The sequence below is a fragment of the Bubalus kerabau genome, chromosome X, assembly GCF_029407905.1.
Source record: "Bubalus kerabau isolate K-KA32 ecotype Philippines breed swamp buffalo chromosome X, PCC_UOA_SB_1v2, whole genome shotgun sequence".
In the NCBI taxonomy this organism is placed as follows: domain Eukaryota; kingdom Metazoa; phylum Chordata; class Mammalia; order Artiodactyla; family Bovidae; genus Bubalus; species Bubalus kerabau.
Window position 1 is genome coordinate 5,044,068 of NC_073647.1, and position 288,358 is coordinate 5,332,425.

At 43.8% G+C, this 288,358-nt stretch overlaps 4 protein-coding genes and 1 long non-coding RNA gene across 14 annotated transcripts; 3 read left to right on the forward strand and 2 right to left on the reverse strand.

Moving 5' to 3' along the window:
• Positions 1 to 32,981: 32,981 nt before the first annotated feature.
• LONRF3 (LON peptidase N-terminal domain and ring finger 3) lies at positions 32,982 to 69,142 on the forward strand. 2 transcript variants are annotated; one of them, XM_055565644.1, is made up of 12 exons: positions 32,982 to 33,985; positions 36,723 to 36,841; positions 40,376 to 40,498; positions 44,602 to 44,757; positions 46,913 to 47,177; positions 47,926 to 48,016; positions 57,176 to 57,290; positions 59,463 to 59,584; positions 61,882 to 62,040; positions 62,916 to 63,078; positions 64,076 to 64,225; positions 67,561 to 69,142. In XM_055565644.1, the coding sequence occupies exons 1-12, from the start codon at positions 33,169 to 33,171 to the stop codon at positions 67,714 to 67,716; spliced, it is 2,436 nt and encodes an 811-aa protein (XP_055421619.1). In that variant the 5' UTR covers positions 32,982 to 33,168; the 3' UTR covers positions 67,717 to 69,142. The 2 variants fall into 2 exon arrangements, with proteins under 2 accessions (XP_055421619.1, XP_055421620.1); XM_055565645.1 differs by lacking the exon at positions 44,602 to 44,757.
• Positions 69,143 to 89,697: 20,555 nt separating this feature from the next.
• LOC129639241 (uncharacterized) lies at positions 89,698 to 110,208 on the reverse strand. Of its 2 annotated transcripts, XR_008708293.1 has the most exons (4): positions 110,070 to 110,208; positions 104,021 to 104,128; positions 97,560 to 97,653; positions 89,698 to 89,833 (listed from the first exon to the last, which is right to left on the reverse strand). It is a non-coding gene; the product is annotated as an uncharacterized LOC129639241 (long non-coding RNA). The 2 variants fall into 2 exon arrangements; XR_008708294.1 differs by lacking the exons at positions 89,698 to 89,833; positions 97,560 to 97,653 and adding an exon at positions 102,697 to 102,834.
• On the forward strand, positions 109,623 to 113,132 carry CT47C1 (cancer/testis antigen family 47 member C1). Its single transcript, XM_055564285.1, has 3 exons — positions 109,623 to 110,418; positions 111,290 to 111,431; positions 112,758 to 113,132. The coding sequence occupies exons 1-3, from the start codon at positions 109,812 to 109,814 to the stop codon at positions 112,768 to 112,770; spliced, it is 762 nt and encodes a 253-aa protein (XP_055420260.1). The 5' UTR covers positions 109,623 to 109,811; the 3' UTR covers positions 112,771 to 113,132.
• A 4,553-nt stretch (positions 113,133 to 117,685) lies between these two features.
• Positions 117,686 to 194,716, reverse strand: KIAA1210 (KIAA1210 ortholog). Of its 8 annotated transcripts, XM_055564006.1 has the most exons (14): positions 193,480 to 194,714; positions 164,491 to 164,537; positions 162,547 to 162,617; positions 156,862 to 157,027; positions 153,815 to 153,941; positions 153,457 to 153,573; positions 149,798 to 149,941; positions 132,708 to 132,905; positions 129,058 to 129,166; positions 123,361 to 126,909; positions 123,151 to 123,216; positions 121,817 to 122,016; positions 120,331 to 120,436; positions 117,686 to 118,847 (listed from the first exon to the last, which is right to left on the reverse strand). In XM_055564006.1, exons 1-14 carry the CDS (start codon positions 193,543 to 193,545, stop codon positions 118,675 to 118,677), a joined length of 5,139 nt encoding a protein of 1,712 aa, XP_055419981.1. In that variant the 5' UTR covers positions 193,546 to 194,714; the 3' UTR covers positions 117,686 to 118,674. The 8 variants fall into 8 exon arrangements, with proteins under 8 accessions (XP_055419981.1, XP_055419976.1, XP_055419975.1 ...); XM_055564001.1 differs by having other exon boundaries at positions 123,151 to 126,909; positions 132,714 to 132,905; positions 193,480 to 194,715; XM_055564000.1 differs by having other exon boundaries at positions 123,151 to 126,909; positions 193,480 to 194,715.
• An 83,561-nt stretch (positions 194,717 to 278,277) lies between these two features.
• PGRMC1 (progesterone receptor membrane component 1) lies at positions 278,278 to 286,673 on the forward strand. Its single transcript, XM_055565233.1, has 3 exons — positions 278,278 to 278,703; positions 282,561 to 282,716; positions 285,374 to 286,673. The coding sequence occupies exons 1-3, from the start codon at positions 278,379 to 278,381 to the stop codon at positions 285,475 to 285,477; spliced, it is 585 nt and encodes a 194-aa protein (XP_055421208.1). The 5' UTR covers positions 278,278 to 278,378; the 3' UTR covers positions 285,478 to 286,673.
• The last annotated feature ends 1,685 nt before the right edge of the window (positions 286,674 to 288,358 follow it).

Sequence of the window (288,358 nt, forward strand, 5' to 3'; positions counted from 1 at the left end):
TCTGGAGCATGAACTCATAATTAGAGCCCTTCAGATGCAAACTAAGCATTGCTAGAATGTGTTCCTCTTTGAGGTGCTTCAGACAGTAACTGTCCCTAGAGTTTATCTATATGTTCATGCATATGTATAGGGGTGTGTGTATCTTGCATTGTCTGTGCTGAGGTTTTTGTTGTTGTTTTGTTTTTTGGCTGCATGGCATGTGGGATCTTATTTTGCCAACCAGGGATCAAACCTACAGCCCCTGCAGTGGAAGCGAAGTCTTAACCTCTGGATCACCAGGGAAGTCCCTGTGCTGAGTCAAGGTAAATTTCAGGCTATATAACAAATCTATCCTCCCCATGGACATCTGTCCATATTGTTCACCTGCATAAAACCCTTCCCTTTCATGGTTCCCTGTTGCCTATAAAATCAAGTCCAAACTCTTTCAAGTGACATGCAAGGCCTTGCCAGACAACCCCCTACCATTTTCTTTTCTGTGCTTTACACTCTAGTCTAGAATTACCAAGCCACTTGTAGTGAAGCCCCACCCATGATGCTCTCCCCACCTGCCTAGCCCACCTTCGCACTTTCCTTCACTTGGCTAATACTCACTCACCCTCTATGACTCAATTCAGGCAATTAACCCTTTTAGGAAGTCTTCCCTGGAACCTAATGGAGTTAAGCACAGAGCCGGCCACAACTGAAGCGACTTAGCATGCACGCATGCATTTAACATTTGAATAGCACTTATATATGCCAGGAACTATTCTAAGCACTTTTCAACTTCAAAACAACTCTGTGAATTAGGTTCTATTATTATCCCTCTTTTTAGATAAGGAAACTGAGGCAGATGAAGCTTTAACTTGTCCAAGTTCACATAATTGATGAGTGGCAAGTCACACTTCAAACCCAGGCTGTCTGGCTCCAGAGTCTGTGTGTATAGAAATCCGTAAGCGGTGCTCTGTGTTTTCATGGCACCATATACATACCTCTATCTCAGCATTTAGCATAGTAGTTTGAAGTTCTTTCTTTGAGTATGTGCCTGCAGCTTTGCCATCAGGACCTTAAAGCTTAATAGTCTCTGAAGTATGGTGTAGGGTTAGACCATGAAGTTTGGAATTAGCTATACCTGGGGTTGAGTCCCACCTCTGCTCTGTACTAAGCTGTCTAACCTTACTCAACCTTTCCATGCTTCCTTTTCCGTATCTGTAAAGTGAGAATGAGAATACCTCATGGGGCAATGGAAAAATTGAAATGAGATGATATGTCTAAAGCACCTAGCACAGGGTCTGACATAGCTTTAAAAAAAAAAAAAAAGAAAAACTCTTGGTAATGCTTGACTATTACAAATAGTTATTATCTCCACATCTCTAGCAACTGGCACAGTGCCTGAAAAACAAACATTTGAGAAATACTTGTTGAACTGAACTATTATGGAAATCAGTAGACTGACATAGGTATCTGAAGTATATCTTGTGTGTACGACTTCAGAATTGCTCCCCTGTAGTTAAAACAGGATGTGCCGTCTCACTTTGCTAGGGAACTTATGAGTTTTACCTCCAAAAGATAGATAGCCCTGGAACTCTCCAGGCATATAATGAACAAGCGTATCATTCTGGTCCTTGCAACCATTAGTTTTATTGTAGCTGAAGCTCAAATAGGATAGCTCATCACCTTGAAGTGAGTCTTGTTATCCTAAGTCATCTCATCATCTTTCAAACTGAAAAGAGAACTCCATTTCATTTCCTTTTCTTGGAAAAGGCTTCAGGACTTCCCTGATGGTCCAGTAGATAAGAATCTGCCTGCCAATGCAGGGGAAGTGGATTTGATCTCTGGTCCTGGAAGATCCCACATGCTGCAGGGCAACTAAGCCCAAGCACTTCAACTAGTGAAGCCTGCATGCTCTAGAGCCCGTGTTCTATAACAAGAGAAGCCACCGCAGTGAGAAGCCGGCACACCACAACTAGAGAAAGCCCACATGCAGCAATGAAAACCCAGTACAGCTAAAAAATTAAAATGAAAAAGACCAAGGGATTCAGAACTCCCCAGGGCTATCCATTCTTATCAAATCTCTGACCTTTTGGGGTTCTGAAATTCCTGTGTAAATTTCCTTCCCAGTATCCCAGAGATTTGAATTGTTGATGAAAAAATAGTCAATCTATGAACAGAATGGAAATTTTTAAGCCAAGCTGAAGATTATAACCTGGGAGACAATCTCTCTCAGAGAACTCTGAGAACCGTTCTGCCCATTAGAGGTCAAAGAACAGTTATATCCATTTTTGAGACAAAGGGTTATACATCAGATGTATTGATGGTTTACATAATTCAGATGTTGTACCTATAAAGTACTGGGTTACTGTGACCCCTTACAGTGTTAAAAAGGAATATTATCCCCTAAAGGAGTTATCAAGTAATATGTCATCATGACCCCTTACAAGATAAAGAAGGAATGTTGGTCTCCTAAAAAGTGATTTTGCCAGCATTAAGAAAGAATATTATCTCCTAAAGGAGTTATCCAGTAATATGTCATCATGACCCCTTTCAAGATTAAGAAAGAATGTTGGTCTCCTAAGCAGTGATCTTGCCCACACCAGGAGAACATTGTTCTTTACGGTTGAACGGGTATTTCTGCCACTGGGAAGATCTGGTTGGTGCATAATGCACACTAGATGTGAGGGAGGAGGTCAGAAGGCAGAGAAAAATTTTATGTTTATGCTTTTCTTTACTTGCCTTAAAATGTGAATTTTTATTTCATCAGTATTAATCCTGATCATAACCTAAAATCTTACAGTTTGATTAAATCTCTGATTGTTACACTATCATTTTTCTCTTTTTTAGAAGAACCTCACCCATTAACACAAAAAAATGTGCAACTAACTGAGGATTCTGGATGCTTAGGTGCTGAAGGAATAATGCCTGGAGTGTGGGTTTGGTCAGGGCAGGCTGCCCGAAGAAGGTCTCCAGGCAGATGGTGAAGAGTTGGTAGATTTCTGATGGCAGGGGCTTCCCAAGTTGAGGAAAAGGTGTTGGGCATGAGTCAGAGACCATAGAGCATGTAATAAACTAGAGGTGAGGCTAGCAGTTTTATGCTTAGAGCAAAACCTGGGATTCCCCTCTCTTTTTCTGTCCAGATGATCAGAAATAAATCCTAGAGGGTCCAGAAACACAGAGATCAGAAATGTTCATCTCTAGAAAAGTGCACTGGGCCAGACATGGGGAGATGCAGTCTCTCATTCTGGTTCTACCACCAGTCTGTCCCATAATGGCGGGCAGGTCATATAAACCCATTTTAGACCATTTTCTTGACAGTTAATTAGAGACAGATATGTAATCAGACTATCACACAGAGCTGGTGGGAGGATTCAGTGGAAACTTACAAATATCCATCAGATATAAGTTACTGAGATACTATTATGAAAATGTAGATACCACAGGAAGAGAGACCACTTTCAGCCTTGCCATCTTGCATGTTATTGAATAATAAATGCCAGCTGCTCAGAGACTCCAAGAAATAGGTGTCAGGTGCACTGAAGATAAAGGATTCTTTTTAACAAATGAAGAAACCAAAGTTCAGAGAGGTTAAATCACTCCTCAGTTATTGAGCAGGAACTGTGCTAAAGCCAAATGTGAACTACTTCACTGGTTTGTTTTCAGAGCCTGAAAACCTAGTTGGATTCCTTTGGCAGGCCCTTTAAAAGGGAGAATTGGTGGGAATTTCAGGAATAGTGGAGAACTAATGAGGGCAGTATTTTGGAGGTTGGCAGCTGATCTCAGATACAGGTAGCTTAATCTTTTTGTGTGCCTTAATCCACTCTGACCCCTAGAACTAGAGGTTCATAGACCTCTAGTATGTATGACGGAGAAGGCAGTGGCAACCCACTCCAGTATTCTTGCCTGGAAAACCCCATGGATGGAGGAGCCTGGTGCGCTGCAGTCCATGGGGTCGCTAAGAGTCGGGCACGACTGAAGCGACTTAGCAGCAGCAGCAGCAGCAACATGAATATCATGAGAGGTTGCTGATTGTCTTTCTAGAAACATACTTAACCAGTTTCTTCATGCTATTTCAAAATCTGAAAGTAGAAATTCTAAACTTTATAACCATCTAAAAAGGAATTTAGGGCAATCTTATGACATTGTTGTGGAGGTTCCAGGCTTCCTCTTGTAATGCATGGAAGGTTTTAAAGCAACTGTTCTCTTTGACTACCTCAAAAAAATCCTCTTTCCTCCATCTCCTGTTTTTTTAAGATTTTTTTTTTATGTGGACCATTTTTATAGTCTTCCTGAGCACCACAATGAAAAGCAGCCCCTGCTCACCACAACTAGAGAAAGCCTGAGCACAGCAATGAAAACCCAGTGCAACCAAAAATAAAAATATATAAATTATCTTTTAAAAAAAGATTGGGAAAGTCCAGAGGAACTGGCAGTGAAAATATAAGCCAGTCATGGGTATATCATGACAATGGCAATTGCAAGTACAAAGACACTAAGGTGGGCTTCACTGATGCATGTTTTCCAGATGTGGCCTCAGTGAGGACTCCACCACACTGAGAAACTGGTAGCATTAGCCCAAGGTTTCTTGGTGGCTCAGTCAGTAAAGAATCTGCCTGCAATATGGAAGACCTGGGTTCAATCCCTGGGTTGGGAAGATCCACTGGAAGAAGGCATGGCAACCCACTCCAGTATTCTTGCCTGGAGAATCCCCATGGACAGAGGAGCCTAGCAGGCTACAGTCCATCGGGTTGCAAAGAGTTGGACATGACTGAGCACAGCACACAATATTGCTTCTGTTTTATGTTCTTTGGGTTTTTTGGATGGAAGGCATGTGGGATCTTCACTCCCCATCTAGGGATTGAACCTGCACCTGCTGCACCACCAGGGAAGTCCCTCTCCATCTCCTTGAATCTAGTCTGCATATCTGAGAGAATTCTGATTATAGTTTACATGACATTGGCATCTGCTCCTATCACTTCATGGCAAATAGAAGGGGAAGAGGTGGAAGCAGTGACAGATTTTGTTTTGTTGGGCTCCAATCACTGCAGACAGTGACTGCAGCCATGAAATTAAAGGATGCTTGCTCCCTTGGAAGGAAAGCTATGAGATAGCTAGACAAGGTATTAGAAAGCAGAGACATCACTTTGCTGACAAAAGTCCGTGTAGTCAAAGCTATGGTTTTTCCAGTAGTCATGTACAGATGTGAGAGTTGGGCCATAAAGAAGGTTGAGTGCCAAAGAATTGATGCTTTCGAATTGTGTTGCTGAAGACTCTTGCGAGTCCTTTGGACAGCAAGATCAAACCAGTCAATCCTAAAGGAAATCAACCCTGAATATTCACTGGAAGGACTGATGCTGAAGCTGAAGCTCCAATACTTTGGCCACCTGATGTGAAGAACTGACTCATTGGAAAAGACCCTGATGCTGGGAAAGATTGAGGGTGGGAGGAGAATGGGATGACAGAGAATGAGATGGTTGGATGGCATCACCAACTCAATAGACATAAGTCTGAGTAAACTCCAGGAGTTGGTGATGGACAGGGAGGCCTGGCGTGCTGCAGTCCATGGGGTCTCAAAAAGTAGGACACAACTTAGGGACTGAGCCACAACAACACTGGTGCACCATAACGTGATGCCCAAGGGCCATTCCCATAGCAAAATCCCACCTTTTACACCTGTGTTAAATGAAGGGGTTGGTGGCAGTTCAAATCCATGTTAACATATGACTTTAATCAGAGACTGAAGATGACCCTTTGTTAATAATTCGGCATATGAATCATTTAAAAAACAAAACACTTTTGTTGTGGTGAAGATAGGTGCTAGAATGCACCCTCATCCCCTCATCCTGAATGTACATTTTACATAAAATTACTCAGATTTTCTAACAAGTATAATAGTATGCTGTTATAACATAATTGCAATATTATACCAGAAGTATTATCAATGCTAAGTACTCTCCAATTTAGAATACATGAATAAATTCTCTAAAACTCTTGAGAAGAGTATCCATTTTCCCAGCTAAATAATCTTTAAGTTCAAAAGGTAAAAGAAATATTTCTTCTTATATGGAAAATGGATATATATGGGAGTAGAGTTTTGATAAGCATTTGTGAATTCCCTGCTGGTAGATTTAAAAACCCCCTTGGCAAGCTCAGCTCAGTGCTCTTTGATGACCTAGAGGGGTGGGATGGGGGTGGGTAGGAGGGAGGCTGAAGAGGGAGGGGATATATGTATACTTATAGCTGATTCACAGTGTTGTATAGCAGAAACTAACACAACATTGTAAAGCAATTATCCCCTAATTAAAAATTTTTAAAAATGCCTCCTTGGTGACCTCATGGCAACTAGGGATACTATGCCCATTTCTACCTAGGGGCCAAAGTAGAGTGTCTGCAGAATTATGTATCCATTAAGGTAACATTAATTTTGTCATTTCAACATACAGCTTCCAAGGTCACCCTGGATGCTGACAACCAGCAATAGGTGGGAAAAACAGAAAGAGTAGAGAAGGGAGGTGAGCTTTTTAGATTGGCCTGAATGTCACCCACACCCCTTCCACCAGCATTCCATTGGCAAGGACTTGTCAGGAAGGCCCCACCTAAATGCAAAGGGAACTGAGAAATGGTAGTTCTTGTCTGTGGAGCCATTTCCCAGTCACATCTCAGGAATGATGGAAGGACAATACAGATATTTGGAGGCTACCTAAGTGACTTTGTCGAAGTTGTACTGTGGTAGTAACTAAGTTCTTACCTCAACTTCAAACTCTGCTTTGTAATGCCAGCAGTAAGGCACTACAGGCCACATTTCTGCTTTGCTGGCCAACTCTATGTTGTTGTTGTTCAGTTGCTCAGTTGTGTCTGACTCTTTGAGACCTCATGGATGCCAGGCTTCCTTGTCAATCACTATCTCCTGAAGCTTGTTTAAATTCACGCCCATTGAGTCCATGATGCCATCCAACCATCTCATCCTCTGTCACCCCCTTTTCCTCCTGCCCTCAATCTTTCCCAGCATCAGGGTCTTTTCAAATGAGTCAGCTCTTCGCATGAGGTGGCCAAAGTATTGGAGCTTCAGCTTGAGCATCAGTCCTTCCAATGACTATTCAGGATTGATTCCCTCTAGGATGGACTGGATTGGATCTCCTTGCAGTCCAAGGGACTCTCAAGAGTCTTCTCCAACACCACAGTTCAAAAGCATTGATTCTTCAGCGCTCAGTCTTTATGGTCCAACTCTCACATCCCTTCTTGACTACTGGAAAAACTGTAGCTTTGTTAGGTTCTGCCAATAGGGGGCAGTAGAAGGAGACTGCAAAGCTGGAGAAGGTAGAGACTTCCTGCCTATTTGCTTACCGTTGATTTTCCTGTCTGTGGTTCCTGTATCACTGCAGCCTTGTGTGTTCACCCTGCAAACAGCAGTGCCTTCCTGTAGCGTCAGCTGAATCTGGTTGCAGTTTTTCCAACACTTGGAAGAATCTGCCTCATCATGTCTGTTCAGAGACACTACCAACAATCTCTCCCCCATCTTCAGAAGTCTTGGTTCCAGCAACACAGGCACCTTCCTCCAAACTCAGACATCTTGGCACCAGTTGGCAAGTACCACCTTTTCAGAAGCCTGAGGTTTAGCTCCAGGGAGCCCCTCTCCCAAGTTCTAGTAATTACAAGCTCTTCTCTTCCCACACCCCTGAAGCTCCAGGGTGATAGCTGCTCCCTGCAGTTTTTACCTTTCTGGTACCTTAGAGGAACACCATCCAATAGAAATATAATGTGAATACTAGTTTTTAATTTTCTAGTAGCCACGTTAAAAAAGTTTTTTAAAATGGTGAAATTAATTTTAATGATGTATCGTGTATATCAATCTGATCTGCTTTCATTTCAGTATATGATCACTGTAAAATTATTAATGAGATTTTTTATATGAAGTTTTTGAAATCTGGTGTGTCTTTTATACTTACAGCACATTTCAGTGTGGAGGATAAATTTCACCAGGAATATTTGATCTATACTTAGATTTCATAAAATTTACAGTTGAAAATATAGATTCACCAAATCAAGTTGTTCCAAACATAGGTCAAAGTTTTCTAATAATTTAATTGAGTATCAATTTGTAATTTTTATTTGGAAATAACTGTGCCTCTACTTAATTGTGTTGTGCCAATTAATTGTCTTGTTTTGACAATGACTCTAATTATGGAAAATATTACTGATGAGGGATGCTAGATGGTCAGTACATGTAACCTCTCTGTAGTATTTTCTGATTTTGTTTGTTTTTTTTTTTTTTTGCAATTTATTGTGAAGGCACAGTTGAGTTTTAAGAGTTCTTGACATATTCTGTATACAAATCCTTTGTTAGAGATGTGATTTACTAATATATTTTCCCAGTCCATAGCTTGTCTTTTTATCTTCCTAACAGGGTATTTCACAGAGCAAAAGTTTTTCATTTTGAGGAAGTTCAATGTATTGATTTTTTTTCTTTAATATATTGTGCTTTTAGTGTCATGTGTAAGAACTCTTCGCCTAACACTAGGTCATGAATATTTTCTGCTATGTTTTCTTCTAAAATTATATAATTTTATATTTAAATCTGTGATCCAGTTTGAGTCAATTTATATGTAAGGTATGAGGTTTAGGTCTAGTTTTATTATTATATTTAATACCTTTGCCTATGGGTGTCCATAAAAGAAAGATTGAAATAGGAGGAAAAGGGGGTGACAGAAGATGAAATGGTTGGATGGCATCATTGACTCAATGGACACGAGTTTGAGTAAACTCTGGAAAGTCCCTGTAATACACCTTAAAATCAGGTAGTGTAAACCATCTGAATGTGTTCTTTCCTCAAAGTTGCTTTGACAGTTCTCAGTCATTTCCATTTACATATGAATTTTCAAATCAACTTGTCATTTTCTATAAAAGTTCCTATTGGGAATTTGAAAGGGATTGTATTAAATCTGTAAATCAATATGGGAAGAATTGTTTTCTGAACAATATTGAGTCTTCTGACCCATGAATAGGTATAAATCACTTTTTAGATTTTCTTTAGTTTCTCCCAGCAAAGCTTTATCGTTTTCAGCATACAAGTTTTGCACATCTTTTCTTGCCCAAATGCTTTGACCAGAACCTTTCAGTTCAGTTCAGTTCAGTCACTTAGTCATGTCCAACTCTTTGCGACCCCATGAATCGCAGCATGCCAGGCCTCCCTGTCCAACACCAGCTCCTGGAGTTCACCCAGACTCACGTCCATCGAGTCAGTGATACCATCCAGCCATCTCATCCTCTGTTGTCCCCTTCTCCTCCTGCTCCCAATCCCTCCCAGCATCAGAGATTTTTCCAATGAGTTAACTCTTCACATGAGGTGGCCAAAGTACTGGAGTTTCACCTTTAGCATCATTCCTTCCAAAGAAATCCCAGGGCTGATCTCCTTCAGAATGGACTGGTTGGATCTCCTTGCAGTCCAAGGAACTCTCAAGAGTCTTCTCCAACACCACAGTTCAAAAGCATCAATTCTTTGGCGCTCAGCTTTCTTCACAGTCCAACTCTCACATCCATACATGACCACAGGAAAAACCAAAGCCTTGACTAGACGGACCTTTGTTGGCAAAGTAATGTCTCTGCTTTTGAATATGCTATCTAGGTTGGACATAACTTTTCTTCCAAGGAGTAAGAGTCTTTTAATTTCATGGCTTCAGTCACCATCCGCAGTGATTTTGGAGCCCAAAAAACTAAAGTCTGACACTGTTTCCACTGTTTCCCCATCTATTTCCCATGAAGTGATGGGACCAGATGACATGATCTTCATTTTCTGAATGTTGAGTTTTAAGCCAACTTTTTCACTCTCCACTTTCACCTTCATCAAGAGGCTTTTTAGTTCCTCTTCACTTTCTGTCATAAGGGTGGTGTCATCTGCATATCTGAGGTTATTGATATTTCTCCCGGCAATCTTGATTCCAGCTTGTGCTTCTTCCAGCCCAGTGTTTCTCATGATGTACTCTGCATATCAGTTAAATAAGCAGGGTGACAATATATAGCCTTGACGTACTCCTTTTCCTATTTGGAACCAGAACCTTTAGTCAGTGCTAACATAAACAGTGAAAATGGACATCTTGATTTATTACTTATCTTCTTATAGGGGAAGAACTCAGTCTTTCAACATTAAGTATGATGTTAGGTATAGGTTCTTCATAGATGCTCTTTATCAGGTTGATGAAGTTCCTTTGTATTCCTAGCTTGCTGAGAGTTATTATCAGTAATGGATGAAAGAGCTGAGAAGCGGAGGCTTTAGACCTCACCCTACCTTAGTCAGAGTGGTTCTGTTTTATGTTTTAAGTGTGGATTTTCTCTGTGAAATGTGTTTACAAAATGAATTCAACTCCTAATAAGAAAAAAAAGTTTGAATAACACTACCTTATACAAATGTATTAGTCAGGCATATTCTATTAGTCCAGAAAAATAGAACCAATAAGATAGATAGATATGTGTGTGTGTATAATATAATATAATGAGGAATTTGTTCAGAATATTATGGAAGTAAGAAGTCACAAGATCTGCTGTCTGCAAACTGGAGGCTCAGGAAAGCCAGTGGTATAATTCTTAGGAAATGGATGAATTCCAGTCCACGTCTGAAGGCCTGAGAGCCAGGGAAGCCAGTGCTGTAAATCTCAGTACAAGGCAGAAGATCATGTCCCAGATCAGTCAAGCATACAAGAAGCAAAAGGGATGAATGCCTCCTTCTACCTGGCGTTCTATTCAGGCCCTTGATGGATTTGATGATGCCCACATTGGGGAGGGCAGTCTACTTTCCTGAGTCCACCAATTCAAATGTTAATCTCATCCAGAAACACCCTCATAGACACACCCAAAAATGATGTTTAATCTGAGCACCCCTTAGGTCAGTCAAGTTGACACATAAATTAAATCATCACAGTAAGTTATTGGAAAATTGAATATATATTTTTTAAATTTGAGAATGCTAGGGGCTGGTGCACTGGGATGACCCAGAGGGATGGTATGGGGAGGGAGGTGGGAGGGGGGTTCAGGATGGGGAACACGTGTACACCCATGGTGGATTCATGTTGATGTATGGCAAAACCAATACAATATTGTAAAGTAATTAGCCTCCAATTAAAATAAATAAATTTATATTTAAAAATAATAATACATTTTCCAATGAACTAGGAACACATAGGGAAATCTTTTGAAAGACTATTCCTACATCCTTTGTAAAATCGAAAGGATTCTGAGGCCATGCTTGAAAATGCAGGTTCTGGGAATTCCCTGGTGATCCAGTGGTTAGGACTGTGTACTTTCACTGCCTAAGGCATGGGTTCAGTCCTGGGTTGGGGAACTAAGATCTTGCAAGAAGTGTGGTATGGCCAAAACAAACAAACAAAAGCCAACAAAAAACCCCACTGATTCTCAGCCTCTCAAGTAGAGTTGTAAGACTGAGAGGGAACTTTCCAGAGAAGATTGCTCTCACCTTCCACCCCCAGGGATGGTAGTGCTAGAGAGAAGATGTGGCAAGTCTAGAGAAGACATCTCTCACTGTTCTATATCTTAGCAACAAGACAGAAGTTCTGCACAGCCTTGGAGTCCCTTGGGATCACAGACTGCTTGAGGGCAGGAACTGTATTACTTTCTTTTCTGTAGCTCCTCCAGCTGTCTCTCACAGTTCCTTAAACATCTCATGTGCTCAATGGATAAATAAATGGTACATGAGCAAATATTTTTTTTCCATCCTACCATCTCTTGCCCCTTCGTTTTTGAGCTCACTGGGCCCAGCTCTAGACAGACCTGTGAAACAGATCAAGTTTGCCTTTGGTGCCCTTTGCTGAGCAGGTGGTCCTGTCTCCTGAGTGCCCATTGTGTCCTCTGACTCACCATGGTTTCACTCTCAAATCCCAGAAAGGCCTGTTCTTCCTAGGCAGCATCTCATACCTCACCTGAGCTTCCTCATCATGTGTCCCTTATCTTGCATTCTTCAAAGGTTTCACAAAATTAGGGTTAGGCCACCTGGCCAATGAGCATTACAGAGAAGAGAGCCTTCAAACTCTTTCCTCGGCATGCAACTTGGGTATCCATAGCACTTTCCTCCATCTCTCATCTTCTTTAAGCACTGAGCCCACCCATGGTGAGCAGTACTTACCCATCTCCTAAGCCCCCTTTTCTCTCTCTGAGGACAGTTTTGTGTGATCCTGGGGTTGTTTGGTTTTTAAGGTCAGGTAAGCCTCAAGAATAGAGCAAGCCCTGCTTGGATCAGTGTATCTTTGTTATTTGTTGGGAAAATAAGGTATTCATCATACTGAATGACACTGTCTTTAATTAAAATGACCTGTGATCACAATGTATTGATTACTTTTCTTCTGAAATTCATACACTGGCTTTGAAAACAATTCCAAAGAAGGAATTACAAAAGGTTTTGAGCAATAGAAGCTTCCCAGGGCGGCATCTTTGAAAGACTAGTTCATTTATATGTTTAAGTTGAAAATGTGCTTAGAGAAAACTCAAATATTTCTCTTGAAAATTATTGAACATCTACTCTAGGGGGCAGAGTGTGCTATTTAGAGGTTAAGAGCATTACTCTGGAGCTGGACTGCTTGGGTTCTAATCCTGTGTCTGTACCTAAGTTACCTGTATAGTCTTGGACAAGTTACTCAACCTGTTGTTTCCTCATTTGTAAAATCAGGATAGTCCTTCCCACATAGGGTCACTGTGACAAATCAGTTGAGTTAATCACATAAAGTGCTTAGAATGCAGGACCTGGTACATAGTAAGGGCTTATTTTCTTGGGCTCCAAAATCACTGCGGATGGTGACTGCAGCCACAAAATTAAAAGACACTTGCTCCTTCGAAGAAAAGCTATGACAAACCTAGACAGCATATTAAAAAGCAGAGACATCACTTTGACGACAAAGGTCTGTCTAGTTAAAGCTATGGTTTTTCCAGTAGTCAGTCACATATGGATGTGAGAGTTGGACCATAAAGAAGGCTGAGCACTGAAGAATTGATGCTTTCGAATTGTAGTGTTGGAGAAGACTCTTGAGAGTCCCTTGGACTGCAAGGAGATCAAACCAGTGAATCCTAAAGGAAATCAACCCTGAATATTCATTGGAAGAACTGATAGTGAAGCTGAAGCTCCAATATTTTGGCCACCTGATGCGAAGAACTGACTCGTTGGAATAGATTCTGATGCTGGGAAAGATTGAGGGCAAGAGGAGCAGTGGGTGACAAAGGATAAGATGGTTGGATGGCATCATCAACTCAATGGACATGAGTTTGAGCAGACTCTGGGAGATAGTGATGGACAAAGGAGACTGGCGTGCCGCAGTCCATGGGGTCACAAAGAGTTGGAGACAACTAATCGGCTAAACAACAACACATAGTAAGGGCACAATGAGTTTTTATTATCATCATAACAATGTTTGAGGCATTGTGTTAGAAAACACTTAAGGTAATACTTAAAAGGCATATCCCTACCTTCAGGAAGTTCACAGTCTAATAGGAAATACGATGTATAATTTATCATAATAAAATTTGATGAGTGCTCTCAGAAATGCCAATGGTCATGATGAGAGGAACAGCTGACACGAAGAGGGCTCTAGTAGGGAGAACATCTCAGTACAGTTCTATAAGCACCAAACACCCTCCACTTCATTCAGAACATTGTGTCCTGAGAATAGGGGTGTCAGTACAACCAGATGCTTGATATTCATAGTAGTGATGAGAACAGAAGGACCTGAGAGTAGAGATCACACTTTTTACTAAAATGCTTCCCCCTTTAAAAAAAAAAAAAAGAATGGTTTGCAGTGTCAGTCCCTGTGAAAGTATTTAGTGCTCGTCCCTTCACTCCGAATAGAAACCTGTCTGGACAGAGAATTCATAGACTCTATCATCAATATGTCTCTCTGTTTACAGTTCCCGTTTCAAAAACTGACATACGGTATTGCTCTGATCCTGAAAGAACTGAATAATCTGGAAGAATTTGCCATTTTACCCAGAGAGTTTAGTGATTTACTCTGGATTAGAATTGCATCAAAATTTAACAATAGTAACATTAAATAATGAGATAATTTACACTTGAGGAGTGCATTGTTTCATTACTGTATCATTTTTTATGGTGCAGAAATTAGTTTTTTCAATTAAAATATTGGTTGCCTTTTTTTTTAAACCAGAGTTTCCCCCTCTCAGAAATAGTTATGAAGATGACAATTTGTGTTGCAATCAGTTATTTTGTATGATTCATGAAGAAACACTTTAAAAATAACTTTGTAATAAAGATGGAAAACTGTTTCTTCACGATTGTGATTCATCATAATTATTTTTGAACATTTGGTAAATCCTATTTCTGGGAACTTTAAGAAGTGCTTTAAAACTCTCTCAAAGCCTGTTTAAGGCTCTCATTTATGAATTCTGCAGAAGCTTCACTTTGTGAAGAAATGGGCCTGAGGTCGTAAGCATAGTATGAGACAGTGTGGTTAGATGTTTCTGCCCTCTCCTCATCTTTTCAGTTTCTCTTCTGAGAATTGGAAAGTCAAAGGATTATTTGGGGGAATTAAAGTAATTGCAAAGAAAAAGAGCACAGGCTTGCAACCTTTCCAAAATGGCATGTTCTGTGCTTCTGGGCCCAAGGGGCAAGCAGTGGGTGGGGTATGTACTGAAAGGTTTCTCTTTCACAAGAGAGAAAGGTGAGATTTCCATACCAATTCTTAAGAGAACTGTGATGGAGCCACAGATGTGTTTTCTTAAGAAAGAGAGAGAGAATATGGCAGTCGTAACTGGAGCCTCCACATGCTATACTTGGCGTTTGTTCCAGATTTGCTTGGTTGAACTGAATTTCCTGCTTAAAGTTTGTAATTACTATTTGGAGAATGGGCAACATACCATTCCAAGTTGTACAGAATGAGCATACAGCTGTCATCTTCATTTTCCTCCAAAGGCTATTTCCTCCAAACAGTTGGTCCTAAAGTGAAGGATTTTATTCTGCTCTGTGGCTCATAGAGTAGAGCAATCATAAAGTGTATTGATGTTGGCCAGAAAATCTGCATTCTGAGCATGTGTACGATTAACACCCTTATTGGATACAAACGATGCCAAGAGTTTCCAACCTTACCTGGAACTTCCTAAGGGTAGTGAAAATGAATTTTTCACCAACTATGGCTGCTGTAATTCCTGGTGCACTACTTTTTTTATTTATCTTATTTATTTTTGCCTGTGCTGGGTCTTTGTTGCTGCCTGGGCTTTCTCTAATTGCAAGGAGTGGGGGCTTCTCTAATTGCAGAGCACAGGCTCTAGGGCACTCGGGCTTCAGTAGTTGCGGCACGTGGGCTCAGTAATTGCGGCTCCTGGGCTCGAGAGCATGGGCTCAATAGTTGCAACAGTAGACTTAAATGCTCTGCTGTATGCGGGATGTTCCCAGATCAGGGATCAAACCCTTGTCTCCTGCACACTGGCAGATGGATTCTTTACCACTGAGCCACCAGGAAAGCTATATTGCTTTTATTTTTTTTTAATCTATTTATTTAACTATAGTTGATCAATAATATTGTATTAGTTTCAGGTGTATAGCTTCAGATTCTTTTTCATTATAGGTTATTACAAGATATTTAATATAGTTCTCTGTGCTATACAGCAAATGCTGTTGTTTATTTTACATACATTGATGTGTATCTATTAGTTCCATACTCCTAATTTATCCCTCCCCTACTCTTTCCCCTTTGGTAACCATAAGTTTGTTTTCTATGTCTTTGAGTCTGTTTCTGTTCTGTAAATAAGTTGATTTGTTATTTTATTTTACATTCCACATATAAATGATATTATGTATTTGTCTTTCTCTGCCTGACTTATTTCACTTAGTATGATATGCATATGGAAGTATTTCATTTTTCTTGTGGTTGAGTTATATTCCATTACACATATGTGTGTGTGTATACACACATCTGCCACATCTTCTTTATCTGTTCACCTGTCGATGAACACTAAGGTGTCCATGTCTTTACTATTGTAAATGGTGCTGCAATGAACACTGAGGTGCGTGTATCTTTTTGAATTAGAGTCCTCATCTTTTCCAGACATATGCCCAGGAGTGGGATTGCTAGATATGGTAGTTCTATTTTTAGTTTTTAAAGGGACCTCCAGACTGTTTTCCATAGTGGCTGTACCAATTTACATTCTCACAGTGTAGAAGGGTTTCCCTTTCTCTATACCCTCTCTAGCACTTATTATTTATAGGCTTTTTGATAATAGCCATTCTGACCAGTGTGAGGTGCTACCTCATAGTTTTGATATGCATTTTCTCTAATAATTAGCAATGTTGAGCATCTTTTCATGTGCCTCTTGGCCATCTGTATGTTGTCTGTAGAGAAATCTCTAATTAGGTTGGACTTCGTGACTTTATTCTGATGTAGAGAATATGGCAAAATAATGGGATGGCACTTCTGTGATTAGGTTACAGAAGATTGTGACTTCCATCCCACTGGCACCCTCTTTTGCCCTCTTACTTTAATGAAGCTTGATGCCATATTTCCACGTGCTGTATGGGGAGACCCACATGCCAGAGACTCAAGGAGGCCTGCGGCCAACAGCTTATGAGGAACTAAATCCTTTGTCCAACAGTGTATGAAAAACGGAATCCTGCGAACAACCATGTGACTGAACTTGGAAGTAGATCCTTCCCTTCAGGTGAAGCAGCATCCCTGGCCAGTGCCTTGATTGCAGGCTTGTGAGAGGCCCTGAAGCAGATGACCTAGCTAAGCCATGCCTGGATTCCTAAAAGTGTGTTTTAAGCAGCTAAGTTTTGGGAGTAATTGGTTATACTACATACTAACCAATACACCTTCTAGGAGACAGCCACTCTCCTAAGTGTGCTATCATCCTCATGTGTGTTAGTCACCCGGTTGTGTCTGACTCTTTATGACCCCATGGGGTGCAGCCTGCCAGGCTCCTCTGTCCATGGGATTTCCCAAGCAAGAATACTAGAGGGGGTTGCCATTTCCTTCGCCAGGGTATCTTCCTGACCCAGGGATTGAACTTAGGTCTCCTGCATCTGAGCCGCCAGGGAAAATTTTAACATTCCCATGCTGCTACTGCTGCTAAGTCGCTTCAGTCGTGTCCGACTCTGTGCAACCCCATAGACGGCAGCCGACCAGGCTCCCCCGTCCCTGGGATTCTCCAGGCAAGAACACTGGAGTGGGGTGCCATTTCCTTCTCCAGTGCATAAAAGTGAAAAGTGAAAGTGAAGTCCCTCAGTCGTATCCGACTCTTAGTGACCCCATGGACTGCAGCCTACCAGGCTCCTCCACCCATGGGATTTTCCAGGCAAGAGTACTGGAGTGGGGTGCCATTGCCTTCTCCGAACATTCCCATACATGTGTTTATATATATGCTACATTTGTATGTATCATTTCTATGTATACCTCTACACACACTTTATATATATATGCATATATATATACACATTACCATATATATAGTATGTATATACATTATATGTATATAGAGTATATACATGTAATACAATTACCTTTACAATTAAGAACATGTAATACAATTACCATATAGATATATGTGTATATATATATATATTGTTGTTCAGTCACTCAGTCGTGTCCGACTCTTTGCAACCCTGTGGACTGCAGCATGCCAGGCTTCACTGTTCTTCATCTCTCAGAGTTTGCCCAAACTCATGTCCATTGAATTGGTAATGCCATCCAACCATCTCATCCTCTGTTGTCCACTTCTCCTCCTGCCCTCAATCTTTCCCAGCGTCAGGGTCTTTTCCACTGAGTTGGCTCTTTGCATCAGGTGACCAAAGTATTGATGCTTCAGCTTCAGTATTAGCCCTTTCAGTGAATATTCAGGGTTACAGTATTACCCTTATACCAAAACCAAAGACATCACAAGGAAAGAAAATTATAGATTATTATCTTTTATGACTATAGGTACAAAAATCCTCAACAAAATGCTAGCAAACTGAATCTGACAACATATAAAAGACTTATGGAGAAGGAAATGGCAACCCACTCCAGTACTCTTGCCTGGAAAATCCCATGGACTGAGGAGCCTGGTAGGCTACAGTCCATGGGGTCGCAAAGAGTCGGACACAACTGAGTGACTTCACTTCACTTCACTTCACTTATGCACTATGAAAAGTGGGATTTATCCTAGGAATATACAGTTGGTTTAACATCTGAAAATAAATTAATGTAGTATATTGTAATGATTGAATAAAAAACAGAATCACATGATCATCTCAATAGATTAAAAAAAAAGAATTTTACAAAATCCAATAGCCTTTTATGATAGAAACACTCAACAAACTAGAGATAGAAAAGAACTTCCTCACCTTGACAAAGGACTTCTATGACCCACAGCTAATCTACTTAATGGTGAAAGTATAGGTACTTTATACCCTTACACTTAGAAACAAAACAATGTCTGCAGCTCAACAATGTAATGGAATTCTATCCAGAGAAAGTAGGTGGGAAAAAAGAAATAAAAGGCAGCCGCATTGGAAAGGGAAAAGTAACATTATCTCTATTTGCAGATGACATGATCTTGTATGTAGAAAATCTCAAGGAATCTGCAAAGAAAACAAAACACCTACTATAAGTAATTAAAAAGTTCAGCATGATTGCAGAATACAGGATCAATATACAATAATCAATTGTGTGTCTGTATACTTACAATGAACAATCCAAGAAGATTACAAATTTAATTTACAGTAGCATCAAAAAGAATGAAATATTTAGGAATAAAGCTAAGAGAAGGAATATACAACTTATACTCTGAAAATTACACGACATTACTGAAATAAATTATTTGGGAACACATTCTATGCTCATGGATTGGAAGACAATATTATTAAGATGGCAGTTCTTTCCAAATTGATCTATGGATTTGATGCAATCTATATAAGAATCTCAGCTGGCTTCTCTTTAGCAAATGGCAAGCTGATTTTAAAATTCACAAGGAATTGCACGTGGCCCAGAATAGTCAAAGGAATCTTGAAAATGAAGAACAGGGAGGGGACATATGAATACCTATGGCTGATTCATGTTGATGTTTGGCAGAAACCAACACAATTCTGTAAAGCGTTTATCCTTCAATTAAAAAAAAAATAAATCCAACAATTCTCTTCCAAGAATTGAAGAATATCTTCCTTCCAAGAGAAAGGAAAATATATGCCCACAAAAAACCTTGTGTATAGCAGCATTATTCATAATAACCAAAAGGTAGGTATGTGTGTGTGTGCTCAATAGTTCAGTCCTCTCCGACTCTTTGTGACCTCATGGACTGTAGCCTGCCAGGCTCCTCTGTCCATGGAATTTTCCATGCGAGAACACTGGAGTGGGTTGTCATATCCTACTCCAGGGGATCCTACTGACCCAGGGATTGAACCTGTGTCTCTTGCATCTCCTTCACTGGCAGGTGGATTCTTTACTACTGGCGCCACCTGGGAAGCCCCAAATCCAAATGTCCATTAACTGATGAAGGCATAAATATAAAGTGCTATATCCATACGATGGAATATTGTTTGGCCATAAAAGGAACAAAGTGCTTACTGATACAGGCTACAACATGGATGCATCTTGTAAGACATTATACTGAGTCGAAGAAGCCAGTTACAAAAGACCACATATTATATGATTCCATTGATTTGAAATGTCCAGAATAAGGAAGTCTATAGACAGAAAGTAGATTGGTAGTTGCTTAGGGCTGGAGGGAATAGGGAATAGAAAACTAAAGGCTATGATATTTCTTTCTGAGGTGATGAAAATGTTCTAACATTAGTGATGATCACACATGTTGGTGAATAGACTAAAAACCATTGAATTGTATAATTGAAATGGATGAATGTGAATTATAATTAATTATAATGTTTATGGATATGAATTATATCTCAATAAAGTTGTTTTAAAAATAAGCTAGTCATTCATAGGGCTCATCTCATTTGCTTTCCATCTCTCTAGGATCACTGTTCTTTGTTGTCTAATATATAGTGTATTGAAAATTGTTGCTTCATACTGTCTGGATTTTTTTCTTTCGGTTGTTTCATGCGGGAGGGTATGTACAAATTCTACCGTGCTGTCTTAGCTAGATGTAGCAATATCCCTATTTTTTTAATTGAGGAAACTGAGGCCAAAAGCAGCTAACTGGCTTACCAAAGTCCATACTAGTGGCAGAATCAGGTCTATTACCAGGATTTCCTGATCTCTCAATCTGAAGTTGAAATAGGGTTGTTTCTCACCTCTGCAGCTTCTAGAGCAACTTGAGAGCTGAAGGTTAGTTACCCAGTCCAAGTGAATGTCTGGGCCTTGTGGATCCCTAAAACGTATGATCAGATCTCTGCCTTCCCTTCAATCAGCAAGTATTTACTGCACACCTGTGTGCGTTTTCCACAGTTTATTGTGATCCACACAGTCAAAGGCTTTGGCATAGTCAATAAAGCAGAAATAGATGTTTTTCTGGAACTGTCTTGCTTTTTCGATGATCCATCAGATGTCGGCAATTTGATCTCTGGTTCCTCTGCCTTTTCTAAAACCAGCTTAAACATCTGGAAGTTCACAATTCACATACTGCTGAAGCCTGGCTTGGAGAATTTTAAGCATCACTTTACTAGCATGTGAGATGAGTGCAATTGTGCAGTAGTTTGAGCATTCTTTGGCATTGCCTTTCTTTGGGACTGAAATGAAAGCGGACCTTTTCCAGTCCTGTGGCCACTGCTGAGTTTTCCAAATTTGCTGGCATATTGAGTGCAGGACTTTCACAGCATCATCTTTCAGGATTTGAAATAGCTCAACTGGAATTCCATCACCTCCACTAGCAACAGTTAGCAACAGAAGCAACAGTTAGAATTGGACATGGAACAACAGACTGGTTCCAAATAGGAAAAGGAGTACGTCAAGGCTGTATATTGTCACCCTGCTTATTTAACATATGCAGAGTACATCATGAGAAACACTGGGCTGGAAGAAGCACAAGCTGGAATCAAGATTGCCAAGAGAAATATCAATAACCTCAGATATGCAGATGACACCACCCTTATGGCAGAAAGTGAAGAACTAAAGAGCCTCTTGATGAAAGTGAAAGAGGAGAGTGAAAAAGTTGGCTTAAAACTCAACATTCAGAAAATGAAGACCATGGCACCTGGTCCCATCACTTCATGGGAAATAGATGGGGAAACAGTGGAAACAGTGTCAGACTTTATTTTTCTGGGCTCCAAAATCACTGCAGATGGTGATTGCAGCCATGAAATTAAAAGATGCTTACTCCTTGGAAGGAAAGTTATGGCCAACCTAGATAGCATATTAAAAAGCAGAGACATTACTTTGCAACAAAGGTCCATCTAGTCAAAGCTATGGTTTTTCCAGTAGTCATGTATGGATGTGAGAGTTGGACTATAAAGAAAGCTGAGCGCCAAAGAATTTATGCTTTTGAACTGTGGTACTGGAGAAGACTCTTGAGAGTACCTTGGACTGCAAGGAGATCCAACCAGTCCATCCTAAAGTAGATCAGTCCTGGGTGTTCATTGGAAGGAGTGATGTTGAAGCTAAAACTCCAATACTTTGGCTACCTGATGCGAAGAGCTGACTTATTTGAAAATACCCTGATGCTGAGAAAGATTGAGGGCAGGAGGAGAGGGGGACAACAGAGGATGAAATGGTTGGATGGCGTCACCGACTTGATGGACATGGGTTTGAGTAGACTCCGGGAGTTGGTGATGGACAGGGAGGCCTGGTGTGCTGCGATTCATGGGGTCCCAAAAAGTCGGACATGACTGAGCGACTGAACTGAACTGACTGTGTGCATTACATTTTGGGAGACATTCCTGGGCACAGAAAAGCAGGGACTACCATCTCTGACTCACCAAGAGGTTCACCATCTCTTTGGGAGAAAAGGCCGTACATGAAACATCTCTATGCTTCAAACACATTTACCTATAGTATAACGAATGACTGACTCAACTGTGCAGCCAGGAGAGGTGGGGGGGGGGTCACTGTGTGAGGGCTTTTCTCGGGGAAGTCTTCCAAGAGGATGGAGAACTTGAGTTTCAAAAGATGGTAGCATCCCCTGACTGAGCAAGGCCAGAAAGGCAGGATGTTGTGTTAAAGTGCACATGACGTCTCAGAGTCTCCTTGGCTATAATAAAAGCCTGAATCTTGGGGTGTGGGAAGGAAGGGGATGTTATTATAGGAAAACAAGTGTCTTCTCAGGTCATGAAAAGCTGGGTTGTCCACTTGAAGTTACAGGACAAATGTTCCAGACCCTAGCTATTCAGCCATTCTCTAAGCATCTACTGAGCACTTACTGTTTACTGGGAGTTGTGCTGGGGGCTGGAGATTGACAGATGTCCAGGATTTGTGACTTGCCCTAATTCATGGTCTAGAGGGGAAGACACTTGGACATCAATGACAGATTTCCTTAAAGGAAGGTGCTAGCTTTCCCCACCCCACTCCCTGTTGTCAACAGAAGTGGCCACATCCTTTCCCTTTGCAGATCCATCATCAGGGTTGGGAGAGGAGAAACGAGGGAAGGACCCAGGGTCACAACAGCTGGAAGAGGTCTCTGCTTCCTGGCGGGCATGGCAGGGCACACTCCCTGATCAGTCCTGAGCTCTGCTTTATAGCTCGGCCCCAAACTCACCCCTCCAGGAAGCCTTCTCTTCTGTATCTGCTCCCCCTGCAACCCTCACAGGCTCTCCTGGTTGCACTGAGATGTGTGGACAGTTTGGCTCCCCTGGAAAAGCACAGGCCCTCCAGACCTTCTTCAAGTTTGCGACCCCCACACGGAGTCTGCACAGGTAGGTGTCTGTTGACTGAATCACGGGGCTTCTGAATCCGTCTCACTGTCAGTGGTGCTTCTCTTCTACCTGCCCAGGCCTGACTGTCTCCAGAGGGTCTTCCCGCCCTCTTCCCATCTCGCTTTGGCTCCTCTGCGAGGCCTCCCGGGAGGTTTCCGCGCCTGTGGCCAGGTGTGATGCTCGTGCTGCTGTGGTGGTGGGCACAACGAGGGCCTGCGCCCCCGGGTGAGGCCCCACCCCCCACGCCCACAGGGAGTGACTTGTGCTGTCGCTGGCCTCCTAGACCACGTGTCACGGCCAGACCGGGCTGTGGGTGCTCACCGAAGAGAAGCGCCCACACAGGGCTGCCATCTCCTTAGGAGAGACGAAAGCCCTGAGGTAAAGAGCACAGGGTGCTGAGCCCCAGCCCCTCCTCTACTCACGGAAGCCGCAGGAGGGCAGGGAGCCAGCAGGCCTGTGGGAGTCTCTGGACTCGACCTGGCCTGCACATCTCAAGGGGGTCACTGCCCAGGCCTGTGGCCTGGAGCCCAGCCCCTGGGAGTGGGGTGGAGTGTCAGGGCTCCATCCTTCCTGCTGAGCAGAAGTTCGGCCCTGAGGGGCCCTGGTCCTGGCCGAGTTGTCACTGCCAATGGCCCCTTTTCACTCACAGCCTCCCCTAGCTTGTGGGGTTTGAAGCAAGAATAATTGTGTCATCTCACTGTCTGGGTGGAGAGGGTCCCGTCATTCATAGACACTGCTCCTCCCCCGTCTCCTCCATGCCTCAGGATAGGCATAGTTACGGGTGGGCTTTTTCCATAAACTGTAAATTCACCTCTTCATTTTCCCTCTTCCTGCTGGTTTTATAACAAAGAATTGCACTTCCCCCAACCAAAAAAAAAAGTCTTAGCCAGTACAAGTGTCTGAGAGAGAATCAAACATTCCCATACATCTTGGTCGGTAGTTTAAGTCTGATAACACCGTGCTCAGCAACTACAGAACAGGGACATATGCCCTGCTGAGCAAACAGTTGGGTTTCAAGGCAAATCCCTAATATCTATGAGCATCTTATGGAGTCAGAAACCCACTTGACCCAACATTCATGACAGAGTGGTTTTTCACAATTTAAAGGAATATTTATTTAAAGAGATTCCAAAGTTATTGAATCTGAGTGACTATGCATTTGCTTGTTCTCTTCCCCTGGGTTTTCAGATAGGTGTTTGTAGAAAGAAAGTGACTCATTCTATCCCATAGCTAATTTGTGGCTAAGCCTAGGACTTGGGCTCACTTTTTCTGAGTCCAGGACTCTTCATCTGAGCCTCCCTGGGATTTGGTCAGGGCTTGCTTCCAGGCTGAGGTTTAAACACTAAGTGGAATGGAAGGAAAACAAAATGTCTTGAAGCTCAGAGGTGTGAAGGCTTAGGACATTGACAACCAATGAAAACTCAGATAAAGTGCCTCTAAGAGGATTATATGCTGCAAAGCAGTCAATGGGGAAACAGTACTTGAGTTCCTCAAAGGGGATTTATACATAAAGATCTAGGGACTCGTCTAACAGCATATTTGGGAGGAGAGAACAGGAGATGTCAGGGTGGAAAGTCAGAGTCCTGATAAGATTCTTTTTGGCTCTGGGACCTCGTACAAATTATTTCACCTTCTTCAGCCTCTGCTGCTCATCTCAAATGAAGGAATGATGCTAATATCAGAGTTATTCCCAGTCAATTGAGGTCATCCCATCAGTCCCTACATCTGCTCCATGTTATCCTAAATGTCTTTTGAACCCCCCACTTCTCTCTGCCCTTGTGGTTCCTTCTTTAGTTCATCTTTCTACCTGGTCTGCCCCAGGCTGCATCCTTTACATTCTGCTCTACACACTGCAGCCAAAGAGATCTATCTTTCTAAAACTCAAAGCCAGTTACATGGTGAATCTGCTTAAAACCCTTCAATAGCTTCTTATTACTCTCAGGATAAGACCCAAATCCTGGCCCTGGTCTACAAGGCCCTTCATTTTTTGGCACCTGTCTCTCCAGGCTTATCTCACACTGCTCCTCTCTCTTAAGTTCCAGGCTCAAGCCACAATAAACTAGTAGCTGTTCCCCAATGAGGCAGCCTCTCTCACCTCCAGCTTTTGCATAGCTTTTGCTTCTAGCTAGAACACTCAGCCCGCTCCAGCACCCTGTCCTCCCCCTAACCCTGTAGTCCTGTGGAATCCAGTATCCATTCCACCCACCTGGGAAGTCCTCTCCCAGTCTGACCTGCTCCTCCTCTGTGCTCCCCAGCATCCCATGCTTCTGACTCCTTGGCACTCATGGCCCTGATTGAAATGACCTTTTGCCTTGCTTTCTCCGACTCAGCTCTGCAGGATTGTGACTTATCATCATTATGTTTCCAGCAAAGACAAGTTGAATGAACAATGTATGTTGAAATGATTCATAAACTGCAACTTGCTACACCAGTGTTAATAAGTATTATGTAATATTACAGTGGTCAGGTTTGTTATTTAATATTGTTGGCCTACTCACCCATTTTATAATAACTAATATCAGATTTCAATTACATCATCCTGGTCCCTTACTATGCCCAATACTAATAAAGGTTACCATTTATTGAGCAGCTAATCTAGGCTAGATTCTGTGGTGAGATTTTAGATGTGATCACATTTATTCCTCATTATAGTAGGTTGGCCAGAAAGTTCATCCAGGTTTTTACAGAAAAACTCAAATGAACTTTCTGGCTAATCCAATAGCAAGCTAGGTGCTATTATAAACATTATTCCCATTTTTCAGATGAAAAAAGTAAGGCAAGCTCAAAGAGGTTAATTAGCTTTCCCAATATCAAATAGCCAGATTTTGAATCCAGAAACTTTGAGTTCATGATCCAAATCCTGGTTCTAATCATCGCTCAGTTCTGCCAAAGTTTCAGATAAGGACACTATCAACAGAGTGAGAAGCAGCCCATGGAATGGGAGAAAATATTTACAAATCACATATTTGAGAGGGGGTTAATATCCAGAATACACAGAAAACACTTAAAACTCAACAACAAAACAACAAACAACCCAGTTTTTTCCATTCTTTTTTTAAATTGAGATATAGTTGATATACATTATATGTTACAGATGTACAATACAGTGATTCACAATTTTTACAAATTATTCTTCATTTATAGTTATTATAAAATATTGGCTATATTCCCTATGTTGTATTATATATGTCCTTGTAGCTTATTTTATACCTAATAGTTTGTGCCCCTTAATCCCCTACTCCTATGTTGCCCTTCCTCCTTTCCCTTTCCCCACTGGTATCCACTGGTTTATATCTGTGAATCTGCTTTTTTTGGTTATATTCACTAGTTGGTATTTTTTAGATTCCACATATAAGTGAGATCATACAGTACTCATTTTTCTCTGTCTGACTTATTTCACTTATCACAATACCCTCTAATTCCATCCACATTGTTGCAAATGGCAAAATTTCATTCAGCCACATACAATCTTATTTTAAAATAGGAAAAAACTTAATAGACATGTCTTCTAAGAAGATATACAAATGGCCAATAAGCACATGGAAAGATGCTCAAATCACTAATCACTGCTGCTGCTGCGGCTGCTAAGTCACTTCAGTCATGTCTGACTCTGTGCGACCCCTTAGACAGCTGCCCACCAGGCTTCCCCATCCCTGTGATTCTCCAGGCAAGAATACTGGAGTGGGTTGCTGTTTCCTTCTCTATGAAGTCGCTCAGTCGTGTCCGACTCTTAGCGGCCCCATGGACTGCAGCCTACCAGGCTCCTCCACCATGGGATTTTCCAGGCAAGAGTACTGGAGTGGGTTGCCATTGCCTTCTCCCACTAATCACTAGGTAAACGCAAATCAAAATTGCAATGCTATGCCACCTCACACCCCCTAGGGTGGCTATTATAAAAAAGAAAACAACAGAAAATAACAAATGTTGGCAAGGTATGGAGCAATTGGAACCCTTATGCATTGCTGGTAGGAGCCACTGTGGAAAATAGTATAGTGGATCCTCAAAAACATTAAAAATAGAATTACTGTACATACAGCAATTCCACTTCTAGGTATATATCCAAAGGAAGTAAAAGCAGGGTCTGGAAGAGATATTTGATACTTGTGTTCATAGCAGTATTATTTACAACAGTCAAAATGTGGAAATAATCCAAGTGTCCACTGATGGATAAATGAATATACATACAACAGATTATTTTTTGGCCTTTAAAAGAAAGAAAATTTTGACACATGCTACAACATGAATAAACAATGAGGTCATTATACTAAGTGAAATAAGCCAGTCCCAAAAGGACAAATACCACAGGATTCCGCTTATTTGAGATACTGAGAGTTGTCAAATTCACAGAAACAGAAAGTCAAATGGTGGTTGCCAGGGCTGGAGGGAGTGGGGAATGGGATGGTTATTTAATGGGGACAGAGTTCTGGCTTTGCAAAATGAAAAAAATGTTCTGGAGATGGGTGGTGGCAATGGTTGCATAAGGATATGAATGAACTTAATACTGAACTGTATGCCTAAAAATAACTAAAATGGTCAATTTTGCATTTTGTATATTTTACCACAATGTATAAAAGAAGATCCAAGCCTTAATTTTAACCATTTCCCAGTCCTGCCCAAGGCTTCTGATATTTTCCTTCTGATGAATGCTTGCTGCTTTCCCTCCAGATAACCTCCCTTTTCTTTCTTTTTCCTCCTGACACTAGACTGCTCTCTACCAAGATCTCCAGAGCCTCACATTGGTCAGTGCCCCCAAAGAGGCAGAGTCCGGCTTCAGGCCTCTAGCCTTCTCTCTTTGGGGGAAGAAAATACCTCTACTCTGAAGGCAGCCAGCACATATTTTACTCACAACAGTCAGCAGATGGCTGTGGATCCCAGGAATCACATCAGGACAAAGCTCGCTGTGCATTTTCCATCACTGGTAGCTATCCCAACAGTGACGTGGGGCATCGTTATTAATAGGTGAAGGACAAAGAGAGAGGGGAAGTGGCTTGGGTTGAGTCACACAGCAAAGTTAGAACTCCCAACTCCCAGCAACTGGCCTCACCCTGGGCTCTATCCCGCACACCTGGCAGCTCCAGAGACTTTCTCCTTTTTGTACTCTGGGCCATGAACTCTCTGGTTAACTAAGAGGGTCCAACTTGTCTTGCAGAGAAATGAAGCAAAATCTTCCTTGGGACGGTATATTGTGGTCTTCCTGTTTCTATTGATTGTCAGGAAACTGAGTGCCCCCTACTTACTGAATGACCTTGAACACGTCATTGAAAGTCCCTGGACCCTCAGGTTTCCCTTCAGTAAAGTGTAGACAAGAGTTATTGGTGCCTACCCCAGAGAAGCTGTGGATGAGCTAGGGAGAGGATCGGTGTACCCTTATCCAATTTATTCTGCATTATCCTTTACACGGGTGAACTTCCCGGCTGAGCATAATCACATGGGTGGGCTTTAAAAATACAAATTCCTGGGCCTTGACCAACCTGGCTTACTTGGATTTCTTCTCTGTTCTCCTGGCCAAGTGGCCCCCAGTATGAAGGGAACCCCCCTGAGTTGAGCAGTGGGGTGGTCTTTAACCTTTCTGTTTAAATCCTCTCAACTCAGCTTAAATGAACCTTTGCTATGACATGGGAGACATTGCGTTCTGTTTCAAGCTCCCCCTTGGACTCCCTGTTCTCCCAATTTTGGCACTTCTCACATACTGCTTGTTATTTTTACTTAACTGTTTCAAATCTTTGCCTCTTATTTCCTCAGTTAGCTATCAGAGGATAAAAACAGTGTCCTGCCCTTCTCTTCTTGACCCCCCAAAATGCCAGCTCCGTTAGCACCTAGTACCTCTTCAATAAATATTTGTTGAATGGCAGATCTTGTAATTCGGAAATCTGAAATCATTTCTTATTTATTTGGGAGGTGTTCTGTGTCCTTTGGAAGCTTTCTGGTCACATGGAAAGAACTTTAAACAAAGAGGCAAGAGCCCTAGCTTCCAATCTTGGCACTGTCACAAACTCCCATTGTGACCTGCAACAAGTCGCCTGCCTTCTCTAGCCCTCAGTCCCTCACTTGAGAAACCAGGACTGATATATAAGTTTCTTTCAGCTCTGGATTTTTTTCACTACTGTGGTTAGCCAGGGGCAGCCTTTTTCGTGTCAATGTCTTTAATGTCCACCATGCCTTATTTTTTTTTTCCTGTAAGAACTATGTCATTGATGGATCACTCCCAGTTTATAAAATGAGAAACTCAACTAAAGAACAAGTAAATGCTTTGGCCAAGCTTCCACCCCTAGTGTGTGTGTGTGTGGGGAGGGGGTGCAGGGCGGGGGTTGCTCATTCCTCACTGCAGCTCCCTGGCTAGGACTGGATTCTTCCCTTCCAGAGCTGTTACCCGTCCTTCCCAAGTGTAGGACTGTTAACCCCAAGTGTAGGACTGCCCACCCTCTCTGTGAACAATCCAGGGCAAAGGTGTGACATAGACCAGCTGGGTTTCCTCTTGTCCCTCTGCTCACTGCTATCTAGGGCCAGAATGTCCACTGCAATGTTCAGTACAATCTGTTTCCATGTTGTTCCCTGAGGAGGAGATGAAGGACATGAGGCCAGTCCTTGCCCCCTAGCCAGCCTGGGGAAAGCTGTGCTACCATATGTAAGGGAAGACCTGGGAGCCAAGTGCCTGGTTCAGAGAAGATGCTCAACAAATTTGTTAAAAGAGGTGAAAATTGTCAACGTTTTAACTTTTTAATTTTAAGGAAGGGAAAGCCTTTCTTCAATGAAATCATCCCCGAAGCTCACTAGGTGAAACTGGTGAATGCCCAGTTGCCCCAGTTGAGGGGAGCTGGAGTCAAGCCCTGCCTGCTCTCTCCTCTAGGCCCCAGAGAGGATCCTCAGAGCTCAGGTGGGAAACTTGCTGTGAGTCAGCTGAAAAGAAGGGACAGATCAATTCGTGGGCTTTTTCCTAGTTAACCTTAGCTAGGAGGGGATCCTGGCAAAAAAAAAAAAAAAATTGGAAGTTTGAAGGACCCAGCCCTCTAAAGAGAATATTTGCCTCTGAAAAAGAGTCATCCATTTCTCCTCTCTCCTTAGCTTCATCAAGTTCTAGGAACTTCAATTATTAAGGGCAGAGGAGAAGAAGTTTTGAGTAGATTTGTTTAAGTTGGTTCACCAATGAATATCAGTGGAATTGTTTAAACAAAGAAGGAAAGAGAAGCATTGTGGTAACGTTTTCCAGTGTTTAATAGAAACCCATTTGGTGTCATCCTGCAGGCAGTCTTGATTTGAAAATACAATGTAAAACTCTCATGGAGTCTGGTGAGTGGATGGTTCTGCCTTTTGCACCATTGCTCCCTGTAGTTTGAACAATCCTAACTTTATGGTTAGCCATGGGCACCCACAGCTGCCCAGAGGGGCTACCTAATGAGAGCATCTCTATTCCAAGTCTGCAGGCCTGCCTGACTTGGCCTTCTCCTTGTCTCTCCACCCATGACAGGTAAGGGAGGGAAGCCAACTCAGGGGATGCTGACTTGTCAAGGTGGTCCAGGGAACAAAGCACATCCCAAATCTGCATCTGGAAGACAATTTTGGATAACCAATATCTAGTTTTAAAACTTGTCAAAGGGATATAATTCTTGAATTAAGAGGTTTTCATTATTATCCATCTCATGGCCCTTCCATATGAATCTCTACCTGCCCCACCTCAGACTATCCCACCTCACAGGTGCCAGAAGAGGCAGGCAGATAATTAATACTGGGAATCCTGCTACAGACTGTGTCCTCCACCTGAATTCATATGTTGAAACATAATCCCCCATGTGATGGTATTTAGAGATGCAGCCTTTGAGAGGTGATTAGGTCATGAGGGTAGAGCCCTCATGAATGTGATTCGTGCACTTAGAAAAGACCTCACAGAGATCCTTGCCCTTTCCACCATGTGAAGTTAGCAAAAAGACAACTGGCTTGAGTCAGGACGATGATTCTTACCAGACAGTGGATCTGCCAGCACTTTGATCTTGGACTTCCCAGCCTCCAGAAATGAATTTCTCTATAAGAAATATCTTCTTTTGTTTGTAAACCACCCAGTCTATGACATTGTGTAATAGCAGCCTGAACAGACTAAGATGGACCCCATTGAATAACAGGGGAAACTGAAAGATAAAAGGAGCTCCTCTTAGACAGCAAGTCAAGAGGAGCCCCAGATTCTCCCCAATTGCCTGGCACAGCCCTCTCCTCTGCCTTCTGGCCAGTCCCCTGACTTCCCTAGCTTCAAAATCTGGCTCAAGCCTGACCTTGAAAAAGAGGACAGCCATCTAATCACCTGCCCTTCCACCAGTACTGCTGACTTCACCCCCTTGTCCAAGCCACCACCTCCTATAGCATCTGGACTAGTCTTTTGTACTTAATTAGTTGAGTTGGGTATCATGACATCTAGTCTTAGGATAGAAGGCACTCAAGGTCCAAGGGGAACTTGGTCATTAGGACCAAGATCTTGTCAAGGTAAGACCTTGTGGGAGGACTGGCCCAAAGTCTCACATCAAGTTATGACAAAGCCAGGGCTGCTAGCCAAGTTTTCCTATGTGTGCCTTCTTGGCTATATCCTGAGTTCCTCAGTTTCTTTTCTTGGTCCCCTCCTGCTATGTGCCCGTGTCCCTTCTCCCCTTTGACCCTCTCCCCCTGAACTGTCTCAGAGAGAGACTCTAAGGATTGCTGCACAGTACCTGTTCTCTGGGACCTTGGGGTTGACTCAAGGGGGATTAAAGAGTGGAAACAGACATAGCCTGGATGGATCCTGTGGTTCTCAGCTCCGCAACATAACCTGTCATTCTTGACATTGGTTCAGAAGCCAAAACGTTGCCTCTCAGAGTCTTACATCACTTACCCAAGGTCATTCAGCTCAGAAACGGCCATAGCAGAAGCCCATTGTATGTCCTCAGGCCTATGGGACAGCACTCTTCCCCAGGCACCGCTCCAGGCAATATCCAGGGCACGATGACTCCCGAGGCCCATTGAGCCAGAGGTGAGCCCAGACCCCCACCTCCCTGCTCGGTGTAGCGGGACCCCAGGGGAAGTGCGTTATTGCTTTAAGTCTCTGAGCCTGTCTGCTTATTTGTGCTTTTGGCTCCCTTCCGAAGTGTGGGGGCGGGAGGGAGACACAGTGTGGGCGGTTCACTCTGGCCTTCTGCAAGTAAGCGGGGCACCCTCGACACAGTAAGCCAAGGACTTAGGCTGTGCGCAGCCCCCTGTCCCCCCACCCCCACCCCACCCCACTGTGACGTGCCAGTGTCAGAACTCTCCGTTCTGGAGCAGCGGACCTGGAGGCAGCTGAGCCGGCCGCTGGAGCGCGCCGGGACTCGCAGACTTTCTCCTGAGCCGCGCTCTGGGTTCCTGTCTTCCCCTCGCGGTTCTCCCACGCCCCCAGAATACCCACTGACCCAGCAGGCCTTGTGCTCGCTGCCGCGCCCATCCGGCCGGTGGCCCCCAGGGCCTGGGCGCCGGCCGCCGACCCAGGCTCAGGTTCCATCGCTGGAGGGGAAAGAGGTGAAGAAGCAGGGCGCGCGGGGGGCCTCCTCCCGGTCCGGGCCGGCTAGCGCATCTTCTCCGCTTGTTCTTTCCGCTCTGCGAGCGCAGCCAAAGTGCTGAGCCCGCAGGGCCCGCTGCTCGGAGTCACTCGCAGCACAGGAGACCAAGCGCCCTCGGATAACCACACTTACTACCTTTGGGGGATTCCCTGGGGAAGGTGGCCAGGGACCCCGCATGAGAGGAGCTGGGGCAGGGACCCAGGTGAAGGGCTGCCCTGAACACTCCCAAGGTGCTTCCCTTCGCAGACAGCCGCTGTCGCCCCTGGGAGCGCAAACCTCTTAAGAACCTAAAGACCTGGAGGACTGTGCTTCTCGAGGTACCGGCCTCTGGAGCGGGGAGGGGGCAGTTAGTGAGCGGCTGGCAGAGACCTGTTTGCTGACGGGTTTGGAGGTGGGATGGAGTAGGGTTTGGAGACGGAGAAGCCCAAGAGTAGACACTGGTGCTTTTTTTTGTTTGTTTCTTCTTCTTCTTCTTCACTTTTCCAAAAAGGAACCACATCGCGAGGGGAGAAATAATACAGAGTGTAAACACAAACAACCGCAAAAAGAAGCCAAGAAAAGCGAAGCCAAAAGAAGCAAGCGCAACACTGTTACAAAACTGTCTGGTTTTGTAACAATCGCCCCGCCGCCGGCCAATGAGCGGCGAGGCGGCGCATCACGTGGTGCCGTTTTATATAACACTTTGCTGAGACAAGACAGTTATTAGGCGGCGCGGGGCGGCCGGCATGGAGCTCGCGGAGGCGCGGCAGGGACCGGCGCGCGGCAGAGCGGCGGCGGTGGCAGCCCCGATTCCCTCCAGCCGCCGCTCCCAGCTCTGCGTCCCCGGCCCCTAGACGCCTCTTCTCCACGCGTGTCCCTCTCCCTATGGATTCATTTCAGACTGGACAGATGCTGAGCTTGCCCGCCGAGCTCGGCAGCAACAACTTAGAGCTGGAGGAACCGGCGGCATCAGCGGCCCGCAGAGACATGGGCCCCCACCCGGAGGCGGCTGCAGAAGGCCCCGCACCTCTACCGACTCGGCCGCCAGAGCAGGAGCAGCCTCCGAGGGCCTCGACGCCGGAGTGCAAAGTCCTGCTCACGCAGGCCGACGCCCTGGCGTCTGGGGGGCGCCTCCGGGAAGCCCTCGAGGTGTACCGACAGCTCTCCGAGCGGCAGCAGTTGGTGGCCGAGCAGCTGGAGCAGCTGGTGCGCTGCCTGGCCGAGAACGTCCCGCAAGCCGAGGAGCCGGCGCCGGAGCCCCCAGACGAGAGCCGCGCTAGGAGCTGTGCTCTGGCGGCGGAAGAAGCAGGGGCGGTGACAGCCGCCGAGGCCACCGAGGTGTGGGACGGCTTCAAGTGCCGGAAGTGCCATGGATTTCTCTCAGACCCCGTGTCCTTGTCCTGCGGCCACACCTTTTGTAAACTGTGCCTGGAACGCGGGCGGGCAGCCGATCGGCGCTGTGCGCTCTGCGGCGTCAAACTCTCCGCGTTGATGGTGACCACCGGGCGGGCGCGCGGGACCCGGCGGGCTGGGCAGCAGGCGCCGCCGCCGCTGCGGGTCAACGTGGTGCTCAGTGGCCTCCTTGGCAAGTTGTTCCCGGGCCCAGCTCGGGCGTCGCAACTCCGGCACGAGGGCAACCGGCTGTACCGCGAGCGCCAGGTGGAGGCGGCCCTGCTGAAGTACAACGAGGCAGTTAGGCTGGGTGAGCCCACCGTACCGCCGGGGCCGGGGCGGGCGGGGGCTGGATCCGGGAGGGGAGCTGAGGGTGACTCCGGCGGAGGAGGGCGCGCAGACCGTGGGATGGACCGCGACTGGAGTGGGGGCAGGGAACTCTGGAGTTCCCTCTCCGACTTTTTCTCTGTGTCTGCCCTTTTTCTGGGTCTCTGTATGTCTCCCTGCTCTTTGTCTTATGTCTCCTGTTAGCTCGTGTGTTCCTGCGTGTCTCAGTCCCTGCTTCTCTTTGTGTCACTCTATTTCCTCTGTCTTTTCCTTTCTCTCCGCATCTTTGTCACTCTGGCTCTTGGTTGGTGTCACCGTCTCTGTTTCTCGGGCTCGCCTTCTCCTTCTCCCTCTGCGTGCCCCAGCCCCTCTTACACCTGCCCACACCTTGCAAACCGGGAGGTGAACTTCGCACCCTTCCCACTGGCGCGCCGGGGCCCCTGCGCTCCAGACTGCCGGGGATGTTCTGTCGGCGCCTGTGTCTGCCGCTCCCTCCCGGTCCGGGGCCGCCCTGCCGGCCGGGAGTTGTCCCTTCCGGGGCCGCGGCTCCCGGTGGGGTGGGTCCGGCGTGGAATTAGGTCAGGAGAGCACTGGTTGCATAAGGGCCGCGAGCGGCCCGGGCCGGGCGGCCCCTCCTCCGCGCGGGCGGGCGGGATTGTGTAACGGCTGAGGTAACCGAAGTGGGCCACGCTCGCCTCGGAAACCATCCCTGGAGCGTGTGCGGGCGGCGGGGGGCGGGGGGGGGGCGGGCAGGAGCTCTCGCGCCCCGCTGCCCTGTGACTCATTGTCACCGCTTCCTATCACACGATCCTCGGCTGAAATAGATGCCCTCCCCGTCCCCCCTCCAGCGCCGCCTGCCCTCAGCCTGAGCCCTCGCTTCGAACCCTAGCCCTCCAACCCAGAGGGCGACGGGCCGGGCGACAGCTCAGGGATCCCTGAGGACACTGGACTGGCTGCCAAGGGGACCGCCTCTGCCCAGCTTTTTCGTGCCGCCTGAGGATGGGTGGGTGGGCTCTGCGGCCTCAAGGGCAAAGTGGGCAGCCCCACGCCGCTGGCCGCACTAGGGCGCCTGAGTTCCCTTAGGGAACGACTACCCCAACCCCCCACGTCTGGACCCAGGAAGTGGCCGCCCAGCGACGAGCGACGGGTATTGCCCAGCTCGGGCCGGCTGCCAGGAGCTCAGCGGTGGGGCGCGGTGTCTGGCGAGGCGTGCCAGGGAGAAGGCGACAGGGTTGGGCAGACAGGGTTCTGGGATCCGAGGGTGCCCTGAGCCCTGCTTGGACGGTGGAGGAGGGGTGGGCTGCAGTCTCCACGTGTTGAATCTTCACCCGAGCTTGCAACAGGTAATGGGGGAGGGGGAAGAATGAAGGTGGACTGGGGAACACTGACACCCCCCAACCCCCGACCCATGTGCCCAAGCAGAGCACCTTGTCAGCTGCCACCAGGCTGGCTTGTGCTGCAGGAAATGAACAGAGGAGGCTGTAAACTCTTAACTGATGTCTTAAGAGCAAGTAATGGGCACCCACGCAAACCCTCTGCACACTCCTGGGGGAAAACAACAACAAAGCCTGTTCCCATAGCAGAAGCTGGAGCCCAGTTTCTAGGGAAGAGCAGGGCAGTATGAAGGAGCCAGGTAGAGCCTGCTGAAGCCCAGATCTCAAAGGAAGGTTCCATTCCTGATCGAACCCAGGTCTCCCGCATTGCTGGCCGATTCTTTACCAGCTGAGCCACAAGGAAAGCCCCAGCTGCCCCTTAAAAGCCAGGAAAGCCCTTCCTTTCCCTCTTCCTCCTCTGTCTTGGTTACTGTCATCACTTTTCCCTGGGGGTTCATCCTTGGACCCCCAGAGAATCCGGGGTGAAAATGTGAAGACCTCTTCACCCTTCAAAGAGGAAAGGGGCCTCCCCAACAAAGAGTATCATTGTGCTAGAAAGTGGCCAGTCTCTCTTTCTATTATTCTAAGTGCTATACTGTACTTCAGGAAAAAAGGAACCTGTCTCTTACCCCAGATTCAAAGTCTGTCAAGGTAGCAATGACTCTGACCAGCTAGCTAGGCTTTGAGCAGATGCCTTCACCTCTCAAACTTGATTTTCCTTGAAGATTGGGTTGCTTGAACCAGATGATCTCTAAAGGCCTTTCCAGCCCTGGGTCTACCAATTTAGAGTATTGATGAGAGCCAACCTCACTTTATTCCCAGAAGCCTTGTTCCAGCCCATTCATATCTGCCCATCTGTAATGATATGATGGAGCCTTGCAAATGCATTTCTGTTTTCTTAAGAGAAACTTCATATGTGTTGGGGTTTGTAGACAAAGATGTTGCTGATAAGACTAACTTGGACTTGTCTTCCTGGTGGCAAGAATGGGGATCACATCCAGCCACCACCTTCTCCCTCTTCCCTGGCCTGTTTCCTTGTGGGCAATACCTCACTCAGAAGCTAGGCTGCCAGTTCCTAGCCACAGCCATGAAGCAGGGCGCCAGAACTTGCTCTGTGTCAGAACTGCTAATCACTACTGACCCCACAGGCCCTCTAAGGAACTGCTGAGAGAGGGGGGATAATGACTTCTTTACAGTTGGGAAAGCTCAGACCCAGAGTGACTGGGAGTATGGTAGGCAGGGCAATACTAGGGCTGGAGATTAAGTTTACACTTTTGGATCTTTACTAGAGAAGTCCTAGATAACTTGCCATTTTGCTCAAGGTTTTTTTTCCTCTCATTTTGGCAGCTCCAAATGACCATTTGCTTTACAGCAACCGGTCTCAAATTTATTTCACCTTGGAGTCTCATGAGGACGCATTGCATGATGCCGAAATAGCATGTAAGCTCCGCCCCATGGGGTTTAAGGTGAGTGTGGGATGAGAAGGATGGAAAGGAATTGTAGTGAGGACAGGAATTGGCAGGGAGGACTGCCACTGGGGGTGGGGGGGAAGCGGTGGGTAGGGGCACTAGAGCACACTCAGAGCAGGGGAAAGGCTCTTCATAGGAGCTGGTGGGGGGAGTCCCTTGACAAAGGTTGACTTAGGGGTCTGCAAGAGAGCTGAGTTCTGTCCCAATTTGATCTTAGACTGATGACTTGCAAAGCAGCCTGGAATTTGTGATTCTTTAGAACTAGAACTTGGGAGCCAGACTGCCCGAGTTTCTGTCCTAGCCCTGCTACTTTTACTAGCTGTGTGGCCTTGGCCAAATTAGCTTAACCTCCTTGTGCCTCATCTCCTCACCTATAAAATGAGGATATTCAAAGCATCTACTTAACATGGGGAGACTACCTGTTGTGAGGACTACATGAGCTAATGCAGGCAGATACTTAGAACAATGCCTGGCATATAGCATTGTATGTATTTGCCAACATCAGCATCATCACCATTATTTTCCCATGACAGTAGAGAGAGGAGGGGAAGAGAAACATTGCAGTTTGGTTCTGCCATCTTAAGTCCTTAATGTAGTCAGTCAGCCTGCTGCTTTCCCTAAACATGTAGGATACATGAGGGTGTGGGGTGGGAGTGCGGAGGGGAGAAAGACAGGTTCAACCTCTCTCAAGATGCCAGGATGCACAATGTCACTTCCTGCATCTCTGTCCGGCCTCCCTCAGGACTAGCCTTCAGCCACATGTCTATAGTTGGTTTAGAAGATTAGATTTGAGCCTGGACTCTATACCTGCAAGCTGAGTGACCATGGGGAAGTCACTTCACTCTCAGAACCCTAGGTGTCCTTGTTTGCAAAACATAGATCTTGCTCTCTGCCCTAATCACCTTGCAGGGGGGCAGTGCTGGTTCCAGGTCAGCTTGACCAAGAGTCTGTTCTGTGAACCGCAACATTGGGTCTTAGTGTAGTGCTCTCTCTACGCAGCCCCAGGATGATGTCCCAGGATGATGTCCTCTGAAACCCACTTCATCCAAGGCCAAGTCCATAATCCCTTATCTGAATCCCATAGGGCTGGATATGTTCAGAATCCAGAATGTTTCCAATTTCACTAAGACCAGGTATCAGCTCTGGACAGTGCCCCATAGTCAAACACAATAATATTTCTGCAGCATATTACATGAAAATTCACACTAAGTGGGAAGAAGACTGTAACACATATCGTTTTAGATCAAGATTTGCCACCTAATGACATTTGATGTCAAGCTTATGAAAATGATGGATTATCAGCCTTTTTTTTGGATTTGGGGAACTTCACATAAAACACTGGGGAGCTGCATACTGGGGTCATTAATGTCAGAGTGAATCTCATACTCTTTCATGAGAAAGTTTTCATGAGTGATGATAGATTAGTATATCCTCTTTCCCAAGGAACACATTTACGGTTTATTCAAACTCACCAATGTCTTAACCCAGAGGAACTTCACTGGGAGTATTTCAGGCCTTGTAGCAGTGCAGGCCAGTGAGCTACCTGGGGGTAAGAGGACATCTCTTGTAACTGTTTTTGCTCCCATTCTAAACCATATCGGGGCAGGGACCTCAATAGTGCAGTGGGAAACAGGGCTAAGTAAGCAGTGGACCATTTAGGATGAAATGGGAAAAGTGACTTCCCCAGTGAAGAAAGAGTTGGTGAAAATATTAAACAGAAGTTCATTTTCCCTAAGTGCTGGGTTAAGCAGAGAGGCAGTGATGATAGAACTTTATGGACTTGGGAATTGAAGGAAGACTGGAACTGATGCTTCTGATTCAAAGCCACCTCACACCCCAGTTTATGGATTTCCCACCATTTCTGTATGCAACGCTCCTGTGAGAGGTGTTCACTTCATTCATCCCTATTCCAGCCACCCAGCCAGGGCTGGAACTCTCCTGCAAGTGCGACAACTGAGCGGCTGCCCTGAGCAGGTGGAGTATATGGGTTGCTACTTGGTGTGATTGGTCAGATCCCCAAAACTGCCAGTCTCCCAGCACTTAACACCCTCTAGCCACCTTGAAATGTCAGGCAGGCCTTTCTCCAGAGGGCCCTGGCAAGCACTGCTGGGAGCATCCAGCTCCAGAAGGAGGGGGAGGGCACAATTCGGGGAGAGGCCCCCAAGAGGCTGGGAGCAGGGACCACTGCTCAAGAAGGCAGATTCTGGCTGGCTCCTGTAAGCCAGGCCCAAACCAGGAGGCACCAGGGCCCACAGAGGCATGTCCGAAGGGGAGGTCCATGTATTAGAGTGCCCAGCAGCCACAACCTGGATTGTTGCCTTCCCTAAGGTAGACTCGGGGTCAGCGTGTAGGCAAAGGCCTGGGGAGCAGGCCACTGAGGGGCAGCCTCTAAGCCAAGCTGCCAGGCATGGAGAGAAGACAACCCTCTTCTCACTTCTCTTCTTTCTCCCCCATCTTCCCCAGGATGCTCCTCTCCTACCCTTTAAGGGTTCTCCCCCAGGGCAGTTTGACTTGGACTCCGAGAAACACTAAAATTTCTTATACGATTTCAAGATGTGGTGAGGGAGCAGACATGAGCTGAGTCCACTGGAGCAAAAGCATTTGTGCAGCCCCTGGTTAGCGTTCGGAAGGGCTTGGTGGGGAAGCTCCCAGTGCTAGTTCCAGCTTTGCCACGAGCTGCCTTCAAAGTCTTAGAGAGGTCACATGCCTTGGCTCACTTGGGCCTCTTCTAATAAGTGATCACTGAGTGTGGGTGGTCACTCAGCCAGTAACATGGACTAGGTCTCTGCTTGACAGACTGGTTAACAGGAAGGCCCATCCAGGCAGGTCCTGAAAGCTGGTTAGTGTGACCTCAGATAGGAGTTCTTGCTACATCTGATGCCTCCTCCAATACAATGGTGGGGCAAGGGGTCAGGGGTGGTGGTAGTATGGCACAGTGGTTGTGAATCTGGTCTTCTATATCAGTCATTCCCAAGCTGTCAATCTGATTCCACAATTTTCCAGCCAGGTTACTTCAGGCAAGTCACTTTTCTGGGTCTTAGTTTTATTTTCTTGAAAATGGGCTTCAGAACAATTGCCTACACCAGCAGTCCCCAACCTATTTGGCACCAGGGACTGGTTTCATGGAAGACAAATTTTCCACAGATGTTGGGGGGTGTGGGGGGAGATGGTTTGGGAATGGTTCAAGTGCACTACATTTATTATGCTGTCACTGATCTGACAGGAGAAGGAGCTCAGGCAGAAATGCAAGTGATGGGGAGCGTCTGTAAATATGGATGAAGCTTTGCTTGCTCGCCTGCCACTTACCTCCTAATGTGTGGCCCAGTTCCTAACAGGCCACAGACTGGTACCAGTACAGTGGCCTAGGGGTTGGAGAGCCCTGGCTTACACAATAAGGCTGTGGATAACATAGTCCTTTTAAAGCCCTCACATGACAGTGAACACCCAGGAAGTAATTTAGCTGATGTTATGAATGATAGCAATGTCAAGAGGTGGAGAAGAATGGGACTGAATGTTCATGTTTTCTTCCAGGCACACTTCAGAAAAGCACAAGCCTTAGCCACCCTTGGCAAGGTGGAGGAAGCACTAAGAGAGTTTCTATATTGTGTATCCCTCGACGGAAGGAACAAAAGAGCAAGAGCTGAAGCCCAAAGGGTGAGTTGAGATGATGTCAGGTCCAGCTGCCCAATGGGCTTCCAGCCCTCTGTCCTCTCCAGGGCAGGGAGTGAGGGAACTGTCCTCCCTAGGGTTGGGGGTCCAGAGTGGATGGTTTCCTGGGTTAAGGGGACAGGAGCAAGACACAGGTGCCAGTTGATGACCCAGAAACACCATCCTTTTGGCATGTACAATCAGATTGAGCAGTTCCTACATTTCTGTAGGAGCCTGTGAGGAATGTGCTTGCTTCTTTGACTCAGGGTCTGGGTGGTCAGTAAGAATACAAACAAAAAAAATAAAACCAAATAAGTTAACATGGAGATGGAGGCCCATGGAGGAGACTCCGGCTGTTGGCCAGAGATCCCGGGTGTGAGGCAGTTTTAGAACTTTCCTTGGGCTGAGTCACAGCTTCACCAGCCACACAGGGTGGCCAGCTCCTCACAAGGGGTGTTGGGTCCCATCTGCCTTGCCATATGCAGAACTCCAACCTTCAGCTTCTTTGCTAGAAATGAAACACATATGTGATATAAGTTGGGGACCATTACACTATAATCCAGTCATCCCAACTCTTGAGTCACTGGAGGATGTGGTTGTTATTTTTTTTTTAACTGCATGAGATACTAGGCACATTAGTGAATGCTCAAGCATCCTCAATTCGTAGACTTTGTTGCTTATTGTTCTGCAGTGTGCTTTCTCAGTGTCTGGCTCGTTGGCCTGGCAATGGGATGTTGATAGTGGGGACTTCTGCTATGCTTGTGCCCCACCCCCTGTTCACCACTGTGCCCTAGGTGCCTCTGTCCCAGGGTGCTTTGGCAGAGCAGTGGATGAAGAAAGGGAGCAAGAGACAGGACTGGTTTTTGAAGGCTCCAGAAAGGAATCTTCAGCAAAATCATTGAACTAGGGGCAGCTGAGCACTGGAGGTTCTGGGAAGTTACTTTGGGCTGGTTAGTGGGAGCTAAGCAGCTGTTGGCTGGTGGCAGAGAATTGCTCCAAGCTGTGGACCCTTCCCCAAATCTTAACTGTAGTCCACAGTGTGAGTAATAATAGTAATAATGGCTAGCATTTATTGAGCATTTCTTGTGCACCCGGCACTGTTCTGTGGACTTTATAGGGAAGCTATAATTAAATCCCCACAACGCCCCTATGAGAGTAGGTACTATCATTTATCCCCATGTTACAGATGAAACAGATGAGGAAGCTGAGGCTTGGTGCCTTTCCTGAGGTCATGAACCTAATGATCGGTGGAAGAGCAACCAAACCCGACTCCTCCTGCTTCCAGAGTCTGCCTTGTGAGCTGCTCCACTATCCTACTGGCCCGGGAGGCTGAGTCAGGAGTCTCAGCACCCACTGCTGAGACTGGGGGAGAGGAGCAGTGGGGTTATCCAGCTCTGGGACGTATGCAGAAAGGTGGTTAGAAGAACAGAGTGTGCAAAGGCCAACAGAGGCAGGTGTGGAGCTGGGAGAGAGTGATTTCTTTACTCTCATTTGTCCATTTCCCAGTTGGCCTGAGAGGCTCTTGGTGTCATCGTTTGGGTTGATCCTCTTTCCCACCCACTTTATAGACCACCTAGTATCATTTCCCAGGTGGCTGAGTGGTAAAGAATCCGCCTGCCAATGCAGGAGATGCAGGTTCGATCCCTGGGTTGGGAAGATTCCCTGGAGGAGAAAATGGCAACCCACTCCAGTATTCTTGCCTGGGGAATCCTATGGACAGAGGAGCCTGACAGGCTACAGCCCATGGGATCAAGAAGAGTTGGACACGACTGAAACAACTTAGCATGTAAGCATGCATGCAGTGTCATTTCCACAGCTGCCTTAATGGGATGGGGCAAGAACTGTGCTAAGCTCTGGAGACCCAAAGAGGCATAAGCCACAGTCTCAGGCCTCCAGGACCTTACACTCTTGCACTGGTTCTATAATGTAATATAAATGCCAGATAATACAATCGAACATCTGCCTGTGATGAGTGTTCCAGAGTTCTGAAGCTAAGGTGAGAATTTAGAGGCGAATTTCGACGGAGTGAGGTGAGGACATGGCACTTAGTTAAGAACGCTGAGGACCTCTGTGCTTGTTTGCTGGATTGTCCCCCTTTCCAGGGATAAAGATGTGACAGAGACGGTCCAGGTTTACTTGGCATGAATTAGCTGCCCTTGTCACTTACAGGCCTGGGTTTCTTTTTAATGTTTGTCTTTACCTCAGATTCTTTTTGGACTTCTTGACCCACTTGGGCCTTTTCAAGGCTGACGCTGAAGTGAAGTTGACTTCCATTAGTATGTGGAATGCTCATTTTCACTGAGAGTTGACCCCAACTTTTGTTTTCCAAAGCCACTGGGAAGGCCTTCCATGAGGTCTTAGGTGGCGGAGGAGGAAGCTCAGTGCTGCTGTTCCTTTGCCTAGTTTCCTTCGAGCTTCCTTCTCTGCGTCTCTTCCCCTCCCACCACACTCTGCCCTTGTATCCTTGTACCTGGGGGTTTCCCTATGGCTTGCTACTGCTCTCTGGGGGAGAATTCCAGGGGGAGTGCTTCAGAGGTGGTTCCTGGTGGGTCACTCAGAGGCCCCTGAGAGCCAAGATTGGCTCCAGTAAAGGAGGAGTCTCTGAAAGCTGGCATTTACAGCCCTGGTCAGTGTGAGAACCTCCCATCTCATTCCTACACCAACTTAGAATTGGAAGGAAACAGAGATATCTGTCATCTGGGGACTTTGGGCCTGAACCCTAGGCATCTCTCTGGGCCCCAGGATGGCTAGTGTCTTAACTCAGTTCCATCTAGTGTGATGAGTATTTACTGGACATTAGTCGTGTGCCCTCCAGAAACAGAGCATCTGTAGAGAGCAAGACTTACATTTGTGATGCAATTTGAGGCTAATACCAGACTGGGGAGGGTAAGGCACTATCTTCTGGTGCAGTTGAGAACACGGAAGGATGGGAGAGATCAGGGAGACTGGAGGAAGAGAAGAAGGGAGACCTGGAGCTGAGGCTTGAAGGATGAGCAGGGCTTAGCCACGTGGAAAGTGCTGGCATCAGAAGAAACATCATGAGGAACTGCTGGGGCCCAGTAAGGAAAGAAATCAAACTGGAGAGACTTTGATCCTAGTTTCGGTCAGATTCCCTGTTACCTAGAGGAAGGGGTGGGGCACCCTTTAGTTGGTCTCAGCAGAAAACATGTGAATATATTTTAGAAGCAAGTGACCTGCCTTCCTGGGTTATGTGTTACATACAAAAATACCTATGTATACAGATAATTGGCACTTTCACAGGAGAGAACTGAAGCAAGGATGCGGGCAGTTGATGGGGCAGCCTCCACCAGATCACGCATCTTTGACTCCCACTCCCTTCTGGATCTTGTATCTTCCCCACCCCCATCCCCAGCTTATCCAGTTGCAAAGGAAGCCAACCATAGACTAGACCAGCCTGCCGCCCCCCACCTCCACCCCAGTCATTGAAGTGACTTGACATTCTCTGGAAAGTGAAGGCTAGAAAGTAGGAAGAGAGGCTGGGAGAAGAGGGAAGAAGACTTGGCTCTGCTTTTACTAACACATCACTGCTGAAGGGATTCAAGATCCAGGGCTGATGGTCGGGGAGGAGAGGCAGGACAGGCAGACAGGGAGGGAAGAAATACAGAGGAACCTTGGTGACATTTGTTGCCTTCTACCCAGGGGGGCATCTCGGACATGACGACTCCAGGTCCCCCAGCTGATGTTGGGCTCCTGCCTTCTCCCCGGCCTCTTTCCTCCTAGACAGGTTTTGAAATCCCCCTGCAGATCTTTCTGTGGAAGGGTAGCAGCGGAGTGGTGGTAACTGGCTAGGGAGACAAAGGCAGATCTGTAATGCCTTTTCAAAATTCAGATTCCTGGCCACACTTCAGACCCAGGGGAGCCAGGCATGGGGACTTCGAACCTGGAATTCTCATAAACTTCCCAGGTGATTCTGATGAGCCGAAGGAGGATCCCTGCCCCGCTGTGTTGGGGTCTTTGGTCCAAGGCTTCCTCCCTGGGGTTTGGCCCCACAAGCTGTACCCTTTGTCCCTTCCTGCCCTCCCACCCCTGCCCTTCACCCAAGCACCTGTAGAAACTTAAGTAGTGAAGTCTTCTGTTTTATGTCCCAGCTTCTCCTTAGTTTCTTTACACCATCATTCCCGGGGGCCTCTCAGCAACATTCTCCCGATATACTGAAGCTGTTGGCACCTCACCCTAGATTAAAGGAACACGTAGAGTCATTGGCTACTGAAGGCACCATCCATAATCTACCAAAGTTGTCACAGGTAAAACTCCACTCACCCAGCTCGCTCCTGACGCTTCGTTTGGCTGTTTTGTGGGCAAACATGGAGAGTGAGCCCTCACCCTCCTACTTTGTTTGGTTCCTGAGAAAGAAGAAATAGAGTTGCTAGTGGCTGTCTTCTTTGCTGAAAGGCTATTTAAAGATAAAACTGGATTTCAGGCAGGGGCCCAGGTTGATGATTTATTATGTTCAATTTTCAATTCTTTATCAGGTCCAGTTGAGAGAGGTGACAGAACTAGAAAGGCCCACTTCCCCAGGAGCCATTCAGTTGGGGTGAGCTTAGGGGCAGAGCCTGGGAAGAGGGCCTGACAGCCCCTCCTTTCCTGCTTTTTGTTTGTTCAAGCTGCTGGTCTTTGAGTACCAGCTGAGTTCCTTGTGCAAAGACATCTCCATTTGATCCCCAAGTGGAGGTCATTTCATATTCCTGCATTGTGTCTTACACATAAGTAGACTTCTAGCACATATGTGGAGCCGGGGAGAGGGAAGCAACTTAGGAAGTGTTAACTTTCTGGGATTTGAGTCTTTGAAAACCATGGTCTCCAGGCCCCAACTTTCTAAGCAGAGGGCAAGTGGGCAGAAGCTGGGGCTCAGAAGCACAGATGTGTAGACAGAGGTGGGCTCTGAAGATCTAGGCAGCTCGAAGCATCTGCCTGCCTGCTATCCATGCCCTGCGTTCCTCCCCTGTGTGAGCCCTAGGGTCTCCATGGCTTCTTGGTTCTCTGACAGGTGAAAATCTTATATTTCCCTGACCTCTTTCCCTGCTCTGGAGAATGAACAAAATGCAGGTGTGCCTGACTCAAAAATGCTGGGTGGTGGCAGGGGGCGGGTGATGGGCAGAACTTAGAGTATATCCTGAAATCAAAGCAGTACTCCATGCTAAGTCACTTCAGTCGTGTCCAACTCTTTGCGACCCCATGGACTGTAGCCAGCCAGTCTCCTCTGTCCATGGGATCCCTCCTGGGGATCTTCCCCACCCAGGGATCAAACCTGCGTCTCTTATGTCTCCTGCATTGGCAGGCAGGTTCTTTACCACTAGCACCACCTGCATTTCAATACTTCTTTGAGATCATTTTTACTGGATTGAGAACCATAATACTGAACCCAAGCGCCTGGAGTGACTTCTAATTGCAGCCCAATCAGAAATGAAGAAAAAAAGCACCCCTGGCTTTCTTGTATGAGGAAGCTGAGGAGTAGGGACTGGGTTTCTACCCAAACTTTGCCTTGCAAAGCGCTGTTCTGTGTAGACTCTGCCAAGGGCTCATGGAAATCTGAGGATGCGGCAGTGCCATAGTGCTGATAAAACCCTGAACTCCCCAGGTTAGAGACTCAGAAAAGCCTTTTCCTCCTCACCTCATCATTTTCTCCCAGCTGTGCGCTCCCCATTTTTCATCTATCTACCAGGTTTTGTTTTTTTTTTTTTTTTGGTTGGAGTTGGAGGGAACACAACAATCTGAGCATTTTGACCCATACACTTTGAATGTAGAGAGAGGGGTTCTCCAGGAAAACCTGCATAAACACTTTGTCATTGGATTTTTTTTTCTAGATCCTTCTCCTGGACAAAAATTCTTGAAAAGGCTAGAGATGTTATTGATCATTTTGCCAGATGATCTTGTCTCTTTTTCAGACTTTTTGCCCAAAATCTAGTGAGAGGATTCATTTGTTCCTAGTTCCTTTGACCAGTATAACATAGCTCTGGAGCATGAGGGCACTCGGTAGGCCTGTGAACACACCTGCACCAGAACCTTCCCGAAAGTTCTTTGGAAGCTGGATGTGGGACTGGAGGATGGCTGGGAATGGCAGTGAGGGTGAGAGGAAGGGCCGAGTGGCAGGATCTACCCTCACTGCACTGCATGCCTTGGTGTCCCTCAGGTGGTGACTGGGGACTGACTGGAGAGGAGCGGAGACCGGCACTGCACTTGGCATCTTGCCTTCACTGCTGCCCAAGGACTGTCTCCCTGCATGCCTTACTCTGCCCCATCTGGGCCTTCTGTGCCCTATGACTGCCGCCCAGTTAAGCTACCTGTCCTCTAGATGGTCAGGACTGGGCAGTGTTTTCTCCTCGTCCCTTCTGGAGACAATTATCAGAGGACAATGTTGGGCCCCAGTAGATTCTGATGTTTGGCTCTTTCTTCCTCCAGGAAACGCCCGAGCGCCCACATTGTTCCAGTCAGGAGGGGGCAGCAGCCAGGGGCCAGGGGGGCAGCCTGATGAACCTGGTCACAGTGACAGGGGATGGGCCGCAGGACCACACGGAAGACTCGGTTGGAGCAGAGGAGGAGAAGGGGGTCGCTGCCTCTTCCCAAGCTGCCTCCATTAAGACTGGCAAATGCCAGGAGAAGAAAAGGAAGCACTGCCAAATTGAACCCCAAGACCCAGAGAGGCCTAATAAAGCGTCTAAGCCAGGTGCAGACTCTACCCAGGGAGTTGGGGGCTTGGAGGGGAGCCTGGGCTCAGCAGTGTGTGGAGTCTTCTACCCTCCACATGATGGCTCCTCTGCTCTGCCACTTATAGGGTGGCTGTGGGGTTTCTGTGAGAGCAAGCAGTTCCTAGCATCCTGCCGGTGCCCCATATGAATTATAAGGGAAAGCCAGGGCTTATGGGCAAGCATAGTGTCAAGTAATGACATCTCACGCCCTTGATGGTGTCACTTCCTTCCAGGCCAGCCTCTCTGCACCCCCTTCCCCACTCTGGGGAAGTCGGACCCGGGCAGCTCCATCACACCTCGTCCTGCTCGTTCCCAGTAGTGTCCCCGTAGGTAGGCATCTGAGAAGCAGCAGCTGCAGCTTGGTATCTTTCCAAGAGTGGCTGCCAGTGCCAAGATTCAGTGTCAGCTATGAAGGCCTGGCTCAGCCCGTGGAGTCGTTGCAGCTGTTTGTCAAGAGTGAGGTGCCTGTTCCATTTAAATGAAGCCCCCCCAGGGCTCCCAGACAATCCCTGACCTACACATTTCTTTCTTTGGGGCTGCTGGAAGCCTCCACGTGCCTGTATCAGGGTACCCCATTCTCAGTGGCTCACTTGGCCACTAAATCAATTCTCGGGGAGGTGATGAGAGTGGCTGACTGAAAAAAATATTTGGGTTCTTTGGCCTTAGAAGTGCTGTCTTGTGACACCAAGGTTGGTTCCCCTCTGACTTCTGCTCTCTACATCACAGATCCCTCCACTGACCCCAGGGCCAGGCCTGCGCTCAGTGTCCCGCTGGCATCTTTTGACGCCTCTGACCTTGAATGCTCCCTCTGTATGAGGTATGTGAGGTGCCCTGTCGCTTACTGCCCGAGAGGTCTTCCCCTCTGGTGTCTGCACCTCTCTGCTAGTGACCTATGGCTTGGTTGGTTAGCACAGAAAAGCATGCTTCTAACAAAATGGAAGTCACGTTGACTGTCACACGGGCGAGCTTGTGTCCCTTGTTTACGGATCACATGCCCCGCACTCCTGCCTTGGAAATACCTAGAGAGCAGGAAGGAAACTGTCTACTCAGAGGTCAAACTGACAGTCCACAGGCTGGATGGCTTTTGTTCAGCCCTCATGGGATTTGGGAGGTTGTTGTTAAGGTGAATGTTTAGAGACAGGACACTCACTCCAGTTGGTCACGGCCCCCCTCCCTCGACCACTGCCTTCCTCTCACATTTGCATCACTTTCCTGGCCTCTATTTAAGTTTGGGACCCTGGAACTAATTTCTACTGGCTACTAGATCAAGATCTCAAAGCATGAGTGCCAGTGTCAGCCTCACAGGCCTATTCTCTGGAAGCCAAGGAGAGGGCTGGACTCATTTTTGGTCTATACCTGCCTGCTCAGTGGTCAGTAGTGGGCATGTACGACTTGGCTAAGAGTCTCTCCTCCACCTACTGCCACATTGTCTCTACTTTCTCAGATCTCTAGAGATACATGCCTCCCCCCCACCCCCACCCCACAACATATACAAATAGGAAACTGCTGCAGGCGTGGTCTGCAAAAACAAATGACTTGCACTTGTTTCATTTCACAACCGTGGCTTTGTGGCTAAGAGGAGGTCTCCAAAAACAGATGGCCTGGGTTTCCACCCAGGCTGTGCCACTTACTGGCTGTTTGACCTGGAGCAAGTGACTTTCTCCACCACTGTTTTCTCATCAGTAAAATAGAGAACAGTGGTACCTGTTCTATGGTGTTGTTATGATTAATTGCGAAAATCTATTTGAGACACTTAGAAGAGTGCCTGACATATAGTCAGTACTCAGTAAATGTTAACTGTTTTTTCTAGACCAGAGGTTCTTTAGCTTTAGGTCCATTGACCCCTGAGGAGGTTCTGTGCATGGATTCTAGTAGATCTAGGAATTCCCTGATGTTATATGTAAAAGTATGTGTGTGTGTGTGAGAGAGAGAGAGAGAGAGAGAGTTTTCCAGGGCAAGGTCCACAGCTTTCAGTAGATTCTCAAATGTGCCTTCCCCTTGGCAAAAGAGCTTTAAAAGGAGGCTGAGATATTTGCACAAAAGTTGTTAAGATGACTGAACCAAGACAAGAGATGTCAAGAAAAATCTTTTGGTCCATCACACTGATGGATGCAGCCAACGGAGGCCCCTCAGATGTCTTCTTGCCCTTTACAAGTACATATGCCTTCCATGTCAATCCCAGGCATTTGTCACTGCTCAAAGTGACTTTTCTTGTCCTCTGAATAAAAATGAGTAAGGCAGCTGTTACCTGAACACGTACTTTTTCTTTTTCTCTCTCTCTCTCTCAAAAAAAAAAAGAATTGTCAGATTTTCTTGTAAGCTCAAACAGACTTGATAAGGAATGTAGCAGCACTTGAAGCAAGCCCTGCATATATTGTCAGAGCTCTAGGTGGAGTGGGTTATACTAGCTGTATAACCTGGACCCTTGGGCCCCCTCCCCATCACAGTGATGTAGCAGGTGGGTCAAGCCAGAGCCAAGGTGTGAGACAGACACACTCTGCTTTCCAAGCTGAGGTGTGGGCCCCCACAGGTAATGCCATTATGGTGCTCAGCTAGCGATGAGAGCCAGGGTCTTTCAGATGTCAGACTTTGATAGACTTGATTCAGCTTATCCTCCTGGACACGCCTCCCGACATCCCGGGGATGCAAAATCAAACATGCAGACTCATCCTGTTTGTGTTTTCCCTGAGGGCTAAGAATTCTGAGGTTGAAGTTCTTTTGTTCCCTTTCGTCTGCTTTCTCCCTTTCATCTTGTTTGTCCCTGATCTCAACAGGGGGCTTTAGAGAAGGGTTAGAAATTTGGTCCAAGAAATAAACACCAAGAGGATAAGACCCCCTTCGAGTTTGCTCGCTCTGAGTTGAAAAGCCATTATTTCCCTTATCCTGCCCCTCTGTTCTAAATGAGACTTCAAAGCAAAAACCCATCTTTGCCTGGAGCAGCTATTGTATGGGCTGCTGAGTTACACGAGGGACACTCGGGAGCTGCTTGATGGTGAAAAGAAACCTGCCAAGTCTAGAGAGCATTTCTGATCTCAAGGCTCTTAAAACTGGAGCCCTAGTTCAGAAACATGTGGTTCCCCTTCCAGCAGGGCTTGTCTCCAAGTCAGAAATCACATGTTGACAGAGGCCATTTCAGATACATGCTTTCCTTTGAATTATTGCAGTCTTGAAAAAGTTCCTGTTTCCTGTAGTGTTTTTATTTTTCTAATCATGATTAGAATTATTCTTAGGTTCTGTCATGACTGTCCTGTGTCTTTGGTGGAGAGAGTTTATGGTGAGAGATATTTTCAAGCAATCTGCCGGGTCATGAAACTACACATGTGTACCTCCTGTGCAGGTTTCAAGAATAAAATCCAGTGCCGTGGTGCTGTCTTGGTTGAAGACGAGTTAGAGTAGGAATTGATCTGTTCTGAGTCTAGAGAGAAAATCAGGAGTTGCTTATATATTCCTCAGGGGAAAATGGTGGAAAGAGTGAATGGAACAACCATTGGAGGGTGAGCTAAAGAGAAACTTCCCAGTCTCCGAGTCCCCCTTGCTGGACGGAACAAGATCTGCTGGGGGAAGTTGCTCTCTGATTCCATCACCTCAGAACTCTCCTCCTCCGTCTTTAATGGCTGCCAATCCTCTCTTGAGATTTACCTGCTCCGGATACCCTTGCCCTGGGGTCACCTCTGGGCCCGCTGTGGAGCAGGAATGTTGGATATTTGAACCAGTTACCCAATGGCCCAGTGGCCCCTTTGTCCATTGAAATGAAAAGCTTTATATCTAACCTAGTTTGAGCTGCTCAAGTAGCTGGTGTTACGGAGTCAGTTCACTGCTCTCTCTCTCTCCCTCCACCCCCTCCCTCCTCCTTGTTCCCCCTTTGCTCTCATTTGATAGCCACACAAGAGCACAATACAAGGATGTAACTGGTGGGAAAAGATAGCTATTTCCAGACAAGCCAAACATTTTATCCAGGCTGACATCTAACTGAAAGCATTTATTATTACTATTGTTTACTCCATCACCCTGACAATGTAAAATGCTTTCTTGTGAGAAAATCTGGCCCTACACTGATTTATAAATCCCTCCCTGAAGTGTTTTCTGAAATCATTCTAAAGTGATAAATAAAAGGGAGAGGAATTTGAGTAGATATTTCTAATTCTATCTCTCTATATATAGAGTTTCTCTCTCGCTCTCTCTGGTGGTGGGGAAGGGAAGGGAGAGAGACAGAGAGAAAAGGATAAAAGGGTGTGTTTGTGTGTGAGTGTGTGTATCTACATGTACATGGATGGTGTTTGTTCCAAGATCTAGATTCACACACAGTCGTCTCTGTGTCATCTAGTGGAGAAGGAAGATGGGCTTGAGAATCCCATGTGACTTCACATCCCAAGTGCTGCTATTTACTAGCTAGCTGTGTGGCCTTGGGCAAGTTATTTAACTTGCCTGAGCCAATTTCCTCCATAGTAAAATAGAGCTAATCCAATTAACTACTGCCTATGACTATATAAAGCTAATTTATATGAAAAACAGCAATGCACACATTCCTGATAGCAAGAGAAATACATTCTATCTGTTCCCAGTCTCTTTACTCAGTCAGCCTGAATAGAAGTGGGTTGAGTATTGAAAGATGATACATTCTAAGCATCTGAACCTTGAATTATTTCAGAACAATAATTATGCAGCATCTGTGGCAGCATTCTTGTTTGCGACCACTCAGATCAGGGGCATTTTAATCATAGCTCTTGCTAAGAGTTGCTGTATCCTTTTGTGTCTGCTACATTCATCTGCTCATTAAATGTCAGTAGTTATTGCAATTAATTGGCCAGCTATATCATTATTATTTGTATGTGGATTACATTCTTCAGTGAACAAAAGGCCCAATTTTGAAATTCTCAGGAAAAAATAGTTTTACAGATACAGGTTCATCAATCAGTCTTCATCATTAATGTCATCGAATAATGTATAAAAGGCATTCAGATTCACAGGTTTCAAATTACTGAGGAAATGAGATCATCTGTCTTGGCTGCTTCTAGTAGTTAGATCACAGCAGTGGTCCACAAAGTCAGCCTGCAAGTCACAATCTTGAGAAATACTTTAAATTGTGAAATAGATACACTGGGAAAGTACATAAAAATAGGAATGGATTCTCATAAAATACTGTAAAGAGGCTACTCATGCAATCCCTTTCAGCCCAAGAAAGAAAACATTAATTACCAGGACTCCAGAAGCTGCCCATATGTCACTTCTAAATCACCACCCCCTCCGCCACTGCCCCTAAAATCACTATCTTGAATTTTATCTCTTCTTTTTTTAAAAAAAAAAAGTCTTACCACTCTTGTGTGTATCTCTAAACAGTGCAATTTCATTTTTTCCTGTTTAAAAATACTTAATGTAAGTTGAATTATCCAGAATGGATTCTTTTGTTGTAACTTCTTTTCCTCAGGATGAATATTTATCCATGTTATTGCATGTTGGTGAAATTTGTTCATTTTCACTAGTGTATAGTGTGCCATTGTATGAATCTAACAAAATCAGTTATATTCTAGATGGATATTTGGGTTGTTTGTAGTTTAGGGCTATTATGGACAATGTTACTATGAACAATTTTTATGTCTACTAGTGTATATATGTGTGTTAGTTGCTCAGTCATGTCTGACTCTTTGTGAACCCATGGACTGCAGCCTGCTGGGCTCCTCTGTCCATGGAATTCTCCAGGCAAGAATATACTGGAGTGGGTAGGAGATTCCCTTCTCCAGGGAATCTTCCCAACCAGGGATCGAACCCGGATCTCCTGCATTGCAGCCATTGCCGCATTCTTTACTGTCTGAGCCACCAAGGAAGTGTATATATAACTCTCCCCATTTTCAGTGGGTTATCTCTCTTTTTCTTACTGACTTGTAGGAGCTCTACGTATGTTCTAAATGCAAATCCTTCATTAGTCACCTTGTTGCAAATATCTTCTCCCACTCTGTGACTTGCCTTTTTGCTCTCTTAATGGCACCTTTCTTTTTTTTTTTTTCCTGTTAATGGCCTTTAATTTTTAATTTGGTTTTTAAATTTTTATCAAAGTTGTACATGCATATAGTTTAAGGAAGAAAGCCATTCTATGAGGCTTATTAAATAAAGACATTTTTCAACATGAAAGGTCTCTTAATGGCATCTTTCAATACACTAACAAGTTCTTAAATTTCATATGGTAACAATGATCAATCTTTTCATTTATAGTTAGCATTTGTGTGTGTGTGTGTGTGTGTGTTGTTTAGGAAATCTTTTTTTCCCCTGGAGGTCATACAGATATTCTATCTTGTATTCTAAGAGCTTTACTCTTTGTCTTTCCCATTCACTTTTACAGCCCACATGGTGTTGCTTTTTGTGTATGGTATGAGAATCAGTCCAACTTCTTTGCCCCCTATTGATAGCCAACTATCCCAAATAGCACTTATTGAGGATTCTATTTATGTGTGGAAAATCTTCTCTCTGTTTTGAAGTGCCACATTTTTAAAAATCAAGAATCTGGGTCTGAATCTATTTCTGGGTTTTGTATTCTATTCTACAGATCTGTTTGTTCCTGTGCTAGTCTTACTGCTTTTCAATCAGTACTGTTTTATAATAAATTCTCATGTCTGGTAGAGCAAGTTCTCCCACGTTGCTGCTCTTCAAAAGTGTCTTGGCTCTTCTTGGCACTTTGCCTTGCCTTATGAAGTTTAGAAATCAACTTGCCAAGTTCCACAAAAACAAACAAGTGAAATAACCCATTGGGGTCTTTCATTGGGACTTAGTTAGGTCTTCTTTTACTTTCAATGAAATGTTTGCAGTTTCTTACAATAGAGATCTCATAAACTTTTGTTAGATTTATTCCTGGACACTTGATTTTCTTTTTCATTTTTTTGTTGTCTTTTTAAAAAGATTTTTATTGGAGCATAGTTAATTTACAACATTATGTTAATTTCAACAGCAAAGTGGATCAGTTATACATATACATATATCCACTCTTTTAAAAATTCTTTTCCCATATAGGCCATTCTAGAGTATTAAGTAGAGTTCCCTCTGCTATACAGTAGGTCCTTGAACGCTGTGTACTGAGTCACTTCAGTCGTGGTCCGACTCTTTGTGACCCTGTGGACTGTAGCCTGCCAGGCTCCTCTGTCCGTGGGATTCTCCAGGCAAAAATACTGGAGTGGGTTGCCACTCCTCCAGGGAATCTTGTGACCCAGGGATAGAACTCATGTCTCCTGCATCTTCTGCATTGGCAAGTGGGTTCTTTACCACTAGTGCCACCTGGGAAGCCCCCAGTAGGTCCTTGCTGCTGCTGCTGCTGCTAAGTCGCTTCAGTCATGTCCGACTCTGTGTGACCCCATAGACAGCAGCCCACCAGGCTCCCCCGTCCCCGGGATTCTCCAGGCAAGAACACTGGAGTGGGTTGCCATTTCCTTCTCCAAGGCATGAAAGTGAAAAGGGAAAGTGAGGTCACTCAGTCGTGTCCGACTCTTAGCGACCCCATGGACTGCAGCCTACCAGGCTCCTCCGTCCATGGGATTTTCCAGGCAAGAGTACTGGAGTGGGCTGCCATTGCCTTCTCTGCAGTAGGTCCTTATTAGTTATCAATTTTGTATATAGTAGTATGTATATGTCAATCCGAATCTCCCTCCCCACCTTACCCCCTGGTAACCATAATTTTGTTTTCTGTGTCTGTGATTATATTTCTATTTTTTGAATAAGTTCATTTCCACTTTTTTTTTTAGATTCCACATTTAAGCGATACCATATTATATTTGTCTTTGTCTGACTTCACTCATGGGCACTTGATTTTCAAAAGCACTTGTAAGTGTCATCTTTAAAAAAATCTATTCTCTCACGCTTCGTGTTGGTATGTAGAACTACAGTTGTGTGTGTGTGTATTTGTCTAGCATTCTTGCTAATTATCTCAATTCCTATTAATTCTAATAATCATTCTAAGATTCTTTTAGATTTTCTAAGTTCATCATCATACCATTTATGAATAACAACAGCTTTTTTTCCTTTTCAGTCTTCAGACTTTTTTTATCCCTTGCCTTAGTACACTGGTTAGGACCTCCATTAAAGATCTTTTTTTGAAAATTTATTTTACTTTTTGGCCAATTTAGTAACTAAAATTTATTAGCTCAGTTAGATACATTAACTACTTTTTAAACACATTGATACTATTTAAAAAGTAGAAAACAGTAAATATATGAAAAACTTCTTCCCAGGTCCAGACCTTTCTTGGCTTGTTAAAAATAATAAATCTCTTGAATTGCAAACTTTATCAAGTGAGACTTTGCCATGTCTGTGTTTTTAAAGTTCCACAGGGGACTCTGATAATTAGGTTTAGAGACCAATGGAGATTTGTCCATGCAGAGGTTAGTAGGATTGTGTAATTCAGTGACTCCCAACTCTGGCTGCACATTAAAACCACCCAGGGAGCTTTAAAAATCCTGATGCCTGGCTCTTAACCTGGACCAACTGATCTGAATCTCTGTAGGTGAGGTCCAGCCTCTATAGTTTTTAAAAGTTCCCCAGGTGATGGGGGAGGGTGGTCTAGGGAGGAGCAAGAGGGAGGGTTTGCCCAGGGACACAAGGAGACATTTGGGAGTGACAAGCATGTTGATTATCTTGATCTTGGAGATGGTTTCATAGGTGTGTACATGTGTCAACACTTATCAAATTGTACACTTTAAGTATGTGCAACTTATTGCATGTCAATAATATATCTAAAAAGCTACTTAAAGAAAAAACAATCCACATGATTCTCGAACACAGCAACGGTTGAGAATTATTGTTCTAATAGAAAGGGCATACGCCTGGAAAGGGAAGTTGGAAAGACTTTCATCTGCCAACAGCTGGCTGTGTACTCTTAGATAAGTGACTTCATTCACTCTGGATCTGTTTCATTCTGGCTGGTGGGCTCGATGTTTTCTCAAGTACTTTCAGCTCTGATGTTTTGATTCTTTTGCTCGCCTGGCTGTGTGGCCAGGCTGCTGGTGCACCTCCTGGCCACACGAGGGGGCTGTGCAGCTTGCAGCCTCTTCCTCTCAACTGAACACTCTAGTGAGGTCAAAATAAGCTGTTCTGGCGTCTTTCCCTTCTTTCTGTCCTCTTGGAGAGTGCGAGCTCCACTTCTGAAGCATCATCTTCAGCTGCCTCCATCCAGTGGTCCTGCTGCAGGTGAGATTTTCATTAAGCAAAATAAATCCATGAATCTCTGAATGTACAGAACAGCTTTTTAAAAGAGGCTCAGATTGCTTTGAAAAAAATAGCCAGTTCCTGCAAAGCAATTAAAATAGGATCTAATTAGAGAATGTGTATGTATACACATGTATCTATGTATGTGTCTGTCTGTCTATTAATAAGCACAGTAATAATCTTACTCTACTGCCCCTGGGTAAACGATCCATCCATGTAAAAGGCAGTATGTTTGTTACAGGTGCAATTTAGAGATCCTTCAGACTGTAAACATTGTTTAGATGAAAAATGGAATCAAGGTTAGCAAATAAACCTAGTCTTTTCCCATTTAATATTATATAAAGTGCTTAAATATGAGAGTGTGTGTATTTATCTCTGTGTCTCTTTATCTATGTGTTTATGTATATCCAGGTGAACAGGTTGGCTAAGTATTTTAGAATGGAATCTAATCAGATACTCTGGGCATTCATCTTCATTTTTCTGGGACCTGACAGGGAAAAAATCTGGATGCTCTGCAAGAGACTTACTAGAACTAATGCTATAAAATGATCTAGCTGTGTCCTAAATTTTAATAAATGCATTATTTGATGCATTTAAATCCAGCTCAGAAATAAAAAGCAAATGGTTTTCTAAAGTGTAAGGGATTGTTTTTTAAAAAGGAAAAAGAACCCCCCTCTTACTCCCACGCATAGACTTTCTCAAATAATACTGTAAAAACCTTAACATTCAATAGCTCTGTCTTTTATGTTTGGTTTGATTGCAATTTTCTTCCATTTTGATTCCTAAATTTCAGATTATTCTACGAACCAGTCACAACACCCTGTGGGCACACCTTTTGCTTAAAATGCCTTGAAAGATGTCTAGATCACAATGCGAAGTGTCCACTGTGCAAAGACGGTCTTTCCCAGGTAAAACGTTGTTTCTTTCTTGATCGGGTTAGTTTATTTGGAATTGGGAATGAAGACAGTATCCTATTGGATCCCAAGCCACTGCACTGTGCTAGAGCAAAACACCCCTTCAGACCATCAATTTCTCCTGTCTTAGAGCCACCCCTCCTCTCTCCACAAAGTCCTCCAGAGAAATGAGGCAACAGCTAGCTTTTTATGAACTGCTAGCAGTGAGATCAATCTGTGTTGGAAACAAAAATATCAAAATGATAATAAACATGAATCAAAGTGGTGATAAACACGGATCAAATTGATGATAAACATGGATCTTGGTTCTAATCCCATCATGGCCCCTGATTCACTGGCCTTGGCTCATTCATCTATGAGCTCCAGTGTTCCTTTATCATCAGTGTTTATTCCATAGTTTGAAGAGATCACCCCCAGGTCCCCAGGAAAACCTCAAAGCCCTTCGTTGTGGTCCTTGTCCCTCTCCTCAGCTGTCTCCTTTATTATTAGCAGGTATTTGTCTGCTTGAAAATCTCTGGGGCTTCCAGGTCCTCTAAAATGAATCACACAAACAGCCACCTTTGCTTTTCAAGTGGATTTGCTGTAATTTTCTATAGCACAAGAAGATCTGGGAATCCATCTTGTCATCCCTCTCCCCCTGCCAGGGACTTGTTTGCCACATTTTACAATTAGTATTCATGTTCCTTGACCCCTGTCGTCCCTGAGGAGAGGCTGGAGATGATGCAAGACTCTCTCTTGGTGAATGTAGATCCAGAGAAGTCACATGTTGAGCTTTCCCAGCACCCGACCATTTAAACTAAGGGAAGGAAGTGAGATAATCACCCAGGATAGCCCTGAGGGCGTGTGTTGGGCTGGGGGGAGGGTCAGTGTCATGTCTGGCCTGGGTAAAGAGGGGGGATTGCTGTCCTGATTGTAGGTGAGAAGCCCATGGCTGTTATACTTAAATAATGCATTCGTATTGTGGGAACATTACCAACATTCAGAACAGCAGAAAGAAGGAAAATATACTGTTGACATTTTAATATGTGCCTTTCCTGGGTTTTTGTTTTAGCATCAGCAGAGGCTACCTTCTGAGCCATTGCTTTCTCCCAAAGACTGGGCAAGCCTTTGATTTTCCTTCAGCCAGGCAATGCCAGTGGCTAAGAAGGCATCCTGGAAGCAGAGGCTGTGGGATCCTGGACTTAGGGGCTAGAAGTTGTTTCCACCTGTCTCTGGGTATTCACCTGGGGTCATACTTGCACCATTTTCCAGAGAGAGAAATATCTTATTCTGATCATGTTCACTGCGGAATAGACAGACGTTGGCAAAGGGAAAAATGTCTGAAGCCTGCAGTGTTATACTCAGGAGCTCCCCCTGCTGGGTCTGTGTGGGTAGTTTCCATAACCAGCAATTCTCTGCAGATGTTGTCATCCCCATTGTCTGGTTCATGCTGTTAACACCCACTCCTTACAGCTCCTTGGATATGCATAGACTAGGGGTGTTTGGGATAAGAGTAATAGTGACAGTTGAGCCTGAGTTAGGTTCTGAAACCAGGGTTTATAATGTGAATTTAATGATACCTAGATGTTATAATAAAAAAATAAATGGGCAAATGAAATCACCAGTATTTAGTTTATTTTAAAAATACTTAAGTTAGAGGAGAAAAATAGTTATAATATATAGACTCAAAATATCCAGAAGCCAAGCACTGAGAGTGTGGCAGGGCAGGAAAGGATGAATGATTTTAAAATTGCTTTTTAGTTCCCTGAACCATTTGACCACGGACTTGCAGCATGTCTCAGGTGGAGAACATTCTGGGAGCTTATAAACACAATAATCAGAAAAAGGAAAGGAAAGGATTGTCTCCCTTAATTGACAAGAAACATGATCATAATCAATTTCAGTGTTTTAGGAAGGCTATGGCATTTTTAAAACTTCAAGGCAGGTGTTTTTCCTTGTTAAAATATTTTTTCTAATTATAAAAGTAATTCATTGCATGTGTGTTCTTTTTTTAAGGTAAACTCTAACCTCCAGAGATTATATACATTATGATCATATGAGCTGCCAATGTGTCTATCCACGTTACTCCAGTATGTTGGTCACTGAAATGTTCTACTGATTACATCAGCAGTGCTTTGTATTTCTCTGATGACTGCACAATATCTAACTGCCTTGTTCCCCATGTAGTGCTTGGCATCAAGAAAGTACAGCAAAAACGTCATAATGGAAGAGCTAATAGCTAAATTCCTTCCAGAAGAACTCAAGGAACGAAGGAGGCTTTATGAAGAGGAAATGGAAGAACTTTCTAAGTATGCACACTGCTGTTTTCAGTTTCATTCACGCCAGCTCATAGAACTGAAAGTGCACATATCTTCCCCATTTAGTGATACCATGCTGATAGCTTGAAATTGGCCACAGTGAGAGTGTTGACACCGTGAAAATTGGCAAATGCAGTAACAAGGACTTCCCCTCCCCACCCCTAGAAAGCTGATTGTTGATTTACTAGCTCACCACTGAAGAAACTTAAGTCAAACCACTGACCAGGTTATTGGCACTAGTAGCTGGGTGTCATGGGCAGGATTAGATTGGAATAAGTTATCAGGGGAACTGAATGAAGTATAGTTGACCCTTAAACAACGTGGATTCGAATCATGCAGTTCTACTTATGTGTGGATTTTTTTCAGTAGTAAATACTGCAGTACTGCATGATCCAATGTGTGGTTGGTCAGATCCATGGATGCTGAACCGTGGATAAAGGTCAATGAAAGTGAAAGCCACTCAGTTGTGTCCAACTCTTTCTGACCCCATGGACTATACAGTCCGTGGAATTCTCCAGGCCCGAATACTGGAGTGGGTAGATGTTCCCTTCTCCAGGGGATCTTCCCAACCCAAGGATTGAACCCAGGTCTCCTGCATTGTGGGCAGATTCTTTACCAGCTGAGCCACCAGGGAAGCATGGATAAAGAGGACTGGCTCTAAGTTACATGCTGATTTTCAACTGTGCAGAGGGTCAGTCCCTGTAACCCCCGAGTTGTTCAAGGGTCAGCTATATTCTGAAGACAGTCTTCAGATACATAAGGAGGTTCTATGAGGTTAAGAACTTTGATGTCAGTCAGACCTGGGCTTGTGACACAGTTTTGCCACAAAGTGAGTAGACTTCATGACCTTAGACAAGTCACTTAATGTCTTTGGGCCTCAGTTTCCTCATCTGTAACTTGGGGATAATAGTAGTTCCTACCTCAAGGGCTCATTATGAAGATCAAATGAGCTGGTGCAGAATAAGCACTTAATAAAAGTAATGGTAAGAATGCTTCTGGTTATTATGATTCCTCTTCCATCACAGGTGTTGTGAGAGGTAGCGAGTAGGGTGAGATGGAAGTAGGGCTCCAAACTCTCTGCCTCAGATAGCAGAAAAAGCAGTGGGAAGTCACTAATTTCTGCCTCTCGTACTGCTGCCCACTCATCTCCCCATTCCCAGCGGAATTCTTACAGTGTTCTGAGGATGAAGTTCCCGAGGAGGCTGTTCTGGCTTTATGCCCACCCCATAGAAAACATGTTAAACTGAAACCAGTTTGTTTGCACCTCTCCCTTTGACTAACATGTTTTCCTGGGAAGCCAGAAGTGCAGTCCTTCTTTTCTCATTGACATATTAGATCTACTGCAGGAGTCTTTATCTTTCTTTCTGATATTAAGTTCACCTTGAATCTTTCTGAACCCTCTTCTCACGTATCATTTAATGTCTTATTAATAAAAACTGCAATTTACTGGGGATATTCCTTTAGGGGAATCAAATTTAATCCTTTTGAGATTTGGGCAGACAATCTTATATTTGTTGGCAGGTTTAGGTTCAGATGTCCCTGTGTTGGATTTACTGGACAAACAGAACTGTGATCGGGAGGAGCTGGCCTGGTTGGTGGTTCTCCATCAGGCTGTGTGTCTGAATCTTCATGGGCACAGATTGAGAGGCAGACTCGTAGGTCTTGATTTCAGAGCCACTGCACCAGTGTCTCTGGGAGGGCGAGGTGCAGTGGCCAGGTTGTCTGTGTTTAAGGGCCTCCAGTGACTCCAATGCACAGGAGCATTTGAGCATCACTGGGCTATATTACTCTTGCCTCTCTACTGCTCCCTCCTCCCAGCTGGACCTGCCATGCACATCCTCTGGGAGCTTTGCAAATGGGAGATGCTCACAGGGATCTTGCAGAGATTTTCCCACCATCCCTCTGGAGAGCTGGGTTCACTTTTACCACCAGTGCCCTTCCCCATACTGCCAGCAAGACACCTGGAGAGATTGTTTGGAGTGGAGAGTATGAAAGAAAGAAAAATATGAGGTATAACTATCATCGACAATGTTAAGGTACTAGACAACTTCATTACCCAAATTAGAATGTATAGAATATCCATTTTAATCATAGCCCTTAGGCTAACCTGTGCATCAGCTAATGGGACTCAGCCTACAGCATCAGATGCATTTTACTATTTTTTATCAGCTGTCCACACTTTATGCCTCCTTGTCTTCCTGTGGGGGATCCACATGGTGAAATTCGACCAGCCTTTCTCTGTTCTGTTCCCATGCTGTGAGATCCATGTCATTTGCTCTTCCTGACAGCTTAAATAAGAACGTGCCTATTTTCGTGTGCACCATGGCCTACCCCACGGTTCCTTGTCCCCTGCACATCTTTGAGCCTTGCTACCGTCTGATGATCCGTAGATGCATTGAGACAGGCACACGACAGTTTGGCATGTGCCTTGGAGATCCTGTCAAAGGGTAAGCGAGGAGTTAGGTGCATCAAGGGAGGTTGGGTGGAAAGGATTTGTGGTCTTACTTCGGGGCCCTTCCAGGTGCGTTTGTAAGGATCAGGGTCCCTCTGGCCCCTAGTTTTATCATGTGAGAGGCTGCCTGTTTAAAGGCACCCCAGGATCAACCTTTTGTTAAATGGCTGATACATATTCTAAAACTTGTTTTATAAGAGTATGGGCCCTGGAATTAAACTGCCTGGGTTCATATTCTGGCTCCAGCCTTGGAGGAAGTTTGACTTCAAGCAAATAACTCAACCTTTCTGTGACTCAGTTTCCTTATCTGTAGGATGGGTACAATAATAGTGCCTACTTCTCTGGTTTGTTGGAAGGATTGGGGGGTTAATAATGCACATAAAGTACTGCTGCTGCTGCTAAGTCGCTTCAGTTGTGTCCAACTCTGTGCGACCCCGTAGACGGCAGCCCACCAGGCTCCCCCGTCCCTGGAATTCTCCAGGCAAGAACACTGGAGTGGGTTGCCATTTCCTTCTCCAGTGCATGAAAGTGAAAGTGAAGTCGTGTCCAACTCTTAGTGACCCCATAGACTGTAGCCTACCAGGCTCCTCCGTCCATGGGATGTCCCAGGCAGCAGTACTGAAGTGGGTTGCCAGTGCCTTCTCTGATAAAGTACTGAGTACAGTACAATAAACGGTGACAGTTACACATTAAGATCAGTTTTCACACAAGCATTTCCTGTGGTGTTATTGCAGCCATAGACCCTGGGACAGACAAGAAGGCAGAAGTCCCTCAAGACACAACATGGGGTATAGAGATGGAGTGGGGATAGCGGGCAAGGGAAACAGCTTATCAAGAATTTACTTTCTTAACTCCATTCCCTCTAAACAGGTTTGCAGAATATGGCTGCATCCTAGAGATCAGAAATGTTCAGTTCTTTGCTGATGGCCGCTCAGTGGTCGACAGCATAGGCAAGAGGCGCTTCAAGGTCCTCCATCAGGGCCAGCGGGATGGTTACAACACAGCTGACATCGAATACATTGAAGACCAAAAGGTGAGGGTGGCCGGTGCCAAGAATTCTGAAGCCAGGCTCGCCATGTAGCTTGGCAGATCAAGATGATTGCAGGAGGATTTCTCGGCACTGATGGGAGCCTGGGGATTTCTTCCCCATGTGCTGCAGCCACACTGAATGCTGCCGGGCTGCAGGTGGATTGTGGAACAGCAGTGCGCAGCTGTGTCCAGCCTTCCCCTGTTTAGTTGCTGAGTCGTATCTGTGCATGAAAGCTTCCAAGCCAGATCAACCCTGCAGCCCACTCGCACTGGAACTGGGTCTCTGCCAGGGATACCAAGATCTGGAGCTGGATCTACATATATCTATCTATTTATTTATTTATTTATCTTTTACAACTTTTTCTTTTGAGACAATTGTAGATTCACGTGCACATTTCTATTTTTAAACGTGCAACGTGGCCAAGAGCCCTTCCCGATAATCCATCATTCCATAAGGGAGAAAGAGGACATGTCCAGTTAATCCTGGGTTTTCTGAATTAATGGGTAAATTATCCCATAATCATTGATATTTACATTCACTACATAGTACAAGAGTAATAAACATTTGCTCAATGAATAAATGTATTTGCCTTGGAAGATAGAGTTACATGCTGAGACACAGACACAGTCATGTCCCTCTTCCTAGGGAACAATGGGAAAGCAGATGTCAAAAATGAAAAGGAGAGAGGTGTGAACCAGCACAACCTAGTTGAACAGCACGCATCCACTCAGGCCAGTTTGCATCGCTAGTTTTCTATATGCCTGGCTGTTTCAGCTCATTTACGCAGCTGAACCTTTCTCCAATCCACCACCCTCAGCAGTATTTCCACACAGTCCATCATCCAGTTGAAGAGCCTTTCACACATCACACAGCAGACAACCAGAAGGGTGAGCCTTCCCAGACGGTGGCAGGAGGGATGCTCAAAGAGCCACGTGTCAAAACGGGTTCTAGGTGTGATGGAGAAGGTACAGAACACTTCATTCTACTTTGGTACTTTCAGGTTCAAGGAGAGGATTGTGCTGAGCTCATGGGATTACATAGCTGTGTTTATGAGCAAGCGTCATCATGGTTCCATTCCCTCAAATCATCTCTGAAGAACCGGATACTCAATCATTTTGGTCCAATGCCAGAGAAAGATGCTGATCCCCAGGTATATGAAAATGTCTTTTTGTAATCAGTCATTCCCACCAGATAAGAGAGCCTGGGTTTTGTGATTAGATGGGTGTGTGGTTTCCATCCAGCAAATTTAGTGTAGAGGGGAAGATGGATCCAAATTGGTCTCATTTGGCTAGGCAATGGGCATCATGGTTAAGAACAAAAGGACCCCAAGTCAGACTTGGGATAACTAAAGTAAAGCAGTAGGAATTTGGATCCAAGACAGGTTTTGAGAGATTAGTTAGGTGAGAGGATGGGAACACAGGCACCATCAACAGAAGAGTCTTTCATGGGAGTCCAGATGCCCACTGTGGTGATGTGTTAGGATGACAGGATTCACAGAAGGCCAGGCCTAAGAGAAGGGGATCTAGGGGAACTGAGACCAAAGGCTGCCATGTCTCAGGGGCTTCAGAACTCTCTTCCTGGTTGCTCTCTTCCCCATTGCTCAGGGCCAGCCACCTTACAGGGCTCCAGCTGCAGGACCACAGAAACTTTTCATACCCAGCTCCCTCGAAGCTTAGCCCTGGAGGTCTAGACCCTTATCATTGTCCTCGTTATGGATGAGCAAGTTTCCTAATAAAACTGACCCAATCCTTAAATCTACCCTTTTCTCTACTAGAAAAGAGCTCACTAGATTCTAACAGATCAGTCTATTTCCTGGAGGGATAGGTCCGTGTGAGAGATCCAGCTACAGATCAGAAAAAGCTCCCCAGGAAAGTGACGGTAGCTAATTTTCCTTAAGCTTTCTGTGCCTAGTATAAATCAGGGAATACTGTCTCTCTAGGACAAGATTGGAGGTGTTGTAGTCAAATATTAATATTTTCACACCATCACCTTTCCACATTCTGAGCTAGCTTCTGCAATATCATCCCCATAACTTCCTTGACTCTTGACTTATACTCATTGTTGACTCTGTCACAATAGTAAAATAGAGTATGTAGGTTCTGACATCCATGCTAAAAGATTGATCCTCCTTACCTCTAGCTATGTGACCTTGGGCAAGTCCTTTCCCTTTTGTCAACTTTCCCCCCATTTCTGAAATGAGGGAGGTAGACGACGAGGTCTCTAAAGTTCCTTCTTCCTCTTGCCTTCTGAGGCTGTAAAACACCAATCTCTTCCCTAATGGGCTGAAGTGTCTTGTTTTCTCCAGACCACGAATGTGGCTCCTTCCCCGTATTCAAAGGCATCATGAATGTTGGAGGGAGAAGGGCAGTTAATGCTTCCCAGTGATCAGGCTTCTGGCTCTGGGCCAGTGTGACTCATGATTATGACAGAGCTCTGAGAAAGCTCACGATCAAGTTGAATATTCCCCTTCATCTTCTGGAAAGCATTCTCCCCCAGTCAGGCAGAAGATAGAGATCAGTAATGGTGACAGCATCTTCCATAAAAGAAAACACAGATGCCACAGAGTGATTCATAAGGGCTCAGTGACACAGAAAGCTGAAATCTTGGGTTCTGTTTCATTTCTTATGAGGACTGTTATCATGTTGCTTTGGCAGCAGCAGCAGCAAAAAAAAAAATAAAATCACATCTAGTTTGAGCAATTCCATTCTATAAGCCCCAGTAGTGCCATTAATAAGAATGTTCTAAGGCTCCAGAGGGGGTTTCTTAGAAACTGCCACATGTATTAACATCAGCTTAAATATCTTTCTTAATGATCTTGGGAAATACAGTTCAGGATATGTTGATCTAACATTCAGAACTTATCAGAGGAGGGAGGAGATGTTACAGACTGCAGCGAGGGACAAAAAGAATCCAAATGAATCTAGAGGCATAGAGAAGCAAAGAGGAAGCAAGGGTTGGGAGAAAATTAGGTGACCAATTTGGAGGCAAATAATCCCATGTGTAGATGGTTTGACCAGAATGTGGTTCTCTGCAATCCTAAAGCCAACCTTCCAAAGGATGTGGGCAGGAAGCTCATTTGGGGCTTAGTAGGAAATAAGTTGGGTTTCCCTGGTGGCTCGGTGGTAAAGAATCCACCTGCAATGCAGGAGACATGAGTTTGATCCCTGTGTGGGGAAGAATCACTGGTGAAGGAAATGGCAACCCACTCCAGTATTCTTGCCTGGAAAATTCTATGGACACTGGAGCCTGGAGGGCTCAGTCCATGGGGTTGCAAAACAGTCGGACATGACTGAGCAACTAAACAACAACAAACGAGAAAATAAGTCATCAATGCCTACAATGTGTGCCTGGGCCACTGCTGACAGAATTTTGGTGCAGGATTTCTGTGGGGTGGGAAAGCTCTTTATTCGAGGAAACCTGGGGTGGAATATATTTCCATGTGACTGTGTTTTGCAATTGGAATTTTTGCAAAGTTTTCCTTTGGGACTGTGAACCATTGGCTGTGGTTTTTGGGGAGAAGCTAAGTGTGGCCCATATAGTGATCTGGCATATGTAGACTCTTGCCTTCAGCCAAAAACAGGGAAAGGAAGGGAGGTAAGAGACACACAAAGCCTAAGAGGCCGTAAGAACTGAAGGCTCACATGCTTTGCACACCAGGCCAAAGGGTCTAAACAGAATCTAAGAGGTGGAAGAGGCTGAATAGTCATCTCGCGGTCTCCACAGGGGATTGGTTCCAGGAGGCCCCTTCTATAACGTGATGCAGAGCAATGAGTACAACCAGCCCTCTGCATCTACAGGTTTCACGTCTGCAGATCCAGCCAACCAATTTCAATCCATAGTTGGTTGAGTCTGTGGATATGGAGGGCTGACTGCAGTAGCTAGTTCAGCTCATGAAATCACACTGGCTAGAAGGTATGGGGTATTTGTTAAGATATCAATGTGTCTGCTTTAACCACTACCAAAAATAACTGTAGTGTAAACTAGATAGAGAGCAAAAGTCATAGAGATGGGGAGCTAGGGCAGCCGTATTCCGTGAGATCTTCAAACACCCAGGCTCATTCCTGACAAAGCTCTACCCTCCTGTAACTACTGCCCTCATCCTCCTGAGTGAAGAAAGTGATCATCACTATGTCCACATTCTGGCCAGGGGAAAGGGAGAAAAAGATGAAGGCGAGGGCACATGCCCCTTTCCCAGAGAATGACCCAGAAGTTATATGCATCAATGCCTCTTACATCTCATTAGCCAGGACTTTGTCTTATGGCTGCAAGGGAGACTGAGCAGTGTAGCTTCCCCCCCTCAGCCCCAGTGGCTGTATGCCCAGCTAAGATAAAGGGAAATAGATATTGGGGATGGGATGTAATTAGCAGTCTCTGCCACACACAGAAGCAGTTCCACCTGGATTGTTTCCTGGCAGCTTTGGAAGCCTGCAGACTGGGATTGCTTCTGTGGGAATAGGATGAACCCATACCATTTCTCTGTTGCAGATCAACCCGAATGGCCCGGCCTGGTGCTGGTGGACGTTAGCGGTTCTTCCACTGGAAAGCCGAGCTCAGCTCCCGTTCCTAGCAATGAGGTCCCTGAAGGATCGGCTGAATGGTATTCGGCGAGTCCTGGCCTTTATATCCCGAAACCAGAACTAGTGAGTGGATTGCTGAAAAGGAGCCCCCACGCTCCCCCACCACTGCGGGGGAGTCATCTTGTAAATATATCTAATTGCAATAACATCTTAGAAGGAAGTATCAAACAGAATCACTCTCCTGCTATTGATCAGAGAGAAATTAAGTGAAAAGACCAGAAAAATGTGATCTGTTTGCAACTTTCTTTCTGAAGATGCTTCTTGACATGCTGCACAACTACATGCACAGCAGAGGTTGTTTAAGAGCCCAGAAGAAAAAAAAATTTTTTGATTTTGACATAAAATTTTCTCAAAGTTTAAAGTGGTTTTGCTTTAATTTTCTGTCTTTCATAGAGGAATGACTGTGTGGTTGAAATGTGATACCCAGTTCCTAATCATGTTGTTACATTATCTTACTGACTTTTGAGATCTCATTCCAAATGTTTTAAGATTTTATATAGCATTGTGTAAAATAATGTTCATAGTTATTTCTGTTTTAATAATTTATTTTTTGCACTACAATATCTTTTTTTCCCCTACATGTGTGTTTGCAACTATTTAAGTGTGCATTACTGAAAAATACTACTTTATTTATTGCTGTGGTTTACCATGTACCTAGGGGGAAGTAACAATACTAGAAATGTGTGATTTTTGCTTTAACGGTTTGTGCTACATGTGACCCCAGTTCTTGAACCATTTCAGTATCTATCCAATTGGATGCTTAAAGGAAGTTCAGCATCATGCTAAGATCATCTATCTTTACAGATTCTATTTTGCTTTCAATTTGAATGCAACAGTAGAAAACACTTATGGGATTCGGCATAGGTTATGGAATAAGCCAGGGTGCAATAAAAATAATCCATTTGCTATGGAGGTAGGATGAAGGAATTATTTTTCTGGACTCAAGAGATGAATTAGAGGAGTATATTTTATTACAATCTCCCATAGGCATTTATTTCAGCAATCTAATTATATCTTAATTTCTCTCCAATTCAGTTAGAATGGGAAGGCAGGAGAATATGTAACTCTTCAGAGGTGATGGTTTTCAGTCTGGCATGTCACAGCCATGCCCAGTTAGCCTCCATACCCTGCCTCTTGTCAGTCAGGGTTGTGAGGATCATGGCCTGGCTAGCATGTGTGGAAACACTTGATGAGGATGGTTAATTATTAAAAGTGTAAAGAAACCAGGAAAAAAAAGATGTAGAACCCTTTTAAAAAAACACTCTCAAACTACCTTTTTGGTTTTTAAGTCTTTTCAAAGGAAGCAGGCAGTTAATCCATTATTTTATATAAACATGATCTTCCCTCCTTGTTGTGATGGGCTAAAGATTTCAACACAGGGGAGGAACAGTGATAAGAGGGTAAGAGTGAGGTCTTGTTTAGCTTGCTTAGTGCAGTTTGGTTTCTTTAGTGCCAGGACAACCTGAAAACAGGAGTGTTATAACAACCAAGTGAAAAGATTAGGGCAGGGAAGAAATGAATTGTGTTATTCCTACCTTCACGTAAATAATCCCCCGTGTGACTCTGGACAGCTGTGATGCGTGACTCATGTGAAGCCCATCCACTCTGTTCCTGTGAGAGGTTATTGCCTCAAGTAATCAGCCTGACTGCTTCCATCACCACCTGTGGCCAGAAACAGAAAAGGGAGAATGAGTTGATCCAGGCAACAGAAAAGAGATTCATGTAAGCAGAAACCAAATAACCTCTTCTGCACTTTCTTAACGAACACCGTGTTGTCAGAACATTGTGGTCCCAGGTTGGGTGTTTGGAGCCCAACTGGGCCAGTAAAAAATGGAAGTATAGGAGTGATTACTGCCCAAGCAAACTCTCCCAGGCTCAGGGAGGAGGAAATGAAAGGCTCCCGTTCCCACCTGGTGCCCAACCAGATGGTCAGAATACAGTCCTAGGACAATAGTTTCCTATTATCTAGCATAAATGCAGCAAAGAGGGTCATAAGTGTCTCTGATGCTAGATGTGTTACTTTTGTGATTTCAGTTTTTCTGAGAACCAGTTTGTCATCTAGCAAATGGTGATGATAAATACTGCATGTAGGGTTGTTATTAATACAACATTAAGTGAGATAATATACATACATCACTTAGCATAGTGCCTAGCACATAGGAGTCATTCAACAAGTGACTGCTATGATTAGATTATTCATAGTTGCAGAATATCATCAGGGGCTACATTTCCATAAAACCCTGCCTTTACATACAATACCCATTTCCAACCCCTTTACAATTGGTTGAGGGAATTCACACCTCTGATTTTCAGACCATAACTTGATGATTTACATGTAATTCTTTTGGGGGTCAAGTCTGTTTGGGAAAGTGAAAAGACTGGAAAACAAGTGAGAGTTAGAAATAAGGGGGAAATCCCATGCCAGCAAATTTTCCCTCTTTCAAGAGGACTAAAAAGTAGTGTTGTTTGGAGGTCTAGAATTTCTGGTATAATGGAATCCTTAAATTCTAACTCCATAGAATAACCAACTCATCACTTCTTGCCCTCCAAAATGTATAAAATTCCACATCATAGGATATTTCACATTGATGAGTGAGGACCTAACTGTAGCAATAGATCTTGGCTAGGCAGACATGCAACTTGCTTCCCAGTACCCTTGATACACATTTGGATTGTTTTATAGCAAGCTTTTATTTCAGTAGTGGTGGGAGGCAAGGTGCAAAGCTAAGCCTTGACTTTCTTTGATATGTATTTGAATGGGGTAATCAATTGGACATGACTATTTTGCTGCTTGTGAATTGATTTTGCTGCAAAGCTTAAGAATAAAGAGTATACACAGTAAAAACATAAAATTAAATCTAGGCCAGAAGGACAAGACTTCCCCCTTGGTAGTCAGTGCCATTTATTCAGCTAGTTTATTGTGATTGACCTAGTCTTTTCCTAGTAGGTTATTTTCCCTGTGTGTGTGTGTGTGTGTGTGTGTGTGTATAAAGATGTATATAGGTGTATATAGATGTGCATATATATATATATGTGTGTGTGTATTTGTGTGTGTGTGTACTTGTGTATATATATATTAGGTACCAAGCAGACATTATGCCTTTCTGCTTTGTACTGTACTATTATTGCTGCTAGCTAATAACCAGCAAAATGTAGAAAATGAAAATGATAAAAACTAATTTTCTGTAGATAACTTGGAGAAAAGAGTGCTTGCCCCTTATGTAGTGGGGTAGAGAACTGACTATGTCAACAATTTGCCTTTTCTGAAGGACGACTGCACCTAGTCCACTGCTGCCATAGCACTCTGGGGCCAGCCAAATCACTGCGCATGTGGCGCTTCCAGTTCTGCTTGTGGAGCTGGACTGGGTTCACATAGTCCCCTGTGACTGGGTGTTGGAGCGGTGGAGCTCTGAGGCTGGTTCACAGCACCCAGAGGTCTCTCACTGCCAATAGATCACATGCTGTTGATGGACTGGAACCCGTTGGGGACTATGTTTCCCTTCACCAACTCCTTTTCCAAGATGGGAGTGTTATTCAGGGACTCATTCCTTGAGTTCCCAACATGTTGACTTTGCATCCATTTCTGTTTCCCAAGGCAGAATCATAGCAGAGATGTGCAATCGAGATGCAAATAGAAGGCATCCCAAATAAGAGAAAAGGACAGATTTTCAGCCCATTCTTGGGCATGAGGAATGAGGTTTTGATTTGATCGAAGACAGTTCTGAGAAGCAGCCAGCTGCATGGCCTGCGATTTGTGGCCTTTTCTGAGTGCAAGAAAGAAGGAAAAGGAGCCAAGTCAAATGTATGCATTTGGTTCCTCTTAGAATGATAGCTCCCACTGTTCAACTATTTAATAATCTGGATTATGCACAACCAGAGGTGAAATGAAGACATTTCCCCTTACAAATGGGTGTTTTCAAATGCGCTAAGTTAACCTTGAGAGAGAAGTGCCTGTAATCTGTGTTCCTGGTGTCATTTTAAAGCTTTTGCTTCGTGATTGTGTAGCCGTTTAAAACCTTGTCGCAGCAAACGTGATTAACAAGTTTACAAAGCAACACTGTAGCTTATGCTTCATTTTAAAAGTTGCTTGACATTTATCTATAGTCAAAGCAATGATAATAAACAACAACAAAATCAAAGGAGAGCAAATAGTTCAGTGTGGCTTCATAGGCTTTACCTTAGATAAACTAGTTCCATCATTTTATGCAGTTCTTGGTAATGCCAGGATTAAAATATCAAGCAAGCCATTTAAACAGTGGCAAATGTGTCTTTGTGTTTGTAATTCCCATTGTTTGTTAAGCAGCCATTTTACTCTTGCATTGTAATGACCCAAACGGGGAATAGATATAATGCTTCTTTTTTTTCTTCCCCTATTGCTATTCAACTACCTCTATATGCTTGTTGTCTCTTTAGGGTCTTCTTTCCTCTAAATCTATACAAATGAAGTTTCAGCTCATCTATGTTGTAATAACAATGTGATAGAGACAGTCTCTGTGAAAGCTTGTTGTTCATTTAAAAATGTTTCCTATTGTCTCACTTTGTACCTAACACAACTCTACCCATACTGTAGGGCAAGAATTGCCCCAATGACTTCAGTATTTTTTTGTCAGAAGCTGAATTGAAAGCGATAAGAACATCGATTTTGTTCTTGTTCCTATTGGTTGTAATACATTTGACTGGAAGATGTTTCAAGGAAATAGACCTTATGTATGTGACAGTGAGGCAGGTGTGAACTGATTAAACTAATTGTTTTAAAATGCACCAGAAAAGCTTGTTGTTACTAATTATGTTGAAACTTTTTGCTAATAACCTGCCACTACTTTGTCAATCCGTTCATATATTGGGTTTGTTTAAAGCAGAGCACAATACCTAGTATATTTTCTTTGGCATGATAAAATGTTCATGAAAGCAAATTACATGTTTTTATTTCGATTCAATGGTGTCTCAACAATAGGCTGAAGCTAAGGCCCACAGCATGAGCCGTTTGACAGGAAAACTGGTAAAATTGGCTAGGACAGTGAGTGATGTTGACTGAGCTGACACTCACAAGAGCTTCGGTAACATCTCACCTCCTTTAGCATACAGGTGTTAGTCTCATGCCATTGAGGACTTTACACAGGTTCCATTTTACTGCTGAAGAAAGAAAAAACATAGGAGTAGAACAATTTAAAAAATGATAGAAAACTCCACTTGGGCCTGACCTTGTTCTTTGTAACAGAATCTCTCTGGTAATTGAGAAAAATCTGAACTCCTACCAGCCAGGTCCCAGAGGGAATGCTTGGTTCTGTTGGACATGGCCCTTCTATGCCTCATTTGCTGCTGTCTGGTTCTCATGAGATAGAGCACACACAGGCCAAAGGCACAGTCTTCCCTTCAGGGCAGGGCTTCTGCCCAGAATGCCACCTAATTCTCTCTGGAGAACTGGATTGAATCATCTAAAAAGAAGGTCTTGTTCGATCAAAGCCAAAGCCAACACTTTCTGCTTTCTGTCTTCTGGGATCCACCCTTTGAGTTCTCCACGGCCAAAGATGCCTCCCTAGAAGGAACTCCTGGTCTCAAAACAAAACAGGAGCCAGAGAAGGGATGGACAAATGCCCTCAACCCACAGGCTCCCAGATGTTTAAACTTTCCTGTCCCCTCTTATGTTCTGTGATTTCTTCACTCCTAGGAGGGACTGGGGTGGGATGGGAAGGAGCTGATGTCAATACTCTCCATATTGCCTTCCAGGCAATGCAGAAACTTCCCAGCAAGACTTGTCCATGGTTAGCCCACTGCAGAGCCATGCCCTGGTCAAGGCAGAGGAGGGGGAGGCCCCAAGGAGCCCTGCTCTAGATCTCAGAGTTCACCTCTCCCACCCTTTCCAGTTTTCTGCAACTGATCTCCCCGTTTCAATTGATCCTCACATTGACTGGTCAGCCATGTTTACTGTCCAGACATGTATGACCCAATGTCATCGTTGCATTACAAAGTCCTAAAAAACCCTTTCCTCCACTTAGTGAAGTGCTTCCCACTAGCCCCCCTGCAGACCACCTGCCTCTCAATAAGTTGATATCAACAATTTATGGATACCACAAGTGCAACAAAATTAAGTACCCAAATAGCTTACCTAACAGAAGTCAAGTTTTGCTATAAAATCTTGCTTCTCTTGGCTTTTAGAGGTGCTTTATGGGACCATCCAACACAGTCACAGGAAAAGGGGAGATCACTGACCCTTTGGACCATGTGCTTCTCCTACAAGCCCCAGTGAGCACTTTCATAAGAGGACCAGGGCTGAGGGTTGGGAGAGCAGGAAGTCTACAAATGGAGTTAAGCACTTTGGTTTCAGCAGTCTACAAGGATGAGTTCCAACTGGAGGGAGGGAAAGAGGAAGTGGTTAATCATGACAACTCACGTAACTTCCTTTTACTGCCTTCTGAGAAGAACTTCATGCATTCTCTTCTCATGGTGACTGGATTTGATCTTCCATCCTGGTTGGGGATGCCACTTATGCCCAAACCAAGACTGAAGTCATGTCTTCAGGAAGCACAAGTCATGTTCTTACACCCTTAGATGTTCAAAGGCCCAACTAACATACACTGAGTGTTCCCAGCATGCCAGGCTCTTTTCTAGGTTTTCAAATATTTAGCTTCTCGTGAGATCTTCACTCTAATCTGTGAAGTAGATCTCTAGCCCCATGTTATAGGTAGTAAACTGTAGCACAGCCTGGTTACAGTACTTGCCTAGGGTCATACAGATGAAAACCTGGGCAATCTGATTCCAGAGCCTTCGACCTTCACCGCTTTTGTGAGCTCCTCCCACAGGGTGCCACAGACTCACCTGGTGGACACTTGGTTGGGGAAGCTGCAGAAAGGGTGATAGCAACATTTTCTGTGCGAGCAGCGCCCCTTGACCGATAATGAACGACATGCGGGGTGTTGTGCTCCACATTATCATGTTTAGTCCTGAGGTGGGTCCTGTTATCATCCCTGTTCTACAGAGGAGGATGCTGCGCTTCAGAAAAAGAATGCAACTTGTTGAAGGCCATGCAGCTGACCTTGGGATCCAGGCTGTCTGACTCCACAGTCCTTAAACTGCTTTTCATGAACTCCACCACTCTCATTTCTCAGGCCTCACATTTCCTATATTCTGACAGCTGCCCCCCACCCCCCACCAAAAGACATCTATCTAATAGGAAGACGAGAAGCAAGAGATTTCAGGTTGGTTCTTAGGTCCAATAATCCCATCAAGTGCCTGGTCTGTTTCCATCTTTCCCGAATGTTTTTGTTTTGTTTTGTTTGTCTTTTGTGTTGGTTTTTGGCTGCACTGGGTGTTCATTGCTGTGCATGGGCTACTCTCGTTGCAATGCCTGGGCTACTCATTGCATTTGCTTCTTGTTGCAGAGCACTGGCTCCAGAGCACGGGCTCAGTAGTTATGGCTGGCGAATAGGCTTAGTTGCTCCATGGCATGTGGAATCTTTCTGGACAAGGGATCGAACCCATGTCCCCTGCATTGGCAAGTGGATTCTTAACCACTGGACCACCAGGGAAGTCCATCCTGAATGTTTTTAAAGCCTCATCATTAATGAAACAACTTCACAAAGAAGGCTGTCTACCTCATCCTTCCCACTGGGAGCCAGGTGCCAAAAGGGGTGGGGTTTTGTCGGCCATCCATAATACAGGACTATAAATCCACAGATGAAAGGATTTTTTTAAGTTGAAAAAGGTGTTTTGCATTCTCCTTAGAATAGCCTGTGACATCTTACCAGTTCCCTCATTAATTGTAAGTTAAACACAATCTTTGTGTTTGAAAAATAGATAAGTGAAAAGGGAATGGATCTTCTGATGCTCACATCTCCTTCAAAGTTCAGATGGAAGGGTATTCACCAGAGGCCTTTCCACCTATAGGAACTGGCAGCAAAACAGAGGCTCAGCTACAGTGGTAATTCTTAGTCCAGGTCCTGCAAGGGCAGGACAAGTATTTACAGGACACATTATATGCCAGGCACTGGGCTACAGAGAAGAACACAGCATATCTGTGCCCTTGAGAGGCTCAAAGCCTAGAGAAGAAAATGCAGGGTATTACATAGATACACAGAGCATTACTTTCTTCAAAGGAAAAGCACCTAATTTTGCTTGGGGAGGTATTCAGGGAAAGCTTCTTGGAGGAGGTGATATAGAAGCTGAATCCTAAAGAATGAGAAGTTTTCCAGATGAAAGTATGGAAAGGGATTGAAGAACATTCCAGGCAGAAGAAACACATGAAAAAAATCTATTAAGTTCATAAAGAGAGCATCAGCCAATGGTGTGTAATATTGTGAGCAGTTCAGTCCAACAGAGCACAGGATCCAAGGCCTGGCAATTCCTGATAGGGAAGCAGGCCCCAGTGTCTCACACTTTTGTTTTATCCTGATTGAAAGCACCAGCCACTGTCTGGGGAGACCTGTGCAGTGAACTTCTGGGATAAGGAGGTGGGCTAGCATGGGAGAGCCCAGCCTACCGGCCAAGTCAGGGTTCATGGGGTAACTGCCAACTGCCATGGGAGCCGCTTCAGCACAGCCTGACTCCCGCTGTTGAGCCCAGGAGCCCTGTTATGATCCAGACGAGAGAAAGAGAAGCTGGGATGGTTGTGGGAGGGACATGCTTTGGGGAGTGATTGAAACCTTCAGAAGTGGGGAGGCCATGGTAGAGTAGGGAAAGAAAAGAGTTGGCTGGGCTGGAGTGAAGGGTTGTGCTTTATAAGATCCGGAGGCTTTAGCACAATGGACCCAGATGAATCTTCTCACCTTGATCAACCAGACATAAACGGGGCCCCTATAGTGGGGCACTAGAGCTGGCTTATTGACCTCATGAAAGACAACTGTTAAGATTTCAGAAATTTTACAAGCTGGTTGTTAAACATGGCCATTATTTTTAAATGAGTTGTATAAACTTACAATTAAATAAATTATGTTAAAAACAAAGTAATGGATACTCCAAGTTTATCACTTCCTAATTGTTGTACTACTTTTCACTCTCATTCATGCTGTTGAAGTTATTGAGCCCTCCCGCACCTGTAGGTGGAAATGCTATATCACAGTACGCCACTCACTGAGCACCTCTTGTTCAGTGACATCAGGTTGGTCACTGAAATCAGCCATGGTGGGAGATGTACAGCACACTAGAAATTAGGGCTTCTCTTCCACAGAACAGGTTGCTACACTTTTACCAGCACAGCACCAACTCTGGGTCATTTTCCTTTGTCCATCTCTCAACTTACCCCCAATGCCAATAGCTATTTTCCGGAAACAGTAATCCTGAAAATTAGTGTGTGTGGACATGCAAAGTGTTAGGAGTCCAGATTTCTGGTGGACTCAGATAATTTATTCGTGTTTTAAGAGCGGTCTTGGGGGGACGCCAAGATGGTGTGATTGACAAGACATTTTCAGACCAACCTTTTCAACCACTGTTGAGATGGACATAATAGACAACAATCCCTTCTATGCTTTTCTTTAAGATCATCCCTCAACATCCACCCCCTTCAAACCACAAGCCTGAAACTATTCTCCTGGCCTAGGATTTCAGTGGAATTAAACAGTTGATTCTTCATCATTCATCTCACTAAGATGGATTGACAAGTCCTTAGCCCAGGTGTTCCCAGCTGGAGAGGTTCATAATAATAACAATACCAGTAGCAGGTAATATATATTGAGTGCTTACTATGTACCAGGCAGTGCTCTTTAGTGCTCACAACAATCCTGGAAGGCAAATACCATTACCATACTCATGTTATAGAAGAGGAAACTGAGGCTCAGAGAGGTTAAGGAACCTGTTTAGAGGCACAGAGCACTCAAGCCATGGAGGGAGCTAGGGATCCAAGCAGTCGGCTTCCAGATTGCTCCTCTCTCATCATGGAGGGGAGCTTGGTCCCATCAGAGCTGTCTTCATGGTTCTTCCCTTGGCTTGGCCGGGACTCATCCACTCCTCTCTCTGACCAGACTGTACTCTCTCCCTGTTCATTGAGGGATGGCACACCTAGGGGCTTATATGTGTGGCTGAATTTGACCATTAAGTGAGAAAATCACAGAAGCTGAGAAAGTCCCAGACTGTTTGCATTTTATGATTCTTCCAGTGTATTACAACAAACAAAAATATGAGGAAATACCAAAGATAAGGTTACAAAATTTGTAGTAACACATTCACGTATTTAATACAGAGAAACGTAATGCAATATAATTTTGTGAGTCATAAGAGAAGTGGGGCATTTGTCCAATGAGGATAGTTTAAAGATTAAAAAGTTCTAAGAATCTGTTGCACAGCAATATGAACATAGTTAACACAACTGAACTTTACACTTAAAGTTGATTAAGATGGTATGTTTTATGTTAAGTGCTTTTTACTGCAATTAAAAAAATTATAGCAAGTATATGAAAAAAAATGAGTAAAAGTCAAAGATAAGGTTATAAAATTTGTGGTAACACATTCATATATTTAATTACAGAGCAGTTTAATACAGTATGACTTTGCTATTCACAGGCTAAATCCAGTATTTATATAGAAATTTATTTGTATTGCACTGTATGTAGTGTCGAGTGAATTCACTTTCCCTTTTCACTTTCATGCATTGGAGAAGGAAATAGCAACCCACTCCAGTGTTCTTGCCTGGAGAATCCCAGGGACGGGGGAGCCTGATGGGTTGCGGTCTACGGGGTCGCACAGAGTCGGACATGAGTGAAGTGACTTAGCAGTATGTAGTGTCATCTGAAAATGGGACACAAGCTTTAAGCTATATGGCGAATATTGTGCTTATCCAGACCTATCAATGAAACTCTGTGAATGTATGAAAAATAGCGTAGTTGTGAGATAACCCCAAACACTGAGGTTGGTCGTGAATGTAAGACCTTGATCAAATGGCTTTCCTAGTTGCCCCAGCCATGTTTTGCCCTGATCTGACATAAGGCTTCTGGCAGCAGAGGACCTCTCACAAGTGCTGTCAATTTCACACTCAGTTTCATAGCTCTGACCTATACTGTAGCTTCCAGAGGGACCCCACAAGCTTGAAAGTCCTTCCAGGCCAAGACAACCTCTTCTTAACTTTTTTGATCTTCAAACACAAAATTTAACCTTATTTCATCATTCTTTTTTTAAAACAAAGTTTAAAAATTGAAGTATAGTTGATTTATTGACACAATTTTGTGTTAGCTTCTGGCATACAGTAAAGTTATCCAGCTTGAATAACTGGATATATATTCATTTTCAGATACTTTCCCATTATACTTTATTATAAAATGTTGAATATAATTTCCTGTGCTATACAGAAGGACCTTGTTGTTTCATCATTCTTTATATTTCTGTATGTCACAGGTCATCACCTTTATTGTGTTGCAAGTGCAGAACATTATGTGTCTGCTCTCTAGAAAAAGGCACACACACTATTTTGAATACACTTTGCATATATGCAGTCTACAGACCTCCTCCAGATCAGTGAAGCCCATTCATGTGCTCTCTGTGGAAGAACTTTCTACACACTAAAGTCCACACTAATAGTATTTGTTTGGGGTCACCAAAAAGTTAACATGAAAGCCCCATAATATTTCAGGGATGTGATGCTGGTTCAGCATATCAGGACAACATGCTAAATTTGAACTTGAGCTAAACTCCCAACTTTCACAGTCTGACCAGTTTAGAGACTGCCCCCAACACCCTCCTCTGACTTAGTCTCCCCAGCATGCTGATTATTTGGCTACAGCCTAGAATTGACCCAGAAAACAAGCAAGCATAAATACTCATGGGCTCTCTCTGGGGCCATTCTGTGTAAATAGAAAATGTATATAAGTCATTCTGCCTTTGAGAATCTGCTGAAAGCCATATACATAGGCACATATATTTGCAGGCTCTTAGACCCCCTTTACATGCACTTATGGACCTTCCTGCTCTATATATTCTCTGGCTCCTGATCTGGGCCCTTCTTGAAATAGTTTTTCTCCGATTCTAGAGTCTAAGCTAAAGACAACTGGACATTCAGTTCCTAGTTTCCCCTCTGTTTTATTCATCTGGTAGTTTTTGTCCTTGCCCGCTTCCCTACCTCCACACACCCAAGTGCTCCCATCTTGGATCCATAGTTATGTTTCCATTCAGTTTCCCTCCTTTACACTTTTGGCCATTATTTTCTGGGGCTCACACCATGCTGTTCTGGCCTTTTGGTCTCAGTGCCTCTTTTCCCCAATAGCCTCTGAACACTGCATGCCTGGCTCAGCTCAAGGTTCCCAGCATCTCACACAAATGGACTTAGCCTTATTCTCCTGAAGAGTTTCATTATGGCTTCTCAATATATATTTGCATTTTGATTATAATTCTCATCAATTTTGGTTTGCCAAAATAAAAACAAGACCCACACCTCAGGAAGCCATGTTGATATATTTTTTTAAGAGTCTTGTTTTGGCTCCCCTTCTTTCCTTCACTGGCTTCCACCATTCAAAAACCCACATTTGCCAGGAGTAGCTTTACACTTTCCACTTTCCACATGTCTTCCATCCCTTAGCTGTGAGGTTAAAGCCTGGACCATTCTGCCTATTTGGCTAAAGAAAAGAGGCCCTAAGATTGAGCCCAGAGATGTATATGTGGGGAGTTCACAAATAAAACGACCTCATTTTACTCTCTTGAAATATAATTTTAGCTAGATTACTTATATTAATAGCCATCCATTGGGGAAAATTAATGACTATCAATTTACAAAACAGGATTATGAAATTTTGCAAAATAAGCATTAGATAGACAAACTCTTGCCTTAACATGCCTCCTTGACCTCGAAGAACCTTGCACAAAGAAAATAGTGTATTTCTGATAATGAAAACGTGGTCTCTTTACCTAAACTTTTTTAGCTTCGAGTGGTACATACAAGGGGCTTCCCAGAATCACCTGCCAATGCAGGAGATGTGGGTTCGATCCCTGAGTCCAGAAGATCCCCTGGAGTAGGACATGGCAACCCACTCCAGGGTTCTTGCCTGGTGAATCCCATAGACAGAGGACCCTGGTGGGCTACAGTCCATGGAGTCACAGAGAGTCGGACACGACTGAGCGACTGAGCACACATGGTGCATATACACTGTGATCCCTTCAAGGGCAGCAGGACCACACTCTAAATCGTCTTCTTTAGAACTTATGTTGAGGAACATGATAGTCAAATCTTCCTAGATATCTCCACCCCTCTGGTCCTTGGGACATGCACTGATACTCACAGAAGAACTAGCTGCCATTAGAGGATGGAATTTAAAGTGCAATAGTTTATCTAAAACAATATCAGATCAGGAGATTTAAGAACTCCAGATCTTTTCATCTGAGTAAGTGCCCCACAAAGCTTGTGGGGACCTCAATAGAAGACTAGTAGAGAAAGATATGTAGCTGGCATTAGACAAGATTGTGAGAGGGGAAGACAACCTGGTTTGGCCCTAGAAGGGTCAAGGGGATGGAGTAACGAGCCATTCCAAACTAATAGTGCCCAAGGCAGGGTGGCAAATTCAGGGAAATAAGCACTTGTTTATTTGGGATTGGGGTCCACATTAATGGCCTCATTTTTACTGTGTCTGACTCTATGCGATCCCATGGACTATAGCCCACCAGGCTCCTCTGTCCTTGGAATTCTCCAAGCCAGAATACTGGAGTGGGGTAGCTGTTCCCTCCTCCAGGGGATCTTTCCAATCAGGGACCGAACCTGGGTTTTTCACATTACAAGCAGATTCTACCCATCTGAGCCACCAGGGAAGCACTTAATTATCTACTTAAAGGTAATTTCTTTAATAATAAGCATTTGTTCCAGATGATTTCCCTGGCAGTCCAATGGTGAGGACTCCATGCCTCCACTGCTGGGGTCACAGGTTCGATCTCTGGTCAGGGAACTAAGATCCCATAAGTTGCATGACCCAATCAAATTAAAAAAAAAAAGATCTAAAAACAGAACAAATATCTGTCCCTGTTGCAAGCTGAACTGTGTCCCCTGCAAAATTCATAAGCTGAAGAAGCCCTAACCCACCACCCCGTACCTCAGAATGTGACTGTATTTGGGGAGAGTGCCTTTAAAGAAGTAATGAAGTAAAAATGAAGCCACTAGGGTAGACCCCAATCCCATCTGACCAGCGTTTCTATAAGAAAAGGAAGAGACACACCAGGACACATTGAGAAGGCAGTCATCTGAAAAAGCTAAGGAGAGAAGCCTCAGGAGAGCCAGACCTGCTGACACCTTGATCTTGGACTCTGAGCCTCCAGAACAGTGAGAATAAATTTCTGTTGTTTAAGCCACCCATATATGTTATTTTGTTCTGATAGCCCTAGCAAATGAATACCCTACCCCCCCCCTCCTTTTTTTAACTTTCTAGACTCTAAAGCTCCTTCTAATATTTGGGGGAGGTCCTCATTGATGAGGGCTTCCCTGCTAGCTTGGTTCAATTCCTGGGTTGGAAAGATCCCCTAGAGAAGGGATAGGCTACCCACTCCAGTATTCTGGCCTGGAGAATTCCATGGACAGGGCGGGCTACAGTCCATGGGGTCGCAAAGAGTCGGACTCGACTGAGTGACTTTCACTTTCACTCACTGATGAGTACTGGGGAAGGCAGAGCCTCTCTAGCAGCAGCAATAGTTGGAGTTCAATGTTGAGAGCATTAAGGGGCCAGGCTGCTGTGTCTAGTACCCATGGAAGATGACTGTAGGAATGTCCTGGGCTGGCTAGCTCTCCCCCAGGGATTCTGTGAGCTACCAAGAACCTATAAATAAGTACTGAATACATTTTCTCCCTTAAATCAGAGGTGGTTTCTGTGGCTTATAATTAAGACCACTGACCACTACGATTCAGGCCTACATCTATATCCTGAGAGTAAATCAACCACAAGTGTTCCTAGGTGTCAGGGACATTCAAAGTTGGATCGGTGATGGCCTCAGTGTTCCCAGGATTGAGGAAATTTCTTTTTTTTTTTTTTGGTTGCATTGCTCCACATGCAGGACCCTAGTTCCTTGACCAGAAATCAAACCCGTGTACCCTAGAGTGGAAGCTCAGAGTCTGAACCACTGGACTGCCAGGGAAGTCCCCCAGGATTGAGGCAATTTTGAGCAGTGCTCCAACCATCAGAGACGCTTGCAAGAGGAACACTTTTCTCTTTTCTCTTTCCTACTTCCTTTGGTCCTTGTTTGTATTACTACTCATCCTTAGCCCAATGCTTTGGCTAGGTCACTAGACTCCACAGACATTGTTCAGCCCTAGGGCCCTTGGGAGTAAGGAAGCTGTGAGCCCTGCTCAATCTGGGCTGTCTTGGGAGTGAAAGTTGCTTTAGAATGCATCCCCTTCCGCCCCATCTCAGCCCTGCTTGGACTCAGACATGAAGACTAGTAAATAAAGGTAATACAACATTATTTCTGTGTAAACTTTGATTCTCTATTACTTTGGAACCAAACATTAGCCTGAGACAGCATGGCAGCTCTAGAATCTGTATAAAGGAAGAATATCTGGCTTCCCTGGTGGCTCAGACAGTAGAGTCTGCCTGCAATGCAGGAGATGCAGGTTTGATCCCTGGGTTGGGAAGATTCCCCTAGAGAAGGGATGGTAGCCCACTCCAGTATTTTTGCCTGGGAAATCCCAGGAACAGAGGAACCTGGTGGGCTACAGTCCCTGGGGTCGCTTAGAGTTGGACACAACTGAATGATCAACACACATTAAGGCCACAAATAGTGGGAGATGGTGAGGTGGGCCAAGACAGAGGGGCACTCTGTGTGGCCCTAAGTTTGCTAAGTTTATATAGCAAACGCACAGTTTCTATTAAGGTGGTATATGGTAGTGGAGCAAAAATACCAAAAGTCTCCAAATATGGTCTTATTCATACTTTGTGTGTACGTGCTAAGTTTCTACAGTTGTGTCTGACTCTGTTCGACCCCATAAACTGTAGCCTGCCAGGCTCCTCTGTCCATCAAATTCTCCAGTCAAGAATACTGGAGTGGGTTGCCACGCCCTCCTCCAGGGGACCCTCTCGACCCAGGGATCGAACTCCTATCTCTTATGTCTCCTGCATTTGGCATGCGGGTTCTTTACCACTGAGCCACCAGGGAAGCCCTTTTAATACTTTACCAAATATTTAAAAATATAGGTTGTCCTTATGAAAGAAGGCTTTTCATATTTTTATTTGAGAGTAACTTTGAGAGACAGATGGATTTAAGGGGGTCTATATAGCTCTCCCAAGCTACTCATTGGTGGCCCCACTGCTGGACAGGAGGCACCTATGGCCCCCAACCTTATGTCAGAGGGCAGTTATTCAGTCCCAAGTTCAATTTTTGCTCTAAGGACTTATGCTATTCCTCAGCCACCTGCCTGGGGCATGACTTCTGGTCTGGCCCCTTACCTCTGCTCATTGGTCTCCCAGGCACAGGATTCAGGGGTTTCATGGCCTAATGCCTTGGGCCTAGAACATACTCTCAGCTGATCATTTTTCAGTGTGACCTCAGGCTTGCCAGACTTCCATACCTCCAACTCTCTTTTCCATATCTTATCAATTCCCTGGCTTTTCCTCTTCCACTCCAGCCTGTGGAGTCTGGACATGACAATGAAGTCAGTCTTTTGGCAAGAGCATGCACAATTAGGGGTAATTTTCAGCTTGTTATTTCTCCCTTGGGGGAACTCAATAGGATTATTTGATTGAAAATGTAAAAATACAAAACAAAACCCAAACCCAAGAGACAAATTGAATTTGTCTGAGGTAGAAGGCTTTCGAGCATTCACCAGTGTGAAAGAACACATTATGCTTAAAATATACCCAATCCCTCATTGGATAGTTGATTTAACTTTGTTTTAACATTTTATTAGGGGGAGAAAAGGTCAGTGGAGCAAAAGTTTCTATAGCAACCTGGCAGCCGCACCTCTTGTAACCTATGAAATCATTAAATTATGAGGTGCAACTAGGTCAGAGAAGGGCCTTATGGGAATTGGCTGACCAATGGTTACATAACTGGAATAAGTGAAGGTTACAGCCCACTCAACAAGGAGGAGACAAGTAGGTATTTACAAATGTCTGAGGCTGTGTCATATGGCCCTATTGTCAGGAAGGCCTTCAATTCTGAGTGGGGAGTGGAGGTTGGGAGTATATATATTGTGTACATGTCTTCAGGATGAGGTGGGGTTGGGGAGAGTGCCTTAAAGAGTGGGAGGACAAAGAACAAAAAGCAGAAAGCCTAAAGCTTAATTCTGAAAAGCCTGGTGCTACTCAGACTAGGTAATCCCTGCTAGTCTGGTTCCTTGGCAAGAACGGGCAGGCCTCCTTTTTTTTTTTTTTTTTTTTTTTTTTGCAGGGGTGAGGTGGGGGTAGAGATGACTACAAGCCAGATGTATTGGGTTGGCCAAAAAGTTCATTGTGGTTTGTCCAGACATACCCGAACAAACTTTTTGGCCAGCCCAATACTTGCCTGTAAAGTGATGTGTGGGCAAGAAAACACAGGAAGATCAGGATGGTAGGTACCAAAAAAACCAAGAAACAACAACAACAACAAAAGACCTAGCCTTGGGAACTTGAGAGTTTTCCAAGTTTAAAAGGGCTAAGCTGCCCAGTAGACACGTTCCCTGCAGCCCTCATTCTCCCCATTCCACGATCTATGACAACAACTGGAAATTTCCATTTATACTTGCTCGTGTCAGGTAGAAAATTGATGATTAATACAGAGACTGCTGGAAGTGAATACCCACCATTAGTGGCTTTGATCTCAGTGACACCTCTGCAAACCAGATCAACCCACTGTCATTTAATGTGGGGGAACTGCAGAGCCTTATATAAGGCAGCTATTTTATTTTTGCACCTGAGGATGAGAACGGGGTTTAGCTTAGAGAAATTTGTGTCCAGTCTGGTCAGATGATGAAGGAGAGAGAGAGATACATTCTATTTCCTCAGCATCCCGTGGGAGGAATGTCTGTCACCTGATCAACCAGAGGGGCCGGGGTCTCACCTACCACGTAAATGCTGAGAGATGAATCTGGGTGGGTGGGGGGCGCTGCTCAGTTCCTAGAACCTGGAAATTTATTCTTTGTCAACTTCTCTTGTGTCTCAGAACCCACCTTTACCCGCCCCATCCCCCAAACAGCACACCCAGGCATCTTATTTGTGTCTTTGATCACATTTGTCTGAGAGAAGGTGGGTGTGGGAAGCAGAAGAATGTTTAAGTCCGTGGGAGTGGCGGAAAGGCAGGTCAGTTTAGGATAACAGCCAGCATCACAGCACTCATGTGTTGGCTCCAATACTAAAGTCCAGGGCCATTTCCAAGTTGCTGAGTGACCTTCAGTCTTCTATGAGTCACAGCTGCAGCTGAGTCATAGGCAGGAGAGAGACTGTGCTTTCTGATGATAAGCCTTGTCCTTATCCCCTCCCTATATTCTTCCTTGTTACCCGAGGAAGGGGCTGTGTCTTCTATTATCATTATGACAAATGTCATGATGGCTTTGGAGTCACAGAGACCTGTCATTTACCACATATAGAAGACTTCCTCTGTCTGAGGCTTAATTTCCCGAGGATGATTGTGATGTTTAAATGAGATCAATCATCCAAAGAAATGTTCAGAGTCCTTGTCACACATAAGTACCGAATGAGTGTGAGTCATTATTAAGTCATTCCGCCAAATTATTTTGGAAATATTTTTGGAAATTCCTCTATTATGAACTTGCTTACTGAGAATCCTTTCCTCAGAGCCTCATCACCCTGGAGGAAGAGGTAGGGATACAATCTAACTTCTCACTCCTGAAAGTGAAGGACCAACCCTAAACATGTGTTGACCACACCAAAGGGCATATACCCCACAAAACTGTGCATGAAACAACATATAGGCTTGTCTTTGTGCCTTCCTTGTACATGATAAGGAGTCGATTATGCATTAACTACCTTCCACTACTTAGATTTCTGTGAGGGGAGTGGTGCCCCAGATTTCCCCACATTTATGCTGATGGAATGGTTTGTCCAGTTCATATGGAAACATGATGCTGTTTCTCACTGTCAGTAAAACTTGTCCTTTGGCCACCTGGGTGCCCCCTGGGTTCTGTGGATACTTGACATCCCTTGTAGGTGTCCCTTGGATGCCCTGACAACACACTCAACCAATGGAACTGACCAGCACTCAGATTGAAAGTATCAATATTTTGCTAGTTTCTTTCTCTGGAAACAGCACATTCATCGAGATATTTCCTTCTAAACTTCTTTATCTTTTTATTGTTTTTTCTTTATGTTTTGCCCCCAGAGAAAAGGAAGTCTACAAGTGAGCTTCTATAAAATGTTGCTTAGTCTTTTCTACAACAGGTGCAGAAACACAATTTCAGGACTGGATGTGCTTTTAATATCCCCCCAGTAAAAAAAAATCAGTACGGACCAATTTCCCACATAGCCTTTCAATCCCAGATGATAACCATGAGAAATCTACATGCTTCCAGACTCTGGAGAGAGCTTTTTTTTTTTTTTCAGGAACAAATTTGCAGTAATGATTCATCCACACAAAGCCAAAGGCATGTTCAGTGCGATGTTTTCATTGTTCCAGACAGTCATCAAAGAACTACTGTATGGGTGCGTCTGAAGCACTCCCATTTGTTCCAAATGTAAAAGGTAGAGGCACATAAATGTCAATGACCAGGCGTGGGCTCCACAACCTCGTTTGGCAGGCTCATGACACATTCCTGGCCTGTGCCACCTTCTCCTGTAGGTTTCTGCACGGCTTGCACTGTCATCCCCTCATCATGACAGACTACAGCCATGGGCAGAAAAGTGCTGCAGTACAGCTGAGAAGCCTGTACGGATTTTCCTCTAATCATCTCGTGAATACTTCTTTTGAATCTAGTAATTTACACCTGTTAGTTCTCCTTATTTTGGGGCTAGTAGGAGACAGAGAGAGTGGACTTTTTGTCATAGGGGAGTTATAGAATTATCGTGAAATGATATTTACAATTGGACAGGCCCTTAGAAATCATCTAGCCTAATGTCTTTATTTTTCACAAGTGAACCAACTAAGGTCCAGAAAGATTTCTGTCATTTTCCCAAGGCCATTACAGCAATTTAATGGCAGAATCAGAACTAGAATCCAGGACTCTTGCCATCCAGTTCAGTGCTCCTTCTGGAACAGCATGTACTTTCCACTGTAATGGCATTTGTTTTACCTTAGACAATAACAGCTAATACTTTTTGACCATTTCCTACGTGCCAGGAATTATGCTAAGTACTTGAGTACATTATTGTATTCAATCCACAAAATAACACTAAGAGGTCGGAATTTATATTTTCCTAACTTTATAAGACAAAGAGATGGAAGCTTTGAAATGTGAAGTAATTGAGCTAAGGTTACACATCATACCATAAAACTCTTAATATTTAGTTTACTAAACTAACTAATCTAATCCAAGAAGAAAAGTACTTAGACTACAGGGGATATTTACATTGACCATACTCTACAAGGCAGAATGTCAGAAGTTATTTGTACATTTGTTTGATTGTATCCTGAGTCTGTAATTTTCTCCATTAATACTTACAAAACTATTTCTAGGAGGTTCTTCTCCCTTCTGAATGCTCTCACTGATATTCACCATTATGATGAGCCTTTGCAAATGTGCACACATTGGAATGAAAAGGGGAAGGTAAAATGGAAGAATTAAAATATTGATTGAATTGGTATGCTGAAATGTTTGCAAAGAATACATCCATTTATTCCATTTGTTTTTTCCAATTATTCATAAATCTCACATTGAATTTTGTTAGAATAAAGCCAAGTGAATAAAAGTCACTTGAGGTAATGGATCTATCCTCTCTGTACCTATCAGGCTTTTCCCCAACAAAATATCTTCATACACACATCCTACCCTCCTCCTCTGCAACTGAGCACTAGGTACCCTCTGTATCACCCAGATAAACCATAAAGAACACTTTGAAGCAACTCATTTAATCTCTTATATGAGCAAAAGTCCGCAAGGGAAACCATGCTGGAATGTACAGTCTATGAGGCCCTGTTTTACTATTTATTGAATACCTCCTTCAGTTTCCATTCAAATCACCATGACACTGTCCAGACATTCTACTGTTTCTTGGAAGTAGAGTTTGAGCTAGTGGATGGAGTTGGTAATCTGTAGAGTTGGACTTTAGTCTCAGTTATCCTTTCAGAGGCCTTCCCAGGTGGTGCTAGTGGTAAAGAATCTGCCTGCCTATGCAGGAAGTGTAAGTGACCTGAATTCGATTCCTGGGTTGGGAAGATCCCCTGGAGGAGGGCATGGCAACCCACTCCAGTATTCTTGCCTGAAAAGTCCCATGGACAGAGGAGCCTGGTGGGCTATAGTCTATGGAGTCGCAAAGAGTCAGACACAATTGAGCGACTGAACTGAAGCGAACTTAATATTATGTTAGTTTCAGGTGTACAACATGAGGAGTCAATATTTTTTATATTTTTTAAAGTTATTATCAAATAGTGGCTATATTTACCTGTGCTGTGCAATCTATCCTTATCTTTTATTTATTTTATACATAGTAGTTAATCCCCTACCTTTATCTTGCTGCTCCTCCCTTCCTTCTCCCCACTGGTAACCACTAGTTTTTTCTCTGTACATCTAAGTCTATTTCTGTTATGAGGAAATAAAATTATTTTTAAAACAAGAAAAATTTTAAACATAAAATTATCTCTCTGTCCTTTTGGGCCACACTACTCCTTCCTCTTTGGCTTCCCAGGTGGCTCAGTGGTAAAGAATCTACCTGCAATGCAGGTGATGTGGGTTAGATTCCTGGGTCGGGAAGATCTCCTAGAGAAGGAAATGGCAACCCACTCCAGTATTCTTGCCTGGGAAATCCCATGGACAGAGGAGCCTGGCAGTCTACAATCTATGGGGTCACAAAAGAGTTGGACAAGACTTAGTGACTAAACAACAGCAAATCTGTATTATACATTAATTAGAATGGCACCCCACTCCAGTACTCTTGCCTGGGAAATCCTATGGACGGAGGAGCCTGGTAGGCTACAGTCCATGGGGTCTCGAGGAGTCGGACACAACTGAACGACTTCACTTTCACTTTTCACTTTCATGCATTGGAGAAGGAAATGGCAACCCACTCCAGTGTTCTTGCCTGGAGAATCCCAGGGACGGGGGAGCCTGGTGGGCTGCCATCTATGGGGTCACATACAGTCAGACACGACTGACACGACTTAGCAGCAGCAGCAGCAGCAGATCCTCACTGAGGACACTGGAAGACCTGATCACCAGGAAAGAAAAAAGCAAAGTAATTCTTTGGGAGATAACATTTCCTGTAAGGGGTCACGATGACCCACTACCCACTCACTGGACAGTTTACACCATCAAGATGCTACTTTGAGGTAAAACCTTTTGATGCATTATCCTTTGTCCCCCAAAGTTACATAACTGTGCTTTGACCTCAGAGCTTTCTGAAAGACTGTCTCCTGGGTTATAATCCTCGGATTGGCTTGGATAAAATTTTCCATTTCTTTATTAGATTGACTATTGATTAATTTTTTCCAATGAGAGTTATATTCATCTGTTTTTTATTTTTTAGATTCCACATATAAGTGCTAACATAGAGTATTGTCTTTCTCTGTCCAACTTATGTCACTTAACATAATGAGATTATTATCTGTAAAAAGATTAAGTAAAAATTTAGCTATTTTTCCAGAGATTTTTTTAATAGTTAGATTAAAGAAAAAAATTTGACAATGTGTTATATAAGCATGTTTTTTCAATGTAGAGTAGGCACATAAAATAAAACTAAGATATTTCTATGCAGGAACACCTTGCCAATAAACAATTATTCTGGATGCACTTTTGATTTTCTGGTCTAGATATTATTTTGATACTGGTGACACTGTTGAAAAGTGACTATGCTAAACACAAGGGAAAAACAAATGGGACAATATTAAAAACTGAAAATCAACCCAAAACTTTACTAGTTTACACTGAAATAAATCACACAAAATTAATTTAAATTACTTAAAGTTAAAAAGCCATAGAGTCATTATCCATAAAAGATAAATTAACACTTATTTTATAACAAACAAAATTAAAATCTATATAATATGCAAAATATTTTCTATTTTAGACTCAATAAACTTTAGTTTTTACTGTGTGATATTCTTTTTCTATGGGTTTACCTTAATATTTTTATGATTTTAAAATATTTATGATTTTGAAGGTAGCATATACTCATCATTGATCACACTGATTACTGAGGAAGGCTTCCTTATCTCTCCTTGATGCTGACTCTGAAACTCCAGTACTTTGGCCACCTCATGCGAAGAGGTGACTCATTGGAAAAGACCCTGATGCTGGGAGGGATTGGGGGCAGGAGGAGAAGGGGACGACAGAGGATGAGATGGCTGGATGGCATCACCGACTCAATGGACGTGAGTTTGGGTAAACTCTGGGAATTGGTGATGGACAGGGAGGCCTGGCGTGCTGTGATTCATGGGGTCACAAACAGTTGGACATGACTGAGCAACTGAAGTGAACTGATACTCATCATAGAAAATACACTACTATATATAAAATAGATAACTAATGAGAACCTACAGGGAACTCTGCTTGGTGCTCTGTGGTGACTTAAATGGGAAGAAAATCCAAAAAAGAGGGAATATATGTATACTTATGGCTGATTCACTTTGCTCTACATCAGAAACTGACACAGTGTAAAGCCACTATACTCCAATAAAAATAAAAAGTAAAAAAAAAAAACCACACAAAATAAAAAGAATAAACAAGGAAAGTTATAAAAAAATAAAGGAGTTTCTGCAATATATGATAACACTGATGAACCTTGAAGATGTTGTTGTTCAGTCACTGAGTCGTGTCCCACTCTTTGCGACCCCATGGACTGCCGCACACGAGGCTCCTGTGTCCTTCACTATCTCCTTGAGTTTGTTTAAACTCATGTCCATTGAGTCGGTGATGCCATTCAACCATCTTGTCCTCTGTTGTCCCCTTCTCCTCCTGACTTCAATCTTTCCCAGCATCAGGGTCTTTTCCAATGAGTCAGCTGTTTGCATCAGGTAGCCAAAGTATTGGAGCTTAAGCTTTGGCATCAGTCTTTCCAATGAATAGTCAGGATTGATTTCCTTTAGAATTGACTGGTTTCATCTCTTTGCAGTCCAAGTGACTCTCAAGAGTCTTCTCCAACATCACAGTTCAAAAGTAGCAATTCTTCAGTGCTCAGCCTTCTTTAAGGTTCAACTGTCACATCCATACATGACGACTAGAAAAACCATAGCTTTGACTATACAGACCTTCAAAGGTCTGTGCTTTTTAATATGCTATCTAGGTAGGTCATAGCTTTTCTTCCAAGGAGTAAGCATCTTTTAATTGCATGGCTGCAGTCACCATCTGCAGTGATTTTGAAGCCCAAGAAAATAAAGTCTTTGTTGCTGTTTTCATTGTTTCCCCATCTATTTGCCATGAAATGATGGGACCAGACGCCATGATTTTCGTTTTTTGAATGTTGAGTTTTAAGCCAGCTTTTTCACTCTCCTCTTTCACTTTCATCAAGAGGCTCTTTAGTTCCTCTTTGCTTTCTGTCATAACTGTAGTGTCATCTACGTATCTGAGGTTATTGATATTTCTCCCGGCAATCTTGATCCCAGCTTGTGCTTCATCTAGCCCAGTGTTTCTCACAATGTACTCTGCATAGAAGTTAAATAAAAAGGGTGACAATATACAGCTTTGATGTACTCCTTTCCTAATTTTGAACTAGTCCGTGTTCCATGTCTGGTTCTAACTGTTGCTTCTCAACCTGCATACAGGTTTCTTAGGAGGCAGGTAAGGTGGTCTGGTATTCCCATAATGAAGACATTTTGCTAAATGAAATAAGCTAGTCACAGAAAGACAAATACTGCATGATTCCACTTATATGAAGTATCTAAAAAAGTCAAGTTCATACAATCAAACCGTGGAATGATGGCTCCCATGGGTTTAGAGGAGGGGAACATGAGAAATTACTAATCAATTGGCATAAAGTTTCAGTTAAACAAGGCAAATAAGTTCTAGAGATCTGTTGTATAAGATTTCACCTGTAGTCAACGGTAACATATTACACATTTAAACATTTTCTAAGAAGGTAAATCTCATGTTTAGTGTTCTCACAACAATAAAATAAAATTGCTTTAATTTTTTTTGAAAAAAATTATGTTAACAACCATGCCAGAAAGAAGTTTTCACTTTTAATTCATTATGGACATCTTACTATTGTACTAAAGAAAATTATACTGTGATCAGAAACTGGGCATATAAAATGACTACACTATATGGAATCCTGTGTGTAATATATTTAAAAAATTGAAACCACAGAGACATGCATGGGAACAAAGTATACAAATTGTTCTCTATAAAAATAAGTATATGACCAAAATACATGACACCTACCAGAATAACTAAAAAATATATAGTGACAATGAAGAATGAAGGTTAAAGTGAATTCCATCACTTGTGACAGGTGTGGGTTTGCAGATGCTATTGATGTAGGAATTCTCCTTGGCAACTCTTCCAATCAGAAGTTGCAGGCCTTTGCACACTTGTGATTTTGTGTTTTTTTCTAATCTAAGAAAATTCATATTTGATGAAATGTGCAGATAGGTGCTTGGTGACATTTCTCAGGAGAACTAGGATTATAGTAAACAGTGAACATTTTTAGCATTGTATTTGTGAGATCCTTGGTTGGCTACAGTGGTCTTAAAGGAGCACTGCATAATGCCCTCAAAATTAATTAATTATCCCAATTCATTTTATACTAAAGTCAATCAAAGCATGAAATGCTCCCCTCTCCAAAAAACAAGCCCTTTGCTCTAAAGCATATTTTACCCTCTCTTCTTTCTCTACAAAGGCATCCTAGACTCACTTGACACATGGTGAGCTTCCTGTGAGAATTCCTCATGCATTTATGGGGCAAGTTCAGGTAGCTTTCAAAGAACCGTGTAATTAGCACACTCTTCCGTATTCTTATTTTATTTGTCAATGATTTGCTGTCTCTTAAGTCAGATGGTACACTCCTTGAGAATAAGGTTAGCATGAAATACTTACACCACCTTGTCCACCCCCTCAGTGGGTTAGGAAAGTTTGGAACCAAACAAATCTTCAAGAACAACACTTGAGAATATACTTTGGAATATCATCAACATAAAGTTGATGTTCCTCTAAAGCATTAAAAATAGCTACAAGATGGTTCCTGCATGAGCATTAGTTAACAAATTATGTTGGGTTTTGTATTTAACCACCCTGAAGTACGGAGAAGGCAATGGCAACCCACTCCAGTACTCTTGCCTGGAAAATCCCATGGATGGAGGAGCCTGGAAGGCTGCAGTCCATGGGGTCGCTGAGGGTCAGACATGACTGAGCGACTTCCCTTTCACTTTTCACTTTCATGCATTGGAGAAGGAAAGGGCAACCCACTCCAGTGTTCTTGCCTGGAGAATCCCAGGGATGGGGGAGCCTGCTGGGCTGCCGTCTATGGGGTTGCACAGAGTTGGACATGACTGAAGTGACTTAGCAGTAGCAGAGCCCTGAAGTGTGGACCTGTATCCCCGTAGCCAGATATTACAGAGAAAAACCAGCTGTGGCTGAAAGTCTTGTTGGGAAGTGAAAAGACACTGCCCAGGTGTTGGTGTAGGAACAACAGCAGATAGAAGCTGAGTCACCTCTGTAACTGGAGTGTGATCAGGACAAAAGGAAGTATGATGCACATTGGATTGTGGGGTTGTGATTTGTTACTAAAAGTAGTCTTTCTCTGTCTCCACAGAGCCTGCAATTGCTTCTGTCATTTCATTTATCATGCTGTGTTGTATTGTGAATGTTTCAGACGTTTCTTGGATGTGTCTGGGGAATTCCTGAAATGAAACTGAGTGGCAGACCTTCATCCATAGACTTCAATAATTTTAGTGATGATATCAATGTCCTCTAGCAAAAGACTCCCAGGAACATACATATATTGATGAAGCTCTACAGGAGACCCAGGTTTAATTCCTGGGTCAGGAAGATCCCCTGGAGAAGGAAATGGCAACTCACTTCAGTATTCTTGCCTGGCGAATTCCATGGACAGAGGGACCTTGCAGGCTACAGTCCATGGGGTCACAAGAGTCGGACATGATTTAGGGACTTAACCACCACTAGCCAAAGACTCCCAGGAACACACATACAGTGATCAAAGTGGGTTTGTCACTTAGTGAGAATCTACACCATGGAGAACTGTGAGGCATCTCAACAAAAAAAGGGTGCCGAACAAACTTATTCTAGGCTTTGAGCTTTGGTTGAGTGACTTGGGGGAGGGTCAAAGGAATCTGTGGTTCAGTCTGGGTTGGGTGCCATCAGAAAACAGAGCCGTCCTGTGATTGAGTATCTCAGTCAATTTTATCAGGGGTGGGGGACAGACTAGAATGAGACTAATTGATAAAGAAGCAGTGGTCACTCATATTAGTCAGGAAGGAGAAATATTCGGTCATTTCTGTGGTTTGGACAATGTTTGTATTTTGTCTGGGTTCAGACATTATGGAGTAGTCTTGATTTGTCTTGATCCATCATAGTTGCAGAGTTGCCTGATCTGATACTGATAATCTGTGAAATTTTGGGGGATCGACAGAACACCAAGCTTTAGTTTGGTGTTGCTACTAGTACCAGGCCAGCACCTACCAACACCAAGGCCAACTGATAGTACTAGGCTAGCTCTTGGATGTTAGGAAATGTTTCTCTTTTTAGTTTGGTGTTTTACCAATAGGCCATGTGAAAGGGGGCTTCCTTAAATGCATTTCAAAGAGGTCTGACCTCCCCCTCCACCCTACAGGCATTTCTGTCTCTAAGCCCATGTTCTTTTGCCCCCACTGCATTGCTCTAGCTCCATCTACTCACCCCCTGGCATATTTCTGGGGCCTATCCCAAGTCCTACATTTTCCATAAAGTCATCTCTGATCACTCCACTCCAAAGGACTTTCTTCTGCTCTGATCTTGGTGCTTTTATTGTTTAGTCTACCTGATTGGCACTTTTAGGGTCTAACACTACATGCAATCCATGTATGTAATGATAAGAGGTAACATGTACTGTTAAAAGATCTTCTACTGCAAGAGACTTACCTCTCCAACTGAAACCTAAACTGTTTGAGGGTAGGGATCATAGGCTGAAAACTCATGTTTTTTATGTTTCAGGTTCTGTTTCAAGTTTTTGCATATGTTAATTCGTTTAGTACAAGTCTACAAAGTAAGCACTATTATGATCTCCATTTTTCAGGTGAAAACAAAATACCTCTTATTAACCCTCTGTTACCCACCCCCCACCCCTTCCCCATCCAGTTAACTAAGAGGCTGGTTAATTATGGATAGCAAAAGGCAGGGGAGTGGTGTGTGGAGATTTTCTCCCCAAATACTTTTCAACTATAACTCACTTTACATAATACATGCTCTTAAAAACAACATTAATAAAACCATGTTTGCTTAAACAGAAGAGCTACCACTACTATGCAGATTATCAAAGCATTGTGAGGGCTTATGAAGATAGATCAATGCAATTTGGCATGTGGTATCTCCTTAGACTCTCACAATACTACTCTTATCCTCATTTTACAGGTAAATAAACCATGCTGCAGAGTGGTTCCCAGAAAGAAAAAGAGGAAGAGAAAACAAAAAAGGTTAAAAAAAAAAAGAAGAGAAAGAAAAGTGGAGGTACAGATTCAATGCAAGTTCTGTTAAAATTCCAATGACATTTTTCATGGAAATAAGACAAATAGTCCAATCATATGGAATCACAAATAGCCAAAGCAATCCTGAGAAAGAACAAAGTAGGAGGCATCACACTTCCTGATCTCCAACTATATTACAAAGCTATAGTAATCAAAATAACATGGCACTTGCATAAAACAGACAAATAGGTCAATGGAATAGAAATAGAGGCCAGAAATAAACCAACCTGTATACAGTCAACTAATACTTGACAAGGGAGCCAACAATATTCAATGGGGAAAGGATGGTCTCTTCAATAAAAGGTAATGGGAAAACTAGATATCCACATGAAGAAGAATAAAAGTAGACTCCTATCTTACACAGCTCACAAACATTAACTCAAAATGGATTAAAGGCTTAAATATAAAATCTGAAACTGCAAAACTCCAAGAATAAAACATAAGGTAAAATCGCCTTCACATTAGTCTTGGCAGTGATTTTTTTTTGTATAAAACACCAAAAGCACAAACAACAAAACCAAAAATTAATAAGTAGGACAATATCAACAAGTAAGGCTTCCCAGGCGATGCTGTGGTAAAGAACCCACCTGCCAACGCAGGAGCCAAAAAAGACATGGGTTCAATCCCCAGATGGGGAATATGCCCTGGAGAAGGAATGGCGATCCACTCTAGTATTCTTGCCTGGAAAATGCTATGGACAGAGGAACCTGGCAAGCTACAGTCCAAGGGATCAAAAAGAGTTGGACACGACTGAGCACACACACACACAAGATGACATCAAACTTTTAGTGCTTGTGCACAGCAAAAGAAATAATAAAAAATGAAAAGGCAACCTACAGAGTGGGAGAAAATATTTGAAAGCCATATATGTGGAAGGAGTTACTATCCAAATATATAAGGAACTCAATAGCAAAAATCAAATAATCCAATTTAAAAAAAGGCAAAGGACCTGAATAGACATTTTTTTTTCTAGGAAACACATCTAAATTGCTAATGGGTATATGAAAAGATGCTCAACGTCACTAATAATCAGGAAAACACAAATCAAAAACACAATTAAATATCATCTCACACATGATAGAGTGGCTAACATCAAAAAGATAACAAATATCAAGTGTTATTTAAGGATGTGGAGTGCAGTATGCCTTTGTGCACTGTTGGTAGGATTGTAAATTGATACAGCCACTATACAATACAGTATGGAGGGTCTTCAAAAAATAAAAAATATAATAAAACTATCATATGATTCAGCAATCTTACCTCTGGTTGGGTACATTTGAAGAAAGTGAAGTCACTATCTGGAAGAGATTTCTGTACACCACACCTATGTTCACTGCAGCATTATTCACAATAACTAAAACATGAAAACAACCAAATTGTCCATTGATGGATGAATGGACAAAGAAAATGTGATACACACACACACACACACACACACAGTGGAATATTATTTAGCCATAAAAAAGGAAATTCTGTCATTTATGACAATACAGATGGATGGACACTGAAGGCATTATGCTAAGTGAAATAAGTCAGATAGTGAAAGACAAATACCATATTATCTCACTTATATGTAGTATCTAAAAAAAGTCAAACTTATAGAAACAGAGTGGAGAAGGCAATGGCAACCCACTCCAGTAATCTTGCCTGGAAAATCCCAGGGATGGCAGAGCCTGGTAGGCTGCCGTCCATGGGGTCACACAGAGTCGGACACGACTGAAGCCACTTAGCAACAGCATAGAGACAGAGTAGAATGGTGGTTGTCAGGGACTGGGGACTGGGGAAAATATTGGTGAAAGCATACACAGTTTCCATTATAAGATGAGTAAATTCTGGCTACCTAGGGTACAAGGTGGTGGCTATTGTTAACAATGTTGTATTAAATACTTGAAGGTTGCTTAGAGGATAGGTCTTAAATGTTCTCAGAAACAGTGGTAGCTATGTGATGTGAAAAAGGTATTAACTAACTTTATTGTAGTAGTCATTTCACAACATATACATGTATCAAATCATGTTGCACACCTTAAATTTATGCAATGTTATCTGTCAATTGTATCTCAATAAAGGTAGGCAGGCGGAAGGAAAATGGAGGGCAGAAGCGAGAGAATGGTGTTACAGCTTTGTAAGGGCAGGTTAGGAGAGGTGAGGAAAGGTTAGGTAGGGTTTGTTTTTTCTTTTATTGTGAACCTGAAAGGACAAGGAAAAGAAACCAGGACTAGAACTTTCCTGGAGGCACTGTCAAGCCAACACTCCTGGAATAAGATCCGAGGTAAGAGTTGCCAACAAACACCCAAAACAAATCTGCCTATAGTAGAGCCCCGTCTCTACTCCAAAACACAGTCCCACTGCTCCACCCAGTGGCAATCTTGAGATAGTGCCCAAAGGATATCTACCAGAGCCACTCAGATTACATCAGAACCTTGACATTGCAGGGAGGAGAGGCCATGTTACTATTCTTTTTTTTAATCCCCAGGGACTCTGATGTGCTGCTGCATTTGAGAATGGCTGGCCAAATTTGCACTTTCCCTATGACATAGAGACTTCCTGGTGCCAGCTGCAATGGCAGGTGGCACCTGGGCAAGGCGCTAACGTAGGCTATCACTTTGTTTTTTCCATTCTCTCATCAGGAGTTTAATTCTTTCTCATCAACTGCCATTTCTCAGTGAACGCTGTGTATTGGGTGCTGGGAATACAACACTGCACAAGACAAATAAGGCTTCTGTCTTACAGTGAGTTTACAGTGAGGAAGACAAGCAAATCTGTACAGATGGCAATAAGTTCTATGAAGGAAAAGGACATGGTGTTGAGACAGGAAACAACTGAGGTAAGAGAAGACCTCTTTGATGAGGTGACACTGAACTGAGACATGGAGGATAAGAAGTCAATTATACCCCAAATAGCCAAAGCAATCTTGAGAAAAAAAGAACAAAGCTGGAGGAATTAGGCTTCCTGACTTCAGACCATACCACAAAGTTATAGTAATCAAACCACCATAGTACTGGCACAAAAACAGACACATAGGTCAATAGAACAGGACAGAAAGCCCAGAAATAAAGCCACATACCTATAGTCAATTAATCTATGACAAAGGAGGCAAGAATATACAATGGAGAAAAAACAGTCTCTTCAATAAGTGGTGCTGGGAAAACTGGACAGCTACATGTGAAAGAACAAAATTAAAACATTTCTTCATACCACATGCAAATACAAACTCAAAATAGGTTAAAGGCTTAAATGGAAGACCTAAAACCATAAAACTCCTAAAATAGAACTTAGGCAAAATACACTTTGACATAAATCACACCAAGATGTTTTTTGACCCACCTCCTAGAGTAATGAAAATAAAAGCAAAAATAAATAAGTGGGATCTATTTAAACTTAAAAGCTTTTGCATAGCAAAGGAAACCATAAACAAGATGAAATGACAACCCTCAGAATAGGAGAATACATTTGCAAATTATATGACTGATTAAAGACTTCCCTGATGGCTCAGACAGTAAACGCCTCTGCTTACAATGAGGGAGACCCAGGTTCGATCCCTGGGTCGGGAAGATCCCCTGGAGAAGGAACTGGCAACCCACTCCAGTACTCTTGCCTGGAAAATCCCATGGATGGAGGAGCCTGGTAGGGCTCCTACCAGTCCATGGGGTCGCAAAGAGTCAGACACAACTGAACGACTTCACTTCACTTCACTTCATGACTGATAAGGGGTTAACATCCAGTATACATAAACAGCTCATATAACTTAATATCAAAAAAACAGCCTGATTAAAATATGGGCACAACTTTTGCAGCAACATGGATGGACCTAGATAATATCATACTAAGTGAAGTAAGTCATATAGAGACAAATATTATATGATATCACTAATGCATGGAATCTAAGATATAATACAAGTGAATCTATAAACAAAACAGAAATAGATTCACAGACATAAAAAATAAACTTACAGTTACCAAAGGAGAAAGGAATAGAGGGACAAATTAGGAATATGGGAATAACAAACTACTATACATAAAATACATAGGCAACAAGGATTTACTGTATGGCACAGGGCACTATAGTCAGTATCTTGTAATAACTTCTAATGGAAAATAATCTGAAAAATGTATACACATAACTGGTTCACTTTGTTATATACCTGAAACTAGCACAATACCGTAAATCAGCTATATTTTGATTTAAAGAAAAACAACAAAATATGGACAGAAGACCTGAATAGACATTTTTTCCATAGAAGACAAACAGATGGCTAGCAGGCACATGAGAAGATGTTCAACAGTACTAATCATGCTGCTGCTGCTGCTGCTGCTAAGTCGCTTCAGTCGTGTCTGACTCTGTGCGACCCCAAAGACGGCAGCCCACCAGGCTCCCCCGTCCCTGGGATTCTCCAGGCAAGAACACTGGAGTGGGTTGCCATTTCCTTCTCCAATGCATGAAAGTGAAAAGCGAAAGTGAAGTTGCTCAGTCGTGCCCGACTCTTAGCGACCCCACGGACTGCAGCCTACCAGGCTTCTCCGTCCATGGGGTTTTCCAGGCAAGAGTACTGGAGTGGGGTGCCATCACCTTCTCTGTTACTAATCATGAGAGAAATGCAAATCCAAACCACAATGAGCTATCACTTTACACCTGTCAGAATGATTATCCCCATAAGAACACAAATAACAAGTGTCGGCAAGGATGTGAAGAAAAGCAAACCCATGTATGCTTTTGGTGGGAATGTAAATTGTATGGACAGCTGTGACTGAAGGATCAAAAAGGATAAGAATTAGAAAAGTGATCCATGACTTTGACCAGATGGTGATCATTGAGGATCATAAGAAGAAGAAGAGGACCAGACTGGAAAAATAAGAGTGCAGAATTTTTGAAGTTGAGATTTTTGGAACTAATATTGATTTTCACTAAGAAGGTCTGGGACCCTAGGCATGGCACCAAGAATGAGCAACAAAGGTAGAGTAGATGACAAATCATGTGAAATGAGGAAGCTAAGACACAGAGGGGGCTGGCTGTTGCATGGTGTAGTTGTCAAAGATTTGAGGTGGAGAGGAAGTGTAGTGAGGTTGCCAGGCAGTTGTGTTTTTTAAAGATTTACTTATGTATTTTATTTTTTGGCTGTGCTCAGTCTTTGTTGCTGCATGTGGCTTTCTCTAGTTGTGGTCAGTGAGGGCTACTCTTTGTTGCCATGTGTGGGCTTCTCATTGCAGTAGTTCTCTTGCTGTGGAGCACAGACTCTAGGTGCCCAGGTTTCAATAGTTGCAGCACATGATCTCAGCAGTTGTGGCACGTGGGATCAGTAGTTGTGGCACACGGGCTTAGTAGCTCCATGGCATGTGTAATCTTCCCAGACCAGGGATCGAACCAGTGTCCCTTGCATTGCAAGGTGGATTCTTAACCACTGGACCACCAGGGAAGCCCTAGGCAGTCTTGAGTGTGCTCGTGATCATAAATTTGTGGTCAGCCCAGCCATACAATTTTTAGTATTTTCAGCTGCTTCAATATAGACAGAGAAGCATGTGGTTCAAGTAGTACTGTGGATTGCCTAGTGAATATGAAAGGGAGCTAAGAGGAGAAAGGAAATGGACTGACTAACAAGGGAGAGTGTATTGGTTTCCTATTGCTGATGTAACAAATTACCACAAACCTAGTGACTTTAAAGTACAAGTTTTTTTTATCTTACAGTTCTGGAAGTCAGAAGTCCAAAATGTATTTTACAAGGCTAAAATCAAGGTGTCAGCAGGTTTGCATTCGTTCAGGAGACTCTGGGAGCAAATCTGTATCATTGCCTTTTCTCTTAATAGCTTCTAGAAGCTCCCTGTGTTCCTTTGCTTACAGCCCCTCCTGCATCTTAAAAGCCAGCAACATTGGGCTGAGTCTTTCTCATGCTGCCATCTCTCCAGTTCTCTCTTCCAATCCTCTCTTCCACTTTGAGGGAAACTTGTGATTGCACTGGGCTCATCTGCCTAAACCAGGATAATCTCCTTTTATTCTAAGGTCAGCTGATTAGCAACCCTAATTCCATTTTAACCTCAATTTCTCTTTGCCATATAATCTAAAATATTCACAGGATTTCAGGGATTAGGATGTGGACATCTTTGTGGGAGGCATCATTCTCCCTACAAAGTGATTATGATGATATCAATGCACGGACTCTGTACTGGGTAAGGAGGCAAATGGAGAAAACAGTGGGCAGATGAAAAGTGAAACAGTGGTGCAGTCAATGAATTGGAGAAGTAATATGATGAGCTTGAAGAACTGTAGTGCTAGAGTGGAAATTTTCAAAATGATGTAGCTTCTGATGATGACAAAGGCTAGGGTAGGATCACATCATAGAGGTGAGAATCTGATGTAAAGTTGTAGAAAAGACCAGATAAAGCAGTCATGAGATCTTGGCATGGATGAGCTAGAGGGTGAACTCCAGGATGGCTCTTGCTGGTCCAGGTGTCCAAATGGTGGAGGGAGCTCCCAGGAATGGCTGTCACCAGTGTCTATGTTCCCAGGTGAGCTACGGTTGTTTTTTGCCCTCCGGGACACTCTCTAAGATCAGTAGAAATGTAGAATTACAAATCAAAAGCACACCTCAGAGAAACAAGAAGCAGCTGATGCATTTCAGAGGTGTTTTGCAGAAACCAGACCCCACCCAAATGGAGAGTGGTGAGTGGTAAGCACACAGCCCACATTTGGACTGGAGCCTGGACATTGGTAATGTTAACCCCTGTGGCCTCACCTGGTTACCTCACCACCCACCGATCAGAGAACTGTGCATAAGGTGATCGCATTCCCCGTGATCCTCTCCCTCACCTTGCCTTTAAACCCCTTCCCTGAGAGCCATCAGGGAATTCAGGTCTTTCTAGCATTAGCTGCCCCTTACTCTTTTCTTGGTACCTTGAAGTAACTGCTGTGCTTGCCTTCACCACACACACATAAAAAGGATGTAATGGAAGTGAAAGTCTAGGGTGTGCAATGGGTCATCCAAGTGGATGTTAAAGTCACCAAGAATGATGAACGAGCTTCAGCCTAGGGAGGACAACTGAGCCTTGAGGAGAAAATGTAAACCCCACAAGCTAGGGGAGGCTGTGAGTGAAAAGGGGCCATTGGCAGTGACAACTCGGCCAGGACCAGGGCCCCTCAGGGCCGAACTTCTGCTCAGCAGGAAGGATGGAGCCCTGACACTCCACCCCACTCCCAGAAGCTGGGCTCCAGGCCACAGGCCTGGGCAGTGACCCCCTTGAGATGTGCAGGCCAGGTCGAGTCCAGAGACTCCCACAGGCCTGCTGGCTCCCTGCCCTCCCGCAGCTTCCGTGAGCAGAGGAGGGGCTGGGGCTCAGCACCCTGTGCTCTTTACCTCAGGGCTTTCGTCTCTCCTAAGGAGATGGCAGCCCTGTGTGGGCGCTTCTCTTCGGTGAGCACCCACAGCCCGGTCTGGCCGTGACACGTGGTCTAGGAGGCCAGCGACAGCACAAGTCACTCCCTGTGGGCGTGGGGGGTGGGGCCTCACCCGGGGGCGCAGGCCCTCGTTGTGCCCACCACCACAGCAGCACGAGCATCACACCTGGCCACAGGCGCGGAAACCTCCCGGGAGGCCTCGCAGAGGAGCCAAAGCGAGATGGGAAGAGGGCGGGAAGACCCTCTGGAGACAGTCAGGCCTGGGCAGGTAGAAGAGAAGCACCACTGACAGTGAGACGGATTCAGAAGCCCCGTGATTCAGTCAACAGACACCTACCTGTGCAGACTCCGTGTGGGGGTCGCAAACTTGAAGAAGGTCTGGAGGGCCTGTGCTTTTCCAGGGGAGCCAAACAGTGTCCACACATGTCAGTGCAACCAGGAGAGCCTGTGGGGGTTGCAGGGGGAGCAGATACAGAAGAGAAGGCTTCCTGGAGGGGTGAGTTTGGGGCCGGGCTGTAAAGCAGAGCTCAGGACTGATCAGGGAGTGTGCCCTGCCATGCCCGCCAGGAAGCAGAGACCTCTTCCAGCTCTTGTGGTCCTGGGTCCTTCCCCTGTTTCTCCTCTCCCAACCCTGATGATGGATCTGCAAAGGGAAAGGATGTGGCCACTTCTGTTGACCAACAGGGAGTGGGGCAGGGAAAGCGAGCACCTTCCCTTAAAAAAATCGGAAACCCCAGATTGTGCCAACTTCCTGACTTGGAGAAGATTAGAAGTCATGGCTGAGACGGAGAGTAGGCAGCAACCAAACACCAGTGATAGGGGGTTGGATGTCCTGGTTGGGTTTGCAGCCACAGGAAGGCTCAGGCAGAGGAATTAGGCCCTGGAGACTGACCCGTGGACTTCTGGGACACACACTTGCCATGAAGACAGTCCCATGTCAGAGGTGGGAGGAGATATCTGTCAATTTTGCTTTACGTATTTCCTAAAGGGACACCTTGGAGAAGGCAATGGCACCCCACTCCAATACTCTTGCCTGGAAAATCCTATGGATGGAGGAGCCTGGTAGGCTGCAGTCCATGGGGTCGCTAAGAGTCGGACCTGACTGAGCGACTTCACTTTCACTTTTCACTTTCATGCATTGGGGAAGGAAATGGCAACCCACTCCAGTGCTCTTGCCTGGAGAATCTCAGGGTCGGGGGAGCCTAGTGGGCTGCCGTCTATGGGGTCCCACAGAGTCGGACGTGACTGAAGTGACTTAGCAGCAGCAGCAAAGGGACACCTGCTCAGCATCTTCCTTTCTTCTTTGTTTGCTGGTGCCAATTAGTTCTCCTCCCAGGAAGCTGGACCCAATGCCAACCTCATAGGGAGATAGCTTGTTGCAGCTGCCAAAGCACCACCTCCTCCAGGGTTCTCTTTACTCCCATCATTTCATAGTCACAGGTTTTCATTGGAAACAGCTTGCTCCATGACAATAGCTTTCTCCATGGCAAGCCTGGTGCCCCATCCCACCTCCCTACACAGAGAAGAGGCTCTAGGTACACAATCTGTTACCAGAGACTTCCTCATTGACAGCAGACATCCTGTTGTGTTTCTGCCCTACTGATAAGTGGAGGAATCAACAGGAGAGGATGTGATTGAGTATAAATAGAATCTTGACAAATATATCAGAACAGCAACACTGTGCACAGCTGGAAGGGCCCAGCTTCCAGAGGTCTCAGCCAACCCCTCTAGCAAGGGCCCAGGAATGATGATGGGGGATACAGTAGGATGGGGACTGTGGACAGTTCTGCTTTGTTTGAGTTTTATGTGTCGAACATAAACTGATACAAATGACAGTTCTAATGGCACATGGCATTGGTACATTGGAAGTTACCCAATAAATTTGGTAGATGTGTAAATGTATGATTTGATGAATAAAACTGATGAGTTTGAGTAGGAGGCAAAAAAGATAGGAGGGCACTGCACTAAGTGAGAGGGGAAGGGATTAATGGCACAAAGAGAAATATGCCCTTATGTAGAAGACATTCTTAGTAATAATTTTAGTATGAATAATTAATTATTAGTAGCAGTCATTATTGGAAAAGGAAATGGCAACCCACTCCAGTGTTCTTGCCTGGAGAATCCCAGGGACGGGGGAGCCTGGTGGGCTGCCGTCTATGGGGTCGCACAGAGTCGGACACGACTGAAGTGACTTAGCAGCAGCAGCAGCAGCAGCTGTCATTATGACCTCAATCTGTTTTCCAGGCCTATCTGCCACTCTGCCCATCCTGGAGCCATTTCATTCCCTGGACAGGTACACATGCACACACACACACATCTCTTCTACTATGCAGGCTATTTCCTTTCCATGCAGAGACCTCCTTCCCTCATTCTTCCTCTTTCCCTGCCATCCTACATTGCTAGGTAAACTCCTAGAGATCCTTCAGGATCCAGGTGAAATGTCTCCCCTTGAGTACCTTCCCAGTTAATTATTCTACTTCTTTCCATTTCCCTTTTGTCCTCCCCTTTTTCCTTCCCCTCTTTCCTTTCCCCTCCCAATTAATCATTCTCTCTCCCATACTCCCATAGCACTTTGGGTTCATCCCTGTTTTAGCACTTGTCACTTGGGTCATTGTTGTCCAAGTGTCTGTCTTCCCCTCTAGACCATGAACTAGAGCAAGTCATTAGTCTTAGGCATCTGTGAGAGAGGCCTCCCTAGCACAACCCCGAGTATATAGATGGGTACTCAATACTTGTCTGGTGAGTGAATGGCTAGAATCAGTAGTGTATGTTCTATAACCTCATGGGTCAACAGATATTAATATTGTTGGGTTGTTGTTTATTTAAGGAGTCAAGCTAAATTGTTGTTTTTACATCGTGTTTCTGGGACTCTCTTCATGTATGAGTTTTATGAAGGGCAGAGTGCATTGGACTGGATTTTTCTTAACAAGTCCATATAACTATTGCCAGGCTTCTTGTCTCTGATTGTAAGAAGCAGAGAAACTTTCTGATGAACTGGAAGTGGTGAAGCAGTGTGCTCATTCATGAATAAAATACTTATCTTTGCCAGCTAATTTATTGACAGCAAAATATCGCAAAGAGAAATTGCAGAAACCACTATCACTATACAAAGGCCCACATACCCCTCAAGCTTTTCTACCAGTGGATACTCACTACCAAAAATTTTGCCAGTGATTTATCTGAATTCCTTGAATGTCTTTTATTTAGTTGCTCTGTGTCCACTTCATATTGAGTATCACAGAGATTTGACTCTGATGTTAAGCTATGTAGCTGTTTATTGTTAAATCAGAGTGAGCAGTAAGGGACTTGAAGGTAGCTTAGACCCCAAATGAAAGATCACCTTTCACTGTATGGACAGGGGCACTGTTTTTGCATCATATCCTATATTGGTACTACTGTTCCTTATGTGTGAGTTAGTCACTCTTGACTCAGCTCTGAAATGTTAGTCACAGTAACCTTTGTCATTTCACAGCCATAGTTTTTTTATTGGCAGCTTCCTAATGAACTCATCTTCGGGGTGACAAGTGGCAGAGCTATGACTTTTCTTTAAGAAATTTGAGAGATATAGTCAGTCAACATTTTTATTTACTTTGAGAGAGACTTGAGTTTCGAGGCCTGCCTGAGGTTTTCCTGGTAGTATCAATACTTGCATTGTCTAACAAAATATGTCAAAAATTTCATACTTGTCATCCAATGAATTTGGCAATAACAGAATTGGGCAGACTAGGACTGAGAGGTTGGTGACTGCAGTTTATAATGACTGAAGAATTAGTATCTGTGAACAATCTGCATGTAACTACTCTGGATTGAATGTTTTTGAAGAAGTTGAAAAAGCACTTAGTATAACCTGAAGTGGAATCTGCTAAGATGTTACAACCGATGGTGTTAAAAATATGAGTGGAGAAGAAAAGAGTTAGTAACAAATATACAACATTTGTGAAAATATAAGGTCTTTAACTCTTTAGGTTATTCATTATATTATTTATCAGCAGTCACATTGCAGACAATATTTGAATCTCTCATGTGTTATTAAACTGACAGTGTTAATGAGGAACACCATTCACTCTCATGAACTTAACCATCATGGTTCTGTGAACTTTTGTGAGAAATAGAAGTTGGATATCCTGAATTTCTCTACCACTCTGTGTGTGTATGTCCATGTGTATGTGATTTTTTAAGCTCATGGTGGAGATTGAATTATTTTTGATTGAGAACATCTCCCTCAATTACCATTTAACACTGAATGGATTTGGAAATTAGCTTTTGTTCCAGGTTTGATAATATTTCTTAATGAACTAAACCTAAAATTACAAAGCAAACAGTGCTTATATTAAAAAACATATTGTGGTAAAGTTATTTCAATGACAATTAACATTATTTGAATCAAAGTAATGTCAGACTGCTTTATACTCTTCAGATGCTTTCAAAAGTTAAATTAAGGGAGCTCTCTGCTGCTGCTGCTGCTAAGTCGCTTCAGTCGTGTCTGACTCTGTGCGACCCCATAGACGGCAGCCCACCAGGCTTCCCTGACCCTGGGATTCTCCAGGCAAGAACACTGGAGTGGGTTGCCATTTCCTTCTCCAATGCATGAAAGTGAAAAGTGAAAGTGAAGTCGCTCAGTCGTGTCCGACTCTGGTGACCCCATGGACTGCAGCCTACCAGGCTCCTCTGTCCATGGGATTTTCCAGGCAAGAGTACTGGAGTGGGGTGCCATTGCCTTCTCCGAAGGGAGCTCTCTATTCACATACAAATTTGCAGTAGATATATGTTCAAGCTCATACTATAATTCCAGCAGCTTTTTTTCAGTCCTCTATGCAAGTACAAGGGCTTCCCTTATAGCTCTGTTGGGAAAGAATATGCCTGCAATGCAGGAGACCCAGGTTTGATTCCTGGGTTGGAAAGATCCCCGGGGAAGGAAATGGCAACCCACTCCAGTATTCTTACCGGGAGAATCTCATGGACAGAGGAGCCTGGCATGCTACAGTCCATGGGGTCGCAAGAGTCAGACACGACTTAGCGACTAACCCACCACCACCACCACCATGCAAGTACAAAGAAAATTTCCATATTTCAGATCCACTAAACTGTGCAGTTGAGGAGCTTCCACATAAACTTCAAATGAAAGTGATACTTTGCAATGTAATGACATGCTAAAAGGCAAATATCAAAAGAACCTAATAGAATTCTATAATTTTCTTCCAAATAATGAATATGCTAAATTAAAATCATATGCTTGTGGATTGATACCAGTATTTAGAAGTACCTATCTCATGGCCTGATATCAGTACTTGCCAATATCTGTGTGAAAAGACATTTGCAAAGGCAGTATGTAAAACTTCATTACAGAACAGATGAACATATGCAGTTTTGATGACAGAGAACACTTTGATCTTCAGTTAAGCAAAATTATATTCTGCCAAAAGAATTTCATTCTTCTAATAGACCTGTATTATTTAAACATTGTAAGCAATTATTAATATTTTTTAGTTTCAGCAACATTTGTGGACATTTGTTGTGGACTTCTGTTATGTAAGTACCTACATAATAACCATCTTGATTTTACCTTTGAACACCTCCAAGCCCCAAATGTTAACTCTCTGCCTTTTACAGAAGTTTCCTCAGCCCATGTTATCAATATATTGTACCATTGAGGGCTTTTTGGACAATCGTAAAACTAAAAGGACAGGGACTTAAATGTAAGCTAGAACCAAACCCAGGGCGTCAAAAGAACCAGGAGACGATTGTGAACAATTCTACAATCTAAGCGCCTTGATTGTTCATTGGACACAGGGCACGTCAATCCTCACTTGTCAGCAAATGAGCTCAGAGCTCGTGACGAGGGGGCACGTCCTATTGGCTACTCTTCTGGCCCCGCCCCTCCTCTGTGACCTAGGGGAATCTTTTGTGTCAGGCCTGGCTCCACTGCCATCTGAGGCCCAGCTTTCGGTGGGACGCTCCCGCCGTTGGCTGCCTACCCTCCCTGTCGTGGGGCCTCCTCTGTCGTCCTCTCAGTGGCCGCCTCGTCCCATCCTGCCACCCTCAGCCTCCCCTCAGGGCAGCCACTTCAGGCTCCACCACCTGCGCTGTTGCCGTCATCACCCGTCCAATTGAGGTAACTGCCCAGTGCCATGTCCACCACGAGAGGTGGAGATCCAGGCCCTGATGGGCAGGAAGACCCAGCAGGCATGGCTGGGGTGCAGGCCGGACCGTCCAGAGCCCTCGAAGGTGTGGACCGCAACTCCGGGCCTCGCAGGGGTGATGCCTTGGCTGGGGCGGGCGGAATCGCCGAGGCCTCAGGAAGCCCAAGGGAGGCGGCCCTGGAGGGCGGGAGCGCTGAGGAGGGGGAAGAGGAGGCAGGGAGCCTGGACCTCACGGTGGAAGCTCACCACTTTCCCATGGCTGGCTTCCGCTTAACGTTACTGGACCTGGTGCACTCCGTGCTGAACCGCATCTGCTACAACGACTACATCCTCATCTGGCCCCACAACTGCCACGTGTCGGCCCAGCACCGGGCCCGGCAGCACTCGTCCAATCAAGGCTCGGCCGCGGTGGCCGAGTTCTCTGAGCCCCAGGTGCCGTCGGATGGACCGGGGGAGGGGCCGGCGGGGAAGGCCCCAGCCCAGGAGGTGGAGGAGGCGGAGGAAGCCGAGGAAGCCTCTTTATGGGAGACAGCCGCCGAGGAGTCCGAGGAGTCCAGCTTGTGGGAAATGGCGCAGGACCCGGCCGCCCCTGAGGGTGAGCCTTCAGGAGGGCGGGGAGGGGTGGTTGGGGGGGACGGGGACACTGGCATCTGCAGGCCGGGTCTGGGGACCAGGGATCCGGAGGAGGGGGGCAGGCTCAGAGGAGGGCCTTGGGAAGGGAGGCTGGGAGTCAGGGCCTCCTTGAATCGAAGGCCAGAGGGGCCCAGTAGAAGCCCAACTCCAAACGACCTCTCTGGTTTGCGGGCGTGGGGGCGGGGGGAGGAAATAAGCTTCCCTCTGCCAGCCCTGGTAAGAGGTCTGAGATGATTGGTAGGTGCTAGTTATAAGCCCACAGGTGAAGATCAGTGAAAGCAGGTGTTTGGGAGGGAGCTTGAGAGGACATGGAAGAGAACAAGCAAATGGCATACCTCATATTTGGTTCATAGCTTTTAAAAATGGCAACATTCTTGGAAAGTTGATCCCAAAATACTATGAACTGATACAGGAGCACTTGATCAAAATGAAGTTTCAGGGGGTTGAGGAACTAATGAGCTTCACTACAGAATTTGTCATTGAGGCGAAACATATTTTGGTGAGAAAGTTCTGACCAAAACATACAGAATGCATCAGACCCAGAGGATTCTGATCTTTGGCCAGAAGTAATCAGTAGCACAGGGTGACAGATTTACTAGAAAAGAAGAAATAATGTGATTGTGAAAATGATCAAGCAGCAGCAAAGTGAGGGCCATGGAAGTGCTGCATCTGCCAGAAGGAAGGCCCCCAGTTACTCTTTTCTTAGTTGCTTCTGTCCTCCTGCTTCTCCTGAGGGTAGAGTTCTGGATGTCTGTTGCTATTCCTTATGAGTTGGGATTTTTTTTTTTCCTGTGAACCTCTGATCCCAAAGTCTGTATTATTCTTCACTAAAGAAATAGCTAAGCACCAGGATGAGAACTCCAAAAAAGAGGTCCAAGACACTGCAAGTGAGGGGAAAGAAGAGAAGTATAACAAAACACAAGAAGAACCAGAAAAGAATCTGGACCCAGCAAAGGACAAGCCCAGAAAATCCAGGTATCTGTGTATAGCTTTGAAAATAACCCAGCTATTCCCAGGCATTTACAAATTTTCTTTTGCTTTTTAATTCTCCCAGTAAATTAAGAAAAAGTTTGTTTAAAATTAGTTCAGCAATTCAGATTTACCTACTTAATGTTTATAGAGCACTCATGTACCTAGTCACCCCACTCCAGTACTCTTGCCTGGAAAATCCCATGGATGGAGGAGCGTGGTAGGCTGCAGTCCATGGGGTTGCTAAGAGTTGGACACGATTGAGCAACTTCACTTTCACTTTTCACTTTCATGCATTGGAGAAGGAAATGGCAACCCACTCCAGTATTCTTGCCTGGAGAATCCCAGGGACGGGGAAGCCTGGTGGGCTGCCGTCTATGGGGTCGCACAGAGTCGGACATGACTGAAGCGACTTAGCAGCAGCAGCAGCAGCAGCATGCACCTAGTAATATAAAGTGCATTATGTACTGAGATATACTTCATGGCTCCTCATTTATTTTTATGAGGTCTTTTGTCCTCTACCTGTAAGACTACTAACAAGTTGTAAATGTATCAGTACCTAAGACCAGCATTTGTTTAGTAAACAGTTACTAGAAGCAGCAGTTGAAGTAACTGGGCTTTGCACTAGTAGAGTGTTTATTTCTTGACCACAGAAGTGGAGTCTCCTGCACTAAGAGATGACATCTTTTAGAATGTGACTACTTACAAATAGCAAAAAGTTCAGAATTTCAAGTAGGGACCACATTTAGTGATTAATAGCTAAACATTTGTTCAGTTGTAGATTTTTAAATTTTATGCGACAGTTAAAAGAAGAGCAACTTTGTCATAGTATGACTGTTGCTTATCACTGAGCTGGTAATGAAGGTATAAGATATATCTTGTCTTTAATGATTAACATTTTTTCCCTCATTTTCATAATGGTGTATTTCAAAACAGCTTCTTTCTCATATGGTAGATATGGAAACTGAGGGTCTGGGAGAGTAAGGGAGTATCATCTGTGGACTGAGCACAGACTTTTAAGGTGATAAGAGTGATTTAAGTCCCAGAAGAGCCTCTCAAAGGGAAAAAAAAAAACATTTATGGTGTTGGGCAAGAGGGAGACAATGTTGGTAGGATCACATAATTGAAGCCATCAGGTTGTACATGTACCAATATCTATGATGCAGGTTACAAGAGGAAAATATGTTTTTCTTCCCTACTTGTTGAGATAACAGCCCTCAGATATAGATAGCAGCAAATATAGATAGGGCCAACTGTTTTCTTAGATTAAGAAAGTCTCTGGTGCTGGTTAATGCTGAATAATTGTTCATTTTCTCTCATTTCATCCTGCAGTTTGGAGGACTAGAAAGATGGAGAAAGGAGGATCCTGATTTTCAGGGTTTTCATTCTGCAGAAGCCCATGGGAATGTTAATGCTGATTCCATCCCAAAATTCATTTCCCTAACAGTGATATCCAATAACATGGCTTTTATCATCTACAGATATGTTTGAGAGTGTTTGTTCTAGTTAAAAATAAGTTTGTTTTACATTAATAAACTGAAATGCAGGCAGATTTTGTTTAGATAAATAATCCTGATTCAAATCTCTTTCACTTTTGTTTGACCCACTTTACTTTCATTGGAAGGCATCACTTTCCACCATTTGGTAAGCCTGTTTTAAATTCTTTATTGCAGCCCCAAATAAATTGAAATATCAAGTTTAAAACAATTTTTGTAAAGACAGAAATGGAAATCAAGCCTTTAGAACTAAGCTTGTTTACTGCATTAGTCACTAGCCACGTGTGGTTGTGGAACATTCAAAAGGTGGCTAACCTGAGTTGAAATATGCTGCAAGTGTAAAAAAATAATGTAAAGTCTCATTAATAACTAATTACACATTGAAATGATAATTTAGTATTAAACAAATATAGCATTAAAATGACTTTCTCCAGTTTCTTTTTACTTTTTAACTGTGGCTACTAGAACATTTAAAATTATACATGACTTGTGTTATATGTGTATTTCACAGTACTGGGTGCTTTTGAAGGAAACCTGAGGGATGGCCCAGCTAGCCTAGAGGCCAAATAGTGCTGCTGAGCCTGAGCCCAGAGGCTGATCTGGAGCACTGGTTCTCAGAGTTTGGTCCTTAAAATGGCATTATCAGCATCACCCAGGAATTCTTAATCTCCACCCAAGACCTGTGAATCAGAAACTCTGGGAGTGGGGCCCAGTGTTTTAACAAGCCCTCCAGGGGATTCTGATGCAGCTAAGGTTTGAAAAGTGCTGGTTGAGAGCCACAGGGGGAGAAGTTGAGATCCATCTATGGTGGGACCAGCCTTCGTTCACTGGCTTGGGGATGCTGGAGAAAAATTGAACAGGATGGTAGTGGCTGAACTGGGGAGGAGATTAGGATTCACAGGGGCTGAGACACAGAGAGGCTGTGTATAGGGGATGGCTTCTCTGGTGGCTCAGATGGTAAAGAATCTGCCTGCAATGCAGAAGACCCAGGTTCTAGCCCTGGGTTGGAAAGATCCCTGGAGAAGGGCATGGCACTCCAGTATTCTTGCCTGGAGAATTCCATGGATAGAGGAGCCTGGAAGGCTACAGTGCATGGGGTCGCAAAGAGTTGGACACGACTGAATGACTAACACTTCCAGAAAAATATCTAAGGGACAGAGCTGGTTTCAGAAGGTCACAGACATGATACCAGGTATATGAAGTCTAAGAGAACATTCACTCACCAGGTATGGATGGTGGATATACACACAGAGTAAAAGGCAATGCCTGTGAGGATGTGTGTGTACTCAAGCATACAGAATGGCATGCAGTGGAAAGATAAACACTACATTTAGGATGGTGGCTACCCCTTGGGGAAAGAAAAGGATGGTGATCCTATTGGGGAGGGATCCACAGTGGGCTTCAACTGTATTTGTAATATTACATTTCTTAAGCTGGGTGGTGTCAACATAGATGTCAACAGTATTATTCTCTATACCTTTGTGTAGGTCTAAAATATTTCATAATTAAAAATGAGTAAAATAGAGGAAAGGGAGAGAATAAGCTTGATATCTAGACTCTGTTTAAGAGGGAAAAAAGGATAAGTCACATTTGATCAGAGGATCAGAGAAGGGGCTGGGCCTGGGGACCTGAGACTAGACAGGCTCATTTCTGCATTTAGTTAAAGCTTCCTAAGTGCTCTCTTGGTAACATTGATACCTTCTCTCATATTCTGTGGTAGCACATCTTATATTCCAACTTATATTAGCATTTTTAATTGAGGTGAAGTTCACTTAAAATCAACCATTTAAAAGTGAACAGTTCATTGACATTGACAATTTTGTGCAACCACATCTTTAGTTCTGAGCATTTTCATCACCCCAAAACTCTGTACCTATTAAGCAGTCAATTCACCATTTCCTCACCCTCCAATTCCCTGGCAGCCACCAATCTGCTTTCTATATCAATGAACACCTATTCTGGACATTTCCTATAAACAAAACCATACAATATGTGAATTTGTGTGTCTGGCTTCTTTCACTTAGCATAAGGTTTTTAAGGCTCATCTACATAGTAGCGTGTATCAGCATTTAACTTTAGGGCTGAATAATATTTCTGTTGTATGTATATACCACAGTTTGTTTATCCATTCCTTTTGTTGGTAGACATTTGCATTGTTTCCACCTTTTGATTATTGTGAATAGTATGTCCAAGTATTTGTGCATGATTTACATATGTGTGTATCTCCTGCCCCCACCTCACCTGCCCCATGACTGTGAACTTCTGAATGGTTGGGGCCTTAAAACGTTTTATCTTTCCCAAAGTCCTAGGCACTGAGTTGTCCACTTAGTAGGTGCTCCACTAATATCTGTCAAAGTGAAATGAACACTTACACTGTCATTTTTTTGTCACCGATGCTGATGTTTTAAAATGTGTTATATTATTCCTTATGGCTAGAACCACATGGTGAGACAGAAGGCAAAGCACTCCCTGTCACCATTATTTCAACTGAAAGGGCAGGTCAACTAGTACAATTTGAGGCCCTTCAACCTAGTTGTGATTTGTTAGTATTTCTGTGGTACTAGTTGTTAAAACAGTATTGCTTCCAGGCCCAGGCAGAGGTATCTCTGTCTTGAGCTCTATGCTTTAGAGGGCCACTTTGGTCCTCTTCCAGCTACACCCCTCCCGCCAGGGCCAGGAGCCCAGCCCATGGGAACAAGGGGTGTGTCCCTGCTAGCCCATGCTCCAGGTACCTGGCAGCCCTGAACAGTCCCTAGCCTGCTTCCAGGCCCCATGTGCTCCTCTTAGACCTGTCCTGGGGAGGGCTGACTGCACTCACTGCTGGGGTGGGTGCTCCCAGGCCCAAGGAGGGGTTGTAGGCCCAGAAGGGGATGCGGCCTGGCCTAGGAACCAGGGCATGGGCGGGGGAAGGGAAGGAGGGCAGCTCTTCCCACGCCATCAGGGCTGAACTTAGAGGAGTCTGAGAATTCTAAATCCCAACCTGGCCTTTCAGCTCATTAGGAAGGTACATTTGTCGTGGAAGGAGATACAACTTATTTAATGGTTTATCATTTGATTTAAACATTTCAAATATTTTTAGACATGTTATGTGGATCCCTAACTAAACTCTTTTTTTTTTTTAACCTTGCAAATAGGACAGATGTTATGGACAGGCCAGATTAAATATCTGCTCTGTTACTCTTTCCCCTTGCTCACTCTGTGTTACACTTTACTTGAGCACAGCGGGGCCCCTTCCTTTTGATAATGGCTTGTTCTAGAAGCTCATCTTGCAGGAAGACTCAGACCTAGTCCCTGAGCCAGGCTGCAGTACAACCTCCATCTTGTCCCCTCTACTCACCTGTCTGCATTTTCTCTCCCACCCATCTCTTTGCTCCTCATGTGTTTACACATATGAAAACCCTCTCTTTAGTAGTACCACTCCCTCATATAGATGCCCACCTGGAGGCCATCAGCTTGGTCAGGCACACCTGCATAGGGGTCCTTTCTGCTCCACACAACTTCTCAAGATCATTTGCTCTTCTGACAACCCTTGGGTCTAAATTGTCAATAACCTATTTAATTTCCCTCCCTATGTGACAGACAGAGACAGACTATAGAACAAGCTTTATTGAATTTATTTGCTTTGCATACAGCAGAAATCAAGAATGCTAAAAGAAGCTGAAAACTTATCAAAATGTACCTTTATGCATTAAAAAAGACTTAACCTGTACTTAAAACATATTTTTTTGTTGTTAACTGTGAAAAAGAAATTGTTAATGGAGAGTTCTTACAGTGAAAATAACCTAATTATGGTCCAGCCTGAGAAAAGGGAGGTGTAACAGTTAACCTACCAGGATTACCTGGGTAAAGGCATCTACCTTAATGAACTGTTCACTATGGAAATACAACAGAAATCAAACCCAATCAATCAATCAAAAACCTAGCATTATCAAAAAGGCAAAAATATAGTATAAGGAAAAGTACTTGTTTTATAGAGAAAATGCAAAATCCAGCAAATGATTGTACAGTATCACATTATACCATCATCAGGAAAACCAAGCACCAAGGGTTGAAATTATCTCTGCCACCCTATAGCCTCTGAACTTTTCTTGCATAAGGCAGCATCCTACTCAGAAATTAAAGGCACAGTTATGTCTAGGGCTGCATTTCTGTTTAAACAAAGTAGCTCCATGATGACAGAGGCAGATACCATGAAAGGTGTAATACTAAGACACTTCTGGGTTCCCTGAGAAAATGAGCCAGGTACTGTCCAGGCATCCAGAAGGAGCTCTCCCATAGTGTTTTGTGTGTGTGTGTGTGTGTGTGTGTGTGTGTGTGTGTGTGTGTGTGTGTGTGTGTGGTAGGTTGAGGGGGTGGAATGGAGGGCAAGGACTTGGAGTGAGTGGTTCACTGGGGAGGTGGGAGCTGTCCAGCCTAGTGACTGTTGGGTGTGTGTGCCTCTAGGAATGAGGGCAGGGAAAGGCTAATTCAATCACTCCAGGCTTCCAGTTAGCAGAAAGACCTGTTCTGTGGCTTTGAGAATTCAATCTTGCTTTGAGCCCAAATCTTGTGAAACAGAGGCTGCTGAGGGAAAGCAACAAGAAACTGGGCTACTGGGAGCCTGGACATAAGACAGCTGTCCAGGAGCCTCAGACTTCCTTCGTGGAACGATTCCCATCTGCTTGACTAAAAGCACAGCTTTTGGCCTCTGCTGTGCTGTGCTTAGTTGTTCAATTGTGTTTGACTCTTTGTGACCCCATGGACTGTAGCCCACCAGGCTCCTCTGTCCATGGGATTTCCCAGACAAGAATACTGGAGTGTGCTGCCATGCCCTCCTCCAGGGGATCTTCCTGATCCAGGGATCAAACCCAGGTCTCCTGCACTGCAGGCAGATTCTTTATTGTCTGAGTCACCAGGGAAGCCCCCATCTGCAGAATTTTGAATTTTAAGAGGGCCTTAAGTGCTTTAAAAATAGGATGTGTATGACATGCACTATGCTTCTGAGCAACTACAGAGGACCACAATAGCACTGGTGTAAGAGGTCAAACACTGGAGGGCTAACCCCTCAGAGGAGTATGATAGTCCCTAAGGAATGTTATGCCTCATAGGAAGGTGCTCACAGTCCAGACTTGCGACAGGTTGACATGCGGCATGTGCAAAGAGAGCTCTGTGTAAGTTGCAGGGGTTGGGGGCCCTCAGGGATACAAAGAAGGTGTTTCAAAGGGCAATGGACAGACTGGGGAGCTGGCTGTGCAAATTTTTTCTTGGAAACCCAGAATTTTCACTTCTATCAATACCACCTCTTCTTAGGAGGCTTTACAAAGTCAGAGCAACAACGAAAGAACTAAAGCATTTAATTAGGCTCATAAAACATATAAGCCAGTCCTTGGACCAGATCATCTGGATATTTCCATTAGAATGAATTTATTTGATCAAGGGAAATGCCCACCTCTTAGTTGCTCCAACAAAATGTTTTAGCTTTTTCCCTTCTACAGTCCATGGTCCAAAGTTAAAGATTTCTCAATTCAACAGAAGTGCAAACATTTTACATAGTTTTTATAAAGGAAATGCTGGGTTTTCAGATGCTGGCAGTGACTGTACTGAAGTTTAGACATTCATGGCATCTATTTAATTCAAATAATTATTAGTTTTAATGCCCATTTTAAGGCTCTTATGCTTAATAAAAATGGCTACCGTAAATAATTCACTACATGGCATTAATATAGCTATTGGCAATTATAATTTGAAATGCTGATACTCCACCCAGGAGCGGCTTATTGCATCGTTTCTGCTATACGGCTCCATGCCTCAGCTTTCTTCTTGGCCAGGGAGAACCAGACCGGTTCAGCCGGCTCAACCGGCTGTGGTAGCATGGCTGGAAGTGTAGCAGACCTGGTTTCTTTTTCCATCGAAGGTACCTGAACTATCTTCTCATCTTCAAATCCAACTGGAACCAAACCATAGCAAATAACACATAAGCAGTAAGAAGCCCCAGAGATACTGAAGTATGTTTATGGGATGCATAAAAATTTTCCTCCTTTTAGGTTTCCTCTGGTTTCTAAAAGTCAGTGCATGGGCAATGCTATAGGGTGGTATGTGAAAGGAGTAATGTCAATATGGCTAGAACCACAGAGGCCTGGACATTGGAAGGCCTGAGAGTAAATACCTGCAGCTGTAACTGCTAATCTTCGGGTCGTCATTATTGGACTGTCTTACAGTTTTGAACTGAGACCAGAGCGGAAACATGTTATATGGTATCCGTTCAGTTTTTAAAATTTCAAATAAGGTAATATTGTTTTTGTTTTGCCAATCCCTTATGTTGTATGAAATCACTGTTGATGACTCAATAGGTCCACCCAAGAAAAGTCTATGCTAAATAACATTATATCAACTGCTCCTACTGAGCAGACTACCTCGCTATGCCTCAGTTCTACAAGTACCTCCTTCCTCATCCTGCTTTACGGTTGATTGACTTAGTGGCTTAGAGTCAGCCAGTGGTTCTCAACTCTGGTCACATATTAGAACCACCTAGGGTCTCTTTAAAAATACAAATGCACATGCTATTTCATGAACTAACTGAATTAGAATCTCCAGCAGTGGATCCAAGACCATCTATAATTTTTTAAAAATCACATCAGGTGATTCTAATACATAGTGAGAGTTGAAAACCACTTGATAGGAGTACCATGCCCATGAGAGGCTCTTCATTTGACCTGCTGTGCTGCTATATCATGGCCAGACAGTGGATTCCTAAATTCCTAGTCTAATTTCTTCACGAGATAGACTAAGGAAGAGAACAAAGATGATGCAATATAAACCTATCCTCCCTTCTCCCTGCTCCTTCTAGAAAAAAAAAATCCCTCTGACACATAACTCTACTGGTGAGACCCCATTCGATTTTATCACAGCACAGTGTTTTTCTCAGCTTTCAACATGCCCCACCTCTCATACCCCTGCTCAGAATATGGAGGGGTTGAAACAAGCGTTTTAAATAGTTTTTAAAATTCCAGTACTATTGGGCATTTATACCAGATTATTTTTCACAGTTTCACTGGGAATGTAGAGGGTGAGAAAATACCACTTTGCTGTGAACTAGAAAGTGGCTTGGTATTCTCTCCTTTTGAATACCAGCCACAGGAACGTTCTAGTGCATGATCACAATTTTGTTCCTATACAGATTCCTTGATGGGGTAAAAGACTGAAAGGCCCTCCGAAAGTTACACACTGGACTGACTTATATTAGTCATAATAGTTGGATTTTCCTAAAACAAGCTAATATCTGTATCTAATGGAAGTACCATGAGAGAATCACAAGCTGATTTGGGGGAAGAGACACGTATTGCCTGAGTTTGAAATGGGAAGTTTCACATTCTATGAGAGCTCTTTTGGGAGTTGAGGGATAGGGTGTTTTTTTGTTTTTGTTTTTTTACCTGTTTTGGTAGACTTTGGAGGCTTTGTTGGTGCCGTCTTCTCTTGTCTCTTGACATCAGAAGTGGGAACCATTCTTGGTTGGCTTTCACTTACAAGGCCAGTTCTCTTTAATACAAAAATGAAAAGAGAAAGATCTTATAAGTCCTGATATGAAAATAGCAAATTACTTAGTCAGATCATAGGTGCATGTCCAATCCTGGGTATTATAAGTTCAACATTAACCAAAAAGAAAGAGAGAGAGGTAAGGAAGGAAAGAGCACAGAAAGCACCTAGGTTCAGAATTTAGGATCACAAAATCTAAGCTGGTTCAACTTTATCACCTTTCTGAGCTGTGAGAAAAGGTTATCTAATCATATAAACAGTGTAAACAGGTTAACATGAGAATTACTTAGCCCGACTACAACCTTTTCTCTAGCAGTTTTCCAGCACTTAACAGAAAGCTAAGCGAAATGTGGTGGTTGCAAACAAATCTTATCAATTAATTGGGTTACATAGATTTCTACACAACAAAACTTGTTTACTTTGTGTTCATGCCTTGCATTAGAAAATGATATAACTATAGGTCTTTTCAAAATGGTACAGTTTAAGCTTTTCAAATTAACCTCACCACAACTGATCTAAATTAATTAGTTTACATATCTTAGTGTATTTCCCTCTGACAAAACTTTAACCAAGGTAGACTTTTCTACTTGTATGATCCTGCTCCCATAAAAATAATAATGATGAAATGAAAAGATCTTTAAAGCAAAAAGTGAAAACAGATTTTCACATGATTCTTCAACAAATTCTTTAAGCACTTAAAAGTATAAGAACCTAGACATCTCTTGTTATGTGAACTTCATTGAGTTTTCTTGAGGCTGACAAGAGGGGTCCTCAATCTAAAACTTCTAAAGACATTGCAAATGGGACATTAAAAGCAAGACGTCATCCTATCATGTTCTGATCCATTAGCCTAGTTTATCACATAATTTCACTTTTAATCTATAGGGAGGTGCCAGACCAAACCAAATCAATATGTGGAAGCCTGAACATCAAACATTACCTTTATTTACATAAAGGTAAATCATTATGTACTGATAATGGAAAGGTGCCCAGAAATAAAATGTTAAGTGAAAAAAATTTGGTTTAATTCCACTCATATTTTCTTAAATACATATACATATTTAGAGGCTAAAATATTTGTAAGAATAGTTATTCAACTCACCCCAGTGGTGACCTTTGGGATTTTCTTATATCTACTTATGCCTCAACCAATTTGGAGGAATCCTATTCTAGAATATTTAGAACAGGATTTGATTTATAGAATCTTCTCTATGCACCACTTTTCACAAATCCTTTAGGAACATAAAGTGGGGGCACCTTTCTGTGAGTACAAACCAAGTCTTTCCCCTCAAAAGTCCCTTTGCCTTGATTAATGCACCCAAGGAAGTGAGGAACTATTAGGCAAAATTCCTAATACAAGCTTAATCAATTGGCTCCAATGACCTTTTGGAGTGTTTTGGAGGCTGCTCGAGGTCCTACTCCATATCTGGGTTCTTTCATCTCAGCCTTGGCTGCAGCTCTACTCTTGGGTCTTGGCTTTTTGGGAGGAATGTTGGCCTGGAAGCTCCCCTGCTCCTGCTTTATCGCGGTTATCCAAGCTGCCTCTGAGGCGGCATACTCTGACCGTCGACCAGGAGCTTTTCCTGAGAAAGGAATGAAAGAAAGTAGAACTAAATTGAGGCAGGCTGGGTCTTGAGACTGACTGGGACCTACCCGCAATAATGTCTCAAATGGGATCCTTGTTAACTGCCAAATGAAAATAAACAACATATAGAGAGGGGCCCCATTCTTTAGTGCCTTCCCCACAACTTTGCAAGGCAGGAACACCTTGAGCAGTTAAGCTGCACTTCAAAGTTTGTCAACTGTCCTCTTACTGGTCCCTTTCCCTCCCTTGTCCATTTCTCTTTCTATCCCCAATTCAGGTAGGACAATGGTTGCCAAGTGGGCTCGAGAAGTTCCTAGGAGGCCAGATGATTAGGCCACTGATGTCATTTCTCTAACTCCAAGGAAAATCTTATTGCATCTGTTACTAATGAATCTGTCTCTAATGAAAGTGTGTGGTTATGGATATGGTTATAGGCATGTACAAGACTATGTGATGATAATTCTGAAGGTACAAAGGCTTTTAGAGGAATAAATGCTCAAAAAGTCATCTAGCTCTTGATTCTTAGACATTTCAGGTGAGTTAAGAAGCTGTGGAAGTACAAACATTTACAATAAATTAAGACTTCAAGCTGAGAGTCTGAATATAGTGCTCTATTAATGAGTTGGCTTCAAAAATATACATGGGGTACTTCCCTGGAGGTCCAGTGCTTAAGACTCCATATTTCTACTACAGCAGGTTTGATCTCTGGTCAGGGAACTAAAATCCCACATGCTGAGTAGCAAAAAAAAAAAAAAAAAAAATTAAAAAATAAAAAGGTACGTGGTGTTGAAGGGAGCATAATACATGTAAAGGTATTTTGAGAAAGGCATAAAATCCCATCTGCATGTATATCGGGTAAGAGGGGTGGGGAGATGGTTACATGTCCATTACAGAATGTGGACAAATGTCCAAAGGAGACCCCATTGGGAAAGAGAAGACTTCAAGTTAACCATCTCCAAATCTATTCATCTAGAATAGAGCATTATTCTGCCCCTAAATCCCCAAACCAGCCCTATCAAAGCCACAGGGCAATGGGCAAGGCTAGAACAGACTTCCTCCCACTCAAGACTTTGCTTTCTGGTTCTTCTCTCCTCTTGGTACCTGCTGCCCATCTGGGAAGATAAAGACTCACCTGAAATCCTGTAACCAGGTTGCTTCTTGGCCATGCTTTCAGATTTGGGCCTCCTCTGTTGCTTCTCTGCCAAGTGAGATACTGTGGTGAGGTTTTGCATGGTGCCCAGGGCCCCCTTGGAAGCCCTTCTGATTGGCTGGGCTGTACCTACAGAGGATGAAATTGAGCCCAAGGAGGGTGAAAAAAGCTTGGTAAAACCTTGTTTCTTACCCTTATACTTCTGTGAGGAAGAGGTTCTTCTCAGTTGGACTCCAAAAAGCTTTTCAACATCAGCCCCATTGTTGGATGAATCTGAATAGCTGCTATTTTGATCATCACTCTCAGGAACTTCCTCCTGAGAGGAACTGCTTCCAGAAGTGGGCGCTTGCAAGAAAGGAGCAGTGGCCAGCATGGGCTTGGTAGGGGCAGTTGTGACGTTCTTAGCGAGGTCTTCAGAGCTTTGGCTGGGTTTCTTGATTTTGCTTGGAGAAGCCAGATCTCTGGGTAGAAACCAGCAGCTAGGATCACTCTCCAAAATGGTTCCCTCAGTGGCAGCACTCACGGGACTTGGATAAACCTGTTGCTGATATTCAGGGTCTGCAGGAGCCTGAAAAATTTGTTTGGGAGGCAGATGCCGCTCAGAACGGCTCCGCTTCACAGGTGCACTCACTGGGCCTGTTGAGAGCATCAGTAGCTGAAACTCAGCTCCATCTTTGACTTGGCTGGGGCGTTTGCCAGGCAGCCACTCTTCAGAACTCTTCCATTCTTCAGGAGAGCTCTCAGAAGCTGAGGAGGTTTCTTGCTGGTACTCAGGCTTCCCCAGTGTCTGGGCAAGATGTCTGGGAGGCAGCTGCTCTTTAAAACTGCTCAGCTTCACAGGAGCACTCTCTGAATGGGAGAGGACTTCTTGTAGGCCTTTGGGCTTCCCTGAGCTTGGTAAAAAAGAAATGGCTCCCTCAACATTGGTACTCTCCCAGCCTGAGGAAACTTGCTGCTCGACTTTCGGTTTCAATGATTTGGAAGGTGGATTTGAAGATGAAGGATCCATGTGAGTTCCCTCCTCTGTAGCAGGCCTCTCTGAAAAGACATGCTGTACCATATACTTCACAAATGACTGAGAAGGATGCTTGACAATCACCGATTTCTTAGGTATGACTTCTTTATCAGCCATGCTCTCTAGACGTAAGGACATCTCCAGAACTTTAGACTTTTTAAGCACTCGGCTGGGATATACGGAAGGCAGCGGCCTTCCAGAAATACCCACTTTGGCAGCAGCGCTCTCAAAACTCGATGATATTTGCTGGACTTTCTGTTTCACGATGGAATAGGGATGTTTGTCAGGCAGCAGCAGCTCGGTAGATGCATCCCCTTCAGTGTCGACACTCTCTGGACCTTCAGAGATTGCTTGTTTGACTCCTGCTCTCATCGAGGCCTGAGAAGTCCCTCTGGGAGGCAGCGGTTCTATGGTAATGCTCCACTCGAAGGCAGCACTCTCTGGACCTTCAGAGGCTGGTTGCTCAAACATGGGGATCTCCCAGGACTGCTGGATGGTGGGTCTGGGAGGCACAGGCACCTCCAGACCGCTCCACTCTGTGGGAGCACTCATGGACTCCAGTGGAATGGTCTGTGGCTGGAATTTAGACTTCACCGAGGGCTGGGGAGGTGGCGCCTCCACAAAGCTGCCCTCCTTAACAGCAGTGCTCTCCAAGGTTTTCTGGGCTCGAGGATTTGTCAAGGACTGGGGAGAATATTTGGGGAGCAATTTCTCCGCCAGACTTATCTTCTGAGCAACAGAACCCTCCAAACCTGCAAATACACTCTGTTCAGCTTCAGAATAAGTCACAGAGACTTGTCGCTGGGCTAGAGCTCTCTTCGGGGGCTGAGAATGATGCTTGGCAAGCAGTGGCTTCGTAGAAATGCTCTTCTCAACCACAGCACTTTCCGCACCCATGGAATCTTGGTACTCAACTGCTGGCCTCCCCGCAGGCTGGGAAGGATGTGGGAAAGTCAGCAAGTGTGCAGGCGTGGTCTTCTCAACATCGGGGCTCTCTGGATGTGCAGAGCCTTCTTGCTGAGCTGCTGGTTTCACTGAAGGCTGAGAAGGATGTCTTGGAGGCAGCACGCCTGCAGAAGTCATCGTTTTAAGTGTTATCACTCCTGGATCCAAGGAGACTGGTGGCTTAACTTTTGGCCTCCTCAGGCGCTTAGAAGTCACTCTGGGAGGCAGTGGCTCCATGGAAATGCCCCACTCCATGGCCACGCTCTGTGGGCTTGTGGAGGCGTGTTGCTCGAATTTAGGGCTCACCCAGGACTGGAAAGTGTCCCTGGGAGGCACCTGCCACTCAGAAGCACCCTGCACTTCAGGTATGGTCTTTGAAGCCAGGGAGACTTCTTTGGGGTCTTTAGGCTTTGCCACAGCCTGGGCAGAGGATCCCATGGCCTGGGCAGGGGGTCTGGGGGACCCCTCTTCCTTTGTGTCACTGGCACTGTTGTACTTCTCCACATAGCGATTTGATCCCGTGGAGACGTTGTCTTCAGGCTCCCCCACAGCCTGAGAAGCACATGTGGGAGTCGGTGGCTCATTAGAACCACTCATCTGTCCCAAGGAACCCAATTTTGTGAAGACTTCTTGGCCATCTTTGGACTTGCTCAGGGGCTGGAGAGAGGGTGTGGGAGCCTGGTGCTGCTCAAAATCATGGCCCTCTTTGGAAGTGCTCTTGGAATCAGAGAAGCTAGCTGTGGCTTTGGACTTCCCCGAGGACTGTGAAGAATACCTAGGGGCCTGCTGCTGCTGGAGACTGCTCAGCTCCACAGCTGAACCTTTTGATTCTGGGAAGACTTCTTCATTCCTGTGCATCTTGGGTGGTGGGGAAGAATGTCCAGGAGCCAGCTGTTGCTCAGAATCACCGCCCTCCTCTGAAGTGCTCTTGGAATCTACGATGATGACTGCAGCTTTTGACTTCCCGAAGGACCATGAAAGGCTTCTGGGAGGTGGTCTCCCGGCACAAATGGCTCCCTCCACCAAGGCACTCACGCTCCTGGAGATCCTCGCTGTTATGGCCTGCAGAACACTTCTGGGAGGCTTTTCTTTGAGGGTCTCTTGAGCGGACTTCATTTTAAATTGGACACTTTTCACATCAAAGTCAGAAGCTTCTTCCTTTTCTGGCTGGCTCTGAGAAGGCTCCATAAACATCTGATTGTACACTGCCACCGAGAGAGCATCTTGGGGTGTAGATGGCCTTCTTGCCACATGTGATAGAGCAGCCCTGGCTTCTGGCTTCTTGGCTCCAGAAGTCCCATCTTCATGGGATGGTGACAGACCACCCACCACGGGCTCTTCCATGTCTTCAGGCTTGAGTTGTGATACCGATGCTTTTCTGGTTTCAAAATCTGCATCAGCAATTCCCCTTCCTGGGTCATCTTTACCTGACGGCAGCTCCTGAGGAGTAGTGCTCTCTGTCTGTGGTGTTGTGGGCTGCTCCATGACTTGCTTCTCCAAGGACAGTTGCCAGAAATGGCAATCCCTGGCGTTCTTATCAGCAGGTGGGGACCCAGCTCCATCACTTAGGCCAAGCACTCCAGTGGATTGTTTAAAGCTTCTTCCTTTGGATCCACGCTCACTCATTCCTGAAGTACTTGAGCTTTTCTTTCCATGGCGTTTCATGTATGCTGCTGGAAATGGGTAACTCTGACTCTCAGTAGCATCTGTGTTTGTAGCCGGATCCATTGTCTTCTGTTTAGCAATCTCAGTCTTATTGCTCTGTTCCTGGCCTGAGGCACCTGTACCAAACCGAAGGAAAGGAAAAATGTCTTCTTTTGATTTTCTAAAATAAGAATATTCTGCCTTGTCCCAATTGGTACCTATTTGCTATTGAATTCCCTAGTGTGGAGAAGTAGCTACGCAGAAGATAGAGAACGACTAGGTCACTGTTAGCCTTCTGCAGTTGGAAATTTTTAAATATAAGTGAAATTCAGTTTTATGAACTGATTCCAAGGTTGGCACATCACCATCATATCAACAGTCTGTTCCACCATTAGAAGTGAGACACATCAAAAAGCAATTTTTGAACTTGTAACAACAATTCCCTTTTAGGAAACTGGCTGGGACAGGGTGAAAGGAAATTTTACTTCCTCCTTAGTATTTATATTTTCTACTTAATTCTACTTAATTTTAACATGATATACAGGTATTTTTATTTTTTTAAGAAAGGTGTCAACAGGGGTTATCTGCAAGGTAGGATTATGCCCTCCCCACTTCTGCTTTCAACTCTCTTTATTAAAATAATCTAACATAATATACATGCAAAGAAATTCTTGAAAAGGCTTAACATTTGCACTGATCCACAGGCTTCAGGTCAAACACAAGGCAGCAGTTCTACAGGTTGGTCTTCTCTTCCCTAGTAATATTACTATGTGTGTTCAGTCGTGTCCTACTCTTTGCAACTCCATGGACTGTAGCCCTCCAGGCTCCTCTGTCCATGGGATTTCCCAGGCAAGAATACTGGAGTGGGTTACTATACCCTCCTCCAGAGAATCTACGTCTCCTGCACTGGCAGGCGGGTTTTTTCAGTTCAGTTCAGTTCAGTCACTTAGTCGTGTCCGGCTCTTTGTGACCCCATGGACTGCAGCATGCCAGGCCTCCCTGTCCATCACCAACTCCCGGAGTTTACTCAAACTCAAGTCCATTGAGTTGGTGATGCCATCCCACCATCTCATCCTCTGTCGTCCCCTTCTCCTCCCGCCTTCAATCTTTCCCAGCATCAGGGTCTTTTCAAAAGAGTCAGCTCTTTGCATCAGGTGGCCAAAGTATTGTTTTTTTACCACTCACTTTAATCCCTGGGTGAGAGGGCCTTGGCCACCTCCCCTCCCTCATCATCCACTGGTCTCTAGCTCCATCTAGTGGTTGCACATTTAGAATCTAGAACTTGGCACGGTTGGGGTTGAGGGGTTGGGGGTGCAGGAAGCTGCACTTCAAACCACTCCCATGACATGGAAAATCAATGTATCTGCCCTCCTGGACACCGAGTAAGTTTTATCCTCTGTGTAAAAGGGAGAGCTATTAAAAATAAATATGAAAAGAGGATAAAAAGAAAGTTAAAAGTCACTCATTTAATTTCTTTGTTGTTATATACAAGAGTGTTGTGGTTTTGTTACTCTTCATGGGAAAATGTTTTTAGAGATATCCTGACTTTGAACCCACATGTGAAACCCTTTATGGCAAAAATATGAAATAACCATTTGACTTAATTTGTGGAACAGGAATTTTGGTTTTCCAAGTGTTGCTGGAAATTAGATTGCCATCAGCTGGAGCCAATACACTCACACAAACACACAGAGTGATTTTTCACTCCAGTGATATTTTTTGTTTGGGGGTTTGATAGGTGTTGGCTGCCAAGGGCATCTGCAGCTGTCCAAGCCCTCATTGCCCATGGAAAAGGGAACTGGTCTCACTGTTAACACAAGACCTTTTCTCTCTATTAGAAGAGAAAAGCAACTTTTAAAAACAGACTTTTTTTTCACCAATTCTGTTATTGTTGTCTGGTTCTGTTGCTGTGGGGAAAAGCTGAAGGGGAACTCACTGGCTGCCCTCAGATATCTGGGCTCACTGAAGAACTTGGCATGGACATTAGATGTGGAGAGGATTAAACAAACTGACAAATACGCACAAAATGCCTCTCTGGTTGGAAATTCATTTAGGTAAAATAGGAATCCAGGTATGGCCTTTTACCTAACACAGGTGGCAACTATATTAAATGGGCAGTTCAAACGGAGAAACTTGGACCACATTAATATGCATCTTAAATTTTAAGCCCTCAGAAGACCAAGGATGGAGGCCTGGGCAATTCTCCATTATATAGTTCTTGCCACATAGCACTGTGCCATTAAGCTTGAGTATGTGTTTATGGGTGACGGCGAAGATATGCCAACCTGCGCTGTCTTTTTTCGGCTTCTTTTGGTCAGCTTCTTTCGGTTTGGTTGCGCTTTTCTCTTCTTCAGATGCCACTGGGAGGCTTGGCTCCTCCTGTTTTGGTTTCACCTAGAAGAGGGAAAGACTTTGAATCAGGCTGAAATGCTCTCCACCCAACCCTGCATGGTTGCCAAAGGAAAAAAAGCATCAGGAAAAAAAAATCCTTGCTATCCAAATGGCTGTGTTGGGAGCATAACAATACCATTCACAATGGAAATTATTTCAGTAGTATCCATAACCTGGTGATCATTTTACCTACTGGCAGTACTTCATTTAGATTTGAAGTTTCTGGTTTCTGAGTGATATGCTGCAGGGAACTCTTGAAAACACCCCAGAAACCACTGACCCGCACTGCAAGGCCATCAACCTGATGGTGGGGCTGTGGGGCCTGATAACAACCATGATATACATCTAAAGGCAAACATACAGCTCTATGTTACCACTCGAAGTGCCTTGGTAAACAGACTCAGCTCAAAATCATTTACTTTTGAATGGATCAGGTCAGATAGACCTGGGTTCAGATCTCTGCTCCATCATGTGTTCTGTGTATGCTCTTGGGCAAGTTACCCTCTATATCTCTGTCCACATCTATAAATTAAGAATAAAGGGAACCCTCCTGTGGGACTTGCAGATCTAAGAAATTCCAAAGCAGGGAGCCAGTAGCAGCAGCCTCTCTGTCATAAAGGATCCTTCACACTTTTATTTTCATTCATCCATGTGTCAGGGAGAGAGGCAAAAGGAAGAGCTAGATGCCCTGACCTTGTTAGAGAGTGCTACCCAGGCCTTACCTCAATTAGGCTATGCAGAAAGAAGTCAGAAAGAAGGGTCTTGCTAAGTCTTCCTTCATCAACATTCCCTACGTGTCCAGGTTTGTGGTGAAGTGTCCAGGTGATCATGCATATACAGGACTGGATGTATATGGCCTAGTGATTGATCACCCTCTGCTTGACATTGAACCAAGGAGATTCTCTCAGTGCTACTAGAAGGCCTTCCTCCTAGGCCCACAGTTCTGCCAGCTATTCTTTGATCTTATACTTTATTTTCTTACTAAAGCAAAACTGCAATGTTTAAGCTAGGGGCAACATGATGGGGGTGAAAATAGAACTGAACTGGAAGTCAGAAGATGGGGTTCTGGTCCTACTTCTGCCATTACCAGGGTGTATGACCTTGGACATCTATTTGTGCTTTAATGTCCTTCCCGGTAAAATGCCTGTAACTATTAAATCTTTTCATCTCCTCTATCTCTGATTTATAGCCCTTTACTTATAGCCCAGAGTTAGAGGCTAAAGACTCAGCCAAGTGAATCTTCCAGCTAACTGACACATTCTTTAAAATACCAACTTTTAAAAATTCTTTGTTGTCATTCAGTAACTAAGTCGTGTCCGACTCTTTGTGACCCCATGGACTGTAGCATGCCAGGCTCCTCTGTCATTCACTATATCCTAGAGTTTGCTCAAACTCATGTTTATTGAGTTGGTGATGCCATCCAACGATCTCATCCTCTGTCACCCCCTTCTCCTGCCCTCAATCTTTCCCAGCATCAGGGTCTTCTCCAATGAGTCGGCTCCTTGCATCAGGTGGCCAAAGTATTGGAGCTTCAGCTTCAGCATCAGTCTTTCCAATGAATAGTCAGAGTTGATTTCCTTTAGGATTGACTGGTTTGATCTACTTGCTGTCCAAGGGACTCTCTAGAGTCTTCTCCAGCACCACATTTCAAAAGCATCAATTCTTTGGTGTTCAGCATTTTTTATGGTTCAACTCTCACATCTGTACCTAACTACTGGAAAAAACCTTAGCTTTGACTATATGGACTTTTGTCAGCAAAGTGATGTCTCTGCTTTTTAATACGCTGTCTAGGTTTGTCATAGCTTTTCTTCCAAGGAGCTTTCAATTTTAATTTCATGGCTGGAGTCACTCTCCACAGTGATTTTGGAGCCCAGGAAAATAAAATCTGCCACTGTTTCCATTTTTTCCCCATTATTTGCCATGAAGGGAAATGCCGATGGGACTGAATGACATGATCTTAGTTTTTTGAATGTTGAATTTTAAGCCAGCTTTTTCACTCCCCTCTTTCACCTTTGTCAAAGAGGCTGTTTAGTTCCTCTTTGCTTTCTGCCCTTAGCAGGTATCATCTACATATCTGAGGTTGTTGGTATTTCTCCCAGCAACCTTTTTTTAAAATTTTATTTATTTTTTAATTGAAGGATAATTGCTTTACAGAATTGTGTTGGTTTCTGCCAAACATCAACATGAATCAGCCATAGATATGTATATCTCCCAGCAATCTTGATTCCAGCTTGTGACTCATCTAGCCCAGCATTTCGCATGATGTACTCTGCATATAAGTTAAATAAGCAGGGTGACAATATACAGCCTTGACGTACTTCTTTCCCAATTTTGAACCAGTCCATTGTTCTATGTCTGGTTCTAACTGTTGCTTCTTGACCTGCATACAGATTTCTCACGAAGCAGGTAAGGTGGTCTGGTATTCCCATCTCTTTAAGAATTTTCCACAGTTTGTTGTGATTTGCTCAGTCAAAGGCTTTTGCAGTCAACGAAGCAGAAGTAGATGTTTTTCTGGAATTCCCTTGCTTTTTCAGTGATCCAATGGATGTTAGCGATTTGATCTCTAGTTACTCTGCATTTTCTAAATCTAGCTTGTACATCTGGAAGTTCTTGATTTAATTCTTAGTTTTTAGTAAAAAAATCTTTTTCAAAGGAATTACTTCCCTATCTTCCTAAACACAGATCAGGGAATATAGTCCAACTTTTCCTGATGATTTGGATGAGTAGTGAACATGACCTATTATACTGGATGCTGATACAGTGTGGCCCTGATACAGGTGGGCAAGGTTCTTGATCCCTATACTAAAGGACCCCAGATAGTTTGTGTCATTTCTTTCTGCTATCAACTGTCACTTCTCTTTGGTATCAGATCTGATTTTGGTCTGTGGCCATGTTTTAAACATAATTGGCTTGCCTAAGTGTGCTAGAAAGCATAAGAACTTGGCGACCTGTATGTGACATGGAGAGGTCTTTGGAGGGGTTAATAGCTGAGTTCTGGATGCTTGGCATTGCTGGAAGCCTGACCTCCAAAGAAGTGGAACAGTGCTGCCAATTGTAACTCATGGGTCTTATCTGATTCATAATTAGAAAGAATCCTGATCTGGGCTATGATTGAATATCTTCTACAAAGAGCACTGAGTGAATTCCCAGATACTAAGCCAGTAAGCAATTGCTTAGGAGTTAGGTCACTCTTTCTGCTTTCTTCCATCCCTTTTATGTAAGTTCCATCTACATAGAACATCCCAGGCATACGCTCACCTCTTTCCAGGGCTGTCAAACCTGGGACAGTGTCCTTGACTTTACCATCCCTACTTAGGGTATGGATCCCCCAAACCATACCACTTCCCTAGGAGCAGTTTGCAAAGGTTGGAACTCATCTTTTTGGGGGGTGGGGCATGAGTGCAGCTTGCAGATTCTGCTTCCCTGACTTTATATTGAACCCAGGCCACAGCAGTGAAAATCTAGAATCCTAACCACCAGGGAACTCCTAGAACTCATATTTTCTTATATGGGAGTGTATTCCCAGGCCTCCTGAAGGACTTACAGTCACCTGGATGCTCTTCTTTTGTTTCCAGGGATTTAAAGCCATCTTGTATTGAGCAGCTGTGGAATCCAAACAGCTCTGGGTGGTGGCTGGGGTGTTGAAGCCAACAGGCACCTGGGTGCTGCTGGACAAGGAGGGCATGGCAAACGCGATCAAGGACTGTGAGCGAACCAGTCTAGATGAGGGCTCAAAGGCACTCTGGAGAGAGTAGGAAAAGAGAAATGAGTCAGCTCTGTATGCTGGCCTTGGTCTCAAAGTTAGAAATTCCTCTGGCTGAAGAAACATTCCTAGAGAACTCCTTCATGATCTGCTGTCCCTTTTTCCTACAGCTAGAGTCAAGCTTCTGGTCAATGGACCCATTGGAGGCAAGGTGCACAATTTCAACTGGTTCCCTTGCAGGTGAAAACAAGAAACAAGATGTTCAGGTTGCTCCCCTGCTTAGAATGCATTCAGGAGCTCCCCTTTGCCCTCAGGATAGGAACCCCACCATTATACGGAGTTCACAAGGTCAAAGGTTTTGCATGTTCTCTTGTCTTGTACCCCTCTTATATCAACAGAAGGGGCTGACTGGGGTGAGAGGCACAATCTATGTCAGTAAAACCCATCAGAGCTCAGCGATTTCTCCATAGGAGTGCTCGGAGGAAGGAAGAAATCTGGTTGGAAGAGGGTTTGTCTGAAAGCTGCGTTTGCACAGATAGTACACTACCTTACATTTACAGTTTCTGGATGCAAGGCTGATGGCAGTGCCCAGAGGGATGGAGTGTGCCACCACCAACAGGGTGGGCATGGAGCCTGTCGCCTTGTCCTTGCTATGGCTGGCCTCTATGCCTCCAAACTATCTGGCCAGGGGGCTCCTAGTTGGCTTCCTCTGTAGGACTTTCAAAGTAGTCTCCTCTGGGCTTCTTTTTTTTTAATTAATTTTTTTATTGAAGGATAATTGCTTTACAGCTCCAGGCCTCTTGACATGGCTTTTTCTACACCTTGAAGAGACACCCCAGAGCACCTCTTCTTTCTAAGAAGTTCTAGGTATTTGTGCTAGCAGAAGCCCCTTTGAAGTCAAGGGGATGATCCCTCTCTCTCCTGGATGTCAGTGGCAAATGATGCAGTTTAGCAGGTAGACAGAACTTCCATGTATGTTTACTCACTAGTTCTTCCCAAACTAGCTTTATGCAGTGCTAGGGTATTTGCAGCTTTCACATCCCTTCACATTTTCCCCTGACCGTTATATGTTGATCCAGTGATAACCTTAGTTACTATCTTAGCTCCCAATATGGTTCTTTTATGGCCTGTGATTCCAACACCTGGGGACTTAACATAGCTAGCGGGTCAGACTGGTGATACATTCAGCTCACCATCCTCTTGTTGATTCTAGGAAAGGGAGCGGAATGATAGTTATCTTTGTGGGGCCCATCACACAAAATATAGAGTGGTCCCAAGCCTTTTCTAACTTCTTTAGGTAACTGCCATCCATGAATTTATATAACAACACCTCATCCTGACACTATTAATTTATCTTTAGCTTGTGTTATCTCTTGGAATTATGAACTTAATACTCAGTATACAGACTAGTGGCTCTTGTTTTATTGTTCTGAATACTTTTTTTCATGCTTCAGAGTAGTCTTAGGGTTCTGGTTTTTGGGACTGGATGGCAACATCTATGCCCCCACTAACTTCACGTGATCTGTCTCTCCACTGCCTCTCTGATCATGGTTTTTTACCATTTTATGTTCCAGATCCAATGTTGGTTTGCTGTTCTTCAAACATTCCTTGCATACTCTTCCCTCAAGGCATTTTCACTTGCTGTTTCTGCGCTTCCCCCATGTCAGTGTTAGCTCACTCACTCCCTTCAGGTCTGGATACAAAAGCCACCTTCTCAGTGACACTTTCCCCAGCCAACTTATTTGAAATGTCAGCCTTCTACACTGACACTTCACAATCCCCCTCCCTGGGTTATTTTTTCCTTCTTGGCACTTTTTATCACTGTCTAACATACTGTATGTCTTGCCTATTTTCTTGTTTATTGTCAATATCATGCCCCCCCCCACTGCAATATAAACTCCATAAAGAGTTTTCATCTGTTTTATTTACTACTGTATTCCTAACACCTACAACTGTGCTTAGTACACAGTAGTTGCTCAATAAATGTTTGTTGATCGGGTGAATTAATTATGTTAAAAGCTCCAAAGAGACATTGACCTTCTGAGAGGTCGTCAGAAAAAAGCTGCTCTGTTCTCTGTATCATTTTAGTTATTCTTTCTGAGACTCACTAACTCCAGCCAAAGATAGATGGAAAAAGTCTCAGCAGTCTGTGGATCTAGAAATAGAGTTGCTAGAGGATATCATGGTATTCTAGAGGATACCATGTAACCTACTTTGCATGAAAACTAACATATTATGCCTATTCAACAAGTAAATGTACACTTAATAAAGAAACATATTCAATTCAGTTTTCATCCCAAATTTTGTAGCATAACACTATAGGTAAAAGCACTGTTTCATGAAACGCATTCTATAGCATAACAAACAAATCGGGCTCAGCAAAATTCTAGCAATTACTAGATTGAATGTATGCAGGAGATAGCTTATCTGTTCCGAATCACAGCCTAAGCCAAGAGTCCGTCAAACTTAATAATGGCCACTAGTCTCCTTATGCCTGATGGAGTGTCATTAAGGAATATTTGAGCATTCAGTCTATACACAGGCCCACAGCTACCCTCAAACCTGGACAAAAAATGAGAGTGTGAAGCCATCAAGCATCATCTCCACCTGATTATGGCACTCAAGCTCAGGCATGTGATTCAAAACAGCCCTAAGAGCATCTCTGTGGTTGGGTTTAGAATATGTAAGTTGTATATATTTTACAACTTCCCTTAAACTCACCAGTGAATTAAATAAACTATTCAAATAAGCTCTTGGGAATGCTGGGCAATATTTCTCAAAATATGGTCTGGGAATCCCCCCCAGTATGAGAATCACCTGGAGTGAGTGCTAGAAAAGCACTTTTACAGACACATTAAGATCTGATGAATAATACTATCAGGGGAGGGGGGCCTTAGAATAGGCTTAACAGGTTCTCCAAGTGAGTCTTCTGGGGGCTAGAGTTGTGAACCACTGTCTAGTCCTCTGCCATGAAGAGAAAGGCTCCTATTTTTCAAACAGAAGCACAGCAAGCTCCTAAATAATCACATCAGGTGCCTTAGAACAGGAGGCAGCCATATCTGCTCCCTCTGGGAAGCGGGGTTCCTTCTTAGGCCCTGCTTTTTCCTCCAGCCACATTAGTCAGGAGAAACCTAGAAAAGTTACCACAGGAATCAACCACAGGATTTTCCAGGCTACCCAGGAAAAACAAACTGAATCCTTTCCTGAAAGAAAACAAGTGCAGGAAATGGGACTCCCTCCTCTATTTTTCCTTTGCCACCCCTCCTGCAACCCCACTCCTCCTTCTCTGCGCTCGGAGACCCAACACACCCAAGGTGCATATTATTCAGGAAGGCCAAGACGTTTTCATTCCTTCTCCTGTGATTTAGAGGGGAGTTAGCACAGACAGCTTCTAATTAACAGCTGGATTGAAATGAGCTCCTTTCACCTCAACATCTGGGAGATGTGCCAGGCCTGGCAGCTACTAACCCAGAACCTTCCTGGGGAAGGAACCTGGGTCAGGACTTAGAGCAGGGGAGGGGATCCTTCAGCACTGATTGGGAGGGGTGCTGGACAGTCATATGCTGTTAGTGGGGGTAAGGAGTGCTCTTTGAACAATTAAAACACATTTTAGCTCCTTTCCCCTTTCTGTCAAATTTCTGGACCCTGTATAAAATTGTTCAATCAAACATGCACCCTTTTGATCATCCTTTTGATGGTTTCTTTGTCTGTTGTATGGTTCCAGGGTTTTCCCATTTTCTTTTAACTATTGATAAGAAACACTTGAGTGGGGATAGAGAGACGTTTGGCTGCTGCTTGGAATATCAAACAAATCAAGCTCAGCAAAATTCTAGCAATTTCTAGATTCAGTGTGTGCAGGAGATAGCTTATCTGTTCCCAATTGTTATATCTTAATAATGCCATTACCTGGTGGCTATTTAGGCCAGATTTTATCAAGCCTTTGGGCTGAAAAGCTGTCACTTTAGGAAAAAAACTCACTCTGAAACTATCTGGGAGGTTTTGACACTGGGAGGCTAGGGAGCTAGGTTCTGTATGAGCCATTCAGCTGAAAGTAGTAAGTAGTATTTGGCAAGTAGTCTTTGGAACATCTCCAGAAGAAGCAGCAGCTCTTGGTGGGAAAAGTGGTTCTCAGTAGGAGACTTCTCTGCCATGGTATGCTCGCACAGGATATGACTGGCTGTTAGGACTTTAATTTCCCAAGTGTGTCAAAGTGCATTATGTGCTCATTCCTGGGAATTCCTGTGCAGCTGCAGCCTCACTCAGAATTTCTGTTTCATAAAAGGTGTTGTGCCATTTTGCCATCCTGAACGTTGTAGGAGGTAGAATTTCACATATTCCCTGGAGCTCCCTGCTATCTAAAGCTCCCCAGTTTCTTAAGTAGTATAGAGAATAAGAACATGAACTTTGGAGTCAAAAAGACCTGAATTTGAGGGCCTAGCCAAACCATTTTTAAAACTGTTTGAGCTCGGACAAGTTACTTAACCTCTTTGAGCCTCAGTTTCTATGTCTTTAATATATGGATAATAATAATATACACTTTAGTGTGCTGTTTTTAAAATTAGATGAAATGATACATGTGAAGTGCCTTTCACACAGGAAAATCTGAGCAAGTATTAGCTGCTATTGTTATTGGTGGGCATTGATTGTCCAAATTTAGAGAACTGCTAGAGTCCACGTGGCTGAGTGAAAACTGGTATGAATTTGGGGAGGAATCCTCAGTTTGAGTCCCAGCTGTATCTCTGATTGGCGCTGTGGCCTTGGTCAAGTCATTTCACCTCTCTGAACCTCAGTTTTTTCCACCCAAAATGGGAATAATAGTATCTTCCCTATCTACGTTTCAGAGTTTTTGAGAGAATGAAATGCACCTATATCTATGCAAAATAACTTTGTAAGCTACAAATTTATATGCAGCAATGGGGAAGTGGGCATTAAGCTCTCTTCTGATATATCAGAGGATTTTTAAGAATATTGTTCTGGGCTTTGGAGACCTATTTGTAAGTAATAATGGTGAATTATGAAGTAAGCTATCATGGGCAAAGCAATTTGGAGGCCTATTTGTAAATAATAATGGTGAATTATGAAGTAAGCCATCATGGGCAAAGCAAGAGACATGATAAGGGGAGAACCTTGCAGCAATCTAAATGAACTCTTCATTAGCCAATACAGTGGAATAACTGGAAGCTACTTAACCACCACCATGTTAAATGTTAGCAACACTTATCCTGCAATGGGACTAAAGTCTAGGCATTTAATCAGCTCAAGCTTTAAGCACCAAAATAACTGATACAGCTCTTTCTCAAGAGTGAAAATGCATGACTTCTTTTCCATACAATTGTTTTTCTCCATAAAAAGCCATATTGAGGAAAAATATTCTACGGACTCATTGGGGAATATGAAGTTGACTCACTGAAGAAGATGAACCGGGTTGGGAAGGTAGCAGGGGTCAGGGAAGCTCTAAGTAGGAGGCTCCTCTGGTCCGAAGATGGGGAAGAAAGAGGGGGCTTTGCTAAACTGGAACTGAAAGGGACAAGGCACACAACTCTTTACCCAAGGAAGTGTGGAAGAAGTAGTCTTAGACAACAAGGCCTTAAGGCAGTCCTTCCCATTCTGCCCCAGGGGTTTTGGAGGAAAAAGTAAGCTTTGGGTCCTTGAGAGATAACATGTATTTCCCTGTGTCACCAGTAGGAGGCAGCAGCTCAGAAAAGAAAGAAGAAAACAGCAAACTTGGAAAGACTGAGAGGGTAGTGTGTGTTAGTCACTCAGTCATGTCCGACTCTTTGTGACCCCATGGACTGTAGCACACCAGGTTCCTCTGTCCATGGAATTATCCAGGCAAGAATACTGGAATGGGTTGCCATTTCCTTCTCCAGGGGATCTTCCCAACCCAGGGATTGAACCCAGCTCTCCTGCATTGCAGGCAGACTCTTTGAGAGGATAGAGATTTGGTCATCTTTACTCTGACTTCTCTATTTGATTTGGTTTTCTGCCTAGCTCCCTACTTGATGCTTAGTGAGAAGGCAGTTGGAGCTGGGTTTGTGGGGAGGCCTTTGGGGATATAAGAGACAGGGGTGTCATAATTTATGAGAAGCTCAGAGAAGCATCCAGGCCAGCACATCTGCTTGGGATGGTGATTAAAGCTCCTTCATGGGATGCTACTGCTGCTGCTATTGCTACTGTTGCTGCCACATGTCCCCTCCTTGTATTCACCCTCCTTAACTAATAAACCAGAGCAATAACTTAGCAGAAATAGCTAAGAAACTCTCATGCTTGGGAGAGCATCAAAGATTAGAATTTCTTCCTGTAAGCCCAACATTTAACCTATAACAACTTGACTCAATTCTTGAATTTACTAATAGAGAGTTTACTACGTTAAGCAAGACAAATGTTTAGACTGATGTTAGGAAATGTTGACTATAAATATTTTAACTCTATTCATTAATCTATAAAATATATAGTTAGCCTACTCAAAAGAAAGAGAAAACTACCTGTTTTAAAATATTAATTTTCTTAAGTGTAATCCCCAAGGTAACCACTAAGAAAATAAAAATATATAAAGAAGGAAATGAGAAGGGAATAAAAATAGTACACTGAAAATTCTAATTAAATCCAAAATAAGGGAGGGCAGTCCTAAGATGGCAGAGGAATAGGACAGGGAGACCACTTTCTCCCCCACAAATTCATTGAAAGAACATTTGAACGCTGAGCAAATTCCACAAAACAACTTCTGAACACTGGCAGAGGACATCAGGCACCCAGAAAGGCAGCCCATTGTCTTTGAAAGGAGGTAGGACAAAATATAAAAGATAAAAAGAGAGACAAAAGAGTTAGGGATGGAGACCCATCCCAGGAAGGGAGTCTTAAAAGAGGAGAATTTTCCAAACACCAGGAAACCCTCTCACCAGCAGGTCTGTGGGGAGTTTTGGGATCTCAGAGGGCAACATAACTGGGAAGAAAAATAAATAAATAAATAAATAAAACCCACAGATTACGTGCCTAACAGCAACTCCCAGCAGAGAAGTAACCCAGATGCTTGCATCCACCACCAGCAAGCAGGGAGCTGAACAGGGAGGCGTGGCTGCATTGCTTAGGGTAAGGACTGGGCCTAAATGCTCTGAGGGCAATCTGAGGGAGCTAACATGAAATAGTAACCCAAACTGTGGGATAGCCAGAGAGAGACAGAGAACTATCCTGTGAAAAGCCCTAACCTAAGGCACTGCTGGGCCCATTCACAGAACAAAGGACTGAGCAAATCCCAGAGGAGAGCTAGCTGGCTGCGGACCATCCTATCCCCCGCTGGAGGCAGGGAGGCAAGCAGGGGGCAGCCAGAGCCAGAAGGTGAGAGGCAAACTCGGCCCCAGAGGCGGCATCCTCTACCAAACTGCGAGCAGGCTCCCAGTTGCTAACCAAGACTTCCTGGGATTCTGGACAATTGACATCCGCCTGGAGGGTCGCAGCCACAGATCAGCTCCCCAGAAGAGACACACAGCACACCTGAGACAGTGCACCTGGGAAACCAAGTGGCTGGGATGGGGGAGGCAATAAGACTCATCTCCCCACTTGGGGAGAGTGAGCTCACTAAGCACCTAGTCGCCTGAGCTGCTTGGACCTGGGAAGGGCACAAAACGCAGGCCCAACCGAGCCTGCGCCTTTGTGGAGTACCCAAGAACCTGAACCTGAGCGGCTTAGACCTGGGCAGTGCACACAACCCAGGGCCCGCTTTAGACAGTTCCCCTGCAGAGCAACCTGGATCCTGAGCAATGTAGACTGGGAAAGCACACACGCCGTGAGCGGGGGCAAATCCAGTGTGGCCCAGACATTGCAAGCACTCCCCACACATGCCAGTGATATTTGTTTGCAGTGTTCCTCCCTACCCACTGAACAAGTGAGACTAAATAAGTGACCACCTTCGCCCCTTTGTGTCAGAGCAGAAATTACACACTGAAGAGACCTGCAAACAGAAGAAGCCAAAATAAACAGAGGGAACCGCTTTGGAAGTGACAGGTGCAACAGATTAACACCCGGTAGTTAGCACCGATTACATTGGAAGGGGCCTAGAGATCTTGAGAAGTATAAGCTGGAACAAGGAACTATCTGAAACTGAACTGACCACACACTGCCACAACAGGTGCAGAGAAATTCCTAGATATATTTTTATGATTATCATTTTTTAATTAAAATTTTTTTTATTTTTAAGTCCTCTATTACTCCTTTAATTTTCATTTTTATAACCTACTATTACCTTGCAAAAAAGACCCTATTTTTAAAACAAACTTCATATATATTTTTTATAATTTTTATGATTTTGTTCTGTTTTTGTTTTTTAATATTGTATTTTTGAGAGTCTAACCTCTACTCTAGATTTTTAATCTTTGCTTTTTGGTATTTGTTATCAATTTTGTACCTTTAAGAATCCAATCTTCCATACCCATTTTTACTTAGGAGTGTGATTACTGGCCCGATTACTCTCTCCCTCTTTTGACTCTCCTTTTTCTTCTCCAGGTCACCTCTATCTCCCCTCTCCCCCTTCTCTTCTCTACCCAACTCTGTGAATCTCTGTGTGTGTTCCGGGCAGTGGAGAACACTTAGGGAACTGATTACTGCCTAGATCTGTCTTTCTCTTTTTGATTTCCTCTTTTGTCCTCCTGGTCACCTCTATCTCCTTCCTCCCTCTTCTCTTCTCTATGTAACTCCATGAACCTCTCTGAGGGTTCCAGACTGTGGAGAGCACATAGGGAATTGATAACTGGCTAGACTGCTCCCTCCTCTTTTGATTCCCCCTCTTCTCCTCCTGGTCACCTCTATCTCCCGCCTCCCTCTTCTCTTCTCTTCTCCATGTAACTCTGTGAACCTCTCTGTGTGTCCCTCACTGTGGAGAATTTTTTCACCATTAACCTAGACGTTTTATCATCAGTGCTGTATGGATGGAGAAGTCTTGAGGTTACTGTAAGAATAAGACTGAAAACCAGAGGCAGGAGGCTTAAGCCCTAAACCTTTGAACACCAGAGAACTCCTGACTCCAGGGAACATTAATTGATAAGAGATCATCCAAAAGCCTCCATACCTACACTGAAACCAAGCATCACCCAAGAGCCAACAAGTTCCAGAGCAAGACATACCACACAAATTCTTCAGCAACACAGGAACATAGCCCTGAGCTTCAATATACAGTCTGCCCAAAGTCACACCAAACCCACAGGCATCTCAAAACTCACTACTGGACACTTCATAGCACTCCAGAGAGAAGAAATCCAGCTCCACCCACCAGAACACCAATGCAAGCTTCTCTAACCAGGAAACCTTGACAAGCCACTCGTCCAACCCCACCCACAGGAGGGAACCTCTACAATAAAGAGGAACCACAAACTGCCAGAATACAGAAAGGCCACCCCACACACAGCAATATAAACAAGATGAAAAGGCAGAGAAATATCCAGCAGGTAAAGGAACAGGATAAATGCCCACCAAACCAAACAAAAGAGGAAGAGATAGGGAGTCTACCTGAAAAAGAATTCATAATAATGATAGTAAAAATGATCCAAAATCTTGAAAACAAAATGAAGTTACAGATAAATCTGGAGACAAGGATTGAGAAGATGCAAGAAATGTTTAACAAGGACCTAGAAGAAACAAAAAAGAGTCAATCAATAATGAATAATGCAATAAATGAGATCAAAAACACTCTGGAGGGAACCAACAGTAGAGTAACAGAGACAGAAGATAGGATAAGTGAGGTAGAAGATTGAATGGTAGAAATACATTAAGCAGAGAGGAAAAAAGAATTAAATGAGGACAACCTCAGGGACCTCTGGGACAATGTTAAATGCCCCAACATTCGAATCATAGACATCCCAGAAGAAGATTAAAAGAAAGGCCATGAGAAAATACTTGAGGAGATAATAGTTGAAAACTTCCCTAAAATGGGGAAGGAAATAGTCACCCAAGTCCAAGAAACCCAGAGAGTCCCAAACAGGATAAACCCAAGGCAAAACACCCCAAGACACATATTAATCAAATTAACAAAGATCAAACACAAAGAACAAATATTAAAAGCAGCAAGGGAAAAACAACAAATAACATACAAGGGGATTCCCATAAGGATAATAGCTGAACTTTCAATAGAAATTCTTCAGGCCAGAAGAGAATGGCAGGACATACTTAAAATGATGAAAGAAAATAACCTACAGCTCAGATTACTGCACCCAGCAAGGATCTCATTCAAATATGAAGGAGAAATCAAAAGCTTTACAGATAAGCAAAAGCTGAGAGAATTTAGCACCACCAAACCAGCTCTCCAACAAATGCTAAAGGATCTTCTCTAGACAGGAAACACAGAAAAAGTGTATAAATTCGAACCCAAAACAACAAAGTAAATGGCAACGGGATCATACTTATCAATAATTACCTTAAATGTAAATGGGTTGAATGCCCCAACCAAAAGACAAAGACTGGCTGAATGGATACAAAAACAAGACCCCTGTATATGCTGTCTACAAGAGACCCACCTCGAAACAAGGGACACATACAGACTGAAAGTGAAGGGCTGGAAAAAGATATTTCATGCAAATGGAGACCAAAAGAAAGCAGGAGTAGCAATACTCATATCATAAAAAATAGACTTTGAAATAAAGGCTGTGAAAAGAGACAAAGAAGGACACTACATAATGATCAAAGGATCAATCCAAGAAGAAGATATAACAATTATAAATATATATGCACCCAATATAGGAGCACCGCAATATGTAAGGCAAATGCTAACAAGTATGAAAGGGGAAATTAACAATAACACAATAATAGTGGGAGACTTTAATACCCCACTCACACCTATGGATAGATCAACTAAAGAGAAAATTAACAAGGAAACACAAACTTTAAATGATACAATGGACCAGTTAGACCTAATTGATGTCTATAGGACATTTCACCCCAAAACAATGAATTTCACCTTTTTCTCAAGTGCGCGTGGAACCTTCTCCAGGATAGATCACATCCTGGACCATAAATCCAGGCTTGGTAAATTTAAAAAAATTGAAATCATTCCAAGCATCTTTTCTGACCACAATGCAATAAGATTAGATGTCAATTACAGGAAAAAAACTATTAAAAATTACAACATATGGAGGCTGAACAACACACTTCTGAATAACCAACAAATCACAGAAGGAATAAAAAAAGAAATCAAAATATGCATAGAAATGAATGAAAATGAAAACACAACCCAAAACCTATGAGACACTGTAAAAGCAGTGCAAAGGGGAAGGTTCATAGCAATACAGGCTTACCTCAAGAAACAAGAAAAAAGTCAAATAAATAACCTAACTCTACACCTAAAGCAATTAGAAAAGGAAGAAATGAAGAACCCCAGGATTAGTAGAAGGAAAGAAATCTTAAAGATTAGGGAAGAAATTAATGCAAAAGAAACGAAAGACCATAGCAAAAATCAACAAAGCTAAAAGCTGGTTCTTTGCGAAGATAAATAAAATTGACAAACCATTAGCCAGACTCATCAAGAAACAAAGGGAGAAGAAGCAAATCAACAAAATTAGAAATGAAAATGGAGCGATCACAACAGACAACACAGAAAGACAAAGGATCATGAGACTACTATCAGCAACTATATGCCAATAAAATGGACAACTTGGAAGAAATGGACAAATTCTTAGAAAAGTATAACTTTCCAAAACTGAATCAGGAAGAAATAGAAAATTTTAACAGAGTCATCACAAGCACAGAAATCAAAACTGTAATCAGAAATCTCCCAGCAAACAAAAGCCCAGGACCAGATGGCTTCACAGCTGAATTCTACCAAAAATTCAGAGAAGAGCTAACACCTATCTTACTCAAACTCTTCCAGAAAGTTGCAGAGGAAGGTAAACTTCCAAACTCATTCTATGAGGCCACCATCATCCTAATACCAAAACCAGACAAAGATGCCACAAAAAAGAAAACTACAGGCCAATATCACTGATGAACATAGATGCAAAAATCCTTAACAAAATTCTAGCAAACAGAATCCAACAACATATTAAAAAGATCATACATCATGTCCGAGTGGTCTTTATCCCAGGGATGCAAGGATTCTTTAATATTCACAAATCAGTCAATGTAACACCACATTAACAAATTGAAAGATAAAAGCCATATTATTATCTCAATAGATGCAGAGAAAGCCTTTGACAAAATTCAACATCCATTTATGATAAAAAAAAAAAAACCCTTCAGAAATCAGGAATAGAAGGAACATACCTCAACATAATAAAAGCTATATATGACAAACCCACAGCAAACATTATCCTCAATGGTGAAAACTTGAAAGCATTTCCCCCAAAGTCAGGAACAAGACAAGGGTGCCCACTCTCACCATCACTATTTCAAAGCATAGTTTTAGAAGTTTTGGCCACAGCAATCAGAGCAGAAAAAGAAATAAAAGGAATACAGATTGGGAAAAAAAAAGTAAATCTCTCACTGTTTGAAGATGACATGATTCTCTACATAGAAAACCCTAAAGACTCCACCAGAAAATTACTAGAGCTAATCAATGAATATAATAAAGTTTCAGGATATAAAATTAACACACAGAAATCCTTTGCATTCCTATACACTAGTAATGAGAAAACAGAAAGAGAAATTAATGAAACAATTCCATTCACCATTGCAATGAAAAGAATAAAATACTTAGGAATATATCTACCTAAAGAAACAAAAGACCTATATATAGAAAACTATAAAACACTGATGAAAGAAATCAAAGAGGACACTAATAGATGGAGAAATATATCACGTTCATGGATTGGAAGAATCAATATAATGAAAATGAGTATACTACCCAAAGCAATCTATAGATTCGATGCAATCCCTATCAACCTCCCAACGGTATTTTTCACAGAACTAGAACAAATAATTTCACAATTTGTATGGAAATACAAAAAACCTCGAATAGCCAAAGCAATCTTGAGAAAGAAGAGGAATCAACCTGCCTGACTTCAGGCTATACTACAAAGCCACAGTCATCAAGATACACACTGGTACTGGCACAAAGACAAAAATATAGATCAATGGAACAAAATAGAAAGCCCAGAGATAAATCCACGCACATATGGACACCTTATCTTCGACAAAGGAGGCAAGAATATACAATGGAGAAAAGACAATCTCTTTAACAAGTGGTGCTGGGTTAACTGGTCAACCACTTGTAAAAGAATGAAACTAGAACACTTTCTAACACCATACACAAAAATAAACTCCAAATGGATTAAAGATCTAAATGTAAGACCAGAAACTATAAAACTCCTAGAGGAGAACATAGGCAAAACACTCTCTGGCATAAATCACAGCAGGATCCTCTATGACCCACCTCCCAGAATATTGGAAATAAATGCAAAAATAAACAAATGGCACCTAATTAAAATTAAAAGCTTCTGCACAACAAAGGAAACTATAAGCAAGGTGAAAAGACAGCCTTCAGAATGGGAGAAAATAATAGCAAATGAAGCAATGGACAAAGAATTAATCTCAAAAATATACAGGCCACTCCTGTAGCTCAATTCCAGAAAAATAAATGACCCAATCAAAAAATGGGCCAAAGAACTAAACAGACATTTCCCCAAAGAAGACATACAGATGGCTAACAAACACATGAAAAGATGCTCAACATCACTCATTATCAGAGAAATGCAAATCAAAACCACAATGAGGTACCATCTCACACTGGTCAGAATGGCTGCTATCCAAAAATCTACAAGCAATAAATGCTAGAGAGGGTGTGGAGAAAAGGGAACCCTCTTACACTGTTGGTGGGAATGCAAGCTGGTACAGCCACTATGGAGAACAGTGTGGAGATTCCTTAAAACACTGGAAATAGAACTGCCATACGACCCAGCAATCCCACTGCTGGGCATACACACCGAGGAAACCAGAATTGAAAGAGACATGTGTACCCCAATGTTCATAGCAGCACTGTTTACAATAGCTAGGACGTGGAAGCAACCTAGATGTCCATCAGCAGATGAATGGATAAGAAAGCTGTGGCACATATACACAATGGAATATTACTCAGCCATTAAAAAGAATACATTTGAATCAGTTCTAATGAGGTGGATGAAACTGGAGCTTATTATACAGAGTGAAGTAAGCCAGAAAGAAGAACACCAATACAGTATGCTGCTGCTGCTGCTAAGTCACTTCAGTCGTATATGGAATTTAGAAAGATGGTAATGATAACCCTATATGAAAGACAGCAAAAGAGACACAGAAGTATAAAACAGTCTTTTGGACTCTGTGGGAGAAGGTGAGGGTTGGATGATCTGAGAGAAAAGCATTGAAACATGTATATTATCATATGTGGAACAGATCGCCAGTCCAGGTTCGATGCATGAGACAGGGTTCTCAGGGCTGGTACACTGGGATGACCCAGAGGGATGGGATGGGGAGCGAGGTGGGAAAGGGGTTCAGGATGGGGAACACATGTAAACCCATGGCTGATTCATGTCAATGTATGGCAAAAACCACTACCATATTGTAAAGTAATTAGCCTCCAATTAAAATAAATACATTTTTTTTAAATCCAAAATAAGATAGTAATGGAAGAACCGAGGTACAAAAAGGAGCTAAACAGCAGAAGTCCTTCATTATTAGTAATTACTATGAATGTAAATTAATTAAACTCTCCAATCAAAAGGCAGAAATTGGCAAGATGAATTTTAAAAACATGATCTATTTGTATGCTGTCTACAAGAAACTCACTTTAGATCCAAAAATAAACAAGTTGAAAGTGAAAGGATGATTAAAGAGATTCCAAGAAAATGATAATCAAAAGAGAGCTGGGGTAGCTATACTAAAATCAAACAAAACAGATTTCAAGTCAAAATTGTTATAGGAGACAAAAATGGACATTATACATTGATAAATGGGTCAATCCATCAGGAAGACAGAATAGTCGTAAACAAAACAACAGACCCCCCCCCCCCAAAAAAAAACAACAGACCCACTGCTGAATACATGAAGTAAAAATTGACAGAACTGAAGGAGGAAATGGACAGTTATACAATAATAGAGATGTCAGTATCCCACTTTCAATAATGAATAAACAGCTAGACAGAAGATCAATAAGGAAATAGAGAACTTGAAACAATAATACAAACCTAACATACATATATATATATATGTATGTATAATATTCCATTCAACAAGAGCATATGTATTCTTCTGAAATACACATGAACATTCTCCTGTATAAACCATATGCTAGGCTACAAAATAAGTCTTAATAAATTTTAAAAGATTAAAACCATGCAAAGTATCTTCTCTGATCACAACAGAACAAAACTACACAATCAATAACAGAAGGAAGACTGGAAAATTCACAAATAGGTAGAAATTAAACAACATACTCTTAATCAATGAATGGGTCAAAGAAGAAATCAAAAGGAAAGTTAGAAAATACTTTGACATGAATTAATACTAAAACACAACATAAACTTATGTGGTACAGCAAAAACAGTCTTTGGAAATGCATAGCTGTATATGCTTTTTAAAAAAAGAAGCTCTCAAATCACTACCCTAATGTTCCACCTTAAGGAACCCAGAAAGATGAAACTAAACCCAAAGCTAGCAAGAGGAAGGAAATAATAGAGATTAAAACAGAGATAATGAGCTAGGGAATAGAAAAACAATATGGAAAATCAATGAAACCAAAAGTCTATCCTTTAAAAAGTAAAACAAAATGGACAAATCTTTAACTAGATTGATTAAGAAAAAATAAGACACAAATTATTAAAATCAGAATTGAAAGGGAACAATTACTACCGACCTTACAGAAATAAAAAGGATTATAAAACAGTACTATGAATACTTGTGTAGATAGCCTAAATGAAATGGATAAATTCCCAGACACATCCAAATTACTAAAATTGAATTAAAAAATAATGGAAAATCTGAATACACCTATAGCAACAGATTGAATCAGTAATCAAAACCTCAAAACAATGAAAAAACCAGGACCAGATGGCTTCACTGGTGAATTCTACCAAACTTTTAAATAATAATGCCAATCCTTCACAAATATTTCAAAACACATATAAGAGGGAACACTTTCTGATTCTACGAGGCAAGCATTACCAGGACTCCAAAGCCAGATCAAGGTATCACAAGAAATGAATGGTATAACCTAAATCCCTCATGAATACACATGCAAAATACTAGCAAACCAAATCCAACAGCATTTTAAGGGCAATTATACATGATGAGTAACTGGGATTTACCCCAGAACTAGGAGGTTTAACATATGAAAATCACTATATATGAAAATCAAATATAATATACCATATTAAAAGAATGAAGGAAAAATAATTGATTGATGTGGAAAAAGCCAATCCAATTGATTGATGTGGAAAAAGCCAATCCAATTAACCACAGTTCCATTCACAGTTTGTGAATGGAAGTGTTAATGAGGACAGTCTACTGATTTTCCTATTGTTGATGGGTATTGTTGGCTGGCCAAAACTAGATGCATGAAATACAAATACATGCCCTCTCATGTCAAATGATTTTTCATATGGATATGTGTTTATCAAACCATACTATATGCCCTAACCTTTGGTATTTGTAGCATTTGAAATTGTAGAGGCTTTACTTCCATAAAAATCTCTATTAGTTTTCTTCATGAAAGAACTGAAAACATCTGCAAACTTTTTTTTTTTTCCAAAAATACTGTCTCCCGTACCTTATAAATTACAGTGCTGATTATTTGGTTTTTAGAATTGGACAGAAAATGTAAACCAACAGGCAAATCAAAAGCCAAAAATGGCAGCTCCTTCCCCAAACATCCCCTTTGTATTGAGCTACAGCAGGAAAAAAGAAAGGTAAGAAGAAATGATGCCTCTGACTTGTGCACCCGCCGCCCCTAACCTGCAACTTTGGCCGGAACTAACACTCACCTCCTTGCTTGTCAAGATGTTGTATGATGAACTCTTCTTAGGTGACTCATAATCAACAGACATTTCTTCAAGATCCTTAGAGATGGAGTCAGATCGAATGAGATGTGAGCTGATGCTGGGTTGGCATGGACGCAGTAGTAGGATCTGTCAAGGAAGAGTATAGAAAGAAAAAGTTAAAAACTGTGTGCCTTCCCCCAAATTACCTGTCGCTCAAAGGTTGAAGGGTTAAGAACCCTAAGGGGGGGGGGGAACAGCCAAGGAAAGAATCTCCTACTTCCTTGTCTTCACTTCTAGTACCTACACAAACCAAAGACTAATAAATAGCCTGGGTTCACACTCTGGGTTGCTGCACACTTTTGCCAATCCCCAAGACAGAAACTTCAAATTGCTTTCTTGCTCAAAACCAGAATCCTGGTGTTATCTCCTACTGATGCCAACTAGAAATCTTATTTGAGTCCGATCTTTGGTTTGATTTTGGTCTTATCTTTGAAAGTCCAGATCTTGGGGAGATGAGTCTTTGGGTTATGTTCTGGGCTTGGCATCCAGGCTACAATCTTTATTTCTATCATTCTCTCTGTCCAGAAATCGTCTGGATGGAATCTTAACTGTGTTGGTTGCTTATCTTAAGCCTGTTGAGACTGATTTTCTGGCAATTTTAGAAAATCTACACAACTATTCCTGGTTAGAACTGGATGACTAGTTTTCTGAAGGGGATAAAAATTGTTCATTTGGCTTTACCTTGAGCTTCAGCAGACTGATTTAGTTGATTCCAGTTAGGAGTTCATGTTATACTTGAATTTGAGGCACTGGCCCCTGCCATGATCCTCTTGATGTATATCAGAATCCCTGATTTTATCTTTTTAACAAATACTGGCTAAGCATGTACAATGTGCCACACCCATTCTAGGCACTGGGTCTATAGCAATAAACAAAACAAAATCCTTGTTGACATGGAGCTGACATGCTTGATTCTGTCATAGGTTCTGCTCCTGCCGAGGACAGATGGATGTCAAACTCTCAAAGCCAAAGAAAAGGAGCCACATTGAGTTTCTGTCTGTGGAGTACTCCTGGCCAAAGTCCACGTTGCCCTCTTATGACTACTAGGCCCCATTGGGGGTTCTTAACAACAGACCTTGGGGATTAACAATCCCAAAGCACAATTGTAATAATAATCACTGTAATAATGCAGTGATTATTATTTATCCTATTAATATAATTAATATAATACAGAATATTATATTATTCCATAAAAGTTAACTTTTACGGAAGGCTTTACTTGGCTTTTGTTGTTCACTCACTAAGTTGTGTCTGACTCTTTGCAACCCCATGGAATGCAGCACACCAACCTTCCCTGTCCTTCACTATCACCTGAAGTTTGCTAAAACTCATGTCCATTTAGTCCATGATACCATCCAACCATCTCATTCTCTGTCGCCCTCTTCTCCTCCTGCCCTCAATCTTTCCCAGCATCAGGGTCTCCTCTAACGAGTCAGCTCTTTGCATCAGGTGGCCAAAGTATTGGAGCTTCAGCTTCAGCATCAGTCCTTCCAATGAATATTCAGGGTTGATTTCCTTTAGGATTCACTGGTTTGATCTCCTTGCAGTCCAAGGGACTTTCAAGAGTCTTCTGTAACATGACAGTTCAAAAGTATCAATTCTTCAGCTCTCAGCCTTCTTTATGGTCCAACTTTCACAATCCATACATGACTACTGGAAAAACCATAGCTTTGACTAGACAGACTTTTGTTGGCAAAGTGATGTCTCTGCTTTTTAATATGCTGTCTAGGTTTGTCATAGCTTTCCTTCCAAGGAGCAAGTGTCTTTTAATTTCATGGCTGTAGTTACTCTCCACAGTGATTTTGGGGCCCAAGGAAATAAAGACTGTCACTGTTTCCATTTTTTCCTTCAGCAGTATGTGAACTGAGAACTTCCAGATGTTCAAGCTGGATTTAGCAAAGACAGAGGAACCAGAGATCAAATTGCCAACATCTGTTGGATTATAGAAAAAAGCAAGAGAATTCCAGAAAGACATCTACTTCTGCTTCACTGAACACTCAAAAGCCTTTGACTGTGTGGATCACAACAAACTGTGGAAAATTCTTAAAGAAATGGAAATACCAGACCACCTTACCTGTCTTCTGAGAAACCTGTATGCAGGTCAAGAAGCAACAGGTAGATCTGGACATGGAACAACAGGCTGGTTCCAAATTGGGAACAATACGTCAAGGCTGCATATTGTCACCCTGCTTATTTAACTTATATGCAGAGTACATCGGAGAAGGCAATGGCACCCCACTCCAGTACTCTTGCCTGGAATATCCCATGGACAGAGGAGCCTGGTAGGCTTCCAGTCCATGGGGTCGCAAAGAGTCAGACATGACTGAGCTACTTCACTTTCACTTTTTCACTTTCATGCATTGGAGAAGGAAATGGCAACCCACTCCAGTGTTCTTGCCTGGAGAATCCCAGGGACAGCGGAGCCTGGTGGGCTGCTGTCTATGGGGTCGCACAGAGTCGGACACGACTGAAGCGACTTAGCAGCAGCAGCAGAGTACATAGTGTGAAATTCTGGATTTAACTTATATGCAGAGTACATAGTGTGAAATTCCGGGCTGTTGAAGACTAGCTTGACGGATTTTGAGCATGGCCTTGCTAGCATGTGAAATGAGTAAAATTGTGTGGTAGTTTGAACCTTCTTTGGCATTGCTCTTCTTTGGAATTGGAATGAAAACTGACCTTTTCCAGTCCTATAGCCACTGCTGAGTTTTCCAAATTTGCTGGCATAATGAGTGCAACATTTTCACAGTATCATCTTTTAGGATCTGAAATAGCTCAATTGGAATTCTGTCACCTCCACTAGCTTTGTTCATAGTAATGCTTCCTAAGGCCCCCTTGACTTCACACTCCAGGATATCTATCTATCTTTAGGCGATAGATGGTAACGCCAATGTGGTTACCATCGTGGTTACCTAAGACCTTGTTTGTACAGTTCTTCTGTGTATTCTTGCCACCTCTTCTTAATATTTTCTGCTTCCGTTAGGTCCATATCATTTCTGTCCTTTATTGTGCCCATCTTTGCATGAAATATTCCCTTGGTATCTCTAATTTTCTTGAAGAGATCTCTAGTCTTTCCCATTCTATTGTTTTCCTCTATTTCTTTGCATTGATCATGAGGAAGGCTTTCTTATCTCTCCTTGCTATTCTCTGGAACTCTGCCTTCAGATGAATATATCTTTCCCTTTCTCCCTTACCTTTCCCTTCTCTTCTTTCATCAGCTATTTGTGAGGTTTCCTCAGACAATGGAGACTAAAGATGTGCCCTCCTTCCTGTTGAGGCAGGGCCAGAGAATTTCAACACCTTAGAGACTGGGCTAATGGAAAGGCTAATAGGTTGGAGGTCGACACATTTGAGTCAGAGTTCCAGGGCTACCACTAACTATACGGTCAGCTGGAACAATTTCTTTCATCTCTCTGAGTCTTTATTCAATCCTCACAGACAACCCCTTGAACTAGATATTTATATTATACCCATTATAGATGAAGAAAGGAAGGCTCAGAGGGATTAAGTAATCAGCCCAACGTCACAGGGCCAATAAATAGTAGAGCAGGGATTCAAGCATAGGTCTGCCTGTTTGACTTTGAACAATTCTACTTTATTACCTCGGATCCTGCAACATGGAATTCACTTCTGGCTGCACCTCTTGGCACAGTTCTGAACACAACTTCATGCATGCTACCAGTCCCAGCTCTAGGCAGAGTAGTAGAAACATAAGATCTCTGTGGAGGAAAGAAAAAACATGGGGGTTGGAATGCCTGCACATTAATGTCACCATTATAATACTCAGAGCATTTGGGGGGTGCATAAAGAGAAGTGAATATGGTGATCCTGGCCAATACTGTGTGTCAGGCATAGGGAAGCACATCATATTCTTAGATATTCTCTTATTCAGTGTTTACAACAGTGGGGGTGGAATCAGGAGTAGTCCAAGTATGAGCTGATGCTCAAGTTCACCATTACCTGCAAAGGTCTGCCTCTTGGGATCTCTGGAGAGGGGTATAGCTTCCTTTCTGATCTTTCAAGGTCAGGCTCCAACATAAAGATGCTGTCATGAGACAGGGCTCTGATCACCATTCTGCTCTTGGCCCTGGCCAGGAAGGAAAAAGTCTTATGAAAGCAGCCAAGGGAACCAAAGATACATGTGTGTCTATACTATGGCCTACCACAGACACCTCAGAAGCATATGTGCTGACACACACAGTCTTCCATGAGATATTGAGTGAAGAAAATAAAGAATAGTATGGTCCCATTTAATACATATACATATATGACATGGGCTTCCCAGGTGGCGCTAGTGGTAAAGAGCTCGCCTGCCAGTCCAGGAGACATAAGAGACTCCGGTTCGATCCTTGGGTTGGCAAGATCCCCTGAAGGAGGGCATGGCAACCCACTCCAGTATTCTTGCCTGGAGAATCTTATATACAGATGAGCCTGGCAGGCTATAGTCCATGGGGTCACAAAGAGTCAGACATGAATGAAGTGACTGAGCACACATATATTACATACATATATAGTTTGTGATCATAGAGAAAAGTCTGGAAGGATATCCACCAAATTGTTAGCAGTGTTTCCCTCTGAGGAATGGCACTAGGAACAGCAGGAGTACTTTTATTTTATACTCTACGTACTTCTGCATAATTTTAATGTTTTCAAATGATCCACACATTTTTTTTATATATAATAGCTTTACTGAGATATAGCTTATGTACCATATAATTCACCACTGAAAGTATACAGTTCAGCAGTGAGAACACTGTGGAAGGGGAAGGAAGACCTCGAGTCTTGCTATTATTAAGATGAAAGTTATAAAAGATCTTCCCTCTTCCACCCCACCCTCTGGATTTTAGTAGAGCTAATCTTAGTCTTCCTTATACCTATATGACTGAGTGACTGAACTGACTGAGACCTATAAGGCAATGGTCTATAATGTATGGTTTGTGAGGTATGAAGCAAGCCCCTCAGTGCAAAACCATCTCCCTCCCTAGTAAAGCTATCTGAAATTCCTCACATTCAATGCACTCATTAAGGTCCATTTTAATGAGACCTCTGTGCTGTTAGTAGGCAGTATAACACATTTGCTAACTGTCTTATTAGTTCAGTTCAGTTCAGTCGCTGAGTTGTGTCCTACTCTGCAACCCCATGGACTGCGGCATTCCAGCCTTCCTTGTCCATCACCAACTCCTGGAGCTTGCTCAAATTCACATCCATTGAGTCTGTAATATCACCCAAACATCTCATCCTCTGTCTTCCCCTTCTCCTCCTGCCCTCAATCTTTCCCAGCATCAGGGTCTTTTCCAATGAGTCGGCTCTTTTGAAAAGACCCTGATGCTGGGAAAGATTGAAGGTGGGAGAAGAAGGGAATGACAGAGGATGAGATGCTTGGATGGCATCACCAACTCAATGGACATGAGTTTGAGTAAACTCTGAGAGTTGGTGATGGATAGGGAGGCCTGGCATGCTGCAGTCCATGGGGTCACAAAGAGTTGGACACGACTGAGTGACTGAAATGAACTGAACTGACTCTGCATATAAGTTAAATAAGCAGAGTGACAATATACAGCCTTGACATACTCCTTTCCCAATTTGGAGTCCATTGTTCCATGTCTGGTTCTAACTGTTGCTTTTTGACATGAGTATAGATTTCTCAGGAGGCAGGTAAGGTGATCTGGTACTCCCATCTCTAAGAATCTTCCACATTCTGTTGTTAGCTACACAATCAAAGACTTTGGTGTAGTCAATAAAGCAGAAGTAGATGTTTTCCTGGTACTCTTGCTTTTTCTATGATCCAATGTATGTTGGCAATTTGATCTCTGGTTCCTCTGCCTTTGCTAAATCCAGTTTGAACATCTGGAAGTTCTCAGTTCACATACTGCTGAAGCCTAGGTTGGAGAATTTTGAGCATTACTTTGCTAGCGTATGAGATGAGTGCAATTGTGTGGTAGTTTGAACATTCTTTGGCATTGCCTTTCTTTGGGATTGGAATGAAAACTGACCTTTTCCAGTCTTGTGGCCACTGCTAAGCTTTCCAAATTTGCTGGCATATTGAGTGCAGCACTTTTGCAGCATCATCTTTTAGGATTTGAAATAGCTCAACTGGAATTCCATCACCTCTACTAGCTTTCATTACCTCCAAGCAAAGCCTTGAGGCAATGGATAGCAGGACACTTGAGTTCTGTTGGGATTTCAGATAAGTCTGGGGTTTAAGGCCAGGGGAACAGGCCCAAGTGGAACTCCATAGAGGGCAATTCAATTGATCCAGAAAGAGCCTGGGGGGTACTGGGCGTCCAGATTTTCCACATTTCTAAGATGTGGAATTTGGGGCTTCAAAGATGAAAATCTGAATAGGAATGGCAGTGGTGGCTGAGAAACAGTCTTCCCCATACTTTATATGATCAGTTACAGCATTTCCCCCAGTCTCTTGGGATGGAGGGAGAAATAGACTTGGGTTCCTTGCTTGCTTGTTGTTGTTGTTTTTTTAATTAACACAGTGATTTCATCCTTATGTCTCAACCCAGCTAGATGGCTTCACCATCTAAGATTTTAATCACACATTATGAGATCTGGAGTCTGAGGGCTGGGCAAGCAAATCAGATCAAGTTTCCAAAATGATGGAGACTATCCTTCCCTTATGAAACAGAGGCCACCAGCTCCTCTCTAGTGGTAGGCTCCACATCGCAAGTGCTTGTAGCTGTGACACAGCAGGATTGCCCTGATCCACCCACACCCTCTCACCCAGTGCTCTTAGGGGAGTGGCATATGCATTTGGTATGCCCCATCCAACCCACTGAGCTGTGAAGCCCAGACAGCAAGCATATATCTATGAGCACAGGGGAAGCCCCCCAGGATGTGGCTGCATTGGCGATGGCTGCAGACCCACCTCCCACAGACAGGGTGAGCAAGAGCCCCTGGGGGCCAAAGGCCAGTGATGATTCAGCTGCCAAAGGAGGACCTGGATGTAGCTCCCTGCCCTTTGCCTTGTCCTCAGCCCCCACCCCTCCTGAGCTTACCCTGGCATGGTTTGTTGACCTTCAACTGACTTCAGAAAAGAGATGTCAATACTGCTGCTGGACAAGCTTGTTTTGAGCCATCTCCCTCTATGGACATCTTTGGGCTCTTTCTTCTTCTTCTTGCCAAAGAAGCTCTTGAAGGCTTTAAATCTGGATTTCTTTTTTCCTGGAAGTTATAAATGCAAGTGAGGCAGAGTGTGATGGTAGAAGGGAAGACAGGAGAGGAAATGGCTTTCATGATGGGGATGAGGAGTAGGATCCCAAAAGGCCCTAGCTTTCGCACCAGTGCCCCTGGCATTGTTCATCTGCTTTGTTCTCTTCTTAGGAACTCACCAACAAAGTATCTGAGTTTCTGGTGAAAGCAGAAGCTCAGGCCCCAGCCTGTGGCCTCTGGGAAGCCTGTATTCAGGCTCAACTCACCCTGAATTCACTTGCCTCTCAATTTCAACTATTAACACACACCTCTTCCCTGGTCCTAAGAAGTTCATTCATACACAGCAACTTTTGAGCCAACATAAGCATTTGGTACCCTGATCACTGGAGTCTTTGTGATCCAGCTGGAAAGCCAAGCTTCCACATGTGACAGATACTTCAGGACCTTTGGAAATCCATGTGGGAGCTGGTATTGCCCAACCTGTGTGCTGCAAGGATGCAGACCCAAGGAACGAGTGCAGGGGGTTGGTGTGGTCATGGAAGATGTCTTCTAAGAAGGGCTTTATGAGGAAGGGAGAGGGCCAGGAATTGGGCAGAAACGGGTGCTGGGCAAAGAACCACCCTGTGCAAAAGGCGTGACAACATGACCAAAGAATTTTGCAAGGGAGGGTGTGTGTGTGTGTGCATGTATGTGTGGGTATATTATGTGCACTGTTCCTCAATTATTGCTTATTGGTTCAGATTACCTACAGGGCTGCTGCCCTCTGCAAATGCAGATAATTGAAAGTTTGTTCTACTATCATTAAAAAAATAAAAAATAAAAAACAGGGCAGCAGTGAGGAATGTGAGCTTTCAATTCTCTTCAGGCTCTCTCTGGGTTTTATTGAGTTTCCTAATAAGCACATGTATCTTTCTCCCAGCTTAGAAGAGGGGGAAGGGAGGGGAGTTTGTGCTGCATTCATCCGTGAGAAGGAACCTGCTCTTACTGCTTCATATGCAGTAATTTACCAACTCAGGTGTCTCATTCCAATTCCCAGCAGCCTGGTCTCTGGAAGCCAACAAAGCTGTTATAAGATAGGCTTAGTGGTGTGATGGAAAACACCACCAGAGAGTAAGAAAACTCTGGAATACTGAGCTTGGTTTGGCTCTGCTATCGATTAGCTCTGTAACCTCAGGCAAGTCACTCAACCTCTCTGGGGCTCAGCTGGAAAATAAAGGGATCATGCTAATCAGTGTCTCCCAAAGTGTGTTCAGAGGGATGCTCATAGGTCTATTGCATGAAAAGGGGGGTCTGCAGTCTAGTCAATCTGGAAAATGTTGATTAAACACAGTTTAGGGGTCTGTGTTCCAACAAAACTTTTCTGAAACTTCAACATGCCTATGTGGATGGTGAAGTGCCAAGAAACTGGGTAGCAATGTTGTCTCCCCGATGCACGTATGCAGAACACCTAGCAAAACACACTGAGGCAAATGCTGAGGTGGGGCTCCTTCCAGTGCTGAAACACTGTGGCCTATCTGTGCACTGATTACTCCTGGGCCTGCCTAGTCTAGAACCTTTACAAAGGTTTCTAAACCTCAAGGCCTGCCTTAAGTCCAATTTTCCACCATCACTACAATTCATGCTCCTTTTTGCACACCTAAAACTTGACTGCTGGCACCACACATTTTGCATCTGAATGTTCTCTAGTCCGTGCCTTCATTCATTCATTCAGCTATTCAGTGAACATTTATTAAGGTCAAGCACTTACTATGTTTTGTGTATCAATGAGAAAGGAATAAGATACGGTTCTATGTTTTAGCTACTGTCCCCCAACTCAGGGCTGTAAGCAGGCCCTCTTTAGCATCCTTTTTAGCAACCAGCACAGTGCAAACACACAGTGACACTCCAGAGACAGCTGAACCCACTGAGGGGTGCAGAAAACCAACATAGCTTGTCACATCCCTTCCTTAAATTGAGATCACTGGGCAGAGCCATTCTTAAGCATCCTATCATTTAAATGCTAGCCCTTATCAGGATTGATATAAACTGTAAATAATGTAGGAAAGAGTTTGGCATAGGATCTGGCATGTAGTAAATGCTAATAAATGAGCTAGAATTAAGGAATCAATTATTGTCTATTAAGACCAGATTCAATTATATCTATAAAACTGACCTATCAATTCTAACCATCTATAGATAAAGAGAAGCACCATTGGGGCAATGAAGGAAGATGGTAGTATTTATGCTTGATAATCCTTGCTTAAGTAACTTCAGTTCTGAAAGATCTGAGAAATCTCTCATTTACTAGGATATACCTACATAGGGTCATGGTTAGGATAAATTTGGCAAGTGTACCTTGAGACAGACAGAATAAAGCATGAAGACGCATTAGGAAATATATATTTTCCCAAGTTCCCGTTTTTAATTTTTAAGGAAAAAAATTAAATGAATTTCTAGGATAATGAATTATTTAAAATGATGTTTGACCTCATAGCACTACTGTGAGGATTCAACATGAAAGTGCTGAAAAGTATACAGGACAGAGTAGGCTGGCTCTAAAATAATCTGCATTTTGCTCCCCAGCTTTCTTAATCTTCCCACCCCCTAAGGATTTCTAAAATCCATGAAATAGGGATATTTTAATGTAAAATCCTGATTACAATACTCTGTTAATGACTATACTCAGTTTTTTACTGGGATATATTTACCAATTAGATCTCAGGGTAAATGCCCTTATCTGTAGTATATGCCTGCTTCTGTGGTGTAAATACTCCCACGGTGGTCAATTTCAAGCTAGTAATATGACATTTAGGAAGAGACATGCACAGCCTCTCAAGTCAGCCTGAGCCAGCTCCAACAGACCACTAAATAATTCCTGCCCAGTGATTAAGAATTGGGCAGTGCCACCTCACAAACAGGAAGGAGCCTTTGTAGGCACTGCCATTTTTCAAACAGAAGGAATGGGATTTATTGATTCTTGACAGGCAGATCTCCTTCTGGCCTTCTGAAATGAGAACAACTTTCTGCTCAGTGTTGGGAACCATAATGGTTATTGTCCTTCTTGCTTAGAAATCCCAGAAGGGAAGGGAGGTGGGCAAAGCTAGAGGATTTCAAGTTGCAAACCTGCTTCTTATATACCAGCAAAGAGAGACAGGAGAGAATCAGCAGGTGGTAGCTAGATCCGTGACACAATCTATAAACACTTAATAACTGAATAAAAACACTTCCAATAAACTTTTCAGGCTGTAAAACTGAGTGTACCAAACATAATTGTACAAAACTTCATAATTTGTACAAACCAAATTATGCTTTGACACATTTTTATGTTCCTAAATTAACCAAACGACTAATGACAAGAACTATGCTGCTGCTGCTGCTGCTGCTGCTAAGTGGCTTCAGTCGTGTCCGACTGTGTGCGACCCCATAGACAGCAGCCCACCAGGCTCCCCCATCCCTGGGATTCTCCAGGCAAGAACACTGGAGTGGGTTGCCATTTTCTTCTTCAATGCATGAAAGTGAAAAGTGAAAATGAAGTCGCTCAGTCGTGTCTGACTCGTAGCGACCCCATGGACTGTAGCCTACCAGGCTCCTCCGTCCATGGGAGTTTCCAGGCAAGAGTTCTGGAGGGGGGTGCCATTGCCTTCTCTGTAAGAACTATAACAGGTGTTAAAAATTAAGTATACACACATTCCAATTTCCCTCCAATCTTCCATTTCAGCAGAAACAGCTTATTTTCCCATGAGGATGTAAAATATTGGTTAGCCAAAAAGCTCATTTGCGTTTATGAGCTTTCCCAATTCCCTGGGTGGGGAAGATCCCCTGTAGAAAGAAATGGCAACCCACTCCAGTATTCTTGCCTGGGAAATCCCATAGACAGAGGAGAGTCGTGTGCTACAGTCCATGGGGTCGCAAAGAGTTGGACATGACTTAGTGACTAAACAACAACAACACTTATGTAGGTCACCTATACACTGGGTAACTTATTCCCCTACAAGGCACAGCAGTGATGGTCAGTGAGCTGACAGCTGTCTGGATTTCTCCTATAACAAAGCCATTGACCTCCCTGTCCAAGTCCAAGGACTACATATTCCCAAACAGGCAGTAGCTTTCAACATCCCCATCCACTGAGGGCCGGCAGTATGTCACATGCCAGGAAACAGCCCATGGAAGCCATCCCCCGACCTTCCCCCAGAGAAAAAACACAACTCCAATGAAGAAATTATCGCCTCGGATTATGTATTTGCTTATCTACCATGCACACAGGCTCTTCTGGGTTGAACTTAATGAGCTTTCAAAATGCAAGGCACATAATGGTGACCTTGCTCTCTTGCATTGCTTCTTGGAAAGAAAACTCTTCTAATTAGCCTTTCTTCCCTTCAACTTCCCAACAGCCACTGTATTCTCTGTCTGGCAATGACTCATACTACAAATGTACCCAAATGTTTGGTGTCTTAAAAAGGATTGTGAATAGAGAAAGGGTATTTCCTTACCTCCACTCTTCATCAAGATGCACTGCATTGCCATCTTTTTTGGTAGACATCTGTCTAGCTCATATCCAAAAAGATAGGTCAGTTCATTTGGTTGTTGGGGCTGCCTTGGTGAGGAGGCCTATCATTCATTTATTTATTCATTCATTTCTTAAAAACTTTTGAGTGTCTAATCACGCTCTCTGAGGCCCAATACTGAACAGTGGTGACACAGAGATGAAGACCCAAGCCCTGCCCTCAGGGGTCCGTGCACCATGTTCAGCATCCCCCTACTCACTTCATTAGTGAAGTCAGGCCTCTGGGAAGCCACAAGAAGGTTCCCTGCTCTCTGTCTTTCCAGACCAAGTCTTCTGCCCCACACACTACTAAGAAAACTCAGCAATCATTGAAGAACAACCCAGTGAACTCTTCAATTCAGTTCTGTCTTTAAATTCAATGTCTCACCTTATATCTTTGGGTTCTTCCCCTTCCCCCCACATTTTTTTTCAGTGTCAGTAAAACTTTTCATTGTTTAGTGACCTTTGCCTATTACCCCATCCATGGTCTCCTATCACTCACAGGTGATTCATAGTTTATAATTATAATTTAAATGAATACACATCTATGTAGATTTTGCAAAAGAAATTTTTGTAAATTGTTCCCATTTAATAGAAGCCTATGGTGACGTCTTTTGTTACTATACCCCCTTTACACCTCAAAATTACAAATTTATCTATTAGTTAAATCTGGATTACTATCTATGGCAAAACCTCAATTGAATTTCTCAGATCATGGCCTGTTCTGATTTCTTTTTCTGATTAAGCAGAAATACTTCTTTTGCCTTAGTAAACAGAACCTGGTAACCATCTTCAAGGAAGACTGCAAGGTCTAGACAAAACTTTTTAGACTAGCGGAGATTGAGATGAAAGAGAAGAGCTTAGAAGATGGAAAAGTAAATGTTGACTGAGTATTGCCCCTAGAAATTTGATATGAACTTGTCTTCTTGTGACTTGATTCTTTCTTCTAAGGGTTAAACACACTAAACAAGTATAGTTCTAGTTATCAAGATTCTATTGGGTTACTTACCCTCATCACTGGTCTCCAGAACTTCCACACTGCCAGAAATTTCACTTGGTGATTCATACATAATTGGTTCACTAAAATAAAATATACAGCAAGAAACCAAAAAAAAATCATTCAATATCCAGTATATTACACAATCATTTTACCCGACTCCTTATCCTCCAGTTAGATTCTTAAACTATGCAAGAAAAGATATATAAAGGGAATTGCCATTAGAGAGAACTATTCTTCCTTTAAAAAAGACAATGGTTCCATTTACATGAAATGTACAAGATAGGTAAACACAGAAAGTGTTTTGCTTAGGGCTAGAGGTGTTTTTTGAGTGACAGAGTATAGAATTTCTTTTTGAAGTGATAACAATATTCTAAAATTAATTGTGATGGTCACACAAATCTTTGGTTTTTTAAAAATTTTATTTATTTGGCTCCATAGGGTCTTAGTTGTGGCACCCAGGATCCTTGTTGTGGTGAGAGGGTTGTGGCTCGCAGGTTAGTTGCTCTGTGGCATGTGGAATCTTAGTTCCCCCACCAAGGATCAAGCCTGAATCCCCTGTATTGGAAGGCAGATTCTTAACCACCAGGGAAGTCTCCAAATCTTTGAATATACTAAAAAGCACTGAACTGTATACTTTAAAAGAGTGAATTGTATCATATATGAATTATAGCTCAATAAGGCTATTACTGGGACTTCCCTGGCAGTTCAGTGGTTAAGACTCCATGCTTCCAGTGCAGGACATGCAAGTTTGATCCCTGGTGAGGAAACTAAGATCCCACATGTCATGCAGCTCAGCCAAGAATAAATAAATAAATAAAGCTGTTACCAAAAAATAAAAGACAAATACACAAAACCTGATCTATTGCTTTGTGTGGGGACCCATTAGATTTGGAGGCCTTTTACTATTCATGGGTGTACCCAGGCAGACAGAATTGTATTGATAAGCTATAAAGAAAAAATTAAGATACCTGACTACATAAAAATTTTAAACTTTTGGCCAAAAAAAGTAGAGTCAGCAAATGAATAACAAACTAGGAAGTAATACTTACAGCAAATATAGATTTCGGGGTCGATTTTCTTAACTGGCAAGAGTGCATATAAATCAATAAAAGACAAACAACTGGATATAAAATGGGGCAAATGATACAACAGGAAGTTTATCAAAAAAGAAATACATAAAGAAATGCTCAGTCCTACTCAGAATTAAAGAAATGTAAATCAAAATATCAAGTCAACATTTTCACCTATCAGATTGTCAAGAAGTTTTAATTTTGATGTTCCATGCTGACAAAGATGGGAAAAATAGACATGTTCATACATTATGGAGTGTAAATTGCTCTCTGAATAAGCACTTTCACAGTATCAAAATAAAAAAAATATATACATACCTTTTGATACAGTAACATCACAACTGGAACTTTACCCTGTAGCTATACTCACACTTGCACACAAAAATATACATGCAAGAATGTTTCTTACAACATTGTTTTAAGTAGCCCAAAATGAGAAACAGCCAAAGTGACCATCAAAAGGATAATTCTCCCTTGACTCTGATTCTATGTCATAGGAGAATTATCTGTCCTTGGCCTCCTTTCCATTAGTGCAGATAATCAACTGAGAGTCTACTGTACATTTTCGTTTTTTTAGGCAAGTCTCAAATTTTTTATTTAAAGAAATGATACATAATACATAGCAATAATTTCAACAAGCCTTTTGCTTAAATTTTAGCCTCTGTAGACTCAAAAGCACAAGGAATTACTTACATATCTAAAAATAATACTCTGAAATTTCATATTATTTTTCATCTTCTGTACTGCTTTTGCTATCAAGATATAGGTATTCCTATATAATGTTTTGGCCTTCCCGAGTGACTCAGTGGTAAAGAACCTGTAGGGGACCCAGTTTTGAACCCTGGTTAGGCACAATCCCCTGGTGAAGGAAATGGCAACTTACCCAGTATTCTTGCCTGGAGAATTCCACAGACAGAGCACCCTGGAGGGCTATAGTCCATGGGGTCAAAAAGAGTTAGACATGATTTAGCAACTAAAACAACAATAATATAATGCTTTAGATTTTTTTCCTTTATATTAACCTTAATCATAATACATTTTCCATTCATTCTAGCCAAAGCTAGAGATGATACGTCTAGGGAAGCATATCAATTGATAATCGCACTTTTTAAATTATGCTGACATTTTTAATCGGAGTTGGTGTATGGAGGGGAAGGGTTCTGATCGGTACCATAACCCAGAGAAAGGATGTTATATTCACATACAGCAGGAGCACTGTGGAGAGGCAGGCAGGGACTTATCATAGCTCCTTATCATAGCTCCCCTTGGGGTCTTGATTCAAGTACCATCAAGTTGAATTAAGTAGGTTCTGGATTCCCTCTCCCTACCCTGGATCTCTTCTGCTTCCAGAAATAGTCAACATGCCACTGCTGTTTCATGGATGGGCTCCAGGCCCAGCCTGCACTGCCCTCTAGCTGTAAGCTCTGATGTGGTGACCACAGGCTCTGAGGTGAAGACGAACTTGAGCAGTCACCCACCGAGAGTGACTGAGGCCTTGGCAAGCAAAAGTTTCCAAACCACATGGAAAGCTGACAGGGTCCTGGTATCAAAATGACTTGAGACTCTCTCACTGAAAAGTCCCATGGTTCCCCACGGGTTTGTGTTCTTTCTCACTGCAATGAATAATAAAACCAGCTTGTTCAATGGCAGATGTGTTCCAGGTGGGCTTTGACTGAAAGGTATTGGCACTTTATTCAAATCACTCAAACTCTATAATCCAATATCACAATTCTGCCTGAAGATGACAACCCCAGATCCACACAGTACTCACTAATTATGACACAAACAATATATATATACATATACACACACACAAGTTCCATCTGGAGATCTGGAAGAAGCAAAGGGATAGAGAAATTCAGAAGCCCCTCAGAAATTCAACAGGAGAACAGGAGAATTCCTTAGGCCAGGAACAATTCATATCACTGGTGAGTCCCTGTGACATCTTAATAAACATGGCGGTGTCCCTTTCCCCTGCCACTAAGAAAGGCTTCTTAGACACTTGGGAAATAAACTATCTCTGAGCTTTAAAGAAGCCCATGGAAAAGGAGCCCATTTTCCAAAATACCAGGCCACAGCAGGCTAACGTTGCTTTTGACCCACCACTGTCAGGGGTAGAAGAAAGACGGGGAAGGACAACCAAAAAGAAAAAAGATGAAAGACAAAGGGAAAACAAAGAAAGAAGGCGTCCTGCCAGCATCTGTGTTCCTAGAGCTCTAAGAAAATCATTCGATCTAAATAACCTTTGAGTTTCAACTGTCTCAAATTCTTTCTGGCATACTTGCCTTATTTCCCCAGCTGAGGGCCCTGAGGACAGTACCACCATCAGCAGAGCTGTCTCCCCTTCCAAACCAACAAACCAGCAACCACAACCAAACACATGAACCTTCTCCAGATTTGAAATCCTCTTCCTGTTACCACCCATTTCTCTGCATTTCTTTAAAGCCAAACTTTAAAGAGCTCTCTTAACTTACCACTCTTATGTCTTCACTTCTGTGCTCTCTCCAACCAGCTTTCCAAACCCAACTACTTCCAAACCACTGCAGTAAAACTGCTCATGTTCAATCCAACCCTCTGCTACTTGAACTGCCTTCCCAGCAGCATCTGACACTCCCTCCTTGTTGAATAAGTTTATCACTTGCCTTTCTGAACATCACATCATACTCCCTTCATTTTCCTCCTACATCATTGGCTATTCCTTCTCACCCCCCTTGGCTGTATCTTCCTCCTTTCCCTGGATGTGAAATGTTGTAGCATTTGAGGGCTCTACCCTTGGCCCTTTTCTGTATCTACAGTGATTTCCTAGACCAGCACCATCACATGGAAATGTTAACAGGAGCCACAATTTCAAGCCACAGAGGTAATTTAAAATTTTCTAGTAGCCACATTTTAAAAAGCAAGAAGAAACAGGTGAAGTTAATCTTAATAATGTATTTTACTTAACTTAGTAGAACCAAAGTTTTATCATTTCAACATACAATAATTATAAAAATAATATCAATGAGGTATTTTATGTTCTTTTTTTTATATACTGTCTTTGAAATCTGGTTTGTATTTTATGTGTCTAGCACTTCTCAATTTGGGCTGGCCACATTTCAAATGTTCTGGGGCTACTGACTACCATATTCTGTGTGCTAAGCCACTTCAGTTGTGTCTGACTCTTTGTGACTCCATGGGCTGTAGCCCGCCAGGCTCCTCTGTGCATGGGGTTCCCCAGGCAAGAATCCTGGAGTGGGCTGCCATTTCCTTCATTATCCATATTCTAGATGATCTCATTCAAACTTTATCAATACTATCTAGACACTAGAATCCAAAACGTCTGTCTCTAGACTGAGCCTCATCCGTGAACACCACATTCCTATAGCATCTGTGTAGCCAACATTTCTGGGGGCTTTCCCAGTGGTGCAAGTGGTAAATAACCTGCTGGCCAATGCAGGAGACATAAGAGACATGGGCTCGATCCCTGGATGGGGAAGATGCCCTGGAGGAGGGCATGGCAACCCACTCCAGTGTTCTTGCCTGGAGAATCCTATGGACAAAAGAGCATGGTGGGCTACAGTCCAGGGTGTCGGACAGAGTTGGAGATGATCGAAGTGACTAAGTGCGCATGCATGCAGCCAACATTTCCACCTAACAGTGTGTATCAGATGATTGGGTCCCCTCACACTCACTCCTCCTGGGTTTTATGTGCTCTGGTCCCACAACTATGCCCACCTTGACCACCAAGCCTGCTACCCTCCCATCTTCTTCCTCCGCTCTAGCCTCACTGGCCTTCATGCTAATCCCTAGCACGCCCAACCTCTTTCAATCACAGGGTCTTTGATTTGCTGCTCCCTCTGCCCGGAGGGCTCTTTCCCCAGATGGTTGCATGAATGCCTCCTTTATAGAAGTCAACTCAGCTCCGAGGTTACCTCTCAGACAGAACCTCTGTGATCATTCTAGTTAAAGCCTCTAGTCTCTGTCACTTTATCCTTTGCTGGTCATCACTATCTGAAATTATATTCTATATTAATTTAGTTACAACGTCTTATCTGTCTCCTCTACTAGAATGTAAATTCCATTAGGGCAGGGGCCTTGTCTGTTTTGATCATGACTGGATCTCCCAGCACCTGGAATGTACCTGGTACATATATAAAGTGAAAGTGTTAGTTGCTAAGTTGTATCTGACTCTTTGCAGCCCCATGGACTGTAGCCCACCAGGCTCCTCTGTCTGTGGAATTCTCCAGGCAAGAATACTGGAGTGGGTTGCCATGCCCTCCTCCAGGGGATCTTCCCAACCCAGGTATTGAACCTGGGTCTCCTGCATCACAGGCAGATATATAAGGCACTTGATTAATGTTTGTGGAGTAAATGCCTAGATTCAATAAAAGGAGAAGTAACGAAAGAACCATCTTTGTGGTCAGAAGTTTCTTAGAAGTCGAAGCATGCTACAGGAGGCAAAGGAAGACTTGTCCTGGGAGAAGAACCTTCTTATTCACTAGCCTAGTAGCTCCCAGAAAGGCAGGCCCCGCCACCAGGTTATCCACCTGCACGGAACCAAGCTCTCTTGTCCTTGTCACAGAGACTCCGCTCCCAGGTGTCCCAGGCACGAGATGCCTGTGTGTGGAGCCCCACTCTGCCAGGCGAGGCCCAGGTCCTCCTAGATGAGATTTCAGGGAAACACAGTCTGCCTCATCCTCCTTTCCAGCCACCACCATAGGCAAAACTTCTTTCCATTTCCCCCAGGCTGACCTTATTAACCAGAGCTTTGTTTCCCCAGTATCTCTTCAGAGAGGAGGAAAGGCTGTATTTATTTTTTTAATTTATTTCTTCTGACTGCACTGCACAGCATGCAGGAGCTTAGTTCCCTGACCTGGGATCAAACCTATGTCCCCCACAGTGGAAGCGTAGAGTCTTAACCACTGGACCACCAGGGGAGTCCCAGACTGCATTACTTTCATGTTTCTCATTATGGCTTATAGAAGTTTAAAGTGAATTGGTTCCTTAATTAAACCAGTGCTCTTTAACGGTGGCCTTGGCACTGCTTCTGGGCTGGTCTATAGTTTTATTTATGATGTTTAGCAAAAATTGCTGTCACCTCGGTGCTATCTCAATCTAACCATGAGCTTAGACGAGTTCACCCCCTTCCTGTTGCCTGCAGGATCACAGCCAAGATCTTAACAAAGCTCTCAGTTAGCAGGTGCTCCCCGCCCCCTCTTGTTCTCCAGCAGTCCACCCCCACTCGCACCCTCATGATCTGGTCTCCCTGAATCACTTGTCATTGCCTGAACACAGCGTGTTCTTTTGCTTTGTCTGTGCTCCACACAAGCTGTCCACTTGGCCCAGAACACCGCCTCCCTTGGCCCCGCATCCTTGAAATCTTACACATTCTTCAAAATCCAGCTCAAAGATACTGCCCTCACCCCACGCCCTTGCCCCACTGCCCCTGCCCCTTGCCCCTTGGACGTGTCTGTCGTAGTTGATATCCCCTTGAAGACAGGGACCCCATTTCACTTATCTGGAGATCCCCAGCACCTAGCACCCTAGTGGCTCAGATGGTAAAGAGTCTGCCTGCAATGCAGGAGACCCAGGTTCCATCCCTGGGTTGGGAAGATCCCCTGGAGAAGGAAACGGCTATCCACTCCTGTATTCTTGCCTGGAAAATCCCATGGATGGAGGAGCCTGGCGGGCTACAATCCATGGGGTTGCAAAGAGTTGGACATGATGGACCAACTAACACAGCACCTAGCATGATACCAGGCTCATGAAGGTGCCCACTGTTTATGGATGGATGAGTGCAGGAGTTAGGGGAGGGGGGATGTAGTGACAAATAGGAATCAGGGAGAATTACTTGCTTGCTTAAACATATGGGAACAACTTGAGATACACTCATAGCAAAAAAAACCCCTCTACATGAAGTCCCATGAAAAAGCTGGCAAATTGAGTAAGGAAAAAGGAGATAACGTATGTTGTTATCCAGCAAAGGATGAGAGGCCTTCAGAACCACTTCCAGAGAGCATAAAGTCCGGTAATAATGGTCATCGGGAAGCCTGACCCAGCAGAAATAGAAAGTTTCATTGTGAGTCATTATTTAAACACGGCCTTGCTCTCTCTAGGCCAGCCCCAGATGCTGAAGCCCCAGAACAGCCTTTTCCTTTTCAAACCATCTGACTTAAGAGCTGAACAAGGGCTCTGGGGAGGCGAGGGGAGGAGAGAAAAAACAAATAAAAAGGCCTGTCTTCCAAGGTTGTTGAAATGTTTTAACCACAGCCTGGTCATGTTTAAGGATTCAGTAGAATTTGCTAGACAGCTTTGCTGCCTTCCCAGAGTGGGGAATGCTAATGAGAAGCAGCTGGCCTCATTTAAAAAAATTGATAGATTAAAATGTTTTTCATAGAGTCTGTGGTAGGCAGAATTCTACAATGACCCCCAAGGTTGTTGCCTCCCTGGTTTGCATGCCTTATAAATCCCCACCCCTTGAGTGTGGGTGGACCTGGCCTAATCAGGTGGTCTCTTTTAAAAAGTGCATCTATGCATAGAGAATGGACTTGTGGACACAGCAGAGGATGGAGAGGGTAGGCGAATTGAGAAAGTAGCACTGACATATATACCCTATCATGTGTGCTGGAGAAGACTCTTAAGAGTCCCCTAGACAGCAAGGAGATCAAACCAGTCCATCCTAAAGGAAATCAACCCTGAATATTCATTGGAAGGACTGATGCTGAAGCTGAAGCTCCAATACTTTGGCCACCTAATGCGAACAGCTGACTCATTGGAAAAGCCCCTGATGCTGGGAAAGATTGAGGGAAGGAGAAAGGGGTGACAGAGGATGAGAAGGTTGGATGGAATCACCAACTCAATGGACATGAGTTTAAGCAAACTCCAGGAGAAAGTGAAGGGCAAGGAAGCTAGCATGCTGCAGTCCACAGGGTCACAAAGAGCTGGACACAACTTAGTTACTGAACAACAACGTGTAAAATAGATAGCTAGAGGGAAGTTACTATGTAGCACAGGGAGCCCAGCCTCATGCTCTATGATGACCTTGAGGTGGGGGATGGGATAGGAGGGGGAAGGAAGGCTCAAGAAGGAGAAGATATATGTATAATTGTGACTGATTTGCATTGTTATATGGCAGAAACCAGCATAACATTGTAAAGTAATTTTCCTCCAATTAAAAAACAGTGTGTCTATGGATGTGATCATAAAATTTGACTAGTGTTTCCGTATTTCATTTTCTAGATCTCAGTCCTTCACCCCAAAGATACAACTAAAAAGGTTTTCATATTTCATACAAAACTCTTATATTGTTAATAAGACATTGGCTTGCCCAATATTTTGATGCTGATCTTTATTTTTAAGTAGTTTGGAAGAAACAGTACCAAAGTCATTGGTCATCAATGGACCCTCTAAACAGGGATTTAGCCAGAAACAAGCCTTACAAACAATGTTTGGATGGCTACTTTATCAATTCCCCTGAGGATCATAAGAAGTTAATTATTTTTTAAATTAATTTATTTATTTTAATTGGAGGCTAATTACTTTACAATATTGTGGTGGTTTTTGCCCTACATTCACATGAATCAGCCATGGGATTCTTTATATATAACGTGCCTTAGGACATTAGGGCATAATTTTCTAGCAGAACTTTTGTTAAAAAGGTTGCACAATAATACTTTCAAAATGACATAGCTAATACAGTAGGGGCTTCCCAGGTGGCCCTAGTGGTAAAGAACCTGCCTGCCAATGCAGGAGGTGCCTGAGGCTTGGGTTCAATCCCTGGGTCAGGAAGATCCCCTGGAGGAGGGCATGGCAACCCAGTCCAGTATTCTTGCCTGGAGAATCCCACGGACAGAGAAGCCTGGTAGGCTATGGTCCATGGGGTTGCAAAGAGTCGGACCCGACTGAGAGACTTAGCATTCACACATGCAATACAGTGGTAAGATTTACCTGTACACTGTAATATCAGATCAGATCAGATCAGTTGCTCAGTCGTGTCCGACTCTTTGTGACCCCATGAATCGCAGCAGGCCAGGCCTCCCTGTCCATCACCAACTCCTGGAGTTCACTCAGACTCACATCCATCGAGTCAGTGATGCCATCCAGCCATCTCATCCTCTGTCATCCCCTTCTCCTCTTGCCCCCAATCCCTCCCAGCATCAGAGTCTTTTCCAATGAGTCAACTCTTTGCATGAGGTGGCCAAAGCACTGGAGTTTCAGCTTTAGCATCATTCCTTCCAAAGAAATCCCAGTGTGACAGTTATTTATTGTTAAACAGACATTTAACAATTATTAAATGTCTCAGATATATGACTGGAAATAATTTCATAAAAATCTGAAAGCATCTTTACCAATATAGTTATCTTGGTGAATAAATGCTCTTTGCTGTCTGAAGTAAAAAAAAAAAAGTGGGTGTAGAGATCACATATAGAAGTCAGAGAGATTCAAAGCTGCAGTGGACACTCTCCTGTGGGCCTGGAAGGAACAAACTGCCATATTGTGGAGAGGACCAAGTGGCAGAGAACGGCAGTGGCCGAGGGCAACCCTTGATTGACGGCTATCAAGGAAGTAGGGACCTCAGCCCCACAGCCTCAGAGAAACTGCATTCTGCCAACAAGCAGTCAGTTTGGAAGATAACTTCAGATGGGCCCTCAGCCCTGTCTGATCCACTGACTGCAGTCTTGTGAGGCCCTGAGCAGAGGGCCTGATAAACCACGCCTAGTCTCTTGATTCATAGAAACTGAGAGATAATAAATTTGTGTGGTAAGACACTCAAATTTTTGGCATTTGTTACACAGCAATGAACATGAATATGAATAGAATACAAATACAAGTCCTATGGGCCCCAGCTCTAATTGAGAATGAAGTAAAAAGTGGGGCAGGTTTGGAGCCATGTAAGCCACAAGGCAGAATTTGGTAAGAGGTCCATGAGGGGACTGTTTATCCCCTTCCCCAACCCATTCCACCACAAGCTCAAGAACATAGGTTACCACTCTCTCAAGTGGCCTGTCGGCTGAGCATGTTAGATAGACCTTGCCAAATATTAGAACAGGTGAAAACCCTGAAGGCTCACTTTGTTAAGAGAATGTCACCAACTTCTTTCAAATATGTCTATACTCTGTCCCCTCAGCCAGGTGTGTGTGCTGTGTAACCACCAACCAGTGGATGTAGATTCTTGGGCCGATCATTCTGAGGCATGACCTGGGAAGGGGGAGGGGAAGCACCCAGCTACGTCTAGAGGAAGTGTCTTTTGCCAGGATGCCAACTCAGTGAGGAACCAGGGCTCCCCCTGAAATGAAAGTATGAGAAAGGGCCCCTTTTCCCCTTACTAGTTGTAAAATAAGCTAACCTCTAATGGAACGTGATCATTCCCTCTTCCTCTTTTCCTTGCATGAGATTGGCGGGAGGAAACCAAAGATTTGGCCAATTCTTGAAATGTGGCCCTTGGACTCCATGATGGAGACAGCTGCCCCTCGAATCACATAACGAGCTCTAGAAGTCCCACCTAACAAGCCCACCAGTTATCAGTTGTCTGACATGGCCAGTCACCCCACTGACTGGCAGCATTCACTCAGAGTGCTACAGCTGTGATGCTGAGTCCCACCCAGGCTCTGACTATTCCATGCACAAATCAGGGCTTTCTGAGGTCGGCAGCATGACTGGCATTTTCACAGCTGGGGCCAGGGTGGCAGCATGTCTCAGCAGGCTTGAAGCCAACCTGTTAGCTCTGGAACCTCTGTTTGCTCACGCTCCTGGGTGCAGAGGATCCCATCCCATCCCTCATGGGATGCTGGACTTGGGAGAAATCGTTTCTTTTTTTAATTTTTATTGGAGTATAATTGCTTTACAATGTTGTGTTAGTTTCTACTGTACAGCCAAGTGAGTCAGCTGTATGTATACATATATCTCCTCTTTTTTGAATTTTCTTACCATTTAGGTCACCACAGAGCAATGAGTAGAGTTCCATGCTATACAGTAGATTCTCATTAGTTATCTAGTTTATACATAGTACAGTGTATATATGTCCATTCCAATCTCCCAATTCATCCCACCTGCCCTCTTTCCCTCCTTGGTGCCCATACACTTGAGGAGAACAATCTTGACAGTCGTCCATCCTGGCTCTGAGGACCCTGGGTGGGTCTCTGCCCAAAGCAGAAACTGATACATGGCTTTGAAAACAAAAGTGTCAGTAGCTCAGTCATGTCCGACTCTTTGCAACCCCATGGACTGCAGCCCTCCAGGCTCCTCTGTCCATGGGATTCTCCAGGGAAGAATACTGGAGTGGGTTGCCATTCTCTTCTCCAGGGGATCTTCCTGACCCAGGAATCAAACCTGGGTATTCCACATTGCAGGCAGATTCTTTACCATCTGAGCCACCAGGAAAGCTTTGGTGGCTCATTATTTGAAAAGACCTCTTCAGCAGCCTCTGCAAAGCCAACCTGCAAATGCCCATGGATATCAACAGGAAGTTGTCCAAGGGCTAGAGGGCTGCTCCTCCACACCCCCACGCCCTCACCTGTGGGCACGTGGCCACCAGAACCATCAAACAGACACCCAGACACACCCTCTAGGGGACTCCTGCCTTGGACACCTGCTCGAGAGTAACTGTCCCCCAGGCCTTTCTTCCACACCCAGAGGCCAGAGGAAAATGACAGCCCACCACTCTCCACTGCCCCATCACATGGAAGCCCGTTTCAGGAATACCTGTCAACACCCTGATTGTTGTCATCCAGAGCACATGTCTTTATCCTGACAACCTCAAAAGAAGAGGTTGTCTTGGTTGGAAACCTGCTCAAAATGTCTGCAGAGCATCATCTCTCCAGTGGGAGAAGGGAGGAACTGGAAAGATCCACTCCTTATCTCCAAGAAACAGCTGCCACAGCCACGCTGGCTGCAGGGTTCCCCCACCCTCCTCTTCTTTGTTTTGTTTCCTTCTCTGTGCCTTTTCCTCCTCCAGCACTTCCATTTGAAAAGGCCCTGGTTCTGCCTTCTTTCCCCATCATTGCACCTCACCCCTCTAGTAAACCAGGAGAAGCACAGAAAGACCCAACTCATGTGGCTCCTAACATCTTAGATCTGCTGGGGATGTGGGAGCTCACCTGCCAATGCCAGGAGATGTCAGAGACGCAGGTTCAATCCCTGGGTCAGGAAGATACCCTGAGGAGAGCGTGGCAACCCACTCCAGTATTCTTGCCTGGAGAATCCCATGGACAGAGGAGCCTGGCCAGCTATGGGCCATGGGGTCACAAAGTCAGACACGACTGAAGTGACTTAGCACACTGGGGGTGCAGGTTAAAAATGCAGAGATAGAGCTTACCTGGTGAGCCAGTGGTGAAGAATCCACCTACCAACACAGAGAACACTGGTTCGATCCCTGATCAGGAAAGATATCACATGCTGTTGGAGTAACTAAGCCTGTGTGTCACAACTATTGAGCCTGTGCTCTAGAGCCTGTGAGCTGCAACTGCTGAGCCCACGTGCTGCAGCTATTGAAGCCCATGTGCTCTAGAGCCCATGCTCCACAACAAGAGAAGCCACCACAATGAGAAGCCTATGCTCTGAAACTAGAGAAGAGCCCCCACGGAGCAACGAAGACCCAGTGCAGTAAAAAATAAATACATAAAAATGCAGAGAACTTGGCTTCAAAGGTTCATTCTGTCATCTCCCCGGTGGCCTCAGAGCCTAGCTGATGGGGAGTTGTATTCTGTCTACATAGACTATGATTAAAAGCTCTGCTCTTGCACAGTCAGGGGGCAATTCATATGACACAATTAATACAATCAAACTGCTGAGTCCTTACTCTGTGCCAGGTTGGCTCTGTGAAAATGGTTTTACATGCATTATTTCATTGAACCTCATCAGAGCCCATGAAGTAGGCTGTGTTATTTTGTTTTCTTACATTCAGCCCCATTTCCCAGATGAGAAAACCGAGTCTCGCTGAAATCAGATAGTCTGGGCAAGGCCATACAAGCAGTAAGTAATAGAGCTAGGACTCAAACCGAGTTCTGGTGGATTTCAGAGCCCATGATTTGACCACTACATGCTGCTCCCTCCTTAATTAGCAAAATCTGGTATTAAATGCCCACTTGCTCCTGCCCCAAAGAATCTCACATTTTAGCTCATTATAGGACTTGAAAACAGGATAACTTGCTAAGTCATTATCAGTCCGTAATATCTTTGCAAAGATTTGCTGGTCATTTTAACAATAGAGTCCTGCCAAAAATGGCTCACTGAACACATATTGTGATGCGAGATCACATGATATTAAAGGGGATAGGTCTGTAGCATGGATGGCCAGGCTGAAGTGGGTTACCAGCAAGGGGAGCAGGAAACATGGGGACACTGGGAGACTCAAGGAAGAGCCAGAATGGAGTCAAGGGGCCCTGAGGATAGATTTCACAGCTTTAAATGTGTGTTGGGTGCCAAGAGATCTAGACCCCAACTCCCCTCCAGCTCTCAAGTGCATCCCAAGCAGAGTGTGTCAGAGGCTTTTTATTTTATCCTGTATTTGTTGAATTTGCTATTGCTCCTAGTAGTCAATAATCCATCAGGCGGGTGGGAGGGGGTGGATCAAAAAATCTTCAAGGAGGGATAAAAGGCAAAAGAAGAAGAAAAGAGGTTAGTGATGCTGGGGCAGGCTGTGAATTCTCTGTGGCTGGCTGGCTCCTGCATTGGCAGTGGTTCCCTGGTCCGGGAGGCAGGGGAGATAAAAGGAAAAGAACCCAGCCACAAAAATAGGCCCTCAGCCCAAGCTGAACTATCTGTGACTTTCGTGAAGCCCACTTGTAACTTCTGGGTTTTATCTTAAGGTCCCTTAGCCCACAGGATGGGGCTGGAGAGGCAATCACTTCATGGCTATGATGAATAGCCTTTGGCCTCCCAATTCCGGGTGAAATAAAGCAAGGTCCCACGTCTCCACGGGGAGGAAGTGGAAAGAAGGAAGGGTGATGCTGCCATCACCGAGGGGTCCAGGACCATTGAAATAAATATGCCTCCAAGAATCTGAGAGCCCTGGCCAGTCTCAGTCAAGGTCATATTTGGGGGTATCTTTAAAACCCCAGATTTCCTTACCCCTTAATCCCATGGACAGCCCTGCAACAGAGCAAAGAAGCAGCTGCCTACCTAGAGCTGCAGGGAGAGTTATCCAAGTGCTCTCTGGTCCCCAGATCTTTCCGTTCTCCTTGGCCTAAAACACCCACCATTAGAATTAGCACCATTAGCATTAGACCCACCATTACGATCAGACAACAAAGTCAGACTATTATTTCTCGAGGCCTCTCTGTAACACATGCAGTCCTACTATGTACTCAGTCCTATTTGGGGGCTATGGAGACAATAATAAAATAAAACAGCAAACATTTACTGGACATTCAGTATGTGCAGACACCGTCTGAAGTGTTTTGCAGACACCGTCCCTTTTAATCCTCAGAGCAAATCTGTGAGGTAGGTGCTGTTTATTCTCATGCCGCTCCCATTTGTTAGATGAGGAAACTGACAGGCTAAGTAACTTCCCCTGGGGTCACATGGGTACATGGTGAGGGCAGGATTTGAATGAGGCCATTTGACTCCAGAGCCCATAAGCGCTACGCTAAAACGACCCATTCCCTGATGACAAAGAAAAAGATACACATGAAAAATGGAGAGCAGGGCTTGATTGGGAATCAGAAGGCCTGGGTCCTGATTCTGCCCTTCTACAGCTCATCTTTGTGGCCTTGCCTCAGTCATAGCTGGGACTCTGTTCCTGCATTTGTAAAATGAGGAGGTGAGACAAACTGGTCTTGTGTTCTTTCATGATATTTTAGGACAGGAATTCATAAGAAGATGAGGACTCAAAAGCTAAATAAACTCTTAGGTATTGACTCCATATAGGAGGCTTCTGCAGGGCCCAGTAGTCATGGCACAGGAAGCCAGAGTGTGTGTCGCCTCCACATGTGTGTGGTACAGGGGACTGGGGGGCAGAGGGAGGCAGAGAGCCAAGGTTAAGCTGGAGAAGTGTGTCCAGAACACATTACAAAGCCAAGTTGGACAGGGAGCAGGAAGGCAGTAGTAAAAAGCTGAGATCTAGCTGTAAATGAGGTCAAGGAAGAGGAAGGGTGAGAGCGGTGAAGGAGAACCTCAGAGGGGAGGATTCACAGGTGGGAGGCAGTGCAGCATAGGCGGTTCCAGAGGGCACTTCTATGGGTGGTGCCATGTTAAAGTAGTGAAAGAGAGTGCAAGGGACCTCTCGGTGTAGGCTGGAGTCGTCATGAAAAGCCTGGGAGGGGAAGCCCACACTCAGAAAGCCCATTTGCTAGGCAGAAAAGTTTGAGAGCTTGAGGCCTGAGACACTGAGTGTCAGCATAGGTGAGCTGGGGGTGGGAGCAGAGAGGGCAGGGGACAGTCACCAGCCCCAGGTGACCAGGAAGAGCCTGAAGACTCTGGCTTGAAGTGATGTGCTTGGGGCACTGAGGCTTGGGTGGTACCTGGCTCACCTGCATCCATTTTGCTTAAGGTCAGGTCTGCTCTCACACCTGACTCTCAAACCTTTTTGGTCCAGTGCCTGCAAAAGAACCCAGAAGTTTCCAGAGAAATGCTGACAGGGCCACAGGAGGGAGATACCAGGACAAGGGACATCAGATAGCAATGAATTGGAAAATGGAGTGTCCCAGAGCCTGAGGCTAAACAGAACACCAAGAGGGCGGAGAAAGTGGGACCCCCTGAAAGACACAGCCTGGAACTGGGCCAGGCTAGATGGCGGCTAGTAGAGGAGGCGAGAAAGGCCAAGATGGCCAAGGGCAGAAGGGAGATTTCTGGTTCACTGTGTTCACTGCAGGCCTCAGACGCAGAGAGGATCCCCGGGCACAGTGCTCAGGGCATTCTCACGCTCATTCCCTCATTTGGCTGCCATCACCCCCACGCAGGGAAGATAAAATTATTGTTACTTTGAAGAAGTACAATACGTAAAATAGATAGCTAGTGGGAACCTGCTGTATAGCACACAGAGCTCATCTCAGGGCTCTGTGATGACCTAGAGGGGTGGGGGGTGGCGGGAGGTCCAAGAGGGAGGGGTTATATGTACATGTACAGCTGATTCACTTCATTGTACAGCAGAAAATAACGACATTATAAAGCAATTATATGCCAATAAAATATTTTTAAAAATAGGCTATTTAGAATAGAAGAGGTAAATGATGTGTGCAACAAAGCTCTTCCCAGCAGGGTAACCACTTCATGGGAAAAGAAAAGTAGCAGTGAGACCCAGGAGAACAGAAATCTACCAGGCTTTCTTCAACTTTAAGGTACAAGAATCTGTGGTCAGAATGGCCTGGTGGGGGAAAAGCCACCGTGGGAGCAGTGCCCAGCACGGGCGCTCACATGGCCCCTCCCAGGTGGTCTACTTGAGGATGAGATGGGAGCACACAGCCAGCATCTGAGGAATGAGTGAAAAATAGCACAGTGCCTGGTACAAAGAGAGCACTCAAGAAATAGTAGGGGGTAGAGGAGGAATAAATTGGGGGCTTGGGATTAAATAAAATAAACAACAATAGTTGTTAAATAGTTCCCTATAAAGGAGATCCAACCAGTCCATTCTGAAGGAGATCAGCCCTGGGATTTCTTTGGGAGGACTGATGCTAAAGCTGAAACTCCAGTACTTTGGCCACCTCATGCGAAGAGTTGACTCATTGGAAAAGACTGATGCTGGGAGGGATTGGGGGCAGGAGGAGAAGGGGACGACAGGGGATGAGATGGCTGGATGGCATCACTGACTCGATGGACGTGAGTCTGGGTGAACTCCAGGAGTTGGTGATGGACGGGGAGGCCTGGCGTGCTGCGATTCATGGGGTCGCAAAGAGTCGGACACGACTGAGGGACTGATCTGATCTGATAGCACAGGGAACTATTGCCAATATCTTGTAAAAACCAATAATTGAAAAGAATCTGATAAATTATATATATATATATATATATATATATAAAATCTGAGTCACTTTGTTGGACACCTGAAACTAACACAACTTCATAAAGCAATTGGATTTCAAAAAAGAAAAAAGAAATAGTACACTTTTTAAAACTACTAGTACAGACATGGACCATGGTGCAAAAAATGGATTCAAGGAGGGAGCTGTAAGTTACTAACCTACATGAAAAATCACTGATTCTGGGGTCTTCGCCTCCAGGGATTCTGATTCTTCCATGGGGGTGGGGCCCAAAGATCTGCAGTTTCCATAAGTTCCTGGATACAGAGGTACAGAGTCCAAACACCCCACTTTAAGGAAACCCCAATGTAAATCAGGGGTGACCACCAGGCCTGGCTGGAACAGAAAAGCTGAAGTGGGGAGCCATAAGAAATGTACGTGGTGGTGAAGAAAAAGCAACTTGAATGATACTAGAGAGAACTGAGGCCACAAGGGAAGACATTTTGTTTTTCTAATGAATGTCTTTAAGAATTGAACCTCCAAGGAATCCTAGAGTAACTTAGGGAAAGTTGACACCCCAGTCCTGCTATTAATTAACTGTGAGGCCTTGAGCACTCCCAGTCCTCTCTCTGGGCTGCAGTTTCCTCACCTAAGAAGTAAGAGGTTAGGCTGGACTTGGATCAAGGGGTCTTTTCAGCCCAGGCATTCCAGGATTCTATGATTCACTGAGACGATCATTCAGGGTTCACAGTTCATACCTAGAGAGGCTAGATTTTGCAGAGGTCCCCTATAAGCCTTGCTTGAGTTTGCCAACCGGGGACCAGCCTTCAGAAGTTTCCTCAAAAAATGAAAATAAAACTACCATATGATCCAGGCTTTCCTGGTAGCTCAAATGGTAAAGAATCTGCCTGCAATGCAGCTTATTGGGTTTTCTTTTTGTTTTTTTGTTTTTCAGAAAACTCTCCTACTTTTAACTTGTAGAGAAACCTAAGCTACTTCCCTATTTTTAAAAATACACAAGGTTGCAGGAGACTTGATTTAAAATTCCCCACTCATTTTTTCTTTCTCTTCAAGTGAAACATTACAAATTTTTTTTCAAATCAGGAGTTAATCCCTATCAGAGAATTAACTATCCCATCTCAGAGAGTTTCCTCCAACTCTGAATAAACAAACATAGGCCATTTCTACATGAAATAAGGCCTTTAGATCATTGACATTTGGCTACGGAAGCCACAGGCACAGAAGAAACAAACATTCTTCACAAGTGAAAGCAATATTATGTCTTTCAAAAATAGAAGATGGAGGTTTAGTGGGAATTTTTTTTTCATCTAATTCTCTTAAAGGGGCTTCTAGAAACCCCCTCCAAATACCACAAATGAACACTGAACTAATACAGAAACCAGTTCATATGTTTTATGCAAACCCAGAAGAGTAGGCTTTTCCTGCCTTATCTACTAGGCTCTGCTCAAAATGTCAACAGGCCGGTCTGCCTTGATTCCAAGGACCCTTGCTATTCCTCAACCCCCACAGGGCTCAGAAGAGTTTCCCCTTGACATACTTTCCATTTTTCCAGAATATTCAGGCTAATGGAAAGGGGAGAGCTGGATGCAATAAGGAAGGGGAAGTAACCATGACCCACAGCTTATAGGATGGGGATAATGACCTCATTGATGTAAAAATGTAACATAACTTTATCAATCTTTAGTAGAATCTTTTCTGAAATACAGTGCCTACTATTTGTTCCTTTTTTCCTATCCATATCTAGACTTTCCCATGTCTTATCTCTTCTCTTTCCCTTCTCCTGTTTCCATTCCTCATTTTGAACATCTACTGTATATACTATAGTAGATATCTGAATTATATTGTTACAATATGTTGTGTTTGTAACAAGAAAAATAGTTCCAAATGTTCAAATGAGAGGTGTACAGTTTTATGTTTCTACTTTTCAAAAAAAAATTCAAGCAAGTTGCTCTGACAATATAGGGCCCTTTGTTTATTTTTTTCCCCATTTAGCCTTGGCCGCAACAGATGAAACTCTTCCCTTCTCCAGCAGGTTCTGAGCTTTTTTGAGGGCTAGAACATCAAACTAATAAGATCCCAACAAGCCGTGTGACTTGGACAATTCATATAATTTCTTCATGCCTCCATTTCCTTATCCATAAAAGGAACCTGTATGGAGACAGAACTGGGGTGATGGAGGAAGTAGGTGGGATGAAGGAGATATGGCTGTCACAGTATCATGTCTTTGTGCAGTGGCCTTGAGTCTCTGGTCCAGTAATTTCTTTTGTTTTTGACTTTTGAGTTCTTTTTATATTCTGAAACAAGTGATTTTTCAGAAATGTGTTTCGCAAACATTTTCTCATATTTGGGATTTGTTTTTTCATTCTCTGAACAATGTCTTTCACTGAGCAGAAGTTCTTAATTTTAATGAAGTCCAATTTATCAAATGTTTTGGCAAATCATGCTTTGGTTGTCATATTAAGAAATTTAGCAGATGTTCCTTTGTTGCAGAGAGAGAAATCTGGCACCTTGACCTTCTGAGAAGGAAGCATGACATAGTGGCAAAAGGATTAGGCCACAAAGTAGGACAAATCTAGGTGTGAATCCTGGCTCTTATCAGTGACTAGCCTGTGATCTTGGGCCAGTCACTGAACTGTTCAGAAATGAAATTGCCTTATATGTTCAGTGGGGCTAAGAGCACCTTCAGCATAGGTTAACTGAGGACTCCTTCACTCAATAACTTTTTGATGAGCACCTACTATGTGCTAAGAAGAAATCAGAATAGTGCTCAAAAAAGAGAAGGGCTTGCTCTTACAGACAGTTTGATGAACTAATTCATATAAAGCTCTTGGCATGAGGGGTAGCACATACTAAGCTCTCAATACATGGTAGCTAAGGTAGAATCAAGATTGCCGGGAGAAATATCAACAACCTCAGATATGCAGATGATACCACTCTGATGGCAGAAAGTAAAGAGGAACTAAAGAGCCTCTTGATGAAAGTGAAAGAGGAGAGTCAAAAACCTGGCTTAAAACTCAACATTCAAAAAACTAAGATCATGGCATCTGGACCTATCACTTCATAGCAAATAAATGGAGAAAGAGTGGAAACAGTGAGAGACTTTATTTTGGGGGGCTCCAAAATCACTGTGGACAGTGACTGCAGCCATGAAATTAAAAGACACTTGCTCCTTGGAAGAAAAGCTATGACAAACCTAAACAGTGTATTAAGAAGCAGAGACATCACTTTGCAGACAAAGGTCCATCTAGCCAAAATGGTTTTTTCAGTAGTCACGTTCAGATTGAGAGTTGGACCATTAAGAAGGCTGAGCGCCGAAGAATTAATGCTTTCAAATTGTGGTGCTGGAGAAGACTCTTGAGAGTCCCTTGAACAGCAAGGAGATCAAACCAGTCAATCCTAAAGGAAATCAACCCTGAATATTCATTGGAAGGATTGATGCTGAAGCTAAAGTTTCAATACTTTAGCAATCTGATGCAAAGAGCCAACTCTTTGGAAAAGACCTTGATTCTGGGAAAGACTGAAGGCAAAAGCAGAAGGGGGCTGCAGAGGATGAGATGGCTAGATAGTATCACTGACTCAATGAAGATGAGTTTGAGCAATCTCCGGGAGATAGTGGTGGACAGAGGAGCCTGGCATGCTGCAGTCTATGGGGTCACAAAGAGTTGTACATGACTGAGCAACTAAACAACAACAACAACTATCATTACTACACTCCCTTCTCCATGGGAAGACTGTCCTTGCCATGGCGTTAATGACCTATGTCCCCCTATGTCTTCATTGGTTTCCCAGAAGTAGGTGATGAGGCTCCCTGTATTATCTGCATACTCTCCAGCAGCCAGCCCCTTGGTGACCAGCAGCATTGTCAAATGGCTGTGTGCCCTGGGACCTGGGGCCCGGGGCTGTGGCCACGGCCATGTGATGACAAAGCCAACTGCATCCAACCTGTGTCGTTTGCTCTTTAGCCGTCACTGCATCAAGTGGCCACAGATATGGTTTGAGTTTAAATTCCAAATGCCTGGGAAACCTACTGTCCCCAGAAAGCCTCTGTCTGGCACACAGAGTATAATGACTTCTCTCAGGGGACTCCCCAGCCCAGGAGAGGCCACTCAGGCTTCTCATATACACTGTTTCATGACTAACTCAGAGCCCTGTATTTTGGCCTTCATTCTCATCTACCCCTAAACAGTTCATACTGCTCTTCCAGACAGGGAAGTAGCACAGCAAGGAGAATCCTTTCCCTTTTCCCTCTTCTTAAGAAAGATCGAGGGACTTCCCTGGCAGTCCAGTGGTTAAGACTTCGCCTTCCAATGCAGGGGGTATGAGTTCAATCCCTGGTCAGGGAGCTAAGATCTCACATGCCCCAAGGCCAAAAAACCGAAACATAAAACAGAAACAATATTATAACAAATTCAATCAAGACTTTTAAAAATGGTCCACATGAAAAAAATGTTAAAAAACAAAAACAAAAAAAACGATCTAAACAATTCTCCCAGGTCACGAGGAGAAAACTCTCATTTTCCCTTTACATCTCAGAAGAACAAAAACAGAAGTATGACTCATTAGTTGGTTAAAGTTGTTCTTTGTTTGTCAACATTAGGTGGCAAGGGAACTCACGTTTACTGAGGGCAACCTATGTGCCTGTGAGTTACCTGAGTGGATCCGTGTGACAACCCTACAAGGTAGGGTCATTATCTCCGTTTTACAGATGAGACAACTGAGGCCCAGGAAGGCTTGGGTACTCACCCATGGCCATACAGCTAGTAAGTAGCACTGTAAGGATGCAAGCCCATGTCTGACTCCAAAACCCCATGTTCTTTCTACTATATGGCGCCGAATACTTGCAGTAATTGTACATGTGTATCTCTCAGGCCGCATACTATGTCAGGTGGCCGAGCCTTGGGGCAGCATGTCCTTGATAGCACAAGGTAAGCTGCTGGGAGGGGCCTTCTCTTCCCTTGAGCTAGATGCCTTGCTCCTTCATTAGCTGCCTGCAAGCCAGGCCAGTCTACACATTGTTCTGATGACCCAATCCCAAACGCCAAACTTCCCCGTACCATTAAAGTGGTACCTGGGCTTCCTGCCACGTTACTAGCTAGGTGTTGGACAGAGGAGGCCCTGACATTGTGTGGAGCTCCTGGCTTGTGCTGCTCCCCAGTACAAACTCCCCGATTCAGGCACTCCCATCCCAAACTGAAGACAGCTCTACCAAGGCAGAATTTTGCACCAAATCTAAGCAAAAGCACTACTACTACTACTAAGGATTGGCTCAGTCGTGTCCGACTCTGCGACCCCGTGGACTGTAGCCCACCGGGCTCCTCCGTCCATGGGATTCTCCAAGCAAGAGTACTGGAGTGGGTTGCCATTTCCTTCTCCTGGGGATCTTCCCAACCCAGGGGTCGAACCCAGGTCTCCCGCATTGCAGGCAGATGCTTTAACCTCATGCAAACTCATAAATTGTATACTTAGAGAGGACCTTGTGCTCTTCAAAGCACCTTTACAACCATTTGACTGTCCAGACAATTCTGTGACATAAACAGAGAAGCAGGACTTCCCTGGTGGTCCAGTGGTTAAAAATCCACCTGCCAATGCAGGGGACATGGGTTTGATCCCTGGTCCAGGGAGATTTCATATGCCGCAGGGCAACTAGGCCCATGCGCCACAACTACTGAAGCCAGCACTCTAAAGCCTGCATTCTGCAACTACAGAAGCCCATTCACCCTAGAACCCATGCTCTACAACAAGAGAAGTGACCACAATGAGACTCGAGCACCACAACTAGAGAAGGCCCATGCAGTAGTGAAGACCGAGCACAGCCAAAAATAAATAAGAAGATAAATATAAATAATTTTAAAAGGGAAGTAGCATTATTATTTTCACTATTCCCATTTTACAGATAAGAAAACCAAGGCCCCAAAAAGGCATGGGGACACATCTGTGGTAATGCTATGAGGGTTGAGAGTCAGGGCTCTGCCTCAGAAGTGCCCTTTAAGTTCCACGGGAGGACTCATTTGTAAGCCCCACAGAAGCCCCATTTACTTGATGCCAATTACTATATTAATCATGAATCTCTGGCAATAACTATTAACATCTCTCAAATGCTTGCTGTGCTGGGCACTTCACTACATGCTTCGTCTCTCATGCATTATTTCAGTGACTATCCTAATCCTCCGAGGACTAAGTCCCATTATTACCCCCATTTTACAGATGAGGAAACTGGGGCTCAGCAGCTTAGATGACATACATGAGGCCACAAAGCTAGAAAGTGATAGACCAGGGACTCAACCCCAGGACTGTCTGATCCCTCCATGGACTATAGTGCCTCTAAAGTTGAGTGCAGGGACTTCCCTGGTGGTCCAGTGGTTAAGAATCCAACTTCCAATGCAGGGGACTTGGGTTCAAACCCTGGTCAGGGAACTGGGATCCCAGATGCCACAGGGCCACTAAACTGACATGTCACAACTAGAGAAGGGGGCCACTAAGCCCACGGACTGCAACTAGAGAAGCCCAAAAGCTGCAATAAAAAGGCTGAGTGCTGCAACTAAGACCCAACACAGCCAAATAAATAAATAAATATTAAAAAAAAATAAAGTTGAGTCCAATATAGAAGCCACCAGCCACATGGGGCTATTTAACTTTAAATTCATTAAAGTGAAATAAAATTAAAAACCAAGTTCCTTGGTCACATTGGTTGCATTCCAAGTGCTCAGCCATGTGTGGCTACTGGCTATTGAATTGAATAGTACAGACAGGGAACATTACCATCAACACAGAAACTTCTGTTGGATAGTGCTGGTCTAAGCACTTGGGTGCTCAGACCCTCCTCAGACTTCTACTTAAAATGTTATTCATTGAAGGCAGGGTTTCTCAGCCTTGACACTACTGCCATTTGGGGCTGGAGAATTCTCGTTGTGGGGGCAGTCCTGTGCACTTCGGGATGCCAAGTAGCATCCCTGGCCTCTACCCACTAGATGTCAGTAGCACACCTTCCTCCTTGTTCTGACAACAGAGCAAGTCTTCCATATGACCAACCATCCCCTGGGCGAGCCAACCATCCCCACACCTCTGCTGAGACTGGGTTAAGGGTTAGCAAACGTATTTGAAGAATCAAATGGCAAATCTTATCACGACCTTACCTTAGCCTCCTGAAAACAAGCCATTTCACTGACACTTATTTTTTTTAGTCAATCACGGTCTACAGTAATTTACATTGAGTGGGTTTAAGAGCTACTGAAGATTTCCTGAAAGAGGAAGACCATTTAAAGCAGCAGGATGAGCGTGAAGATGCCAAGTGAGGATCACTGTGATGTACTGTATGATGAGTCCCTCCAATTTCCTCTCCATTAACCGTGACTATGAAGTTGTCAAGGCAGGATAAGGAACAAATTGGTTTAAAAAGCTAAAGGAGGGACTTCCCTGGCAGGTCCACTGGTTAAGACCGCTTTCCAGCGCAGGGTGTGCGGGTTTGATCCCTAGGATGGGGGAGGAACTAAGATCCCAAATGCCTCGAGGTCAAAAAACAAAAAAACAAAATATAAAACAGAAGAACACGTGTACACCCGTGGCGGATGCATGTTGATGTATGGCAAAACCAATACAATATTGTAAAGTAAAAAAAAAAATTTTTTAATAAATAAATGAAACAGAAGTAATATTATGACAAATTCGATAAAAACTTAAAAAAAAATGCCCCACAGCAAAAAAAAAAAAAAAAAAGCTAAAGGACTGTCAGCATAGAAAATCAATGAGGAAACAATAGGAGCAATCACATCACACACTGCATTTTGGCTAGTAACTTCCAGAAATAACAAAATGCTGTGTTATTTGAGAAACTGGCAAAAGAATCCCCAAAATTCTCAAGTTGGCCCAACAGAATATGAGCTTTCAAAGATTCAAAAGAAACTAGTGTAAACATTCCCGTACAAAATGCTGAAATTTTGATTACTGATGAAATAATATTACTCTTCCACATTTTTCATACATGCCTAAGGAAGCTAAACCTCCCTACAACAAATGCAACACTCCTTAGAAAGCTGTGCTGTGCTTAGTCACTCAGTCGTGTCTGACTCTTTGCAATCCCATGGACTGTTGCCCACCAGGCTCCAGGCACGAATACTGGAGTGGGTTGCCTTCCCTTCTCTAGGGCATCTTCCCCACCCAGGGATTGAACCTGGGTCTCCTGCATTGCAGGTGGATTATTTACCAGCTGAGCTATCAGGGAAGCCCTAGAAAGCTGCTAAAGACCAATGGGACCTGCCAACTGCATCCTCAGAGAAATCTCCGAAAGCTTTGAAAGCCATTCACTCCTAAATGAATTTTTTCAAAAAGTTAAATATTTTAACAATGTTCTAATCAAAGGAGACAAACTTTTGGTCAGCTGGTAAATGTGGCAAATAGTTTATTCAAGAACTTTCCAGAGATCTGGCTCTCCCCCACCTCCCCAGCAGAGGGTGAGGCTGGGGGTCCAGGGCGTTGCCTCCTGGGTGGTCACCTGCCACTCCAAGGCTCTCTTATGTTTATGAATGGTTAGGGCCTCAGGCAGATGCCACAGGGTGAATGCAGGTTAGCAAAATGCAACAGCCAGTCTGTACCCCTTGCCAGGGGAAATGGAGTTAATAGTTTTTCTTCTAAAACTAGAAGAAAAAAAAATGGAAGAAGTGAAGGAGAGAAGGCAGCAAAGTGCCACAGGGATCTCTAATGACCACATTGTTGTTGTTGTTGGGTCGCTCAGTTGTGTCTCACTCTTTGTGACCCCCATGGACTGGTAGTCCGCCAGGCTCCTCTGTCCATGGGATTCCTCAGGCAAGAATACTGGAGTGGGTTGCCATTCCCTTCTCCAGGGGATCTTCCCAACCCAGGGATGGAACCCAGGTCTCCTGCTTGGCAGGCAGATTCTTTACCACTGAGCCACCAAACTCTTAATAACAGTGAGGAGTGGAGGGTGGATCTGAGCTGGCAAGCTGAATGACTGCAACTCCACAAACATTTCAGGAGCTTTCTGCTTGTCCATGTTTGCCTTCCCCAACTGGAAGGTCAAAGGGAGCCAGGCTTCATGTTCATCACAGCTCCCCTGGTGCCTGTCAGCCTCGGGTTCAGGAGAACAGGCTACAGGTGAGAGGGGAGATGGCCTGGAGATCATCAGCCACTAGAGGGACCTAGGGGTGGGTTTCCTCTAGTCCTTGGGTGCTCAGGGCCAAGAAAGAATACATGGGACGTCCCTGGTGGTCCAGTGGTTAAGAATCCACCTGTCAATGCAAGGGTTCCACATGCAATGGAGCAACTAAGCCCGTGAGCCACAACTATTGAGCCTGTGCTCCACAGCCCACGAGTCACCACCACTGAAGGCCCATGTTCTAGGACCCATGCTCGGCAACAAGAGAAGCTACTGCAATGAGAAGCCCGTGGATCGAATGAAGAATAGCCCCTGTTCACCACAACTAGAGAAAGCCCAAACACAGCAATGAAGACTTAGCATAGTCAAAAATAAATTTTTAAAAAAGAGAATGCATGGGCCCCCTGAATACCAACAACTGGAACTCAGAAAGAGCTAACATGTGTGACCTCTAATCTCAAATATAGCAGCCTCCACTGCTTAGGGGGACATCAGGGAAGTTTTGCAGCGAAGGGGAGAAGACAGGCCCATCAATTACAATAGTTCTTCTCTGGTCGGGGGTCAGGGCTTGTGGCAGAAGTGCTCAGCTTCCTGCATCCTGTCTGAGAGTAGGAGAAGCTGCCCAGCACGATGTGAGGCACTCAGCAACCTGCAAAGTCCTCAGGTTGAGCCCCGAGCATCAGAGTGACACAAACACAGCCAGGTGTATCGAAACGCACATCGTCAGGAGTAATCCATCCAGACCCGCCAACCTAGCATCCACCGGCCAGTCTGGCCAGGAACTGGCCCCTGGGCCACAGGACGGCAGTGTGTTACCCTAGAGGAGTCCACAACCTGGGACACCAGAGGCTGGGGGAGGAGGGCAAGGTGCAGGCCCAGAACACCCAGAGCGGGAAGGGGCTGAAATGGGAAATGGTTGTGACAAGGGAGACTGAGGTTGCCAAAACCCAAGCTGCTCTAGCTCACTATTTTGCTTTGGGCTGAATCAACCTCTGCGAGAGGTCACAGCACCATGATGCAGGCTTTTAATCCTTTGCTCAGAAGATGGTTTTTCCTCTTTCCCCGACTGTACAGCTCTACACTGGAAGACAGGGTACCCAGGATTCTAATCTTACACCTGTTATTGACTATGTGACCCAACTTTGGTGTCTGGTTTTCTCACCCTTAAAATGAAAACCTTTTCGCCCATTGCACCATCACAGGATCTTGTCTGGTTAAGAAAGGTCTTACACTTTTCCTCCACCTCCTCATGTACTTTCACAAAACTCACATAATTCAAGATGCCTACTACTTTCTCCCTTTTACTAACAAGCACACCTACTGATCCTTGATAATTCACTTGTCACCTTCTGTCATTTTGTGTCTATGAAAAGAACAGAACTTTTAGCTAGCTAATAGCTAGCTATCTCAAACAAGAACTTAATAGCTAGCTATTTCAAGCAAGAGCTAGATCTAACAAGAACTGGTTTCTGAATTTAAACACAAAAATTGGTACCCTAGCAACTCATCTGGTTAGAGCGAGGGGTGAATGGGGCTGGTGGCATGGAGCCATGCCTACAAGGATATGGATGGCTCTGAACATTTTTCCATCACTGGCCAAACAGCTCCAACTCATATCATAAATGTACCCACCTGTATAAAAAATCTAGAATGCAACTGTGATCTGCAGAGGAGACTGTGAACTAACTCTGTGTTTCCACCCAAATTCAACTTTCAAAGCATACTGGGCTTCCTTGAAAGGGTGCCACCCTCCTAAGGTGGCCAAGTTCTGATTCTAGGAAACCCTCCTGTGGGCATATGGGAGGGAGGTGTGGAGAGTGACAGGAAACCCAAGCTCACAGGAGGAGCAGTGAATGTTCCAGCAGCCCAATCTCCCTCCTGGTTTGTCTCTCCCCCTAGCCCTCAAAAAAGCTCAGAAAAGGGACCCTAACACCACATCAAATAAATTGAAGACTGCATATTGTATAGGTTGGAACAAATTTGGAAAATTAAGACAACTCAGAAAATGTAAGGTGATTTTCTCCACTCACCCAAATTCTGTTCTCTGCTGCCATTCATCTCATCTCCTTCTTCCAGTCCCCTCCCCCTACTTCTCACCCCAGGCTCTTGTCCTCCTTTACCTTTTGTCCTAGGGAGCCTATGCCTCTCACCCCACCTCTGGCAAATTGCTGCTGACTAGGCTGACCACTTCTGCAAAAGGCAAGCTCCTCAAGAGTATCTTGGTTCAGTCAACAACATTCCTTCAATGAATATCAGTGCCAGGCACCGTGCTTGCTTGGCTCCAGGAAGGCAAAGCATAAGTTTCTTCCACGATGCTCAGCACAAAACTTGCTACAGAGCAGGTGCACAGTGGTTTTGAATGGTTCCTGAGTCTCCATAGGTCCTGTGAGGACCAAGCTTCTTATTTATAGAAGCCTTAACTCCTTTATCTCCTCAAATGCTCTCTTATCATTTCCCCTGTGCCTTCAGCCCAGATTCCATAAATCATCAGATGAGCTCGGCCCTTTAACGCTGGCCACAGGAAGAGGCCATTTGGTCCACTAATCCCCCTTTTCCACCCCAAAGACCTCAGGCTGCATGGAAAGCGGACATTAGGATGAAGGGCCCCACATGTGTTTGCGAGCAGGAGGATCAAACAGAAACCAGCACTGAGCCCCACGGAGGAAGAGCTTGCACACCCACCTGGGAGCAATAACAACATCGTTAGCATCTTCTCCTACTGTTATAGTGGTCATCTCCCTCTTCCTCCTAAAGCCTCTTCCATCTACCTGTCCGTGATCTGGTGCTACAGCGAGTACCACAGAGAAAGCCTTGTCATTTCCATGTCATCCATCTGAGGCCCTAGGCTGAGGGGACAACAGTGAGCCCAGGAGCTGGGGTGATAAAGCAGTTGCAAGGATGCTTTTCACGTTTCAAGAGGCCAGGTCCACTCTGCACTGAAAGAACAGCAGCGTGCTCTGGTACCCATCTGGAGAAGCAGCAACATGGGCAGCCAGCCTACCCACACCTCCATGCCTAAATCTCCCCTCTCAGGTGCCTAAAATGGAGGGCCACTAAAAGTCACATAGAATACAGTGTGGGCCTGCAGGCCAGAGGCCGCCAGTCGCTGTCCACACTGTGCCTTTCCATAAGGACAGAGGACTCCAGGGGCCAGGCGAAACACCCAACCCCCACCCCCTCGGCAATTCTGGACAATTGGAGACCTGCCATGAGTGAGGTGAGTTTCTGGCGTGGTTCTGGATTGTGAGAGCTGAGGGAGAAGAGTGTTAGCTTCCTGAATGAAAATGCAAAATAACTGCACACCCACTAATCAATCATATGACTAGATCCATTCTGCTTCTTCCTATTGTCACTGCATGAAAGATGCACACATGACATCCAAAAACACCTCCAGGAACACCTAGTGAGAATAAACTGCTTGGAGCTAACGCCACGTCCAGTAACTGGAAGGCTGCGCCTTGAACAGCTGGGAACAGATTTCACAAAATAAGATGGCTCAGAAAATTTGAGGTGATTTTCTCCACTCACCCAAATTCCCCCTCTCTCTTTCCATCCCTCTCTCCTCCTTTCCCCTGCTCTCTCTCCCGAAGGGAGCCTGAGCTCCCGGGGACTCAGGTAAGCCAGGTGGGGACAGCGGGTGGGAGGCGGGAAAGAGAAAGCCTGCAAGTGCAGCCCCACCCCGTCCCGCCCCCTCCGAAAGACCTGAGTCCTGGGAACGCTCGCCGCGCGCCCGGACCACCGCTTTCCCACGCGCGCGCACAGGCCCAGGTACATACACCTGCACGAGCCCTCCCAGGAGCTTCCTGCCCGATGAAAGTTTGAGCCCCGGAGCCGGCGCGTTCCAGGCCGCGCGCTCTCGGCTGCCTGGCAGTGGCCGCTCTTCCCGGCGGGCGGCGGGCTCAGGCGGGAAGAGGTGCCCGCACCAACGGCCAGCGCTGTGCCACTCCCCACTCCGTGCAGTCCAGTTGCAGCATTTACGGCGCCCACCACTTACTCTGCAGCCTTCAGGCAGTTGGAACACATAGTCAGGGCGCCTCCGAGGGAGCCGGAGGCCAGTTGCGCGCCCTATCCGCTGGGGCGCTTAGGAGCCAGCGCTGGGGGCCTGCCCTTGGGGGCAGCTCTATACGCCCGTATTCACGCACACGGAGCCCCAAACACGTCGGCCAGCGCTATCAGCGGACAGATAAAGTTTCTTCTCAGAGGCTTCTTGCTGTCTTCTGAACTGGGTCCAAAAAGGGCCGAGCTTGTTCCTTAGTGGTTAGGAACTATTAACTCCCTTTATCCTCTGCCTCCAACATCCCACAACCACAGCATCCTTAGTGAAAGATACCAGATGCTCTTTCTTAGCCTCCCTGGATCCCTGACGAGTGTAAGGAGTAAATTGGAAGGGATGGCCTGAGGAGTTAGAGAAGACTTTGATCCACGAAGGGAAGGACACTCCACAGCTTTGGGGAGGAAATGCAAAGAAGTCGCTTTCTGGCATTTTAGATCTGCAGACTGAGGGGAGGGAGGGACAGAGGAAGGGAGAGAGAGGTGAGGCCCCAAAGGGACTCTGAATAGCAAGGGTGCAAGTCTTATTATCTCAACCAAAACACTATTTTTGACCCATTTGTTCTTGTTTAATCCTAAGGAAAACCATTTACTCCCTAAGCAAGTCTGGGGTCACAAACACAAAAAGCAAAAATGACTTTAATGTGTGATCTCAAGTGATGCCCATGAGATAAAAGTCCCCACCAAAAATTGCATATACCCAGTGGATCCCAGTTATATTATGGCTCAGTGGATTCAGAAATACTTGCTGATCAGATTGTGTCTGCCCCAAACCAAAAGGTCTGGAGAGAGCCCCAAAGTGTGACCTAATGCTGGCTACCTGGAAAGTGCAGGAGGTTATCTCTCTCAATCCCAGTTCTGTGAAGGGATGTCTCCGTCCTGGCATCAGAGATGCAGAGATCCGCAAGATTTTCACCTGTGAAGTGGCTGGTGAAAGCGTGAAAAGCGAAGCAAGCACAGACGCGGGCTTTTGGCTTCTTAAAATTACTGAGCTAAATCAAGGATTTTTAAAAGGTCAAGATTTCTCCTGGCTCTGCATTCAGGGAGGTCAGTAAGCACCACAGGACTGGGGCTAATCTGACAGTCTGTCTAAATCTGGCTTCCCTGGATAGAGAGAAGAAAGCCAGGTCAGAGTCCCTCAGGGGCTTTTGGTTGATCTGTAGCACCGGGCCTGCTTTCTCCTTCAGTCTGCAATGAGCAACACCTGCTTCTGGAATTTCACTGGGTGAGCAGGGGAGCGCATGGAACCCTATCTTCTTAACGTAACTAACCAAGGACTAGATCTATTTAATATATTGTAGATCCTGAATCCTGATCTGTGGCTAACATGTCTAGCTAGAATTCCTTTTTAGCTGGAATTTGTGGTCAGTTCTCTGTTATTCATATGTGGCTTACCCACTTAGGGGATTTTCTGCTATTGTGTTATCATCAAAGAACAACTTGTGTGGTAGCTACCCCAGTTGTAATGTCAGTGGGTGGTTGAGAAAGACCAATTTTAAGATTGGCCAAAGAAGAAGCTAATTAGGAAGGCAAATCTGTGTCATTCCCCTCCCACCCAAATAGAACACACTCTGAAAACCATGGACTTTGGTTTTTTGATTATGCATGCTTTGCAGCTATTTGGCCAACTCCTTTCTTCCGTTACTATGGATAATTAGGAGGAGAAAGTCCATGGAAAATCCATCCTGTGATTCCCAGACTGCACTGATGGCTGTTTATGCTGAACTCTCACAGAACTTGCTGTTCATGCTCTGAAGTCAGAGCTGGGATCAAGTCCTGACTCTGGCTAAGTTTCTGAGGTGTAATAACTGCATTGTCATTTTGTGGGAAAATGTCTTTTGTTCTTAGGAGATTCATGCTGAAGTATTCAGAGGTGAAGTAGAATGATGTCTGCAATTTATGCTAAAATAGCTCAGAAAAAAATGTGTAGGGGTGTGTGTGTGTATGTATAAGACAGAGACAGAGAAAGAGGATGACAAAGTAAAAGATAAAGTGTTAACGGTGAATCTAGGTGAAGCAATATGAATATTATACTATTCTTTCCACTTTCCAGTAGCTTTGAGGTATCTTCAAAGTTAAAAGTTGGGAACAAAATCTTAGCTCTGCCTGCTTTTATGAAATGTGTAGCAACAAATTATTTACTCTTTGCAAATCTGAGTTCCCTCAGCTCTACAATGGAGATATTCAATAGAGCCTATCTCATAGGGTTGTTGTTGCTGCTGCTGCTGCTGCTGCTAAGTCGCTTCAGTCGTGTCCGACTCTGTGCGACCCCACAGACGGCAGCCCACTAGGCTCCTCTGTCCCTGGGATTCTCCAGGCAAGAACACTGGAGTGGGTTGCCATTTCCTTCTCCAATGCATAAAAGTGAAAAGTGAAAGTGAAGTCAATCAGTCGTGCCCCACTCTTAGCGACCCCATGGACTGCAGCCTACCAGCCTCCTCCGTCCATGGGATTTTCCAGGCAAGAGTACTGGAGTGGGTTGCCATTGCTTTCTCCCATAGGGTTGTTAAGAGGATTAAAATGAGATAACGAATGTAATGCCATAAGCATGGTGTACGTTCCTTAGGAAGGTCTCAATAACTGAGTGGAATTGGTATTATCATGCTGTGGTCATTTAACATTTGGTTATATACTGATATGGTTTTTTTTGTTGTTGTTGTTCTTCTTCTTCAGTTCAGTTCAGTTCAGTCACTCAGTCGTGTCCGACTCTTTGTGACCCCATGAATTGCAGCATGCCAGGCCTCCCTGTCCATCACCAACTCCTGGAGTTCACTCAAACTAACATCCATCGAGTCGGTGATGCCATCCAGCCATCTCATTCTCTGTTGTCCCCTTCTCCTCCTGCCCCTAATCCCTCCCAGCATCAGAGTCTTTTCCAATGAGTCAACTCTTCACATGAGGTGGCCAAAGTATATTGGAGTTTCAGCTTCAGCATCAGTCCTTCCAAAGAACACCCAGGACTGATCTCCTTCAGAATGGACTGGTTGGATCTCCTTGCAGTCCAAGGGACTCTCAAGAGTCTTCTCCAACACCACAGTTCAAAAGCATCAATTCTTTGGTGCTCAGCTTTCTTCACAGTCCAACTCTCACATCCATACATGACTACTGGAAAAACCATAGCCTTGACTAGATGGACCTTTGTTGGCAAAGTAATGTCTCTGCTTTTGAATATGCTATCTAGGTTGGTCATAACTTTCCTTCCAAGGAGTAAGCATCTTTTATTGTTCTCAAGGTGTTTCAAATGCATGTATCCTGTTTCCTTAACTTTGATTTAAGTCTTCAGAGGGTAAGATGCATTTCTTACATTTTTTCTTGTATCTACCATCGCAGCTGGCACAGCACTTTGTGAGTCATAGATAATGAACAGAGTGCTTTTTTGAATTGACTTAGAGGTTACTGTTCTGTGAGATCTATGGTCAGTCATAACATTGACTTGAAAATGATCACATGCCCAAAGGCATGTTGTTTATGACAGACCAGTAGAAGAGAATGCTAGCATTGCATGGTAGGAGCTGAGTAAGAAGATATGACTATAAAAATAACAATTTGGGAAATAGATGTTTTTTAAGTCTTAAAATTGAAGGTAGATACCTTCATGCATATCCAGACTTTGGGGGAAAGTGTCACCTTTTGTAAATACCAGGAAGACATGCATTCCATTACTTGGCTTTCAGGATGGGGATGATTTCTGCTCAGCAAGGTGGGCACATCCTTAGGATGCCAGGTCAATAAGACAGATTTCTAGGGGTAGCAGGGCACAACTGCTCCCTCCCCACCAAAGAGGGGTGCAAATGCTTCAAGTGACTCCCCCAGTTCTTAGATAAATGCCTCCATTGCTTTGGGAGGGAATCTGAGCTTCCTGGCTCTAATCGGTGATTCCAGTGAGTCTAAAACATGCTGGGTACATTCATCTGAAACCTTCAGGATTGACTTTAAAATCAGACCAAGACTTCTAAACATCTTGCTCTTGAAAAAAATTCTGTAATCACTAAGGCCTTAAATAGAGAATAGTGAGACTCACTCACTTCTGAGCAGATGCAAACCATTCAGAAGTTTCCTCTCAATCCCTGTGGCTTGTGGCTTCTGTCTCCCTCTTGCTCTTTCTCTCTTCCCTCTATTTTCTGTGTCTCACTTAATGTGTTCTCGCTAAGACTGGCAAAGAAATGGTGAGTTTAGGGGTTGGGAAAGAGAAAGACAAAGCAGTTTAGAGTCTGAGTCCACATGACCTTGCTGACCACAGCATCTCAGATGGAGTGACACCTCAGAAAGCCTGGGAGGATAAGCTAAAGAGCTGACTTACAGCTTCTATGGAGCCATCCACCCGGACATCCGAGTGCCTTCAGAAAATCTGCCCTCACAACACCCTAGGGAGTCTGAGGGCAGGTGAGATTCAGGAATTAAAGACCAACAGAGCCAGAGCTATCTTTAAAGGAGATGAATGGAGGGAAACTACACTTGGTGGAGCAGGGACCTCCCCGAGTCCCCAACATTTTTAAACAGGTTCAAGTCGGATGTAAATTCACATTCAGGGCAGAGCTGATAGGGATGGGGAGGGGCAAGCCAGAAAGATACTATGATGGGAGTTGGGGGAGGAAAGGATGCCTCCCTGGAGTTGGAGGGCTGAAAGGGAGACATGCTTACATAATGATGCTTACAAAGCTATTGGCTAATGGTAGATCACAGTCAACTTCTTCCTTCAAATCCTCATCCACTTTCCTTCCCCTTCGCCTTCTTTCTCCTCTTCCTCCCCCATCTGGCAGTCTTCAGAGTCACTGAATAACTCCTTCTGTCTCTCGACACCTCAGATTGGGGGAGGGGACAACCAAGAAAGTCACCATCACTTGCCACAGTCCAGATTTGGAGGAAGTGTGTACTGTTTAGAATGTTTAGAATGTAATTTTATTGCTTTCAGGCTCTGTACCAATAACACAAACTTGTCTCCAGGTGTGATCCTAGTGGACCCACCTGGCTGAGTGGAGATGTTTGTAAACAGACCGTTTGTGAAATGTTTCTAAATGCACACCCATCCATCTGCCTGCCTGCTTGATCTGCCTGTGTTTCAGATTTTCCCTTTCCTGAGTGGAAACTGGAGCTCAGATGGGGCCAGTGGTGTTGGGAGCAAAGCTGCCAGGAAGTGGGAGACCCTTTCCAGTTTCTTACTGGATGTCTTCATTTCCTTTCTCCTGACTGTGTGAAAACTCTAGAATGACCCCTCCCCACTCCCCCCAGCTCCCTGGCCCTCAAGCCTGAGGATGCAGCAGTGCTCAGGAAAGAGGAAGAATCCAATCTTTTTTTCCCTCACTTTCCTTTTGGCCAAAATAATGATCTCCAACCTGAAAATCACAGGGAAAGAGAAAGCACACACATTCATCACTCACACTTTCACGAGCCCAGAGCTGGGAGGTGTGAGGCACCTGGATGCCACCTCCGGGGTCAGAAGCACTGCCAAATTGCACCTCCCCTACAAGCATCATGGTCCAGAGCCTGCAGCCCCCTTCCACCCTGCCGTCAGCCCAGAGATGCCACCCCCACTGGAGGAAGGAGACTTGCTTGGCACAGAAAGTGGGATTTTCACCACCTAGTCAGCCAGGGAACTGTTTTGGCTTCCTTGCCCGGCAGCTGAGAAGAAAGCGACCCCCTGGTCTGAAATCAGTGATTCACACAGGCCAACCCAAACAGCCTCCTGCTGTCATTTTATTTCCTTCATTACTTAACATCCTAGAGAAGGGAGTTCCTAACCCTTCCCTCCTAGGCCCCTGGCATCCTGAGTTGAATGACTGGTCAGTGCGACAAGCAAAGGCATGTAGCCAGGGCAGCTGGCCTCCAAAGACTCCCAAGAAAGAAAGAAAAAGTGGTTAAAAAGTTCTAATGGTACACAAAGGTATAAAATAATGAAACTTACAAGCCCCTCTCTGCCCTTCATTCCCAGCAAGTCCATATCCTACTTCTTGGATTCCTTCTTGCATATAAGGTTTGGGTTCTTTTTATTTACAAAAACAAAAGGCAAACAAACACACAAAAATGAATCATGTTCTATCCTGCTTTTTCATCTTTTTCTCACCTGGTAAGCAATCTTGGGGGGCTTCCCAGGTGGTAATAGTGGTAAAGATCCTGCCTGCCAAAGCAGGAGACATAAGAGACATGGGTTCTATCTCTGGGTCAGAAAGATCCCCTGGGGGAGGGCATGGCAACCCACTCCAGTATTCTTGCCTGGAGAATCCCATGGACAGAGGAGCCTAGTGGGCTACAGTCCAGGGGGTTGCAAAGAGTCTGATACCACTGAAACGACTTAGCACACACACAAGCAATCTTGGCAATCTCTCCCTCCCAGGCCAAGAAGTTGTCCCTCCTTCTTTGATAACTGCTCACCAGAAGACTCTCAGATGACCCTTGGGAATGAGAATTTAAGAACTACCACAGTGACCTCTCTCTCATACTCAGACCCAAAGTCTGTCCTGTTTACTCAACACCTTACCGTGTGAAAGGTGACAAGAGCGGGTAAAAGTAATCATGCCAACAAACATATTACTTGTCTCAGCCACAGAGAGCATAGGCATGCTAAGAGATGTTCCCAAAGAGTGACATCAATGGTGGGAGGCTGAGGTATCATGGTAGGTCCAGTGCAGAAGCTATTTGAGTTGGGTGGAATGAAGGAAAGATGTTGATTTTCAGGCCACCTCTTATACATCACCTGCTTGACTGCCAGCTTCAACTGCTCTGGTGAATTACCACCAGCCTCAAGATGACTTAGCTTTTACACATCAATGCTAACCCAAATGAGGGCCCAGGAGAAAGGGATAAACAGAGGAGCAGAAAGGTCTTTTCTTTTTTTATTTTGAGCTAGGTTTACAGGCAGTTTAAGAAGTAATACAGAGAGATCCCATGTACCCTTTATTTAGTTTCTCCCAATGGTAACATCTTGCAAAACTACAGTATAATGTCACAACCAGGGAAATAACAATACAATTAAGATATAGAACATTTTCATCACTACCAGGATCCCTCATGTTGTCCTTTCACAGTTACATCTACTTCCCCTCTACCCTATCCCCTACCTCAGACCCTGGAAACCACTAATCTGTTCTCCATTTCTATAATTTTGTCATTTTGAGAATGTTATATAAGTAAAATCATACAGAATTGTACAAGCACTATGGAAAACAGTATGAAGTTTCCTCAAAAATTAAAATAGAGCTACCATATGATCTGGGCTTCGCTGGTAGCTCAAATGGTAAAGAATCTGCCAGCAATGCAAGAGGCCCAAGTTTGACCCCTCAGTTGCGAAGATCCCCTGGACAAGGGAATGACTACCCACTCCAGTATTCTTGCCTGGAGAATTCCACGGACAGAGGAGCCTGGTGGGTACAGTCCATGGGGTCACAAAGAGTCAGACACGACTGAGCTACTAACAGTTTCACTTTTTTTTTTTTTTACCATATAATCCAGTGATCCCACTCTGAGTATATACACAAAGAAAGGGAAATCACTATTTCAAAGACATTTCTGCACCTACATGTATATTATTCACAATAGCCAAGACATGGAAACAACCTAAGGGTCCATCAACAGATGAATAGATAAAGAAAATGTCACACACACACACACACACAAGAATATTATTCAGTCATGAAAAAAGAAGGAAATCCTGCCATTGATGACAACATGGGTGGATCTTGAAGGTATTATGCTTAGCAAAATAAGGCAGACACAAGTACTGTACAATCTCACATATATGGAATCTAAAAAAGTTGAATTCGTAGAAATAGAGAGTAGAATGCTGGTTGCCTGGTGCTGGGAAGTGGGAGAAATGGGGAGATGTTGGTAAAAGAGTACAAGCTTCCAGTTTCATGAATAAGTTCTGGGGATCTAATGCACTGCATTGCAATTATAGTTAACAATACTGTATTAGATATTGAGTTGGCCAAAAAGTTCATTTGGGTTTTCAGTCCCGTCATATGGAAATACTTGAAAGTTGGTGAGAGAGTAAATCATAAATGTTCTCACCAAAAAACAAACAAAAAAGTAATTATGTGAGGTGATGGAGGTATTAACTATCTTTTTTGCGGTAATCATTTCACAATATATACATGTATCAAAGTATCACATAATACATCTTAAACTTACATGATGTTATATATCAATTATATCACAATACAACTGAAAAAAGTCGTACAACAGGATTTCTGGGTTTTGGTTCTGCACATAAGAAGCTTAGGTGTCACCACTCTGTTCTAACAAGTAGAAAGCTGAACAAACTATAAAATCAATGACTCTTCCTAGATCCATAAGAGTGGGGTGGACTCAGGACAAAGTGCTGCCCCCAAGACTGGAGAGACAGACAAGCAAATGCAGGGAGTGATGGCTCCCCAAAGCCAAGATTCATAGGCATAAACTGCTCCAGAAACCAGTGCTGGGGCAGGAAAACCTGAACAAATTATTGGCGGCTTCATGTGGACAACTCTCAGAGTCACAGCTAGGGCTTACTAAGAAAAATAGAAAGGGTACAAATTACTAGTATCAGAAATGAAAGAAAGACAAGCAATAAATACTGGAGAGGGTATGGAGAAAAGGGAACTCTCCCATACTAATGGTAAGAATCTACATTGGTACACTCACTTTGAGGAGATGCCCATGTTCAAGGGCAAAGGAGAAGCCACAGCAAGACAATAGGAGGGGCGGAATCACATTTAGAATCAAACCCCATACCTACCAGAGACATTCAAAGGACTCAAACACACCTTGTGTGCACCAGGACCCAGAGACCCACAGTGACTGAGACAGAACTGTGTTTGAGTATTTCCTGAGGAGGTATGAGTCAACAGTGGACTGCTGCCAGGGCAGGGGCTCTGGGTGCAGTAGACCTGGGTATGGCATAAACCCTCTTGAAGAAGCTCACCATTAACCCCACCATAGAGCCACCAGAACTTCCACAGGACTGGGGAAACAGATTCTAGGAGGGCACAAACAGAACCTTATGTGCAGCAGGACCCAGGAGAAAGGGGCAGTGACCCCCACAAGAGACTGACCCAGACTTGCCCGTGAGTGTCCAGGAGTCTCCACTGGAGGCGTGGGTTGGTGGTGGCCTGCTGCAGGGGTGGGGGCACTATGTGAAGCAGTGCATGGGACCTTTTGAAGACGGTCGCCATTACCTTCATTACCTCCACCATAGTTTGGCCTCAGGTCAAATAACACGGAACACAGCCCTGCCCTTCAACAGAAAATTGGATTAAAGATTTACTGAGCATGGCCCCACCATCAGAACAAGACTCAGTTTCCCCTTCAGACAGTCTCTCCCATCAGGAAGCTTCCATAAGCCTCTTATCCTTCTCCATCAGAGAGCAGACAGACTGAAAACCACAATCACAGAAAACTAACCAATCTGATCACATGGACCACACCCTTGTTTAACTCAGTGAAACTATGAGCCATGCCTTGTAGGGCCACCCAAGACAGACAGGTCATAGTGGAGAGTTCTGACAAAACATGGTCCACTGGAGAAGGGAATGGCGAACCACTTCAATATTCTTGCCTTGAGAACCCCATGAACAGAATGAAAAGGACACTGAAGATGAACTCCCCAGGTCAGTAGGTGCCCCATATGCTACTGTAGAGCAGTGGAGAAATAACTCCAGAAAGAATGAAGAGACGGAGCCAAAGTGAAAAAATACCCAGTTGTGGATGGGACTGGTGATGAAAGTAAAATCCAATGCTGTAAAGAGCAATATCACATAGGAACCTGGAATGTTAGGTCCATGAATCAAGGCAAATTGGAAGTGGTCAAATAGGAGATGGCAAGAGTGAACATCGACATTTTAGGTATCAGTGAACTAAAGTGGACTGGAATGGGTGAATTTAACTCAGATGACCATTATATGTATTACTGTGAGCAAGAATCTCTTAGAAGAAATGGAGTAGCCATCATAGTTAACAAAAGAGTCCGAAATGCAGTACTTGGATGCAATCTCAAAAATGACAGAATGATCTCTGTTCGTTTCCAAGGAAACCATTCAATATCACAGTAATCCAAGTCTATGCCCCAACCAGTAACGCTGAAGAAGCTGAAGTTGAATGGTTCTATGAAGACCTACAAGACCTTCTAGAACTAACACCCAAAAAAGATGTCCTTTTCATTATAGGGGACTGGAATGCAAAAGTAAAAAGTCAAGAAACACCTGGAGTAACAGGCAAATTTGGCCTTGGAGTACAGAATGAAGCAGGGCAAAGGCTAATAGAGTTCTGCCAAGAGAATGCACTGGTCATAGCAAACACCCTCTTCCCACAACACAAGAGAAGACTCTAAACATGGACATCACCAGATGGTCAACACCGAAATCAGATTGATTATATTCTTTGCAGCCAAAGATGGAGAAGCTCTATACAGTCAGCAAAAACAAGACTGGGAGCTGACTGTGGCTCAGATCATGAACTCCTTATTGCCAAATTCAGACTTAAATTGAAGAAAGTAGGGAAAACCACTAGACCATTCAGGTATGACCTAAATCAAATCCCTTATGACTATACAGTGGAAGTGAGAAATAGATTTAAGGGACTAGATCTGATAGAGTGCCTGATGAACTATGGGTGTAAGTTCGTGACATTATACAGGATATAGGAATCAAGACCATCCCCAAGAAAAAGAAATGCAATAAAGCAAAATGACTGTCTGAGGAGGCCTTACAAATAGCTGTAAAAAGAAGAGAAGTGAAAAGCAAAGGAGAAAAAGGAAAGATTTCATGCAAAGATGGGCACAATAAAGGACAAAAATGGTATGGACCTAACAGAAGCAGAAGATATTAAGAAGAGGTGGCAAGAATACAGAGAGGAACTATACAAAAAACATCTTCACGACCCAGATAATCACAATGGTGTAATCACTCACCTAGAGCCAGACATCCTGGAATGCAAAGTCAAGTGGATGTATGCCGGGGACCAGCCCCGGCTGATCCAGGGTATTCGAAGGAGAGACGGCTAGGCGAGGGTCAGGGAATAACTGCTTAATTACACTTTAATTAAGGATACAAAGAGTAATAGAATAAGGATAGCTCAGTGAGGAAATTCAGTGGAGAAAAGCGGCTGAAATAAGGATAGCTCAGTAGGAAAATTCAGTGGAGAAAAGAAGCTGAGTGGCTTGGTTTACGCGGAAAATCAATATAACCCGTGACACCAGGTTAGCTCTGACCACGGAGGCCGCAGGCGCCCTCTCGAGTAGCGGAAGATGCCCCGCCTTAGACACCTTCTCGAGTGGGTCTTAGAAGCCCAGGCAAATAAATGGTCGCAGAGGACATCCGCGCTCCAGATGGACGCTCAGCTGGAAGTTAAAGGGAAGAATGACATGGGGAGACCAAGTTTCAGTGAACAAGGCCCGCACTTTATTTTCCAAAGTAGTTTTTATACCTTAAGGTATGCATAGAGGATAATGGGGGAAGGGGTAGAGTCATGCAGCAAGCCAGGCTTTCTTCCTGCAAACTTATCATATGCAAAAGTTCAGGTGATTGACATCATCTTCTGGCCCGGAGGCCTGTTAACATTTTAAGAAACTTATCTTTCTCTAAAGGTGATTATTCCAAAGTCAGGCGCCAGCCTTCCAAAAAGCATTGGACAAAGCGGCATTTTACATTTCTATACACCCATTATATCAATCAATACACTGCCAAGGACACAGTAGGTAAGGAGTATGGAGACTTAGCAGCAAACATTGGCCCAACAAGTGAAAAACCCTTCACCAATACATTTTCTAATCAATCTTTTAACTACTCAAAGGAATCTGTGTTTAGGCAGTTTAGAACATCTCCTGCCTCTCACAGTTGGGAGGCTCTGAACAATCACATGTGGCCGGAAAAACCCATTCAGGCAGGCTAGAGGATTTCCAAAGGAGTTTGTAGGTTGAAACACTGTCACATCCAGGAATTATTAACTGGAGCTGTGAGCTAACTCTTTTTCCAGAGAGAGGTAGTGGGAGACAGCCCCCCGTAAAGTCAGAGGTGTAGGTGAAAGCACAAAGCAGAAAGTAGGCAGACTCTGGTTTTGGGGGTAGATGCTCGAGAATTTCCAGGGGGACTCCTGAGGCTCGATCCCGCCTTTGCGTATGCCGAGCCTCCTTCCTCATGACCTTTGTCATGGGCGGAGTGCCTCACGCTGGCTCCCGGCAGTGATAGAATTCCAGTTGAGCTATTCCAGATCCTCACTCAATATGCAATATGCCGGCTCCCAGCAGATGTATACAAGTCAAACGTATACAAATTGGAAAAGAAGACACAAAACTGCCTTTGTTTGCAGATGACGTGATTGTCTAGGTAGAAAATCTGAAAGAATTGACAAAAAGACTATCGGAATTAACAAGCAATTAGAATTAAAGGTGGGGCTTCCCCATACCTCAGTTGGACTTAGGAACCATCACTACAAACAAAGCTAATGGAGGTGATGGAATTCCAGCTGAGCTATTTCAAATCCTAAAAGATGATGCTGTTAAAGTTCTGCACTCAATATGCCAGCAAATTTGCAAAACTCAGCAGTGGCCACAGGACTGGAAAAGGTCAGTTTTCACTCCAATCCCAAAGAAAGGCAATGCCAAAAAATGTTCAAACTACCACACAAGTGCACTCATCTCACACGCTAGCAAAGTAATGCTCAAAATTCTCCAAGCCAGGCTTCAACAGTATGTGAACCAAGAACTTCCAGATGTTCAAGCTGGATTTAGAAAAAGGCAGAGGAACCAGAGATCAAATTGCCAACATCTGCTGGATCATCAAAAAAGTGAGAGAGTTACAGAAAAACATCTACTTCTGCTTTATCAACTATGCCAAAGCCTTTGACTGTGTGGATTAAAACAACTGTGGAAAGTATACCTACAAAAACCCTAAATCCAAGATCATACCTGATGAGGAATTTAAAGCTTTCCCACTAAGATCAGATATTAGACAAGGATGTCCTCTCACACCTCCACTTTTCAACATCATATTGGAAGTAGTAGCTAAATGCACTAAGACAAAAAAGGAAGTAAAATGTATACAAATTGGAAAAGAAGACACAAAACTGCCTTTGTTTGCAGATGACTGATTGTCTAGGTAGAAAATCTGAAAGAATTGACAAAAAGACTATCGGAATTAACGAGGAATTAGAATTAAAGGTGGGGCTTCCCCGATAGCTCAGTTGGTAAAGAATCCACCTGCAATGCAGGAGACCTGGGTCCAATCCCTGGGTTGGGAAGATCTGCTGGAAAAGGGATAGGCTACCCACTCCAGTATTCTTGGGCTTCCCTGGTGGCTCAGCTGGTAAAGAATCCACCCACAATGTGGGAGACCTGGGTTCGATCCCTGGGTTCAGAAGATCCCCTGGAGATGGAAAGGCTACCCACTGCAGTATTCTGGCCTAGAGAATTCCATGGACAGTCCATGGGGTCGCAAAGAGTTGGACATGACTGAGCGACTTTTGCTTCGCTTATTGTTACAGATTGTAAGATACAACTCAAAAGAGTTGAAAACTTATGTCCACACAAAAACCTGCACGCACACACATTTATAGCAACCTAGATAGCATATTCAAAAGCAGAGACATTACTTTGCCAACAAAGGTTCGTTTAGTCAAGGCTATGGTTTTTCCTGTGGTCATGTATGGATGTGAGAGTTGGACTGTGAAGAAGGCTGAGCGCTGAAGAATTGATGCTTTTGAACTGTGGTGTTGGAGAAGACTCTTGAGAGTCCCTTGGACTGCAAGGAGATCCAACCAGTCCATTCTGAAGGAGATCAGCCCTGGGATTTCTTTGGAAGGAATGATGTTAAAGCTGAAACTCCAGTACTTTGGCCACCTCATGTGAAGAGTTGACTCATTGGAAAAGACTCTGATGCTGGGAGGGATTAGGGGCAGGAGGAGAAGGGGATGGCAGAGGATGAGATGGCTGGATGGCATCACTGACTCGATGGACGTGAGTCTGAGTGAACTCCGGAAGTTGGTGATGGACAGGGAGGCCTGGCGTGATGCAATTCATGGGGTCGCAAAGAGTCGGACACAACTGAGCGACTGAACTGAACTGATCCAAAATTGCAAAACTTGGAAGCAAGTAAGATATCCTTCAATAAGTGAATGGGGGCACTTGCTTGGTGGCCCAGTGGTTAAGAATCAGCTTTGCAAAGCAAGAGCTGTGGGTTCAATCCCTGGTTGGGGAACTCAGATCCCACATGCCGTGGAGCAACTCAGCCCACATGCCACAACTACTGAGCCCATGCACCACAACTAGAGAGTCAGTGTGCTGCAATGGAAGATCCCACATGATGCAACTAAGATCCAATGCAGCCAAATAAAAAAATATATTTTTAAAAAATGAGTGAATGGATAAATAAACTGTGGTACATCCAGACAATGGAATATTATTCAGTGCTAAAAAGAAATGAGCTACCAATACACAAAGAGAATAGAAGAAATTTAAATTCATATTGGTTAATGAAGTAAGCTGCTGTGGTCTGAATGTTTGTGTCCTCTCCAAATTCATATGTTGGAAATCTAAAGCACCAAGTGATGTATTAGGAGGTGGGGCATTTCAGAGGTGATTAGGTCATGAGGGCAGAGCCCTCATGAATGGGATTAGTGCCTTTATAAAAGAGGCCCCAGGACTAGGTCGACCCTTCTGCCATGTTCGATGACAGACCAAGAAGTCGGCAGTCTGCAACCTGGAAGAGGGTCTTCACCAGAAACCAACTGTACTAACACCCTGGTCTTGGAATTCCAGAACTATGAGAAATGTTCATCAGCCAACCAGATTTTGGAATTTTGTTATAGCTGTTCAAATGGACTAAGGCAGAAACCCATCTGAAAAGGCAGCATCCTGTATGATTCACGATTCCCACAATATGACATTTTGGAAATGGCAAACTTTCAAGATGGTAAAAGATCAGTGGTTGCCAGGATTTGAGTGAGGGAGCAATGAACAGTCAGAGCAGAGAGAATATTAAGCATGGTGAAAATATTCTGTATGATACTATAATGGTGGATACATGTCATTATACATTTGTCCATACCCATAGAATGTACAGGACAAGGAGTGAATCATAATGTAAATGATGGTCTTTGAGCGATAATGATGTGTCAGTGTAGGTTCATCAACTGTAACAAATGTACCTCTCTGCAGGAGGCTGTGCATGTGAGCAGCGGGGGATATATGGGCAATGTCTGTATCTTCCTTTTAATTTTGCTGTGAACCTAACACTGCTCTTAAAAAAGGAAGTCTATACCAAAAATAAACTAATTAAAATAAATGGGAAAAAAGTCATAGTGGAAAGTGGCATGGGTGAATTAAAACAACCGATATGCTGCAAAAGTGTTCTGAATGGAGGGCGTCAATTGAAAAAATGTCTTGGAGGCTCTTTCACACCTATTCTGTTTAATCTGGGGAGTGCTCACTCTTGAGTGCCCTCCTCCGATCTCCAGCCTGGTCTTATTTGACTGAGCATAGCCTCAGGAGTCCAGACATTGCCCGCACCCTCCTCCACCAAACTTTTAATCTGAACTCTCTTCTCCTGTACACAGCAAACTAGCTTCTGATGGGTGACAGTGACAGACACATATGGGTCAATCAAAATCAATCAAATAACAAAAACCCTGTTAGGGTTGGTGTTAAAAAGCTCCAAAATCGCTGTACCTTAAACCTATGGGAAAAGACACATTTTAGGGTCTTAAGGAAATCCTTTCTTTCCTAAAGGAAATCAACTCTGAATACTCATTGGAAGGACTGGTGCTGAAGCTGAAGCTCCAATACTTTGGCCACTTGATGTGAAGACCAACTCATTCGAAAAGACCCTGGTGCTGGGAAAGTTTGAAGGCAGGAGAAGAAGGAGACGACAGAGGATGAAATGGTTGGATGAGCTCACCGATTCAATGGACATGAATTTGGGCAAATTCTGGAGATGGTGAGGGACAGGGAGGTCTGGCATGCTGCAGTCCATGGGGTGGCAAAAAGTCGGACACGACTTGGTGACTGAACAGCAACAATGGACATTTTAGCCACTGCAATAGATTTTTCAGTTAGGGCAATTTTTCACTGCCTTATATTGAAAAGTTGGATATATAAGCAGACAATAGCGAGATCATATGGTGTATGACAATAGAACTGTGACCCATACCTCTGTAACAACCAGCTGGGACATCAAACCATGAGCTCTCAATAATCAGCCCAGATTCCCTATTTTTGCCCCTATTTCACCTCCCACACCCTCAACACTTCCAACTCAGGAATAGCTAGAGGAAGCCAAATGGGCTTCACAAACCAATTGTATAGGATATCCTGCTTCTAGTTAGCCCACCTCCAGCTTCCCCAGGGAAACAGCCTTTAGTCAGGTCGTACCTGAAGCCTTCCCCTCTTTTCACTGTAAAGCTTTCCCCCTCCCCTGCCTACCTCAGAGTCTCTGCCAGATGAGGATGGCTGACTCCCTGGTGTAGTAAGCGCTGAATCAGTAGTGTCTTTGGTTCTCATTTGGGTGCTGTTTGTTTATTTGCACAATGCCATACCACGTTGCTGGCTGCCTACTCCAAGCTTGCTACGTGCTATTGGCCAGGGCAGCCCAGAATGTGTATACTGGCGCACTTGAATCGGCACAACCACATCATAATACAGAACTTTAATGGTTAAGTCTGTAACCATTAACCACCCCAGGGGCCTTTTGGCAACTTGCTGTAGTGATTAAAAAAATATACTGATATTGAAGGCAGATCCTTCAGCGTTTATTAGCAGCATGACCTCAGGCATGTTACTTACCCTCCCAGGTGTCAGTTTCCACATCTATCCATGGAGGCAATAGTGTCCTCTGGACTTCTTTCATAGAGTTGTTGCATCACAGAATGGAGACAGTGTCGACCTAGAGGGGTATATAAATGCTTGAGTTCCTGACCCTCAGAACCAAGGTCCTAGCCAGCTGCTGATAGGGGGCTGAAAAGGAAACACTTAGTGACCTTCAGAGCTTTCATGTGGGAGACCAGGGGTCAAGCTCTGGCTCACCTCTCTCTGGGAGAGAGAGAGGTTAGCACACATAGCTTTTCCTGCCTATTGGGCTCCCAAGCTAGGGAAAGAATAGGCTCCTTTGTGTGCAAAGAGATTTATGGATGAATGAATGAAAGAAGAAGAACTAAAGAGCCTCTAGACGAAAGTGAAAGAGGAGAGTGAAAAAGTTGGCTTAAAACTCAACATTCAAAAAACTAAGATCATGGCATCTGGTCCCATCATTTCATGGCAAATAGATGGGGAAACAATCGAAACAGTGAGAGACTTTATTTTGGGGGACTCCAAAATCACTGCAAATGATGACTGAAATCATGAAATTAAAAGATATTTGCTCCTTAGAAGAAAAGCTATGACCAACCTAGACAGCATATTAAAAAGCAGAGACATTACTTTGCTAACAAAGGTCCATCTAGTCAAAGCTATGGTTTTTCCAGTAGTCATGTATGGATGTAAGAGCTGGACCATAAAGAAAGCTGAACACCAAAGAATTGATGCTTTTGAACTGTGATGTTGGAGAAGACTCCTGAGAGTCCCTTGGACAGCAAGTAGGTCAAACCAGTCCATCCTAAAGGAAATTAGTCCTGAATATTCATTGGAAGGACTGATGCTGAAGCTGAAGCTCCAATACTTTGGCCACCTGATGCGAAGAACTGACTCATTGGAAAAGACCCTAATGTTGGGAAAGATTGAAGGGAGGAGGATGACAGAGGGGATGACAGGGCAAGATGGTTTGAGCAAGCTCCGGGAGTTGGTGATGGACAGGGAAGCCTGGTGTGCTAGAGTCCATGGGGTCGCAAAGAGTCGGACACGACTTAGCGACTGAACTGACTGAATGAATGAAAAGATTCAAGGATCATTGTTTTATTTCTGATTTGGCCACTAACTTGGGCTTTTGTTTAGGCGTTAAAGCTTTGAGTCTCTATTTCCCCATTGGTAAAATAGTAATAATAACCCCCACCCTTTCCGTCTGACTGGTCATTACAAGGATCTGGTGGAATAATGTGTGTAAACCTCTGTTTTAATTTTTAAGTGTTATGTAGATACAAGGAACTATTCCTAGGGGACATAGGGCTTCCCTGATGGCTCAGAGGATAAAGAATCTGCCTGCAATGCAGGAGACACAGAAGATGCAGATTCAATTCCTGGGTTGGGAAGATCCACTGGAGAAGGAAATGGCTACCCACACCAGTATCTTTACCTAGGATATCCCATGGACAGAGGAGCCCAGCAGGCTACAGTCCATGGAGTCGCCAAGAGTCAGACATGGCTTAGCAACCCATATTCCTAGGGAACGCACATTAACAATTGGAGACCTGGCAGAGAGAGTTCAATGTGAAGGGCACATCTTTTATCTTCATGTCTTGTGGCTGGACTCCAAAGCCCATGGTCTGTCTGTACCTAGGGCCCTGTGCCTGGCACAGGCCTCTCCCTGATTCCTCATGATCTTAGTGTGCCTCTGAACTGGCCTGTCCAGGTCAATGAACCCTCACTGTTCTCTGAATATGCCTAGAAATGAAAACCATCTCTTGTCTCGACAGCACTTACCAGTTTTCTGGCCTTCCTCACACCTTGGCTCCTCACAAGAGCACAGTAAGGGAGGTGGCCTGGTGAAATGGGTGAATGTATGGGGTTTTTTGTTTGTTTGTTTTTGACTTTGTTTATTTTTTAATTGAAGGATAATTGTTTTATAGAATTTTGTTGTTTTCTGACAAACATCAACATGAATCAGCCTTATGTATAGATATGTCCCCTCCCTCCTGAGCCTCCCTCCCATCTCCCTCCCCATCCCACCCCTCTAGGTTGATACAAAGCCCCTGTTTGAGTTCTCTGAGACATTCATGTAAGGGTTTTAAGGCCAGGCTGCTTGGTAACATCTCAGTTCTGGCACCTATTGGCCTCAGGCAAGTCACATACTCTCCATAACCCAGTTTTCCCATTTATAAAATAAGGATGAAAATAAAATAGTACCTACTTGACAGTTTTGTTCGAAGATTAAATGAGTTAATATGTGTAAACAGAATAGTGTCTAACACTTATCAAGTGCTTGATAAGTGTGTGTTATTATCATTATTGGGCAGGGCAGGGTGTGTTATCCTCATTTTAGTCAATTGTAGAACTAGGGGAACAGGACTGGGATCCTTGTTCAAGGAAAAGTCATTCTATAAAAATGAATGTACCCAAAGTATGGGAGAAAGTATTTGCAAACTGTATATCTGATAAGCAATTAATATCCAGAATATAAAAAGAACCCCTACAATTCAACAACAAAAAATAAACCACCTAATTTAAAACATGGACAAGATAATTGAATGGACATTTCTATAAAGAAGATATACAAACAGCCAATAAGCCCATGAAAATTACAATGACTTCTAGAATCTTGAGCAAATAGCTGGTTGACTTTTGGAATATCCACACTTGACTGCAAGAAGTCAAGAAGTGATCTGAGATCTTTTAATTGCCCTCATGATTTAGGGGAATGTTTATATAAATAATAGGAATTTTAGAGTGGATATGTGATGTGTTATGAATGGTAGATATGTAGATATTGAGAAGGAGAAAGTATAAAACCTTATATAGCACCAAAATATGTCCTTAGAAGTGTATTAAGAGTAAAAAGATTGTTTTTTTAATATATAGGGAGGAAATAAACACAGGATCCAGCAATCCCTCCTCAGAAACATTTCTCAGCTGCGCCTCTCTCATTATCCAGCTGCCTACTGGATATCAGGGCTTCCTTGGTGGCTCAGTGATAAAGAATCCACCTGCGAATGCAGAAGATGTGGGTTCAATCCCTGGGTTAGGAAGATCCCATGGGGAAGGAAATGGCAACCCACTCAAGTCTTCTTGCCTGAGAAATCCCATGGACAGAGGAGCCTGGTGGACTACAGTCCATAGAGTCACAAAGATTCGGACACAGGTTGGTGACTAAACAACAAAAACAACTGGACATCTCCACCTGGATGTCCCATAGACACTTCAAACTCAGCTTGGCCAAAACTGAACTTGTTTTCTCTCCTTAATCCACAATCTCCTAAACCTTCCCCTCCCACCTAATGATCCCAGTCACAAACTGGGAAGTCATTCTCAGCTCCATCTTCTCCCTCAACACCCCACTGTCAACTAATCAACAAACTACAGATTTGAACTACCAAATAGATCTCCAGCCCACCTGTAGCTCAGTCTCCACAGTACTGCTCCAATTCATCAACTCTCAGTGGACCAGAGAAATTTATTCTCAATAGTTTTCTGGCTATTACTCAACTCATTCCATCCCCGCCATCTATAAAACCACCAGAGGGAAAATTCTAAAACTCAAATTCATCCAAGTCAATATCTGTTTTCAAATCACTCCTCTGACTCCCTAGGTCCTTCAAGATAGAGTGGGAAAACTTGGTGAGACACAAGCAATGGGCCCTGCTACACTGTACTCAACACCCCAACATTCCCATAGGGGCTTCAAACCATTTATATCAGCTAGAGGAGGAACAGGTGATAGGCCTACAAGCTGTCAAGCTGTGCTAATTCATCACTGGTGTGCCATACAGTTTTATACTTCTCTACCACCTCTACCCCAAAGTGCTCCCCTCTTCCTCCCTCAATCTGGTGAATCATATCTACCTCCTTTGTGAGGTCTTCCTTGTCCCCTCTCCCCCACCACAGCCTCTCTGCTCACTAATGTCCATGTAAGGTCTTGGATGCACCCATCTCATTGTAATTGACTGCTCAAACTGAGGCTCTCAAGGATGAGCACAACATTTTATTCATCTATGTAGCCACTATCCCTGGTGGCTCAGAGGATAAAGCATCTGCATGCCATGCGGGAGACCAGGGTTCGATCCCTGGGTTGGGAAGATCCCCTGGAGAAGGAAATGGCAACCCACTCCAGTATTCTTGCCTGGAGAATCCCATGGACGGAGGAGCCTGGTGGGCTACAGTCCACAGGATCGCAAAGAGTCGGACACAACTGAGCGAGTTCACTTCACTTCACTTCATGTAGCTTTAGCACTCAACACAAGACCAAGTCAGTGAGGTCAAAAAGTACAAACTTCTAGTTATAAAAGAGACAAGTCCTGGGGATGTGAGGTACAGCATGGTGACTATAGTTAATGATATTGTATTGCAGAGTTGAAAGTTGCTAAGAGAGTAGATCTTAAAAGTTCTCATCACAAGAAAAAAAAATTTGTAGTTCCATGTGGTAACAGATGTTAACTAGACTTATTATGGTGATCATTTAGCAATATATACAAATATCACATCAGTATGTTGTACAACTGAAACTAATATCATGTTGTATGTCAATTATATCTAAAAAAAAAAAAAAGACCTAGCCAAAGTAAGCATTCAGTAAAGGTTTATGGAATTAATTAATGACCTCATGAAATTCCCCCCGAGTAACAACAAGTCAGTACCTAATGACGGTTCCCTGACATTGTGTAGGAATGGGATCTGAGAAATTTCAAGGGTCTTGAGATCTGGCCTTCAGTGGTGCTCAATGTGACTTTCTTATCCCCAGCTCAACTCTTCCATTGCCAGTCCCCAGTAAGAAGCACAAAGAAAAACAGAGGAGCAGCACTGCATAGCCTTGAACCTTTGATCACATAGTTTCACCACACTCTCCAAATCCTCATTCCCCCCTCTGAGGCCTCATCTGGAACATCTCCATGAAGAAAAGCCATCAGTTCAGTTCAGTTGCTCAGTCATGTCTGACTCTTTGTGACCTCATGGACTTCAGCATACCAGGCCTCCCTGTCCATCACCAACTCCCGGAGCTTACTCAAACTCATGTCCATTGAGTCAGTGATGCCATCCAACCATCTCATCCTCTGTCATCTCCTTCTCCTCCCACCCTCAATCTTTTCCAGCATCAGGGTCTTTTCCAATGAGTCAGTTCTTCACATCAGGTGGTCAAATTATTGGATTTTCAGCTTCAGCATCAGTCCTTCCAATGAATATTCAGGATTGATTTCCTTAAGGATGGGCTGGTTGGATCTCCTTGCAGTCCAAGGGACTCTCAAGAGTCTTCTCCAACACCACAGTTCAAAAGCATCAGTTCTTCTGTGCTCAGCTTTCTTTATAGTCCAACTCTCACATCCATACATGACCACTGGAAAAACCATAGCTTTGATTAGATGGAGCTTTGCTGGCAACAAGGAAAGGCCATTCTCACCCCCAATTCAACAAGGATTCCCCCTCCTCAGAGCTCCTAGAAAGGCTATCTGTCTGGGTAAGTCTGGTACCCGTTATAGGCCTCCGTGTGGGGTTAGTGAATTGGCTTTTCAGGGAATCTCAGAGTATCAGAGCAGGACAAACTCTGGGAGGTCATCTGGTCTGACTGTCTCATTGTGCCAAGGACCCCAAGCTTTGGAGAGAAGTGGCTTGCCATAAATGCCAAGCCTCCTGGGCAGTGTGATCAAATAGATTCCTGGGCCCCCACCCATAAAATTAGAAAAAGGCTCTGAATAAGCCCCAAACTACCCTGTAACACTACTGTCATGTTTCCTCATGAGGCTATTTGATGGCAAGGGCTCTTTCTTCCTTGATCTCTGTGTCCCCCACAGCATTCAGCACAGCAGCACCCTATCAAGTTTTCTTCAGTGATTAGCTCCTAGGCTATTCTTCATGAGAAAACTCAAATGAACACAGAAACCTAAATTGAAGTTAGTCTAGCCAAGGGAGGGGTGGCTTTGGCAGCCCTCCTTAAATGCTGCTTTGTCTGATTTTCCAAATCATCCTTGGCTGAAACAATTTCCAGTCAGAAGAGTCTGTTTCCTAGGAGGACGCAGGCTCAATCAATTACTTGGGCCTCCTCAAGCATTTTCCTTAGCTGTCCTTTTTTTAGATTTTTTTTAAAGCTTTTTATTTTACATTGGAGTATAGCTGATTATAAAGAAAGCTGAGTGCAGAAAAATTGATGCTTTTGAACTGTGGTGTTGGAGAAGACTCTTGAGAGTCCCTTGGACTGCAAGGAGATCCAACCAGTCCATCCTAAAGGAAATCAGTCCTGGGTGTTCATTGGAGGGACTGATGTTGAAGTGGAAACTCCAATACTTTAGCCACCTGATGCAAAGAGCTGACTCATTTGAAAAGACCCTGATGCTGGGAAAGATTGAGGGCAGGAGGAGAAGGGGATGACAGAGCATGAGATGGTTGGATGGCATCACCAACTCAATGGACATGGGTTTGGGTGGACTCTGGGAGTTGGTGATGGACAGGGAGGCCTGGCGTGCTGTGGTTCATGGGGTCGCAAAGAGTCGGACACGACTGAGTGACTGAACTGAACTAAACTGAATAACTGATTAACAATGTTGTGAAAGTTTCAGGTGACAGCAAAGGGACTCAGCCATTCATGTACATGTATCCATTCTCCCCCAAGCTCCCTTCCCATCTAGGCTGCCACATAAAATTGAGCAGAGTTCCCTGTGCTATACAGTAGGTCTTTGTTAGTTGCTGTTGTTGCTGCTAAGTCACTTCAGTCATGTCTGACTCTGTGCTACCCCACAGACGGCAGCCCACCAGGCTCCCCCGTCCCTGGGATTCTCCAGGCAAGAACACTGGAGTGGGTTGCCATTTCCTTTTCCAATGCGTGAAAGTGAAAAGTGAAAGTGAAGTCGCTCAGTCGTGTCCGACCCTCAGCGACCCCATGGACTGCAGCCTGCCAGGCTCCTCCTTCTGTGGGATTTTCCAGGCCAGAGTACTGGAGTGGGGTGCCATTGCCATATAGCAGAGTGTACGTGTCCATCCCAAAGTCCCTAACTATTCCTTCTTCCCTATCTTCCTACAACCCTGAAATGGGAAGCCCATATTGGAGTATAGCTGATTGACAATGCTGTGATAGTTTCAGGTGGACAGCAGAGGGCCTCAGCCATACATATACATGTATCCTTTCTCCCCCAAACTCCCCTCTTATCCAAGCTGCCACATAAGATTGAACAGAGTTCCCTGTGCAAACATTTTCCTTAACTCTCCTTTAGGGGAAAAAAAAAAATCAACATTCCAAAACACAAGTGTGCACACACACACACACACACACACACACATGCATAATTATCTGGACATCTACTGGGGTCACAGTATTACACACTGCTGGTGTCTTTCCTCAGCCTAGGCAGTGATCCCAGCTAGCTGGGAAGCTTAAGCACCACATAAACGCTCATGACAGCCACCAGGCTGAGCTCAGGAAGACAGGAAGAAGGCCTCAGACAGTTTGAACTCTTTCAACGGGGAGGATGACAAAATAGGCTTTCTGCTTAAGCCTCAGTTTCCCAGAAATTTCCATGAAGTCCCTTCCCCAAGATTCTCACCAGTCCAAGTTTCCATCTGCTGCGAAGGCCAGAGATAGCTCAAGCTAGCTCCCCACTGGCTCCACGGACCCTGCAGTCAGAGGCCTCTGGACAGAAAAGTGGCCTACATGCTTGTCAGCCATCAGAGAACAGACCCGGAGTCAGCCCCAACCTGGCCCTAGAGTTCCTTCCATGACCAAAAGGCCACCGGCCTGTCCTTGGACCTGTGAGCACAGTTGACAGGCAGAAGCGCTGGCTCGAGGAAGGAAGGGTCACTCCCTCCCTCACCAGCCATCCATTCACAGCAACCTGGACAGCCAGTGCTCTCTGGAGCCCATCACTACTCATTTTCATTCACAACTTTTATGGCCACTCGTCTGGGGATGGAGGTGACCAGGCCAGCTCTCCTGAGCAGGAGGCCCAGAGGCAGGACAATTACCTGAAGTCCCTAAAAAAGTATGATCTGTGTCCCAGGAGACCAGAGGGTCTGTGGGGGTCAGGGATAAGGGGAGAATGCCATGTCTGGTTGTTCATTTCCAAGGGCTTGCACAGAGCCAGAAACAAGAGATGGGACCTGGAAAGTCAGACACCTCGTAGACACCAGAATGGAGGTAAGCTTGGAAAAACAAGGGTGACAGCAAGGTGAGAAAGTCCAATTACCTTGAAAAAGGCTGGACACGGGGGAGTTGAGGCCTCAGTGTTCATGGGCAGATTATCCTGTTTTAAAGGCCAGGGGACCTGAGTAGGTGTTACAGTTTTCTGGTGAGGCCTAGACAGGGCCCTGCCCTCATAGAGTTGGAAGCCTAGCAGGGCCTTTCCCTCGTATAAAAGAAATCCAGACCCAGCGCTGGTGCCTCCCAACCCGGGGTCCCCAGAGACCACCAGGGTTTGGAAGTTAGAAAAGGCCATTGGCATCACAATGAGCCTCCCCCATGCATATGAAAGTATGGCAAGCAGTGCTCCCCACTCCCCCTTTAGCTGGATGTGAGCTTTGAATTCCTTTTCTCCAAGTGAGAGGGACCAGCCCCAAGTCAGCCACATTCTCTCCTGGAGTCTTCAGTGTGGCCCAGGAAACATATTTGCCAAATCAGGCTGGCTTTGCTATGGAGGGTTTCCTGACCAATGCACCATGCTCCAGATGAACACCAACTCCAGGAAGGCCTAGTCTAGGGAAAAAAGAAACACTCCAGTTCCACTCTGGCCCAGGCAGTTTGATAATACCACCTTAGCCCATCAGTTTTCTCAGCTTCATTCTTGTCAGCTGAAGTCAGCAGAACCCATGACTCATATAAACTTTTGATACTTTTTTAAATCTAGATGATTCTATGAGAAGGACAGTAAATCCTTATCATCCAGGGGACAGTAAGGAGTGCCCTTCCAAAGCCTGTCACTGTGGCACATTTTTATTTTTTATAATATTTAATTATTTATGGCTGTGCTGGGTCTTCATTGCTGCGTGGGCTCTCCTCTAGTTGTGAGCAGGGGCTCCTTTCCAGTTGCAGTGTGAGGGCTTCTCACTGTGGTGGCTTCTCTTTTGCAGAGCGCTGTCACTAGGGTGCCAGGGCTTCAGTAGTCACCGCACATAGCCTCTAGGGCACAGCCTCAGCAGTTGTGGCTCACAGGTTTAGTTGCTCCAAGGCATGTGGGATCTTCCCAGATCAGGGATCAAACCCTCATCTCCTGCATTGGCAGGTAGAGTCTTTATCCCTAAGCCACCAGAGAAACTCCAGTCACTATTCGTCATTTTTAACAAAAAAAGAAGAAAAAGAACTACCATCCAGTTGAGTGCCATTCTTCATGTAAGACACCATGCACATACTTTATGTGTATTATCTAACCTACTTCTTGCAACCGTGGGGCAGAGGAGCTATAAGTAGGCCCACTTTAAGAAGAGGTCTCGGGGAGGAGCCAAGATGGCGGAGGAGTAGGACAGGGAGAACACTTTCTCCCCCACAAATTCATCAAAAGAGCATCTAAACGTCAAGTAAATTCCACAAAACAACTTCTGAATGCCGGCAGAGGACATCAGGCACCCAGAAAAGCAACCCAACTCTTCGAAAGGAGGTAGGAAAAAATATAAAAGACAAAAAAAGAGACAAAAGAGGGAGGGACGGACTTCCGTCCCGGGAAGGGAGTCTTAAAAAGAGAGAAGTTTCCAAACACCAGGAAACCCTCTCACTGCCGAATCTGTGCCGAGCTTTGGAAGCACAGAGGGCAACATAAAAGGGAGAAAAAAAATAAATAAACAATTAAAAATCGCAGATTGTAAGCCCTAGGGTAACTCCCCCAGCGGAGAAGCAGCGCAGACGCCTGCACACGGCATTAGCAAGCGGGGGCTGGGCAGGGAAGCGCGGCGCGGGCTGTGTCCCTTAGAGTAAGAATCGGCCCGAATGTCCTGAGCGCTATCTGAGCGAAATAATTTGGGCTAGCAAACCAGACTGTGGGATATCTACCACGCGAAAAGCCAGCCCTAACCTAAGACACCGCCAGGCCCGCGCACAGAACAAAGGACTGAACAGAGATAGCCGGTTGCAGACCTTCCCCCTCCGGTGACAGGCAGCCAGAGCCATAAGGGGGCAATCTCAGCCCCAGAGAGACACTATCTATAAAACTGTAAGCAGGCTTCTTTGCTAACTAAAACTTCTTGGGGGTCTGGATAGTCAACATCTGCCTGAGAAGGTGCGCCGGTTTTACACCCAGATAACCAAGTGGCGGGGAGGCGATAAGTCGCAGCATTGGCGCCCACCAAACACATCACCTGAGCTGCTCGGATCTGGGAAGAGCACAAAACGCAGGCCCAATCGAGTCTGCGCCTCTGAGGACTACCCGAGTGCCTGAACCTGAGCGGCTTGGACCTGGGAGGTACATGCAGCCCAGGGCCGGCCTCTGATTGTTCCCGGCGGAACAACCTAGAGCCCGAGCAGTGTGGGCAGAGAGGCTACACGCGCTGTGAGCGGGGGCAGACCCAGTGTGGCTGAGGCACTGCGAGCGCATGCCAGTGTTATCTGTTTGCAGCATCCCTCCCTCCCTCCCCATAGCGCGGCTGAACAAGTGAGCCTAAATAAAATAAAAAAAATAGTGTCCTCCACCGTCCCCTTTGTGTCAGAGCGGGAACCAGACACTGAAGAGACCAGCAAACAGAAGAAGCTTAACAGAGGGAAACGCCTTGGAAGCTACAGGCCATAGATTAAAACCCTGTGATTACTACAAACTACATAGGAAGGGGCCTATAGATCTTGAGAAATATAAGTCTGACCAAGGAACTAGCCAAAAATGAACTGAACCCACAATACTCACAACAAAACCAAAGAAAGACCTAGATATATTTTTACTATTTTTATGATCAATCTTTTTTTTTAATTAAAAAAAAATTTTTTTAAGTCCTCTATTGTCCTTTAATTTTCACTTTTATAACTATTACTTTGCAAAAAAAAAAAAAAGACCCTATTTTTTTTTCTTCAGCAAACTTCATATATATATTTTATAATTTTTCTTTTTCTTCTTTTCTTTAACATTGTATTTTTGAAATTCCAAACTCTACTCTAGATTTTTAATTTTAGCCTTTTGGTATATGTTATCAATTTTGTACCTATAGTTTTTTTCATAATTTCTGTGACTTTTTTTTTCCTCTGTTTCTTTCTCTTCTTCTTTTGTATAACATCATATATCTGCAATTCCAAACTCTACTCAAGATTTTTAATTTATGCTTTTTGGTATTTGATATCAATTTTGTACCTGTATTTTCTTTATAATTTTTGCGACATTGTTTTTGTTGATTTGTTTGTTTTCTCTCTTTATTTTTCTTCTTTTTTTTTTTTAACATTGTATTTTTGAAATTCCAAACTCTACTCTAGATTTTTAATTTTTGCTTTTGGTATTAGTTATCAATTTTGTACCTGTAGTTTCTTTATAATTTGCGCAACCTTGTTTGTTTTTCTTTGTTCGTTTTTTCTCTCTTTCTTTTTCTTCTTCTTTTCATTAACATCGCATTTTTGAAATTCCAAACTCTACTCTAGATTTTTAATTTTTGCTTTTATGTATTTGTTACCAATTTTGTACCTTTAAGAACCCAATCTTCAGGACCCATTTTTCACTAGGGAACGAGATTACTGGCTTGACTGCTCTCTCTCCCTTTGGACTCTCCGTTTTCTCCACCAGGTCGCCTGTATCTCCTCCCTAACCCCTCTCTACTCTACCCAACTCTGTGAATTTCTGTGTGTTCCAGATGGTGGAGAACACTTAGGGAGCTGATTACTGGCTGGATCTGTCTCCCTCCTTTTCATTTCCCCCTTTTATCCTTCTGGCCACCTCTGTCTCCTGCCTCCTTCTTCTCTTCTCTGTATAACTCCGTGAACATCTCTGAGCGGTCCAGTTGTGGAGTGCACATAAGGAAGTGACTACTGGCTAGCCCACTCTCTCCACTATTGATTCCACCTCATCTCATTTGGGTCACCTCTAACTCCCTCCTCCCTCTTCTCTTCTCCATGTAACGCTGTGAACCTCTCTGAGTGACCCTCACAGTAAAGAAACTTTTCATCTTTAACGTAGATGTTTTATCAATGGTGCTGTATAGAAGGAGAAGTTTTGAAACTACTGTAAAAATAAGACTGATAACTGGAAGTAGGAGGCTTAAGTCCAAACCCTGACTCCAGGGAACTCCTGACTCCAAGGAACATTAATTGACAGGAGCTCATCAAACGCCTCCATACCGACACTGAAACCAAGCACCACACAAGGGCCAACAAGTTCCAGGGCAAGACATACCAAGCAAATTCTCCAGCAACAAAGGAACACAGCCCTGAGCTTCAAGATACAGGCTGCCCAAAGTCACCCCAAAACCATAGACATCTCATAACACATTACTGGACATTTCATTACACTCCAGAGAGAAGGAATACAGCTCCATCCACCAGAACATCGACACAAGCTTCCCTAACCAGGAAACCGTGACAAGCCACCTGTACAAACCCACACACAGTGAGGAAACGCCACAATAAAGAGAACTCCACAAACTGCCAGAATACAGAAAGGACACCCCAAACTCAGCAATTTAAACAAGATGAAGAGACAGAGGAATAGCCAGCAGATAAAGGAACAGGATAAATGCCCACCAAACCAAAGAAAAGAGGAAGAGATAGGGAATCTACCTGATAAAGAATTCCAAATAATGATAGTGAAATTGATCCAAAATCTTGAAATTAAAATGGAATCACAGATAAATAGCCTGGAGGCAAGGATTGAGAAGATGCAAGAAAGGCTTAACAAGGACTTAGAAGACATAAAAAAGAGTCAATATATAATGAATAATGCAATAAGTGAAATTAAAAACACTCTGGAGGCAACAAATAGTAGAATAACAGAGGCAGAAGATAGGATTAGTGAATTAGAAGATAGAATGGTAGAAATAAATGAATCAGAGAGGATAAAAGAAAAACGAGTTAAAAGAAATGAGGACAATCTCAGAGACCTCCAGGACAATATTAAACGCTACAACATTCGAATCATAGGGGTCCCAGAAGAAGAAGACAAAAAGAAAGACCATGAGAAAATACTTGAGGAGATAATAGTTGAAAACTTCCCTAAAATGGGGAAGGAAATAATCACCCAAGTCCAAGAAACCCAGAGAGTCCCAAACAGGATAAACCCAAGGTGAAACACCCCAAGACACATATTAATCAAATTAACAAAGATCAAACACAAAGAACAAATATTAAAAGCAGCAAGGGAAAAACAACAAATAACACACAAGGCAATACCCATAAGGATAACAGCTGATCTTTCAATAGAAACTCTTCAAGCCAGGAGGGAATGGCAAGACATACTTAAAATGATGAAAGAAAATAACCTATAGCCCAGATTATTGTACCCAGCAAGGATCTCATTCAAGTATGAAGGAGAAATCAAAAGCTTTTCAGACAAGCAAAAGCTGAGAGAATTCTGCACCACCAAACCAGCTCTCCAACAAATACTAAAGGATATTCTCTAGACAGGAAACACAAAAACGGTGTATAAATTCGAACCCAAAACAATAAAGTAAATGGCAACGGGATCATACTTATCAGTAATTACCTTAAACGTAAATGGGTTGAATGCCCCAACCAAAAGACAAAGACTGGCTAAATGGATACAAAAACAAGACCCCTACATATGTTGTCTACAAGAGACCCACCTCAAAACAGGGGACACATACAGACTGAAAGTGAAGGGCTGGAAAAAGATTTTCCATGCAAATAGGGACCAAAATAAAGCAGGAGTAGCAATACTCATATCAGATAAAATAGACTTTAAAACAAAGACTGTGAAAAGAGACAAAGATGGTCACTATATAATGATCAAAGGATCAATCCAAGAAGAAGATATAACAATTATAAATATATATGCACCCAACACGGGAGCACCGCAGTACGTAAGACAAATGCTAACAAGTATGAAAGGAGAAATTAACAATAACACAATAATAGTGGGAGACTTTAATACCCCACTCACACCTATGGATAGATCAACTAAACAGAAAATTAACAAGGAAACACAAACTTTAAATGATACAATAGACCAGTTAGACCTAATTGATAACTATAGGACATTTCATCCCAAAACAATGAATTTCACCTTTTTCTCAAGCGCACATGGAACCTTCTCCAGGATAGATCACATCCTGGGACATAAAGCTAGCCTTGGTAAATTCAAAAAAATAGAAATCATTCCAAGCATCTTTTCCGACCACAATGCAGTAAGATTAGATCTCAATTTCAGGAGAAAAACTATTAAAAATTCCAACATATGGAGGCTGAACAACACGCTGCTGAATAACCAACAAATCACAGAAGAAATCAAAAAAGAAATCAAAATTTGCATAGAAACGAATGAAAATGAAAACACAACAACCCAAAACCTGTGGGACACGGTAAAAGCAGTCCTAAGGGGAAAGTTCATAGCAATACAGGCACACCTCAAGAAACAAGAAAAAAGTCAAATAAATAACCTAACTCTACACCTAAAGCAACTAGAAAAGGAAGAAATGAAGAACCCCAGGGTTAGTAGAAGGAAAGAAATCTTAAAACTTAGAGCAGAAATAAATGCAAAAGAAACAAAAGAGATCATAGCAAAAATCAACAAAACCAAAAGCTGGTTTTTTGAAAGGATAAATAAAATTGACAAACCATTAGCCAGACTCATCAAGAAACAAAGGGAGAAAAATCAAATCAATAAAATTAGAAATGAAAATGGAGAGATCACAACAGACAACACAGAAATACAAAGGATCATAAGAGAGTACTATCAACAATTATATGCCAATAAAATGGACAACGTGGAAGAAATGGACAAATTCTTAGAAAAGTACAACTTCCCAAAACTCGACCAGGAAGAAATAGAAAATCTTAACAGACCCATCACAAGCACGGAAATTGAAACTGTAATCAAAAATCTTCCAGCAAACAAAAGCCCAGGTCCAGATGGTTTCACAGCTGAATTCTACCAAAAATTTAGAGAAGAGCTAACACCTATCCTGCTCAAACTCTTCCAGAAAATTGCAGAGGATGGTAAACTTCCAAACTCATTCTATGAGGCCACCATCACCCTAATGCCAAAACCTGACAAAGATCCCACAAAAAAAGAAAACCACAGGCCAATATCACTGATGAACATAGATGCAAAAATCCTTAACAAAATTCTAGCAATCAGAATCCAACAACACATTAAAAAGATCATACACCATGACCAAGTGGGCTTTATCCCAGGGATGCAAGGATTCTTCAATATCCACAAATCAATCAATGTAATACACCACATTAACAAGTTGAAAAATAAATACCATATGATTATCTCAATAGATGCAGAGAAAGCCTTTGACAAAATTCAACATCCATTTATGATCAAAACTCTCCAGAAAGCAGGAATAGAAGGAACATACCTCAACATAATAAAAGCTATATATGACAAACCCACAGCAAACATTATCCTCAATGGTGAAAAATTGAAAGCATTTCCTCTAAAGTCAGGAACAAGACAAGGGTGCCCACTTTCACCATTACTATTCAACATAGTTTTGGAAGTTTTGGCCACAGCAATCAGAGCAGAAAAAGAAATAAAAGGAATCGAAATTGGAAAAGAAGAAGTAAAGCTCTCACTGTTTGCAGATGACATGATCCTCTACATAGAAAACCCTAAAGACTCCACCAGAAAATTACTAGAACTAATCAATGACTATAGTAAAGTTTCAGGATATAAAATCAACACACAGAAATCACTTGCATTCCTATACACTAATAATGAGAAAACAGAAAGAGAAATTAAGGAAACAATTCCATTCACCATTGCAACAGAAAGAATAAAATACTTAGGAATATATCTACCTAAAGAAACTAAAGACCTATATATAGAAAACTATAAAACACTGGTGAAAGAAATCAAAGAGGACACTAACAGATGGAGAAATATACCATGTTCATGGATTGGAAGAATCAATATAGTGAAAATGAGTATACTACCCAAAGCAATCTATAGATTCAATGCAATCCCTATCAAGCTACCAACAGCATTCTTCACAGAGCTAGAACAAATAATTTCACAATTTGTATGGAAAAACAAAAAACCTCGAATAGCCAAAGTGATCTTGAGAAAGAAGAATGGAACTGGAGGAATCAACCTACCTGACTTCAGGCTCTACTACAAAGCCACAGTTATCAAGACAGTATGGTACTGGCACAAAGACAGAAATATAGATCAATGGAACAAAATAGAAAGCCCAGAGATAAATCCATGCACATATGGACACCTTATCTTTGACAAAGGAGGCAAGAATATACAATGGATTAAAGGCAATCTCTTTAACAAGTGGTGCTGGGAACTCTGGTCAACCACTTGTAAAAGAATGAAACTAGAACACTTTCTAACACCATACACAAAAATAAACTCAAAATGGATTAAAGATCTCAACGTAAGACCAGAAACTATAAAACTCCTAGAGGAGAACATAGGCAAAACACTCTCTGACATACATCACAGCAGGATCCTCTATGACCCACCTCCCAGAATATTGGAAATAAAAGCAAAAATAAACAAATGGGACCTAATTAACCTTAAAAGCTTCTGCACATCAAAGGAAACTATTAGCAAGGTGAAAAGACAGCCTTCAGAATGGGAGAAGATAATAGCAAATGAAGCAACTGACAAACAACTAATCTCGAGAATATACAAGCAACTCCTACAGCTCAACTCCAGAAAAATAAATGACCCAATCAGAAAATAGGCCAAAGAACTAAATAGACATTTCTCCAAAGAAGACATACAGATGGCTAACAAACACATGAAAAGATGCTCAACATCATTCATGATCAGAGAAATGCAAATCAAAACCACTATGAGGTACCATTTCACACCAGTCAGAATGGCTGCGATCCAAAAGTCTACAAGCAATAAATGCTGGAGAGGGTGTGGAGAAAAGGGAACCCTCTTACACTGTTGGTGGGAATGCAAACTAGTACAGCCACTATGGAGAACAGTGTGGAGATTCCTTAAAAAACTGGAAATAGAATTGCCTTATGACCCAGCAATCCCACTGCTGGGCATACACACTGAGGAAACCAGAAGGGAAAGAGACACATGTACCCCAATGTTCATCGCAGCACTGTTTATAATAGCCAGGACATGGAAGCAACCTAGATGTCCATCAGCAGATGAATGGATAAGAAAGCAGTGGTACATATACACAATGGAGTATTACTCAGCCATTAAAAAGAGTACATTTGAACCAGTTCTAATGAGGTGGATGAAACTGGAGCCTATTATACAGAGTGAAGTAAGCCAGAAAGAGAAACACCAATACAGTATACTAACGCATATATATGGAATTTAGAAAGATGGTAACAATAACCCTGTGTACGAGACAGCAAAAGAGACACTGATGTATAGAACAGTCTTATGGACTCTGTGAGAGAGGGAGAGGGTGGGAAGATTTCGGAGAATGGCATTGAAACATGTAAAATATCATGTATGAAACGAGTTGCCAGTCCAGGTTCGATGCACGATACTGGATGCTTGGGGCTGGTGCACTGGGACGACCCAGAGGGATGGAATGGGGAGGGAGGAGGGAGGAGGGTTCAGGATGGGGAACACATGTATACCTGTGGCGGATTCATTTTGATATTTGGCAAAACTAATACAATTATGTAAAGTTTAAAAATAAAATAAAATTAAAAAAAAAAAAAAAGAAGAGGTCTCATGACTTGCCCAAGGCCACACAGATGATAAGAGGTACAGCCAAGGTTCAGCCCCAAGGCTATGGGACTCCAAAGCTGGTGCTCTTAGCCACGGAAGCTGTGTTTCTCAAAGCCGGAGCTTGGTGAACAGAAGATTCCCAGGCCCCATCTCAGACCCACTGACTCAGAAGGCTGGCGGGTGGGCCTGGGGAATCTACACGCTTAAAACACCACACCAAGGGGTTCTGAGGTACCGGGAAGATTTAGGGCCCCACTCAAAATGATGCTACTCCCTGAGTTTGGCATAGAGCGCAGGCCGAAAGGTTAAAGCCTCCACACCAGGCCCAACGCTGTGGCATTCTTCCCAGCAACTCTGCCGCCCACTACTGGCCACTGAAAACTAAGACTTTTATCCATGCCAGGTCTACTTAGCCCCTTTCTCTAGACCAGGGACTCTAAGCCTTTATGGGGTCATACACCACTTTGACATTTGTTGAAAGTCTGGGTTTTGCCCCTCCTTCCCTGAGACACATCCACACAGGAGCCTATACTCCTTCCGTGGCCGCCTCACAAAATATACAGTGTTTTGTATATCTTCAGGGAGGACATAGATCCTCCCAAGCCTTTCATGAACACCCCCTCCCACCACCACCACCACCACCCCCATCACATTACAGAAACTTCCTGTGTAGTAATCTGAACCCAGATTAGCTCCTGTGGTTTTATTTTATTTTCATCCTTTCTGTGTTAGAGATACACACTGGAATATTATAGGTGAATTCACATGTTTTCTGTGATTTGTTTTAAAATACTCCTGGGTATATGGGGAGGAGGGTGAGGAGTGTCAGGATGGATACAAGATTAATCGGCCAGTAGTTGTTCATTGTTGCAGCTGGGAGGTGAGTACATGGGGATTCATTCTACTGTTTTCTGTGTATATGAGTGTGTGTGTGTGTGTGTGTGTGTGTGTGTGTGTGTGTGTTAGTCACCCAGTCGTGTCCAACTCTTTGCAATCCCATGGACTGTAGCCCACCAGGCTCCTCTGTCCATGGAATTCTCTAGGCAAGAATACTGGAGTGAGTAGCCATTGCCTTCTTCAGGAGATCTTCCTGACCCAGGGATCAAACCTGAGTCTCCCATATTACAGGCAGATTCTTTACCACCTGAGCCACCAGGTACTTTTTTCTATGTTTAGAAATGGCCATAATAAGAAGTTATAAAAAATTAGATTGAGTTGCATGGTATATAAATTATATCTCAATAAAGCTGCTGGGTTTTTTTTAAACTAGCCTACATGGCACCCCACTCCAGTACTCTTGCCTGGAAAATCCCATGGATGGAGGAGCCTAGTAGGCTGCAGTCCATGGGGTCGCTGAGAGTCGGACACGACTGAGCGACTTCACTTTCACTTTTCACTTTCATGCACTGGAGAAGGACATGGCAACCCACTCCAGTGTTCTTGCCTGGAGAATCCCAGGGACAGGGGAGCCTGGTGGGCTGCCAGACGTCTATGAGGTCGCACAGAGTCGGACACGACTGAAGCGACTTAGCAGCAGCAGCAGCAACTGTCCTAGACATGCCTAAATCTGCCAACGGACACACTAAAGGCCAAGAGAGAACAATTTACTTTTCTGCCTGCTTTTCCTTCAGGTCATAGAACAGTTAGTCAAGAATTCATAGTCCTGTTAAGATTGTAGGATCTGCCCCTGCAGGTTGTAGTTGGTGGGGTGGGGATGAGGGGGGGAAGGGGTGTCTAGCTAGTTTCTGTATATAAAGGGCCAGAAGCTGGAGGCCTAATTGATTCTAGTAATAGGCATTACTCAGCTAATATGAATACAATAATGATAATTATCACTTATATTCCATGTTCAGAGCACTTTACAAAGAGAAACTCAAATATAGCAGATATCCTATGAATAGACCTGCTTCCCTGCTGTCTTAAGCTTGCAAAAAGAAAGAGATTTCCTGAATGATTTTTTAAAGGAAGATAGTTCTTAAAGCTAACAATTGGCCACGAGGTTTGTTAACAAGATAGAAGCCAGAATAATCACCAACAGACTTTCCATATGGAAGCTGGCAGGGTGGGGGAGGGGAGCTAAGGAGCAATGCACTGCCTACATGCAAACATCTGCACAGAGTGTCCTTACCTCCCTTCATGCCTATGAAGCTTGAAGCAGCCCCTCCTGTGAGCTCCCAAAATACTGTAGCCTTTGCTTGGCAAGTGACTAAACCTACAACAATCGGCAGAGCTGGCCTGGCCACACCTTCAGGTTTTACAGCATGGATCCCTCTGTCACTGTAACTTCTTTGTAAGATGACAGTGGTCCCTCCCTCAGAGGGCTGACATGAGGCTTCAATGAGACTACAGGCATAGCTCATTTTATTGCACCTCACTGTATTGCACTCTGCAGGCACTGTGATTTTAACAAATGGAAGATGTGTGGCCACCCTGTGTTGAGCATAACTATGGATGCCATTTTGCCAACATTTGGTCAGCACTTTTTAGCAATAAAGTATTTTTTAGTTAGGGCTTCACTGGTGGCTCAGACGGTAAAAAAAAAAAACTGCCTGCAATGCCAGAGACCCAAGTTCAATCCCTGGGTCGGGAAGATCCCCTGAAGAAGGGAATGACTACCCACTCCAGTATTCTTGCCTGGAGAACCCCATGGACAGAGGAGCCTGGCAGGCTACAGTCCATGTGGCAGCAAATAGTTGGACACAACTGAGTGACTAATAATATGTTTTTTAGACATAATGCTATTATTACACACTTAATAGACAACAATATAATATAAGCATAACTTTTATATGCACTGGGAAACCAAAAAAAAGATGGTGTGAGTCACTTTAGTGCAATATTTACTTTATCGAGATGATCTGGAACCAAACCGGAGCGCTCTCCGAGATGTGCCTGTTCAGTTCAGTCGCTCAGTCATGTCCGACTCTTTTCAACCCCATGGACTGCAGCATGCCAGGCCTCCCTGTCTGTCACCAACTCTTATAGTTTACTCAAACTCATGTCCATTGTTAATGCCATCCAACCATCTCATCCTCTGTCGTCCCCTTCTCCTCCTGCCCTCAATCTTTCCCAGCATCAGGGTCTTTTCCAATGAGTCAGTTCTTCACATCAAGTGGCCAAAGTATTGGAGTTTCAGCTTCAGCATCAGTCCTTCCAATGAATATTCAGGACTGATTTTCTTTAGGATAGACTGGTTGCATCTCTTGCAGTCCAGGGGACTCTCAAGAGTCTTTTCCAACACCACAGTTCAAAAGCAGCAATTATTCAGCACTCAGCTTTCTTTATAGCCCAACTCTCACATCCATACTTGACTACTGGAAAAACCATAGCTTTGACTAGATGGACCTTTGTTGGCAAAGTAATGGCTCTGTTTTTTAATATGCTGTCTAGGTTGATGATAACTTTTCTTCCAAGGAGCAATCGTCTTTTGACTTCATGGCTGCAGTCACCATCTGCAGTGATTTTGGAGCCCCCCAAAATAAAGTCTGTCACTGTTTCCACTGTTTCCCCATCTATTTGCCATTAAGTGATGGGACCAGATGCCATGATCTTTGTTTTCTGAATCTGAGCTTTAAGCCAACTTTTTCACTCTCCTCTTTCACTTTCATCAAGAGGCTCTTTAGTTCTTCTTCGCTTTCTGCCATAAAGGTGGTGTCATCTGCATATCGGAGGTTATTGATATTTCTCCTGGCAATCTTGATTCCAGCTTGTGCTTCATCCAGCCCAGCATTTCTCATGATGTACTCTGCATATAAGTTAAATAAGCATGTTAAATAAGTTAAATAAGATGTGCCTGTATCTAGGTCAAAACCCTTGGAACCAGGCCTGGGCACAGAAGGAGTACTCAGTAAATGTTTTTCTCATTCATACTGTTTTCTCTGGCTGACTAGACTAGAAACCAGTCCCCAAATTTCATGTGGATGTGCACTAGGCCTGAGGGGAAGCGACCAGAGGGTGACCCACCCCCCACCCCATCCTACCCCACTCCTACCACTGCCCCCCATCCAATCTTCACAGGGGGTGGGGTGGGCGGGCATCCAGTGGCCAACACTTCAAGTACAATGCATTAAACTCTGATGGATTTCACTGAATGATCACCTCATGGTCAAATGGCAATTCATTCCTTCCTGGAATTCTCCAAATGGAAATCTTATACCAGCTACAAATAGCGAAGAGATGACCTCCTCCTGAAACCTACTTCTTCTCTATCCTTAAGCTTTAATTAGTTTTGATTTCAATAACTTTAATTATTTCTTTAAACGACTTTTCTATCCAGAATGGTATTAAGGCATTTTTAACCAGTCTGACCCTCGAAGGATGCCCTCTGAAGTCCAACCAGTCTGCAATTCTGTGAGTGGAGCCCTGTAATCTGCTCTTAAACATATACGCTGCAACTTACTTTGATTTCCTGTGAGTGGTTCTTAATAACAATGCTAGCTAAACAAACAAGATGGAAAGAAACCTCCATAACTCCTAAGAAATAAGCAACAAGGGGCATCTGATTTTCCCTACATAGAATCTTGAGTGTCTCTTGGATAAATTTTTAAAAAGAAAAACAAACGCTTCTTTAGTGGATGTAACAAAAACACAAGGAGGGAGTAACTAGCAAGCTCAGGCTAAGTCCAGCTACACAACGAAACAGATCCCACTGCCATAGTCACTGCCATTAGTCACATCCACGGTCCTCTGGAAGCCTGAAGAGCACATCTGCAAGGAGCCACAGGCTTTGGGGGCCTGGTGAGCAGGGGTCAACAGATGACAAAGTGTATCTGGGCCCAGAGTCCAAAGAGCCTATTAATATCTCTCCAACAGTAGTCGTTCTGGGCGACACTGGCCCTGTTGTTCTCTCAATTGCATTGTTCTGCCCAGGACCCAGGGTTTCAGGAGTAGGCTCTGGCCGGCTTTGATGAACAGGCTCAGTTGTGAGAAACCACAGATGGGAAATGGGGGCATATGCACTCTGGGCTTCGCTTACAGAGGGCGCTGCAGCAGGAGTACTCGGGCACCCCAGCCGTCTGACCCCTGTGGTAAAGAGACTCTCCAAGAGCCACTCGCCACCAACTCACTGCCTGCCAGCCACAAAGTCCATTGTCTCTGGAATCCTTTTTCTATCCCTGCCTTTGGACCCTGAGCCGGATGCCAGATGCCAAAGCGGTAGCCACACTGTGGGGCACAACCAGAAATGCACGTGTTAGTGAAGCAGCAGATTCCTCAGGGCGATCTGGATCCGGCCACAAATGTGGGAGGTGTGCGGAAAGGCACAGAGCTGGGCAGGAAATGCAGCCAAGTCCATTTTTCCTTAGGCAGATGGGATTCGTATGCTTTGTAGACCACTGTGATAAATTTTACAAACAACAATTCTATCACAGGTATGAAATGTATAGTATGAGGAATCTAGTCAATAATAGGAACAATTATAATTACGTAATATCTTTGTATCATGACAGCAGAGAGCTAGACTTCTCATGGTGATCATTTTGAAATGTATGGAAATACTGAATCACTATGTTGTGTGATTCAGCAGGAGGAATTAACATACTGTTGTTCGTCAATTATCCATTGAAAACAAATAAACACGCTCATAGAAAAAGAGGTGGGGGTGAGGGAAGGGGAACTAAATGAAGGTGGTCAAAAGGTACAAACTTCTGCTTATAAGATCAATAAGTCCTAGGGATGTAAGTACAACATGGTAAATGTAATTAGCACTGCTGTATGATATCATTGAAAGCTGTTAAGGAAGTAAATCTGGAGGCTTTCCTAATGCTCCAAGGGGGTTAAGACTTTGCCTCTCAATGCAAGGGGTGCAGGTTTGATCTCTGTTCGGGGAACTAAGATCCCACATGCTTTGTGGCCAGAAAACTAAAATGTAAGACAGAAGCAATATTGCAACAAATCCAATGTGTGCTAAGTTGCTTCAGTCATGTCAGACTCTTTGCAACGCTATGGACTGTAGACTGCCAGGCTGCTGTGTCCATGGAATTCTCCAGGCAAGAATACTGGGGTGGGTTGCCATGTCCTCCTCCAGGAGATCTTCTCAACCCAAGGAATGAACCCAGGTCCCTTACCTCTCCTGCACTGGCAGGCGAGTTCTTTACCTCTAGTGCCACCTGGGAAGACTTCTAGACTTTTTTAAAAAGAGAGTAAATCCTAAGAGTTCTCATTGCAAGGAAAAATTATTTTTTTGTATTTCCTTAATTTTGTATCTGTGTGAGATGATGGATGCTCACTAAAGTTATTGTGATAATCATTTCATGATCCGCGTAAGTCAAATCATTATCTGGGCACCGTAATCTTATACAGTGCTGTATGTCAACTCTATCTCAATAAAACTGGGAGGGGGGTTAAAAATAATAAAAATAAAGCAATTCTTTAGAAAACAATTCTAGATAAGCTTCTCTCTGATCCCCAAACATCCAGTGCTATCTGCGGCACACAGTACACCAGATCAAAAGAGTAGCCCCCTGCTCGCAGCAACTAGAGAAAAGCCCACACAGCAACGAAGACCCAGCACAGCCAAAAATAAATATGTAAAATTTTTAAAGAATAATTCCACTGGAAAGTTCCTTGGGAAAAGGAATTTTGTCTGTTTTATATCCACAGTGTTGAGAACTGAGCCTGGTACACAACAGTATCTGGTGGATGAAGGAAGAGGAGCCACACCAAAAGGCTCTGGTGCTCGATGAGTTAATTTGCAATGAATCAGACATTTTCCTTTAACAAACCTTCCTAAAAACTGAAATGAGAAGCTCCCACTTTCCAAGCAGCCATGTCCCAGGTAGTCTCTGCATTAGGAGGGAGGAACTCAGTCTCACTGCAGGGCCCTGTGGCCTTAAAGGAAGGAGACCTGGTTGAATTGGCTGAGCTCACACTTGGGACCAACACTATCATGGCCACAGTCACTGGCCTCCCTGGAAGGCCCACATCTGAATTCCTTGATGCCAGGTGCCACCTACAGGCTGCTGGGAATCTGGCCAATTCACTCTGGAATCCTGGCCAAGGCTGCTCTTGGGGCCTGCCCCAGCCTTCTGAAGTCTCAGCACAGTGCAACTGGATAACTGGGATCTGGGCCATGTTTAGGGACCTCCCAGCTGCCTTTTTATACATCCCTCTCAATACCTTGTACCTCAGACAACCAGGACCATTGGGATGACCTGGACCCATTGATGTACCTAGCCCAGAGGCAGGCCCTCAATACCTAGGTGGGCCTATAAAATCCGAAATCCAGATCTCTTTCCCTCTCTCTCCGGCCTACTTTAAAACCTTCTTGTGGAGACTTCTGCTTCCAGGAGGATGGAGTAGATGAACATTATTCCTCCAGCTAAATACACATAAGAATGCTGGACACTATGAAGAAGGAGGAGGAGGGGGAGAAAGACTCAAAGGTGGAGAGAAAACGGCAGACTGGAGGCCTTAGGACATGAGGAACAACAACGGCAGGGAGTTCCTTGGACTTTCTTTTTGCCTCAGGTATCTCAGACTTTAGACTGAAGAAGACAACTGAGAAAGGACTAGAGACATAGTCCAAAAAAGCCCCTGCTCTCCCTAGCCAAAGGACCAGGAAAGGGAGAGGCCATAAGATAGAAAACAAATTTTAGATAAATACTCTACTCCAGTCAGACAGCACAGAAAAACCGTGGCCCCATCCCACTAAAGGCAGCAAAGGCTGAGTGAGGAGATCATACTTCCTCCCTCAGGAGGCTGTAGGAGGTGCCCTCACCTCCCACCAGGATGCCATCAGAGGAGACCTAATGGAAAATGAGGAATTTTCTGCTGCCCAACAGTAAGAAGGCTCTGCCACATGGGAAGGTACACAGCTATAAAACAAAGAAAAAAGAATTGTCCCTATTTGCAGATGGCATGATTGTCTAAATAGAAAATCCCAATCTAGCTACAGAAAAATCTAGAACTAATAAGTGAATTCACAAGGTCACAAGATAGAAGAGTAAAATAAAAATATTGATTATATTCCTGTTTATTAGCAATGAATGCATGGACACAAAATCCTGTATATTAGTAATGAATGCAAGGACACAAAAATTTTTAAATACAATTCCATTTACAATTGCTCAAAAATTTAAATACTTAAGTATAAATCCAACAAAATATATACAGCATTTCTGTGCTGAAAACTTCAAAACACTGATGAAAGAAACTGAAGGTCTAAATAAATGGAGAGTTATAGGGGTGTTCATGAATTAGAAGATTTAAAAGAATAAAAATGTCATATCTCCTCCAAATTATGTATATGTTTAATGCAAAACCCAGCAAGCTTATTCTAAAATTTATATGGAAAGGCAGAGAAAAATAACAAGTGGATGAAATCAGAGTATTAATAGATTCATAGATTCATGAACAAAATAGAGAACCTGGAACTAGTCACATAAACATGATCAACTAAGTGTTGATAAAGATGCAATGATGCTGGAGCAAGTAGATATTCATAGTCCCCCCCCTCCCCCGCCAAAGAAGTTAACTCAAAATGGATGATGGATTTAAGTATAAAATGTAAAATTAAAAAACTTTTAGGGAAACCAATAGAAGAAAATCTTCAGGATCTAGGGTGAGGCAAAAGTTCTTAGACTTGACACCAAAAGCATGATCCATTTAAAAAATGGTAAGATGGACTTCATCAAAGTAACAACTTTTAGTCTGTGAAAGACCCCATTGAAAGGATGGAAAGATGAGCTCACCCCACAGGTGAGGCTCTCTGCCTCACTGGGAAAAAATATTTGCAAAGCACATGTCCAACAAAGGACTAGTGTTGAGAATATATAAAGAACTCTCAAACTCAACTTCAGAAAAAAAAAAAAAAATCCAATTAGAAAATGGCCAGAATGACATGAACAGGTATTTCACCCAAAAGGATATACAGATAGCCAGCAAGTACATTAAATTTTTCTCAATATCCTTAGCCATCATTCGGGAAATGAAAACTAAAACCACAGTGTCATACCCATCAGAAAGTTTAAAATGAAAGAAAATAGTGACAACACCAAATGTTGGTGAGGATTTAGAGAAATCGAGTCATTCATATGTTGCATGTTGTTGTTTAGTCATTAAGTCGTGGCCCACTCATTTGGGACCCCATGGACTGCAGCACACCAGGCCTCCCTGTCCTTCACCATCTCCTGGAGTTTGTGCAAGCTCTTGTCCATTGCATCGGTGATGCCATCCCACCGTCTGATCCTCTGTCGCCCCCTGGTGGCTCAGATGGTAAAGGCTCTGCCTGCAATGCAGGAGACCTGGGTTGGATCCCTGGGCCGGATCCCTGGGCCAGGATAATTCCCTGGAGAAGGTAATAGCTACCTATTCCAGTATTCTTGCCTGGAGAATTCCATGGACAGAAGAGCCTGGCGGGCTACAGTCCAGTGGGGTTCCAGAGAGTTGGACATGACTGAGCGACTTTCCCATATTGCTGGTGGGGCTATAAAATGGTTTGGCTACTCTGGAAAGCAGTTTGGCAGTTTCTTAAAAAGATAAACATGCAGCTACTGTATGACCCAGTTCTTACACTGTTGGGAATCTATCCTGGAAAAATGAAAACTTACAGTCACACAAACACTTGTACATGAGTATTGATAGCAGCTTTATTTTTAATAGCCAAAAACTGGAATCCTTCAGCAGATGAATGGCAAAGCAAACTGAGAATCCATACCTTGGATTACTACCCAGACATAAAAAGAATCAAGTCTTGATATGTGCAAGAACTTGGGCAAATCTCTTGAGAATCATACTGAGTGAAAAAAAAAAGTCAATCTCTAAAGGTTACACATACTGTATAATTTTATTCAGGTAACATTCTTAAAGGACTTCCCTGGTGGCTCAGACGGTAAAGCGTCTGTCTACAATGCGGGAAACCCAGGTTCAAGCCCTGGGTTGGGAAGATCCCCTGGAGAAGGAAATGGCAATCCACTCCTGTACTCTTGCCTGGAAAATCCCATGGACAGAGGAGCCTGGTAGGCTACAGTCTATGGGGTCGCAAATGGTCAGGCACGACTGAGCAACTTCACTTTCACTTTCAACATTCTTGAAATGAGAATTATAGAAATGAAGGACAGGTAAGTGGTTGCCAGGGAATGAGGAGGGGGTTGAGGTGGGATAGAAGTGGGTGTGGCTGTAAAGGGGCAATATCAGGGATCCTTGTGACAGTGGAAATAGTCTGTATCTTTTGACAGTATTAATGCCATACCCTGGTTGTGACATTATCCTGTAGTTTTTGCAATATGTTACCATTGGGAGAAACTGGGTAAAGAGTAAATGGGATCTTGGTATTATTTCTTGGAGGGGCATGTCAACCTAGCTCAGAAAATTTTTTTAAATGCCATTTAAAAAGAAAAGTTCCTTCTGTTGCTCTATTTGTTCCCTTCTCGTGGGCCCTGCTATAGTAATCCATGCTGAGGTGTTAGTGGATAGTCAAGGCCCTGAAATGATCTGTCTCCCATTATATCTCAACAAGGGCTTCCTGGGGATGATAGAAGAGCAAGTTTTTATAGACAAGCTGCCTTGAATTTAAAATCAAGATACTTTGAAGCCCGGTCTTAGTATGCTTTGTGACCTTGGACAAATTGCTTAGCTTCTCTGAAATTCCATTTCATCACTGTAAATAAAATTTGAAGATTAAATGAAAATGTGAAACACTTGGTAAGTTGTAAAGCAGTACACAAAAAGGAAGGTCTTCCTCCCTGTTTCTCTCCTTTCCTGTCCTCATTGCTACTGACCGGAGGAGGGGCCGTGGCTCAGCCTGGGTCCCTGCTCCGGCGGGGGTTTTGTCAGTGCTCGTTCACGCTGACAGGGCTTCCCAGGTGACACTAGTGGTAAAGGACCTGCCTGCCAATGCAGGAAACATGGGTTCAATCCCTGGGTTGCGGGAGGATCCCCTGGAGAAGACAATGGCAATCCACTCCAGTACTGTTGCCTGGAGAATTCCATGGACAGAGGAGCCGGGTGGGCTACAGTCCATGGGGTTGCAAAGAGTCAGACACGGCTGAGCTATTGAGCTGTCACAGGCACGTTCATGCTGATAGTGAAAGAATGTGTAAAGCCAGGGGTTAGCTCCAGTGGGGGAGAAGGAAGGTTCAGAGCTCACCAGGACAAAGGTGAGACTTTGAAGGGCCCTCTGTAGCATCCCATGTAGAGAGCCCCCTGCCCTGGGTGAAACTCCTCTCTGAGACACCAGGGGACAGAGAGCCTGGGCCCATGGGACAGGCCAGCAGCCACTTCAGGGAACCAGCAGTGATGGGAGAGAAGAAAAGCTCCTCACTTTGACCATGGACTTTCCTTTCTGTTATCACCTTTGCTTCTGGAAGCACGCATGGCAGAGAGCATGCTCACTTTATGTTTGTAAACCCTAAAGCCAGACAGGGCTGAGACCTGTGCAAGGTTCACACAGAGAATGAGTCAGTGCCCCAGCTGGGGCCAGGCTTCTGGCCTGGATACTTCCCACAGCACAGAGGTGTCCAAATGAAAAAGGTAAGACTAAGGGGTCGCTAAGAGTCGGACACAACTGAGCGACTTCCCTTTCACTTTTCACTTTCATGCATTGGAGAAGGAAATGGCAACCCACTCCAGTGTTCTTGCCTGGAGAATCCCAGGGGCAGGAGAACCTGGTGGGCTGACGTCTATGGGGTCACACAGAGTCGGACACGACTGAAGTGACTTAGCAGCAGCAGCAGCAAGGAAATGCAGCCCTTCCCCGCCCCAACCTGGAGCCTCTCCTGAGGGAATGGCGCCAGGCCTCGCCAGGCCTTTCCACACAACTTCTGAGCTGAGCCTCAGGAGCTGCTGCCAGCCTGGCCTGTCTCTGAGGGGTGCTGCCCAGGGAGGCGGCTTCCCCCTCTCCCAGCTCTGACCTTTCAGTGACCTATTTAAAGGCAGAGAATCCAGTTCAGGATTTGGGTCTCTCCTAAGAGGGTGCCTCCCACAGGTGGCTCTCCAGGGCCTTCCCAGGTACTTTCTCCAGCTGGGATGAGGTGGGGAGGGTGTTTTCTTCTTACCCATTCCCACAGGTCCCGTGTTCTTTGCAGGGGAGGGGTGGGTAGTAGCACCCACCTCCCACTCTGCCAGGGGGAGGGACGGTCTGGAAACTTTCCCAGGTGCCCCATCTCTCCACAGTTGCCCCCATCCCCAGGTCTCCAGTGATAAAAGTGAGCTATGAAAATGCATGTGCTGCTTGGGAGGGAGGGAATCAGAAACTATTTGCTGGAATTAGTTCATCCATTTACAAGTTGCCAACTTGGAAAGCCATGAGCAACTCTGAGGCCAGGAAGGGTTGAATGGGATAGTCAGGGGAGGGGGGAACTGCAGCAAGGAGCCTTGAACCATCCCAGGCCAACCCTCCACGAGGAGGCCTGGGGGCCCCTGCTCCCACCCTCTGGATACCCTCAGCCTGGAATAAAAGAACAAGGCAGAGGTCCCAAGAAAGACAGGAGGACAAGAGCATATAATCAGGCCAGTTTTGGCTTCCAGGCAACTCGTGGTCCCTTCAGCAATTCAGCTAACCATTCATTTGTTCATTCATTCATTCCCCATTCCTTCACTTAATAAATATTTGTGATGTGCCTATCACATGCTGGGCCCTGGAGGCACAGTGGTGAACAGGGCAGGCTCTCTGCCCTTCTGGAGTTTACAGCCTCAAGGGGGAGGGGGGGAGGGGGGACTTGTTTGCATAGGGTAGTAAAAGTGGCCTCTCTTTCCCTGAAGCCACGCCCCACCTCCTAAAGATCCTAGGACGCTTTCCAGTTAGCACTGCCAAACCTGAAATCTAAGTGTCCTGAAGAAACTGCCAACATTTGCAGACATATAAGTCTCAAAAAATGGGTCCCTAGCACCTCATAAAAACCTTCTCCCTTCTTGGGGCCTCTCACCCGTAAAGGGAGGTTGGAAGAGGGAAGAAAAAGGGGGCTGAGGTTACAGTGAGGAGGCCTCTTGAACAACCAGCTGTTCACCCAGTGTGTCATTCAGACATCCCTGCCTCCCAATAGCTCCATCAAGTCCCTCCCTGTCTCTTAAAGTCACAGTAACTCAGGACCAGCAGCTTCGACTTTCCTTCATGCATGTACTCAAGAAGAATCTGCTGAACAGCCACTAAGAGCTGATACTTCTCCGGGAGCTGGAGATGCAAGGGTGAACTGGATAGCCATGGCTTCCTTGGGAGCTTAGAGTCTAATCAGTAGAAGTGACAGAGATTAAGTTCTTTCATGAATAACTAATTAATTATGATTGTGTTAAATACTTTGATAGGGAGGCCCTCATGCAGTGGAGGGGTCTGGGAAGCCTTTACAGAGGTGATATTTAAAGCTGAAACGTGAAGAATGAGAAGGATTTGGCCAGGTGAAGAGGTGGGAGAGGATACAGCACGTGGGAGCCCAGAGGCCAGATGGCATGTACTTTCAAAGAACAGAAAGCTGGCCAGAGGTTGGGGCTGAGGGAAGTGGGAAGAGAGGCTCTGTGAGTTCTGGGAGATTGGCAAAGAGGGACCAGAGAGCGGGGGCCACACAGACCACAAGATTTAGGTTGCAGACTAAGACCTTTGGGCTTCCCTGGTGGCTCAGATGATAAAGAATCTACCTGCAATGTAGGAGACCCAGGTTCAATCCCTGGGTAGGGAAGATCCCCTGGAGAAGGAAATGGCAACCCACTCCAGTACTCTTGCCTGGAGAATTCCATGGACAGAGGAGCCTGGCGGGCTTCAGTCCATGGGGCTGCAAAGAGTTGGACACGACTGAACAACTAACACTTTCACTTTTCACTTCACTAAAAGCTTTGAGAAGCTACTTAAGGACTTCTGGCAGGACACAGAATCAAGTTTGCCTTGAGTTTGGGGGGCAGCCGAGAGTAGAAATGGGGAGACAGTTGGAAAGCTGCTCCAGGCATTCAGGTGGGAGGTGATGACCGAAGTCTCCTGTGATGCGGGCAGTGAACATGCAGAGCGGTGGCCAGGGACCAGGCCCAGTTAGGAGGTGGGGTCATCTTGACATCATGATGGATCAGCTGTGGAACTTAGGGAAGGGAGGGTTTGTTTCTCCCATTCTGTAGAGTGGGGAGTCAGAACACACAGGAGAAAAGCTTCAGAACCGGGGGCTTGATAGAGTTCTTAAACATGATGCCAAAAGCACTAGCCACCAATGGAAAAAACAACAACAACAGAAACTATCGAGACACGCAATGACTTGGATGCATATCAAAGGCATTATGCTGAACGGAAAAAACCAACCTCTAAAGGGTACACACAGTCTGATTCCATGTGTGTAACTTTCTTGAAGTGACAAAAGTACAGAGCTGAAGCACGGATGAGTCGTTTCCAGGGGTTAGGAGTGAAGGCGGAGGGGAAGTGAAAGGCAGTGACTGTACAGAAGTAGCTAGAGGGGGATTTTTGTGCTGGTGGAATAGTTCTGGATCTTAACCAAGGCACTGGTTACACCTGTCTTGAAATGACATTGACCTCATACACACATTGCACAGAGTCCGTTTCCCAATTTTGTTATTCTACTAGAAGAACAAAAGATTTAACCATTGGGACTAACTGGGCAAAAAATACATAAGAACTCTCTGTAGTATCTTCACAACTTTCTGTGATTATTTTTTAATTTGGAAAAAAAAAAGAGAGAGAGAGAGAAAACACAGTGCCTGGCATGTAGAAGCATTTTATGAAATGTTAAAAAACCACATATTGGGCCCTGTCTTCAGGGAACCTCTAGCTCAGCTCTGCTACAGGGAAATAAAACAGCCTGTGTCTCAGGTGACATTCTCAGTCTGGGAGATTTTGTTGTTGTTCAGTAGCTAAGTCATGTCCGACTCTTTGTGACACCATGGACTGCAGCATGCCAGTCTTCCCTGTCCTTCACTATCATCTCTCAGAGTTTGCTCAAACTCATGCCCATTGACTTGGTAATGCCATCCTTTTCCTCTGTTGTCCCCTTCTCCTCCTGCCCTCGATCTTTCCCAGCATCAGGATATGTTCCAATGAGTTGGCATCAGGTGGCCAAAGTATTGGGGCTTAAGCTTCAGCACCAGTCCTTCCAATGAATTTTCAGGGTTGATCTCCTTTAGGATTGACTGGTTTGATCTCCTTGAAGGCCAAGGGACTCTCAAGAGTCTTCTTCAGCACCACAGTTCAAAAGCATCAATTCTTTGCCACTCAGCCTTCTTTATGGTTCAACTTTCATATCCATACATGACCACTGGAAAAACCATAGCTCTGACTATATGGACCTTTGTCATCAAAGTGACATCTTTGCTTTTTAATATGTTGTCTAGGTTTAACATAACTTTCCTTCCAAGGAGCAAGCATCTTTTAATTTCATAGCTGTAGTCAATGTCTGCAGTGATTTTGAAGCCCAAGAAAATAAAATATATCACTGTTTCTCAATTTTTTCCCCTTCTATTTGCCATGAAGTGATGGGACCAGATACCATGATCTTACTTTTGGGAATGTTGAGTTTTAAGCCAGCTTTTTCACTCTCCTCTTTCACCTCATCAAGAGGCTCTTTAGTTCTTCACTTTCTGCTATTAGAGTGGTATCATCTGCATATCTGAGGTTGTTGATATTTCTCCTGGCAATCTTGATTCTAGCTTGTGGCTCATCCAGCCTGGCATTTCACATAATGTACTCTGCATATAAGTTAAATAAACAGGATGACAATATACAGCCTTGTGATTACTCCTTTCCCAATTTGGAACCAGTCCATTGTTCCATGTCCAGTTCTAGATGTTGCTACTTGACCTGCATACAGGTTTCTCAGTAGACAGGTAACGTGGTCTGGTATTCCTATCTCTTGAAGAATTTTCCACAGTTTGTTGTGATCCACACAGTCGAAGGTTTCATGTAGTCATTGAAGAAGAAATAAATGTTTTTCTGGAATTCCCTTGCTTTCTCTGTGATCCAGTGAATGCTGGAAATTTGATCTCTGGTTCCCCTGCCTTTTCTAAACTCAGCTTGTACATCTGGAAGTTCTCAGTTCACATACTGTTGAAGCCTGGCTTGGGGAATTTTGAGCATAACCTTGCTAGCGTGTGAAATGAGTGCAATTGTACAGTAGTCTGAATATTCTTTGGCACTGCTATTCTTTGGGATTGGAATGAAAACTGACTTCTTCCAGTCCTGTAGCCACTGCTGAGTTTTCCAAATTTGGTGACATATTGAATACAGCACTTTAACAGCATCATCTTTTAGGATTTGAAATAGCTCAGCTGGAATTCCATCACCTCCACTAGCTTTGTTCGTAGTGATGCTTCCTAAGGCCCACTTGACTTCACACTCCAGGATGTCTGGCTCTAGGTGAGTGATCACACCATCATGGTTATCTGGGTCATTAAGACCTTTTTTGTATAGTTCTTCTGTGTATTCTTGCCACCTCTTCTTAATCTCTTCTGCTTCTGATGGGTCCTTACTGTTTCTGCTCTTTATCATGCCCATGTTTGCATGAAATGTTCCCTTGATATCTCCAGTTCTTTTGAAGAGATCTCTAGTCTTTACCATTCTATTGTTTTCCTCTCTTTGTATTGTTCATTGAAGAAGGCCTTCTTATTTCTCCTTGCTATTGTCTGGAACTCTGCATTCAGTTGGGTATATCTTTCCTTTTCTCCCTTGCCTTTCACTTCTCTTCTTTCCTCAGCTATTTGTAAAGTCTCCTCAGCCAATCACTTTGCCTTCTTGCCTTTCTTTTTCTTTGGAATGGTTTTGGTCCCACCTCCTGTACAGTGTTACAAACCTCTGTCCATAGTTCTTCAGGCACTCTGTCTATCAGATCTAATCCCTTGAATCTACTTGCCACCTCCACTGTATAATCATAAGGGATTTGATTTAGGTCATACCTGAATGGTCTAGTGGTTTTCCCTACTTTCTTCCATTTAAGCCTGAATTTTGCAATAAGGAGTTCATGATCTGAGCCACAGTCAGCTCCAGGTCTTGTTTTTGCTGACTGTATAGAGTTTCTCCATCTTTGGCTGCAAAGAATATAATCAATCTGATTTCAGTATTGACCATTTGGTGATATCCACATGTAAAGTCATCTCTTGTGTTGTTAGAAGAGGGTGTTTGTTATGACCAGTGTGTTCTCTTGACAAAATCCTGTTAGCCTTTGTCCTGCTTCATTTTGTACTCCAAGGTCAAACTTGCCTGTTACTCCAGGTATCTCTTGACTTCCTACTTTTGCATTTCAATCCCCTATGATGAAAAGGATGTCTTTTTTTCCGTGTTAGTTCTCGAAGTTCTTGTAAGTCTTCATAAAACTGGTCAACTTCAGTTTCTTCAGCATCAGTGGTTGGGGCATAGACTTAGATTACTGTGATGTTGAATGGTTTGCCTTGGAAACAAACCGAGATCATTCTGTTATTTTTGAGATTGCATTCAAATACTGCATTTTGGACTCTTCTGTTGACTATGAGGGCTACTCCATTTCTTCTAAGGGATTCTCGCTTAGAATAGATATAATGGTCATCTGAATTAAATTCACCCATTCCTGTCCATTTCAGTTCACTGATTCCTAAAATGTTGATGTTCACTCTTGCCATCTCCTGTTTGACCACATTCAATTTACCTTGATTCATGGACCTAACATTCCAGGTTCCTATGCAATATTGTTCTTTATAACATCGGAATTTACTTACACCACCAGACACATCAACACCTGAGTGTCATTTCCACTTTGTCCCAGCTGCTGCATTCTGTCTGGAGCAATTAGTAATTGCCCTCTGCTCTTCTGCAGTAGCATATTGGACACCTTACAACCTAGGGGGCTCGTCTTCAGGTGTCATATCTTTTTGCCTTTTCATACTGTTCATGGGGTTCTCATGGCAAGAATATTGGGGTGGTTTGCCATTCCCTCCTCCAGTGGACCACGTTTTGTCAGAACTCTCCACTATGACCCATCCATCTTGAGGGGCCCTACACGGCATGGCTCATAGCTTCATTGATTTATGAAAGCCCCTTCGCCACGGTCCCATGAAGGGATCACAGCTTTAGGCTGTGTTAGGTAGAAGGGACAGGAGGAGGGCAGAGAGGGGAAGGGAGTCCACGACAGCTTTTTTATTACTATTAGAAGTACAAATTAGGCAAATTAGAAGTTGGGATTATAGAAGAAGTATCCTTCAAGGTCACTGAAAGACCAGCCTGCAGTTATGAGTTTGTTTATGAATCATTAGCCTTAACAGAAGGTCTGAGGAGGAACAGTCAGCCCAGTCTTAGTGTTTGGAAGCCCCTGTGGTGGGATGTCAGTGGAAATGACTGTGTCCTGCTAGGACCATGTGACTTCTTTAATAACACCTCCTGACCAAAACTGCCTTTTTTCTAGTGTGTAGAGTGGGCTGGATTTCAGGGGCACTGAAGCAAATCCTCTCCATCTGGTCCTTTCCCATCCACTGCCTGATGCTTGGTGTTTCCCCCTTAGAGTTTCAGTCCTCCAGCTTAAGGCCAGACTCCCTGTTACAGCCCTAATCTTACCTAAGAGTAGATTTCGATGGGGGGAGACTATGCCAGCTCTCAGTGGAGGCAAGAAGGGAACAGAGGAAGTAAGAATGGGAAGAAGTCTTCCCTTCTCAGCCTTTGTGGACATCTCAACTTTTCAGGGCCCATTCCTCCCCCTTATTTCTCACTGCTGAGAGATCATTGCACTGAGGCTGAGTGAGCAGGCTGGGCCACCACATTTAAAGTATCTAACTATATACCAGAACTATATAGATGTTTTCTCTCATTTTCACAACAAATCTTACAAAGAGGAGACTATTTGGAACTTTCTGGAATTTTTTTTCCTGAATATTTTCTATCCACAGTTACTTGAATCTGTAGATGCAGAATCTGTTGATGTGGCAGGACTTATATAAAGCTAGTGGAGGTGATGGAATTCAAGCTGAACTATTTCAAATCCTAAAAGATGATGCTGTTAAAGTTCTGCATTCAATATGTCACCAAATTTGGAAAACTCAGCAGTGGCTACAGGACTGGAAAAGGTCAGCTTTCATTCCAATCCCAAAGAAGGGCAATGTCAAAGAATGTTCAAACTACTGTGCAATTGCACTCACTTCACAGGCTAGTAAGGTTACACTCAAAATCCTTCAAGCTAGCCTTCAGCAGTATGTGAACTGAGAACCTCCAGATGTACAAGCTGGGTTTAGAAAAGGCAGGGGAACCAGAGATCAAATTTCCAGCATTCACTGGATCACAGAGAAAGCAAGGGAATTCCAGAAAAACATCCGCTTCAGCAACTACACAAAAGCCTTCAACTGTGTGGATCACAACAAACTGTGGAAAATTCTTCAAGAGATAGGAATACCAGACCACGTTACCTGTCTACTGAGAAACCTGTATGCAGATCAAGAAGCAATAGTTAGAACTGGACATGGAACAACAGACAGGTTCCAAATTGGGAAAGGAGTAATCACAAGGCTGTATATTGTCATCCTGTTTGCAGAGTACATTATGTGAAATGCCAGGCTGGATGAGCCACAAGCTAGAATCAAGATTGCCAGGAGAAATATCAACAACCTCAGATATGCAGATGATACCACTCTAATAGCAGAAAGTGAAGAAGAACTAAAGAACCTCTTGATGAGGTGAAAGAGGAGAGTGAAAAAGCTGGCTTAAAACTCAACATTCCCAAAAGTAAGATCATGGCATCTGGTCCCATCACTTCATGGCAAACAGAAGAGGAAAAAGAGAAGAAGCAGTGACATATTTTATTTTCTTGGGCTTCAAAGTCACTGTGGATGGTGACTACAGCCATGAAATTAAAAGATGTTTGCTTCTTGGAAGGAAAGCTATGAGAAACCTAGAACAGTGTATTAAAAAACAGACATCACTTTGCCAACAAAGGTCTGTATAGAGCTATGGTTTTTCCAGTGGTCATGTATGGATGTGAAAGTTGGACCATAAAGAAAGCTGAGCGCCAAAGAGTTGATGCTTTTGAACTGTGGTGCTGAAGAAGACTCTTGAGAGTCCCTTGGCCTTCAGGGAGATCAAACTAGTCAATCCTAAAGCAGATCAACCCTGAAAATGCATTAGAAGGACTGATGCTGAAGCTTAAGCTCCAATACTTTGGCCACCTGATGCAATGAGCCAGCTCATTGAAAAAGACCATGATGCTGGGAATGATTGAGGGCAAGAGGAGAAGGGGGTGGCAGAGGATAAGATGTTTGGATTGCATTGACTCAATGGACATGAGTTTGAGCAAACTCTGGGAGATAGTGAAGGGCAGGAAAGCCTGGTATGCTGCAGTCCATGGGGTTGCAAATGGTCAGACATGACTGAACAACACTTCATTTCAGTATATATTTTATATATTATATATACACTATATAATGTATTTTATCTATTATATATACACTGTATGTAAAATATTGTTGTTGTTCAGTCACTAAGTCGTGTCTGACTCTTTACAACCCCATAGACTATAGCCAGCCAAGCTCCTCTGTCCATGGGATTCTCCAGGCCAGAATACTGGAGTGGGTTGCCATTCCCTTCTCCAGGGGATCTTCCTGACCCAGGGATCGAACCCAGGTCTCCTGCATTTCAGGTAGATTCTTTACCATCTGAGCCAGCAAGGAAGCCCATATTATATAGAAATATATATTTTAATATATATAATATTATATAAAATATATTATATATATACTGAATAGTATTACTATATGATATGGTAAGATAGGATGGGATATAATATTAATGTAACATAATACATCAAGAAAAGAAGAAGCATCCTGGGCCATCCAGCACTCCCAGCTAGGCCTTGCTATTCTCCTGTTGAATATAAATAATCTCATGAACAGTACCATCAGCAAGGCCACTCAGTGACAGTGATGGGTCAAGGCAGAAATATGACCACTCATTAATCATGTCTGAACCCAGGCAAAACATGACCATTGTCCAATCCACAGAAGTGACCAAACATCTTCCTCTTCTGGCTAATATGAGTGGCTGCTTCTTGTTTATCAGTTATAGCTTTAGCATCTCTCTGGTCTGCCCTTCTTCTGGGTAAAATTATTGAAATATCCAGTCATAGAAGTGGCCCTGCTTCCTGATAGCACCCAATCTAGAGCAAACCTTAAACTCTCCCCAAATCACAGAACACAAGCCCATAGCCTATAAATACTTTCTAACACCCTCTTCTTGAGGTGGCCATGGTTCCCCATACTGTGCACTATTCCTTGCGAGTGTGTGTGTGTGTGTGTGCGTGAGAGAGAGAGAGAGAGAGAGAAATATATAAATGTAGAAATAAATGTATCTCACACACACAGTTTTTTCCTACATGATTTGATCTTAATTTTAAACTCTTTACTTAAGATTAGTGAAACCTTGGTTGAACCTCTGAACAGCAGAGTGAAATCTCATTAATTGAAAGAGCCAGAATCCACAGTACATGAGTACAGGCAGCCCCAACGCTTAAAAAATGGTAAGCTATGAAATTAATCATCTGAATAAAAATGGTTGGAGACAGTTCAACTAATCTGGTAACTGCATCATTTGCATGCAATTATGTGCTAATTACTTTACCTTATCTAGTCATTAACAAAGGTCAAGGTTAACCTCTACTTAGTCACATCCTGTCAGACATTAGTTGAGGTTACTGTTTTACTTGAAAATAACTTATTTTTAAATAGTCTCTGAATCAGACTTCTTACTATTGTACAGGGCCTTCATCTACTAATTATTCAGAAACAATGAGACCAACCGCCTTCCGGGTTCTTCAGTTGATCAATCCCAGAGGCAAAGGCTCGTGAATCAACACAGTTATTCAGGCCATTTTAGCAGACAAGTAATTTGATAATGATGATGATATTTCTTCACCATTCAGGGCTGGTCTGAGCCCCACCTCTCAGTCCTGTCTGATCAAGGGTTTCCCAAACTTGCATTGTTGACATTTCAGGCTGGATAATTATCTGAGGGTTGGGGAAGTGTGTCCTGAGCATTACAGCGTGTTTAGCAGCATCCTTGCTTTCTACCCACTAGATGTCAGTAGTGCCTCCTCTCCCCGCCCCACCCTCATGTAACAATCAAAATAGTCTCCAGACTTTGGCAAATGTTCCTGGGGGGCAAAACCATCCATTTGAAAATCATTGTCTTAAGTCCAGAATGCTCAGTGGTTTGCACTTCTAATCGCTTTCACCTCCCCCTCCCCAATCCCTTAAACTTGATAATGGACAGTCACCTGTAGTCTTGACCCTGGGTGTATTGCTGCCTCCACATGGGTAAAAGGGCCGCACAAAACCAAGGCACAGTTGGAAGACTGAGGCTCAGAACAAACCCTCAATCAGCCTCCTGCAATGGAGGAGGGTTTTGGGGTATCTGTCTGTCACTGGGCCCTTGGCCTTTGAGGGGTTTTCAGAGGTGCCCATTGTTTCACTCCCTTTACCCTACAATTGAAGGAGGGAACCCTTGCCTCCCAGCTGTCTAAGTACAAAGTACTTGACACCTACTCCGGGTTGGCCTTGTGTTAAAAATCAGGGTAAGGCAACAAGTAATAGACAATCCCAATACAATTTGACCAGGAATCTGAAAGAGGAAAGTCCAAGAAGACTGTGGGAACCCCAAGAAGGGTGCCTGGCCCAGGGAAGGGGCCCCAGAGAAGGTGATGTTTGAGCTAAAGTTATGAAAAAAGAATGGGAATCAGCAAGGCAAAGATTGCACTAGGCTAAGGCCAGAGAGAATAGAGCAGATGGCTGGAACAGGACAATCTGTGTGTGGAAGGTAGTGGTTACCCCAGGTTGTTGAATATTTCTTCAGCTTCAGGAGGGGAGACATAAAAGATGAGGGCAGAGTGGCAGGCAGGGGCTTGCTCACAGAGGGCCTTTTATGCCAAGCTAAGAGGGGAATTCTTTATTCTAAAAGGTTGTGGGTATTGAGACACCCCAAGAAACACCTAGGGAACTTGTTAAAATGCAGATTGTCTGCTCCTGCTCATAAAAGTGCTGATTCATTTGGTCTGAACCAAGGCATCTATATTGAGGCCTCAGTTCAGTTCAGTCCCTCAGTCCTGTCCAACTCTTTGCGACCCCATGAATCGCAGCACGCCAGGCCTCCCTGTCCATCACCAACTCCCGGAGTTCACTCAGACTCACGTCCATCGAGTCAGTGATGCCATCCAGCCATCTCATCCTCTGTCATCCCCTTCTCCTCCTGCCCCCAATCCCTCCCAGCATCAGAGTCTTTTCCAATGAGTCAACTCTTCGCATGAGGTGGCCAAAGTACTGGAGTTTCAGCTTTAGCATCATTCCTTCCAAAGAACACCCAGGGCTGATCTCCTTTAGAATGGACTGGTTGGATCTCCTTGCAGTCCAAGGGACTCTCAAGAGTCTTCTCCAACACCAGTTCAAAAGCATCAATTCCTTGGCGCTCAGCCTTCTTCACAGTCCAACTCTCACATCCATACATGACCACTGGAAAAACCATAGCCTTGACTAGATGGACCTTTGTTGGCAAAGTAATGTCTCTGCTTTTGAATATGCTGTCTAGGTTGGTCATAACCTTCCTTCCAAGGAGCAAGCGTCTTTTAATTTCATGGCTGCAGTCACCATCTGCAGTGATTTTGGAGCCTAAAAAAATAAAGTCTGACACTGTTTCCACTGTTTCCCCATCTATTGCCCATGAAGTGATGGGACCAGATGCCATGATGTTCATTTTCTGAATGTTGAGCTTTTAAGCCAACTTTTTCACTCTCCACTTTCACTTTCATCAAGAAGCTTTTTAGTTCCTCTTCACTTTCTGCCATAAGGGTGGTGTCATCGGCATATCTGAGGTTATTGATATTTCTCTTGGCAATCTTGATTCCAGCTTGTGTTTCTTCCAGTCCAGCATTTCTCATGATGTACTCTGCATATAAGGCCTAGGCATCTATATTTTCTTCTTTAGACTGTTAATATGGTTGATCACATTGGTTGCTTTTCAAATTAGAATATGTCTTACATTACATTATCAGGTGACATATTCTTTTTATATGTTGCTGAATTCCATCTACAAATATGTTGTTATAAACTGTTGGGTCTACATTCATGAGGAATATTAGCCTGTAGTTTGATAGCTTGATTTTTGGACCATATGAAACCAATACATGGTGTCATTTCCAGGACTCTGAAGAGCTCCAGTACCATAGTCCTTTATGTCTCAGTGCAGAGAAGAATTCAACAAGAACAAAGTGGTAGATAAGAAGTGATTTATTAGAATCGGATGTTTGTGAGGTTTACAAGCAGGTGGGCAAGAAATGCCATGACCCAAGAACTTACTGGGCTACAGTTTTATAATCAAAGGAAAAGTGGAGAGAGGAAGAAGAACTTCTTTGTCTTTCTTGAGTAGACGTTATGCTTCCATCATCGGCTCCTCCTCCAGGTTGGGCAGAGGAGTTTTCTTGTCCCTACATGGTCAAGCTAGGCCCACAAATTATTGTCTTGATGTGTGCAGAGAGCATGTCGTAGGGCTCATTAACTTACTGAGCTCACTGGACAGGATGTGGGTCTCATGCCACCATTGTTTTATTGTTTTGGAGCCTGTCCTGTGCTTCTGCTGCACGGTTTTGTTGCTAAGCAAGCCTGCTTGTTTCTGTAGTTAAGCAAACATGCTTTCTTGAGTTAACTAACAGGGGTCTCCCATATTTTTCTACTTACAATCCCCTAGTGGGATTAACTGCTTAATCATCTATTTTATCCTTTCATTCTGTACCTATCACATCTTTGTCAGGTTTTGGTATCAGGCTGATGCTGGCCTCATAAAATGAATTGAGATGTATTCCCTTCCTCTTCTGTTTTCTGAAAGAAATTAGATAGAACTTGTGTTATATCTCCTTTAAATGTTTGGTAGAATTCACCAAGGAAGCCATCTTCGACAGGGCTATTTTTGGTGAAATGTTTTAGTAATTCAATTTCCTTAATAATTAAAGAACTATTCAGGTTAATTCTTCTTGGGTGAGTTTCGGTAGTCTGTGGTTTTCAAGGAACTGGAGCATTTCATCTGAATTGTCAAATTTATGATAGAATTGTTGGAGTTATTCCCTTATTATTCCAATGATGCCTACAGTGTCTGTATGGGTATTCTGTTTCATTCCTGATATTAGTAATTTGTCTTCTTTCTTTCCTTTGTCGGTATTACTAGAGGATTGTCATTTCCATTGATCTTTTCAAAGACTACTTTTGCTGTCATTGCCTTTTGTTTTCTATTTCATTGATTTCTGTTCTTTTTTATTCCCTTATTTCTCCTTGCTTTGGGTTTATTTTGCTCTTTGTTTTGTAGTTTCTTGAGGAAGATTAGATCACCAATTGAGACCTTTCTTCTTTTCTTATGCATGCATGTGTGCTAAGTCGCTTCAGTCCAACTCTTTGCGACCCATGGACTGTAGTCCTCCAGGCTCCTCTGTGCATGGGATTTCCCAGGCAAGAATACTGGAGTGGGTTGCCATGCCCTCTTCCAGGGGATCTTCCCAACCCAGGGATCAAACCTGCATCTTGTACATCTCTTGCATTGGCAGCCAGGTTCTTTACCACTAGCACCACCTGGAAAGACCCTTCTTTTCTTATATAAGCATGTAATGTAATGTAAGTTTCCCTGTCCGCACTGCTTTAACTGCATCCCACAATTTTTAGTATGTTGTACTTTTATTTCATTCAGCTCAAAACATTTTCTAATTTCCTTGAATCTACTTCTCTGACCCATGGAGAATCTACTTAGAAATCTGTTGTTTAGTTTCCAAGTATTTCAAAATTTTCCTCTTATCTTTCTGTTATTGATTTCTAGCTTGATTCCACTGTCATCAGAGAAATTACTCTCCATGATTTAAATTTTTTTTAATTTATTGATGTTTGTTTATAGCCCAAGGTACAGGCCATCTTGGTGCATGTTCTATGTACGCTAGAAAAAATATATATATTGTGGGAGTGGGTGGAATGTTCTATATATGTTAACTAGATCAACTTGGTTGATATGTTGAATTCTTCTGTACCCTTGCTGCTTTTGTCTCAGGCATCTGTATATTTAACTAGATTTGGGGAAATGAAATGTAGCCCTCACTTAAAATCCACTGCTGTGGGAACTGAGTAGAAGTTGTTGAAAATCTGGTTTAAGGGCACCCAGGATAAAAGATCTCCTTGACCCCAAGTCTCTCCCACACAAGTGCAGAATGTAATGGTTTCACTGACCTAAAGTTCCATGTTCCCTGGGAAAAAGCACTTGGGATTAGATGCATTTAGCTGATTAAGTCTCTTCCACCCACAGAACAGGAGGAAGAGATTGGTTGGCCTCTAAGAGAGTATTGATTGGGGGAAGGGAGTACAAGCAGGGGAAGTATTACACTGGAGGTTCTATTATAATCATTTCTAACACAGCTTTTCCTAAGGCCTTCCTTATGGTTCTGTGGACCTGGAGGAGCCTGGTGGGAAGGCCTTCAGAATGCTGGTGGCTCCCATAGGGCATGTGGGAATGAAGGAAGCCTGGATGCTCTTCAACTTGCCTGAGCCTCCACCCTGGGATGGTCCTGCCCAATCCAATGCCTATGCTCATCTGAGCACTATTCTCTGGGGTGCAGGTAGCCTGGAAGGTCAAAGCCAAAGGATCAAATATAGCATCTTCCTTCCTTTCTTCTCTGGGGCATCATGAGTAACGGCCACGATTTCCACCTAGCATATACTGTTTGTTTGCTCCAGCCCCAAGGAGCACTCTCCCTTCTCCTCCTCTCCAAGCATAGGCCCCACAAGCTCCCAGCCCCACATTCCCAGCTGCAGTTTTCCCTGGAAGCAGTGAGATGGGGGCAAAAGTGTGAGGAATTGTGAGGGGTGCATGGAGAACCCCAACTTTTAATCAGATCTTCCCACTCCTCTTCCTCCTCCCAAGTACGGCTGGAACAAAGATATGGGCTCCCAAAGAGCCAGGTACAGGAAGGGGAGGTGGAAACCCGAAGAGAAAGCAATCAAAGGCAGTGGTTCTTAACCATCATTGGTTCAGATACATTTGAAAATTTGATAAAATAGTTCTGTACTTTCTTTCCAGAAAAAAAAAAATGCCCCTGGGATGGACCCACAGTTATCCTTCAATTTGGGGGTGTTTACAACTACCCAAAGAGTTTGAAACTACCCAATTATTGGGTTTCCCTGGTGGCTCAGATGGTAAAGAATCTTCCTGCAATGCAGGAGATGTGAGTTTGATCCCTATGTTGGGAAGATTCCCTGGAGAAGGGAATGGCAACCCACTCCAGTATTCTTCCCTGCAGAATCCCGTGGATAGAGGAGCCTGGTGGGATACAGTCCATGGTGTCTCAAAGAGTCAGACACGACTGAGTGACTAACTCTCAGTATCTCAGTCTCACTCTAAGAATTTCTGGATTAGAGAAAGTGGCAATCTGTATGTTCCTCTTCCCCTTCAGGTGGCAGAACGCTTTATTTTTCTGACCACCGCCCCCCCGCCCCCCGCCATCTTCTTGAGTGGCCAAGATGTTATATCCAATGGCAAAAGACAATAGGCAGACCCTTAAGGGACTCCAAATAGCAAAGACAGTCTTGAAAAAGAAAAAACTGGAAGACATACTTCCTGATTTCAAAACTTATTTTAGAAACTACAGTAATTAAAACATTGTGGTAGTGGCATAAAGACTAATGGAATTGAATAGAGAGCTCACAAATAAACCCTTGTATATAGGGTTTTTGACAAAGGTGCCAAAACCATTCAGTGAGGGAAAGGACAATCTTTTTAATTAATGGTCCTGGGAAACTAGATATCCATATGCAAAAGAATGAAGCCAGACCCTTACCTAGCACCATATATGAAAATGAACTCACAACAGATCAAGGACATAAATGTAAGACCTAAAACAAAACAAAAAAAACTCTTAGAAGAAAGCATAAGACAAACATTTCATTACATTGGATTTGGCAATGATTCTTTGGATATGACACCAAAGGCACAGGTAATAAAAGAAAAAAATAGACAAATTAGGTTTCACGAAGATTTTAAAAAGTTCGTCAAACAACACTATCAATAGAGTAAAAAGGAAACCCACAGAATGGGAAAAAATATTGCAAATCATATATCTGATAAAAGATTGAAAATGAAGGCGAAAGTGTTAGTCGCCTAGTCATGTCTGATTCTTTGTATCGAACCCTTGTCTCGTGCATCTCCTGCATTGGCAGGTGGGTTCTTTACCCCTGAGCCACCTGGGAAGCCCCATTTTACACATGGTAGTTTTTATATGTCAATGCTTCATTCTTTATTACGTCCTCTTCAAGTTTGGATTGGGATTTTTTTTCAGCATTTCTAGTTTGTTCCTGCAAACACAGAAGGGTTTGCTTGTCATTCATCATCAGAGGTCACAGAACAAGTCTTTCCTTTGCAAAGCATAGCTCTGCATGGCTTGCTATTGCTTGGAGTGCATTTTAAGCACTTTGATTCTCCTCCACAAGAACTAATGCTTTGTACCCTGGTCCAGGCCCTGTGAAGGACCCCAAGATATGTAAAGCCTTTGTCACTACCCCTAGGGAACTTCTTTGTTAGAAGACAACCCAGCCAAAACAAATGGCTAGCAGATGGAGGTGTCCTGGGGGTTCATGCGACTGGTTTCTGGGAAGCCTTGAATGCCAGGAGGAGAAGTTTGACCACAATATTTTTGGTCCTCAGTAACCTGGTGATTAAATGTCTTTGGAGTCAGAGAAGATATAGGCTCCAGTGCCAACTCTGGTGCTTGATCAATTCTCTTAACCTCTCAGAGGCCGAGTTTCTTTCTCTATAATATAAGGATAACCATTTGCTACCATGGACTTGTTTAGAAGATTAAATGAGATGATGAAATTGCAGCACTCGGCATTGAGTCCTCAACAGGACTTGTACTTTTTTTGGTAGGAGGAACTATATGAAACTTGGACCCACAAGTACTGTGTGTGTGTCTGTGTGTGTGTGTGTCAGGAGTACTGACAGTTAAGTTCATGAGCTCTAAGGTGTATGAGCAGGGAGGAGGCAATGAAAGAGACCAAATGGGGGGCCTTACCTCCAGGTGGAAGCTGATACTGAATCCATGGGGTTGAGCTTCCCACTTGACCACTAGGGTAAGAAATAGGGCAGGAGATCTTTAACAGCTTATGAGCATGATCATGACATGGTTAAATTAATGTTTCACAGGAGTCATTTAGGAGGAGTCTGGTGTGGAAAAAGGCAAGACTAGAGGCAGAGGGTCCAGTAAAGACTGTCATCAAGGTGACATATTCTTAGACCTGGTGCTTTGGTGGGTACAGAGGAAAGGGATGAGTTAAAAGAGATCACAGGGCTTCCAGCCAGAGGACTTGGAGCTGCCTTTAAGAGAAGAAGGAAGGGAGCTCAGTTTGGAGGGCAAAAATAGGATGGTACATTCCAGCTGTGTCCGTGGGACAGGAAGACATCAAACTGAAGCAAAACCTTGTACTTAAGTAGGTAGCTTGAGACTGATTCCTGTAAATGAAAGGAATACAAGTGGAAAGGTTGCTGAGCCTTAGAGGATACTGAGATAGGGCAGATCAACACAGGGCCAGTTCCTCAGTTTTCTTATCTTCCAATGTATTCAGCAGAAGAAACCAGCCTAAAAAGAGAGTGGGAGAAGTAGAATATGTGTCATTTAATGGTGACTTGAGATTAAGGGCTGTCTGGATTGCCATCGTGATGAAGATGAGTAATGTGATACTTTTACCATCAGTTAGGTTTGTGTTCCTTTGTGCTGCCTGGTAACAAAGGTTCTGAGCAGTTCAGTTTGCCTCATTGTCTGAACTGGGGCTGCCCCCTGACACTTGGTGAAGGATTTGGAAGGGCTCTGCTCTACCACACTGCCTAGTGAGCCCAGGGGCCAGCCCCATGGTTCCATCATCCCCGGTCTCCCTGGATTGGGAAAGAGAAAGAATGCTGTTCGTGATACCAACTTTTCAAGTCCTTGTCATTCTAGGTACATTCCTAACTGCCCTGTCACGATAGCCTGAGCAGCATATTTTCTTGGGCTTGTTGGCTAGAGGATGACACAGATAAAAGTGCTCAGAGGCTAACAGAGAGAGCACATCACGAGTACGTGACATCAAGACCAGAAAGGGTACATATTGTCTGATTCCATTTGTATCAAATGTCCAGACTAGTCCAATCCATGGAGATGGAAAGTAGATTAGTGGTTGCCAGGGGCTGGGAGAGGAAGGAATGGAGAGTGACTGCTAATGGGCACAAGGTCTCCTTTCAGAGTGATGAAATGTTCTGGAATTAGATAGTGGTGATGGTGGAAGTACTCTGAATATACTTTAAAAAAAAAACCCACTGAATTATACACTTTAAAGGAATGAATGTTATGAGATGTGAATCACATCTCAATCAAGCTGTTATTTCAAAAAAATGATCAGATAGATGTCTGTATTCATGTCATATACAAAGCATAAAAAGCCCATAAATATATAAACATGGTGAGGGGGAACTGCATTTTCACTGTCCAATTGCTCCTAGGAGTTGGCATTCTTACTATTTAGCAATTGCCTTTATGTTTTTAAATGCTCCTTTGCTAAAACTAAGAAGCCCTAGGGAGGGGATAAAAGTGGGTGGGTAGAGGACTGTTTTCTCTGATGATGAGACTACTGGGTAAAACAAACTTCTTTTGTTTGGTAAGGCTTAAACTTACCAAAACAAAACCAAAGCCCAAGGAACCTTATGGAACTGATTAGTATGTACATTTCTGGTAACCTCAGGTTTCATTTGCCTGGGCAATACTGCAGAGGAATCTTGCCATAAGGATGACCTGTGTTTCACCCCATCTCCCTGGGAATCTAGGGACCTGTTTTCCCTTAATATCTGGCTGACATTTGGTTCCCCTCCCCATTCTGAATATGCTATCAAGGCTGTTTTTAATGCACAGTCAGCGTACATCCTCATCCACACTGCAGTGAATATTTGCCCTCAGAGATGTATGAAATTCAGCTCAACAAATGTTTACTGAATGCCTGCCGTGCAGGGGATGCAGGTTCTATCCCTAGTTGGGGAACTAAGATCCCAGGTGCTATAGGAGACAGTGCAGCAATTTTTTAAAAAAAAGAACAAGATGGGTCATCGGGCTATCTTCTCCTGGCTTTGCAATTGCCCTCCAGAGCAGTGTTTACTGGGTGCCCCACATACTCCTGCGAAAAGGGAGAGGCGTGGTGACAACGTGGCAGGCTAGCTCTGCTCCTGGGTCAGGCTGAGAGTCCTGAAACACCTTGTGGGACAGTTCATAGTCATGTTTCGCCACAGACTCAATGTGTGACCTGACTAAATCACACCCCTCCCCCTTCTCTGGTACATTTCCTTTGTAAAATGAAGGCGGGGAGTGTGAGTAATCGTTACCTAAGGGTCTTTCCAAGGTGGCCATCTTATGGTTTTTCAGAACCATAGCCAATGAGGTGTATCAACTTAGAAGAGCAGCCAGGAAGGGGTCAATGCTGAGACCAGACTTGGGAGTCAGTGGGATGCTTCCCAGAGGCCAAGGAAAAAGGGGCAGGAGGCAAGAAACTGAAACTGGCAGAGTCAGTTTCAAGTTTATACAGGCTGATTTCCATGCAGCAAAAAGCCCATGATCTGGATTCAGAAGTAAGGCAAACCTGTGGCGGATTCATGTTAATATATGGCAAAACCAATACAAGATTGTAAAGTTAAAAAATAAAATAAAATATAAAAAAATTTTAAAAAGAAAGAAAATTTGAACTTAAAAAAAAAAAGAAGTAAGCCAAGGGAAATGGTCTTGTTTTGGTGACTGGTTAGAAACGTTTCTTAAGTGCATAATAGTCAGAATAACCCCAGGGTGTTGACCTTAGATATTGTCTGTGTTTGGGAGTGAAGGGAACAGAAAGACTCCTAGACCACATCAAATACCTCTTTTCCCAGTTTACTGTTACAAAACCAAAGCAAAGCCAGATGAAAAGCCCACACACCATCAGCAAATCTCACTATGATATTAACATTCATGGGGGGAGGGGCTTATAGTGAGCCAGACTCTGTGCTAAGAACTTTCTTTCCGTCCAATATCTCATTTAATCCTCCCGTTGACTCTCTGAGTTAGGGGCTATTACTGTGCTCATCTTGTAAATGAGGAAACTGAGGCACATAGTGTGTGTTCAGCACTCTTCCAGGGACTCTGTGGGATACAAGGTGGTAGATTCCCAAAAACCTGGGATGGTTCTGTTAACAAAACTTGTGTCGGCTGTTTAGGATAAAGTCACCAAAGGGATCTGCAAGAACTGAAGGACAGCATAGATTGTGACTGGTAAGATTTCATTCTCTGGCTTGAGGATAAATTTTCAATTTTTATACTGTCCAAGAACCAAGAGAATCTTAACTCATCTCTCCTATTATGTAGAAGATTGAATGTGCCTTCGGCTCTTTTATCATGCTTCCTGCATCTTTTACTCTGTGGAAACTAGAGGGGTGGCATATAGCCACCTGTCTCTGCGCATCTTCAATGCCCAGCTTTGCCTCCAAAATGAAGAAAAGAACATCTTCCCTGGGAAAAGAGAATGTGTATTTCCAAACATGGAAGGAAGAAGACAAGACAGCACCCTCAGCCTCCCCCTCCCCTGCCACGACCCTGGCCCCTAAGCAGGGTCAAGAGCAGACTGCTCGGGCTTCAGACATTCCGTGTTCTTTCCATCGCTGTGGCTTTGAACAGGCTATTCTCCAGGCCTCTTCTCTTCCCCTTTTCTATGGACAAATTCCAAAGTCAGCCAAGATCCAGCTCAAATCCTGTCACTGCATGCTGTGATCCCCATCATCCATGCCCCTCACCCCCCACTTCAGCAGACTGGATTTCCCTCCCTTCCCTGCTGTGCACCAAGGATAGGACCAGGCTATGGCAAGATATGATCAGTGCCTGCGTGGCAGACTCCCGACTGGACCCATCTCTTCAACTGTGCGCCTTCCGCAAACACACACACACACACACACACACATGTCTTACAGAGTACAGTATTGTGGTTATGTGGGTGAACTCAGGATTCAGACAGTCTGAGTTGGAATCCCAACTTTGTCACTTACAAAACGAATGGCCTTAGGAAAGTAACTGACCCACTCTGTGACTCAGTCACCTCATCTGTACAATGGGAATAATAACAGTACTTCTCTCATGGAGTCATTTTAAGCATTAAATGGGAGGGTATAGCAAGTGCAGACATGCACAGTGCCTGGCATATGGTAATTGCTCAGTCAGCGGTACTTTGTATTATTATTGCCCAGGGCCTGGCACCTAAAGGGATGCCAGAGACATTTTTGAGTGAGTGGTTCACTCAGTAAGGCTTTCAGGGTTTCAATTAGGAACGGGTCAGGGTCAGCTGGGCCACTCAAGGACGCTGCTTCCCCTGACTTCATTCGTCTCTCACTGCACCCTGTTCTTTTCCTCCAGTTCACACAGTACACATGATAATTATACATATATTTGTATATTTGCTTGGTATCAGTCTTCCCCAAGAAACTAAGCTCTATGAGGTCAGAGCCCATGTGTGTTTTCATCACCAGTATATCTCCTGTGCCTGGAACACTACCAGATGGTGGCAGGTGCTCAAGACAGAGTCTTTGAATTAATGAATAAATGAAAGAAGAATTCAAGAGGGGTGTGCGATGCAGGTGGCCCCAGGTGGTGGGTAAGAGTTGAGTAGGTGGACAAGAAGGCATCCAAATGGAAGGGAAATCCTGAGAAACCTGAGCACGTGGGAGGCACCTGGGGAAATCCAGGTAGTATATCCATTTGGCTGGAAGAGCAAGAGACTGTTCCCATTGCTCAGCTCACATATGGGGTAGTAAGAAATAGAAGACTAGTGGGAGGAGGTAGGGAATGGCCTTGAATGCCAGTTCACTCAGGGATTCATTCTGTTGGTTAAGGTTTTGGCCTTTGTCGACATGCAAATATCCCTGGTGATAGTATGTATTATCCACCAAGTACAATTCAGTATCTTGCTCTTTGTCTTACAGAAGACTTTGCTAAAGGGGAAGGTGATGATAACAGGAGGCCACTGGAAAGAGAAAACAGTGCCCTTGAGATGATCCAAAAGCATATGGAGAGCAAAGTGAAGATGAACTTCTTCCATCGTCAGTATTGCCTTGGTCCAGAATCTGAACCCTAAGTATATATAATTCATTTTATTGAAAAATGATTCTTAATAAAAGTTACAGATAGGGAACAGGAGTGGCCTGTGTGATAAGAGGAGGTTTTTGATCACTGAGTCAATCTCTTTTGGAACAGGAAATACACACTCCAGTATTCTTGATCCCATGGACAGAAGGATTGTGAAGCGTATTTAATCTCTTTACTTGTTATTGGTCTGTTCAACTTTTCTGTTTTTTCTTGAGTCAATTTTTGGTAATATGTGTGTTTCTGAGAGTTTGTCCATGTCATCTAGCTTATCTAATTTATTATTGTAAATTTTTCCGTGTTATTAAAAGTCCTTTTAAAAATATCATTTTTGATAACTGCAAAGTATTCTATTGTGTGGCTGTCCCATGATCTATTTAACTATTCTCTTAATGGTTCTCCTCAGGTTATTCAGAGCTGAAATGAATGTCTTTGTATAAAATCTCTACCTGTATTACCAGTTTCTTAAGATAAAATTCTAGATAAGGAGTTTCGGGAACAAAAGTCTGAACTTTTCTTAAGGTTCTTAATGCACCTTGCCAAATTGCCATCCTCAAAGGCCAGACCAATTTATTGTTCTCATTAGTGCATGAAAGTGCTTTATAATGTTAGGGGTTGTGATTTTTAAAACATCTTTGCCAATTTGATGGGAGAGAAATGCCATCTTATTTTTAGCTGTCACCTTGAAATTTCAAGTGGGGTAAACACTTGTTAATATTTCACTACTGCTGCTGCTAAGTCGCTTCAGTCGTGTCTGACTCTGTGCGACCCTATGGACAGCAGCCCACCAGGCTCCTCTGTCCACAGGATTCTCCAGACAAGAATGCTGGAGTGGGTTGCCATTTCCTTCTCCATAATATTTCACTACACATTTGTATTTCTTCACATGCGATTCAACTCTTCAGTTCTTTGTCTGCTTGTTCACTTGTCTTTGTTCTTTTAGTGTCTTTCCTATTGATTTGCATTGTCTCTTTATCCACTGTCTTCAATATTTACCGCAAGACTTTTCAGGGGCAGGGTTGCCTTTAAATTTGTTTATGCTGCTTCTTGGTGTCCAGAAAGCTTAATTTTTAGGTAGCATACCAATCACTTTCTTACTTTAAGAGTTCTTCTATCCCATGTATGCCTAAAAGCATTTCCCCATTCAGGAATCAGATGGATAATCTTATTACCCCCCTTTTAAAAAATGTATCTTTTATACATGCAGAATTTATTTCAGTGTATGATGTGATTATTTCTTCCCAAATCGCAAAGCATACCAGCACTCTTTATTGACTGATTCCTCTATTTCCCATTGATCTGTGATCTTTCCTTTATCTTATAAATTCATACATATGTATGCATCCATATATACATACACACACCTACTTTTGTTGTGTTTTTTGGGGGCTGTCTATTCTGTTTCGTTGATTTGTCTCCTCTTGCACCATGATCAGTGAACGAAGACAAATAAACAGAAAACGAACTGAACAGTTGAATCACATGTGAAGAAATACAAATGTGTAGTGAAATATTAACAAGTTTTGACCCTACTTGAAGTTTCGAAGTGACAGCTAAAAGTAAGAGGGTGTTTCTCTCCCATCAAATCAGCAAAGATATTTTAAAAATCACTACCCCAACATTATAAAGCACTTTCATGCACTGATGAGAACAACAAATTGGTCTGGCCTTTGAGGATGGCAATTTTAAGTGCTGTGGGGTTCTTTGGGTTTTTTTTTTTTAATATAAAAGTTATTTTATTAGAGTACATTTCTTTTTTTTGGTTCAAATTTTCTGATGCTTACTTATAAAAGAATTCAACAAGCATGATGAGGCTACATTGACAAACAAAATTTTATTTTATTTAATACAGTGGTTTTATATTTTGATAGCATTATTCCTCTGACTCACACTTTTTCTTAGCTATTTATATTAGTTTTCTTTTCAGATAAGTATTACATTTTGTGAGGAGGACTGGTTCCTTCCCAGAGCACACGTAAATTTTATGAATTGGGGGCTGCCTAATTCACCTACTTGGATCATTAGACAGCATCCTCATAATGAACAAGGCAAAAGTCTAAATAAGCCAGGCTCCAATTCAGCCTTTAGCTTTCATACCTTCTTTACCTCGTAGAGGGAGAGGTCTGAAGAGGGAAGAAGATTGTGGCCACAATTGCCTGAAGAGCTGAAACGAATAGTTTACCATGCCCATGACTTTCAAAGTCTATTTTTCCTTCTCTCCAAAATGAAATTACTCTCTTGAGGGATAAATTATTTTTTATTTAATTTACTTTAATTTTATTATCCACATCATGGAATTACATGCATAAAAGCTCTTGGATTTGTCTCTATCTGGGGAACATGAACCCGTTACTTAGCCCCTCTGAACCTCAGTTCCCTCATCTGTAAAATGGCAGTAGGGACCTCATTATGCAAAATGCCTGGCCCAGAATCTGACTCGGAGTAGGCAATCAGTGAATGAAAGCTATGGCATAGTTATGAGGGTTAGGAGAGCAAATGGGTTAAGACTACAGGCTCCAGGGCCAGATTTCTTGGGTTCAAATCATTCCTTTTGAACAGTAATTACTTTTCTGATCTTGAAGAAGTTACTTAACCTGAACATGCTTTGGTTTCTTCTTCTGCCAAGTATGGATAATGAACATACCTGCTTAGTTGGTCGCAAAGACTGTTCCCACAGTGGCTGCCAGGGCCTCTGCTAGATGCAGTTTTTACGAATGAATTCAAAACTGCCACTTCTTGTATAAATCTCTGGGGATTCAAAGTCTTTTTTGAGAGCCTGAGTCCCTTGGCGGTGCCTTAGCTGCCCTGGGATGTGAAGAGGCACCATGTGCTTTCCTTGGTTTCCATGAGGGGAGGTAAGGCCTTGCCCTTCAGATTCACAATGAAAGATTACCTCAGAAAAGAATAGGGTTTGGATAGCCACCTCAGGGAGAGATGCCAGATAAAATACAGGACACCCAGTTAAATTTTCAGAAAAAAAAAAAAAAGAATGCGTTTTTAATATAAGTTTGCAAATATGGCATACTTAGAGCAAAAACTAGATAAGACAATCATGCCTAGTTTGGGTGAGGGGGGAGACAAGTACTCTTATTTACTGCCAGGAGGCGCATGCATTAATGTACTCAAGTGTAAGAGTCATGGGTCTCCAGAGAAACCGAATCAATGTGTATATAAGCAATTCATGATGGGAATTGGTTCATGTGATTATGGAGACTGAGAAGCCCACAGCCTTCCCTCCACAAGCCGCAGACCCTGGAGCCAGTAGTGTCATTTCAGTCTGAGTCCAAAGTCCTAAGAACCAATGTTTCAGCTCAGGTAGGCAGGAAGGGGTGAGGATGGGGTGAATCCTTCCTTCCTCTGCTTTTTATTCTATTCCTCAATGAACTGGATAATGCCCACCCTGATTGGGGAAGGCAATTTGCTTTGGGGAGTCCACTGATTCAATCTCATCCAGACACATCTTTACACACACAAACCAAGAAATAATGTTTAATCTGGCCACCCCTTGGCCCAGTCAAGCTGACACGCAAAATCAACCATCACATCAAGTGCATTAAAAAATATTCACAACCTCTGACTCAATAATTCTATTCTTAGAGCTCATCATAGCCTTTGACCCAGGAGTTGAACATTAAAGAGTTTATCTTAACGAAATGATCAGAAATAGGCAAAATAATTTATACACAGTTATCACTAGTTATGATAGTTATCGAGGAGTTATGGTTCATAAAGAAAAATTGGAAATAAGCCTAAACATACAAATAGGGGAATGGTGAAAATTATGGTTGATACATAAGATGCTATCTTATGCAGTCATTAAAATTATGCTTATGAAGATTTTGTTTACATGGGATACTCTGACAAAGGAATATTCAGAGATAAAAGCAGCACAGATAATTGCAGAGACAACTCACTAGCTATCTAATCTTTGGCAGCTTACTTAATCCCTGTTTACTCCTCTGTGAAATGACGGTAATATAATGATAGAACACAGAGTGGTACCTTGCACACACAAAATATTAGCTTGTGTGTGTGCTTGCATGTGCATTTGAGGAGACAGAAAGAGTAATGATGGTCAAGAGACAGTTGCAATAATGGCAACCTTCAAGTTCAGTGTTCCCATGTCTCAGCAAGGTTCTTGGATGTTAGGAAGCAGTCTATGGTGGAGGTGGCAATGGCTCAGCTTCCCTGGATTGCAGCTATGTGGTCGTATTCTTGAGGACAATAGTCCTGGTAGAGGCTTCCTGATGTCCCCTTCCCTGACTGGTGCAGAGGTCTCAGCACCCCTGGTGGGCGTATGTAGCTATTGAGTCCTACAAGCCATTTCTGCAGCCCTGTTCCTCCACCTCTTCTTGTGATTTTGCAAGTGCTTAATGGAAATGGCAACCCACTCCAGTGTTCTTGCCTGGAGAATCCCAGGGACGGCAGAGCCTGTTGGGCTGCCATCTATGGGGTCGCAGAGTCAGACACGACTGAAGTGACTTAGCAGCAGCAGCAGCAATGCCCTGTGTTAAGTTTCTTCTTCAAAATAACTGAACAGTTTCTGCTTTTTACCGCTGAACTCTGACTGATACAAGGATGAAAGAGAAAGGTTTGGGACATGGAAAGATTTTGATGCCTACTGATGTCAGGTATGGCTAAGATGCCTACTGATGTCAGGTATGGCTAAGTGTATAGAAGAGTCTGGAGACTAGGATAAGAGCTAAGTAAATAGTTTAAATATGTGAGTCATAAGTCTATGAACCACATTTTGATTCGTAGGACTGGATGATGGATGAAATCATCTAGGGAAAGAGTGAGAAAATATGCTGGCCCTGGACATACCTGGGGCGTGCTTACATTTAAAATTGGGTAAGAGACATTAACGGTGAAAGGAAATGCAACATTTCAAATAGAAGTTGATGGAAATAAAGATTTAAAGCTCTTTTTTCACTAAAAAAAATCCAGTAAAAGAGGTAAAAATGGTAAAGAAAAAAAAGGCTGAACCCCTATATGATCAGCTTCATAATCACCATTTTATAGGTGACAAAAATCACTCCTTTAGGCAGCATGTTTTCACAGATTTGGATGTATGTTTCAAAATTTTGTACTTAAAGTGCCACCCATTCACGTGATAACTTAATTGACACTGTGTCCCCATAAATTTATATTTTATTGGTTCCCTTTTACCTGTGAATTAAACAGTTATGACAGAGCCCTAAACCAGTTTCATTAAATTATTTGACATTTACTCTGATGGTGTAGAAAGGACCAGTATATCTACTATCACTGCAAAGGCATCTTGGTACATCAGTATTTTGTGATAGCAATATTGGAAAAATAAAATGCCAAGTCATCTGGAGATAACCATATGCTAAAACACAGCAGTCTTAATTTATGACTGTATAGGCAACCAAATTTTTTGATTACTAAGTCTGTTTGATCCATGATGCTGCTCTTTTCTCCTAAATAAAGAAATCTATACTACATTGGGGGAAAAATGGCTGAGAAGGAGTTGACTCATTGGAAAAGACTCTGATGCTGGGAGGGATTGGGGGCAGGAGGAGAAGGGGACGACAGAGGATGAGATGGCTGGATGGCATCACTGACTCGATGGACGTGAGTCTGAGTGAACTCTGGGAGTTGGTGATGGACAGGGAGGCCTGGCGTGCTGTGATTCATGGGGTCGCAAAGAGGTGGACATGACTGAGCGACTGAACTGAACTGAACTGAGCTAGTATTCTTACCTGGGAAATCCCATGGACAGAAGAGTGTGGTGGGCTACAGTCCATAGGGTGGCAAAGAGTCAGACACAACCTAGCAACTAAACAACAAAGGGAGAAAGGGGATGATTGAGTTTAATCACGGTTGTGCTTTCGAAAAGGTCTAGTGTGTGACTGATGGCTAGAGGGTGGCTGATGAGGGGTAGAGGAAAAGGCAGTTGGATCTGAAGAATGTCAAGGAAGGAGAAGGCGAGGTGCAGGATGGCTCATCCATGTGGATGCTGAAAGTTAAAGTCGCTCAGTCGTGTCCGACTCTGTGACCCCATGGACTATACAGTCCATGGAACTCTCCTGGCCAGAATACTGGAGTGGGTAGCCATTCTCCTCTCCAGGGGATCTTCCCAACCCAGGAATCAAACCCAGGTCTCCCACATGGCAGGCAGATTCTTTACCAGCTGAGCCACCAGGGAAGCCCAAGCCACCAAGAAAGATGAAGCTGCATCACCTTGGGGAGGACAGGTGAGCCTGCAGGAAAAGGCTTCTGAAGGGGTGAAGGGTCCAGGGCCTAGATCCTAGATACTCTAAGACTCTGCATCAGGGCCCTGTGTGTGGCCAGGCTCTGGGAACCTAGCACTCTCCGGGGCTGGTCCACACTCACGCCCCCCCACACCCCCACCTCAGAGCCCTCAGACAATCCACTCTCAGATAATCCAGCTCCAAGCTCTCAATAACCTTGACTTTCGAAAGCAAATGCCTCTTCACTCTCCTCCTGGGGCAAGTAAAGCCCAGACCTCCATATCACAAGCCTTGGCCACCCTTTGTGGGGTAAGGGAGAGAAAAATAAATTCTACCCAGTGATGAAGCTCCAGCAGAGAAAACAGACAGTGACAGATTATGCTGCCACACAGAAAATAAAAAATCAAAGAAGGAATAATTTCCACATTTTAACTCTATACATTTCTGGTGGGTGGGATAGTGGGATCACACATGCAGAGGTATGGAGTGTGTGTGTGTGTGTGTGTTGGTGGACACACACAAGCACAAGAAAATAAAGGAAATTTGGCTTTGACACCTTACTTTCTGCCACTTGATGATTCCTCCCAGCTTAGTGGAGTCTCTGGTCCCAGGGCTCCTCCTGTCCCTCTGCGTTCCCTTAGCTATAGAGGATGCCCACTGTGTTCTCTGTGAAGCAGAATTCTCTCTGTTTCTAGTCCTACTCACCGGTTCTCTTTTAGGTGATAATGGATGCGAATGGGTTAACGAGATTAAAAACAACCTGCTGTTGCTTTAGCAAACCACTGAGTTTCCTAGGCAACATAATGCCTCTACGTCTCCTGTTTCTTCCTGTTTCTAAAAGCCCCTATGGAGGGAACGGCGAAAATATTAACCTTGGCTCACATTCACATCCCTGCTCTTCACCTCCCCCCTCCCCACTTAACTCCCCATGCAGCTGACCTTGCCTCCTGCTTCATGGAAAACACCGAGCCTGTCAGGTGTGAAGTCCCTCGGCCCTGAGGTCCCCTCATCTCACTCTAAAGGATGACGCACAATCCCTTCCTCCCATCCCTGTCCCTGTCCCCTTGGATTTCTTCCTTTTCTGTCTCACTTCCTGCCACAGCATTGATTAACATCCCCTCTCCTGTATTTTTCAACCTCTAAACACCTACCACCTCCGTGACTACAGCCTGAGTCCGTCACAGCTCTCAGAAAAAAAACAAATCAAACCAAGAAATCTGACTGCCCTCTGTCCTCCACCCTCCTCCCATTAGTCAAGCTCCTCAAGCTTATGGTTGGAGAGGTGGATCTCCTCAATCCCCGAATCCCACTCACACCCTAGGTCACTGGAATGAGGCTCCAGCCCTTCCCACAACACCCACACTCACAGTACTCTGGCAGAGGTAACCTGGGACTTCCAAGTGACGTAGCCCAGTTCACTCTTTAGTCTTCCTGTCTCTCCATCCCTTTGCAGCACTGTGAACCTCTCCCCTCCCGGGGAATCCTCTCCTGTCCCCTGGCTTCTGTCACACCACACTGTCCCAATCGTCTGTCCATCACTGGGAGTTTTTAATCTCAATCTTCTTGGTGGGTCCTTCTTCCCCTACCTCTCCCTACAATGGCAGTCTTCCCCTAGATTCTATCTTGGCCTTCATTTTCTTTCTTTCGGCTGCACAGGGTCTTAGTTGCTGCACGCGGGATCTAGTTCCCTGACCAGGCTTCCAGCACTGGGAGCATGGAGTCTTAGCCACTGGACCACCAGGGAAACCCTTGGCCTTCATCTTCTTCCTACAAATGGCTAACAACCTATGGATGCCAGGCAAGTAATTTGAATGAGTCACACAAGGATGGTGGATATGTGAAAATGTAGTACGTGCTGGAATTCACAAAGAAACATGTTCTCACTCTCTCTTTTTTTTTTAGAAACAGTGACCCTCTTCTTTATCTTTCATCTTCCACTTTCAACGGAGTCATGAGAACAAAAAAACATTTGACTATCCTCTTCAGTATTAAGAAAATCAGAGCAAATAGGCTAAAAGACAGCTGATATCTTGTCTCACCGATGGGAACACAGTCCAGAGGAGTGAGCCTCCTGTAGGAGTGCCCTCTGAGGGAGATAGCTGCCAATCAACTGCCAATTGTTGTCACACATGGATCTAATGCCAGGTTGTCCAACTTTTTAAGAGAATTCAGAAATCCGGATTTCATGTAAAAAAAATCTCTTGGTTAAGTGTTTACATCTAATATTTTTTAAGGTAACATAAATGTGAGGGTCAAATATGCATGCACTGGAGCCAGTTCTAGTCACCAGGGCTGATCAATTTCAGCCTTGGTTTAGCACATTGTGCATGGAGCCCTGGCAGCACCTCTGCCCTGTTCTCCCTGGTGATCTGATTCAATACCAGTGAGTTATTGCAACTGCCACTCACAACCTGATTCCTGCTACATGTATCTCTCCAGTCAAGACCTCTAGCCTTAGCCTCATGCCCCAGTACTCCACTGGACACATTATTGGATCTCTCCACCTGAATGTTCATTCCTTCTACCAGTGGTTTTCTTCTGTACTTGAATTTTTAAAAAAATTTTATATTGGAGCATAGTTGATTAACAATGTTGTGTTAGTTTCAGATGTATAGCACAGTGATTCAGTTGTACATACACAGGTATCTATTCTTTTCCAAAGCTATGGTTTTTCCAGTAGTCATATATGGATGGGAGAGACCATAAAGAAGGCTGAGTCCTGAAGAATTGATGCTTTTGAACTGTGGTGTTGGAGAAGACTCTTGAGAGCCCCTTGGACTTCAAGGAGATCAAACCAGTCAATCCTAAAGGAAATCAATCCTGAACGTTCATTGGAAGGACTGATGTTGAAGCTGAAGCTCCAGTACTCTGGCCACCTGATGTGAAGAGCTGACTCATTAGAAAAGACCCTGATGCTGGGAAAGATCGAAGGCAGAAGAAGGGGACAACAGAGGACGAGATGGTTGGACGGCATCCCTGACTCCATGGACATGAGTTTGAGCAAGCTCCGGGAGATGGTGAAAGACAGGGAAGCCTGGTGTGCTACAGTCCATGGGGTCGCAAAGAGTCAGACACAACTGAGTGACTGAACAACAATTCTTTTTCCAAATCTTTTCCCATTTAGGTTATTATGGAATATTGAGCAGTGTTCCCTATGCTATACCATAGGCCCTTGTTGGTTATCTATTATAAATATATCTGCCTGTGCTTTTCAGACATTAATGTGCAGGTGACTCATGTGGGGCTCTTGTTAAAATGGAAATTCTGGTTCAGTGGGTCTGATATACTGCCCAAAATCATGTGTCTATGACAAGCTTCCAGCTGATGCCAACACTGCTGGTCCATGAACCACATATTAAGACACAGCCCCCATCTGAGGACAAGGCCCTTTCTTCAGATTTTCTCTCCCCTCTGCAAACCTCCTCACTGCAGATGATAGAGTGTCTGTCCACGAACCCAAGCAAAGGTTTGGAATGCGATGTAGAGAGAACGGGAGAAGTCGAGGAGGAATCCTAAGCTCGGTGCCACGCGCCCCTTTCCATTGATCCTCTCCATACTCGCATGTGTGTCCACACTGTCGCAAGCTTGGCTTACACCCCCTCGCCCTTCAGCCACTAGTCTCCTTACTGCTGTCCCTACTCCAGCATCTGCCCCTCCAGTGGATCCTCAATCATTCAACCAGTAGGATACTTCTAAAAATCGAAGTGATCTCAGGAATTGAACAAGGGCACGTTTATAGTCAGGCAGAGAGGCAGGGTCCTCTGAGGCAGTTCATTAAGTATGATTATGAATGACAAAAGCAACGAAAGCAAGTCAAAGAAACAGTTTCCAACATGGAGTCAGAATTGCCTTCCTCCCCGCAACAATACTACTCAGCCATGAAACAGAACCAAATAATGCTATTTGCAGCAACATGGATGCAACTAGAGATTATCATACTAGGTGAAAAAAAAGCAGACAAATACCATATGATAAAATATGGCACAAAGGGACCTATCTGCAAAACATAAACAGACTCATGGACACATAGAACAGATTTATGGTTGCCAAGGGGGAGGGGGAAGGGAGAGGGATGGACTGAAAATTTGGGGTTAGTTGATGCAAACTATTATATTTAGAATGAAAAAACAACAAGGTCTTACTGGAAAGCACAAGGAACTATATCCAATCTCCTGGGATAAACCATAATGGGAAAGAATATTAAAAAATAATGTATATATGTGTATAACTGAGTCACTTTGCTGTACAGCAGCAGAAATTAGCACAACACTGTAAATCAACTATACTTCAATTGAAAAACTAAAAAAACAAATCAAGCTCACAAATATGTAATGAGCTCCTACCATATTCCAGCCACTAGTCTAAGCACAGGGGTATACAGCAGTGAAGGAAATAAAGAAAATCTCTGTTCTCGTGTAACTCAGAGTCACATTGGAGGAGATAAACAAAAAAGTGAGTAAATAATACTATGATGGAGAAAAATAAATCTGAGAAGAGGGAAAGTGAGTTGAGGGAGGCTGTTTTAAGATTTGAAAGCAGTGAGGAAATGATTTCTATGTGGGGAAGAACACTCCAGCAAAAGGAGTCATAAGTATGGAGGAATTGGAATATGCCTGATTGTTCGAGGGCCAGCAAGGTGGCCACTGTGGTTGGAGTAGAGTGACCTGGGAAGGAAGTGGGCATGACGTTCTAAAGTCCTAGAATAAAGGCAGGGTGAGGTGCAACAAACCTTGGAAGGCCTTGTAGTTGGCTGTGAGGACTTTGGGCTTTTATTGTGAGTGAGGTGGAAAGCATTTAGGATACTTACATGGTTTCCAGCATCTTTTCTACCATGTATCAGGCTTTGTGATTTTTCCATACAAATCTCTACTCATGTCTCTGAGTACTTTCCTAGGAAAAATTTTTAGAAGTTAAAGTCTTTGGTCACAGGGTATAAATAACTTGAAGTTCTTATTGCATATTGCCAGGACTGCTTTCTAGAAAGTCTTGTTGCTGCTATTCTGTCACTCAGTTGTGTCCAACTCTTTGTGACCCCATGGACTGCAGCTTGCCTGTCCATCACCATCTCCTGGAGCTTGCTCAAATTCATGTCCATTGAGTTGGTGATGCCATCCAACCATCTCATCCTCTGTCGTCCCCTTCTCCTCCACGTGGCCTCGATGTTTCCCAGCATCAGGGTCTTTTCCAATGAGTCAGCTCTTTCCATCAGATGGCCAAAGTGTTGGAGCTTCAGCTTTAGTATCAGTCCTCCCAATCAATATTCAGTACTGATTTCCTTTACGATTGACTGGTTTGATTGCTGTCCAAGGGACTCTCAAGAGTCTCATCCAGCACCACAGTTCAAAAGCATCAGTTCTTTGGCACTCAACCTTTTTTATTGTCCAGCTCTCACATTCATGGGCCTTGCCTGGTTATTCAGACGGTAAAGAATCTGCCTGCAACGCAAGAGACCCGGATTTGATCCTTGGGTCGGGAAGATCCCCTGGAGAAGGCAAGGGCTACCCACTCCACTATTCTTGCCTAGAGAATTTCATGGACAGAGGAGCCTGGTAGGCTACACTTCATGGGGTAGCAAAGGGTCAGACATGACTGAGCAACTTTCACCTTCACCTTCACCACATCCATACATGACCACTGGAAAAACCATAGCTTTGACTATATGGACCTTTGCAGGCAAAGTAATATCTCTGCTTTTTAATACAGTGTCTAGGTTTGTCATAGCTTTTCTTCCAAAGAGTAAGCATCTTTCAATTTCATGGCTACAGTCACTGTAAACCACTAGAAAGTCTATGTCCACTTCTAATATACCTTAACTCATCGAATATTTATTGATCACCTACTATATGAGACATGAAATACACTGGTGAATAAGATGAATCTTTCATCCTAGCCATTTCACTCTGGCCAGCATTGTGTCTGAGTAAGCATCTCGCTACATGCTTGCCAACACAAAGTATTACCATTCTTAAAAAGCTTCAAACAGCCAAAGGCAAAAATAACACTCTGATAATTTGAGTGCTGAAAAATGATATGTTGTCACTGCATTCCTGTGTATGTATTTGATTACTAGTGAGGTTGAATTCCTTCCCACACATTTTCTAGCTAATCAGCCAATTGTCCTATTCTTCTTTAAACGTTCTTTAAAACCTATGAAAATAATTTAAAGGAGACAAGAAGCTTGGAAACATTAAAAGACTTAACGTATATCTTGGGAAATAAGTAGTCCTCAGGTCAAATACATAGGCTTTAGACATTGATTTGAAGCCATACATTATATATACTGCAATTCTCATGGGCTGGAGGGGGCTGTTTAGTCAAGAGCACCTGGCTTCTTTCCAGAGAACTTTGAGAATTGCCACTCTGGACAAGACCTTTCCACTGAGAGTTGCGACATGAACTAGAATGGTAGGAGGCTTGCCTTCAATCTCAACATCCCAGTGTTTACCCAACAGCCCATTTTATTGAACATCAACTCTGCTTTGAAAGCATTTACATTTTCAGTCTGGATCACTTCTTGAGCTTTTCAATGGCATTTTCAAAGCTCTATATGAAGCAAGACTACCTTTAATCCATTGCCCCTCCAAGGGTATACCCTGCTATAGAGGTATAGCAGGAAGGGCACTGGACTGTGACAAGTGAAAATTATAACCCCCTGTGTGTGTGTGTCTGTGTGTGTGTGTGTGTGTGTGAGTCACTCAGTCATGTCTGACTCTTTGCGGCCCCATGGACTGTAGTACACCAGGCTCCTCTGTCCATGGGATTTCCTCAGCCAGAATACTGGAGTGGGTTGCCATTCTCTTCTCCAAGGGATCTTCCCAACCCAGAGATCAAATCCTGCATCTCCTGCATTGGCAAGCAGATTCTTTACCAGTTGAGCCACCAGGGAAGCCCATAAACCCCCCTGTGAAGTGAAGTGACGTAGCTCAGTCGTGTCCGACTCTTTGCAATCCCTACCAGGCTCCTCCCTCCATCTTTGCGATCCCTACCAGGCTCCTCCCTCCATGGGATTCTCCAGGCAAGAGTACTGGAGTGGGTTGCCATTTCCTTCTCCAGGGGATCTTCCCGACCCAGGGATCCAACCCGGGTTTCCCGCATTCCAGGCAAATGCTTTAACCTCTAAGCCACCAGGGAAGCCCCATAACCCCCCTAGCCCTCCATAAAAACATTTCCCCCACTTTTTATTGAGATATAATTGATATATAACATCATGGGGCAACCCACTCCAGTACCCTTGCCTGGAAAATCCCATGGATGGAGGGGCCTGGTGGGCTGCAGTCCATGGGGTCGCTAGGAGTCAGACACAACTGAGCGACTTCACTTTCACTTTTCACTTTCATGCATTGGAGAGGGAAATGGCAACCCACTCCAGTGTTCTTGCCTGGAGAATCCCGGGGACAGGGGAGCCTGGTGGGCTGATGTCTATGGGGTCGCACAGAGTCAGACACGACTGAAGCGACTTAGCAGCAGCAGCAGGTTCTGGTGTACAACATATTGACCTCATACATTCATATTGTTGCAGATTACCACTGTCATGTTAGCTAACACCTCTGGCACCTCACATAATTTTCATTTCTTCTAGTGGTGAGAAAAATTAAGATCCAGGTTCTTAGTAAGTTTAATGCTTATAATATGATTTTGTTGTCTACAATCACTGTACTGCATATTAGATCTCCAGGACTTATTTGCAAATGTGCATCCTTGAACATCTCTCCTATTGCCCCACTCCCAGCCCCTGGTAACCATCTTTCCATAATCTGTTTTTTAAGTTCAGTTTTGTTTTCTTTTATAGATTCCACATATCAGTAATATCACACAGTATTTGTCTTTCTCTGTCTGACATTTTCCCCACTTTTAATAATGGTTACCTTTGAGGAGAGAGAACCAGAGGTGAGGAGAGAGAACCAGAGGTGAGGAGAGGGGACTGAAGTTACCTTTTGTATGCTGCTATAGTTTGAATTTTGTAACCTTAAACAAATGTGCCCTTTAAAAATTTCAAACACAGTTTATCTGAGTGGGAGCTAGTGGCTTGTTGGTATTTTTTACTTTGTACCTCTCAGAAAAAAGCCTGAAGAATTATTTATTATTAAAATTTCCCTAGTTTTGTAAAACAAAATCTGTGTATGTGTATGCGTGTGTGTGTCTCATATCTCTGCAGGAATACAGACGAACTGCTAACATGTGGGCTGAATTTCAAGATTGTTTGGGGAGCTGGGAGAGGGAGAAATGAGTTTCATTTGTTACTTATATATTGTTAAAGTGTGCTGTAGTGAACATGTATTACATTCTACATTTTTTTCAGACAAGAAATAATAAACCATTTTCCCTCCTGAGGCTAAAAGGGACATGTGTTCATTCTGGAAAATACAGAATAGTATAAAGAAGAAACAATCACAACAGTTAACATTTTAGCATGCTTCCTTTCAGGCTTCCTTTTATACATTTTTTTACATAGTTGAGTTCACATTGTATATAGTTTTGTATCCTGTTTTTCTCTCTTAAGAATAAAACACAAGCATTTTCCTGTGTCATGATAATATCTGTATGGCTGCATCACACACAATTTTATGGTTTTGTCACAATCCGAGTGGATTAATCAGCTATTCTTAAAGTTGAACATTAAGGTTGTTTTCAGTTTTTCCACATTACAGATGATTCTTTGATGAGCATCTTAGTAATGAAATCTTCATTTGCATTTCTAAATGTTTCCTAGGGATAGATCCCTACTGGTGGATTTAATGAACCAAAGAGTAGAGTTTCAGAAGTAGGATATCAATGGATAGCAAATATTTTTACAGATAACCAAAGGTTATACCAATTTCTACTCTCCCCAGCAGTGTACAAGTGTCTCTGATCAGTATTGTATATAACTCCCAGCCTCCACTTTTTTTTTTTTATCCTTTCTGTAGGAAAGTCGTAGGTGAGAGAGTTATCTTCATTTGTCATTGCTGTTGAGACTGAACATTTTTCATATGCTTATTCACCACTGGTATTCCTTCTTCTGTGAACTCTCTATTTTGATTTTTGCCCATTCACTAACTAGTCTCTTACGGTTTTCTTGTCAATCAAAACAAGCTCTTAAAAGATATGAATCTTTTGTCTGTCATATTAGTTGCAAATGTAAATATATTTCACAACTTTTTTGTTTTTGTTAACTGTCTTGGCCATACACAGATTTTTTTGTTTGTTTTTTTAAAAAGACAATCTGATTCTAAATACAGCCCAGTGCCCCCAGTTTGAGCCTGCTTTCCCTGATTAAATTGAAGAGGTTTGACAAAAGATCTGGAAAGGCCATTTCAGCTAATCCTAAATTTAGATCTGTGAATAAAAGTGTGTGGGCCCGACTTAAAGATTGTTCAGTTCATATGCACTTTTGCATGATTTATGGAGAAGGAAATGGCAACCCACTCCAGGATTCTTCCCTGGAAAATTCCATGGACAGAAGAGCCTGGTGGGCTATACAGTCCATGGGGTCAGGAAGAGTCGGACAAGACTGAGCGGCTGAGCACACACACAAATGATTTAAGAAGATGGGGTGGGGGGGGCAGGGATGGAAGCAGTTTGTGCCAGAAATTTTTAGAATTCTGAGGTAAGAAGCCAAATCTCTCCAGTCTCCTGCGTGTTGGGAGGGGGAGTAAATTTTGTGCCAGCAAACAGAACTCTTGATGGAAAAGTACTGCTCTGGGTTGCAGATGTGTACATGGCTTGGCTTTAATTATTTTTTCCCCTTCTCTCTACTCTTTCTTCCGCTCCCCTCCCCCTGCCACCGTAAAGAGGGCAGCCACATTAAGACTCTGAAGGGTACAGACAGTGCTTCCTCCGTGAGGCTGCTCCTGTGCAGCCGGTTAGCACATCAAAGGCCGGATGAAATACCAAGGAAACAACGGCCCAAATCTAGGATCCTTTCAAACTCCCACCTTCATCTGGGCTCTAGCACAGGGTTATTATGACTGCCAAGGATAGCTCGACCAACTTCAAATAGAAGAACGCTGCCAAACAAAGAAACTTTGGTGATTATTCTGAGCCAAAAAACCAAACCAAACAAACAATAACAACAACCAAAAAAAGTGCAACAGAGTATTGCCCGCTGATGCCCTGGGATTGAGCAAATCAGTGATTGCAAAAAGGATTTAGTGTTCCAAAAACGAACCCAAAGCAAATCAAACAATCTGATCTCTTTCACCAGACACTGGGGGAGTTTTCAGATGAGGCCCAGGCACTGATTTGACCTATCCCGAGGGGTGTCTGCCCCACAGAATCTGGTGGGAGGAGGACTGGAGAAAGGCTGCCAAGGGGAGCCAGGTGAAAATGGTTAGTCTGAGTCTCTAGCAGCTAGGGTGGGAAAGGAGTTTAAGGAGTCAGTTTCTTGTCTCCTAAGAGAGCCTCGTGATTCCGAGGGTTGGCCGGGGAAAGATGAGTCTTCTCATTGAATGGAAGGCTGGGAGAAGGTTAAAGCAGGAGAAATGGAGTTAGTGTTTGGTTCGCATCAGGTGGCTGAGAAGACCTTACACAGAGCCCGGCAAAGCCAAGCGGGTAGGTGTGTGATCAACAACTCGGGGTAAGGAGGAGGGCTGCGTGATGCGTCGCAGTTAGCTAGAGGCTGGCGTGGGGATGGCGTGAGGCTGCGGCCAGGCCCTGCAGGTATTGCTGAGGGGTGTGTTCCGCAATCCCCTTGGCGGAGGAGGTAGGATCCGGCTGGGGGAGGGGAGCCACCACCAAACAGAGGCCAAGTCTCGGGGCCTGAGCTGGGCGGGGCCTGACTGAGTCGCGCCGAGCCTCGGCTGCCGCGGGGAGGCGGGGCTGAAAGGCCCCGCCCGTCCGCCTCCGACTCCGCCCCGCCTGGCTCCACCTCCTCCGCTGGCTAGTCTTGGTCAGCCGGGCCCCGCGCTCCAGTAGCTCGCGAAGAGGGAGGAGAAAGCAAGTTCCGGATCCCTGCCTATCCCGGCCCAACCTTTGCTCCAGCGATCATGGCTGCCGAGGATGTGGCGGCGACCGGCGCAGACACGAGCGAGCTCGAGAGCGGCGGGCTGCTGCAAGAGATTTTCACGTCGCCGCTCAACCTGCTGCTCCTTGGCCTTTGCATCTTTCTGCTCTACAAGATCGTGCGCGGGGACCAGCCGGCGGCCAGCGACAGCGACGACGACGAGCCGCCCCCGCTGCCCCGCCTTAAGCGGCGCGACTTCACCCCTGCCGAGCTGCGGCGCTTCGACGGCGTACAGGACCCGCGTATACTCATGGCCATCAATGGCAAGGTGTTCGACGTAACCAAAGGCCGCAAGTTCTACGGGCCTGGTACGGCGGCTGGCCGGGGGGCCGCAAAGACAAAAGAAGGGGCCCCAGCACGGGGCTGGGTCCCGGAGAGGCGAGGAGGGAGCGGGGCGCCCGGGGAGGGGCTGGAATGGTGTCCAGCCTGGGAGGGCGGGGCAGGGAGGCTCCCCGGGCGGGCAGGGGGCCAGAGGCACCCTGGAAAGGCTGCGAGCCAGTGGGATCGCAGATTCCCGGTCCGCACCGCCAGCCCCGGCGTGGGGTGGAGGAAGAAGACTGAAATGCTTAAGCCGGGGGTGGATGAGGGGGTGAGATCGTCAGTCTGGAAGGCGGAGGGTGGTGGGGGTGGCACAGCAGAGCGCAGTGTTGGAGGAGTTTGGAAGGTATCGGGTTCGAGGGTTCCTGGAAGGAGGGGATCATGTCGGTCTGGGGAAAGGAAATGAGAGTGTCTCGAGGGAAACATGATGGGAGGGAGGGCGAGAGAGGGTCGGGAGGTCTAGCCTTGGAGGGGCCGGGAAGGCTGATGACCCCAGGGGTAGCCATGAGGAATGGGGAGGTGTGGGAGAAGGAAATGAGAAATGAGATTAGCAGCAGGTTGGAGCACTGTGCGTGGCAGTGAGTGATGTGTGTGTGCTCTATGTGATGCGTATGTGGCATGTCAGGCTTGTGTGTGTGCGTGCGCACGCGTGTGCTAGCAATGTGGCATGTGTCAGGTATGTGAGTGGCATGTGTTTGGTATGTGTGTGGCAGACGGGGAAAGCTGGGAGGTGAACAGGGGAGGCTCCATAGGGGGAAGGGAGCTGGATGTAGAAGGCTGAATGTAGCGGTTGTTAGGAATGTGGCAAGACCAGAAGGTAATACAGTATTACACTCCATAGCAGGAGAGAAGGAACTAGAAGCCAAAAAAAAAAAAAAAAATGGAGGGAGGGAGAAGTGGGAGGATCCTGAGAAACAAAAGGGGTAGGGCTACGAAGGCTGCTGGGTGTGGGGATTTCATGGAAAAGCCAACCAGAGGGGAAATGAGGGCTGGTTGACTGAGGAGCTGTTGGAGAGGGACAGGCTTGGTAGGGCCTTAGAAATGAGGCTTTTCCAGGCTTGGTTGCAGATCAGAATCACCTGATGCACTTGAGGTACAATACAGATTCCCAGCCTAATCTCCCCCAAGAGTAGGGGAAAGGGGTGATCCAGAAATCTGCATTTTAACACGCCCACCCCCAGGCAAATTCGAGGAGTCTCCAGGCTGGGAAAGTTCTGCTTTACAGCATGTTTGGATCAGAGGAAGAAGGGGTTTTAGCTCCTCCAGTATGGATGCGTCTAAAATCAGGGGGTTCAGGGAGAGGAGGGAGAGTGAAGAAGGCAGCAATCTGCCTTCATCCCCACTCCTGGTTTGTTTTACTCTCCCCCTCCAACTCATCAACATCAGATGTACTAAACCTCTCCCACGCCACAGTTTTTCCTTGGGGAGGATTTAGAAGACCTACTTCTTATAAACATGTAACTGTCAAAATAATTTGAAAACCATACCTATATTATTTGTCAATTACAGTGGTGCACCTAAAGGCTTTATCAGTAAACGTAATCGTGTAAATATCTGTTACGACCAAGCCACCCCATAAAGCAGTTGAAACGTGCCTGGAGCTTCACCATATAATTGTAGTTTGCAAAGTCATTGAGAGGAATGTAGGCCTGTGTACAGAGCTTGAAACTGGGAGTCAGGCAGCCTGGGTTCTCTGCCTTGTTGGGTCACTCACCACCTGTGTGACCTGGGGCAAAGCATTGTTCTCTCTAGGCCTCAGTTGTCCGTCTTTAAAGTGATAAAGATGGCCCATTGTGAGATCTCAGTCTCTACCTGCATGAGTCCATGCATCTGTAACATCACGTGGAAATTACACTTTGTGTTATAAAGGATTCCTGAAAATGATTCGTTATTTTTAATGATGTTGTATGTATGGCACCTTTGTGGGTGCTGGGAATATAGTAGTGAACAAAACAGGCCGACATCTCTGCTCATGGAGCTTACATTCTAGTGACTATATATTCTGGTGGATAATGTATATATTCTCCAAAGATTTTTAATGCTCCCCTCAAGAGTGTTTTCAGTATTCCATAACCATAAGTTCTAAAATGGTGAGGTCCAAACCCATCCACTTGGCCTGTTTACCTTCTCTAGTGGAAATGGTACCATGTAATGGTGATGAAAAACAACCATTTTTCTTCGGAATCTTATGTGCCTTTAAAAGTTGATCATAAATTTCCTCTAATTTGTAAAAATAAAAGTGTCCTAGTGGATTGAGGTTTCAGGCCATATTGAAATGTGATCTGTTCTCATACTTGGTATGGTGAAAGCGAAGTCAGAAAGTGAAGTCATTCAGCCGTGTCCGACTCTTTGCGACCCCATGGACTGTAGCCCACCAGGCTCCTCCATCGGTGGGATTCTCCAGGCAAGAATACTGGAGTGGGTAGCCATTTCCTTCTCCAGGGGATCTTCCCGACCCAGGGATTGAACCCGGGTCTCCTGCGTTGCGGGCAGATGCTTTAACCTCTGAGCCACCAGGGAAGCCCACTTGGTGTGGTAGTTACCTGCAAACTTCTTCATATCTGACTTGCTACTTGATCTACCTTTGGGGAAACAACACATTGTTTAAAGTACACTGGATTCTTAACATTTACTGGTGCAATATTTAAATAAGTCGAAAAATCCACTTGAAGTACATACAGAATGATTCACTGCTCTCTTAGACAAAAATTTAGTATCATTATGTATAATAGCAGTCAGATATTTTATAGAATTTTCAGAGTCTTCAAACCCACCCAAAACAGCTGACAGACCTGATTCCATGCCTTCTTTACTCTCACTGAAGATTATGTAACCTGTGGATAGATTTCTAAACCACTGATACTCATAAAATGATTTCTCTTACAGAGGCCATACATTAATGTTCAACACAGTCTAGTCTCACAACCAAAGATCTCTATGAGACACTTTTGGCTCATTAAATTGTATTAGCATACATGTGTAAAATGTTTCTATTTACACTCTAGTGTTTCTTATTTTCCCAGGTGGCGCTAGTGGTAAAGAACCCACCTGCCAATGCAGGAGGCATAAGAGATGTGGGTTCAATCCCTGGGTCAGGAAGATTTCCTGGAGGAGGGCGTGGCAACACACTCCAGTATTCTTGCCTGGAGAATTCCATGGACAGAGGAGCCTGGCAAGCTGCAGTCCATAGGGTCGCACAGAGTTGGACGTGACTGACTGACTTTGCATGCACGCACGTTTCTTATCTTCAGAAACCATAACTTTCACTGGTGCAACCCTAGTCCCTAGAACAGAGCCAGGTTCTAGGTTCAATGTCCAGAAGTTGAATTCTGATCCATGAACTATATCTTGGATCATTCCCTACTAACACCCTCCCCCCAGGAGATAATCATTTATGGCTTTTTTATTAGCTATTTGCAATCACAAGAAATGCTGCTGCTGCTGCTGCTAAGTCGCTTCAGTCATGTCCGACTCTGCAACCCCATAGACAGCAGCCCACCAGGCTCCCCCGTCCCTGGGATTCTCCAGGCAAGAACACTGGAGTGGGTTGCCATTTCCTTCTCCAATGCATGAAAGTGAAAAGTGAAAGTGAAGTCGTTCAGTTGTGTCCAACTCTTCAGTATAGCATTCTGATTTAGTATTTAAAAGTTTAATGACAACAGGTTGTTCAGTATTCACTAGGTATCAAAGGATCCACGTCAATCACTTAAGGTTTCCAAATGGAATTCGATACTCAAAAATGGGCTCTCCATGCTCATTGGTAAGGAAGCCATTTCCTGTGTGTGAGCCACAGAGAAATTGACGGTCTAATAGACAATTGGTCTTTGGTTTGGTTTTGTTTTTAAAGAGGGGCCGTATGGAGTCTTTGCTGGAAGAGATGCATCCAGAGGCCTTGCCACCTTTTGCCTGGATAAGGAAGCACTGAAGGATGAGTACGATGACCTTTCCGACCTCACTCCTGCCCAGCAGGAGACCCTGAGTGACTGGGACTCTCAGTTCACTTGTAAGTGGGTGTTTTTTTTGTTTTTGTTTTTGTTTTTGCCAGGGTCAGATTTCTACCAATAATGGGATTCACAGCAGTACAATAGTTATTACTAAGCAGTCTGCAACTGCAGAGCATTTTGATAGGCTCCTGAATCTTGGACAGATCAAGTTCATGGCTTGAAGTAATTGTAGCAGTGCTGAGTCACTTGCCATGACTGCATCCCAATATCTAGCTAGTTCTCTGTGGAAACCTGGGTTTCTGTTTTTGAAATTTCTGAGGTTTGCATAGATTTTCCCACTAGGATTTGGTGTGCAGGGAAAAGGAGAGCAGCCATCTTGGCTACAGAAGGATTTTCATAAGCCCTTACTTGTAGAACTTGCTGTTTAAAAGCAGCCCACATTGCTGTTAAAGAATGAGAGACTTGTATTGTACAAAACAGCTTCTCTTTGAATCTAATTGAGCCTAACTATAGGCCTCATCTACAAATGATGCTTATAATCTGCCCAGCAACAATGGTGTCTACGTTTTTTAAAAAGAAAGCAGAAAGGAGACACTTGTTTCCTGGTTTATGCTATGGACCAAGGGCTTTGGGGGGAAGTAAGGATGGAGGTCAAGTTCAAATCTAAGAATTGGGAAATTGGCTTTTGTCCAACCCAAGTGTTTAATGATATCTTTAGCAATATTTCCCTGCTAAGAATTTGAATAATAATCTTTCCAAGCTTTGAAACAGTATGTTAAGATAGTGACCATTTCCTTGAGGGTCATTTTTCATTGTAAATGTCATTTTCTATTTACTGTTCTCTGTAATTTTTTTTTTTTTTTTTTTGCTAAATTCAACTGTTTTGAGAGTAATGCTGACCTCAGAGAGAGTTCTGAATTAATAATTAGCCAGGTATAACTCTACCTTTAGAGTTTGGATCCCAAGTCAACTAAGTATAACTTTCAAGTCCAGAGGCAAGTCTTTGTACTCTGAAAACATAATTCAGCTATCTAACAGTCCCTCATTTTTTGCATCTTCAGGATGCCTTTGTAACAATAGAGTGTTCTATATGAAACCAATGAGTTGTAATTCATAATTTACATAGCTCTATTTTATCGGACTTAATTTCATCAGTGGGGTAAAAAACCGTGGTTCCCCCAACCCCTTAAACTAAGGCTAGTCCCAAATACTGTCATGACACTTGAGCTACACTCAAAACTGGCATGGTTCCCCCTTAAGGCAGGTTTCTCAGGTGCCACCCAGCTTTTATTTGTCTTGTACAGTCACAAGCACCCTAGGGACCTTTATAATATGTTCAAATAGGCAAGTTCTAACAGCAAAGGAGCTCCAGTTACCTGATTAAACAGGTTGGTTACTCCTTTAGTTCCTACCCACATTCAGAAGAGGAGTTCTCTTGACCTCTGACACTGGGATAATTAACCCTACACTAACTTGGCCCGATAATACAGCCAATATGGTGGTCATCTGCTGACTCCGTCCCTCCTCGAGTCTCTTACATTCTGGTTGCTCTCTTAAACCTGCGTTCTCCAAAATCTCCAGTGTTCTCCTGTTTCCTTTACCACTGCCTTTAACCACGTCTAGCTTTTTTTCCCCAAGTTGAGGGAAAATTCTGTCTCCTGCTCTCCCCTTTATCCTCCGAGACTATTATCATTCCTTCCTCTGTCAGACAAGCATCTAGTAATCATGGCTTCCCCTAACCACTGTTCCATCCCTCCTTGCTCTCTACAATATGGTTTCTGCCCCCACCATTCCACTGAACCTTCTGTCTCAAACGTTTACTGAGACCTTCATCTTGCCAACACTAATTGCACTTCTCCAGTCCCTGTTGTCAGTCTCTGGTCACAAAGTCCCCATTTCGGTCCACGGAGTCTCCAGTGTTCACTTCCGTAACTCCTGTTTCCAGTTGCCTTTAATGGGTCTCATATCCTTCCCTTTTCAACCCCATGGACACTGCCTTCCTCCTGGCTCACGTTTCTCCCCATGAGGATCTGCCCGCTGGCCTCCTAGTCACCCTGTCCCTGGACTCTCCTGACTAATTTGCCCTGCCCTCACACAGTGAAACCGTTGTTACCATAGCACTATTTTACCTTGTCATTCCTTTGTTGTGCACTTTCGGTGCCCTTTGCTATCTATGGGATAAGTTCAGACTCCTCAGGCTGCCTTTCCACATCTTTCATAAGATTTCCCCACCCTGTTTGGCTGACGCTGCTCCCAGTCTCCTCCTGCCAAGTCGGTCTCTTTATTGCTCCCCAGATGTTTGGTCTCACCTAAATGCCTTTGTGAATGGCGTTGGCACTTTGTGGAAACCCCTCGTTCCCCAAGTCCTTCTATCCATCTTCCAAAGCATATCCCTCTCCCACGAAGTGTCCTGCAACCCTTCCAACTAACTCATACCAAGCCCTTGCTCTGCTGAACATTCCCCTACACTCAAACAACCCACTTTGACATTACCTTGCACACACATTGTCAGGCATCACTCCCCATTCTATACTTCTATCTGCTGAACAAAACTAACTCCCTGGGACTTGGCTGGGACTGTGGTATAAACTGCCTTGTAGAATCCCAGCATGTTTTTGTGTTGCTTGTAGGCCTCTCGTAAGTGCTTTCAAACGAAATATAATGGTTTTCTCCAAAGCGTGAGAATGACCAGTTGTGTCATCTTCTTTTCTTCCAGTCAAGTACCATCACGTGGGCAAACTGCTGAAGGATGGGGAGGAGCCCACCGTGTACTCAGACGAGGAGGAGCCAAAAGATGAGAGCACTCGGAAGAATGATTAAGGCCTTCAGCGGAAGCATATCTATTTTTGTATTTTGCAGAATCATTTGTAACATTCCAGTCTGTCTTTAAAACATGGTGATTTCAATATTTAGAAAAGTTTTGCACTTGCTGTACATTTTTTTAATTAACATCACTAGTGACACTGATAAAGCTAACTCTGTCTTAGAATGCATGATATGTTTGTGTGTCACAAATCCAGAAAGTGAACTGCAGTGCTGTAAGACAAATGTTATTACGGTTTTTCTTCTATTTGTAGTCAGTGCAGGCTGAATTGGAACTTGTGTTTCCTGAGAGACAGGTAAGACATGGGTATTCCCCCCAAACAGGTTTAAAGGTTAAATGTGTGAAGTCCTTCAAGCGTCAAGAAACAAAGAATGGACTTTGAGTCATGATATTCTCTAAAGATAGAAAATCCTTTATTTCTCAATTGACCTAACTGCATGATTTCTGTTTTCTCTACCTCTAAAGCAAATCTGCAGTGTCCCAAAGGCTTTGGTATTGATTAAAGAGAGCGGTCCAGTACAAAATGAAATCTCAAAGCTGGACTCAATCACAGGTAACCTACTTTCTCTGTTTGGGGACAGCATCATTGTCCTGTGCTCTTTAGAACACTCAGATGCCCTCACTTAACAGTAATCTCTAATGAGCCTGAAAATAGGATCTCAACATTCCAAAGCAAGCTTTGGCGAAAATCAGCTGGCTTGCCTAAAAACCGAAAATACATGAATAAGATTGTAGGACTATTTTCCCCATCCCTGTGTTCTTGGTTATTTCACATGATTGGACATGTGAGGGGGCCGTGTAGGACAGGAGCAGATTGCTCTCTAAGAGCCTTCACACACGCCCCTGAAGAATGAGGAAACCGTACACATTACTGGCCAAGTGGTTTTTAAAGTGTATTCATAACCTAACAGTTATTCTTCTGTTGTTACAAAACTATAGCCACTGCAAGAGTTGTAGTCAAGTGTCTTGGTCTTTGATATTGGTCTTGGTTAACAATAAACTTAGCTTAAGTAGACTGTACAGTTGTATGAATTTGTAAAAGTATTATATGAATAACTAGTGAGGTTTCAAACTCTTGTAATTGTAGTAATAGTCATTGTATTTTCTTGTGAACTGTGTTTAATGGTTTTACCTCAAATCAGAAAACAAAATGAAGTGCTTTGGTCAGTTAATAAAATGGTTTTACCCAGTATAGTGTGGTGGATTGCCTTATTTCTTTTAAACCTTAATCTGAGGAAGCAGATTCAAGAGTTTCACTTCTGAGTGACGTTTTTTGTCTTCGAAAAGAGACAAGGAAAGGGGTACAACTTCAAAGAGGCTGCACACCAAAAACCAAGTACCAGCTTATCCTGTTAAAATAGTGAATCGAATTTACTTTTTTATGTCGGAATTTAATAAACTCAGAGGCAGACTTCTGCCTTGAATTCTATAGCAAGTTTACTAAGGAGTAATTCTAGTGAAGACTTACTGAGTGCCAAGGCAGGTTTTGTTTTTGCTTTAAGTATCATCAGATTAGAAAAGTGTTCAGGAACCTTATGGTCGCAAAGTTGATTCACTTCATGCCAAAAGAAGGATATGAGACTTACATATGCAGTCGGTTGTATAAACAGACAACCTATTACTCTGAAGATTAGTGTTTTGCCATTTTCATGTGAAAATTGACAGACTCTTCTTACAAGGGAGGTACTCCCTGAATCAGAGAGGGCTCAGAGCTTTCCAGCTTTTATGTTCTCAAACCATATTGCCTGTTTTTGTTGTTTTAAAACGTGTCTTTTCCTGCATTAGTTTTCATCCAACAAATATTTGAGCTGCCTGTTTTGTGCCAAGCAACCTGTTAGGCCGTATGCTTTGGGGGAAGGGGAGGGAGAGAGAAACGGGGCCACCATTGCAGCCTGAGGATAGGCTGCTCCTTTTACTCAGTTAAACAGGTATGTCTGATGCCAGGTGGAAAACATCCAGAGCCTGGTTAAAAGCTTCAACCCCAGATAGCCGGAATCCCCCCATTCAGAACTAAACATTGTACTGATTACAGGTAAAGGGATATTACTATCAGGCAGGACTTTCCTGTAGAAACTTAAATCCAGCTCACACAGTTGTAAGCCATATTATGTAAAAGGCACTGTTTGAGAAGATGAGGGAGTGGTGGTTACAGCCATGGCACCAGCCATGCCAGCCAGGGAGGGGGCCAGGTGAACAGCTGTTTCCTCCCCTACTTTCTTATAGTCCCTGCCTAGATACTGTCTTCTTAGTCCCAACATCTGAGGATCAGAAGCAGCATTTGCTATGTGCTTGCAGCATCTCTGTGGCTTCTCTACACAATATCATGTTCATCTTACCTCAGAGGGCCACACTTCATGCAAACCCTCGATCCAGAATGAGCAAAAACAGCCTTTGCTGTCTCAGAAGGAGCTCTCTGAACAAAAAGAAGCTCGAAAGTGCCCAGTGGCCCTCTAAGGTACAGTCCGCCTTTGTTACAGATATTTAGAAGAAATTTGCTGTACATTTCGTGTGAAAATACAGTTAACTCTTTCAGGATCAAAGACTGATCACTGAAGCCCCTCACATCTATGACTGGACTCCCCATCCCACACCCACACATGTTTTCGGAAATTGGGTAACTTCTACACTTTCACCAAGGCCTGAACTGTGTGTGTGTGTGTGTGCATGCACATACTCAGTTGTATCCAACCCTGCAACCCCATGGACTGTAGCCTGCCAGCCTCCTCTGTCCATGGAATTTTCCTGGCAAGAATACTGGAGTGGGTTGCCATTTCTTCCTCCAGGGGATCTTCCCAACCCACGGACTGAACCCACGTCTCCTGCATTGGCAAATGGATTCTTTAGCACTGCACCACCTGCAAAGCCCTAAGGGCTGAG

Bases quoted from the DNA above. Each gene is read 5' to 3' on its own strand.
- LONRF3 (XM_055565644.1), top strand. From the start codon at position 33,169: ATGGATTCATTTCAGACTGGACAGATGCTGAGCTTGCCCGCCGAGCTC. The intron at 40,499-44,601 runs GTGAGTTGAGAT...TTTATGTCCCAG, and splicing joins CAAGAGCTGAAGCCCAAAGG to CTTCTCCTTAGTTTCTTTAC. The intron at 48,017-57,175 runs GTATGTGAGGTG...CCTAAATTTCAG, and splicing joins GAATGCTCCCTCTGTATGAG to ATTATTCTACGAACCAGTCA.
- CT47C1 (XM_055564285.1), top strand. From the start codon at position 109,812: ATGTCCACCACGAGAGGTGGAGATCCAGGCCCTGATGGGCAGGAAGAC. The intron at 110,419-111,289 runs GTGAGCCTTCAG...TCTTCACTAAAG, and splicing joins GGACCCGGCCGCCCCTGAGG to AAATAGCTAAGCACCAGGAT.
- KIAA1210 (XM_055564000.1), bottom strand. From the start codon at position 193,545: ATGCCAGGACGGAGACATCCCTTCACAGAACTGGGATTGAGAGAGATA. The intron at 120,437-121,816 runs GTCATTGGAGCC...TTTGTATTAAAG, and splicing joins CCTCCAAAACACTCCAAAAG to AGAACTGGCCTTGTAAGTGA. The intron at 118,848-120,330 runs GTAAAAAAACAA...GTTTGGTTCCAG, and splicing joins TCCAAAGTCTACCAAAACAG to TTGGATTTGAAGATGAGAAG.
- PGRMC1 (XM_055565233.1), top strand. From the start codon at position 278,379: ATGGCTGCCGAGGATGTGGCGGCGACCGGCGCAGACACGAGCGAGCTC. The intron at 278,704-282,560 runs GTACGGCGGCTG...TTGTTTTTAAAG, and splicing joins CCGCAAGTTCTACGGGCCTG to AGGGGCCGTATGGAGTCTTT. The intron at 282,717-285,373 runs GTAAGTGGGTGT...CTTTTCTTCCAG, and splicing joins CTGGGACTCTCAGTTCACTT to TCAAGTACCATCACGTGGGC.